This window comes from Thrips palmi, unplaced genomic scaffold (assembly GCF_012932325.1).
Source record: "Thrips palmi isolate BJ-2018 unplaced genomic scaffold, TpBJ-2018v1 HiC_scaffold_17, whole genome shotgun sequence".
NCBI classification, from domain to species: domain Eukaryota; kingdom Metazoa; phylum Arthropoda; class Insecta; order Thysanoptera; family Thripidae; genus Thrips; species Thrips palmi.
The window spans coordinates 4,538,105-4,747,676 of NW_023144626.1; the positions used below are offsets into that span (position 1 = coordinate 4,538,105).

At 59.4% G+C, this 209,572-nt stretch overlaps 1 protein-coding gene across 3 annotated transcripts; it reads right to left on the bottom strand.

The window, feature by feature from the left end:
- Nucleotides 1–13,713: 13,713 nt before the first annotated feature.
- Nucleotides 13,714–165,033, bottom strand: LOC117643720 (nephrin-like). 3 transcript variants are annotated; one of them, XM_034382782.1, is made up of 15 exons: nucleotides 164,786–165,033; nucleotides 127,147–127,360; nucleotides 42,440–42,584; nucleotides 38,446–38,654; nucleotides 38,259–38,369; nucleotides 37,972–38,175; nucleotides 37,584–37,732; nucleotides 36,946–37,087; nucleotides 34,122–34,252; nucleotides 33,759–33,918; nucleotides 27,411–27,870; nucleotides 27,166–27,329; nucleotides 16,404–16,730; nucleotides 15,471–15,700; nucleotides 13,714–15,279 (listed from the first exon to the last, which is right to left on the bottom strand). In XM_034382782.1, exons 2-15 carry the CDS (start codon nucleotides 127,265–127,267, stop codon nucleotides 15,088–15,090), a joined length of 2,745 nt encoding a protein of 914 aa, XP_034238673.1. In that variant the 5' UTR covers nucleotides 127,268–127,360; nucleotides 164,786–165,033; the 3' UTR covers nucleotides 13,714–15,087. The 3 variants fall into 3 exon arrangements, with proteins under 3 accessions (XP_034238673.1, XP_034238671.1, XP_034238672.1); XM_034382780.1 differs by having other exon boundaries at nucleotides 36,946–37,090; nucleotides 37,572–37,732; XM_034382781.1 differs by having other exon boundaries at nucleotides 36,946–37,090; nucleotides 164,786–165,032.
- Between the last annotated feature and the right edge of the window lie 44,539 nt (nucleotides 165,034–209,572).

Below are 209,572 nucleotides of genomic sequence, written 5' to 3' on the forward strand. Positions count from 1 at the left end.
TGATACACAGCTGCTTGGCGCCGCTTACGCAAAGTGTCTTGCCAGCCCGGCCCGCCAGGCCCAACAGAGGTAAAGAAGAAGTGGGAACAAGTTGCTGTCCATGCCGGCGGCGGGGCGCGTTAGTCAGCAACATTAACTGCAGCAATATTCGCGGAGGGGATGGTCTTCTCCAGCGCGGCCTGCAGCAGGGCGATTTAACAGTGGAGCCTCGTCCAAATTTTGCCAAGCAGTTAGAAAAACAGCGCGTTGCTACTCCGCTGTCCGATCTTCGGAGCGACGGTCCGGCTCAGCAAGTGGTGCCTACGCTTTTAGTGTTTGCCAGCTAGCACTGCGTCAGCCCCCCGATGCAGTGGGGGTGCTGCGGTACGTCTCTCTCTCTCTCTCTCTCTCTCTCTCTCTCTCTCTCTCTCTCTCTCTCTCTCTCTCTCTCCCTCTGCTCGACTCTGCGGCTGACGAAACGACGGCGCATGGATTGGGATCTGCGTTACAATGTAAGCGTCTCAAATTGTAACGTATAATGAATTCCCTGCGGGCATATTGCTGACGGCTGAGTTATGCGACGCAGAGTAGCGCCACCGCTGCCTGCCTTGGATTCACCCTATCCACAGCCCAGTCATCCACGCAACCTTTCTGTCTCTCTCGCACTCGTTGGCAGGCCGGGAGGAGCAACAAGGACCGAGCCACGACAGGGCAGCGTGGCGTCGCGTGTGGATACACTGATTTAAGCCCTCTCCGTCCGAACGGGGCTGAACGAAGACAGTGTCGTAACGCGTTGCTTGCATTGACTCCAGGCTTGGGGGCTCCAGCAGCTGCAGCCGCACGGGGCAGGCAGCCCTAGGCAGCCCGGCGCCGCACAAACTGGATGCATAAGAAACGTTTTATTATGAAAAGGACGGTTCCAGTTCCCCAGAGAGGGAATGCTGCCTATTTTACTGGGGAAGGGGGGCGGGGCAGGCACATGGTGGTGTCACTGTGCACCTCGTGGGTACGCCCCGCCCCGCCCCGTCCCGCCCGCACAGGCCGAAAGGAATTTTTAATTGAATGAAACTGATCTGGAGGTGGCGAGCCCCGAAGCACGGGGAAGCCCTTCGGGGATACCGCACCAAAAACTAATTACTCCCACGGTTTTTTTTCTATCTCTTTCCCCCTCTCTCTTTTTTTTTCGTGCTCTTTTCTCCACGCCTCCTTTCCATTCGCTCCCAGAGGAGCGAAAATGCGACCAGCATGTTCTTCGGAAGTGGCAGAAGAACTGCATTAATTCCGCAGGCACGTTTAATTAGTCGCGTTTCATCAACACCTCTCGAGGGTGTTATAAGGGCGGGGCGGGGCGGGGCGGGGCGGGGCGGGGCGGGCCAGCGATGCGTCCGTCGCGGCGCGCCGTTCGAACCGACGGTCGCAGAGTACAAGACTCGGCGTCTGGGAGAGCAGAGCGAATGGCCCTTCTCGGAATCGAGACTCGGGACATTTTCCGGGGTGTGTATAGCTGAGTCGTTAATTACTTTTTCCTGTCGGGAGCCCCTAGGCGCGCTTGGCGCTCACCGAGGAGGCGGGGTGGGGCGGGGCGCTCAAAAGACGTACTACTCGCTTCATCGCGACGTCGCGTTGCTGCTTGCTCGACACACAGAGACACGGCGCCTCATAATACCGTCAAGGGAGGGGAAGGGGTGGGGGAGGCTGGGCCCCATCGATGCCCTTAATTAGCCGCACAGCAGCACATCCTTTGATGACTCCCCCCTCCGGGATGTCGTTCTCGCGTCGGCTTACTTCGCCGTCCTCGCCGTCCTCGTCATCCCCCTGGCCGCAGGCAAATTCCAGGCGCGCCCGCCAGAACGCCGCCAGCCCGCCGGCGGGCTGACTCCGAGTCGTTTTCGCCGCTCTGCCCCTCTCGCACTCACGGCGCGTCGCGCGCAGAGGCGCGAGAGCGACGGAAACGACTCTCGGAATCAGTGCGCAGAGCGCGCGCGCGGCGCTAAAATGTTGGACGTAGATTGTTCTGGTGATAGAGGGGCCATGTGCACCGCGGCCACCGTGATGAGGAAACTTGCAATTATTCGTGAATGTTAATCAAAAGTCGTCCTCGCTTCGCGCCGCGCCGCCCTCGCCGAGGTGGGACAAAAGAGCCGTCCCCTCCAAACTTGCCTCGCCAGTTGCAGTGGGCCGACGACAAGCCGACTCGGCCGTTCGTCCTCTCGTTTATTCGTTAGTTCGCGAGACACACTCGGGCGAGCCCGAACTTACCACCCCAAGTGACGGCAGCGATTGGGGAGCGCGTTAACATAATTTCAAAATTAAACATCCGATGCTCCGCGCGGCTGGGGCGGGGCGGCGTTTCGCCTACAGTGGCGTGTGCGGTGCGCCTCGAACCCGGCTCGGCCGTCGTCACGATGAGCCAAAGTTTACGGCGTGCGAGTACCCAGGCCGCGCCGCTACACGCTGTTCTTTTTAAGACAGCTCAAACTCGTTGAACGCGCCGAGGGCGGCAAGGCGGCCGCGCTAACTCGGGCTTTACCCAACCTCCAGTCGCACTGGCACCGCTAAGCCCGGCCGATATTCGCGCCCTAAACTTTGTCTTACGGTGCCTTGACTGCGTTGGCCGCGCGCCGCGCCGCGCCACGCCACCCGTAACCGTAATGTAAGCCCGCAGCGCAGCGGCAGGAGATGGCTGGATGGCTCCGCCGCCCTCGCGGTCGCCCACTTGGAACGCCAATACCTTCCGGAGGAGTCAAACCCATTCATTTTCTTGGTTCTCTTGGACTGAGTGGATCAGAACCCTGCGAATTCTTAGTCAAATACCAACTAAAACTGAAAAAATGTTTTCTCGTGACCGGGGGCCGTTTTGCCACTTTGACACAATCGCGGGGCGGAACTCGGCCGTGACACTACACTAATTCGTCGCGACATCACCGGTCCTCGGTGACCCCGGCGACCACTCTGCGAATTCATAACATGGAGTCACTGCACTGTTAGCACTGCGCTATTTTCCCAGCCCACCCATTGCCCATTATTCGCAGTGGGGTGCACCCCGACTTTTAGAAGTATAAGGCAACTTGTGGAAAGGGTTCCAGTAGTTCTCTTATCTGCATTCCGGATAAAGAGCAGCAGCCTCCGCCATGTCTGCACCCCCTCCGTCCTGCATCCTCCTTCCCCCAGCGTGCTCTTTATTCAGCCAGGACCCGAAGCCAGCGGAGCGGTCTATCCCTCTCGCACCGCCACGGCCCGGCCGGCGAGTGCGACAGAGACAGAGAGCACTTCCCTACACTGTCCGGCCGCAGCCGGCAGGACGTCCCGCTCGGCCCGTTTAGCATCGCACTGAATGACGGGACGCAACGACCGCACCAAAATCACCTTCTCTCCACAAAATGCCCGCCCTTTTTGCCTCCTTTTTGAATCCAGAACAAGCTTCCATCGGGCCGTTTCGCCTCGTAAAAACAACGTGTGCAGCGGGTGAAAACTGCGGATACTGTTTCCAGCGCGTTCACGCTCTGATGACCCATTTTCTTTGCAGCGGAGGTAGAACAGAGTGGCCAGACGGCCGGCAAACAACTCCCGACCCAGCCCGACCCGTCCCGGGTACTCGAGGGTCGGAGTCTCTGTCTCTCCGCCTACCCTTCGGCCTGATAAGGCGGCCGGGGCCCGGACCCGACTAATGAATCCCGGCCGGCCGTTATGGACACTTGGCGACTTCCAGTGGGCCGGAAGACCGAGAGGACCTTTCCAGGCGGACAGCTCCGAGGACGCGCGCGGAAGCGGGTAGGGGTTTGAATCAAAGCGACAAACGCTCGGCCGTCCGGACGGGGAAGCCGCCGCCGAGGCCCAGTGTCAGCATGGCTGTCCAGCTAAACTGGCCGCCGCCGGGGAAGACCTTTGCGGCGCAAAATGGGGAAAAATGTGGCCTCGGCGGGGTGGGCCTCGGCGGGGTCCTGGTCCTGGGACCCGGACGGGGTGCCTAAGGCGGGTGTGACAAGTGCGGCGTGAAATCTCGGGCCGCAGACTGATTCCGAGAGTCGCTCTGTCTCTCTCGCGCTCAAGGGGCGGCCCCTGAAGGTGCGAGGGAGACAGAGCGACTCTCGGAACCAGCCCGCCGGGCCGGGCGCATGTTGGAGGCGCCTCGATACCCCGACAGGAAAACCCTCGCCAGATAGGCCGCAAGGCGCAAGCCCCGCGCGGCCCCGCGCTGCCACCCCGGGGCCGCACTGCCGCACCCTCCGGCGCGCTGGGCCCGGCCTGGGCGCCTGGAGTCCAGGCTGGAGGGCTAGAGGGGGCCCGGACGCACCCGGACACGCCCGGGGACCTCATCTCCTTGATCTGGGCGTCCACTGCGTCCGCCGCGCCCGCCGGCCACCGGACCAGATTCTACACTCTGGGTTCGTTTATCGCTGCCGGGGCCGGACTACACAACGCAGCGGCGCGGCGCTGCTGAGCCGCCCTGATTTTTCAGCCCTGGGCTTTGAGAGACGCGTCGGGCGTCGCATGCGGGTCGGACCCAGCGCCCTACACTCACTCTGTCTCTCTCGCACCCCTGCGGGACGCCCCGCGAGTGCAGGGTTGCAGGGGATACAAGGCTGCAGAGATGCAAGGCAGCCTAATACGATCTCCAAAATTCCAAAATCTGTCGAATTACGCGGCAGGAAGCGTCAGATGAAAGCCCCACGATCACCGAAGCTGGTTGGCGGGTCTCGTTGAGATTATCGCATTGCCGCTTTTTCCTCTACTACGCGAAGCAGGAAAATGGAAAAGTCATTGTACGCCCATGGTTTTTCCTGTTTCTTCCCTGGAAGGTGAACTACCTACGCACCGCCATTACACGTTCTTCTTCTGCACTCTCCGTCTCTCTCTCTCTCTCTCTCTCTCTCTCTCTCCCTCTCCTGTGGTCCACGGTGTTTGCCTACAGAGCAGGCGCCGCGCCCTGCCGCCGCCCAAAAGCAGTGCACTTCGGAACTGCTTATTGTCCTCCAGAGGGCCATTCGAAAAAAACAGAAAGTATTGTGAGTCCGTCTTTATCTAACGGCCCTCTCTGTGCTGGAGAGTTTCGCTCGCGTGTAGGCGTGAGCGTGTGTGGTGGTGGGTCGCCTCGCCGCACGTAAGAATATAGCACTTTTTCTTGTATCTCACTTTTCGACCCGCCTCTTTTTGCTTGTGTTACAGAAAGCAGGGACATTATCAGGTCCCGTTTCGAAGGCGCGTTTTCCTGGCTCATTCGCCACCACTTCATGTCCATAACAGTGTAGCCGAAAACGTTGGCTGACTTCGTCGGTCAAATATCTCCGTGTTTTGTATCGTTGTGAACGATCAACATTTGTTTTTTTTTGAGTGGCTATAGAGCCACAGCAGAGCGCGGACTCGAACCGTGAGTCCGACGAGGGTGCGTCGTCCCGGCCGCGGTGCACGGCGGTGCGGTCTTGTCCCTCTCCCTCGTCGGGGCCCCGACCGGCCAGACTCCTCCTTGTAATCAATTGAGATTTATTTGCGCAAATACGGACCGTAACGAGTCGCAGCCGCCCCCGGCCGCCCCGCGCTGCCTTGGGCTGCCTTGGGCTGGCTGTGCGCTCCAAGGCCGTGCTGTCCGCCGCCCTCCGAGGCCGCCAAACAATTTCTCCGTACGTGCAGCCGTGTGGGCGGGGCGGGCGGGGCGGGCAGGGCGACCGGCCGGCAGGGCACCGGCCCTCCTTGCAGCCAGGTATTTACTTCCGTCTGCTTTGCCTCGACTGCAGCCAATTTGTCTGCCTCCCTCTCTCTCCCTCCTGCCCTCTTTGTTCCGCCCTTCTCGCTCTGTCTTCTGGCCCTTCGGCCCATTCTTCCCCGTTCCCGTTCGCCCGGCGGGTCCGAGAGTGGCCGCACAGTGGGCCAGAAGACCGGTCTGCTGGCCCACCGTGCGCGGCCGCAGGGTTCCGAAGGGTTTGGCCAGCCGCCGCGGCGCTACCCCGTGCACGAGAGACCCTCCGCAAGGCGAGCGTCGCGAGTGCCCCTCGCGCGGGGCAGCGCCGGCGGTCGGTTCGACAACTCCCCCGTCAGCAGTCGCGCATCCGCGAGGCCGCTGAGGCGAGGAACGTGGGGTATCGCCATCTCCGCGGCCCTCGTGTCGAGGACGCTGCCCCAGAACAGCGGCCGGGTGAAAGCCACACCCAAACACCGGGTCAACTTGCGCGTGCAACCCCATGGGAATCCGCGCAGCAGCCAGAAAGTTTCCAAGAAACATTCAGGAGGAACATTCAGGAGGAACATAAAAAGATAATACTGTTGACATTGATACTCGAAGAAGCTGCCGATGGCTCGATTTGAGGCATGGGCCGTGAGGTGAGGACAGTCGCGCACGAGAGAGAGAGAGAGAGAGAGAGAGAGAGAGAGAGAGAGAGAGAGAGAGAGAGAGAGAGAGAGAGAGAGAGAGAGAGAGAGAGAGAGAGAGAGAGAGAGAGAGAGAGAGAGAGAGAGAGAGAGGCAGAGAGGGAGGGAGCTTTCTCGCTTTGCAGTCCCGCCATTGGCATGCAGACGCGCAGGTGACGGCACCGACTCGGGCAGGGCCGGGCGCCGGGCGGCCGGGCCTCGGGCGGGGCGGCAGGCGGGATGGAGGGCTGAACGCCGCAACAGACTAAGGCCAATACAATACGTGATCGGGGAAGTGCAAACATGAAAGAACACAGGTCGAGGGCGAGGCGGCAAGGCGCGACGCCGGCAAATCCAGTCGCATGGAAAGAGGGGCTGTGTGTGTGTGAAGGTGTGAGTCGAGGAGGTGTGCCTAGGCCTGCAGGGGGACTGAGGGTCCGGACGCCAGGGGCGGAGAGTCTCGAGAAAAGAGGGAAGGCCCTTCTACGGGTGAAAAGATCCACGATTCGCCGCCGCGGTTTAACCGCACCTTCCCAACTTAGCGGCTTTCAATTCCCCCAGAGCACTGTCGGGGACTCGATGTGCCAAAAGCTGGCGAGTCCACGCCGCCGGTGCATGCTTTATGCCTCCTCCCGGCCGTCCCTTGGCCCTGGCCGCGCCTGGCCGTTCCGGTCATGATGCATGAGTACTTTCACCACTTTGGGCAGATTTTCTTGGCGCGCGAACCTTCCCCCGCCTGACTGCCTCGCAGACCCACGTTCTCATCTCGGTGCTGGTCGGCCGCACCGCCGCACCGCGCCCCACCCCGCCGCTAAAGTTTTCCCGCCATAACTTTACCGCGCAAGAACACGAGGGCTCGTGACAAACAGGCCAATCACAGGGGCGAATCACGACAAAAGACTGCAGAGGCCTTTCAGCTCTCCAGCCGCTTTCAGCCAAACGAGGTGCTGCACCTTCCGGGGCACCGGGCCTGGCGGGCCCCAAGGCGGGCCGCGCTCTCCCGACAACTCGCCCACAAAGGACCGCCAAAGGACTCGCAGGCCATTTGGAAGGCAAGGCGGCTTGCAAGGCGGCGCCCCGCGACCACTAAGACACGGGGGTCGCTGCGGAAAGCATGCCGAAGGCCCCGAAGGCCGAGGGGTGATCCGGAGATACGCCTGCGGTGCACTCAACTCAAGACAATCATTGCACGTCTAGTTGGTAATCAGTGAAATAATCAACATCATCCAATGAAATGACAATCATACTTTCGGGGATTCAATCACTTTTGACCATTTTCGCGAGGCCACTGCTCCCAAACTATCAGCGGTCAAAGCCTTCCCGAGGCGGGGCATGAAAGAGTAGGGTCTTCAGAATAGTAAGGCATCGAGGGAGGCCTTTGACCGCAACTAAATTTCACGCAGTGACCGCTCAAAGTCAACAAAAACGGTGATTTTCTGAAATTCATTCACTTTTTGACCATTTTTGCGAGACCACTGCTCCCAAACTATCAGCGGTCAAAGCCTTCCCGAGGCGGGGCATAAAAGTATAGGGTCTTCAGAATAGTAAGGCGTCGAGGGAGGCCTTTGACCGCAACTAAATTGGATGCAGTGACCGCTCAAAGTCAACAAAAACGGTGATTTACTGAAATTCATTCACTTTTTGACCATTTTTGCGAGACCACTGCTCCCAAACTATCAGCGGTCAAAGCCTTCCCGAGGCGGGGCATAAAAGAGTAGGGTCTTCAGAATAGTTAGGCGTCGAGGAAGGCCTATGACCGCAACTAAATTTGACGCAGTGGCTGCCCAAAGTCACCAATATTGAATTTCCGACACTTTAACAGCTTTCCGAGGTCGGCGCCCAAATAATAATCTCCAATGTTTCTCAATAATCAACATAATAACCTCCTATAATCAGCGATAAAAAATAAAATAATCCAAAGAAATCACATGTGATCATACTCTAAATAAAATCAGTGTACATGAAAATCTTGAGTTGGTTACCCCTTGTCAAAACGCGTCCGGGATTTGGACCGCCTCCACCGGTCTTCTGGCCACTGACAGTGTCTGCGACTTGGGTGTGAACCCTTTTTCCCTGGGGGGGATAGTGCACCCCAAGATCCACCCGCTCGTTTTCTTGAAACCCGGCCGCGCCTAATTTACAGACCCCACGCGAGGGGTTTTAAAGTTTGCCGCGTCCGTTCGTCTTATTCTGGCAGAAAGTCGAGTTTGGCCGCGAGAAGAAAGTGACGGGCCCTTTATTAGCGCGTTTTCCTCTCTATTTAACAGCAAGGTGGCATGAAATGTGGACTCCTCGTGCCAGCCCGCCCCGCGCTGGCTCGCTGCCCTGGGGGCACTGGGGGCCCCGGAGGGGGATGGGATGGGGTCTTCTGTTAAGGACGTCCTGTCCACCGGCGCCGTATCGAAGTCCCTGCCCCGGCACCCTGCATCAAGACCTGGCCGTTGTTCCGTCGGATGCGGTTCCTCGACCTCGCGGTGCTCCGGCGAGGTTGCCGCCCCTCCCCTCCCCCACCCCCCCTGCTCGCCGTCAGCCCGCTGCATCGCGCTTTAGTTTAATTGGATCAGCGAAAGTTGTCCGATCGTAACTAAAATCAGGCGACTCACGTAAGCCCGAAATATGTGCAGCGAGGCGCGGGCACGGTGGCGGTAGCGCGTCTACCGTCCTATCGGCCCGCTTGGTAAACCACGGTTGGCCGAATCAAAAAGTGGGAAGTCTAACAGTGTGCTCGCGTCGCCACTTCGCACGCGGCGGAGCCTCTTTATTTACTGCAACCAGTGTGCTGCCCGGCCCGCGCCCCTTTAATGCCCATCAGCCTAGGCTCGCCTGGCCTGGCCTCGCCCCGACCCGACCCAATCTAAACATTCTCGCGAAACAAAGCGCAGCCTTTCTGCCCCATTTCTTTGCCCCCGCCCCTTTCCCGAAGCGCCTTTCCCCCGCCGAGGACTTATCCATTACACCAACACGTCGAGGAGAGGAGGCGATGTGAGCAGATACAGCCAGTTTGTTGAGCGATAGTTCGGAAGGTGCCCAAGTTTGCGAATAAAATCGGATCGGGCCGCATTTGGGATTCATGAGATATTGTGCTGTTTGCGGGCCATCTCTGTCCCCTCTATCTCCCTCTCCCTTCCTCTTTTCTCTCCCGCGCTCCCTTTTCTCTCTGTCCTTGTCTCTTCTCCCACGCCGGAGCGCAGGCTATCTCCAAATTTTTTCCTTCCCGCGCGAGGCTCTTCTCTGTCTCTCTCTTCACGTCGTTCCGCTTCGCTCCACCTCCGCCTAATGCGAAGTCTTCGGCTTACTCCTGCCCGGAGAGGGACGACCGGCGCAAGAAAGACCCGAAGCGCTGCCCGAAGCGCGCGGCCCGACGGGAAGAAGACCCAGTGCCATCCGTACGCCATGCGTATACGCAAAGCCGTAGCGGAAGCGCGGCATGAGTCGCCCCAGTGCACTCCGCCCGTCTGTGTGTGTGTGTGTGTGTGTGTGTGAGTGTGCGGCAAGACATAAAGCCATTCCCCTTCCGGTCCCTTTTGTAGCGAGATTAGCGGCCAGGAAATAGAAAATCTGAGGCACGCCCAGAATGTGTGTCCGTCCTTTGCTGCGCGACCCTCGCCCTGCCCGCCCGGCCGGAGTTCTCCAGACTGCCCCCCCCCCTCCCTCCCCTGGGCCGCCCCTAGCGTCCCGGGCCGGTCCGGGCCGGGCCGCCTCGAGAGCACTGCATCTGTCCAGGCCGCTTCAGGCCGGGATGGAGATAGGGCATGTGGCCGTGGCGAGTGGCGTTGCCTGGAGTGGACCCCCGGCATACGTGTCGTAACCCCCTCCCCTCCGGCACGCCCCCGGCACGCCCCTCCTTCCCTTTGAGCCTTCAACTTTACGACAAAGAAGAGCAATGTGCCCCGCCACGGAGACGTGCAATATCTCGCCGCGTTCCTCTCTGCGCGCGTTGCAAAAGTCGCGCGGCGGCGGTCTCGGTGGCGGAGGGCGTCGGGCCGTGCTGGGCCTGGCCGTGCTGGGCCTGGCCGTGCTGGGCCTGGCCGTGCTGGGCCTGGCCGTGCTGGGCCTGGCCGTGCTGGGCCTGGCCGTGCTGGGCCTGGCCGTGCTGGGCCTGGCCGTGCTGGGCCTGGCCGTGCTGGGCCTGGCCGTGCTGGGCCTGGCCGGGCCTGGCAGCCCTGCCAATCCGGCCGTCGTTCGTTCCGCCCGGCCGTCTGGCCTGGAGTGCCATCTCATCGCAATCATGACCCTTCGCGCGAGCTTTTGGCGCCTGCGCGATGGCCAGGCCCGCCACTCACCGCAGTTCGACGGGCTTGCCTACCTCCCGGGCGGCCCGCGCGCCTGTGAGGCAGGCAAGCCCGCCACGCACCTGTGTGCAACGGGCTTGCCCGCCTCACAGGCGTCTCACCACAAAACTGGAAAGTGGTGTGGCCCAGATGGTTTCCGCTCGTTCCAGCAGCGGACAGGCCGCTACCTCCGGTGCCGGGAAATGCCGGGGAAATTTAAAAAGCGCGGCCACGCGGCTCGCGCGCGCCGCGCCAGTTAAATTATGTTAATGACGCGTGTGACGACCGCTGTTGCAGCACGTCCCGCGCACATGTGGCCGCGTTCACACGTGCAGCTGGACCGCGGGCCGGGGCGGGGCGGGGCGGGGCGGGGCGGGGCGGGGCGGGCGCGCTGCAGAGGCATTTTTGATGATGGCTCTGTGTAATTAGAAAACGTCCCTCTCGCATAGAATGATTTCAGCCGCGCGGCAGGATGCATGCAAATTAACATTTCAGCAGCAGCTGTGCCGCGTAGAACTGCAAGGCGGGGCCGGGGGGAGGGGGAGGGAGAGGGGGGCTGCAGTGGCGAGCACGTGTTGGCGCCAGTCTGCCTAATAAAAGAGAGGGAGGGACTTCGGCGACCGTTTTGGGCACACGGCGGCGGCACGGCGGCACGGCGGTGCAAGTCCCGTGTCCGCGTCGTCGGCGTCGTCAGCGGCCTGCTGGCCGGGAGGACGTCCTGCCCCGCCCCGACGCGGGCGTGGCGGCGAGGCGGCGAGGCGCGCGGGGAAGGGTGCAGCGTGCGACCGAGGAGCTTAGGCGGCCCCCACAGGGAGGGCCGGGGTGGCGAGGCCGTGGCGAGGCCGTGGCGAGGCGACTCCCAGGCGGGATTTCCGGCGCGGTTTCTGCGGCCGGGCCGGCGGGAAGGCTGGGGGGCTGCGGGGGCTGCGGGGGCTGCGGGGGCTCAGCGCGGCCCCGATCGGACCGGCGTACCCATTTCCCTGGCACCTGCTTCCGAAATGAAACACCTCGACATCGCCAAAATTGAAATTCGCCGAAGCCAGCCCGGAGTCGCACTGAAATTCCACGAACTGTTTTTCCCGAGCGTTCCGAGGTCGCCTCCTTCCTTCTGCGGCTCTGCGCCGCCTGTGAAGTTGCCTCCGGGGAGAGAGGCCTCTGAGGCTCGAATTTGAGCTCCGGAAGCCGTCAAAAGAGACAGGTGCTGCCGTCTGCCGGCCCGCCGAGCGAACTGCAAGTCAATTTGCAAGAGGTTCGATTCGTCCGGGCAGTGAAAAGGAGGGGGGGGGGGCTCGCTGTGTTACAAGGTCGGCGAAAGTGGGCTTCGCAGGGAAGACGGAATATAGAGGGGAGAATGAGGGAAGAAGATTAGCTGGATTACGGGCCAGGGAAATTAGGCTGGGCTTTCTCTGGGCAGCTTATTGCGAGGTACCTCGCCAGCCTAGCCAGCCAACCCTTCTCCGTCCGTGGATCAACGTGCCACAAATGTCTTGCGAGAGAGAGAAGCCGGATCAGGGAATCGTCTCTGTTAAAATTAGTTTTTTTTTTCGTTGGGAATTCCAGCCACTTGAAACAGCGCAGCATCCCGTACTTAAAGTCATACCCCACCCCCTCCGTGAAAAAGAATAAGAAGAGTAAGATGTTTCTCCCATTTTTTTTTGGCCACTTATTTTTATTTCGGTACGCTTAAGTGAACTTTCACGCTGTAGTATTTGTATTCAATCACTTCCGTTCCTGTTAGGTTGCCTCCCCTTTTTTCTTTCTCCAAACACGCGCGCATGCCGTCCCGCAACGCCGTTGCATTCAGCACGCATCTGATTACGCTGTTTTATCTCATTTTCCCTCCCCCCACCCCGCCCCCTTCGCTTGCTTCGCTCTGAACCGGTGTATGCAATTTCGGTCCGGTCGCAGGTGCGCCTCGCCTTCCGATATTACCCGGGGGAAGGCCTCCCGGCCCCGCCTCGCCCGGCCTCGACTTGCAGTGCAGGGGGACGGGCTGCGTCCCGGAGAATGACCCCCACACACTCGCGTGTCTTCGGCACCCCATTTTTGACGGTGTTTCTGGTTTCTGGCGCACCGGTTTCAAATTTTATTTTTTGAGCCAAGTATAAAGTGGTCTTCTGGCGAGGCCCAGATTGGAGTACGTCGCACTGCAGCAACTTCGTAATGACTCCTGACAGTGTCAGCCGAATGTGAGCTGGTCGACCATTTTTGTCGAAAAAGGCAGTGTTTTTTTTCGTGTTCGGGGGGCAAAAATTTGAAATGGCCCATATTGGAGTGGAAGAGTTTCTCGTCTTCCGGGCGTTCTGTTGCAGCCACAACTCAGCGTGTCGATGCCGCCTCGCCGCGCGAGGAGGGCTTTCAGCCGCATCAAGTTCGCCGATGTGGAGCACGCCCGCGGAACGCCCGCGGAACGCCCGCGGAACGCCCGCGGAACGCCCGGCCCGCTGACAAACGGCCAAACGGCGGGGCGGGGCGGGGCGAGTTATTCGCGCACATTCGGAACGAAGCAGGCGCGCAACGCCTCTGACGCCTCCATGCGCGAATGCAGCTCAAAGGCATCCGCCAAAGGCAAGCCAGCCTAGGGCTGACTCTCTCTCTGTCTGTCTCTCTCGCACACCGGGCGCCAATGCCGGGTGCCCCACGAGAGCGAGAGAGACAGCGCGACGGCTCCGTAAATCAAACGCGGTGACACCGCGGACTCGTCCCGCGGCCCTGCCAAAGTGGCCATTCCCTGGCCGTGCTCATGATGGAGTAGCTCGCGGTGCGGCCGGCGGCGCGGCGGCGTCCTGGCAGCCAAGGTGGACACGTTTGTTTGCCCCCGTCGCCCAACGCACCACAGTGAAAGACGGTTGCTATGCCGTTGTTGTCCGCATCTAATCTGCTTGAGTTATTCCCAGCCAAACGCATGTCACCGACACATCGTGAGATTGCTTTTTGTTTTCCTGACTGCCGCGTCTTAGCATTGATATTTGTTGAGTCGAGAAGTAGTCTCGGCAAACACTCTTCTTGATTGAGGATTCACCTCCCCTTTGTTCTACTGAGCAGTGTATTTGGTGGTGCTAATCTGAGGTTTTTGTCGAAAAAAAATAAAAATGCAAGGAAGTATTCTTTTTACATAATATATATCTTTGGTCTTTTATTTACAATACAAAAGTTTTTTTAACAACAAGTGCTTTGAAACACATAAAGAGAGCTGGCAATCAGCACAAGGCTTAGAATATTGGCCATTTAAAAAAAAAAAAAAACAATGAGGCGGTTACCGTCACAGAAAGAAATACCAGTTCAGGCCATCAATGAAATCATAGCTTCTACAGCAAAACATGTTATTGTTTATGGAGCTCTGGCAAACAAGACGAAGACGGTAGAACACTAACGATTAATAAAATGTATTAATTCATCCTTTCAAACACACATTAATTTCAATTAAATTTACGCACATCAACTATTAAAAAGAAGTTTTTTTGTCTAACTAGAGAGTAAATTACTTCTCGGTCTCATTAAAACAAGGAGCCGTGGCTATCAAAGCACACGGTCTCTGGGATCGGTTGTCACACTAATAGTACACAAGTACATAAATAATCAGTCTCAAAATTGTAAACGCTATGTGCGATTAACTCAACATATAACAGGTACCACTTCAACCTTGAGTACTCCAGTGCAATGCGTTAGTCATAGTGTGCAATCCAGTTTGTTGTGTGCGGGTTTCTTTCCATTTCTTGAAAATTGGCGGCCTACAATCAGTGTTTTTATGTATGTACAACCATTTTTTTATCACATCATAACTACTGTCGAACAGGTAACATAACAACGTAGTTCTCGTGTTTCGCATCACAATTAATGCCTTGGCATAACAACGGGAACAAAAATTTGCGTTCTTGTCGAATCTTCCATCATCATAAGATCAGCTATCAAATAAAAACATGACTAGTGAGATGAGTAGATTATTGGGTGGGTGATTTAGTTTGGGCGGCGTAGTCTTCCATTCAAAGAGTTAAAACACAAGAAAATAAAAAATAAATAACATAGTATGTTTTTTTTTCACTCTGTGTGAAAACAAAGGAACACTTTTGACTATGCAATATACATTTTTGTGAAGTTGTACAAAAATAGTCACCTTTCATTTGACTAACTCACTAACCATTCAGATAGAAGAAAACATATAAATGCAGCGGTCCGATTTTTAATCTCGGCAAAATATTAAAGGGGCAGAACGCAAATTAACATCAAGTGGGCACTTCCTTAGGTTTAGGCAAATACTGCTTCGTCGTACATTAATTCGTCACACAGAGTGACACCCGTTACAACAAGAGGATCGGATACAAAAGGGTCAACCCCGACCAGAGCACGCTGAGGCGCTTCGCCGGGGGCTCTTCGCAAAATCACAAAAATCCATACCGGGGATTGGTAAGTCACTTCACTAAGCGTCCTTTTTTTAGCACCAAGGGCGACACTCGGAGAGCGTCACTGTCTTGACCACCACCACCGCGACCACGCACTAGATGCAGCTCTCCTGGATCCGGTTGGACGTGGTGATGGGCTCGTGGTGCGCCAGCGTCGCCTTGGTTGACCCGTTCATCATGAGCCTCTCCATGGCGTGCACCGGGTTGAGCGGCGAGCAGGCCGTCACCCCCTTGTGGGCGATGGAGTTGTTGCTGTGGCTGAAGCTGTTTGCAGTCGGAATGTATATCTGGAAAAGACGACGTCACGGATGAGCACAGAGGGCCCGGAGAGCCGCAGTGACTGACACACAGAATGCTCGGCGAAGTCCCTTTCCGCAAGCAGAACGGGGACCTTGGCTGTTCCGCCCGCGGCGGCAGTGTTTAGCCGAACTTTGGAAAAAGGTTGGCGGAACAGGCCGTGCAAACAAGCACAACTTACATTGTGGCCCGAGTCCTTGGGCGGGTGGGGGAGGGTGGCGTGGCCGGACACGGCCATCATGGGCGGCGTGCTGTGCAGGACGGGCGTCGAGCCCCGGTGGTTGGTCAGGGGCTCCTCGGCCTCCTTGTCGTCGTCCTCCACGTCGTCCACGCCGTCGTCCGCCCGGTTCCGTCTCCGCCTCTGCGGCGGCGTCCTGTGCATCTTCATGAACCCCCGCAGCGGCCGCCGCTCTGCAAAAAAAAAAAAAATGGTTAAAAAATTAAATTTTTGAGCAGAGTGGCGGAAGTTTTAAAACGGAAGGCCACCTGGGCCTTGCGCGGCACAGTCACAAACGGGAGGAATAAAAATGAAGCCTAGTGATAGGCTAGGTAAGAGGCCTCGCGGACTTGTTGCGACCTTGGCATCAATCCCCGGGCACGCCCTGCAGGGCCTGCTCCTGCTCTGCCCGCTCCGCGCTCCGCCCTGGAGGAACCGTTCGCCTGCCCCAGGCTTTCGCCGCTTGGGATTTGCCGCTCCAGACACCGGAGACGGCAGACCCGGCAGCCCGGAGTCAGATTTCCCTTCGCAAAGCCCTCGCGATGTCTTATTCCCCGCCGAATATTAAGAGTGAACCGTTCTTTCGCTCCACCCACTGTTCCCCCCTTTTTTTTTGAAACGGGCCAAAGGGCAAGGGCAGGGCGCGTGGCCCCACTGGAAAAGTCCCGACGCCCTGCCAAACATTTCGAAAAGAGGCTAGCTTTGCTTGTTTGTTGGGACATGTACGGCGTGCCAGCAGGATCAGCAGGTGCCCCTTGCTTACAAGTACGGGCGAGGCGGGCAGCCGCGGGCCACTGGGCCCCACCGCCGCCTAGGACAACCCTGGACAGCCCCGGGAAGCCCCGGACTCATTCCGCGCTTGATTGTCCACCCGGCGGGGCTGGCGGGCCGACTCACCGTGTTTGCTGGGGATGATGTCGGGGTCCGCGTCCTCGGGCGACACCACGGCCCCCGACGTGATGACGGGCCCGTTGGCGCCCGAGGGCGAGCGCACGATGAGCACCATGCGGCCCTCCGCGCCGCCGTTGGCGCCGCTCTGGTGGCCGTGGCCCTGGCCCTGGCCGCCCCGCCCAGACGCCTGCATCTGGTGCTTGAGGTCGGCGGGCGGCGTGCGCCGGCACACGTAGAGCGCCAGCACGGCGGACAGCCCGATGAGCAGCAGCGAGCAGCTGATGGCCACCAGCACCATGAGCACGGGGCTCAGCCCGGAGCTCACCACGGGGCCTGCAACAAAAAGCACGAGCATCAGCGACGAGAACGAGCGCGCGGTCCAGGTGCGCGCATTTTCGGCGCGAGGAGCCGGTTACAGTGTGCCAGTTATGAGGCCCAAAGTTTGGCACTTGCCGTCCCCGTCCCCCGGCCTGACTGTCGCTACGCACGGCGGCAGTTGGGTCCTCAGAGGCCGGCCGGCCGGCCGGCGGCCGGAGGAGGAGGAGGCCGAAGAAAAGATTGTGCTTGGCCTGGGCAGGGCGGCAGGGCGGCAGGGCCGTGGGGGTCACGCGGCTTGATGGATCGGCCGGCAAAGTGACCGTGACTACGACCGTGTCACGGCACTCGATCATCGGCACGGGATGAACCTCTGGGAGGAGAAGTTAAGCGGAAGTGGGGAATTACAGTGGCGGGGCGCGAGGAGACCCGTCGCCTCCTGGCCGCTCACGCCTCATCTCGCCGAGCAAACAGAGCGCTGCTCGCGAAACGCCAAACGGAAAAGAAATAAAACTCGGAGAGTGTGAGCGTTCGAACCCACGACGCTGTCGTCGTCAGAGACCCGCGCAAGCTTCGAGAATCAGACTCTGACTCCGCTCGCCAACTGTGCCAACGCAACAGAATTCCGCAGCCCCTCAAAATTTGAATTTTTTAAAAGTTGGCGGCCACTCGCTCTGACGATGGCCGACCTGAGTCGCCGCCGAGGACAAATATTGACCGACACCCCGAGAATCACGGGGTGCGTGAGGCGGCCCTGCCTCCTCCCCGGGAACCCAAAGCCAAAGTTGCGAACATATTGAGGAAATGAGGTTACCCAGAAAACGCGCGCGCCACCAAAACTTTCTCTTCCGACTGACATTTTTCTCTCTCGCGAACGGCGCGAGCGAACGAGCGGAAAAATGGGATTAGCAGTGGTGGGCTCGGGCGACAGTTACACCTCGGCGGCGGCAGCGAGGCCGCGCCGCGCCGCGCCGCGCCGCGAGGATGACGAGTCGGAATAAAAGACAGGTGCGGCCCCTCCGGGATCTCCATCCACCAGCCGGCCTGGAGTCCGCGTCCGAGACTTCACCTTCGCCTCTCTCGCGCCTCCGCGCGACGCCTTATGCGTGCGAGGGAGAAGCGTGATGGACGCCGTGGCACTTCCTGGAGTCGCGCCGCTGCGATGTCCATTTGCTCGTCAATCGCACGAGGCCGGCGCCCTCCGTCTCTCTCGCACTCACGCCGCGTCCCGCAGGCCGCGGGGTGCGAGAGAGACGGAGCGGCGAAGCGCGGCGCGGAATCGGACCGACGCGCTCGCTCGGATGGAAATGGCGCGGCGCCGCCATGACGCGCCACTATCAGAACGGGGCAGAAATGATTGCTTGTTTAAATGGATTGGTTCCGTCCTCCAGTGCGGCCGCGAGGACCGGCAGGGCCGCCAGTGGAGGGGAAGTGGCGGTGCTACAGGTCCTCGGTGACACCGCAAGTTTTCAGCGTCGTTAACCCGGCGAGGGCTTCGCGCTCCGCGCCACGCTCCGCCCCCTCTTCCCGACCATCGGCTCTAATCTTTATCGGCGACCGACGCCGTGCTGGCTGGCTGCTCGGGCGGGGCGGCGGCGGGGCGGCGGCCAGCCCCCGGAATCGGGCCAGAGTCATCACTTTATGACGCGTTGCCCACAACTCAGAGAAACACACCCCGCCGGTCCAGCGCCTCGCGGCGAGGACCTTCGCTCCGTCCCTCTCGCACTCACGGCACCGCAGGCAGGGCCGGGAAGGGCCGAGGGGGTGCGAGAGAGACAGCCTGCTGGGGTGTGGCGCTCAATAAAGTATCGTCCGCTTGGCCGCGGCGCCAACGAGGAGCAAGGAGCGGCAATGGAGAAGGTGGTCCGGGCTTGCGCAAAGACCGCCAAAGCGCGCTTCCGCCAAATTCCGAACCAAGCCACTCTTCGGCCTGTGGCGGCGGCCTTTGGCAGACGAAGCCCCTGCCGCTAGGCACACTGGGCACACTCGCCGTGCAGGCCAATCACTTCCTTACCTCTCGGCGGCACATTCCGCGGGCATCATCACCGCGAGAGCAAAAAAGCGAGGCCTTGGGCGAAGCGAGGTGAAGCCCCCCCACGACGGGGCCACGGCGGCGCGGCCGGGCCCAGGGCACTGATTCCGCCGGCGGCTGTTGTCATGGCCTCCAAAGCGCCGCCCTATGTCACTGCTTCGCCCGCCTCGCTCGCATACCAGCCCCGACGCGAGGGGGTAGGGAAGGGAGCCCATCCTCTCCAAGACCCCCTCCAAGCTGCTCTCCCCAAGCCTTTGCTTCCGCCCCGCCCCTCCCCGCCAGATTCTCCCACATTCCGAGCACGTGCGTCTCAGAGGCTGGCGTAGTTGTTTCAATCTGCAGGGGAAGAATGTAAGGTGCGGAGCGTGTGGGGCGGGGTGGGGCAGGGCGGGGCGGGGCGGGGTGGGGCGGGGCGGGGTGGGGTGGGGTGGGGCGGGACGCTATCCGTAACGAAACACGTCCCGCCTCGTCGCAGCAGCAGGAGCTCGGTCATTCCCACTCGAAATCAAGTAGACTTTGTCGCCGACGGCGGGGAGGTCAGACCGCGAGGTCGCGGGGCGAAGCGGCGAGGCACTGTGCCAGCTTCGGCTTCAGCTTCGCGCGGAGCAGGAGCAGGAAGTCGCTCACCCCGCCACACTGTTCGACTGCCGCAGGTTGCCTGGGCGGGTCACGCCCCCACGCCGTACACGCCCTCTGCCTCCAAGACGCTCGCGTTGTAGTACGTCCGCATCAACTCCCCAACCATTACCCGCCACGCCCTGCCCCCCCCCCCTTCCCAGCGCCCCCCGTGTCGTCGATGTGCCGTGGCCGCCCCGCGCGCGACTTCGCCGTGACCCCCGACCCCTGGGATGGGGGCATTGCTCTGAATTAGGCCCGGGCCTTTCGCTGCTTTCGCTGCTTTCGCTGCCTTCGCAGACGCGCCTTTGCTGGTGTGACGGCAAGACGCTGCGTGTGCGTGCGTGCGGCCGGGGCGGGGCGGGGCGGGGCGGGGCGTACCGGGGCGTGCTGACTCCGCCCGGAAGGAGATTGTCGGCCGACTGGCCGACTGGCCGACGCGGTCCCCGGAGGCCGCCGCCGCCGCGTGCACAAGGCGTTTCAATCATCATTCTTCTCCGGCATTCCTTCACTCGGCGTTCTATCTCGCCGGCCTGCAGCCCGCTGCACTGCATGGCCGCGTCAGCGGCGCCGGGCGGCGCGGTTCGGCCAGGTCGCGGCGGGTCGGGGCGGCCGTGCCCCGATCGCCCCCACATCGGCCACCCGATGGCGGGCCCCGCTTTTTCCTCTCAGCCCTCGAGCGGCCCTCCTGGGACGTCCTCTCGGTCCTCTCGGTCCTCGTGAGCGCGGCATGGCGCTAGCAGGCGCTGCCCCGTCCCCTGGCCTGCCCCGCCCGGCCCGCCATAACACTAAAGGTCCGCTTCGGCGCGCGCTCTCGCTGGCGCCAGAGGGGCCACTGTATTGTTTTGCAGAGCCTTTCCGTGACTATCATCACCAAGCGATGCGAAGCGATGGCGGTGCATTTGGCGACAACGGCGAGCCGTTGCCGATATTGTCTGCGTGCATCTGTTTTGCATTTCGCTCCTCATATCGACGTGGCAGTGCGCCGCAGTGCGCGGGGTCGCCTTTTTGCCGGGACTGTACTGCGCGCTGGGACCCGGGGCTGTATCGCAAGGCCCTGATGAGAAGGCCCCAGGCCAGGCCAAAACTGTTACTTGGCTTCGCTGCTACAACAGCCAGCTCGCGTCGTTTACTACATCCAAGTCAATGGCTTTGAATCAATCAGCTAACCAAATGTCCTAAACAAAATCGGCAAACTTATGCTCCACTCGGGGAAACTTCCGGGAAAACCGCGGAAAGCACCGCCCCGACCTTCTCCAAGTTTCCCCCCGCCGCGCCCTCTCTGAATACCAAATATGAATATTGCGCATAAGGAAGACGCGTTCTATAAATTTCTCCCCGCGGACGGAAAGGGTCCATATTTATTGCACGTAGCATTCGCCGTAATACCGTTACAAGCCAAAGATGGATACGTATTATTCTCATATTTTATGCATGTTCCCTCGCACCTGCACTGCTAGGCCGCGCCCCGCAGCGTGGCCCCGGCCTCGGCCGCCCCGCGCGCCATCTTGAAAGGAAAACTTGACATCAGAGAGGCACTTTAGTATTTGCCCGGGCAAAATAGGCGGCATCATGCAGGCGCGCCGGGCTACGCCGGGCGTGCGGCGCGGGCCCCGGGGACGACGAGGACGCCGTCGAGGACACGGCCAGGCCGGCGCAAGCGGCGCCTCGCGACTTAGGGCACACCTTTTATTCAAGCCAAGCTCAAAGTTCAACAGTAACAAGATTCTTTCGCCATTCTTTTTTGTCTTCTTGTGTTCCGTTACTTATTTCTTTCGTGCTCCCACCACTCCGACCTGGTCGCGCTTCGGATCGCGCGCCGTCCCGAAATCGCATCCACCTGCGGTGTGTGTATATGTGTGTGAGTCAGTTTGCGTGTCTGCGTGAGCCAGTGTATGTGTGTGGCGAGGTCACGTGACACGAAATTGAAAGTCATTCGGCGCTGATGGCGAGCAGGGCGTCGTAACTTTGCCGTCGACACGCCGCCGCCCCGAGTTCGACGGCCGCGGACACGAATCCCTTCTGTCGCGGGTTCAAGTACCGCCAGAAGCCAGCATTTTTTTTTCGTTTCAAAATAACCACAGGTAAGATCTTCAGCTAAGGCGATTTTTAGTATTTCTTTGGTGGTTGATGTTTGGGAAGATATTTTTTCGTTCCTTCGCAGTGTCCTCGGGTCGGTGCCCCACCTTCGGGCCCTTCGGGTACCCCACCTGTGCGATACCGGCCTGCCCGGCCAAGTCGGGCGCATAAAGGGGTGCGGAATAAGCCAGCAATGGGCACATTACCGCTGCAGCCGCGGGCCGCCCCCCCCCCCCCCCCCCCCCCCCTGCAGGTGCGGCATTGCCGGGGGTGCTCGCACTGCTCGTGCGACTGTTATAGTATGAAAATTAGTCTCCATAAATGTGTTTTATTGGATTGGTAGGCTTAGAGGAGGGGCAGGCAGGTAGGCAGTGGCTGGCGAGGCGCGCGCCTACACCGCTGAAAACTCGCGTGAATTTAGTGCGCGCAGAGATTCTCGGCGGTTAATTATGAGAGGGGGGCTTGCAGCGCGGGGGGTCGCCGTGCAAGTATCACGTGACGCGCCCCCGGCCGAAGCGCCAAGGCATGGCCACGGGCGGCGAGGGCCTTTGGAGCCTCCGATCCACTATCGCCACCGGGAGGTGGACGTGTGTGCCCCGCAGCCCCGCAGCCCCGCAGGCCCGCTCCCTTGTTACGACCTGCCTGCGGGCGAGTTGTTGAACGGCGTGCGGGGGTGTGGGGCGCCCCCCCCCCCTCTCTCCAGGATGAACGGGATGGGAGCGCCACTGGCGCGCACAGTGCGCGGCGCGCCGTCGTCGCCGCCTCCGAGGATGGATTGTGTGCGCTATTGCCGCCGGTATTACCGGTCTTGCCAAGTCGTCCCGAAGAATGACGTCACGCCTTCCATTGTCCCTGCATCCGTCACCGAGGAGCGGAGTGGAGTGTGGATGCAGGTGCGGCTCTGTCTCTCTCGCGCCGCGACGGGCCTGAGAGTGAGACAGAGAGTGTGGACGGACGAACCGTCGCCATTCCGCGCGGGAAAAGCTCCGCCGGCTCTCCCGACAAGTTTGCCGCCGACGAGTGGAACGAGTGGAACGAGTGGACAGCTTGGCGCGGAGTTTGAGGAATCCGGGGAAAGCATTCAAACGGGTCTGCTCCTCGCTGCGCGCGCTGCGCGGGCCCAGGGAATGCCGCTCTGCTGCGGCGCCCGGCAAGCGCCATTCCGAACATCGATCTGCCTCTCTCGCACGCATCCGCGAGGCTCTGCGAGGCTCCGCGAGTGCGAGAGAGACAGCGATGTTCGAAATGGCTCCGCGCAGGCCTCGGATCGAGGACCTCGCCGGCGGCTGGCCGCGGCTGGCCGGATCGGCCGCGCAAACTCTTTGCCCGGAGTAAAGCCTCGCTCGAGTGAGCCGCTCCTAATTTCTTTTCCACCCATTTTTCCCCGCTCGTTGCACCAGGCTCCGGCAGGCTCCGCGGAGAGGCACTAGACGGGGCAGCGGGGCATTCAGACCGGGGCCCTTGAATGAGATTGTACCTGCAAACAGTCCGCTGAGCCGCGCGTCGGCCGCGCCGCGTGTTCCAGCCAGTCCCAGCACTCGGTCTCTGTCAGACGCTGCAGCGGCGCGCCGCTCGTCGGATGTGCTGTACAGCCGTGCACTGGAACTTCTTCCATTCCCGCAGCAACAGCCCACAACACACTGTACTTCTGCCCCGATTTTTAATAAAGCTGTGTCCGCTTCGCCGTCGCGGTGGCGGGTCATCCTCGACGAGTAGTACCTCTCGGTGGTGACACCACACCGGTTCAATCCACAATGTGGGCGGCAGGGCGTGCGTGGCGTGCGCGGAGGCAGCGCGGCATGTTTGTCTTGGCCTGTTTGCCCCGCTCGTCCGGGCCAACTCCGTGCAACTTAACCTCCACCCTCCGCCGCGCTGCCGCGCCACAATTGCCTCGGCTCGAACAAGGCCTGCCTGCCTGCCTGCGGAGGGATGCTTAGCTGCTTGCTCCAGTTCGGCTTACCCGCTGGCTCTTAACGGTACGGCCAGGCAAACACGCCGGCAGGAAGCGCTGTACAGTGGGCCAGAAGGCCGGTGGAGGCGGACAGAACTCCAGACGCGTTTTGAGTTCCAGAGTCACTAAACAGGCCTCGAACCGAACGGGTGACCCCACCAATGGATTCCTCGTTCGGAGAGCAATCCATTGGTGGGGTCCCACGTTGGTTCGAGTCCCATTTAGCGACTTTGGAGCTCAAAACGAGTTTCGTCCGCCTGCTCGGTCTTCTGGCCCACTGTGCGGTGGAGGAGCAGAGCGATCTCCGAAGTTATGTCGAGAAAAGGCGCGGCCTGAAGAGTGTGGCAGCAGCCCCTAAATCTCGGCAACACTACTTAGTTGATTACTGACGTAAAAAACAGAGAGAGAGAGAGAGAGAGAGAGAGAGAGAGAGAGAGAGAGAGAGAGAGAGAGAGGAGGGGGGGCGTGCCGTGCCGCAGAGGTCAAGGCAGAGGTACTGCCGCGCCTCGGGGTGAAAATCCCTGCCCGAGGCTGCGCGAGGCTGCGTGAGGCTCGAGGCTGCGGCCCTGCGGGGTGGGGCACTTGGCGACCAGGGAAAGGTGTGTGCGGATTACACCGCGGGGCACTGCCAGGGCACTGCCAGGGCACTGCCGGGGCAGCCAACCTGGAAGAGTCAGGGTGCCGGCCGTGCTCCTCGGAATGCAAAACGACCCCCGTGACCCCGCGTGGCGGCCAGCCAGCCATCCCTCGGCCCTGCATCCTTCTCCCCGGCCGTTCGTTTTTCTGCCTCGCCTCCGAGGAGCGCGGCTCGTAACAAACCGACGGCCGCAGTCTCTCTCTCTCTCTCTCTCTCTCTCTCTCTCTCTCTCTCTCCTCTCTTTCTCTCTCTACTCTTCTTCTCTCTCTCTCTCTTCTCTCTCTTCTCCACCTACCTGATGGCTAATGTCGGTCTTGACGTCGAAAGAGACGCGCTCGGAACGGAAAGAATGCCTGCGACAGGCCAGCGCTGCCCCCCCCCCAATTATTGTAACACGATGTGTACAACTTAATTATCCTACAATTACCCGAAATTGCGGCGCGGAGCCGCGCGAGCCGCGTTCAAAGGCCCTTTTTGCATTAGCATGCCAATTGCTCGTTTTGCGCTACAAACGCTCCCCCCCCCTCAGGAAGTGCGAATGAGGACGGAAAGGACGGGGAGGAAGGCGGTGCAGGGAAAAACAGGGCAAACAGGGAAAGGGTCATGGCAGGGAAGACTCAAGTGCTTTAAGCCCCCCCTGCCCACCCCCTCCACTTTCGCGGGGCGCGGCTCGACACGGCCAGGTCGGTAAACCTCCTCACGCAATCAATCCTACTTCATAGGACGCCGCGACGCCAGAGACGAGGCTCGGTGGAGGGGGATGAGAAATGAAATCCCGCGCCCGATTCCGCAGCGCGTCGCGCGCGTCGCGCCAGGGCTCAACGACCAACTCGATCAAAGCACCGCGTGCGAGAAAAAATAAATAAAAAAGGAGAAAAAACCACCCTCTACCTCAAAAAAAGGGTGCCGTACCTGTACGACGTCGTGCTCGCGTGTCAGACAACGCCCCGAAACTCGCAAGGCGGCGCGACGTGTCACTCGTGCATCAACACGCCTCGCCGCCCCCGCCGCCTCTACGGTGCAGCGGCACGACACGCCGAAGAGTCGCTATTAAGCGGCATCCGGTCGAGGGCTAAACTTTGTTGCGAGCGCCCCTGCTGCAGCCGCCACCGCGCCTCCCACAAGCAGTGCAGTATTGAGATATCGAGTCATGACTGATGCTACACAAAGTTAACCAAGTTGGTGGCGGTCGAGGTGTGCCTCCCCCTCCCCCTTTTCTGCCACCCCAACCGCTTCCAATGCCGTGGAGCGCCGCGCCGCAGCCATCGGAAAAACTTTGTGACCGCGCGTGCACACGTGTGTGCGTGGCACTGCGTCGCTCTGTCTCTCTCGCACCCCCACGGCCCGACGGGACGCCCCGTGGGTGCGAGAGAGACAGAGCGACACTGTTCGGAGCGAGCCTGCTGCGACGCGGGGAGATGTAAATATAGATATAATCGCGGGCAAAGTGACACCCGCTGCTGGGAGACGGGCTGCAGCGTCGCGGTCAGGAAGAACGGGGAGACGACGACGTTGGGGGTCAACTCCTTGGACAAGGGAAGAATTAAATTAAAAAAAAAAAACGAAAAAATAAACAAGTGCCTTATTAAGTACTAAGTGACGTTCCGTCTCAGTCCCAACACAGCAACAAAAACAGTTTTTTTTTTAAAAATTAAAAAATAGGTTGCCCCTTTTCCTCGACACTTCTTCACACTAATCAAATTCTTTTCGTTCCTTATCAGGTTCCGCGCGGCCTTTTACACGGGTCAAACGGAATCACAGATCCAGTGGGAGGGTTGGCCCAGAAGGGCGCGCGTGAAGGGGTTAATGTGTAAGTACAAGCCGAGCCAGCGGGCCGGCTAACAGGGCAGGGCGGGGCGGGGCGCGTTGGCCACAATCTAGCACCGAGGCACGACAACCAATAATTTAAGCGGCGCCCAAATTGGGGTGGGCACTTTGAGTGCTGATCCAGGAGGCGGGGGAGCGGCAAGGTGGAGGGGGAGCGGACCTGGCGGACCTGGCGGGCCCGCCAGGACGGTGGCCTACCTTGCGCGGGCTGGATCGGGCGGACTAGGGCGGCCCGGCCGGGCCCGGCCCAACCTTGCGGCTTTGGCCCACGAATTAGGATCCCGGCAAGCCGAGCCAGGCGAGGGTGGCGCGTCGCAGACGCCGTGTAGCCGTGTAGCTCGTGTAGCGGCCAGCGCGCTGGAGTGGCGCGCGGTTCAAAGACCGCTCCAATCCAGCGGGATTAAGCGCGGGGCACCCGGACGCCGCGCCGGACACGCCGGAAATCTCCCCGGCAACTGCAAGGGTGCAAGGGCGCCCCCGGCCTGCCCCCGGCACCGGCCCTCTGCCCCTCCGGTCCCCCGGGCCCCGGCACCACGGAGCACGACGGCTAATACCACGGGTGGTTGTACTTTTCCCCCAGCTGCACACAGTGCGGTGGCGTCCGCGCTGAGCGCCGCCGGCTGCCTGCCTGCCTGCCTGCCTGGCTGTTCCGGCGGCGAAAATGAGTGGTTTATGGAAAGGAACCGGACGCGGCGCCACCGCCAGCCACGCCAGCCGAGCCGGGCTGCGTGAGCCGACCCGGCACGAAAGGGGTGCCGGAGTGGATCACGACACGCAGGGACCGCGCCGGACCGCCGGAACCGGCACCGGAACCGGCCGGCGTCAAGGCGGTTCACACTTCGGAACCGGACCGAAACCTCAGCGGTTTTCACAAACGCCACGCGGTGTGTGACCCGTCGCGCTCTGCCCCCTCTTGGTGGCGAACAGACACCCCCTTCCCCCACCGCGCGCGGATAAGACCGAATCAGCGAAAGCGCGCGCAGACCGCGAGGATAGGAAAAATGGAGAGAAAGGCGCCGCCGCGGGAAAGTAGTGGTAGTTGTGATCACGCGCGGCATTTCTCGTCCTTGGCGCCACGTTACCGGAAATGACGCTTCCGGTCGGGTTGGCGAGGCGGAGCGAGGCGCGCCGAGAAGGCGTGCGTTTCAGACACGCTGCAGCCACGACCCGGTTTCACCATGGTTCTACCATGATTTAACCAAGGTTTCACCAAGCATCACCAGGGTTTCACCAGGGCTTCACCAGGGTCCCCCATGTGTTCTTCCAGGGTTCAGGCGTTCCACTACACGTCGGCAACAGTGCAGCAGCTCACCAGTGACGGGCGAGATGCCGCTCAGCAGGGCGTCCTCGATGATGACGGGGTCCGAGGAGCCCTTAGTGTTGACGGCGAACACCCTGGCCTGGTACATGACGCCCGGCGCCGGCACCCAGGTCAGCTCGAAGACGGGGGGTCCCTTGGCCAGCGTCAGGTTGTGCCTGCGGAGACGACGAGGGTTGTGTCAGACGCGGGGGAAATGTGAGGAGTTTCTCTGATTTAACAAGGCGGTTGGTACTCACCGCACTTGCATGCCGGGCAGCTCCACCATCTGCAGCAGGAACCACTGCGGCAGGCCGCCGTCGAAGCCCTCCACGCACTCGATGCGGAGGTAGCCGGCGCCCGTCATGTTGGCCAGCGTGCAGTTGGCGGGGCTGAAGGGCTTGACGGCGGCGGCGATCTGGAAGACGCAGGGCCGCGTCTGGCGGCCCACCGAGTTGGTGCCGTAGCAGGCCAGCGTGCCGTAGTCCTGGTCCAGCGTGGGCGTGTAGTACAGCAGGGCCCCGCTGGAGTGCGCGCCCTGCGCCCCGGCCGGGCCCTGCGACACGCGCGACGCCACGTCCTGCAGCGTGCCCGAGTGGTTGAAGGTCCAGTGCACCGACACCTGCTCCGGGTTGGCGTCCAGGTCGCAGTGCAGCGCGATGCGCTCGTTCTTCACGGCGCCCAGCAGCTGGTCCCGGTCCTCGCGGCAGCGCGGCGCGTCTGCGAACAAAGGGGCAGTCGTTATTCGCAGTCACGAGGCTGTGGTGGCAGCCACAGTGGGCCAGAGGTCCGGTGGAGGCGGCCAAAACTCTAGGCGGGGTTGGAGCTCCAGAGTCGCTAAAAGGGACTCGAACCGAACGTGCGTGACCCCACCAATGGATTCCTTGTTCGGTGAGCAATTCATTGGTGGGGTCACACGTCCGGTTCGAGTCCTGTTTAGCCACTCTGGTGCTCAAAACGCGCCTAGAGTTTTGGCCGGGCCCACTGTGTGCCAGGTGCACTGCTAGGGACCCAGGGACCTCTCTCGTCACTTCCAAGGGATTGGGGCGCACCTCGGCAGATCGCACGCACAACGAGCACAGCCGAAATGTTTGCACGCACACACACACGCGCGCTCAAACACACACACGCACCTCAACATCCGATAGCGTAGAGCAGAGAACAATTGCAAAGAACAACAATGGGGCCCGGGGCAACCCCGGGCGGCCCCGGGCGCCACGTTCCCTTTTCCCAGTGGCGCGGCCGCGGCGCGTGGAAGCCATTTTTTGTGGTGTGCGTTAGGCGCGCAGTCCGCTCCGCAGTCTCTCTAGATTGAGATGACGCGGCGCGCACAAAGCGAAGATGCCTCTCTCCCCCTGGAGAGAGGCTGGCGCGCTGCAGTGTAGGCGCGAGCGGGAAACGGAGCCAAGCCAGCCAGGCCGCGGACCGCCGCGGACCGCCCGGCATTCATAGCGCGGTCATTTGTAGCCAAACTCCTTTTGTGCTCCGCTGCTCCGCTGCTCGGCTGGGCGTGCGTGGGCAGCCCGGCCTACAGGCCCCACAGGCCCGCAGCGCCGGAAAGGGAAAACAACAACAAAACAAAAACAAACAAAAGAAACAAAAGGGCGCAAGTCATTGCGCGGAAGGCGAGGGGGCCCCGCGACAACGCCCCCGGAACACCTTCACGGAGTCATTCTCTCGGCGCGGCGCGGCGCGCACCGGGGCGAGTTTGTTGTTCCGTCATCCCGCTCGCAACGCCACTTTCGTTATTATTTTTCGCCCCATCGTGAAAGTGTGGAGAGCTAATTTTACTTCCAGGTTTCGGTTATCTCGGACTTTCAAAGTCCGTTTCTGTAGTGACAATTCGCCTCGCGAGGAACGGACACCGAAACGAGCCCAACGTGGGAAAAGCAGAATGCGTTGCCGCACCGCGCTAGACTCGCCCGCCTGGCCAAGTTTGGTCCCTGTTACGTCATTAGTGGATTTGGGGGAGGGACGGGGGGCAGGTCTGGCCGGACAGTTTGGCTGATGGCTCTGAATGGAAAGGCAGCCGCCCAAGCGAGCCACTGTTGCAGGGCTTTCGTCTTCCAGCACATTAAGCAGCATCAAAAGCCGCCCCCTTTTTTTAAGCGGTTAGTTCTTGGGCGGGGCGGGGTGGGGTGGGGTGGGGCGGGGTGGGGCGGGGTGGGGCGGGCACGCGACGTCACGAGCAGCGTTGCCTTTCTACGTCCATTACCCTCAAGCAGCTGCCTGGCTGCCCGGCTGTCTGCCTGCCGCGAGTGCCCCTCCCCCCCTTCATCCCCACACGTCAGTGTGGTGGCGGCGCGCCGCGGCGTGGCGTAGGCACTTCCTCACAATCAGAAAACGAGCTTCCTTCTTTCGCTCTGGCGACGACGACGCCGGAGAGACGCCTTCAAGTCTTGGAGGGACAAATCGGCGCAGTGAGGCTACACGGCAAACCACTTTACCCGGCTCGCCGCGCCGCCGCGCCCTTAATCATATCGGCATGCACGACAAGCGGGCCGTGTCCCCGCCCAGGGCGGCCGCCGAGCACGCCGTCGAGCACGCGGAGCACGGCGCCGGGGGTGAGCACGAGCACGCCAGCGAACGCGCCCCCGCCCCCCGGAGACACCTCACCAAACAGCGCGCCCCGTCGCTGCTTTCAACACACGCGGCGTCCCCCCCCCCCATTCCATCCCCCTTGAGCAATTGGGGCCTCGGCGTTGTTACGTGATAATAGGCGGCCTTTGACCCGGCCGAAGACACGCCGCCAACATTTATAGGTCGGAAAGGGGGGGGGGGAGGCAGCCACGAGGGCGCGGCGTCGTTCGGGGTCGCGCTGGCGGTGAGGGGTGAGCCGTCTAGGACGCGGCCTTGACAAATCCACTTGCTCCGCGCCGAACCCGAGCATGGGCACGTTTTCCGGGTCGGTCCAACGCACGACGGTAGCAAAGTTTTCTCGTTTGAAGCGGCCAATCCGCCGGTACCGCCACGCCATTGATAAAACATGCAGTCCGAAACCCGAAACACCCGCATCGCTCGCACTAATTTTTGCACTCTCGACTCAAACAACAACCACCCTGCAGTGTTTCCTCGGCGGACTGTCCTGCGGACGCAGAGCGCCGTCTGGCGGCCCGTGTGTGTGGCACACTGTGTGCCCGCGAGGCCGCGACTCCCCGCAAAGACCCTCGCCGTCGGCAGTGTGCAGGCGACGGCCTGGCGACGGCCTGGCGACGCGGGGCGGAGAGGGTAATGTGTAATTAACGTCGTTAACCGTTTACCCGCGGTACACTGTAGCGCACTTTGTCGCGCACTGTGGCGCACACCGTACAAGAAACACCGAGTGGCACGGCGCGGCTCGTCACGGCCAGGGACGCACACCGCGCCACCTAATCGCGCCCAAAGTTTGCACCTATTAAAAAAGCAATTACCGAATTACAGGAAAACTTCACAGGGAGGATTTGGGCCGCCCGGCCTCGCCACTCCCGTTCTGCGGTGTTGGTGAGAGGTTTCTCGCGTGCATTTTCGCTTCGCTTATTCGCCCCGCCCCACCCCGCCCCGCCCCGCCCGACTCTGCTGTCAGCCTCCATTCCAGGGCGCCTGCCCCACCCGCCCGCAAGCCCCTCGGCAAGGTAATCTTTGTACTCTAGTAAGCATCTTCTCTACGCACGCCGCATAGTCTCGAGCTCGGTCTCGAGGCCAGAGAGGAGGGGGTAGACCTAAAAGACGCTCAGGGGCGGGGTGGGCGAATCCCATTTGGGGAGACAGGCCTCCTTCTGAAAGCAAAGGTAAAGTGGCAATTAACGCGGAGGTGTTGCAGGCAGGCGGGTCGCAGGCGGGGCGATGGGTTCCCGAAGGACTCCGTCGGTCGGGATGAGCGCGGTCTGCCAAGACGTGTCTTTGCTTTGGGGGTTTCGGGCAGCACCAGCTAGCGCCCCGCCCACCAGGCCTGGCGGACCACAGTGGGCCAGAAGACCGTGGAGGCGGTCAAAACCCTACACGCATTTTGAGCTCCAGAGTCGCTAAACAGGACTCAAACCGAACGTGTGACCCCACCAATGGATTCCTTGTTCGGAGAGCAATCCATTGGTGGGGTCACACGTTCGGTTCGAGTCCCATTTAGCGACTCTGGAGCTCAAAACGCGTCTAGAGTTTTGGGCACCTCCCCGGTCTTCTGGCCCACTGTGCGGACGGTGGCGCACCGCGGCGGCGGCAGCGCGAGGTACACGTCAACGATCGGCAGCGAAGTCCTATTATAATATCCCAGCCACTCGCCTCCCTAACAGACTTACTTTGCCTCTGCGATTCCCTCGGGGCACAGCCAGGCAGGCACGGCCAGGGGGTGGGGGGGGGGGGGGGGGGGCGACCTGTTGAGCCGTACTGCTCTGCCTGCCTCCGCTTTTTCTCCGTCGAGGTTGTAACCCGAAAGATTCCCGCGGTGGAGCTATGCAGGAGTAGCGCCAAAAAGACCACTGCCAGAGAGCATTGTGGGGATGAGTGGGACTAGACCCCTTTGTTGCGTGCCTGGCTTGGCATGGCTGAGCCGCGCGGCTCGCGGTCACTGTGTCTCTCTCGCACCCCGACGGAGTGCGAGAGAGATGGAAGCACCGTTCGGCCTGCAGGGCTGCCGGGTGGTAGTTGACGTGGAAGGGCGATAACGCGAAGGCGACTCGGACGGCGAAGCGGGCCGGCCCACTTCGTGCACTTGGTGGACGCGAAGCGAAGGTCCGTGGAGGTCATGAGCCCAGCGGCTTGCCTGGGCTTGCCTGGGCTTGCCCCAGCCCAGCCCGTCGGGGGGCTTCACCAACTACACGGCCAGAAAACGCCGACCCGATCCTCCTTGGCGCTCGCAAGGTAAGAGGATTCCCTTGCTTTACAAGCCCCCCGCGCCCGTATACTGTTCCCAGACACGGTGAACACAGGGTGCGCGTTTCGCCGAGAATAAACGCACCTCTGACGTTTTTAGAACGGATAATACCTGGGAAATTAGCGCAGGGCCAGCTTGTTCCGCAGGCAGCCAGTCTGGCAGCCAGTCGTGAATACTGCAGTGGCCTGGGTACACCGTGAGGCCACCCCGGCGCTTCAACAATGGGTCTTATGAACAACTCATTTCTCAGAGGGTCGGACCGTACTTCCTCACAGAGGCACCGCCTTTTCCCGTGACTAAGGAATGTTAGTTACATGGCGATACGCAGGCACCGGCATTATTGATTTTAATCTTAATTAAAGTCTAATTTTAAGGGCCTCATTTTCGTTATACACAGGGTGCCCCTCTCAAGTTAGCTCCCTGTCTCTATCTCTCCCACATCCTTCCTTATCTCCCTTGCGGCCCTCGGCGCGGCACGGCCCGGCCCCGGGTGAACCCCTGGGCCCTACATGCTACCCCTCCTTGCTAGGCTCTGCATGTCTCGAGCAAGCCCCTGCCGGCCCTGCCGGCCCTGCCCCCACCCCGTCCGTTCGTTTTCTCGCAGTCCTAATTGAGGGGTCCTCGTAGACGTGCCTCTGTTGCGAGAGCAACAATGAAGGAGAAGCGGGACCCGAAGCGGACCCGAAGCGGACCCGAAGGGCAGCCGAAGGGGCGTCCGAGAGCGTCGTGCTCAAGTGGGAGGACGATTGCACGCGCAAAGTGCATGTAAAAACGCCGTCCAGAGGGCGCACCAGGCAAATACTGCGTGCCAAGGGAGTTTAAAAAAAAGGACGGCGGAAAAAAAAAAGAAAGCCTGGTTCCGGGGTCTTCTTGGCAGTCTCCAGGGTGCATTCATAGGACGGCAGGCAGGAGCACAGTGCCAGGCAGGCAGGCAGCCAGGCACAGGGGCACATTAAGCCGGGGCCATCACTTCTTTTCTTGGTAGACGCATTAATTATTATTCATACGGGGGAAGGTACGCGTAGTAGAATGCGACCCCGGAGGGCCCGGAGGGGTGGGCAGAGATACACGGGGCGCAAAGAAGGGGGAAAAAGGGCAAATAATACAAATTGCACAAAATGCAAATACTTCGAGAGGAGCGCCCTCGAGATGCAGCTCGCGCTCTCATTAGGGGTCTGTGTGTGTGTGTGTGTGTGTGTGTGTGGTGTGTGTGTTTGGCCGTGCACGTGTCGTTAGGCTTGCGATCTGAGACGCGGCGGGGCTCTTTGTCGTTGCCATTCTCCGTCCTTGGCGCACGTGCCCCGCAGGCAAATGTTTGCTCGCTGTTTCCTGTTTCTTTCTCTCTCTCTCTTTTCCCCCTCGAGCCGCGCCGTTTGTGTGCGCGCGACTTTGTTTGCATCAACGCACATAGGCTTGTCGAGGTGAGAGGGAGGAGGGTTATGTCGGCCGGGCAGATCCCCCCCGCACAGTGGGCCAGAAGACCGGCGGAGGCGGCCAAAGCTCTGGACGCGTTTTGAGCTCCAGAGCAGCTGAATGGGACTCGAAGCAAACGTGTGACCCCACCAATGGATTCCTCGTTCGGAGAGCAATCCATTGGTGGGGTCACACGTTCGGTTCGAGTCCTGTTTAGCGACTCTGGATCTCAAAACGCGTCGAGAGTTTTTGCCGGCTCCAACGGTCATCTGGTCCACTGTCCGCCGTCCGCTGGGGCCAGTGGCGTATCCAGGGTCAGCCAGAGGGAGGGGCAGAGTGAGGCACTCACACATGACGCTGAGCTTGACCACGTTGGAGCCGCTCTTGCCCATGCTGTTGGCGGCGAGGCACGTGTAGCTGCCCGCGGCCGCCCGGTTGATGCGGCGCAGCACCAGACTGCGGTCGCTGAGCACCACGCCGGCCGTCTGGTTGTGGGCGATCTCAGTCCCCTGCAAACAACAACAACAACCCGTCAGCAACGGAAACAGAAGTCCCAGCTACCGACCGTGTGACCCCACCAATGGATTGCTCTCCGAACGAGGAATCCATTGGTGGGGTCACACGCACGGTTCGAGTCCCGTTTAGCGACTCTGGAGCTCAAAACGCGTCTAGAATTGCGGCCACTTCAGGCAAATCGTCGACGACTACTTACGTCGTGGTACCAGACGAGGCGGTACACCTTGGGGTTGGCGCGGACCTCGCACTCGAAGTACACGTCGTCGCCCTCCTTGATCTCGTCGGCCTTGAGGGTGGTCCCCATCTTGATGGAGACGAGCGGCTGGTCTGCAAGCAGAGGGACACAGTGTCAGCACCCATTTGTCCGGCGTGGCGGCGGCGTGGCGTTCGGAGTGCGCTCCTGGAGGACAAGAAGGAGGGGGAGGGCGAGGACGCCGATATCGTGACCCTGCGTGAAGAAGTGCAGACGCGGCATGGGAAAATCCGGCACCGGGGGATAAGAAAGATAAACAGAAAGCAATAAATCGAAAGCACCCCCATCCCATCCCATCCCCGGGCGGCGCGGTGCGGCGCGGTGCGCGGCGCGGTGCGCGGCGCGGGGTCAACCGTCGCCGACGTCGCGGAGTACGACAAGAAGGGGAGCAGGAATGCAGCCGCGGAATGAGAAGGGATGGACGCCGAGATTAAGAACGAGAGAGAGAGAGAGAGAGAGAGAGAGAGAGAGAGAGAGAGAGAGAGAGAGAGAGAGAGAGAGAGAGAGAGAGAGAGAGAGAGAGAGAGGCCCCTGGAGCGCCGCTATCCTTATCGAAGGGCTTCCAGGCCAACGCGCCATCGGCCGCACGGCTCCAGCCACTCCAGTCGCTCCAGCGGCACGCCAGGGAACGGATTCAAGGGCAGTCCGGCGGGCCTAACGCAAAGCTGCCACCACAAAAAGAGCCTTTTTTTTGAAACGCTGTCGTGTTTTCTCCGGCTTAATTTGTTTCCCCTGCCAATTCCCGGGTCGAAGCAGAGTCTCCGGCGGCAACGTCGGCGGGACAGGAGACCGGGCCGCGGAACGGACGCTAACAAAGGGAGGCGGCATGTTCGATATTTGCATATTTACAGCCAATAATGGCGAATTTGGCGGGGGCAGTGTGGCGGGCTGGCCCGGGCGGGCCTTGTGTGGCCTGCACTGCACACAGGCTGGTGCACTCATCGTGTTTGACGGATGCTCGAGCGCGCACAGCATGTGTGGCGTCCACTCCAACTGCATTGCTGCAGCACAGCAACAAGTCGGGCGCGGTGGTCGCCCTCCTTGCAGCGATCAACTCCAGAAATCACTCTCAAGCCCAGCTTTCGCGACGCGACGAATCAACTTCCGCCCGCGCTCCTCTTAGCCCGTAAAACAAGCGGTGACAATGCCGGAATCGGTTAGTAGGTCATAAATATGGACCAGCCGTTTTTCACCGACACTGCTTCCCGACATTCATGGCATTCATTCATGCCCTGTTTTTTTTTTCGGCGCGAAACCCAGTCGCACGGGTTGTGTTGCGTGTGTCTTTTTTTTTTGGCAGAGTAGTATCCGACGCCACGCTTCGCTACCCGCGGCATGTGCTGGCATGGCTGGCGCGGCACAGCGCGGCGCGATCGTGTGCCACTGCACGCCATGCATGCACCAGCTGGAGTGTAACTTGCTGCGTACGCTGAGGAGTTTCCGGCGCACGTTAGAGGGCCAACATCCCTCTCTCCCCCCCCCCTCTCTCTCTCTCTCTCTGGTGCAACAAAGACGGGCTGCTTCGCCGTTATGAATAAACCGGGCACGTCCCCGCACCCTTTCGGCACTGAGTGAGACAGAGCGACATGGTTCGAAAGCGGGGGGCCGTTCGGACGTACCGACGGCGCATCGTCCGTCCGAAGGCATCCAGGACAACGAGTATCAAAGGGAAGGAAGGCGGATAGGATCCGACTGGCAGCCCCCCGGGACTGCCTGTGCGCGGACGGCCGCGGGAACAGCCACCGCGACGGCCACGGACTTGGAGGAGTCGGCAGCATCTCGCGGCTGCGCAGCATCACCGTTTGTCCGGGTATCTCCGCGGCACGCTGACAGCGGCTGTCTCGGTGCGAGCCGTATCTACCGCCAAGAAGACACCGGTTGACACTTCGGCATCGAGTCGAGGCAGTCGCCCGCCATGGCACAACGGACAAAAAACCACCAAAAGCCATTTCCGCGGGTTGGCCGTAGGTTGGCGCCAGCGTGCAGCAAGGAAGGAAACACCTCCTGACAATCAGACCGACAAACAACAACAACAAGACGGCCAACAGCGGAGCGGCCCGCCGACACTTGAAGTGGCGCGGCATTTTAAATCCCCGTTCGCGTGTCTGCGAGGCGAGCTGGCTGGAAAGAGGGGAGGGGAGGGGGGGGGGAAGCGCTGTCAGGTCGGCAGGATTGACGGTCAGTGGGTCACGGAAAGCCGAAAGCCGCGCGCGGCGAAAGGGCGGCGAAGAAAGGAAGCCGAGAAAAAATACTGCGAGTGCGAAGAAAAATAATTCGCCGTGAGGAGGGCCGAGAGGGCCGTGAGGAGGGCCCGAGGCGTCGCGGCGCTGCGGGTCGCGGGGCCACCGCGGCACCACCCTGGATCGGGGGGGGGGGGCTGCAAAACGGTGCGAACGGCGGAGATGAACAAGGTGGAGGGGGGGGGGCCTGTATGTTTGCCCTGGGAGGTTGAAAGCAGAGCAAGTGAGGAAGGGGTGTGGACTGGGCAGGTCCCAAGAGACTTCACCCCCAAGGCGGGGTGGGGCGGGGCGGTCGGCCCCCTTGCCGCGGCAACGGACCTGGCCGGGGCGCACCCGCCGGTTACGGGAGTCGTTTATACTACCTACCTTGCTCCGGCACTCTGTGGGGAGCGAGGGCTAGGCATGTTTTTAAATCAAGTGCCCTTGCCCGTTGCAGTACATTTTTATTTTTATTTTTAGAGGAGAGCTGCGGCGTGCGGGAAGCGGTCATTTTGAGCAAGCGTACTAGTCGCTACAGGACTACTCACATTCCACGTTGAGCAGCAGCTTGTCCTCGATGACGGAGCCGGGGATGGCCGTGTTCTCGGCGCGGCACGTCAGGTACTTGCCGTCGTCGTCGATGGTGGGCGAGAACTTGAGCACGCTCAGCGCTACCCCGTCCGCCTCCGACTGCTGAGATCAGAAAACGACTCTTGTATAGCTAAAACGTTGTTGGTAGCAACAAAAAAAGTATGAAGGGCAACCATCCCCCCCCCTTTCCCCGTCAATTTCCGCAGCAGTTTTGTACGCTCCCCAAACTAACGCACCCACCGGGCCGCCAGCACGGCTCGGCTCCCCTAGCCTGGGGCCACACACGCGCGGCGCGCGCAGGCGCGTGAAGGTGGGGACCGCCCGCAAGGGAGCAATATGATTACGGCCGCTCAATTTGGTCCAAACATTATTTCAGCATCGCACGCACCAACACCAGTCGGCCTTGGGCCCTGCGTGCGTCGCGGTGCGTCGCTATGTGCGTGCACAACCCACCCCCCTACGTCTTCGTCGCGAAACACGACGGCCAGGGAGAAACGCGATGCAAGGCAGCCTGCGCGAGAGCACAGCCACCGCATTCCGTCCCACAATGTAACACAGTTCAATGAACGCGAAAACTGCGCACCGAATTTGGTACCTTGTCCTGGTGCCGCAGCGGGTGCGGCCCCTTCCACCACGACATGACGGCCGAGGGCCGCGAGCCCTGCGACTTGCACTCGATCTCGTAGGTCTTGCCGGCCTCCAGGTGCCGCTCGCGCGTCGTGATGGTCACGGACGTGGGCTTCACTGCAAGTACCAAACAAATTTTCAAAATTTAACGTATTTTTTCAAAAACTAGGTTTAAATTTTGAAATTTTTCAAAAGTTATTTTAAATTTTTTTAAAAAGTTATTTTGAATTTTGAAGCTTTTTAAAACTTTTTTTAAATTTTAAAATTGTTTAAAACCTAATTTTTAATTTCTTTTTAAAGACAAATATTTTTTTTTTCAAAGTGATTTTTTTTAATTTATGGAAATGACTGCTTACGGTTGACGTCGAGCACCACGGCCTTGGCCAGCGGCATGGCGAGGTTGGTGTTGGAGGCCTGGCAGATGAGCCGCGAGTGCAGGTGCGTCCTGCCCACGTTCGGCAGCGTCAGCCGGTTGATGGTGACGCCGTCCTCGCGCGTCTCCACGGACTCGTCCAGGACCATGTTCTCCATGAACCAGACGACGCGCGGACGCGGCCGGCCTGGACACAGCGGGGATCAGCTCCGCAGAACGGGAGGAAAAAGAACAAACAAAGCCAACTTTCAAAAATAAACGGCAACTCACCTCCCTTAACTTCGCACAGAAGAATGACGCTGTCGCCCTCGTTGTAAGGCGCCACTAACTTGGTGGGGTCTTTACTCTCGGAATCAAATATCACAGGCTTGGAGGGTGGCACTGAAACGGAAGAGAGGGCCATTTGGCTTCAGAAAGCGACGACGGCGTCCTGCAGGGCGAAGGAACCGGAGCTCACCTATGACGGTCAGGTTGACCTTGACGTTGCGGGTGGGCGAGTTCCGGAAGTCCACCCGGCAGCGGTACAGGCCCTCGTCGCTGACGGACAGGTTGTCCACGACCAGCTCGGCGGGCGTGGTGGCGGTGCGGAAGAAGGCGCGCGTCCCGAAGGCCTCCGTGGCCGAGTACACCAGCTCCTGCCCCACCGGGCGACCGCGGCCGTCGAAGCTGCGGGCAAGGAAAGGCTGAGTCAGGTTGCGGCCTCGCGGGGACGGTGGGGACGCATTCCGCCAAGTGCGCCAGTAAAAAGGCTCTCTGCGTGTGTGGACACATGTCGCCGCGGGGGCGGGGCGTGGCGGGGCGCCGGAAGCCGCTTGTGTGCTCGTGCGCCGCGCCTGGCCCCGCCTGACCAGAGGCAGGGCGCGGGCAGCGCGGGCCGCGGCTTGCGCCGAAATGACTTAATCCCGGAGGTGCGGGCTCCGCCACTGCTCCGCCTGGCTCCGGCCGCGCCGAGGGCCCCACCGGCCCCACCACACCGCAGAACGGACGACACGGCCACAAAAGGGAACGACCAGGTCAATAATAGGGCGCCTGGACGCGGCCCGCGACGACCGGTCGCAATCCCCTCGCATAAGAAGACCAGTTCGCGAAGCGGCGGTGGCGGGAGAAAAAAAGCACAGAAGACGGAGAAAAGGGGAGCGGGGAGAGAAAGTGTTGCGGGGGGCGTGATTCCGACCAAACTGCGTTCTTCCATGCGTCTACGGCGGGATAATGGCGCCATAACAATGCCCTGACTGCCGCGGAGTGGGCACGGCCTGGGCAGCCAGGGCCTCCCCGCCACGGCCAAGGCAGCCGGGGCCGCCGGGCCGCCGGGGCCGCCAACGTACGGATGAATAATATTTTACTTCGGGTTGTAATCATGGGGTGGAGGAACACGGCTACGGCCACACACACACGCTCAACACACACACACACACACGAGCGGGGCTCCTCCCCAAACGCGGGCGCCTACCCCCACACATACACACATAGAAATAAAGTACGCGTGTTAAGTATACGGTGCCTCCCTGGCCGTTCCTTGCGTGCTGCGGCCCCACGCCGCCTGGCGCTCGCGGCTGAGAAAAATGCGGGCGGGCCCCATCGTCGAGTATTTTCGTTTCAGCCGCTCTCTCTCTCTCTCTCTCTCTCTCTCTCTCTCTCTCTCTCTCTCTCTCTCTCTCTCTCTCTCTCTCTCCCCGTGGAGGATTCAGCGACGACGCCGCGAGATGGCCCGTTCACTGTTAAAAACGTTACGGCAAATGGACAAAAATTTGCTTCATTTTCTCACTTGTAACAACAGTTTGACTATAGTGCCCTTTAAAATAAGTGACTCAATATTATTCCAAAGAACTAATTATTTTAAATTTTTAAGTCAATTTTACTTAAACTTGTTTTTACAGTGTTATGGACTCAACCGCGCTACCTGCAACATAGCTTGCTAGTTTGACTGCACAGCCGGTGCGAGGCATAATCATTTACGCAGCCCCCTAAAAAAAGGCGGCGTGGAACAGCTTCTTCATTGGGGCCTTTGAGGCGGGCCAAGTGTGTGCTTAATGCTCGCGGCGGGGCGGGCCACGCCAATGGAGCGTGCGATTTTATCCGCAGCCTCGTCAAACGGGACGGGGGATTGCGAGGCCACTTACGCGGGCATAAAACCACGTGACGCGAACACAAAACGGGTCCCTGCCTTTGACTCCCGTCCCGGGGGACGTCGCGTGGCGTGGCGCGGCGCGGCGTGGCGACGCGCAGCAGCGCAAAACGGGCGGCCTTGTATCGGAGTTTTTGGGACAAACCGCGCACTAACACATTGCGGTTCGAAGCGGCCCCAACCAGCGTCACATTGCGGTCCGAAGCGTCGCTAGCGAGGTCGAGTCAATAACATCCAAGGGAACGGCAGGCACTTTGCGGATGCAAGAGAGAGGCGGGGGCGCACCCCGTCGGCGGCCCCTACAAGCACCCCGCTGTGCCTTTTCGGCAGGTTTGCCGCCCGCTTCCCGCAGGCGACATCCCAGACGAGAAACAAGGAGAGGGAGAGGGGAAGCGAGGGGGACTTCACTCGAGCAGACACGTGTGAGAAGGGTGCGCGGGATAGAGCCGAATCCTACGCTACCCGTCAACGAAGACATTTTTTTTCGGAAGAGGTGACGGCGTAGGGAGACTGTCACAGAGTTTTTCCCCCTCGTCGTATAAACACAAACATTTTGAACCGCTTTGTAGAACAAATTCGTAAAATTAAAAAAAATCAAAATGTTTATGCGAACACAATGCCTGCCTGCACCCCATCGGCCATTCAGTGAAAGTAATAAATCCCTGAGTATTACACGACAAGAAAATCTCGTTCAGCGCGCTCAAGGAGGCTTTTACCCACTACAGTCATCGCGTCCATCCTACAGTGTAACAGGTGCGCGGCCGTGATGTGGGCCGGATTAGCGGACGACTGGAACTCGGATGAATACCTCATCACGAATGCATCCCCATCCCCATTCGGCAGGGGCCTGTTGCACTCCAGGTGGGTCGGGAGGGGAAACGGACTGAAACATCTGCAAGGTGCCAGAAAAACAAGGGAAAATAAAAGTAGAAACGTGGGAACCGCACGTTATGTTGACCCAGTTGGATTCCTCTGCGATACGACCGCGCGCGCCAGTTTCTACTTTCGGCTTGTCGATGCTGGGGAGGTGGTGGAGGGGTGCAGCCCCCCCCTCCTCCGCCCCCAAAAGTAAGTCGGCCTGACCTAAATTATACATAAAATCTCCATTTATGTCTCCGTTACTCAGGTGGCAGCCAGGGGCGTGGCCCGCGCGGCCCGCCAGTGGCCCGCGCGACCACATTCCGTCCATTCACGGCCGCGTGATTTAGGCAGCCATTACGCCCTCCTCGCTCGCCCCGCGCTTTTCACTCAGGATGGCAAAAAAAAAGAAAGAGTTGCTGGCGAGAACAAACATTTTTGGTTGGCCCGTGGGTCGGGATGGCTCAGTGTAAATTAACCAGCCACAAAAGGAAGAGCGCGAAAATGCTGTGAGTCGATACGTCATCAGTTCAACGTTCATAAAAAAAAGTTTTTGGATGAATCTCCTCTTTTGGCGTTTTGAAACTGGGGGAAACATAGCTAACTTGCTCGCCGATTTTGATTCTCATTGTCGAGGCCCCGAACGCGCTCCCAGCGCCAGCACCGCTCTGCCGAAGACTCAAAGACGCGTCTGGCGGTCCGGGGAATTAAAGGTGAGCGGGATAACACAGCAGATAGCCACTTTTCAATTACCATTTAATATCCCTTGTTTGCCCGGACCGCGCCGCGCCGCCCGCCCCGTCCGTGTGCGCAGCCGCGGCGCCGCGTTGCGCTACCAAAAGGCAATGAAAGTTTAATTCGGCCGCGAGTTATTGAAGAGAATGAAACGGTAATTGTCCAGCGTGGAGTGAAGTGAAACGATCGTTTGGACAGGGGAGGGGGAAAACCGCGAAAGGCGAGGCGCAAAGGGAGAAACGAATCAAAGAACGAAAACGGGGGCCAGAAAAAGGAGGAGGATAATGAGACACTGTAGAAGGAGTGCGTGGCCCTGAAGCCAGTGCAGCAAAACTGTTAGCGGCATGGCCATCGCTGCGGCGGTCCTCAAGGTCATATCAAGGCCGCAGCTGGTCCCCACCGACGTCCGCTGCCTCCAAGTGCCTCACACCTCGCAGCAGCACAACGACCAGCAAAGCAGCCCCGCACCGAGTTATCCTCCCGTCGACTGACGAATAGGGTTCTTGCATTCGGACCAGTCCTTCATTGCACCACCGCCCTTGGGAGGTAGGCAACATGCCTTATTCATGTCGAGGATTTGCCATTCCCCGTGTTGTAGACCTCCCTCCCCACCCCCGGCACTCACTTGCAGACACGGTTTGCCCGGAACGCGCGCGGCGATACAGAAACTCGAGAAGCAAGTGTTTTCATCCCCCTGCCGCGCCGTGCCCCGAGTATTTTTTTGAAGGTTTACCTGTAGAGAGGCTCGCCCTCCGGGACGCCCTCGCTCTCCCTGAACCAGAGCACCATGTGGACGAAGTCCTCGGGTTCGGACGGCGTCACGTCGCACGGCATGGAGGCCTTCTTGCCCAGCAGGGCCTGCACCTGCAGCACGGGGACTGCAACAGAGAGAGAGAGCACGCGTTAGCAGCCGTGAATATCTAGAACAGAGAAAGGCAATCCCAATCACAGCAGCCGGCATTTCCCTATCGACTTTGTTTACGAGTAAAGCCGAGGGGGAGGGAACATGTAGGTGTGGAGGTGTTTGTGTCTGGCTGCCGCTGTGTGTGTGTGCTGGGAGCCAAGCAGGATCAAAAGAGAGAGGAAATGAGAGGGGTGGGGGAGCCACACATCGCCCCCTTACATTTCCATTTAGATGGCTTTATCAGGGAATCAACGCAGCATTGCCGGGACGACCAGCAACAGTACGTCATTAAGAGGATCATTGCAATTCCAGCCCGCGGGCTGAGGGAGGAGACACACAGACAGACAGGCACTAGGTAGATGGACGGATAGATAGAACACCAATTCAGAAACGACCACACCCAAAGGATGGATTATTACACACCGCAGTCACGGCACGGCTAGAAGGTCGTCGAGAGACGTTGCGAGCGTGGGGTGGTCGTGCAGGTCGGTGTGCCTCCAACGAGTACGCGGGCAGAAAGCCCCTGCGAAGTCGGGCGTAGGCAGCACGCTCCGCGCGCGTGCGTGCGCACTGCCTACCCGCCAGGCGCTCCCCGCCGCGGCCAAGCGGGCCGCAGAGGACGAGCGTCGCAAGCCCAAGGTGCCAGCCGAGGCCGTTGACCTGCACGCGGGTGCGTCGGAAAGTCAGCCGTAACGTTACGAAAAAAAAGGGTCAAGAAAAATCTTGATTAACGCACTGAGGTGGCCGTCGTGGAGGGTAGGGCACTTTGCCGCGAACGCAGCCACGCAGCTCTGAAAGGGAATTTTGTTCCAGGCCGGGCTTGCGCCGCTAGCGCGCGCACCATAGAACGCCGCGCACTCAGACGGACGAGCCAGAATGAATGTGCAAATGTGTGTAGTTGTGTGCGTGCAAGAAAGCGGGCGAGTGTGTAGCCGTGCCTTTCAAGACCGGCAGCAGTTCCATCTCAAATAAACCATAATCAGCAAGGGGGAGGCATCTGCAAGCGCACACGGATGGGAAAAAATTTTCGCGTGCTCGAAGAGCTTTGCAGTATTCGCGGAAAATTCGTTGGGCGCCAAAAAATTCACACGCGGGGCCGAGCGGACCACTTGAAGTCCGGCGGGCGGAAACCAAAAACAACAACAGCAACAAGAGGCGGGCCTGAAAGGCCTGAAAGGCACACGCCGGCCTAACGCGGCCGGTAATACGATTGCTGGCGGCAAGGTCGAGTGGCTGCCGGATGGGACGCGAGGAAAAGGGGGGGGGGAGGCAAACGGACACACAGGAAAAGACCGAGGCCCGGATTGAGTGGACCGAGGGGAAATTCGCAGATCAGCCCACGGACAAGGCATTCGTCTCAAGGTGGTTTCACGGTACTTTGCAAAATTTGGTGTCTTCCGGGATGCCCGTATCGATTCCCCCGTTGTGACAGACCAAAATAAAGATCCGCAGAAGCTCGAGACACGAGTGTCGTCACTCAAGAACCAGTTGCATCTCCCAGTCCTCGTTGCGGCGCGGCTGCCGAACCGACGGCTGCTAGCCCCGCGCTGCGAACACCACCCCTGTAATGGCGCACTTCGGGAGAAGTTTTGCAGCTTCCTGTTGCAGCCGTCGGGCCGCGACGGCCCGCGTCACTCTGTCGGGCCCTCGTCGCGCCGCGAGCACAAAGCCGGAACCCTCCGTCCCTCCGTCCCGGGCCAGCGCCGCCAGGGAGGGTGGCGGAGGGGCGACCCGGGCCATCACACAGGGACAACAGCTGCTTGTCACCTTGCCGGGAAACACTACAGTGCGCGGTACCATGTGGCCCTTAACGTGTGCGGCCGGAACAGCGCGAGTGTGTGTGCGTGCGCAAGAATATTCAGAGCGTGCATGTGTGTGAGAGTTTCTGCGAGTTCGGCCGCGCTCTAGCATGGATATGGATTTCCCTGTGTGTGAGTGTGTGCCCTTGGAAAGAGCAGCGACGCTAGGGCCCCGGGAATGTACTATAACTTCCAACATTTTCAGCGGGTAAGGGTGCCATAATCATTTTGCCTCCAATTGTACACCACGCCGCCGGCGGGGCCCGTCCGACACCCGCCCTTGAAGCTCAGGTGTGCCGGAGGACACCTGCACAGCCTATAGGGGGCTACTCTGCCTGCTCTGCGTAGCGGGGCCTAGAGCCAGCCAGTAACGGCGCTTGTGATAGCACGCGTATAATGCGAAAAAGGGGGAAAGGCTGTCATCAAAAAATCATCAAACTCGACCAGAAATGTTTGCCGCGCTTTCGCTGACCATCGCATTACGCCCACGTTTTAAAACAGTTTTTCTTTTTATGGACCTCTTTTTTGAAACAGGGACACTAGTCGCACGTCAGTCATGACGCACGCGTCATCAAACGTCCCGGTGTGTGTCTCTGCCGCTGACGCGAAACCAAACACGGTGTACGGGCGGCCTGGTTCCACAATTTTTACAAATATTTTCCCGCAGAAATACAGAGTCTATTTTGGAGCTAGAGGGCGGTGCTTTAACCGCGCGTTTCGCGTCACGGCAGATCGCATTTCGACCTTAGGCGGCGCTGGCTGATGTATCGAACGACGGACTACACGACGTCTGGGAGGAGCGCGGAGTTCAGGGCGCAGAACCGCGTTTGACGATGAGGCACGCGTGGCCGACACGCACGACACTGCTAATTACAGCGTGTAATTAATAATGAATAATGTATGCCAGGGGCCAACCGGTTTATGATGAGCACTGCGTCACGGGGCGCGGCGGGGCGCGGCGTGGAGCGGCGTGGCAGTGGGGTGCGGCGTACAGCCAGCGGGTATAATAGGCAGTGGCTGCACCTTAATACCCGCCAGTTCGATTCGGAGCTACGCGAGGCTAGGGCCACGAGGGCCGCGCCGCCGCGCCTCCTACCCCTTTCCTTGCACGCGATGGCTCGGCTAGCCTCCGACCCCCCAAGTCTTATCGGCCTGTAATTTTAATTTTAGCTTTTCCGCGGGGGGTAGGGGGCGGGAGAGCAAGGCACTAGGCACACTGGAAACATTGTGACGTCTCTCGGACAGACGCAATAATGTCCGAATGGCGCGTCGTAACATTGTGACACAAGCGCGCACCGTGCCGTTTCGGGCGGCCATTTTTGCTGTCCCCTCGTTGAAAAACGCGTTTCCACGAGGCGCTGGCCGCCGGCCCGCTGGGTGTAAACGAGTGGAATGGCAGACTGGCCAGACGGACAGTGCAGTGGAGGGGCGGCCGGCAGCATTTCCGCTTGTTTGGAGCGCGTGGGGGGACCTGGTCGGGCAGGTCAAGCCATCCGAATCAGTGCAAGGTCCGGCCAGGCGCGGCCAGGCACAGCCAGAGACCGAAATAGCGGACTCTGGACCGTCGCTCTTTTTCCCTCCCTCCGCCACTAACCCTCCGTAAAGAAAGCACTGAACCTCTTCCGGGACGCTAGACAAAAAGCGTGAGCACACACTGTACGGACTGCGCACCCCGACGTCTCCACTCCAGGCAAGTGAGGCGCCTTTACGTCTGCGGCATACGGTCATGTTTATGAGCACGGCCGGAGGGGAGGGGGAAAGAGAGGGGAGGGGGAGTTGTTTGCCACACCCTGACCAGCCTTTCAGCATACCTACCGCAGCACATCCCAAACACGAGAAAACGCATACATGTTTGCTTTTCACGTATGTTACGAGGGTGTGTGTGAGCGCGCGGGCGTCTGTGTGCGTGTGTGTCGCAATGCAGAGAGTGGCCACATGTGTCTCGGGGTCCCCGGCCGCCCTAATCGCTATTCTCTTTCCCTGTTGCTCTCTTTCTTCCGCGAGGTGGACGGAGGGGGAGGGGGAGAGGGTCAGCGGACGAGATTGGTGACCGGGTACCGCGCGGAAAGGGTTGTTTGCGCTCACGGTGTCGCGGCGATTGTGAGAGGCCAGGGTGAAATAATTGAAAAGTGCGCGATCGGGGCCTGCCCGTTGCACGTAGGTGGGCGAATGAGAGCGTGCATTATGCAGTCACGAGGGTGGCACCTCGGCGATTCAATTCGCTGGCAAGCGTGCTGGAAAAAAAAAACTTGCCTTGTTCTCGGAGGTCGCGGAGCGCAACTCAGCAAGCCCTGCTAACCCAGTTGACACTGGCTCGCAATAAAAAACGAGGGAACCACATCAATTTGAATTGGTTAGTAACCGAGATCACGTATCGACGTTTCCCGTTCCCCCTATACAGCACGATAAAGACTTTTGTTTCTTGTTTTCCCCATTTTCGTGGCGGCGTGATGCACGCCCCGGGCGAAACACGATTATTTAAAAGTAATCTACAGAGGTGCACGCCGAGCGTCCCGTTCCGTCCCGTTCGTGCGGCGCGGACATCTTGATTCCTCTTCACGCGGTGCATAAGCAAAAGTGGCAGCCATGCAAGCGCTCGAGCCAACAGAACACTTTTTATTTTTCCAAACACTGCACCCACTTTCCGCAGCGTTCAATACAACTCGTTGTCGTGAACTCCCATGAGGTCTCGTCCATTGTCGTGCCGATGGGGCAAAGCCGATAAACGATTCTGTCCCGAGAAAACAATTATTGAGTTGGTTGACTTCCGGTTTGCAGCATGGCATGCGTTGTTTGGCCTCTGTCACACTTGATGGTAGGCGTGTGTGCCCAGCCATCAGCAAGTAGCAAAGTAAGTGCGCCGCAAACAAGCGTGCGGTCAGCGCCACGGCGCCGCCATGCGGCCCTCGCCACAGCCCCGCAACTCGTCGCCGGCAGCCGGCCACTTACGGCCCTGTGCCGGCCCCCCTTTTTCCAGGCAGAGACTGCTGCAGGCTTGTTTGAGTTAGGCCTTCCACACACGCTAAGCCCCCCCGCCCTGGACGCCCCCTCGCAGAGAGGGACGCGCGCCTAACAGGAGGGGGAGCGGGTGGATAGTTTGGATGGGAGACCATTAGGTGGACAGTGGCTGGCTAAGGGCTCACCAAGGGCTCGGTCGCAGGGGCCAGGGGTGGGGGCAGTCTTCCCTTTTTCCCGTCGATTGCACGGGCTGTCGCCTGCGGGGAATGGGGCTGGCCGAGGGGCGGGGCTGAGGTTATACACGGGCCCCGCAGAGACTACGGGTCAGCGCAAGCGGCGCAAGCACATCGAGCGGGACGGGAGGACGGTAATTGATGATGAGAAAACATACAGGAGGCCCCAAAGAAGGCCTCGTCCAAGCAAAGCAGGCATCAAACAGCTGAAAAAAGCAGTCTAGAGTGCAGATACGGAGCGTCTAGTTTCGACAGTTGACAATTTAGACGATTTAGGGCTGCCACTCATGGACGAACCTCACAGTGCGACGAGAGTGCCCAAGGCGGAGGCGGACGGGCGACCTTGCCTCGACTGATAAAGCCCGAATACATCTCTGGCTGGCACTTTGGACAGCTGAACCGAGAACAACAACAGTAATTTCCAAGCGACGCGGGCCGACGCCTAGCATCGACCGCACGCTTGCCCGCGGTGGGGAAGGCGAGGGGATCACTCCGACTCTGACGAAAGCGTCGAGCTTGCCAGGTGTCGTCTGGGACGCCGTTTCGTGTCTCTTGGTCCTTGCTACAAAAATAATTCAAATCGTGATGGAGTCCATGAATTGCTTAGGACGAACCCATTGGTGCTACCTTGTCTGTTTTGAACGACGCTACTCAAAACGTGCATCAGGGTTGACCAGTTCCGTTCCAATGTACCCGGCTGTACCACTGTACCCCCAGCACACTTTCCAGATTGCCGCTGGTCGCTGGAGATGGGCGCAGTGCCCCGCGGCGGTCGTGGAGGTCCACAGCTTGGCAAACACACACAACGATTACACTGTATCCATATTTGTCGCCCGCGGCCCGGGCCGGCGCTGTGCGGCTGCGCGGCACTGGCTGGGCGTGGGCCCGGAAACAGGCCGCCGTCACAAATCTGCGTACCAATTACATTCCAGCAAGCGGCTTGCTCTGTCTCTGTCGCATTCCCGCGGGACGCGTCATGAGTGCGAGGCAGGCGAAGGCTCCATTCGCAATCAGCCCGTACTGGCCCCGCACTCCGGATGACAAAGCGAGAGATTCGAGGCGCTGTAGCAGCCCGAGGAGGGCATCCCGATGGATGGGGGCTGCGAAGGGGGCCGGCCCTGGAGAGAGGCTAGGACAGGCGGACGGACAGCCCGGCAGACGTGGGTAGTGTGTTATGGTGGCCAAGCTGGGGTCTCAGATGGTCCAACGGGACGTGTGGTGTCGCTGTATGTCCACTGGCTGGCCCTGCTGGCCCTGCTCGCTGCCGGCCCCGCCCCACCCCGCGCGGCCCGCTGTGGCTGACACGCCCAGAGACAGAGGCGTCGTGCGGCCCCGCGGAACGGAACACGCAGAGCCCTTCAGCCCCGCCGTGCCCCGCCGTGCCCCGCCGTGCCTGCCATGGCGTGCCATATGGAGGCGGACAGGCCCGGGCCAGGGCCGGGCACAGCGCGCCGAAAGGGCTCGGTGACGGGGGGTTATGGAACGACCTAAATCACTATGGACACTTTCGAAACCGCTCCAAAACTGGGGTACGCGATGACGATCATTTGGCGAGGCTGGCAGCTTGGCGCCGGCGGACAGTATCAGGGCCTTCGCCGCCTTGGCCGTGTCCGCCGACGCGGCAGTGACAGAGATGGACTCACTCCGGGCGCTTCCCTTTGTTTCGGATTCCGAGCCGCGTCCGCCGGAAATGGTTGGATTGCGTGCGGGCCGCGCCGTCCAGGTGGTGATGCTGGGCAGCGCATTAGACGCCAGCCCGGCCGGCGACTTTGATACGCCGTTGTGAAAACTTGGACTCGGAGGGCTGTCGCACCCTGTCGCGACAGGGCTGCTGCTGGAGCAACCCGGAAGTAAAAGGATCCTGCGAGGAGGGGGAGGGAGGCAGGGGCTGAGATAGGAGAGGAGACCGCTTGGCGCCGATACGCGGTACGAGGCCACCCCATATCTCGCAAGCACCATTTATCTGGCCGGCTGACAAGGTCTCCCTCATTAGCCGTGAGGAGGTGGAGGTGGGCGAAGAGGGGAGGTAGGCGGCACTGGGAGCAAAAATTGTCAAAAAGTGTAGGGGAGGGTAAGCCACGTAAAGAAGAAGCGAGGAGGGGACAAACTAAGGGAAAGAGGCGAAAACACGCGGGGGGCAAAAAAGGCGGCCTGTCTTTGCGGCGGCGGGGCGAGAGCTCGCATTACTCTTGGTGCGTGCAAAAGCTATAATGAGGAAAGGAAGCAATTAGTGGACAAGGTCGACGTGCTCCGCTTCCTCCGCTTGCTCGGGTCGCCGAGATTCGGGTATTTGGGCGGCACGCCGCCGCGCACGGCCGAGGAGAAGAAGTGCGGGCCGCACCACGCGCACGCCCCACGCGTACAGGCGGACGGGGGTCTTTGAGGCGGGAAGGAGCGTGAGAATGAAAACCTGCTTCTTCACGGGCTGGCCCCCCACTGCAGGAGTTCCTCTAGGAGGCCTTGAGGGGCACCGGGCCCTTTGCAGCCCCCGGTGGGGCCACGGTGGGCCCCCACACGGCTCGTCACGGGAGTTCATTATTTGTAAGCCGCTTCCTCGGGTTTCCCGGCCTCATCCCCCACTTGCGGCCGCTCTGCTCCGCTCTGCTCCGGGCCCTCCATCACCTCCACCTCGTCACCACCTCCACCACCTCCAGGGCCGAGCCTGGCGGGGCCTGGGCCGAGCTGGGCAAGCCGGGCGGAGCCTCCACCCTGCGGGGAATCACAGGAGTGGCTGCGACGCCCAGGCCTTTACTTACCGCGCTCCAGCAGGTTAAGGCAGTGGCGCAAGGGGCAGGGCGGCAGGGCCGTGTGTTTAGCGGCAAAACCAGCGGCGTGCGCACTTCTTGCCCGGACTGCTGCAGTGCTGACGTGGGCACGTCACGGAGGGCAGCGGCTTTCTGTGTGTGTGTGTGTGTGTGTGTGTGTGTGGCGGTGGGACGGGGTGGCTACGGTGGGCCAACATTATGCCGTGATACGTGGGAAAAGGCAGACCAAGGCAATTCGGACCCAACGTTATATATGATATAGGAGGGGACGCGCCCGGGTGCGGGTGGGCCGCGCCGGCCACGGGGTCTTATTGGCTGCAGATTATACTCGCCTGGCCTGCCCGGGGGACTGGATGAGAGCGCCGAGCAGAGGGCGTGAGGGGTCCTGCGTTTGGAACTATATATGGCACCTCCAAGTGTTTATTCGGGCCCCATCAGAGCAAGATGGAGCTCGAGGTGTGTCCAGAGTCGAGTCCGCCTAAATTGGTCTCCTGGTTCGCGGTGCGGTGGGGATGGCGGCAGGGCCGTTTGCGGTGAACCGGTGGGCGGCAGGCTGATTCCGAACCGCGGACCGTCTCCCTTGCCATCCTGGGGCTGCGCGATGCGGTGTGAGGGGGACAGAGGTGCGCCTGGAGGTGCCGAAGGCGTGACAATTACTCACGGCGTAACAGCATCTTCCGGCCGTCTATGAATACAAACATCGTCCATCAACGTCGGCCGTGCCGATACGTCCCCGCCCACCCTGCCCGCCGGCCCCGCCCTGGCCCTGTCCCACGGGAGCCCCGGGGATGCTGCGGGCCTTCAAAACGGCCTCCAGCGCGGCCTTCGGGACCCCCGCCGGGAGTGCCACCTGCATGAGCCTGCAGAAGTAAAAGGTGTCGGCGGGCCCAATTTCTCACGGTGAGGGGATGGAAAGCAAGGAAGGCCGTGCCAGGGGCTGATTACCCTTAAAATTTTCAAATTTTTGACACCTCAGTATTAAGAGATACGACTAGGCCGGCTTGTATTCCGCCTCCAGCCGCCTCCTCATTGGGGCGCCTGGCACGTGAAGGAGGCCGGGTTGAATGCGGCCGTGCTTGAATGTGCGGAGTGAGGTGGACAGGGGACGGCACCGCCTCTATGAAACCGGACGCCCGTCGGAGTATCGTCCAATTTCGGTCATAACACCAGCGCCAAGACGGCAGCTGGACAATACTCGGGCATCAAGTTTCAACGGGGGTTTGGTCGTCATCATTTGTTGCACTTTTACTTGTGATATCCCATCAAGCCATCAAAAAAAAAATCCTGCAGATTTTTCGCAGCTCCTTCCACCCGTGTGCCAAAATGGATCAAAAATTTTAAACGATTCGTTGATTGTGGCTCCAGTCGCATGTGCGGAGCGTCGGTGTCGGCAATGAGGCTGGCCTGCGACACGGCAAGGCTAGGAACAACGTCAATGAAGCGCACTTGCGTCCGGGAACAAGACCGCAATTAGGAGCAAGCAAGGTCCTGTCACGTCTGGGCCTCCCCCGAGCCTCCCAGCGCCTCCCAGGCCGTGTCCAGTGCCCGTATTGGTCATTGTAGGCCGGAGAGTCCAGGATCCGCACAGCCGCAAAAGGCAACGGAGACCCAGCAAGATTCTTTTCAAAATTTGTTTCCAACAAGTCACTCAGCGCGGACGGGAGTTTCCAGCCCGCTCAATTAAATAACCTTGACCGGAAAATGCTCCCCTTCCTGTCTGAAATGATGGATTCCCCTGATTGGTGGCCTTGTTTGCGACCCCTGCCACTCGGGCGTGTTTAATCAGCAGCGATCGCTGCGTATCATCCGCGGGCCGCGCACCCCTGCACTCCAAGGCCCCTCCCAAGTGCTACCCGACCACGGCCGCACACAGCCTCGGCCCGGCCTCAGCCCCACACCGCCGCCTCGGTCGGGTCGGAAAGTTGGATCTCGGCCACGCCGCACGGCTGGGGTGGGTGGGGACTGCGCTGCGGGGCGCGCTGGCGTGGAGAGAGAGCAGTGCCAAGATCCCCGTGTGAACCCGGTGAGCCGGCCAGCTACACCAGTACAGGGAGGGAGGGGTACCGTTCCTGGCAATGATTTCGGCCCGCCAATTAGCTAATTGGTGGCTGGAAGGAACTCGCTGGACGGCCAGGTGACACCGGGCAAAAGCCGAGGGAAGTCCATCGCGGTCACGTGCTCGCTGTAGTACTTTTACAGGTGTTTTCAACGTGCGACTGGGTGTTCATCAATAGTTCGTCGAACTTGTTGTTTTCGGAGAGAACGAGGGTAAAATTAGACCCATCACGGTTCGCACTCGAACGGCAGGTGTCTGAGAAAAAAAGTTGTTCTGACAGGAGAGAGAGAGAGAGAGAGGGATTGCGTGAGGTAGAGAGACTCCAGCACCAGCGGCTCCATCCACACAAGGGCGTGTCACAGTGGGGCTGCACTGGCCCGTGTGACACATCGGTGGCAACCAACTGACGAGGGGCCTCCCCCCGGTCCGGGACGAGTCCTGGCCACCATAATTAAATGCGTTGGGCAGGCCAAGCGGGGCCGAGCGGGGACGAGCGGGGCCAGTTGGACGAGTGCCACCGAGTGGCGGCCAGTGGCGCGCAGTGCCGCGCAGTGCCGCGGGCCGCGTGTATGCACAACTATGCAATTGTGCGCGCTACGCGTTTCCGCCACGACTCCGCAGCCAAAAGCCCTTTTGAACACAGCCGGCCGGGCCGTCCTCGCGCACTCATTTGTGCCCGCAGTGGGCAGCAGGCAAAAGGAGTCTGCTAAAAGAAAAAACAACAAAAAAACTGACGCGACAAAATTTGTTGAATGCATTTTACAGTAATTCAAAAAAAAAAAGCAAAAACCTACCAATTTCAATTTTTGCTCATCAAAGTCGCGGCCGAAAATCCTCCAAAATTCACAGTGCCCGGGGGCCGGTAAATGGCTAGGCGGGCTGGTGGCGGAGCCACTGTTCCGGTCCGGCAAAGAGAGTGCAGCCGGTGATCTCACACACACACACACACTCACGCAGTTTTACAGGGTTGTTTAGTGGGGTGGATTGGAACGGCCGCGGGATGGCTCTTGGCTCAGTGTCAGAGGGGCTGTTAATAGGGCGCTGTGTGCCTCCGGGCGGTACCACAACAAATGTGCCAGGGGGGCGGCGATAAATTAGACTGCATCCCCCACACCCTAGGCCCGCCCAGGGCCCAGCCAGCCCCATTGGATGGGAATCATGTGTACTAGTTCACCACGCCGCAACACCCTCGCGCCGCCAGCACACGCCGACACACACACACACACACACAAACACACACACTCACTCCAGCCGTGTCTTCATAAAATAATCGCAGCACACGGTCATTAGCACCGCGCGAGCTCTCCGGGCAAGACAGCACAAGACACGCTGGCGTGACATAAAAGCAGAGGGCATACGCTCGGCGGCAGAGTGCCCAGCCTGCAGACGACATCAACTATCGACAGACGGACAGACAGACGGACAGGCAGGCAGGCAGAGGACGCGAGGCTGGACTATAAACCCCGTCCAGACTATTACTACGCAATGGACCGGGGACCAGGGCTAAAAAAGAACGAGCATGTTTGCCGTATACGAACCACGCACTCCAAAGTGCCTCACTAAACCCGGGGACCAGAGTTTAGGAGCGTCATAAGCAGCAGCCAAAAAGTTTCACCCAGCGTTTTATATTGCGACGAATCTTCTGACTGATACTTTAACTTACCATTACATCGCCACAAGGCAATGCGTGAAACTGAATTCAGATCAACGTATGGTCCCGGACAAGGGGTATGCCGTATAAAAGCAAAAATTTCAGTGAAACTTCATCACTGCTGGGCACGACAGCATGATATATTTTTAAACCTTATGGCATCCGCGAGGTTTCTTTTTAACAGCGCACAGGTTTGATAGAGTTGTAAGTCACTGCTGTGTTCCGCTGGCGAAATTGCGGGGGCGGCGCCGCCGCGTCACGGACGCAAGGCGGTGACCAGGGACCGAATTAGGCATGTTCAGCGTGGTGTCGCGAGGCGGTCGCGCAAGGCGGTGACCGAATTACGAATGTTTAGCGGAGTGTGGCAAGGCGGTGACCGCGCGATGCGCTATCGCCATAATAACGCGACTCGCATTAAGACATTAGGGGAAAGTGGGGGTAAACGTTCCGCCTTATCACGACTCGTGTTGTTTCTCGGCTCCTCACAAAATGTACAGCAGCGCGGCCCTGCTAGCAGTGCATCGGCCTTCATTTAAATTTCAAGCAACACGCACCAGGTCACGGAAATAACTAGTTTTATTTTCGCCGGAATACCTGGCTCTATTCTTAGACGTGGTGGTGAATGCATGCCTTCGAACCTGGTCTAAGTCCCAACTATTATACTAGCCAAAAGCAGCACTGCACGTGGAGGAAAACAGTACGCCCGTGTGTGTGTGTGTGTGTGTGTGCGTGTGTGTGTGTACGCCCGCCACGCGGGCCAGCCCGCGACACGAGTGCGCGGCGGCACTGCCTACGCTCCAGGCGCCCGGCGCGCTCACCGCACACCCGACTTACACTCTTTAATGTATTTTCATTTTATTTTCATTTTATTTCCTTCCCCTGGCCATAATGCGGGAGCGGTGTGCTACCAAAGCGTCCGGGCCGCACCGCAAACCGTGACCGAGAAAAGACTGCAGCGCACCCCTCGTGCCCAGGGGACGGCGGACGGACGGAGGAAGAAAAAAAGGACCGGGGGAGGGAGGGGAGGGGGAGGGTCAAGAGGAGAGGAGATTTACTGCGACGCTAAGAAGGATCTGCAGGAGTGCCTTGGAAACGAAATACGTGTGGGCCGAGAACGAACAAGGAATTATGCTGCACCGTTCACGTGATGCCGGACCCTCCTGGTCTCCACTAGGCGCGCAACCACACACATACACCAAGTCACACACACATACACACACACACACACACACACACAAGCAGTCGCAGTGCATGCCGCGTGCAAAGGCTGCGCGTTTCGAGGCGAGAAAGCAGCGAAAAACGATGGCACGCTCGCCAAGTCGGAGCGGGGACCCCTTTTGTGGGGCCTGGCGGCTGGGCTGGCGGCTGGGCTGGCGGCTGGGCTGGCAGGTGTCAAGTGGAGGGGTGCCTTGCGCTCGCGACCGCGGCGCCATCGGCTACGACGCCACGCGTGCTGCGGAGAGCAAACGTGTTCTTCAATACTCTGGCACAGCCTGGGACGCTGAGTCTCTCCTTACAGAATCCATTTTAGATCCGTACGAAACTTTAAAATTCTTTTTAAGTTCTTCGCATTTTATGAGGGAAATTCCTCCCTTCCATGGTTTCCTCGCCTGCGACCTCTACTCTGATTGCTTTCGAAGAAGGAAGCCGCGACAATGTCAAAAGCAGTTTGACCCGGCGACCTGGCGGCGACCCGGAAGCGGGAGCCGCTGGCGCCAAGGCGGGCGCCACTGGCTGTCGGTGTGGGCAAAGAGCGGGGGACGGTGGGTCCCTGATCAGATACGCTGCCACTTTCTTTGGCAGCGCCCAAATTAATTGCGATCTTAAAATGCAAGTCACTTGAGAATATGAGCGATGGGCCGGACGACGCAAAGCCTCTAGCAGCACCGTTCAAAGAAAAAAAAGAACTGTCAGCGTGGCCAGCAGCAGCAGGGCAACAAAATGCAAAGAAAAATGTGGAAAAACAATACAGCAGCCTTGGCTTCCTCCACCAATCCGCGGGCCGCGGCAGCCAAGCCAGCGCCAACGACAGGCCAGCCATTTTGAGCGTGTTGGCCGCGTTCGGCTTGGCGTCTGACGGGTCGAGAGGTCTGCTCAAGGAGAAGGGTAGCCCCAAGGAAATGGCGGCCCGCTTGCCCGCTCAAAGCACAGCACTCGCGGGCGCAAAAAATAAATAAATGCACCAAACGCAGAGATGAAACACGCCAAAGTCGGCCATTTCTCCGCTCGTCAATGGGGGCCGTCCGAGAGCAAGATGCAAAACATGTAGGGGGAAGGCAGGGGGTGGGGGAGCAATTAGCGCCACTTGATAGAGAGACAGCTCTATTAACGGGAGGCCGGATGCTACGGCGAGGGTTTGGCCTACTCACTCAGGCATCGCGTGCAAACAAGGGAGGGATGCAATGGAACAGTACCTCGTGTGTGTCTGTGTGTGGTCTGTGTGTGTGTGTGTGTGTGCGCGCGCCAGGCGGAACTGAGCCAGGGCTACTCCAAGCTGGCTGGCGGTGGCGGTGGCGAGGCTGAACGTGCCAATACGAGAAAGGCTTCCGGAACACTTGGGGTGTCCAATGGACGGAAGTGGAAGTGCAAACGGCGCGGGGGCACGCGAGTGGCGCCCTCTGGAGCGTGGCTGGGGCACTGCGGCGCGCTGCGGCATCAACCACGCCACTGGCTTTTTGAAGCGTAGTTTTTCCGTCTTCGTCATTGTTTTCATGGAAGTGTTCGGTAGTTAGTTTCGCTTGAAGGATGCGCGCGGCATCGGCGCGGAAACGGTGCACTGCAGTTTCGCAACTTCTCAAGTGCACCGCGTTAACGGCGCGCGCCGGCGGCGGCAGTAAGGCACAACGCCCGCCTCCGCCCGCTGTGCGCTCTTACAGCACTGCAAGTGTATTCCCCGCGCCAAATTTCGAGTGGCGCGTCCGCCGCGGTAACGCGCTCCAGGATGGAGGCAGGGCAATTGTTCGGCTTGAGTCGCGGCAAGTTTGCGGCTCCTGCCGCAGACAGCGAGACGGGCACTGAAGCAGGCCTCATCGCCTCGGGCCGGCATCACTACACTAAACTTCACCGGCAGGGCCATCGCCAGGCCATCCCCAGCCAGCCGTCGCTATCGACAGGAGAAACGGCCACCCACCCACCAACCGGAGGCCCCACTAAAGCCTCACTTTCGAAATAAAACTATTATAGCACCATTAAGAAATTTTGGGAAAATTTTGTGAGGGTGATGCCTGTTAACAGTGCCCCACATATCAGCGGAAGCAAGATTCTCGGTGTGCGCTTCCTTATCGTCAGGCCGTTAGACGGCGCTCCTCGTGAGGGCGGCCCGGTTGCCCGGGGTGGGCCTTTTTAATGGGGCCGCCTTGAGTTTCGCGATCGGCGAGGTGCCGAGCCCAGCGCCCGGCGAGGACGGTCCCGGCACTTTATTTCTGGACTAACGAGCCACGCTGAGTTATGGGGAGGGACAGCCAGGCTGCTGGGCCGGCCGGAGTAAACAGGCAACACAGTGTCGCAGACGCGGGGTCAAAGCGTCACGGCGCTCGATCGCATATCGCGGGAAGACTCTCCAGCGCGACATAATCCACGCGGCAGTGACAGGCTGGGGGATGGTTTCGTCCCTCTCGCACTCACGCGACGAGCCGCACGGAGCGACGAAACCATCCTTCGGCATCGGGCGGCTGCCAGTAAATCAACACACTCGGACCGCCGGCCCCCGAGCCGGCCCCGCGGCGTGTGGAGCCCCCACCGCCACCAGTCGACCTAAAAATGGCGCCGTATTTTTGCGAGCGATCGGTTTGTTTTACGGCTCGGCGGTGTGTATTTTCACAAGACCGACCGCAGCAGCGGCGCCGCGCCGCCCTGCGCTTGCTTGAGCAGCCCCGCACGGCTTACACTGTAAGGACTCGAAACAAAAACAAGCGAGTGCATTAGCGCGAGACGCCACTCTGCATTGCGAGACGGCGCGGAATTTTATTAGAGAGGGCAAGAAGCGCCCCTCGCTCTGAGTAGGACCAGGGAAATTCTTATTACAAGAAAAAACTTCGCTCATGAGGAAACTATCCACGAAAAGAAAGAAAACAATCAAGAGTCGCGGCAACCTGATTTGTCCCAGCGGAGCCTCAGTCGTCTTAGGGTCGCGGCGCGGTGTCCGACTGATCAGCAGCGGGACTTTCCCGCAGGCGGCCACGTTCGCCGAGGCGGGCAGCCCCTTTCTTACGCCTCCGTGCTGCTGGTGGTCGAAATTGAAACGGTTTCTTGCCCATTATCTCACCAGCAACCTTACCTCCCCCTCCTCCAGAGCGCCACGGCCGCCTGCCCCCTCCTCCCCGACCAACGGCGCGCAGAATACACAATCATATTGCGGGTGACCCACAGTCTCGATTACTCAGGGGCAAAACTGGCAGCGGAAGCGATAGGGAGAAGTGCAGCGCGGCGCCGCCAGGGCGCAGCACCGCGCAGCACCGCGCAGCACCGCGCAGCACGCCAAGTGTTCCCCAAAGTTGAAAGTGGTTCCGGTCCTCCAAGGCACGCCACCAACTTGGATGTATTTGGCTTCGCATGCCACAGGGTCAACAGCTGTTTTGTTGTTTGTCGCATTCCAATTTTCTTCTTTTTCTTTTCATTCCGGCGGCGGATATATTGTTTCGCGTGGCGCGGCGGTCTCCCTGCCCGGAATCTTGCCTTTGACACACTCGCGTGGCGTGGCGCGCTCCGCCGGAAGCCGCCCACTGCTTTGCTGCGCCCTTCGGGTTCCCCACGGCTTGCCCTTCAGGCCGCGAGGCCGCTCGAACTGCCTCGAGCCGCCACTGGATTCCTCGGCCCTGTATGCCCAGCCAAGACACGGGCCGCACTAACCACTGGCAACGACAACGGGGCGGTTTCTTGCGAGCGAGCGCGCCTCCGTGCGTGTACGTGGTCTGGCAGTGTGTGTGTGTGAGCCAAGAAACGCACGGCACCACGGTGGCGGGGCAAAAGAGGCAAACTTACACCACACCAGGCCGCAAGTAACTCAACAATTTCAAACTTTGTGGCGCGCTGCAGCCCGGCAGAGCTGCCAAGACGAACGGGCCAACGGGGGGCGCTTGGGGGGCCAACTCATCAGTCCTGTCAGTGTCAGTGGGTCCCCCTCCTTTTGAGAGCCGGCAAGAAGTGATCAAGGCAAGTGGGGAGGCGCCGGGGCCCGGGGCCGCTCAGCGGGCTCGTTCCGAACGGCGCTCCGTCTCACTCCCGTACGGGACGATCTGTGGGTGCGGGAGAGACGGGGCGACGAAAGCAGGCTTCGGAACGGGCCTCCAGAGCGCCCAGTGATCCCATTGACGGAAGACTACTCTGCCGTCGCGGTCCGCACAGTCCAATTTGCATGTGGCTGCTCGCCGTCCGTCACTACACGCGTTCGGACATCGAAAGCTACCGAAGTAGTTTCTCAAATAAAACAGAAGTTCGACATGATTGATCTTCGAACGTGGAATCCAAAGACAGTGCAGTCCGCATTTTCGCCAGAGCGTAAAACGTGCCCGGAGTTCCGTCCGCCCGAAGCGGTCTCCTCGCCCACCGTGCGCCGGGGCGGCCGGGCCGGGGCTTTGCGGGTCTTCGTTACGAAGAGCAGCCCTGCGGTAAAACCCTCTGCCTTGCATAAAATTTCCAAAAGTCGCTCACCAATCTCCCTCTGCACCGGGGGCGAGGTACGTGCTGAACCGCACCGGCGACTTACCTGCAGAGGGAAAAGAACAAAAAGAACAATCATTAACGTAATTAGAGCAAACTTTGGGCGCGCTTTTTCTCGCAACTCCGAGTCGTTAACGAGACTGGCCGACCGATCGCCGCTTCCGGCTGAGGCTCGGAAATTGCTCTGATCGACGCTATGGAGTCGGCCAATTAGAAAGCCCTGTCGGGTGTAAAGTGGAGGGCCAGCCCGTGTAAGGTGGATGCCAGTGTAAGGCGCCAGTGTAAGATGTCCGTCTGTGTAAGGTGTAAGCCCGAGTAAGGTGTAAGCCCGAGTAAAATGTAAGCCCGAGTAAGGTGTTAGCCAGTTTAAGGTAAAAGTCAGTGTAGGTGTAGGCCTGTGTGAGGTAAGCCAGTGTGAGGTAAAAGCCAGTGTAAGGTGTAAGATATAGGCCAGCCAGGGCTGCGTCTTCAATAACTCGCCGCGGCTACATCTCAGCAGCCCTTCCACGACTCCCCGTACCGCCAAAACTCTCGGCCCATTGCCCCGCCGCTCCGCGGGACGTATCCTGGGCAGAGATTCAAGACGGACGGAGCCTGGGTCCCGCCGAGCGATTCCGAGCATGGCCCTCTCCCTCTCGCACTCACGGCGGTACTGGACGTTCCACGAGGGCGCGAGGGAGCGCGCGGCGGCAGGAAGGACTGAAGGAGGGAAGCGAGTATCGCCGTTTCCTCGCCCAGTGGGCCGCGAGGAACGGCCAGGGACGGCCTGCAGGGAGGGGGCAGCGAGGCCCACATTCAGCACGGCAAGGAAAAGGGTTCAAACAGCCGGATTTTTAAAAACAGGGTTTTTGGACCATTTGTGGCATGAATTGAAGAGGTGCGGTAAGTCACAAGGAAAATGGGTAAATCGTTGTATGAACTGCTGGAAACTTTAATAGTAGCTGTCTGGCGCGACGAGGCAGAGCATCCCCTTAACAGTGCGGCGTCTGCGGGTTGGCCACGCCGACTCCACGGTCCAACGGCACCACTGCCAACTATCCGACCAAGAAGCGACAGAGCCGCGCCATTGACTCCGGGAGAAGGGGGCTCCAGCAGCTGGATTCGAGCGAGGAGCGAGAGACGATGTACCAGCAGCGACATGACGTGTGCGAACGGCCACACCCACATAATGAATGTTCGGCTGCAGCGGCGGAGGGCCGCGGCTTCAACCACACGCTGTAAACACCTGCAGTCGCGTAAACACACACACACACACACACACACACACACACACACAGCCACGCCCTCACTGAAACGAGCCGGGAAGAAGGTGTTAACACCTCTAGAGCACACTCGCCCGCCGCCAGCAATAACCACGGAATGCATTCGGGACAACTTCTGGCGGGCGCTGGATCGCCGCCGGTTTCAAGTGGCACCCGCCAACTCATCCAGGGTCGGAACTCGCTTCACGTGCGTGATGTCGAGCCAGTCACTTTTTGGATTCCTCTCGCTGGAAACTGGCTACTGCTGTGAAATCAGCAAACGCACTGCTCGTCACCATTAACCAAAAACTTTGCGCGGCAAAGCGGGGGGTTGGCGCTCGGCAACAGGAAAATCAGTTCCCCTTTGTCAGGAGTTTGCTGAAACTACGTCGAATGTACGAGTTCACTGGTGGGCACACTGTCTCTGTTACACCGCAGTGGTGGGTAGCTGCAGGGCAGGCGCCTTCACACTGTGGAACCAGTGGCCGAAACACGAAGGTGAGTTGAGCCTTTTAATTTAGTGTAGAGCCATTAACACGCGTTTCAGTATTTTTTATTTCTTTTCGGACGGGGAGCGGTGAGGCGAAATCGCCAGATTCCCAGAACGCGCTTTCCAGGAAAGCAAGAAGGTGGGCGGTACCCCAAACGCCCCTTCCCTTCTGGCTTCGTCTTCTTCAAAAGCAGGCATGCCTTCTGTTTGGCGTGCCGCCCCGGGCAGCGCCATTCTTTTCCTCCAAGCGGCATCCTTGTTACGGCAAATCCCTCAAGCCGCTGACGGCCCCAAGCCCCCGTCGGGGCCTAAGCGCCCCGGCCAGCCCCGACCCCCTCTCCGGATGATCCTTTGACAGGTCGCAGTGCAGTGCAAGTATTGATAGAAAACAACAGAAAAAAAGGGATGCCAATTTGTGACGGGTTCATAATCCGGAGCACGGATTGCCCTGCTCGTGTTTCACCGGGACGTGAACGGACATCCTCAAGGACATCGTCAAGGACACCTCGCCCCGCCGCGCGCCACGCCCCTTCACGTCAGGCGCGTCACGCCGCGACGTTGACAAATGCGCCTCTGTGGAACCGCGGGAGCGCCGCCTGCAGCACGTAGCGCAGTGTCTGAGCGCGCACGTGTGTGCTCGCGTAATTCGCGAGACATGAAACACAGTCTGAGGATGGGCCATTTTTTTGACGCCGTCGTCGCGTTGCCGCGGACGGACGCCTGTGAGGTAGGCAAAGTGCGGGCACGGCGGGAGTGCGGCGACCTGCCCGCCGGGCGCTGACGCCGCCACGCCTCGACACAGTGCGGCCGCCAGGCTGTCAGGACTTGCAGTGGCGGGGACGGGCTGAGTGCGCTTAAGATGTGCACCACCGTCGCCCGCCCCCGACTCGGGAAAACGCACTGATCCCCTACGAGGGCAAATATGCAAGCTCCCTCTGTGAGAGCGCGCGCCACGGTCGACACACACACACACACACACACACACACACACACACACACACCTCAAAACTCTCCTTCTGCCTGACTGCAAATTGACAGGGAAAACAAGGACGCATCCGGTAAGGACGACGGGCAAACACGGGACCACGCCGCACCGTCGCGCTCCGCGTCGAGAGGGGAAAAGAAACAAAAGGGAGAAAGGGATGTGAGCGCGCAAACAGGGGTGGGTGGCAAAGCACGCTCAAGCAGTTCAACGCGGCCGAAACCGACTGGGTTCTATGAACGCTGGTATGAATTCGGATTATTCGTTTTCTTTGTTTCTTGCACGGTTTCTATCTGGTTTGTAGCTTCATCGCGGCTGCGGTGCTTTAAATAAAATGAAAACGTTCTCTTTAACTGAAGGCCAGCGACATGACAGCCAGAAAATATGCGGAAAATGCCAACAGACTAGGATACATAAAATTTAAGTCATTTCAATAGTCGTCTCAGTCTTTAATGTTTTTTTGCTGTTTGAGTTCGGCCACAGACCGCGCAGACGGCCAAGGCCGTCGCCGTCCCCGAGTCCAAGCAAATCCTCTCCCTCCTGACAATGGATTACAGCAGCGTAAGCAGCTCCTGAATGGCAATACCCTGCATAATCTGCGTCAACACGGCGGCTTCCAAAAGCTTCAAACTGGAGCCGGGCGATGCCCATTATAGAGGAGCCTAGCCACCGCCACGGTGCCTCGGCTAGGCTCGGCCACCGCCGGGCGACGCGTTGACCTCAGCGGCCACGACGGGCACCTTCGCCTCCCCTCTTCCCCTTATCGGCGTCCCCGGGCGTGGCCACGGCCTCCACGGCCTCCGCGGCGGGGCCGCCGTCGCTGCAGGCGGGACAGTAATAACCAGTGATGGAGTGGCGTCTGGGGACGTCGGACAGGGGCAAGATGGAGGCGGAGAGCGGCGGCAGCAGCCACGCGCGGCGCGCAGCGCAGCACCGCGACGACGACGCCGGTACATTTGCATCGTAATCCTGGGCCTCCGCGGCCCCCCACCGTAAGCCGGTGTAAGCCGCGCGCCTCCACTTAGCCCCGCACTTTGGCACCACAGGTGAGCCGCAGCGCGCCTTTTTCATAGAGTAGCGGAGATGGCATCGGCGGCGATGGGTTCCACAAACGGCAGGGTCGCGCACAATACCACGGAAGGGCCGGCCGGAATAAGGCCGCTCGCCGGCCAGCCTGCCCGGGGCCCAGGGGGAGGGGGCGGGCGAGATCCCTGATAGGTAGCCCTGAGGGCCGGGCTGGCCGGCGAGCTTACGTGCGCACCTGGCTGAGATTGCTTTCAAACTCGCCGCCCTGCGCCTCGCCCTTCGCGCGACGCTAGCGACGCCAGCGCGCCCCGCGGCCATCGGCGGCACCATGACGCGGTGGTGATTTGAGCGATGGCCTGTCGCGACTACAATGGGGCCAAACAAAACGCGCCGCGATTAAATAAGGGGAGCGACCCTTTTCGACCGCCGACGCCGCCCAGCCTGTCTCTCTCGCACCCGCGGGGGACGCACCGTGAGTGCGAGGGAGAGGCGCCGACGCCCGCCGCACTAATTCCCTCTGTAATGCCTTTTAGGCGTCATGAGCGCCGCAGCGGCGACCCTCCCGTCCCAGGGGGGCCTTCAGAGCCGCGGGGGGACCAGTGGACCGGCCCGGACCAGCCCCGACCCCGACAGGATATCAAGCCGGCCGGCAGACACCCCAGGGCCGGCGGGCCTGGTGGCGGGCCTGGTCTGGCGGGCGTGGGGGCGAGACCCTGTCGGCCGCAGGAGCGGCCCGCTGGGACGGCGGCACGCGGTGGGCCCGGATTTGACAATACACACCTTGGTGGGCACCGAGGTGTGTCGGGCCGCACGGATCGTGTCCCGCCGCGTCCGCAGGCAGTTCGATTCACTCTGTCAGGGGGGATGGAGGGTGGGTGGAGCAGCCCCGCACCCCAACGCCTTTTACTTATGTAACCGACCCGCCGCGTCACCGGCCAAGTCAAACACGACCTTCTTGCCCGGAGCGCAGTGCGACGTGGCCGCCAGACGTGCCCGCAGTGGGTCAGTCAGGTCAGCTGGACGATGCAAATCAGCTGGACGCGCAAGAACGGCCGAGACAGCGAGCCGCGCAAAACACGACGAGTCTGTCATAAACGAGTGCCACCGTAACGAACTTGACTTATATCCGAAACGGGGACAGTGTATTCCAAAATTACCTCAAGCTTCCATCTCCCCGTAAGCAGGCCCGGCCCGAGCCCGCAAGCGAAAGAAACTACGCTGTCGTCTTAGCCGCTTCCTCAGCGATGGCCCTAGGGGTTCTTCTGTGTTTACGCACCCGCCATTTTCCTTCCCTTTTTCTCCCTTCCTTTCTCTCTCTCTCTCACTCGCTCTCTCTCGAAGGCGGTAAACAAATCTGTTTGCTTATTCGCCGGGCTTGGCCCTGCGTAGTGTCTGCAGCCTTTGAGGGCTTGCTGGGCTAGCCGGGCTTGCTGGGCGCCGCCTTGATCCGAATCGTCAAAACCCATCTACAAAACAGCAAACCGGGGCTGCTTCTTGTCCCAGCCAGCCACGCCCAGCCCTAATGCTCAGACGCAAAACACAGCCAGCAGCGCCTGGGCCGAGGCATTGCCGAGGCGGGACCGTATGATAATTGGAAATAAAAGCAAACTTGGAAATTATTCGCAGAGCCGGACTGCTGAATCGCTACCCAAGTCCGGCCGGACTTTTGAGGTAGTTGAAATGGCCTCAACTCGAATCATGTGGATCCATCGATGGTATGAGTTCCACTCTTGTCCAATTTGGGGACTGTAGAGATCAAACGGTGCCCAGAGTTATGTCCGGCCGAACTGGCCCGCTGTGTGTTCCACGCGAGAGTCCGCAAAAACGGTCCGAGGACCAGTTTGCGGGCGAGTTACAGTGTCCAGGGAATGGATCTGCACCGTGAATCTGGAGGCCGGCGCCAGGCGAGCCCATCCCCCTTGACTTGAGCCTCCTTTATGGAGGACGGCCCTGGGCCGTGGGCCGGTGGCAATGCAATGCCTCCGAAAATATGGTGGCAGAAGTGGCTTCCCAGTAGGAGATTCCATTGGGTTGCAACCAAGGAGAAGGCATCGCCCGCCCAGACGCCCGCCCACCCCGCCGCCGCCGGGGCCCCGGGGCTGCGAGGTGCCTGAGATACTGGGGCCCCCTTCTTGACTCCGCATTCGAGGAAATACCTTCAGCCCGGAGCGCACCGATAGGACTCGCCGCCAACCGTTGTAAGAAAGGACGATCGTCCGAGGGGGGACACGCTCGAGGAAAGTCGCCAGTGTAAGTTTCATAAAAATGCAACATGCGAAACTTTTTAAAGACAGTTTTGAGGTTTGAAATTGCGGTTCAGTGAATTTTCTTAGGGTTATCAGGATGAGGAAACCGGTCATAGTAGACCTACTTCACCACTTATTCCTCTGCCATCGTGTTTTTTAAAAGAGCAAACCTCAGGCTCTAGAGTGGGGAACCCTTTGTTTAAAATTTTCATCACGAAAACAACTTTAGCACAGCGAGCTACGGCCCATATTACGCGGTATACTTTGTTGGCCGGGACGGCCGGGACGGTCCCAGCGAAGGAGAAAGGCTGCAATTTACGCCTCTCCGTGAAACCATTCCGCACATTCCCGCTGCCCTGCCACTCGGCAACCAACTGCGCCACTACAAGATGCCCGCCAGCCACCGAAAAAAAAGAAGCTCGACGCGCAGACACACCGCAGAACTACGCGTAAGTTCAAATGTCCTTTTTCAGAGAGGTTCGTAGTAGACGAATATACTTATGAAAACTATTAAGTCCATAATCTACTCCTCTGTTAAAAACAATATTTTTTTCAAAAAAATAATAAATAGAAATATCAATGTTTGACGTGTGTGCCATCAAGTCAGTACGCAGGACGGCGCATGTCCCGGCGTATCAATAACCATGATTCCGGCGCGAGGGTGGAGGCCTCGACCATGCCGCACGGATTAATGTGTTTGTATGCGTGCGAGCGTGTACGTGTGGTTTGGCCGTGGACCGTGACGCGCGGTGGAGGGCGATGGCGAAATTATTGTTGTTGTTGCTGCTGTTGTTTACGGCGGTGGTGGTCGCTAGGTGACTGGCACGCTGTATGGCAGATACGACTGATTTATACGGACAACCAGTGGCAGATCCATCGTCCCGTTTTTTCCCCCACACAACCCCCACACCCACCCACCCCACTTTGCCAAAACCTGCCCTGAGTGGAAAGCCCGCTCATCTTCCACACACATAAACAATAACTCTCGCTCATCCCGCCTCGCTGTCAAACCGATAATAAATAAAGAGCGAAGAGAGTGCCTCTAGAAAGCACAAAGGCCGCACTGCAGCGCGCAAGTGGCACAGCTGCCACTCACTAGCAAAGCTTTGACTCGGCTCGGGTCTGCGAGTGGCAACTGAAGAAAAAAAATCAAAAATTCATGCGTTTGTTCCGCCTCAACGATGACTGCCGTGCGCAAGATAACAAAAGTATGGAATCGAGTTCAAAACTGCTTCAAACGAGTTGCTCCTCGGTTCAAACGCCCACCGCTTCTCGGGGGGTGGAATTTCGGTTCGGCCGGCTCTCGCCGGCTCCTTCCGACACGCCGCGCTCGCTCGCCTCGCACGCCGTAAAGGCGCGGCCTCGTATCAAACTTGGAGATGGCTCCGGGCGAGTTGTTTTGCCCGGCACCAACTTTACCCTGTCGCTCACCGCGCGGCAGGAGCAGCACGGGGGCCCACGCTGCAATAAACGTCGCTCTAACGAATCGCCCAATTTTATGGGCCCGTTGTAATCACGTCATCATTCACCCGCGCCTGCGTTTGCCTGCCTGCCCTTGGTCTCCGTATCCTCTGCATACGCAAAGCAGGTGCCTCAGCCAGCACTGGAGTGGCAGGCACGAGCCTGAAGCCATCACGCATGCCCAGCTCAATGAGCTGCCGAGTGGTTGGATGAATCAGTAGTAAGACACCCCCAAAGTCACCCGCCGCCATCTTGGGACCCCCAAGTCAGCTCACCTGTTAGCGTATACCTAGGTTGCTAATGTTCAATCGCGCAAAAGGGAAAAGTCACCTTTGAGTATATTACCTTAAAACAACCTTCCGTTAAATTTAAGTATGCCTAATTTTCGAGTTGTCGAACGCCCATTTATAGTCTTTTTAGTTGAGTCCTGTGGCCAGTTAGCCGGACAACCATAATGCTGGTCGCTCATAGCCACCACCGCCCTTAGCGCACGCAGTCGCACCATCAACACGCCTGGCCATCAGCCGCTGCATTCGCTGCATTTCGACGGCCGCGAACCTTCCGCCACCACTTGTCCATGACGACCAGCGCGTGACATCGCCGCAATGTACCCGACCGCGGCAGGGTCGTGGCGCCCCGCTCACATGCCAATTTGGTGGTCTGTTTTATCCCCGCGCGGATTTTGCGAGAAGTGAGCGTTGGCGGTGGGGCCTCCGCGAAGCCGCGAAGCAGTGTACTCCATGCACAAGCCGTCCGCCGCCTCGTGAAGGGGGGGCCTTGGGGGGAGCCTTGGGGAGAGCCGCCTCACAGCGCTACTGCGGCACTACTGCGGCGCTACTGCCCCCCAGGGCCAAACAGGCGGCAAGTCAAGCGCCAGACCGCCACGCCGCGCCATGGCCGGGCGTTACTCATCTCTCTTGCCCCGCTGAACCCCTCGCCTCCTTTCCGTCAAACGCGGCGACTTGACTTGCACGCCCTCACACACACGTTCTCACATATACACACATATCCGGGAAGTACTTTCGCGCGTTGCTGGCTCTGGCGGTCAAAAAGCGTGCCCTCATGGTTCGCTGCCGTTCACGGCTCACCTCCGTCGCCAGGGGGTGATACCTCCCCCCTGCCACCCACCCGAGCCGTCGCCGTGTTCCCGGACGTTACAAACTGGCGACTGCGTCGGCAGGCGGCACCGGCAGACGGCGCTAGCAGACGACGCTCGCAGACGACGGGGCCATCACGGCCAAGTCGTCGCAGACGCGTACACTGCGACAGCCGTGCCTATGCGTGCTTGACGGCGGCGGCTCGGAACGTCGCAGCTGCCGGCCAGGCGTCGCGGCGAGCGCTGGGGACTCGCGTTTGGCCCTAGTTGGAACGAATCACTGCGCATCTTCGAAACGTCCAGGGCGGGGCGGCCGGTCCACTGTGACGTAATGGCGTCCTAATAAAGCCCCCCTTTGTGCCGCCGGCACCTGCTGCTCCTCCAAGAGAACAAACACGCCGAGAAAAAAGAAACACAAAAAGGAGAGCCACGCACATGTGTGTCGACAACAAAGGTATAAAGGTTCGGGCCTTTGGGCGGCGTGCGGGTCGCATTGGGTCGCGGCGCGCTGGAGGACCAGACGGGCCAGAGGCTGAGGGCTGGAGGGCGGCCCTTCGGAGGCCCTGCCTCGCACTGGGACGGACGGACGGCCCGCGCTGGCTGTGACACAGGGCGTCATGGGAGCGCTCCGCCTGCTACGCAGTGCTACGCCTCAACCGGCCGCGCTGGGCCCTGGGCAGGGCCCTGGGCAGGGCCCTCGGCTCCGCGAGGGCAGATTGGCAAAATAATGGAGTCGAAGAGGCCACGCCACCAGGCACAGCGCATTAGCACAGGTCCTCCTGGGCCCGGCCGCGGGGCCCTACACCGCCAGGGCAGCAATGCGATGCAGCCCTTGGCCCAGATATGCCACCACAGCGGATACTATCCGGCGGGATTACCTCACCCCACGGCCTTCCACCGCACACACACAGATTCGCACACACGCACGCGAGTACACACACAGACGCACCACACCCACACACGCCGCGATGGTGGTGGTGTGATAACGAAGATAGGGAGTTTCAGGGTGTGCCAAAGGAGACACACACACACACAGAGCTCGGTGCGGTGGAGGTCCAAACACAGAGTCCTGGTGCGGCGGGCGCTGCGGCCGCCAGTGCCAGGGCAGCCCGTGGGTTTGCCACACGGATAAAGGAAATGCGACAGCCTGGAAATGAGTTGAATGGTCGCGTCCCCTCCTTTTTTCTCAGCCAACTCTTTTGCGGTTCGGGTAGGAAGGGGGGGAGGGGGAGAGGAATCATGCCAACTTTCTCCATTGCCCCCCCCCTTTCCCCCTTTCACTTTCTCCAGCCGGTGTGACGGTGGTGCGGCTGGAAAACTCGCGTCCGAACTGGGGCGGGATAACTCGCGTAAAGCAAATTACTCCCTTATGTGGCACTTTTTCTTCCTCTCTATCCCTTCCTTTCGCGCGCGCGCCTCGAACCGATTAGAAGACGCACCTGTCCCCGGACGCTATCCGCAGCAGGCAGGCGCGACGGGGGAGTAGCGGGGACCGCCCCGAACAAAAACAGCCTTTCAAACAAGAGCAACAACTTTCATGAAATTCTCTTTCTCCTTGAGCCTCGCTTCGTGTGTGTGTGTGCCACCCTTCTCCGTCTCACTGAATGCCAGATAAAGGGCACGCGTCTCCTGGTAGCAGAAAGAAAGCACGACAGCACTGCTAATCAGGTCCAGGCTCATCCCGAAGGCCTCTGTCATCACTCTGTCCCTCTCGCATGCACGGGGTGCCCCTTAAAGGGGTGCGAGAGAGAGCGGAGAAACTTCGGGAGCAGCCCGCGGAGAGCACGTCGATGGCCTCGTTTCGGGAGAGAGACAACGCGACCTCGCGGCGCGGCAACACGCCTCGCGTCACAACGCAAGGGCTTTCAGGAATCGGCGTGAGGGGAGGCGGCAGCGACGTCATTGCGGACAGTGCTGTCAGTCTACGTCGCACTCGCGGCGCTCTGCTGTTTGCTCCAACGGGATTGGCGGGGGCCGCGCCGCTGCGCTCAAGCGGTAATTCACTTTATTTACAGGGCGCCAGCACTTTGTTAAATTTGCAGCGAAATACGGTCGAGGTGGGTACGCGTCCCGGGCCGCCGCCGCTGCAAGGTTTTTTCTCTATCCAGCTACCCACGTGGTCGTGGAGTCGTCGAGCAGTGTAGGGCATCGCACCCATGCAGCGTGGGCCAAGCTCGTGTAAATAGTCGTAAAGCAAGGGGCCTCAGGGCCGCCACCAAAGAGGAAAATCGGACGAGGAAACGCGGCAAAGCGCATCGCGGGTGAAAACGAGGAAACCGTAGACGGGCGGATACGGTAACTATTACGTTGCGAAAAAGAACAGAGAGATTGGAAGAGAGAGAGAGAGGGAGAGCGAAGCAGCAAAAAGCGACAACTGTTTGTTTGTACCGATGAGCTCATCGTCTGTCAATTTTCCGGTCTGCCGATTTCACTGAAGTAACAATGGTGCGTCTGGTTTCGTTTGGTTTTGCTCCACTATTTACTTTGAGGCATAAAACAAACGGATGAAGAAAACGGTGTGGGGAATAACAAAACGGGGACACGCACTGCACGTGCGCGGCTGGCATCATGTCCGGGACAAAGCATCGATTAAGTCATGGAGCGACGCTGCGGCGGCGTTGTGATGCATTGGCCTGCACAGTCCCGTTTGCTGGTCTGGAGTTCGCGGACGGCAGATGGAGCGCGTTCAGCTTTTCAGCCATAATAGCGAGTGCAGCCCTAAAAAGTAATTCCTTGAACAATGGTAATTTTTTTCAACTTACGGATTGGTTTAAGTAGTGTTTGACGGCGGACTGGCACAGGGACATGGTGCGAGGTGACGTGCGAGCGGGCCTTACTGCAAGACACGACATGCTGCACGGCGTCCGTCGACGTTCACTGAGGCTGCCGGGGCGCGCCAAGCCGACGACATTGCCCGCGTCCCCCAATTGCAAACGCGCCGTTCTAAGCCGGCACTGTCAGGCCGGGGCGCGAGCCTTCCAGAACGAGATAAACTTGCTAAGTTTAAGCCGCGCTTGCCGGCCGCGTGGCCGCGATTCGGCGGAATACGCGAAGGTCGGACGGAGCGAGTGCCACAACGGCGCATTCATTTTAATTTCACAGTCCTTTTAAATGTGTACCGCGCGGTGTTTAGATGTCGCCACGTCGGGGTCGTAACTCCTCCACAGTTACGATGTGTAGTTATTTCGGCAAACTTAATTACCCCCACCACCGCCGGCGCCCCCTCGCCACTCGGCTGCGAATCTTTATGCTCTGAATATTAAGTCATTAAAAAGTTTGAGTCGTTTATCCGTAGGTACTAAAAAGTTGTCGCGCGGCGTGCCGCACACTTGGGATGGACGCGCGGCGACGCGCGGGTCACATAAAATGGCGCGTGAGCCGAGTCAATGACGTCATTCTGACGTCGTTCCGTTCATCGCGTTGCCGATGTTAACCACGAGGCCTGTCCCAGACTCACCCAGATTGACAGCGGGACTGCGTGCACTTTGCGACCTGGACGTCACCTGGCTGCGAGCGGACAACCGGGGTGGGGGCGGGTCCCCCTCGATCACCGACAGCGTCCTCGACGCGGGGTTCGGATTTCCTCGTGCATGTCTGCAACCCTTGATCACCATGCCCGCAAGCGTCCACAGCGCGGGGCTCGCGTTTCCACATGCACGTCTGCTGTGTAGTCAACCGCCCTGGAGCAGTGTTCCCCCTAAGTGGCTGAACGCGTGACAAAGTCCTGGATGCTGCCTGGCTTTGTGCGTCCACTGCAGGTCGGCGGATCGAATGCCCTCAGGGGGCATGGTGGTCTGCGGACATACTGTTGGCATTCTTTTCGCCAGTGTGAATTAGCTGCTAGTTTTCGCCTCCGACCTTGTCCACGCCCTCGCCCGCGTCCTCAGCAACATCCTGGCCCACGAGGCCGCCGTCCGCGCGGCGCACGCACACAAAGCCATCTCTAACGTTTGCATTAAGCATGGTGACGCAGACGGGGCGGCGAGGCTTTGCACGTCTGGATCACATTTCTCTTCATGAGCAGCAGCAGCAGGCCGGGCGGGCCGGGCCACAAGCGCTGCCCCCGCCGCGCAGCGCGCAGCCGTGTTTCGCGGGAAGGGGGCGCAGACCGCGCGGAAAGAAAGAGAATGGGAATAAAAATTCATGCGGACTCGACGACGGCGGTGGCGATCTCGCAGAGGGGGGCGGCGGGTCGGCACGAAGCGCCCCGGCAGGTGATTTGAGACGCGCCGCCCCGGATGACGCGGAGTCGGGACAACGCGGCGGGGGCTTCCTGGCGCTAGCAAAGCACCCGCGTAGTTTGACACACTGCACTGCTCGAATTCGCCGAGTGAGGGGAGTGTCCCACGACCCGGCGACCTCGCCACCGCGAGGCACTCCGCCACGCCCCGCTCCCGGCATCGAACCTCATCCATGCATAAGAAGGGCATTCGCTCCTCGCCGCCCGTTCCACCATTCTGCTCCAGAATGACTCGTTATCCAGACGGGGATAAATCTTTCCGACAAGACGAGATATACTCGAATGCACAATACCCCCCTCCCCTCGCTCCGCCAGTCTTCCGCGTCGCGCGCTCGCGCCTCCCCACGGGGCGAGTACTTTATTTATTTCCCTGGACACCAATTCCGACTCCTGTCTCTTAATTGAGTATCATCTCCTCCGACTGCCGGACCGATTCGTCTTGGTTGGCGCCGCGCGGGAAAGCCTGGAAAAGCCTAGAGAGCCTGGCAGGCCGCGGGGACCGCCACTCGGTCTGCCTCCGTTTCGAAAAACTATCCCGCCGTTAATTAAGGCACGGGCCTCCGGTTTAGTCAAGTCGCGCCTAATGGATGGGGGCGTTGCTGTTCCGAGAAGCAGGCGAAGCCGATAAAAATAAGTTGAGATAAAACGGTCGGTTCCGTCTCAGGTTCGGGGGCGGTCAGCCGGTCAAGGCCACGGCGCGCACCTCACTGCAGTCGGGCGGGGACAGTGCCGCAGGCAAGTCGCAGTCGCACACGCCGCCCGAAGCCCAAATCAAAACGGCCGGACCGCTAAATTTATTTACTTCGCGCGTCGCGTGTTGGCCACGCAGCCTCGGGCGGCAACGGGCAAAAATAAAGCAGAGAGAGAGGAGAGCGTAGGGCTACATCAAATTGAAACGGCAAACAACAAGTAGTAGTGACGTGACAAGTCAAAATCTGATTAAATGTTGTTTTTTCCTGCCGTCAGTCTGCGCTGACGCAGGAGGCCTCCCGGCGAATCCAATAACAGTGGGCCGCCGCGACTGCAGCAGAGGTTGCGGGGCACCGGCGGCACCGCGGAAAGGAACATGGCGGGACAGATTGGCGCTACGACGCCGCTGCTTTGCATATTCACACCCACCCGCAATTCGTCCACGCCAAAATAATGAACCAGAACAACTCAGCGCCATCTGCGCGGAAAATGAAAAAAAAGAGGGGGCAAAAAAAAGGACAGCTGTTAATACGCTACAGCAGAGTGTGTGTATCTCCCTCCGTTGGGAGGGAAAAAATGTGCCTACATGGACCCACCATGTTCTACTTATGTATCTCCCAAATTTCAATTAAGCGCCTGCTCGTGTGTGTGTGTGTGTGTGTGTGTGTGTGTGTGTGTGTGTGTGTGTGTGTGTGTGTGTAGGTGTGTGTGTGTGTGTGTGTGTGTGTGTGAGCGTGAAGAGAGAAAGATGGTGGGGAGGGGGTCGAGGCGCTTGACCGTGTGTGAAAAGGGAGAAAATTGTGCGAGGGAGGGAGACACAGGATCCACATGGCCTATAATATTTCCCCTAAACAGCCGCCCCAAATGCTGCCCGTCCGACGACTGACTCAGCGCTAGCGCCCCACCCCGCCCCGCCCCGCCCCGCCAGCAGCCCGCCCCAACAGAGTTCCCCTTGCACCTCGGGGCTGCACGGCCTGCCCGTCGGCCCGGCCTGCTCTAACTGCCCGATCAGCGGACCTCTTTTTCGCCTCCGCCTCCCGGCGGTCCGGAAAAAAGAGCGGATTCGCCGGGCCATCAGATGCCGTGGGATTGATAGGACCACTGGATGGGCACCCGGAAGCCCCCCTCCCCTCCGCGGCGCGGGGCTCCACGCGCACGTCCTAGCCCAACACTGACAGTACGATTGATCTATGACTTCATTAGGGCAAAGTCTATCCGCCGGCCCCGCTGGCCCCGCCGGCCCTGGCCCCCAACACCCCCAGCCCCCTTAATTTAGCAAGGGAGGGGGGCTGCTCGCTCAGAGGCGGAGACGGACGACAGAAAAAAATAGCGCCCCTCCCTCCCCGCCCCCGCTACCCCACCAGCGGCGCCCTGCGTGTCTTTTCAAGAATGTTGTCGATTTTTACAGCGCTCAATCATAGCGCGACGCGGTCGGCGCTTTTACGTGCCCCGCTGCCGGTTATACGATTTCGGCCCACGGCATGTCTCAATCCTCTTAATGAGCCAAGCAATTTGGAGTCGCGCCCCGCCGCCCCGCCGCCCGCCTTTGTGTGTGTGGTGGCGTTTCGCCGGGGCCGACGGCCGCCGGGGCCGGAGCCGTTCTGGCGGGCCACCATCATGGCTTTTTTGGGAAAGGGTTTTTATATCGCCTTTTTTTTACCATAAAGAACCAATTTGCCACCACGCGTGATCCCGAAAGTACACGACTAAAAGGTGGGTAGGTCTGTGAATCAACAGCTTCAAGACTAAAATCAAAAGAAAGAGGGTACAAAAAAGAAACATTGCGTTTGTAACATTTTTATTCAAACCGCGGTTGTTTGCGGTGCTGTGACGCGCGCGCGGACCGTGACCCCCAAATTTAATATCCAGTCGGTTTATTTTTAGCGTTTCACGAGTCATTAGGAGGCAGCCCCTCGGACTGGTGGGACCCGCTGCACTGGGGAGGGGGCGCTGTCCACTATGATTTGTTTGGGTTTAGAGGGAAAACTATGCCGGGGCACGGAACGCCGAGGCAAGCGGCATATAAGCAGCCGTGGGCAACATGCGCCCTCATGCCTCCGGGACAGAGACAAGGGATCAAGCGTGAACTGCGCTACATCCTCAGACGCCACTACTTTACCTTCCCAGAGTCAAGCTTCCCCTCCACGCCCTTTTCAAGTACCCCTTCTCTCTGCTCATCTTCGCACCGACACTCGTCGCTTCATCAGATTCCACAGGCTCCTTCATGACACGACATCTTTTTCCGCCCGAGTTATTCGCCCGCGAGCGATTCGGCCAGGCTCGGCCGTCACATTGTTTCTCGAGCAATAATTAAATTTTACCGCGCCGTGAGAAAAATGACGTCCATAGTCGAGATTGTCAACCCATTACAGCTGACCTTAAAAAGTTGCTCGAAAACTTGAGGTGGGTTTCAGTTAGTATGTTGATATTTTTGACAAGGATGTCTCCAACCATCGCTTGGGTAGGCTTCTGGTAATTCCTTCTTGAGTTTTCTCGCTGGGTTTCATCAAACATTTCTCATAAATATTTCGCAGCGCCTAGAATCGGACGCACTTTTTCGAGGCCTGTCAAAAATGCCTTTCAACGGCCCGATTTAGCTCCGGCATCCTTAATGACGCCAGGCTTGGCATTCATATGAAAACATTTTCCGCGGGTGCGTTGGCAATATAAGATGGACGCGCGCGGATTTGACTTGCAGACGCGCAAAGCGGGCCGATTCCGAACGGCGTCTTCTGTCTCTCTCGCTCTCGTGGGGCGTCGTGGGGGTGCGAGAGAGACAGAGTCGGTGGCAGGGCGGCCCGCCAATAGGAAGGCGACACGCCACGACTTCTTCCATGCGAAATGAAGAGCGGCTTTGCACAGGCTAAGACGTTTCATCTTCATCGGTGGCGGGGCGGCTCAAGGTTGGCACCAGTGTGCACGCCGCACCGCGCAGCCTCAAAGGAAAGTGCCTGCCTACTTCGTCGCTTTGTCTCTGTCGCACTCACGAGGCGTGCCGTTCAGGGCTGTGTGTAAGAGAGAGAGAAAGCGATGGAACAGCGCCGCTGAATCGCTCGCCTGCATAATCTCGGCACAAAAAAATTAGCGCGCTGCAGAATAATGTGGCGACCTTCAATGACCCGTCATGAATACTGAGACAGGCAACCCCCGCGCCACCGAGGTCAGGGTTGGAGCAGCCACCGCCCTCGTCGGCCGGGTCCGTGAGTGCGAGAGAGATATTCCGGGCTGAAAGGCGTTGGCTTGAATGCCTTGGCAAGACCGTCGTTGAGGCGTCTGGGTTTTATGATGGCGCAGCTCAACAGGCTCAACTAATTTTTCCGATCAATTCCTTCGCCGGCGGTAACGGCGGCAGGGGGCTGATTCCGCGAAGAGTCGCCCCTGTCACTGTCGCACTCTCGGGGCGTCGCGTCGGGGTGCGAGCGAGAGAGGCAGCGTGACGAAGGCAGAGTATCGCGCACAAGAGGCGGGCCTTGGCACGGCTCAGGCGGGATCCCCGCGCCATCAGCGGGGCTGGGTCGGGTCGTGGCGGTGGACAGGCCAAAAAGAGGACGGGGCGACCCCTCAATGCAATTGAAACAAACACATTTCACGCGATGAAAGCTCCATTTGGGGCTCGCCTCTTCTGGCAATCGGCCCAGCGGCGGCCGGCACGGCAAGCGTGGCAAGCAACCGGCCCCAATCACTTTCCGGCCCACGATACCGACGTCAAAGGGGTCAACCCTCTTTTTGGCGCGCCGGTTTTCCTCATCCACCCCTGCAAGTTTCTTTTTTTTTTAAGGGTGTTTCAGTTCCCGGAAAACCAGGCGGTGCTGACAAAGTCTACGAACACTGTCCGAGCTCTGTGACAATTTCTCCAATCCAAGCCACGAGGGCACCAGTAGCTTCCTCTTCCAAAGGACGATCCACTAACATCATTGACACCCAAAACGAACGCGGAGTTCAAAGCGTATCTGGACGGGTCTTCTGGCCCACTCAGAAGACTGCGATTCAGAAGAGGCTTCTCGTCTCGTCGCTCTGTCTGCCGCACTCTTGTCGGAGCGCTGCGTGGAGAGCGAGAGAGGCGGAGCGACGAAACGCCCAATCCGGAGTCGCTCGGAAGGTGCGATTCTCCGCTTCCAGGACCGAAAGACGACCTCCGAAAAAACGGGGCAATTTCTCCGAGACAGAAGAGGGGCGACGTCTGTGCGGCCGATGCGGTGCAAATTACCCGACCGTAATGAGGCGGCCTCTGGGGAGGAATGACTTGGACGGAGATAGCGCGAGTGTGACAGCGGGATGAAGAAAGAAGCAAAAGGAGAGAGCGTGCGATAAGGAGAAGCTCCCTGCCTGGAGGGGAGGGAGGGGGTCGATTTATGCCCGGGCCGGTCCGAGCCGCAGTACGGCAACGGGCGTGTGGCGGCGCCGCTGCAGGCGGGGCGGGGCGTGGCGGGGCGGGGCGTGGCGGGGCGCGCCGCGATACGGCATTCCGAGCCACGGAGCCCCTTGCACTTCCCGGGTAGGCAACCCGCATGCACGGCCGCGCCGCGGGCGGCCCAGCCCGCCGTTCGCGGGCGCTCGATGTGACGGCAACGGCGGCACGCGGGGCAGTGAGCCAGCAACGCTTTCACCAACTGTCACAGAAGCGACCTCTTCATTCTCTTGTTTATGTTTTGAGAAAAAAAAAGTGCGGCAAAAAAATTCAGAAAACTTTTGAATTGACTAGTACTTTTGTATGAACCGTCGTCCTTTGCATGAGGAATGCACTGGTCCTGCCGTGGCTTTGATTCTAGTCTCTTTCGAGGGACGTGGAGCACAGAACGCGTTTGCAGTGGGTCGCGTTTAAATGGTGGCCACCACCTGACGGACGGGTGCGCAATCACCCGCCAATCAGAGTGCGTGGCAGTGCTTCACCGCGATGTCTCTCTGTCTCTCTCGCACCCCTGCGGGACGCTTCACGGGTGCGAGAGAGACAGGCGGGCCTTTGACCCCGCTAATAAGGCGTCGTCGAAAGGGGGCCACCAAAGCGTGCTATATTGTCTGATTAATTAAGTGGTTTCGACTGTACCTCAGGCAGCAGGCGCTTCCCCTCCACTGTCTCCCCGATGTTTCCACCCGGCTGGCTCCCCTCCCCCGCGAGTGCGAGAGAGACGGCACCGTCGCCCCATATGGGGCCCTATCCGAACTGAGGGCTAATAAAAGTGGACGACGTCGCGGGGGCGTTTATTGAAAAAGAGGGGCCGCCTTGACAACACCATCGGCAAAACAAACAACAAGCAAAAACAAGGGGGTTGATTATTTCGCAAGTGTGGCGGTATTTCCACCACGCGAGGGCTGTGCATCCGAGTGCGCGATAATAGCCCAGCCCTTACAGAGTCGCGGACACGTTACGCCCACGCTAATGGCAGCCCGCCTTTTCCCGAGAGTCTAGCCTATAATAATCCCCCGGTATTCTCGAACGCAAGGCTGGCGACGTATCGGCCTGACCTTTGGCCAAGCCAAGAGCGTCCCCTGCCCTGGCGGCCCACAGCCAACCCCATCACACACTCACGGCACTGGAGGCACGCCCACCGGCCCACCAGAAAAAGCTCGTTCAACGGGATACTCACCTGGAAGAAGGATAAACAAAGGTTAACAAACATTCGTAACGAGCGAAAACAAAAATGCATGTTTAAATTTTTAGTCAGCCATTTCCCCGCCTTCGCCACACCATTGGTATGAGCTGCCGCACTGGGCAGCGGCAAGGATATAATCACGTTTGAATCATGCAAGAGTGTTGCGTGTGTGTTTGTGTGTGTGTGTGTGAGCGCAGGACACCGCCAGGCGACACCGACGGCACCGTCTGCAGCATAAGTGCAGATCGTCGTCAGCCGCCGAGACTTATCGTGTCATCCCATTCCAGGTGATGTATCACACTCACTCACACACACACACACACACGCGCGCGCGCACACACGCGCGCGCGCGCGCGGAGCGGTGAGAGAGTCGGGCCGTGCTCAGTCACACGAAGACGCCAACCTGCAGCGCCTGTTCATAGTGGTTAGGTAATTAGCGCGCTTTGAAATTAGATGTGTTTTCGACTTTCTAAACAACCTCTTTTATTTTGACAGTGTGGTGATTTGGCTTTACGACTCGGCACGCTCGGACGAGCACACCATCACAGAGGTGGCGACAAATGGCTGTAATCGCGTGGCGTGGTCAACAGCCGCGTTATGAAGCCGCGAAGGGCAGAGCGGGGCAGGGCCGGTGCGACCGCCACTCTCTCTCTCAATCGCCCAAATTAAATTAAAGGCGAATTAATTCCGGAATCCGGCACGTCATAAATGAGGGGCAATTAGTGGCGATAGCGTCGTCCGAACCCGGTTCCCGGTTTTGGGCGCCGCGGGGACGGTTTGGCCGGGTTTACGACTGTCCGGCGGACAGGCAGGGCCAGTCGGCAGGCCGAACAGGCCAACTCACTTTGCCTGATTCGCGCACAGCGAGTGGCGTCCCCGGCGCTCCGGCCGCTCCGGCGGACAGAGGACCAAGATTTGTTGCCCCGGCCGAGGGCCCAGAGTGCGCCGGAAGCACGCAGTGTGCCGGCCAGCAGCGCCTCACCTGGCCGCCGGGCTGGCCCCGTGCCATGCGCCATGGCCCGGTCGTTTTCGTCCCTCCGTCTCTCGCGCACTCACGGCGCGTCCCGTGCGAGAGAGACGACTGCTGGAGGCGCAGCGGGCGCGGCGTCGCGGACCGGATCCAGTCGTCGGGACGCGCCGGGCATGGCGATGCCACCCGAGGCCGTCACCCAAACTCAGCCTCACTCGTAAATTGCTTGTAATGGAGGCCTGGCCGGCGGGGCCGAGGCCGGGCCCTGCAGGCAGAATCATTCCGGACAGTGTCTCTCTCGCTACGCGTGCGAGAGAGGCGCCGCTCGGCCTGCCGCGGCTCACCTACTGCGCACCGAATTCCGGCGGCCGGTTTTGGCGCCAAAACTAGCCGCCGTCGTGCATAATGGCGGCAATGGAGTCGGCCTTTGAAATTTGCCGCCGCCGCCGTTAGTGCCAGTCCATTGGGCGGGCGCGCGGCGTGACAATGCCGGATAACGCCCCCACTGGCGCGCGCTGGCGCCAGCGGACGCTCTCTCTCGCACTCGCGGGGCGTCCCGGAAGGGCGCGAGAGAGACAGCGCGACGTGCGGCGGCAGCCTGCGGCGCAGCCAGCCAGCGCGGTGCAGCGCAGCGCGTCGCTGGAACCGGCCAAAGCACGCGCGCGACGATCGAGCGACATGGCGCACTGCTGCAGCGGCCCCGGCTCAAGCGTTCCCCACGCATGGAATGTTTTAGCAGAGCCGCTCGTATCGCACCACCATTCACGAGTCGGAATATCAAAATCGTCCACTTTCGGGATGCACGCTGCAGACAGCAAATTTTTCCTTACCATATTTGAAATATTTATTCTGTGATGTGTGTGTTTGGACAGTGCAAATGCTTCATGGTGTTTTCATGCGTCTCACCTCCTGTCGGACACGTGGGCTCCGAGTGAGGCAAACGAGCGATTCGGAGTCTCTTGTGTGTGTGTGTGTGTTTGTGTGTGTGTGTGTGTGAGCGCGCGGTTATGGCACCGGAGGAGCAGCTTCGCTAAAGGTCAGGGACACGGGGACTGACCAAAGACAGAGGCGACGGAGTCTCGATCAAAGTCATGCGCACACGCCAACAACAATATGAACAACATTCCCCCCCCTCTCTCTCTCTCGGGCACACACACATAGACAGGGCACCGTGTATATTTACGCTCTGCGTGACCTTTTTACTTAAAAGTGGAGTGTAACCTTTTTAAACACAGCCGGATAAGAGTTTATTCACATACACGTGAAACGAGGGGGCGGTGGCATTCCCCCCGCGCCGAGGCAGGAAAACTGCGGTCTAAATATGGACTGTTTAGACATCCAGAACCGGCTCGGTGCTCAGTGACTGCGGGCCCGCGACGAAAGCACAGCCAGAGAGGCAACCGATGCGGACTTCTGCGCTTACGCTGGATTTTAAATTACAACAAGCGGAGCGCACGCCATTGGCCAACGTGGAAGCGAAGTATTTTCTTTGCAACTTCCGAAGGTGTAGGAGGGTCTTCAAGGCAGTGGAGGGGGGAGGGGTGTTTAATCACGTGGGAGGCTTCACGCATCTGGCTGAATGGAGCCCTCCGGAACACTCCTCGAGGCGGCCTAGTTCGCGGGGACCGACGCCAGATGCATTGAAAGATTAATGCGAACCAACTTGTACATGGAATTCCTCACACGAGGCGGGGTGGGGTAGGGGGGGGGGTGATGATTCGCGCTCCGCTGTGCCGAAGGATGTCATCCAGCATACCGAAGGAGTTGCTGACGGATCTACGGGATGAATCGTGACGCAACGACCTGTGTCGGTGAGTCACATGTTGGCAGTGCACAGGCCGGCCGTTTTCACGTTTTATTTCACAGCATCATTCCTGGTGTGGGTCTCCGCCTCCACTTCCCCAGCGCAAAATCGGTTTGGCGCCTATCTTGAGTGATCACCCCGTCGCCCCGGCCTCCCCTCGCAGCCCCGCCCCGCCCCAGCCCGCCAGTGCGGCGACCCCTCCATCACGCCCCACCCCTGTCCATCTGTCCCGAGATGCATATCTAGAATTATTGATGTAAAATAAAGGTCGCCTTTTGATTAAAGAAGCGTGTCAGACCGGCTGAATCGACTCCCTTCGAAATTTCATTTTAAAATCCACCCCCCTCCCTAAAAAAAATTGTTTTGAGTGTCGGGTACGCGCATGCAACCAGTTATTCAGGAAACATGACATGAGCATCCCATCCCCGAGAGAGCGACCTCAGCGACCGCGGCAATCCGACGATATCTGTCCGGCTCCGCGAAACGCGTCGGCCGGCCGGGGCCAGCGCAGCCGAGTAATGAAGGAGTGGATGGCATGGTTAACGCGCGGCATTGCGAGTCCCTCAAACGAGACAGACGGCAAAAGGAAGGAAAGGAAAAGGGGAGGGGAAAGCCACAGAAAGGCAAGAGACGTCCTCACTCCGAGACACGGCATCGCACAGCGCGGCAGGGCCGGGGCAGGGTGCCCCAAACATCTCCATCCTTCCTAATTTCTCATTACATCCGACTTCCCTTCCACTCTACTTTTCCTATTTCGAAACCTCTCTCTCTGGTCTCTGTCACGAAAGAGCCGCGAGCGAGCGATGGCAGGGAGGGGGTGGGGGTGGGCGGACGGGCTCCGAGTCCCTCCACCACAGAACACTGATCCACTGATCTGAGCTCCGCGTGCCCCCACTGCCAGTCCGGCCCATTGTCACTGGGAAAAGAGAGAGTCGATCATTTGTCGTCCTCTTTGAGGACAGAGTGGCACACGGACGAGGGGGTAAACACTTCAAGAAATCGTGTACAGACTACTCGGTATTACGCTGTATTACGGAGGTATTACACGTGTATTACGGCCATAAAATGCAAAAATTTGGCACATTTGACCCGAAAAAGGTATTACGACCACGTGTATTACGCGTAATACACGGTTTTTGTGTACAGGGTATTACGCGAGTGGTTACCCCCTCGCACACGGACGAAGCCGGTGCAGCGCGGGTACCCTCTGGAGGACAGTGGAAAAGTCCCTGATTTCAAAAGCAGCCAATGCGAAATTAAATTAAATTTTACGCTACGCAAGCAAGCAAGCACGCACGCACACACACGGTCCCAGCAGGTGAGAGAAGGCGGGAGCAGGACCCCGGCACCGCATTCTCCACAACCACGGCAGGCATGAGTCGGCAGAACGTGCAAGATCGATGCGGTGGCTCGCTCGCACACCCTCGCACGCACGCACACGCCTACCCTCTCCCTCTCTCATTCTCAAACACACGCACACAATTTTTTTTCTGCCACTGCCGCGCAAATAAAGCAGCTACCGTCCAGAAAGAGAGAGAGAGAGGCCGTAAAGGAGCACACTGCATAATTCTTTCAAGAAAAGTGTACACACTACGACGCCGCGCTGAGAGGTAAGGGAGAGACAGACAAACGAAACTAATTATTAATTCACGACAGGGCAATGTCGGCAGTGTGTTCCTAATTACAAGCAGGCCTCCCTCTTCCTCGAATTCAGATCGGTTCCCCATTCTGGCCACTTCTCCCCTAGCGAGAAGCTAGAAGAAGAAAAAAAACTCTCCCCTGCTTGTTCCGGGCGGCTTCCCGCTCCCGCACCGCTGGTCCGGCACTTGCTGGGGGCCTTCCTGATTGCAGCAACACCCAGGGAAGCCTCCCCGAGCGAGCCTCCGCCCCCTCAAGCACACTGCGGTCTTGTTGGGGCGACCTTGGCAAGGCCGTGAGGGACAGGTGCAAGCGGGGACGCCGGGGGGTGGCGCCTGCTGCTAGGTAGCGCCCACTAGGTGGAGCAGGCGGACACCCCGTCAGTCCACCACCCACACAGTGTCCCCGTGGCGTGTCCCGGACGGGGCCTCAGGCAACATCCCTTTGAGCGATTGTCAGTCAGTGCGTCAGTAAGTCAGTCTGTCTGGCGGCGAGTCAGTTTGTCCGTCCGTCTGTCCGCGAGTGACTCATCCCGGCGCCATTCAAGGCGCGCATTCACCCCATCCATTACACGCAGCGGGGCCTTCAGGCGCCTCCAGGCCGCCACCAAGTTGGTCGCCGTCAATGCAGGGGAATGCAGGGAGGCTCAATATTGCAGGCCCGAGCCCCAGGAGCCCCCTCGGGGGGCGCGGAGTCGAGGCACGCGGCTGCGGGGCCTGCGGGGGCGGCGGCCACATATTCAAGCGTGGCCCACCTCAGACTCGCGGCGCCGCCGCCAACCCCGCGGCCCCCCTGGGGGTCGTTCCATGTCGGGCCCCGTTACATCGCATATGGGGTCTTCCGCGACGAGGCGTCAGGGCCGTGCGCACGACGCGCGGCACCGCGCGCCGGGCCACTCAAGCATTCCGCCATAGCACGTGTTCTGTGTTTTGTTTCCCGCGTTGCCATCGAGAGACGGACGCCAAAACGCCATGGACACTGAAAGATTTAAACGAGGCAGAGACTGCCGCTCTTTTCCTTGTCCGTGCTGTCCATTCCCTGACAAGCAGGGCACTTTTCCGGGTTCGTGGCGCAGCGGTCACGGCTCACACTCAGCGAGAGCTTTCCAAGAATCTATTAGATCGAAATGCGAAACGCCATCGTTCTCTGTAAATATTGTAGAACGCTTTAGCGTGGAAGCCCGTTCGGAATCGGCGACCTTTCCGGTTCCCCCGTCCGCGGTCGGCGTGACAGCCGGTCGCGGGGGCATTTTTTCATCGCGGGCTGCACTCGATCCCCGGTGGTGTTGCTTTCAGTGGATCTCCCCCCCCCCCCAATCTTGGGCCTTTTATATGCAACCCGCTAGCCGGGTCGGCGCCGCCCGCGCGGCCAACGTTTGTGGTGGCGGCCTTCTGCTTGTTTAAATACCGTCCCAGAGTTTGGCGCCAACCAGCCCGCCGGCGGCGGGATGGGTATTGATATTCCACCAGTCAAAGGGGCCCCCGCCAAGCCCCGCCAAGCCCCGCCAAGCCGCGCGAAGCGCAGCAGAGCGGCCCCCCTCCCACGCCCCGTTTTCGCCTTTCGCCGACAACTGGGCCGCGCTGCAGTCGCTTTGATGTGCCGCCGCGCCGAATATAGAGCCGGCCCGACACGTCACAGCTTACGGAATAAGCTCTGTTTAGGACTCCCGGTCCGTCAGGCGAAAGAAGCCAAAGTCTAGCGATGCAGACACCAAGTCAAAACAGCTCTCAATTTTTACTATTTTTAAACAAAGAGTACTCGAAACTGTACCAAATGGTATGTCTTTGGTTGGCATAGGACTGTCCGCATATCACGAGAGAAAAATATTTGTGAACGCAAAACGTTCTCTTCTTTTTTTGTAAGTGTGCATGCTTGTGTGCGAGCCACGCGTATTGTGCGCGGACGAGTTTTCGGGGGCTGTGTGTGTGTGTGTGTGTGAGCTCATGTGAGAGTGAAAAGTATGTGCTCCAGATGGAGGGGGTGCAGACAAAAGGCACCGCCCATTGACTATTGACCCATATTGTCCATACCCCGATGCTCCCATGTCCGGCCCGCAATTAGGCCAGCAAGTCGCCCCGTTATGAACGCCATCAAAAAGTGAGCCCCTCGACCGTTTCCAGCATCGGCCTCGTCGCACGGGGCTCGGCCGCCCGGCCGCCACAGATCTCGTACCGCGAGTCTCGCCGCGGAGGAGAGGGACTCGACCGAAACGGACCCGAAAAGAGAGAATAAAAGACGCGGACTTTTTTGGGGGGTCAGTACAAAGGGGGTGGGGATCAAGGAAGAGGGGGGAAAGGGGAAGGAAAAAAAGGCAGTAAGAATAGCTCCAGCCCCAAAGCGGGGACGAAAAAGAAACAGCCGGTAAGTCTTTGAAACACATGTCAAGATAAGCCAAGTTCTCGTGGAGTCAGGGTCATATATTATTGCAGGTGCCAGTAAGGAGACCGGCGCGGGGGCGTGGCTGGGCGCGGTGGGAGAGGGGGAGGTCGTGACTGGGTCGTGACGACTGCACGCGCTTACGGGTCCTTGACGGAAAGAAAAATAGTCTTGGAGACACCGCGAGAGGGCGCCACGTGGGACGTCTTCCCAAACTTTGGCAATTTTCAGACTAAAATGGAAAAAGGGACGTAGTTTTAAGAGGATATGGAACACCTGGCCTGGAGCGGCATTTCCACTGACCTCTTTCGAACGCTGTCCTGGCCACACGGTTCGAGGTATCGATATGAAACTTGACACGGGGGCTCAGAAGGGATCAACCTCAATGACGGTGCGTTCAAAAAATTTTTTGAACGCCTAAGTTAGGCCCCAGGGCAGTCCAGTTCTGGTCCAACTTTCGTTCACAACACGTCCTAAGAAAATAGGAATATCCAAAAAAGGGCCACGGCACGTTGTAGCTGCAACTTTGCTCTATCCAGAGAACTTGTCCCCATCTGCGTGCGGTCAAAAATAGAGATCAAAACCTGGTAGACGGCAAACCTCTGCACGGCGGTTTTGGGCATCTTGCGAAGTTTTGAAAAGGCACTGTCGCAGACGAGCTCTACCAACCCCGCCTCCCCCCGCCCACTCCTCCGGGCGGCCCGCTTGCAGCCCGCTGCTTTGTCTCTGCGCCGGGCCCCCCGCTGGCCCCCTCCTCATTCACGCGCCGGAGCCGAGGGTCGGCAGCGTGACGGCTCGATTTATGGCCTTGTACTCCGAGAGTTAAATTTTTGAACGGATGATTCTAGACTTTCGGGACATGAACAATTGTGTTCAGCGCGTGTTCCTTGTGCCAGGCGAATCAAATTTTAATTTTCTACGATAATTTTGACCTTTGTCATTGTTTCAACAGGTGCGGGTCAAATGGTCGTAGAAACTGAAATTTTAGTTGCCTGTCACCAGAATAGTACGCCAAACCTCTTCGTACAAGTTTCAAAACTAGAAAATGTCTCCTTTTAAAAGTTTGGTCATACAGCCTAGAGCCATAAATCGACCTGTCACAGTGCCGAACCTCTCGGGTGAGGGTGGGCAGCCCGACAGTCTCCATTCAGTGAAACAAAGTCGGCGACAACATGTGCGGGGCTTGGAGACGGTACAGCTCGTCGGCACAAATATTGCACCTCCTCTCTCCGACTAGCTCCAAACCCGCCGTGCAGAGGTTTGCCGTCTACCAGGTTTTGATCTCTATTTTTGACCGCACGCAGATGGGGACAAGTTCTCTGGATAGAGCAAAGTTGCAGCTACAACGTGCCGTGGCCCTTTTTTGGATATTCCTATTTTCGTAGGACGTGTTGTGAACGAAAGTTGGACCAGAACTGGACTGCCCTGGGGCCTAACTTGGGCGTTCAAAAATTTTTTTGAACGCACCGTCATTGAGGTTGATCCCTTCTGAGCCCCCGTGTCAAGTTTCATATCGATACCTCGAACCGTGTGGCCAGGATAGCGTTCGAAAGAGGTCAGTGGAAATGCCGCTCCAGGCCAGGTGTTCCATATCCTCTTAACACGACCGGGTTCAAGACGGTGAGAAAGGGGCGGTGGTGGGGTGGGGGAAGATCGAGTGCCGACGTGAATACATACTGGTGGTTTACCGGGGTAATTGTTCCCAGTGTGAGAATTTCGTCGGAGGGGGTGTGGGTGGGTGAGGCCGGGCCGTTGGCATGTGACATGGAGCGATTTTCCCGGCGGCTTGCGTGTGTACGACACAGAAAAGGCGTGTTGCCTGGCGCCTTTTTTTCTTCCGCGGGGCGTGGCTTGGCGTGGCGTGGCGGGGCGGGGCTGTGGCGCGGCCGACTTTGATTATGCCGAGGCACAGTTCCAGTTTGCGTTCCTCCGAACCGGACAAATTCAATTCGGAAAAGGGGGTCCCGGGGCCGGACAAAGACCGATACTGCGCTGAAAATGTTGAAAAGACTACCCTCAAATACACAAGGGGATAGACGATTTACTCCAGTGAGGCAAGTGCCGGTTAGTGAGAAAAGTTACACAACACACACGCGCACAGACACACAACCGCCGTTCACACTGCACACTGCCGCTCGGTCCATTGCCCACTCCACTTAGCCGTTCACGCCATCGCCGCCGCGCGGCCAGGCAGCAAACATCCACGACCACGGCGGGGCGAGAGGCCGTGGCGCCGCCATCGCTGAGCTCTGGGACGCCACGGCGACGGGACGCTCCTCGTTCCAGGACTCCAGCAGCGTCTCCGGCGCCTGCAGCGTCGTGGAGACGAGACAACTCCCCCGAAAAAATGTCACCTGGAATCCCGAGTCCCAAAAGGCGCATTTGCAAGTCTGCATGGGGACTGGTGCTGCACCTGCAGTGAAGCGCCGGGGGGCGAGACGGGGACAGAGAGAGAGAGAGAGAGAGAGAGAGAGAGAGAGAGAGAGAGAGAGAGAGAGAGAGAGAGAGAGAGAGAGAGAGAGGGGATGGCTGAGTCAGGTTGCCATACATCACGGCGCCGGACAGCGAGGCGACTCCGACGGACAAACTAATCCCTGCACCGGGCCGGCTTCTCGACATGACAGCACGCTTACGGCCTGCTTGGCCTGCTTGGCCCCCGCGCCGTGGTGCCCATGGTGCCCATGGTCGGCCCGGCGCCCATGGTGATTGAGGCGTAGGTCGAAGCTCATTGGCCCACAAAGGCGTCGTTATGTCGCCCCAGTCGCACGGCAGTGGCTCGACACGGCCCTAGTGATTGATGCCCGTCGTCGCCGAGGCCCTGCAGCAGGCCGCTTGGCTGCCGTCACTCTCGCTCCGCTGCGGCGCGGCCAGCGCGCGCGAGAGAGACCGCTGGAGAGCCGGTCGGCAGGGCCCGGCACCCCCGCGGCACCCAATCAGGGTCAAGCCCCGGACCCTCCGAGTTCATCATCTCGTTTCCAATACGGCGGCCCTGCCGGCCGGCCAGCCCGGGGGCGGGGAAATGATGAAAGACAAAGCGCGACAGCGTCACTGACCCCGCCGTGGCGTGGCAGTGCCGTGGCGCCGCCGGCAAGCCCGAGCTGGCGACACGGGCAGTTCGGCGCCGCCATCAACCCGTGTCCGCGCGCGCCCCTGCCACATAATCAGGCTGTCGCCGTAAAAGCGGCCCCACACCTGCACCGCCGTAACGCGCGTGTGCCTGGCACTGCCTGGCAGTGCCGCGGTGCCACCGGCCCGGCCCAGAGTCCACGGCCTGGCCGTCCACGCCGACGACGCGCCGAATGGCCGCCACTTTTATTGGCGCCATTTTCAGCCTACAATGTGGCTGACACCGCGCACCGCCGCACTACACGAATTGGACCGTGTGTGTGTGTGTGTGTGTGTGTCGCGAGGCTGCTGCAGGCCGCGCGGGAGGCGCTGGTGACCGCGACCTTTGTGGCGCGTCGGTCCCCGGACCACTGCTGCAGCGTACAGGTGCCTGGTACAAAACTGCACGGGGTCGACCAGCATGCACACGGTCCTCCACGGCGGCGTCTCCGTCCCTCTGGCGCTGCGTCCCCACGCTTACGAGCGCCCTTGTCGTGCTGATGCGAGCCGCGGACGAGGCCCTTCTTGGAGGCGGGGTGCGCGCGGGGCGGAGCGTCGACCGCGCTCAGAACGCCGCGGTCCACAGACCACGTGACACCATTTAAAAGCGCGCCCGGTTTATCGCTGTCCTGACAGTGGTCTCCCTCCAGAGGCACCTGGCTTATGCCCGTGCCCTGGCGGACACCACGCCCCCCACAACACCGACCTGGCGCAATCATGAGGGTAGACTGTCACTCCGTGTCAAGTCCTGGGAATATTTCATGGGGGAGGGTCGGCGCAGGGGGGCGGGGACCAAGGACTTGGCGGGTGGACAGACCGGTGGTGCGGAGGACGACGACGGCGTTTGCAGAGGACGACGCATTTTTTGCGTTTTTGTTTGCTTTCAGTTTTTGTAACGTTTTCTTATCTCCTTTTTTTTGGCGCGCGGGCGACGCCCGCCCTGCCCAGCAGCGGTGCCTCGCCCCCCAGTCTTCCAGCGCAGGCACGGCGCCACGCGACGCGCAGGGAGGCGCCGTGAGAAATTGGCGGCGACGCCTGCCGACGCCCGATCCTGCAGGGCCGTGGCGTGGCGTGCCTTGCAGTGCCGTGCCTCGGCGTGTTGCGGCCAGGGGGCGTCACCGTCCCGTCCACGTGTGACGTGACGTGTCTCCTCGGTTTGGCCAAGTTTTTCCCGGTGCAGCGTCAGTGTCACCATCGACCCGCGCCGCGGGAAGGGTCCGTGACCCGGCGCGCTGCTGCTTTCAGAGATCAGTTCCCCAATTCGCCAAAGACTTGCAGAAAAGTTCAACTCGTCGTCAGCTACTCGCGCAAGGCGTTGCAACGACGGTCGCAGACTTCTTTGTCGCGTCTGCGGTGCTATCTGGGCCGATGCAGTGGCGCGGGGCGGACGCCACGTGACCCTGCACAAACCCAGCGAACGCCATCCGTCTTTGGTTTGTCTCGCCCGAAATCCGCTGCTTCGCCGGCCAGGAAGGAGGGGCGAAGGCACACGAGGGGAATATTTATCGCACACGACAAATAACGCGGCGTCAACGGGGACACTCTCTCTCTCTCGCACACACCAGGAAAAACCCACACTGTCAATACGTATCTCTCTTACACTCACACACACGCGCGTGGGCACGTGGCCCGAAGGCAGATAAGACCAGCCGCAAGGGAAATCACTCCAGGAGATCCGCGGTCTAAATAGTCTTACTTACGCGCAAAAGAGTCTCAGTCCGGCAGCGTTTATTTTTCCTACTACCTCGCCCACGACTGGCGAATAGGGGTGTAGCTTACGGCACACACACACAGAAAGTAAACAGGCGTAAGTCGTAAATTAAGCCGCCCTTTACTCGCCTTATGGCACTTTTATGACGCACAACTTGATCATGGCGCGCCCCAGGTGAGGCTATACGGCCATAAGGCGTCGTGGAAGGTCATGAGCCAATCGTAGGCCGCGTGGTAAGTACCGCGACATCTTGAGCCCAGAGGACGCATCCCCTCCCAAGCACAGCGTTTCAAAAATAATCGCCAAGGTATACATCATTTCCTCCTCCTCCTCCCAGGAGCGCGAAAATAAAGAGAGCAAAACGTGACTTAATCACTTAAAATTTATCATGTTCGCTTCAAGGGAGGGTCACTAATGAGAACGGTAAACGCAGTGCTGACACTTGCGCGGCGCGGCACCCTTTCGCAGATTTGTTATTCCGTTTTAGTCCGCACCTGCGTAATAAGCTTTAGGCACCGTCGCGGCCACGGCAATTACCGTAATTGGTGTAATGTGCTGACGTTAGGAACATGTGTACATCCCGCGGTCCCCGATGTTGTGTTTTTTTCATACCGAGCCTTTTTGTATTTTTTGCACGAAAAGCGATGAACGTCCCTTCAGCATCATCTCGCCCCTCTCGACAACCCCACAGAGCCGCCACCGGATGGATTTCATTCTGTTTTGTTTCTGCCCGCCCTTTTCATGACCTCATTACACCTCCTTGCAGGCCCACGGCAGGCAGGCTTCGCCGGGGCTTCGGGCCTACGGGCCGCGATGCGAAGAGAGTGGAGCGCGGTAAATAATTAATTTTTAGCTGATGGACTCGGCCGTAGAGCGCCGTCTCGGCCTTCACTTATTTACAAGGGAGGTCAAAAACTGGGATGTAGCGGAACGCTTGAGAGCGGCGAGCGGCGAACCCCACGCACCGAAATGGCAATCTGCGAATCAGTAAAGTGATGAATGCGCTGGCAGTGACGGCGAGGCTCTGTCACAGCGAGCCGCCCGCCTACCTTCGCCGCCACTAATCGACTTGTAGCCAAAAGTGCCGCCGTGATAGATCGACCGCGCCATTTCGAGATCGCCTCTTCGCGCAACTCTTAATTCATTCGAGCATCTGCCGCGCGTTACCGTCCGGCCGAGGACGCTCCGATCAAACGGCCAGGTGTGTGTGAGTGTGTGTGTGTGTGTGTGTGCGTGAGTAGGTTGTCGCAGGCGGCTTGCGGTCATGCATAATGTCCGGTCCACGGTAGCTCCTAATGAGGCCGGCATTAATCATGCAAACAGACGTGCTGCCGCGGCGCAATTTTCGGCCACTTTGTATTTGGGTTGTTTGCCCGGGCGTATTAAAAACGGAAACAGAGACACCAAGGCAGGACATTCGAAAATGGTGACGACGCACCGAAAACGTCAGAACGCTCCGACTTCTCTCAGCGAAATAAGACCCTGTCTTCTCGCGCTCAAGCAAAAACAGAAAACAAGAAGGAGGAAGATCGGAATAAATCGCAGCCGGCTATGAGGTGCCAGAAATGTATACAAAAGGATTTCATCCTTCGACGCCTTTAAGCGACCTGTCAAAACGTTTGTTCATTTCGGCCGCTGTCGAAGCTCGCCGCAGAATACAGTTATTGCAAGGCGCAGCCCTCAATGCAAATTCTGGAAATGAATTCTCCGAGGCACCGCCTTTGCTTATCGGGCCGAGGACTGGCTGACGGCACTGTCTCGCCCCGGTCTCGCCTCGGTCTCGCCCACACTGGCAGGGCCTTGCTGGGCCTTGCTGGCAGCGCGGCAGCCCAACCTGCGAATAAGCAGCCCTTCCAACTCAACAATGGCCTGCTAAGCGAATTCATCTCGCCATCTTCGCGGCCCAATGTCTGAATGTTTGCGCGCCAACTTTCGAGCGAGACACTACCCGGAAATGGAACTCGCAACGTGTAATGGAACCGCAGATGAGAGCGGTCAGAAGGCACGCGTGTGGGTCGCTTCAACGCATTGTTCGTTAGCCAAACTTTCTCAAACTAGCGCGCGCCGCGCGTCCGCCGCCGGCCGGGCCGTCCACGTAGGTGTGCAAGACCGAGTGCTTGGCGCACCGCAGGCGAAGAGAGAGAGACGAGAGAGGTATGCGGCGCGGCAGAGTCACACATTTGTCAAGAGGGAGCCCGCTGGCGGCCCGCTGGCGGTTGCGGCCGGCATGCCCGCATGGCCCTTGGCGTGGCCGCATGCACCTGCACTACTCCCCCGGGCTAAACTCCGGGCCGTTGTTGTCTCCGACAGGAAGTGGGTCAAGAGCGTGGAATTTAAGAGAAGGGGCGGCGGGGCGTTTGGTGGCGCTAGGCGCGGCGGCGGGCGCGGTGACGCAAGACGGCGAATGAAAGATTGGGGTAGGGCAGGAAGATGGAGAAGTGGCGATAAAACTCCGGGGCACGATGACGTCCGGGAGTCCGGGCCGTCCGGACCAGCGCAGCACTGCCGCGCCCTCGGCCGCGCCAGGCAGGCCGATCTATACGGGCCAACGGGGAAAAAGTTGGGTCCAGGGGAGTGGACTGGGGGGCCCGGCTGGCTGTGCCGAAGGCGGCCCAAGGATGTATGTCGCTAACCTAACTTGTCAGATCCACAGATTGATTCCTGGCAGCGGGAAACGGGAGAAGCATTAGCACTTTTTCGCACTGCAGGGCCGCCACCCCAGCAAAGAAGCTCCGAGGAAGGGAAAATGGCTCGCGAAAAAAAGGGCCGCGATATTAAATAGTGTGAGTATGATGAATGGCAGTGACTGGCCGTTTAGGAAGCGATTATGAAACGCCGTCGGGCTGGGCCAGTCAGACCGCCGTCCTGTAACGATCTACAATTAATTGACTTGCTGGTCCGACGACGGACTTGGAAGCTTGTGCAGGTCGTCCCGACCTAGACAGGTGTTTTGTACTCACTCCAGCGAGAGCCGCGTCCGGGCGTCACAGAAGCTATAACTCACACTTCCCGGACGAGAGTGCGTGTCTTGAACTTCTGACTGCGCCACAGGGAAAACCGCGGCGCTGGGCGTCAAGTCATTCAAAGAAACGCACCATTCCGCGTTGCCAGCAATAACTTCCGTTTCCAGTACTTTCCGTGAATTTCTGACGACGCCAGAGGGCATCCAGTTTCCGCTAATCCTGTTCGTTTTTCTCGGCCATCCTCGTTCAGTTCGCTACGCACGTTAATAATGATCGTTTTTCGATGTCCTTGGCACGGCAGCCGCTCGCCCGGAGTGACTCTGATTTTATGACGACTGGTCCGGGCGCACGCAAATCCCCAAACTATCGGGGTGCGGCTCATCAGTATGCGGCGATGAGTGTCGCAGAGGCTCCGAGGACTCGGCAGCGCGCCGCCGCAAAAAGCAAGCTCGTGTCCGGGGCCGCCGAAGGCATCCCGAATCATCATCACCCGCCGTCGATTGGCCAACTCGGGGTACGGAACCGTTTGCATGTCGTCAGATAGCCATCGCATAATTCAGTCGGAGTAGCTCCACGCAGTTCGTCTCGCCATCACGCCGTTCCGGGCTGAGTTGATTTGGCGGGGAAGTTAGTCACCTTGCAGACTGTCGCACCTGTCCAGAAATTAATCCTCGGCGCATCGCCGGACGAGAAACTACTGTCGCCAGCGAGCCGGGAAAGGAGGCCAGCCAGTGGCCCGGGTGCGGAAAAAGGGGAGAGCGGCGTGGACCTCCGACCTCGAGTTGCTTTTTAATTAATTGTTTGTTTCCACACTTCTGAAGGATCGTTAATTCCCAATTTGTGAAGGAAAGAGAGAGGAGGCGGAGGAAAAAAGGAGAAGTAGATCCGATAAAATATATGCAGGAGGCACTCCTTGCGCCTTGAATAATTTACGGGGGGAAGGTGCAATACGAGAGGTCGGCATGGAGGCGCGCGTCCTGCAGGCGGTCAGCCAATCGACCTGATCATGCATTCGTTATGGGCGATCGCTCGAACCGACACTGCAGAGATGTCACTTGCCCATTCCATTCCAGGGGAAGGTTGACGGTGATTTGCCAGAGGTCGATCATCACACGTCGACCAACTCACAGCGCAAGCTCCGATCGTTGCTCATTCAAATGATATGGCCGGCCAAACGACCGGGGAAATTAACCTCCTGGACGAATGTGCTTGACATTTCCAAGCCCGACGTTTGGGTCACAGGTCAGGAACCAGTAATGCTGGCAACCACGTTCTTTTGTTCTCTTCGGACGCTGAATGGAAGCTATGTGACGTCCACAAAGAGTGGAAAGATCCACAGAAAAAGACGATCGACGACTCTAATCTGTATCGGGATGTGTTGACATTTTCACTGAACACGCTGTCCTCTCCTCCTTTTCTGAGCCAGTCGTTCTCGTCTTAATTGGCAGTTCCGCCCAAAAGCGACACCTCCAAGGTGTCGCAGCAGTAATCCCTAGACACAACACTGAATCTGGTTAGCCGCCAAGATGGCATCGGACCGAACGCAAACTTACATTAATTCCGAGCATCCCACCGGGACCAGGGTCGACCGGACCGGCTCCAAAGTAGTGGCGGAAACACAAAGCACAATCTGCAGCCCAGATCAGGATCTGGGATCCAGATCAGGCGGATCAAGGAGAGGTGTATGCGGCAACAGGGGCCGCCCGGCCTGGCCGCAGGCAAGCAGCAGCGACCATGGGGGTCGGCCATACACCAACCCAACCGCAAGGAGTGCACTGTGGATTTTGCGGGAAGCTTTGGCTTTGGCCTTGGCTGTAGCGGGCGCGTCCTCCTCTCTCGGGGATTAGTCCCAGTCCCAAGTAGACTGTAAAGGCAAACATACGGCGGCAGCCAGGAAAAACAAGAAAATGGTCACTGACACACATTTGCATTGTCAATTTCGACCAGAGAAAAGCATAAAACGTGCGAACTCTATACACCTGCGTGCGTCCACACACACACACACACACACACACACAACACACACACCAAAATGAATGAGACAGCTCCCGTCTTGACACGCGCTCTAGTCCACAGCGCCAGCAGACTGCCGCACTCACACACACTGACACGCACGGGCAGAGAAGTGCGCACGCACCAACACACGCACGCGGTGGCGGTTCTGAGGCACTGCGCACGCTCCAGTTACTCAACTCCGCATGAAGTGTCAAGATGTACGCAGACAAGTTTACTGTGCGTGTGTGGGGGCAAACGGAACGGCAATAACATTAGTACCGCTTGGGCTGCTTCGTTAGGACCGACTGCTCTGCTGTGATAACTGCGCGAAGAAGTCATAACCGGCTCGCGCAGGCCACAGCCAACTGTGTCGTCGACAAAATTTTTTAAAAAAATCTGATATCTTGGGGTTTCTACGTTGCTTACAATGTCCCCGCTTCACCGGATGAGACGAGGGGCACTGAAACTCACCTGAAACAGACAAACAAGAAGGAAACAATAAGTCTCACGAAAGGGAAGTGCACACACAAAAAATGTGACAACCACCTATTTTTACCGACGGCCACTTATAAAGACGGTGGTAATTCTCTCCTGCGAGCTCTCCAGGCGGACCACCAAGGCACGAGAGCGCGCTGTGGCCGCCCCACAGGAGACGTGGGGTGGAGCGGTGCAGAGCCGAGAGGAGCGAGGTGGCAGGTCAAATTAAATGGTCTTCCCGCCTCCCCTCCGCCATAACCATCCCAGTCTCTGCCCGGCTTGCCTGGCTTGCCTCGCCAGGTCGAGCGCTGTGACACACGCAACCCGCTACCGGTTAAAGGACATCACTGCCTCTCGGACAGGGAGTCAATTTGGCTGGGCGCCACGCCAGTCCTCGCTCCCTCTCCTCTTCTCCATCCTCTTCCAGGCTCCCTCCTGCTCCGCCTCATTACAAGGCAGAAACAGGAAACAAAACTCGCGAGGTGCCGCTATGCCGCGTCGCCCTCCAATCCCACACTCATCGGGCCGACTTGTTACTTCCACGCCTGTTATTACTTGTGCAACTGCTCATTATCGCAGCAAACTTTGGCGCCGGGTTTCTCTCCAAACCGAGTAGACGCGCGCGAGGAACTTCTTTCCATGCCAGCTTCACTGTCGCGCCAAAATAAACGCGAGGGAAAATGAAACAGTGCAGCCACCGAAAATCGAGACTTTTAAACAGGCTAACGTGAAGCAAGAGCGCGTGGCAAGCTCGATTATAAACCACAGAGTCGTCTTCCGCATCGCAGCGAACGTCCGAGGCATTTCTAGTAACACGTCAGACCACACAGACTGACTTGCCTCGGGAGACACGACACGCTTACATGACGCGTGCGTGCGTGTAAACGGCCCGACGCGGCATGTCCTCCGCTACACTGCCGCGGTCGTGTGCCCCGTGTCACCTTGGATCACACGGACACGCTCGCCGCTGTTATTGGCTGGACGCGATAAGCGCGGAAAGTATCAACCTGATTTGCTTTTCTTGCTGCACGCGAAAGCGGTCTCGCTTTCAAAACTCGTGAAATATTTCAGAATCCCCTGCCGTTGCCGTGCGCGCGACGGGACCGCCTTAAAATTGTATCGCGAACGGTGGGCCGCCGGATAACCACTGATCCACAGGGCACATTATGCCGTCTGTCGCAAAACGGTCGAGAAAGGTCGAGTCGACCTTGCCAGGAGAGGGACCGTGCGTCACACGATATGTAGCAGCCTGGGCCCTTTCATTACGGCCGTCTGTCTGGAGGCAGGCAGAGGATCTTCAGGTCGGGGCGACCCACCGCCGTCCTATCTGGCAAATGCTGCTCGCATAGGCCCTGGGCTTTCCCTCTCGAGCCACCATACCGCGAAGCATTTTCCCTTGCAAGCTCAGGTTTTTTGGGGACACTCAATCTGAACACGCACCCCACGCACACGTTACACCTAGCACGATGCACCCTCGTCCATCCACACACAGACACACATACACACACACACACACACACACACGTGCGGCGAGCGTGCTCGACGACCCCCACAATTCCCGCACGATTTATTTGCAGAGCATAGCACCTGCGCGCGCCGTAAGTTACGCAAACGTAAACGCCGCGCGCGAGGATGCGAATAAGATGCGCGTTACACATAAATAACATTTCCATATCGCGTCGCTGACCAGGGCGGCCGGGAAGGCGCCACCGCCCTCGCCACACAAGGAGGATCAATTCGCAGCCAAATCTTGCGCGCAAAGAGGGGCAATGCCATGCAAATGGGAAGGAGTTTCCGCACACACAAACAGACGTGGCGGGAAGATATGTCGCATGCCTGCACGCAGCGCAACTTGGGGCAAGAGGGGGAAAATGGGGAACTCCAAAGAAACAAAACGGAGCGGGGCGAGGAACGGGCGACCGGGTGACACGGAGTAAACTAATTTGGCATTCATGGCTGGAACGCTGCAGAGCGCCAGGCCAGTTTCAGCAGAAGCAATGAGTATTTATGAATCGACTTTTGTTTTCAATTTGGCCCGGGCCGAAAGATTGGTTCCAAGGCTGCTGCCCTTTGCGGTCACCGCCTCTTGCCGAGGAGAGCTGCAAACTGGGAAATTTCGGGGAGGGCTTATGGTGCTCTACAAATGGAGATGGTGACCTTTGAGCAGGATGATTCGCGCAAGTTACGCTGGACATAAGCTTCGGACGCCCGGCTGAAAATAGCGTATTGCAGCAGTCCCTAAATGGACCCATCACAGGCCTGGACGCCCCGACACCTCTTGACACTCTGTCCCGACCTAGCGCTGCAAATGGCCATTGACATGTGTCAACGCGCTCGCACTCTCACACTACGAGGACGCAAAGGGGTGAGGGAGAATTTCCAGCACACCTCGGTCAAATTTAATAGTCTCTGACAGTGTCTTGCAACTAGTTGGGGGTATTTTCGGTGTTTTGTCGGAGGGCCATTACCTGCAGCAGCCTGTAAACAGGCAAACGGATTCCCTCCAAAAGCCGCAGAGAGGCACGCCGTATTCACAGCAGTGGCGCAAACTCGCAACTACATGACGACGGGGTCTATTTGCGGCGCGTTGCGACAAAACGGCCGTTGCCGCGAACGCAAAGTATTCTTCAGAAGGGAAATAACCGTCAGGGACCAAGATGAACGCGCGCCGCCCGGGAATTGCAGTGCCTGGCGGAGCCTGGCGGTGCTTTGCGGTCCGACTGGAACGCCTATTCGCGTTGCCAGCCTCATTACAAGCCTGCTCGCGGTGAGCCGGCGTCGTCGTCCCGCGACGTGGACCTCCAAGTGAATCGGATGTTTCCGGATCGGTGAAAGAGTGAGCCTCGTGCCATCGTTAGCATCGCCCTTAGTGCTGGTAAAGAAAAGGAGTGGCGTCGGTGGAAATCAGAGCTTCTTGTAGCTCCAGATAGGCAACAGAATTGGTATGGGAGTGAAATGTTGCCATGACATGAAACGAATTTCAGATACAAAGTTTAACAAGTTGGTCTTGTCCTTTCTGTAACCATTGCACCGATCTCAGTCCGTGATTCGAACACTTCCCCGAAAGCACGAGACAGATTCAACTGGACCCACTCGTCGGCCACTTTTTTCCCCTTCCATACACTCAACGGCAACGCGCACGCCAAGCCGTCATTTGCCGGGATGTGCCATTAGGTACAAACACGTAGGGCTGGCCCTTCTGAAGCCGTGCCGGAACACTTTTAGTAAGTGGTGGAACTGCGGCCGGTCAGCAGGTTGTAGCTTCTTCCTGCCTCGTTTGGTGTGTTCGTGGAGTGGCGCAGTCTGTGCACCTGGAGAAATGTAACTCTTACAAGAAGCAGGTCTACCTACCTTGAGATCTTTATAACCAATTGAATCAATCCTGCCTAAACCAGACCACCTCGGCAAATTCAGACAAAACTAGATTATTTTCCGCTGAGTCAGTGTGCGTGCCCGCTTGTGTGTGTGTGTGTGTGTGCGCACCTTTGTGAAGGAGTATACGGCGCACGACTCTCCATATTACCAGCGCCACAAAAACAAAAAAAGAAGCGCCGTATCGAGTTATGTGGGGTCCTTTATATCCGACCGCCCATTGACATGGCTGGCGTGAAACGGCTTCAAATGGAACTCGTATCGGTACTCCGTGCTCTCTCTCGCTCTCTCATGATAGCCGCCCGCCACACGGCCTCGCCTCCAGCCTCCCGGAGGCTCTGCATGAGAACTGCTGCACTCTGGGTGCGAAGCACAGGTTACTCAATAGCCGAACTGAGGTACGTCGGTCACACTGCATTATGCAGAACTTCACACGTATTCTTTTTTAAAACACGAGATCAATTTTTGTCGTTCGGTAAACGATTGCGGCCGTTTTCGTTATTTACCCGAAAACTATATCGCCTTATCAAGATTTACAGATTATGAAAAGGAGGCGGCGGGAAGAAGCAAGGAGGATAGAAAACGAAACTTGACTCTTCCAGGCCGATGCCACGTGAAATAAGTCCGGGCCGTGATCGCGGCTTCCTAATGAACCGATAGGGCCCGGCTGCCCCCTCCAACTGCCTGCCCCTTCCGCTCACCTGACACCCAATCGGTAATTAAAGCCGGGAATGCCTTCGCGCCGCCACCCATTATTACCACCAAGATGTGCCCTGGTAATCAAATTCGACAGCAGGAAAAGAAAAACTCTTAATGGGACCGGACAACTGCTCCAATGCAGACCGGGCAAGGTGGCTCGGAAGGGCCTGGTGGACCGCATGGGGGCAATGCGGCCTTGCCGAGAATATGACACGTCTCCCCAGGACGTCCGCGCGGCGCGGACGAGCCCTGGACACGTTCCACAAGCGGTACTTGGCCACCTCCAGGACCGCGCGACGCACAGCCTGGCCGTGGTGACGTCTTGCCCGGCCTGCCGCGCGGCCCGGCTGTGGCGGACCGTAGAAAAGTTTCCGCGAAACTAGTTCCACATGCAGCTGTTCCAAACAGGGCTCAGCCCTTCCCTTCCACCCTGGCAGGCTGGCAGACAGGCCCTCCAGGCGGCCGGACGAGCAGGCAGCCAAGGTCACGGGCCTAGCGGGGCTGGCGAGCCGTGACAGCGGCCTTGTCACAGAAAACATAAAGCGGCGCAGCTTTTTCGCGCATTGTTCGGGGCCCCGCGTCATCTCGCCTTATCGGCGTCAAAACAAAGACAACAGCTTGGCGGGACGCCACGGACCGAAAAAACGACGCCGGGGTGTTCATCTCCCGTGCATGATAGCGTATACTTGTTGCCGCGTTGGCAGCGCGGCCAGCAGGCTCTGTCCCTCTCGCACCCGTGGGCCGTCGCGAAGGGGCGAGAGAGAGCGCTGCTCCGATACAGACAGCGCCATTTGCCCCCCGCAGTGGCGCAGCGCCATGCAGAGACACATCTGGCCGGACAAGACGCTGCGGATTCGCGTGGCCAGCAACACCCTTTTCCGGAGGCACACCGTCAAACACCGCGAGCAAAACGGACAAAGCATTAAGGGCGGCATGTTTACGCCCAGGTAGCGTCGTAGCGCAAATGAGGTTGGCAACAAGTACGTCGACAGTTGGCAGCAGTGCAAAGGGACAAGCCGGGCCCAGGGCCCGCTACGGGGATTAGGCAGCTTCTGCGCGTCCTCGCTCTGCCTCACTCGCACACCCACACGCCGCGGGTGCGAGAGGGACAAGTTTTGAAAGCAGCCTGCAGGGCGAAGCGGGCGACGCTGTTTTGACACGGCTTCCGCGAGTCGCCGAGACGTGGAGATAGCCAGTCCGGGAGGCGGGCCTGAGCACCCGCGCACTCCGACACTGCGCACGCTGCAAAGGCGGAAAAATAAAAAAGGAACGAAAAAGAAACAAGGAAAAACCAGGCCAGCGGCGCAGCGATGGAGAACCGGCTAGAGGCGTGATGATAGATGATAGCGTCCAAGGGTACAAAGGATACGCCGCATGTACAGGAATATTTGATTCAGGTTTATCGTGGCCGGACAGACCGGCCGGCCGTGCACCCCGACTGCAAACGTGTGTGTGTGTGTGTGTGTGCGTGTGTGTGTGTGTGCGTGACACAGTGTCAGGCGCGGTGCGCAAATCACAGGTACGGCACACAACTCAATAATAACGAGAGCGAGTCCGGTCGGCGGGCAGGCTCGGCTCTGCCCGGGCACGGCAGGGCAGTTGAGGCAGGGGTCGTTTGGAGGGTGTCACTGTGAGCATTAGTGACCACCACGAGAGCAACGGCGCGCGGCGACCCGGCTTGCTGGCACACAGTCGTCGCTCTGCCTCTCTCGCGGGGCGCACCGCAGCCTTTCACTCGGAATCTGGCCGAGTCATCCCAAAGAGGTGTCAATGGCCGAGCCAGCTGCTCCAATTACCGCGCGCGTGCATCGACAACAGAGTTATATACTAATCGAAGCAGCAGCAGCCGCCGCCACCGCCTCGCCCCGCCCCGTCGTCGCCTCCAACAGCATCTCCATCAGCCCCGAGCGGCATCAGGATGCAGGAGGTTGCTGTAAATGGGACGCATCCAATCAAACGAGGCACACGTGCACAAACCAGACCTACACTGTGAACGTGTTTAGAGCGACCCAGAGCGATGGACCTTGTGTGTGAGTCGACGCCGAAACCATTGGCACGGGAACTGAATTTCGTGTTTCAAAAAAAAAAAGACACAAAAATGATTTACCCTATCTAGGTCGACCATCTACCCCAACGCACCCCTCCCTCTCCCGGCGGACGGGGACAGAAATTAAACAGAGCAGAAAGGGCCGTTTTGAATGGACACGTCACAGTGACCGCTGGCAGTAGCGTGACATAGGGCGCCGTGACCTCTGTCTGTAACGTCCCGCCCCACCACGCCACGCATGTCACTGTGGTTATCCCAGATTCTCACGCGAGACATAAAGGCAGCCCGGGGGAGGGGGAGGCAGTGGGCGTGCGGGGCGGCGCGGGGGTTGTCGGCACATAAAAGCGTTTATGCGCTCTATGAGCCCCTTGGAGGGCGGTGCGGCGGTGGGGTCGCCTCCATCGCCACGCGTTAGTCGAGGCGCCGCGTTGACACATGACGCTGCACACGAATGGCGTGTGTCGCGCGGGGCTAGGTCAGGGCCAGGCATCCGTCGCTCTCGCACCACTGCGGTACGCGGCCTGACTGAGAGGGAGGCACAGAATTCGGAATCCACCCGGCGGCCGCCCCACTCGGAACCACCTCGTAAATCAAGCGGCAGAGGAAGAACCCTGCGGGTCGGGCGGTAGGCAACCCGGAGTGTGTCCAGCTTCGAGTTGCAGTGGCCGTTCACCAGCTGCCTCACTTCCAATGTGAGCGTGGACAATCGAGCCCAGCGACCCTCTTTGCGACCTCGCCACACACATGCCGACGGACCAAATCGCACAAAAAAAACCGCAAAAATAAAAAGACCAGTCCCGGCTCTTGTTTTTGATGACGGGCCGGCATTGTGGCAGAGCGTCCCTCCGGGATGGCGACATTCGTATGCAAGTTCCATTCAGCCAGAGGCACAATGGCGCTGCAACGGCCTGCAGTCCCCGCATGCACCTTAATAGGCGGTCCCTGAAAACAAGGCGAGAAAATCACGTGAGCGCTGCCATCGGCCATCGTGCGTCCAATTCAAACCTCATTCATGAAGCTGCCGAAATCGCATGCACTGAGCACACAGTGCCCGTCAAGTCAGCGGCCTTCCCCCGGGCACGCCAAGGGCTCGGCTCTGCCTGACTCTGCCCCGCCCGAGGCCGAAGCCAGAATGAGGTGCGACCGAGTAATTGTTGGCGTCCCGAAAGTGCAAAGTGTAGCGTGGAAGCGATCGGGCCATAAAACTTGCAACGCAGGAGGAAGGGTAATCGCTGGTCGATTAATTCTGCCAAGCGAAAGCACATGCATCATGCCGAGCTCGGATAACGGCCGAGAGAGAGAGAGAGAGAGAGAGAGAGAGAGAGAGAGAGAGAGAGAGAGGACGAGGAGGAAAACACCCCAGCGCGATGGGCACACCCGACTTTGCGGGCGTTCCTCCAGAGGTGCTGTCCCTTTCAGAATGTTCCGAGAGTGGCAAACCACGAGCAACTCAATGTTACAGTATTCTTTGAGTGAGCTTTCTTCTGATACAAAAGGCGACTTCCTGGTTTGGCTTGGGAGCAGTCTTGCCGTGGCTCCTCAACAAAAACGACCAGCAGGACAAGCCGAAAGTTCAAATTATACTTTAAGGGTCTTGCGCATTAGCGCTCCCTTTTTATTGCGAGCGGCGGTGACCCACATCTTCCCGTCTCATGTGAAAGATCCTTCCGTCTTTGTCTCACGTGGAGTACACCCCACCGTCGCCGTCGTGCCCCTCTGTAGCCTCTCCCGCTCGCCCCGCAGAACTTTTTCGGGCGACTCATCTCGCCGATAAGGCCAGGATTGGTCTTCTTCCAAGAGGCCCCCTCCCCCCTCGGCGGGGCCAATCTCTGCAGACCGGGAGGTCAACGAGAGGGATACCTCGGAACCGCCGCAGTCCTCGAACCGAAGAACGCTCTCAGCCAAATCCAAATCCGGGTCCGTCTTTGTCCAGGGGGGTCGGTGGCGCTCGCCGCGGCGCTGCGCGCTCATTTGTCGACCGAGGCCACTCTATTTCCACTCAGGCGGCGAGGGGGGCGCCGTCGGTAGGCCGCCGCTGGTAGGCCACGGAATTAAGACAGTAGTTTGCATTCAATCCAAGCTTCTCCAGGAGGGGGGCGATGAGAGAAGAAGAAGAAGAAGAAGAAGAAGAAGAAGAAGAAGAAGAAGAAGAAGAAGCGTTTTCAGTTTAAGTGAAGCGGCCGAATTCATTACCCTGAGAGCAGGTCGGTAGTTTGGCCGTTACAGAAGCAAATTACCTCGAAGGACGAGGTAGGGGGTGGCGGGGGGGGGGGGGGGGCGGGTGGACGGGGTGCCCCCGAACGGCCCGGCGGCGCGCTCCGGCAACGCGTCCCGGCAGCGGCCTGCGGTTGCCTCGACGAAGTGCGTAGACGACTCATTTGCACGGCGGTCGCGGCTGATAGGCTGCCGAGCGGCCGGGAACCACGGACCGACCGGGAACCGGACGGGGTAAGGCAGCCCGGCCAGTCCGAGCAACTCGAAAAACAAGCAGCATAAATAATTAATAAAAATCACACACCATATTTCAAGGCAATTAGCTTAGGCGATAAGCCGACGGCTCGAGGGGCTGCTGGCGGCGGGGGCTTCTTGCAGTGGCGGCCCGCGGCCCCAGGGCCCCCGCAGCCCCGCGAAGCCCAGCGTGCCTTCGCGATAACAGCGTGCCGCGCTTATCGGGCCATCTTCCGGCAAGGGGAGGGGGTTTCTTTGCGCCGGGCCACCAGTGTGCCACCACCACGGCCTGCACCGCCCATGCAACGAGTCCAAATCGGCCGGCGTGACACAGCGGCTCGAAGGTGTGCTTCCAGGACCACCTTCCGGGCGCCCCGCCGCCCCTTGGCCAACCCGAGTAGCCCTTTGACGGCGCGTCCTCGGCCCGTTATATCCGCCGGACAAAAAGGCTGCCTTTTCCGCTGCAACAGCTGCCGCTGATGGCCGCCGGGGGCGCCAGCCTCGCTCGCCAGCCTCACCAGAAAAATGGGGAGGTAAGCCGGCGGATTCATTGCCAGTCTGCATGCGATGCCTGCTGCCGCCTGGGCCGCCTGCGCTGCCAGCGCGGTCAGGGGCACCGAGGCCCCGGCGAGGGGGTGGCTCTGGCAGGGCCGGGCAAACACGGAGGCCTTTTCACCGGCCGGTCGAGTGGAAAACCAACGTCTTCCGCGAGCAGGAAGCGCAAGCGAGGCACATTCAAGGTTTGCGTGAGATTTTTATGTTTTGGAAGATGGTCGTGCCTTTCCCTTGTTTGAGTTGAATCACTGCTTCTCCAGCCGTGCGGCTCCGTCCCCCTGCACGATGCTTGCGGTGGGGGCGGAGCAGTCGTGGGGCTGCAGCGGGCTGGAACAGGCGGGTCAGGGCACGGCGTGGGGCACGGCGTTGGGCAGGGCAGGGACGAGGGAGAGAGAGTGAGGGACGGAGACAGAGGACCCGCTGCCACGCAATTACGCCAGGTGAAAGGCAGCAACGAATGTTCTGGCAGCGGGGCACAGCGGGGCCGGGGCCGGGGGGTGAGCAGAGGGAGGTGCGGGCTGCGGAGGGCCGGGCCCTGCCCGGGCGCGAGGGTTTGCGAGGATTCGTCCCGGCTTTGCCGTAACTTCCAGATGTGTCTGGGCGTGAAACAGCAGCAGAGCGTTTCCTCGTCGTGCGGTTTCGCCATGGTTGCGCTGGGCCGGGCCTGGCCGGGCCTGGCCGGGGTGGAGGCGGTGGGCGGCCGCCGTGTCCTCAACAGAAATAAGCTCGCACCCCACCGCCGCCACCGCCCTGCTCGCCCCTGCCCCAGATTTGACGGACGCCCCACCGCCCCAGTGGGGGCCACTGGAGGGCCCGGACCTCCTGAGCACGCGGAAAATGAATCACGGGCATTTTAAAGTGGCCCAGCGACTGCGACCGCTGCCAGTAGTAAGGGACGCTCATAGTCACCTGCCGCCATTTTGAGACACTCTTGCAAGCGAGAAGAACCAGCAACTACGCGAGAAGCGACATGATCTACACAGGCAGAAACTCTTGTGAAGTATGAAGAAACCAACGGGAGCGACGAATCAATACTGTCCCCGTTTCTGCATCTGATTCAGGGCGCGCCATTTGGCGAGGATGGCCACGCCAGTTCGTGGCTGGGGCGCGTTCCCACCGCCGTGATGGTTACTCCGCGCCCTTCGCGGTGGCGTGGTCTGGCACCGAGGCGGCGTGGTGGCCAGGACAAGGCAGCGGGTGGTGGAAAAGAAGTGACGACGACGCGGGTGTGGCGGCGACGGCGGCAACAGGCACTTGCACGCAAACGCTACTCTGTCTAATAGCGGCAAACCGTTCAGGCGGACGACTCGAGGACACGTTTTGTGCTGTACATTCCTGAAACGGGACTGGAACCCCACATCGATGAGTTGCTTTTTGGTGGAGCAATCTGTAGACGCACCCCAGACGTAACTGTCCAATTATTAATCGCTTTAAAAAATTGTGCGCTTTCGTTTAGGCGAGCACGCACCGAAAAACAAGCGTCGTGGGCAAACCAATCAATACTGCGGGGGAAGGTGTGGAATCAGAGCGGGCAGGCCAACGAGCACAGAGACAGAAATAATGCGGATGCGAAAAGTGAGAGCAGAAGTGGTGGCGTGGAAGTTGGTCGGGAAACGGGGCGGGGGAGGTAGCGAGTTAATCCACGCCTTTTCAGCCGTAGCGCGTTACGGCGTCGCGGCCTGCAGTGCCAGACTTTTGTTTCACCGCCATACAGTGTTTTTTTATGTTTTTGTTTCAGCTTCTTTTTGGCCGGCCGCGCGTCGACATTGTTTCCTTTGTTCTTTTAAATGTAAATGCACTTACAAACAATCACTAGTCGCAAATTAATATAAACTTGGGTGGAGTCGACGTCGTCAAACGGAGGAAATCAATTTTCGTGTCACACCAGCTCGCAGAAAGACAAACAGGACGTTGGACGAGAGAGAAGACAATATCGTCGCAGGGAGGCTCCGAACGGAAGCCGGGGCAGAGGAAGAGCGTGCCCGGGCCCATTCGGCCCCAATCCAGTGATGGCCGGCAGACATGGGCAAATATTTATCAGCAACGCCCTCTGGCGCCGCCTCTGGGGTCTGTATGCAGTCGGTTCGAGACGCCGAGGAGTGTGCTGCTGTTTTTCCAGGCGGGCTGTGCGCGCTCGCCTGGACGGCTTCTGCTCGGCACGTCAAAGCGGCTTCGGTCACAACGGGGAGGTTGAAGAGCCCGCACCGGTCGCACATCACCAAATTACTGGATTACCAGTCGAACCATAGTCCCGAACACTGTCTATCCCGGAAGGAGCCGCGAATAGAGCAGCTTCGGCGGCAAAGTCGACCAAAACTGAATAAACATCGAGAGGGGAAAAATATTTCGCAACGAGGATATTCGAAGTGGGTCGGCCTCACCCTGCTCGGCGACGCTCCCATGGGAAAGAGGGGAGGGTGAAAATGGAACTGAGGGGCGGCGGGGGGCACGTCAACCCCTTGAGGCAGTGAAAGATGACCTGTGGGTCTGACGTGGAGGGGACATCACTGGCCTGGGTTCTGGCCAAGGCCGTAGCGACCAGGTTACTCTCCACGGGGGGAGAGGTTATCGACGCCAAATAACGGCGCTCGTCGAATGCACCTGACGCGCTCCATCCGAGTCAACTCACCGCGGAAAACGATTACCAGCACGCCAGGGCCCGTAGCCGCCGTGCAATCGAATCCACCGACAAACAAGGCCAACCAACAGATGCCTCGTTTCAATATTTTTGAAGTTTCGATGAAAACAGCAAATTCCTCCTTTTTGGCGAAACGAAGTTGCAAGTGAAAGACAGACTTGGGTGGGGCGTGCGAGGCGCCAGACGTCCCCACCACTAGGGGTGAGCGGGGCAGGGCGGCGGCGCCATAGTTTGGGCGGTTTAGGGCCCGACGCCCGGCCGACCGGCCCGAGGTCCACTGGGGGCGTCCACGGGCATCCGCTAACCGCCCTGGCGGTCCGGCGGCCGGCTGGTCTAGGACCACTCGGGGGACCGATTTATTGTCCAGAGAGGGGGCGCGATGGGGAAAGTGTGTTCGGAGAAAGGGAGCGGGCAGCGCGTTGCATGTAAACCCACCGATGATCGCGGACATCGCCGAGACGGCGAAGCGCACCGGGAAACCAGATTACCAAAGGCAAGCGACGGAACGCGGGGGCCGAAAAAAAAGGGCAAGAAAACGCGAGCAGAGGTCGAAAAAATAAATAAAAGGGAAACAGGAGGGAAAAAATGCGAGTTGTGAATGGCTTGCGCCGTGGCTGGCGCCATGCTAAGCCCGCGGGCTTTGCTGACCCGCGCGTAACAGCCTCAATGCCGCGTTGCCGAGCGGGGCTGCTCATAAGACAAGGCGAAAAATCCTACAACCTCTGTAACTTAAGGGCAACACCCCGTTGCCCCGCTACGCGACCGCCACTGGGCTCATTGTACGCCTGCATCCTCCGCCACAGCCCAGTCCGTGTGTCTGACTGTGTGTGTGTGTGTGTGTGGTGCCACTGCGGGCGTAAATCGGGATTAGGATTGCGCCTAACGAGGGGCACACACTACACTAGCAGCCCCAGCGGCAACATCAAGGCCGCCACGCTTATTTGCCACCCGCTTTTACGTTTTCCGACTTGCAAAAATTGTTTTCCTCTGCGGCTTTTCCTGTTGCTAGTTATACGAGATGGCAATCGTCGAAGTCCTAGAGCAATTTATATTTCGGAGGAAAAGGAAGGTGAATTGTTGGCTTTTTTTGGTTTTGGTCGGTTTCGGGCAGAGTTTTCGTGGGTTTTCTTCACCTTATTTATGTTTTTGATTTGACTGACAGAGGTGCATCGCACTCTCACGGCGGTGGTCCGGGCGCCGCTCGTCCGGTTCCGTCTTTTCCACGAAGTTGCGCGAGCTGCAGTCACGAGCTCATCACACCGCCGCCTGGTTCGCCTCGAGCCGACGCGCAGTTACGGCCGTCTTGGCCGCCACCTGCACGGCCTGCACGGCGAGCGAGCCCGGCCAGCCAGTCAAAGAGATTCATCTCATCTGATGCAAACAAGCGCCGCCCGCCTACCGCCACTAATTGATTTCTCCCTCTCTCTTGTCTTTTCTTTCTCTCTCCTCCACCCGCACCACGGGCACCGCACCGCATAGCTCCGCCGGGATATCTCACATCGCGCGGCACCAGAACAAGGAGAGCTCAAACGACGACACCGATCGCGCCGACCCGACCCGCCCAGGACCCGCCCTGGGGATAAAGCTTCCCACGACCGCTTCACTTATTCCATTACGGGGCGGCCGTAAACGGGGGGCGGGCCAGGGGTCGCGTTTTAGCACTTGTCCGAGAAACACGCGCAGAAAGGTGACAGAGAAAAAAAAACTCCTCCCTAAAAAAAAAAGAAAAAAAAAAGAAACTAAGTTTTTGATAAAAATTACGGATGAAATCGCAATTTCCTTACATTGCAGACACATAGTAAGGTATGGATTTCCAAAAGCAATTTCCTTTCCTCATTCAGTTGCCAAAACATTCAAGAATAAAAACACAAACCAGTCGATCAATATTTTTTACCACCTGTCTTAATTTTCGGACACAGCAGCTCTTCGGAGGGATGGCAGACGTTGGCAGGGATTGAGACGTCCCCGACGTCCTCAGCCGGATTCCAGAGGCGGCGGTGACGCCACTGCGTTCCATTCCACGGGTAAAATACCTCATTTCTCACATTTCACTCCCTCCCCTCCCCCTCCGGCCCGCGGCCCGCACCAGTAGCGCGGCGTTTCCGTCCGAGATCCGTATCGAGGGCCCCCTCGCGGTCCGACGCCGTCCGTCCGACGCCAGACAACGAGTTGCCTGTGAAGTCTGTGCAGCCTCCGCGGCAAGGCTGTTGGTCTCGAGAAAAACCGTGGGCGAGCCACAACACCGAAACAAGAAAGGGCAACAAACAAACGGGTTAACTATGTACACGGGTCGGAGAGTCCGCTGCGGAAAGCGACAAGCAGTAAAACCAATCCGCGGGCCACTACAAGTTTTGCCTTCTGTAAGTGAAATTTTCCAAAGGCTGTCGCCAGCTCATCAACAAAGACCAAAACGCAACAAGGAAATACGTTTGAAAAAATGAAGGTGGTTTTGTGCAGTCACGCAATAACAATGGCCGTCGGACTGACGCCTGTCGTTCGGGGTTTCATTTCCGGACTTATACGACTGCGATGGCCACTGGTCCAGTGGTCCACCGGCCGCCATAAAGCACACACACGAATCACTACTCTATATTGGCCGGCGGTATTGGCGACGAGACGGACGCCATAAACAGAGCTAGTCGGAAAGAGGCCGAGTGGAGGCTGCGGAGGACCGCAGAGGACCGCACCGAGGCCGTAAACAAATCTGACGATGACGCCGAGGCCGGCGCCGACCGGGACGCTCCCCGCGGCGCGGCGAACCGACCGCAAATTTCATCCGAAAACCGCAATCCACGCGATCCGCACCGCCACGGCGGCCACGGCGGCCACGGCGTACCGGCCGAATGACATGGGGCTATCTGGGGCGCGGTGCCCAATGACTGTGTTCCAGCGGGGATCCAGATAAATGTGGAGGGGAGGGAGACCGAGAGAGACGAGGAAGAGAGTCGCCTGCATGTGAGGGAGAGGGAGCGCCACAAACTACGGGGTACGTCCTACAGCAGCGAGTGCACTACAGCTAACTCCCTGGGAGGGCGGGGACGGGGTATAGTCCTGCTGGGACCCGGTGCAAGTTACAACGACGCCAAACCGAAGAGGGTCGGAAGACACCAAAAATACAAGCCAAAAGCATTTCTTTCTGACTGGTTAGATACTACAGCCGAATAAACCTACGGTGCGCCACCCAGTCGAAATAAACTCGCCAACGCGCGGACTTTTCTAGGAGTAAAGCAACAATACGTCAGAGACGACGTGGCGTCGTCATCAGCGGAGTTGGGCCCGGCAGCGGTGGGGCCGAGGAGGGGGAGGGGGGCCTGGGGGGGCCTCGCATGACAAATGATTTGGGAACAATGGCCGACGGCGGCGGAAAAGTCGCCCTGCCAGGCGAACAGTGTCGTCAATACGTCAGTCGTGCCAATTTGCGCCGCGCAGTGTTCCCCGCGCAATCTGGCGACGCACACACACACGCGTCCATTTGTTTCGTCTTAACGCCACGCGCCGGGCGACATGCCGTTAGGAAACAACAGTGAGAATAACGAACACGACGACAGCGGAGTCCCCGACCGCCACTGGCGGCCGGCACCCCGCGCCCGCAGAGGCGCAGAGGCGCGGCGCCACCTCCGCCAAAACAGAATAACTTTAGCGCACACGACATAGCGCGGTATGTGACTGGCGAGGGGGGCCTAGATCACAGCGGCACCGCGAGCAAGCGGCACGCACCTGCGTGGTGAGACGGCGAGCCTCCAAATCCTCGTCAGCATGGTGGCCGAAAGCCCCCTCCCTCCGCCCGGGTGAGTGTATGTAACAACCTGAGCCGCGCACGCCATCGAATCTTGGCTCAGGTGCGTCCCGGCAAACTTTGTCCTGAACCGGGTGATAGTGTCTGTGTGTGACGCCGCACCAAGCCGCTCCCCTCCCTCCCTGTGGAATCCCGCGGCATGTACCGCGTGTTTATGAGCACCGCAGAATGGTTCGGTCTTTGCAGCGGATATTGGATGGCGAGGGGTATCGCGGAAAGGGGGAGGGGGGGGGGCAGGAAGGGCGTTCAACAGCGTGCCGCGGCGTGCCTCCACATGCCACTCCAGGCCGTGCCGCCGGGGCAAACATGGCCCCCACCGCAAGAGACTTTGCAGCCACAAAGGACTCGATTTTCGAACCGCCCTACCTTTGTTTGACGGGCGAGCAAGTGTTCCTTCGGGGGGAAGCTTGACCAGGACGTCGTGACAGCGGGGTTGGGATGGGGACACTGGAAGGGCCGGCCGGTCGCGGGAAACAGATTTACATAACAAATTCAATCTATTTCCGGAGACGTAACAGAACAGGGACGGCCTTTTGGCGGAAGAGGGCAGCCGAGTGCGCGCCGCTCTGCGCGGCTGTCTTCCGCTCCGACGTTGGAAAACATGAAGCAGCCGGTAATACCCGCAAAGAGGACCACGACGCTGCCTCTTGCTCCAGCCCTCGCTCCAGCCCTCCAGCCTCGCGGAAAGCCCCCGCGACAGTGTGGCAGCACAAGGCACAAGCCCCCTGGAAGACACACACGACCCACGTTGCCTCTTAAACAGAGGATGGCCAAAGAGCTGCGTGAGCTCTTTGAGGACTTTGCCGTCCGCCCAGGCACTCATATAGCCATCCACCGGCTCTGCTATCATGCAATAAAGCCACCCAGTAGACGCACCGGAGGAGTTGTCGAATTGCCCGAGCCAAGGACGCTCCGTTTGATACAAAGCTTTTGCATCACACGGAGCACACTGTTAATTGGAGCCAATGGAAATGGACGAGTTCGGTAGCCCCCAGACAATATAAGCTTTCAACGCGCACACATAAGCACCCACTAATCCACACACACACACACACCACACACACACACACACACACACACACACACACACACACACACACAGAGTCTCCATCAAGTGCATATTGAGCCGGAAACGCAACACGGTCGCTGCATATGCAAATGCCTGTGTACACAGACCGGTCCAAAATCGGCAAATTTGCGACACAACGCGGATTCGGCGTGCTTCGGCGTGCTTCGGGGCTGCAATCCCTGCCCGGCTCACGCGGCTCACTCCCATATTACAGGCCATCAATTATGGTAATGCCTGCGGACGCATCGGCGACACGTCTCGATGATCAGAGAGTCGGAGCGGGCGTGCCGCCCCGGCACCGCACCGCACACCCACCCACTGACTCGGAATCACAAATTTCAGAGTTACATTTATTTATTTCATTTTCTTTTTTTGTCGGCTGTCGGGTTGCAAGTTTGGTGACAAACTTTGCAAAAGTTCATCAGTATCAGAAGTTTCTTTTTAAAAATAATTCTCTTTTTTTGCGACATTAACACCTTCACACTCCCGTACCGCATGGGCCCACGACCTCCTCCTCCCCCCCCCCCCCCCCCACACACACACGCCGTACTTCAAGCGGCTGGTCCTGGCAGGCGTCTCGGACTACTGTCGAGCAGGGTGCGACGCTGTCAACGCTTAGCATACAGATTGGCAGAATTATGCAAAAGGATGGCAACCACGACCTGGCGCCCTTCAAGGCACACGACGCCGTGTACGCGCCGGGGCCGATTCTCTGCCCCCCTCTCTCCAGCAAGGCATTCAGACGACAGCGCGGCCGACCGGGCAAGACAGAGCGGGGTCACGATCACTGCCAAGACCTCAACAAGCTCAAAGAACGCGAACAGACGGAACGACAGGCACCACGTCCACGAGACACGAGTCAAATGTTGGTAAATAAAACACTTCCGCCACGAAAATGTTTTTCCCTAATTCGGGGCGCAATAGCACGTTACTCAAAATTGACGTCAGAAGTGTTATCCCCTTCAGGGTCCCCCTCCGGAATCCCCCGAAAAATTCCCTCCCCCCCCACTTAGGAACCCCCCCCCCACTTAGGGATTCCCTCTTCGAGATTCCCCCCCCCCCCCTAAGATTCCCGAGATCCCCTTCGGCTTGCCCTTCGGGAGGCAGACCCCTCCGAGGTCCGCCGCCGGCACGACGATTATTTGTTCCCGCGGGGATCGCGAGCAATCAAAAGCACCGCCGCCAATGCGATCGCTCGGCGGGGGTGGTGTCACTCAAATCAATACGAAGAGTGCGCCGTTGGCTCGGCCGTTGGCGCGCCACTACCCGGAGGCGGAGCGCGGTCTTATCTCCGGGGCGCAAGGCAGTGGCAAGGCACGGCCGTGCCGGGGCGGCTGATGGCCGCCGGGGCCACCAGGCCGGGGGAGCTGGTCCCACAAAGGCGGCCAGATATGTCGAACTTTATCAGTGCCGTGTTCTAATTGATGGCTGCCTACCTCGGCCCCGCCTCGGCCCTGCCAGCACTAACCATACACTGTGTAACGAAAGCTCAGCGCCGTCTAGTTTTCCGGTTGGACGAAAAAAGCTGCACCCCTTCAGCTTTCTCCAAGGGCGCGCGGGGAATCCATTCCCTCCTGGAAGCTGTGCCAGACTTCCTATCGCAATTAACAGGAAAATGCGTCAAACGGGGACAGGGGGCGTGGCGAGCCTCTTGCATATGCAAAGGGATGCGAAGTGCACGCGTACAGGTGCAGCACACTCTCTCCACATACATTTATGCACGCACGCACACCAACACACTCTCCCTCCCTCTCACTCACACACACGCTTCTCTCCATAAGACGCTAACAAAAACGGGGAGGAGTACTACTCAGGGTTGGGATTCTAGGGGATGGGGCACAAGGCTAGTTAGATGGCCCATGAAAACCGTCCCCCCTCTCTCTTCCCTTTTCCTCATATTCTCTTGCGCAGCATGCGTGCTTATGTGTGGGGCTCTTCCCCCCACGGCCCCCACCCCCTCCACCGCGACCACCACCAGTACATGTTTGTTGTGTGTGGAAGTCAATTTTCCGCCCGGTGGAGCTCTGGGGGCTAGGCTGGGGGGGGGGGGGGGGGGACACTGCAGGCAGTGCCCTCTCGATGCATTTGGCGAAAATTAATGGGATGGGATACCGCCGCCACTTCACGTGCATTCGTCTGCTTCGCATCAGGTGGTGGCGGCAATGATAATTCTAATGAAAACGGAATTTTTCATATCCAACGCCATCCGCCGATGAGCTCTTAGCAGTGTACGCGTCACGGGGTCCCGCGCTCTGCTCGCGCTGACGTCGGAACCGCAGGAAAAGTGACGGCGGTATCGAGCGACACTGAAAACTATGACGGACAAGCTCGGTTCGAGTCCTGTTTAGCGACTCTGGAGCTCGAAACGCGTCCAGAGTTTCGGACGCCTCGACAGGCCCACTGTGCATGGCCGTCCGCGCGACATGGCACTGCGGCGGGGCGGCCAGGTGGGCGGCCCCGGAAGCGGCTCGCCAGCAACGCCGGCGGCCGGAACTGCACCACACTGGGGGTCGGCCGGGCCCCGCCGCGCTATGCCTACCCCGTTCCCGTGTTCGCGCGTCACATAAACCAGCGCGCGATGAAGCAGGGCCAAGGGGGGCGGAGGGGAGCATCCGGACCGATGGCCGGCCGCCATTGTGCTCGCACGGTGGCGCGGCCGCAGCGCGGTCGCAGCGCGGACACTTGGCACAAATCGCAGCGAAGGCCGAGCACCACAACGAGCGGGCCTCATGAAAAATCGCGGAACGGCCGTTTTCAGAGTGGCTTCCGCTCCCCGGGGTGGCGGCGGACTCTGTCTCTCTCGCGCTCCCACGCGGGGCGCCCCTTCGGCAGAGAGAGAGGGGGGGAGGGGGTGGAGGGTTCCCCGCCCGGAATCAGCCTTCAGGCCGAATGGAGACGGAAGGCGCGTGAGTCCGCTCGCCTCCGAGGGGGGCTCGGTCTCGAGAACTCCTTTTCTCCCCCTCCCCCCTCTCCCCCTGCACCAACCGCCCCTTGTTCAAGTTGGTCTGTTTGTTGTGCCAAACGGACGCGGGCATCAGCATCGCGGATATCCAAGGCCGACCGGCCGGCACTGCCCAGTACGCAGCCCACACAGCGCACAGGGCCATTTAAGGCCGTGGCAACGGCGCGAGGACTATTCCGCCAGCGAAAGGGCGGCGACGCGACGAAGGGCTCAACAGCGATCTGCGTCTCTCGCGCTCTAGAGGCGGGTCGTAAACGGGTGCGAGAGAGACAGAGCGATGTCAGGAATCCTGCACAAGGCACCAATGTGAATAAATGATACCCTCTAGCGGCTGCGACTAGGAGACATCCGCGAAAAAATGCAAAGTCGCGAGGACGAAAACAAAACGACGGGAGATGTCACATTTCACTTTCAGTGTACCGGCGAGGAGGAGATCCGAATCCTTTCAACGATCGAAACGCGACGTGAAAGGCCGCCCGGTCCTCGAGGACGCCGTCGTCCGATCGTCTCGTCCGGCTGCCGCTTTTCCAGCTTTCCCGCTTTTCCGGGCAACGGCCGGGAAAAGCGACAGGAAAAAGACGCCGTCAAAAAAGTGACGCGTTAAAAGCCGAGAGGAGATCCGTCCTGTTGCGTCGCCCGCACTCAGGGAGCGGGAGGGGAGCGGGTGATTGCTTAAGATTCCATCCCGCGCAATTACAGTGCGTCAAACATTCCCCTCCTCCTCTAAAACAAACGGCGGATGTCAAGGGAAGCCCCCCCCCCCCTCCAAGTCTTCCATCCTCTTTCCCCACACGGCGGAGGGACGGGCGCCATAATGCAAGGTAAATCGGCCGAGAAATAAGTCTGAGGGAGAAAGAGACGGCGGGAGAGAGAGAGCGGCTCGTCACGGTGGCCCCGCCCCGCCCCGCCCCGCCCCGCCCCGCGCTCGCTCAACTTGGAATCGACACTCCGAAAGTCGGGATTAGTCGAGATGGCCAACTTAACTTGCGCGTACAAAAGTCCGGAGGGCCGCCCTGGGTCGGAGTGGCACGCTGCTTGTTGGCGCGGCACTTACCTGGGGGGAAAGACATGACGTCATGACGGCTGCGACTGGCCAGTGGCGGCCGGCGGTGAGGGCTGTGATTGGTCTGTCGGGGTGCACGGCGAGCACCCACAAGCCGAACCGAACCGTGCCACCGCCAGATAAAACCGACGGCGTCGGCGACGCAGCAGCGCGACGCATACGCACCGCCCTCCTTGTACGCCGACGTTGATCCCGGGCAATATCACCGCCGTCTCCCCTTCTATTCGTGGTTCCCCGCCGCGCCGCCGCGTGCCCCGCGTGTCTCCTGGACTGGAATGCTGCCGCCCCGCCCCCCGCCCCGCCCCGCCCCGCCCCGCCGCCCCGCCCCGCCCCGCCCCACCCCGCCCCGCCCCGCCCCGCGCGCACAGAGCCGTCCCGCACGCCTCGTCAACCCTCGAGCAGGGCCCGCTTTTTAAAGTGACATGGGGTGTAACCCCCTCCCCCCCCCCAAATCCCGCTACCTCCCACGCCCATTCTCACCCACTCCGTCACAAACAGGCGAAAATGCCAAGAATGACGAATACGCGGTGCGCGACGACGCGGTGCCGAGCTGCGCGACGGCCCCCCCCCCCTCTCCGGCAGCAGGGAAATCGGCGGGAAATTGAAGGCCTTCAAGAGGACAAACAGGAGGCCCACGTGAGGGAGTGGGTGGAGGGGGGGGGGCGGTGGAGTCAAACAGGCGGGGACAGTGTGCCGCCAACGCAAGGCGACAGCAGCCAAGATCCCTCGGAGGGTGTCCGCGGAACAAGCCCTCCGTCCTGCGTCCTCCGGGCGGCGGGGCCCTGTCCAGGAAGGGACTGGGCAGCAATTAGGCTGGCAATGGTAATCAACAGTCCTACGCAGGCACTGCCCGCCCCCGAGCCTTCCGGCAGACCGTGTGTGGAGTCCCTGCTGAGGCAATGGCCGGGGGCCGCAAGGCTTGGGGAGGGACAACAGTAGCTACAAACAGGCACCGCAGGTAAACAAGCGGGTACCCGAGTAGCGCGCGTGTTCACTTTCGGTCGGGTGAATTGAATCGCCAAGAAGGAACTTCTTAATGAGCGGAAATGGCACTTCTCTCCTGCCTGGGTCGGCTGGCGAGTCTGCGCACCTGTCGGGTACACTCTAAATGTTGTACAGTGAAGATTCTCCATGTAAGACATTTACAGTGTGGCGAACGCTCAAAAATCCCACCCGGCCGTTGCCTGAGTTGAATTTGCAAGTTGGGTCGAAGATGAAAGTCTGGCGGCATAAGCGCACTCTCCCCGCGGCCAAACTCTCGCGCCACATCGGCCGATTTGCGAGGCGAGCCGCTTTTGTTACTCCGTCTCTCTCGCACTGGCGGGGCCGTCCGCTGGGGTGCGAGAGAGGCAGAGCCACTGCTGCGAACGAGCCGGGCCCGCGGGGCGGAGCGAGCCCCCACTGTCCAGCGGGGCCCTGGCGAGGTCCTAATGGGGGTCCATTAGACCGGGCAGCGTTACAGTGGCGTGAAAACCGCAAAGCCAGTAAGTATACTAGAATCGGCCCCAGTCTGAGACGCCCGCAGGGAACCGCCATCCACCCTCCGAAGCTGACACACTTTCCTTTAAATACGAGCCAAGTCCATAAGTATTTTAATTTTTGTCAGTAGTGAGGAAGTTATTCTCTCTTCATTGTGACTGCAACGCCAGTGTACAAATGCAAATGAGGCTCTGCTGTCCACCTTCCAATTTTCCTGCGCGTTGATCCGGAGCGGGAAAATCAACCGATGGCCCGTCGCGCCACCCTTTGACTGCGCAGCATCACAGGGCCGGAATGGGGGGGGGGGGGCAGGCAAACCACCAGCCTGCGCCCAGGCCGGCGAAAACTTCATCGCGAGATTAAAACAAGCCCTTTTGTAATAAAGATATGACACACAAAAGGCGTTATCCCCCCCGCGGCAACACAAAAAGGGAAGGTTAAACATACTCGTCCTTTCGGAGCCCTAATTACACACATTAATCCTGCACCCTGTACTCGGGGATCCCTTACGGGGCGATGGAGGCGCGGCAGCGGCTGAGAGGGCGAGAGAGAGAATGAGGAAGTGTGTGTGTGTGTGAGGGGGGGGGGGGGGCGAGGGGGCCAAGATAGCCGCCCCATTGTTAAGGGCTTGGGTGTAACGCCCCGCAACAATTACGGGCGAAGGAAGAGTTGCCCAAATACTCCGCCATTGGAGGGGTTGGGCCTTCGACTCCCGGCAGTCTCTCACCACATTCAGGGGGGTGGCGGCAAGGCCATGCTGTTGTATTTGCCCTGACGCAAACGGGTAGAAGATTAGAGGGTAAAAACAAAATCAGCAAAAGTGGCCTCTTAGTGTGTGTGTGTGCGTGCGTGTGTATGTGTGTGTGTGCGCGCGCGTGAGTGCGTGTGTGTCCGGCAGCTTTGCCCAAGAGGAAATTGCGAGCGCATTTGAGATAAAGTTGAAGCCGCGAGGAAAGTTGGTCCGATGCGCTTGCGGTGCGATCTGCCTCGCCTTGCCTCCTCGGCCGCCAGTGGAGTGGCGCTGGGAATCTGGAAGAGCCGCGGAAAAGCGGGTGGAGCGGGCGGAGCGGGCGGAGCGGGCGAACCATCATTAAAAACATGTCTTCCCGACCGGTGGAGTAAAAATAAAGAAGAGGACGAAGAGGGAAAAGACGACGAGAAACATAACAATGCGCACAAAAGGAATTGCGAAGGAAGGATATAAAAAGGATACCTCCGGCACCTCTAGTGGGAGGGGGGCGCGTTGCCAAGGCGTTGGCGCGGCCACACTGCTCGCTGCGGACGCCCTCAATGCGTGATGAAAGCTTCCCCTCAAGGCGTGAAGACGTCCGAAAGCAATGCCAATTCCTTTTGACATTTTTTTTCTTTTTTTCTCCTGACGGCAGAAGCGATCCGCGTGCGCGCAATCAGGTGTTCATTTTCGATTCGTCGACGCCCGGCCGGCGCGGCGCTGCCGCCCGGCGTGGCGGAGCGCGACGGACGCGACGGGACGCGCTGCCGAAAAGCAGCAACACACTTCCGCGGGACGGAGATACGCGGGTATCCAGTTTCAGAGCTGTCACATGGCACGGGAAGCGACGCGATATCTGTCAGCCTCCGCGTGTGTGTGTGAGTGAGCGTGTAAAGTAAAGCGTGTACGTGCGCGGACGTGTCAGCGAACGAGGCCGAAAAACGACGAGAGCGGGTCGGCCCGGATATCATTTCAGTAACGAGAAAGCGCGGGGTCGGGACAAAACGCAATTAGATACCGAGTCTGGAGCGCGCGGCAGCGTTCTCGTCTTCCAGCGCCTCCAGCTTCCAGTGCAGTGGCCCGGCATTATCACCTGGCAAGCCGAGGGGACGACCCCGGGGCAGCGGCGCTGGAAGCCAAGCTAGCGGCCATAGCGGACGCCTCGGCGGACGCCGGCGTGGCTTCTGGGTCTTCTGGGCCTTCTGGGCGATCGCGCCGCCAAGTCGCGAGTCAGGACTCGAGAGATTCCAAAGAAACTTTCCGCGCTGGGAGCCCGGAGCAGAGCGCGGCCCGGAGCGGCCCGGAGCCGAGCGGCAGCGCGCCCGCCCCCCGCGTGCCCCGCGCCACGGCCCAGTGCACCAGACCAGACCGGGCCCTTTAAACCCGCGGAATTTTAAACAGGATCCAAACTGTGGCGCTCGCTGGCTCGGTGGCTCCACACGCTGCAGTCGGCGTCCTGTGGCGTGCGGCCCGCCCCGCAGGGGGCACACTGCTAAAGTCTTCTTTCTTCGAACAAGCGGTGAGGACATGCTGTACCTCGCGGACGGAGCGGCCAAGTTACACAGAATATTAAATAAAATGCTGTCAATGCCGGAGAGAGAGAGAGAGAGAGAGAGAGAGAGAGAGAGAGAGAGAGAGAGAGAGAGAGAGCGAGAGAGAGAGAGAGAGAGAGAGAGAGCGATTACCACTCGTCTTGGTGCGCAGAGCGCCGCGTTCCGCCCAAATGGGGAATCACTAAACCGACGGAAACGCCAACCCGCGGCCCCTTAACAAACGAACAAGGCCTGTGCAGTTGTAATGGCCGAACTCAAGTTCCCAATGTTTTGTTTCCAGTAAAACATGGATGACTCCCTTTTGGGCCCGGCGGCGTCAGAATTGTTCAGCCGCGCGCTCCTTCACAGTTGTTCTAGTTCCCGAAAGCTTTTCTAGCCGCCCCCGCATCCCCCAAACTTCTCCACCCCAGCGTGACCAGCTGTCTCCCTATGCGCCGCCTGGCCCCGGACCCCGCCCTGCCCCCGCCCTGGCCAGCCGTTCGCAAACTTTATTTACACTGCACGTAAGTTTGATTAACAACAAGGGGATTATGACCTGCCCCGCCTCGCCCGCTCCCCCTCGCCGCGTGCTGCCGCGTGCCGACACCTCCTGTTTACGTCCAGAATAATAATATTGGACTCTGCGAGAGAGAGAGAGAGAGAGAGAGAGAGAGAGAGAGAGAGAGAGAGAGAGAGAGAGAGAGAGAGGAAGTAAAGTTTGCGCCCCATTTTGGCGGACGGCATGTCACGAGGGTTGCCTCCGCTGGCGTCCGCAGCGTCCTCGTCCTCGCCAGAGATGTTTCAAGGGAGAGTGGAGATCCGCCCCGCCCCGCCCCGCCCCGCCCTCCCCGAGGCCAGCAGCGCGGCCGGGCTGCACACACGCTGGCCAAGGCTGGCCCGCGCTGGCTGGACACACCCACCCTGCATTAATAAGGGCCGGCCAGTCTCTTTGAGATCACAAGGCCTGCCGCAGCTCGGCCTAGACCAGCACTACGTACATGGAGCCACCGCGGTCGGCTCGCCCCACGGCCACGTCGGCCACCCTGCCACCCTGGGTGCCGCGACGCCCTGCGCGAGCAGCGCGACCAGCCGCACGGACGATCGGGGAGGGGCCGGGCGGTAATGTCATCGGCCACACACACACGCACACACGCACCACATAACTAACTCCTCGCACTGGGAAACTAACTCCCTACATGATGCCGACTTGGCACACTGTCAAACACTGCACCACGAAATAAATACACAAATCGTGTCGTACATGCAGTGTGGACAGAGTCGAACAGAAATTGAAACTCATCAAAGTGTATGGCTTATTTTCTTCTTTCGACGGGGGGACATGGAATCCCCGTGGAGCCTCGCCCGCGAACCGCCAGTACACTGTACTGTGGCGTGCGTGCAAGGAACCGGCCGGCCGGTCGGCCAGAGGCCAGCTAGAGGGCATCCTCATCGGACGTCCTGTGTACAGTGTAGACGCACTATCACGGCGCGTGCCGGAAAGTGCAAGGCCCTTTCAATTAGGCTGTACAACTAGGGATGCAAATTCCCCTCGGATTGGCCCATCCCTTCCGGCCGTTAGGCGGGGGGGGGGGGGGGGGGGGGGGGGGGGCGTTTCCAACAGGCATGCGAGACGCGTGCGATAATGTTATTCCCTGCAAATGAGCGAGGTGGGGGGGAAGGAGAATGGCTAATCGATAAATTATTGCCGCTTCTTGAACAGAAAACAAACACCGAGGCGCCTTGCGGCCACGCGCAGGCAGTCCCGTCGAGCAGCGGGCCGCGGCGGGTTGCCTACCCGCCAGGCTGCCGCGCTGCGTTTCATCTCCGCCGCTCCGTCTCTCTCGCACCCCCGCGGGACGCCGCCGCCCCTCGCGTGCAAGAGAGACAGAGCGACCCCCGGTCGGAGTCGGCCTGCAGGCCGCAGGGATTCGCCGTGCCTGCAGCAGCCTGGAGCGGCCTGCAGCCCCGCCCCTTGAGGAGAGTCTGCTAACTGTTGCCGTCCGGCTGCCCCGGGCCGCCCCGGGCACTAAGCGTCGTGCCGATGACGCAAGCAGCCACGCAGTGCCACGCAGTGCCACGCAGCCATGAATGCACGCCCAAAAGCAGTTTCAAAAAAAGAAAAAAAAAACAAATATATTTTACGAACTTGCAGCCACCATTCTTATTTTACCGCGCGTAAGGCAAAAATAACTCATTACCTCTAACCACACGCCCCGTTTCTATTTTTTTTTTTTCGGACGACCAAGAAATTTATGTCGGCCATGTTTCAATTTAAAAAAGTGCGCCGAAAGCATCCGGCCGCGTGTTTGGAGGTCCCCGCCGCCGTCCCCGCGCCAGAACATTGCAATTAAGGCTGTGAATAGAAGGGAATGGAAGGGTGCAAATAAGGAGGGGGCCGCCCCCGCGCCGCCCCTGCGCCGCCCCCGGGCCGCCCCGCATGCGGGCTGCTTTATGCTAGAACACAATTAACTTTCCCTCACTCCCTCTGACCTGAAAAACGACGAAACGAAGCACACACACCAGTCTGCACCCGCCGTCGACCGCAGCACTGGTACCTCTGCCGCGGTGCGGTGCGGTGGTTGCGCGGGCTAAAAGTACTCCGTCTCTTTTCTTCGTGCCTCGCGATGTTGGTGGCGGCCTGGTGGGCCTGGCGGGCTTGGCGGCGCACGCTAACGTGTCACAGTGGACGCAATCGCACGCGGTGCGCTCGCGTCCGCGAGGGAAAACGTACCAAGCCAACGCCGCCAAAGCGGGTCACACCAGCCAAGGAAACGCGGCGAGGGAAGCCTCCTGTCTTTCCCAGTGCAGCAGCACCCCAGCTGGCCCGCTAATTCCGGGGCGGGTGTTCCGCGCCACTGCAAGCACCGTGGGTGGGCATCCGCGTCGTGAATTAGGGATCACCTGACTGAAGGAACAACCGGAGTCCGCCTCGCTCGCACAGCCGACTGCCCCTGCCACTCCAGCGCTGCCACAGCCGCGTTCGTCCAGGACCAGGCGGAAAACTGCCCTACAGTGGGCCAACCCAACCACCGGAAAACGCAGACGTCACCGTGGACGCGTTACGGCCCCTGGCCAGGACCCGAATCGAACACATGACGGTACCTATGGATTCCTCGTTCCGAGAGCGATCCGCAGGTGCGCTCGTGCGTTCGATTCGAGTGCTGCTTGGGGGCTGCAGAGCCCCAGGCGGGTCCAGTGTGCGTCCCTGTGTTGCTGCCCCCTCCTCCGGACAGCGCGTCGCGGTGGCTCGTTTCGGACGCGCGCGGACGCAGCGCGGTGGCGTAATGGAGATGCATGTACCGCTGGGCAAAGCTGGCGGTAAATCGCAGTGCGTTTCCTCCGACCGAAACCCGGAACCCCGCTGTCTTTATTGCAAATATTAAAGCGCGGCCGTCCGAGGCGAGGCAGCGAGGCAGTGTGCTGTGCTGCACCGCCACAGCAAACGCAGCCAGGGAGCGCAGCCGATTACCGGCGCAAGTGCAATTTCGGCGGGGAGGCTCGACATCCATTTCCGATACGCCTCGTCCTTTACGACGAGGAGAGCCCGAGGGTGATGCGCGCTCTCACACACGCACACACACACACACACACGCACACACACACACACACACACGCACACACACACGCACGCTGAGGGCGAGCACAGGGCGGCTGAGCCGGCGGCGCGGGGCGTGAACGGGTGTTAGGGGCGCTCCGCCGCTCCGCCGCGCTTATAGGGCTTCGTTTGCCGTCTGGGAGACTCGCGGGATTACCCGACTGGTAATTGGTTTTGTACGGACCGGGGGGAAGGGAGAGCGAGAGAGACAGACAGTCCCGCGCCGACTTGACGGCCGAGCGAGCGGCACGACGCGCTAACGCAGACCCACCTTTGATTTAAGCAGCGCCGCCTCTTCCGAAATGTAGGTTACACTTTGAACAATGGTCGCCGAAGGAGGCACGGCGACTTTCGAAAGCCTCGAACGTGACCGACAGGGACCCGGAGGACGCGGTCTGACGGCGCAGGTGTCACAAGCCCGCGCGCGGGGAAAGGAACGGGCCGCCGCAAAACGCGTCGCGAAGTCTACTAATATCCTCAAACACCAGAGATGACAGGTCTGGCCGCGCCGCGCCGCGCCGGGGCACCAGAGGGAGGGACGCTACACGAATCTCAACTTTCCAGCGACGCGCCGCCGGGCCGCCAGGCCAGGCCGCCACACGCCGTCCTCTGGGAAGCAGTGACTGCAGCAGCGTCGCAACACTCGCACACACACGCACACACACTCACTCGCATTCACGCACACGGGATAGGGTTCCACAGGTCCCACCCGGCCGGCTCAGCCTAAGACGGTCTTCATAACTCTCCGAGGAATATGACGATACTGGTGATGCACCGCCACGTCGGCGCCCCGCCCCGCCCCGCCCCGCCACGCCGAGAACAAGGAGGAGGCCCGCACCATGGCGAGTCGCCGAGTGGCGAGGCAGGCCGTCAAGCTAGGTCCCAGCCCAGACTCTTCATCGAAGCTAGAAAGGTGGGCAGCCTAGCGGTATGCGTCCATTTCTCCCCCAGAGGCGTTCTCATGATTGACCGATTTCAGTTCACTGTTTTCGAAAACGGCAGCTCAGGGTACACAGCAGCTATCTGAACAACCAATGATGATGCTAGCATGTTATCACAAGAGACTCTAAATCTGTTCAGGGTCAATATTAAATTTAGTACTTTTTTAATTAATCAAATTTACTGTAGAGAAAAGAAAAAATTACTCAATTTAATTTTTCTGTGGAGCGAATCTGTACACGCGATCCTTTCCGTCCCCCGAAAACACATAACGAGGCGCGCCGAGACCGTCGTCCGCGTGCAAATGGACAGCCCAAAGCAAATAAATAAAATCGACAGCGACATAAGCTCACTTTATAATCTTCCCGCAGCTGATACCGCCAAACGGAGAGTGCCTAATCCCCGATACGTTCGGACCGGGCCGAGGCCGGGCTCGTAAAAAAATTGGGCAGAGCGCCGGCGCGCCATCGGGGACCGCCGCCGAGGACCGTCGGGGGCCGAGCTAGGCCCAGACCAGGCAGCGCGAGGGGCAGGGGCGGAGCCCTGTCACATTAGGACGGAAACGGCGTAAAGAAGTTGGAGTCCGCGCCGCGGCCGCAGCGCCACTGTCTTGGCGTAATGCGAATCGATACCATTTGCGGTTCTGTGGCCGAAGGGCCCGCGGGGGCCCTACCTGGCCCCGCCAGGCCCCGCCAGGCCCCGCCAGGCCGGGCCGCCCCGCTCCCCTGCCACCGCTAAACTCAGTTCGGTGCGTACAGGTTAAACTCCAATCTAGTCGAGGCAAGGGGTCGTAAAACTAACTCTGTTGCGTGCGCTGTCCCCGCGGCCACGTCTCCCGGCCGCAGAGGCCCGGCAGGCCCCGAAGGGTGCAGGCACCCGTAAAACACTCACGCACTCACACACTCTCACACTCGGCCGGCTGGGTCGTCGATTTTAGGCCACCCCAACTCGCCGGCCGCGGTCCTCCCTGGATTGGTCAGCGTCGGGGACTCAGACTCCACGCGCTCACAAAAATAAAAATTTTAAGGTTTGGTTACTTGAACGCTGTTTTCGAACGGACGACTTGATTGGAATAAATAATGCACCGCTGCGGATCGAATCAAACTTTTCTTCGCAGAGCCGGGGGACGCTTCGCGCGGATTCGTCGCGCATTTAGTGGGCAGTTCATTTGGAGAATAGATCCATTTAGGCGAAACTTTCCCTATGCACAGAGTCGTCTCGACAAACAGCAAAGTGAGACTCATCGATATGCATCCTCTGTTGCTCCACCTCCGCCTCGCCCCGCGCGCCAAGAGCCCCCGCCCCTTCCCCCGCCCCTTCCCCCGCCCCGGCCGCGCCGAGCCAGAGAGACGCTGTGGGGGAACATCGTTGATTGTAAAAGTTAGCGAGGTCGCCGATAGAGGTCGCCGTTCCACTAGTGGGCCAACTAGCGTCGCTTGGCAAAAGCTGCGGCGTGTTCAGCATACTTCACCCAGCGGGGCAGATTCCCCAGCGCCGGGTTTATAATCGTGTTTAAAGTAAAGTCCCGCGGGCCGAAAGGCGGCCGGGGACGCGGCGCTCGGCGCGCTCGGCGCGCTCGCCCGTCTTGGCGGCGGCGAGAGTCCAAATGCAGTTCGGCAATCACGTCACGGCCGCGGGACTCAGCGCCAGGGCGACTTTGTTTCGCTCCACTCTGCGAACTCAAAAAGGGCTGCCGCCACACACCCCCTGCGGCTGATGCTCACTATTGGGTGTGGGTGGCCCCACACTTGGATCTCGAGTGCATGCGAGGGCGTGGTGGAATGCCACCCTGTTGGCTTTGTCAGGGAATGTACATAGGGCTGAACGAGGCACACACACACACACACACAGACACACACACACAGACAGACGCCTTGCCGCGGCGCTGCCCCCGACGCACATGAGGAGGGTCCAGGGCGTCCCGGCGGGTCGGCCTTCAAGCGCGAAGGGCGGCCCCTGGGCGGCCCCACGCACTATCGCACACTTACACGCAATTTCGATTTAATTCCGGCGGGACGGTCCCCGGCCGCAGCCTTGGCCGCAGCCTCGGAGGGTCCGCGCTGCAGGTGAGTGGCACCTCGCCGGTCCCGCAGGGAGGCGCCCGGACGTCATGGACGCGTTTGCGGGCCGTCTGCTGGGTGTCGGGTCCACCCCGACGGGGCCGGCTAAAAGGATAGTCGGCAGCGAATAGCTTTGTCTGAGATCCCCTTATGCAGGATAGCGAGTTTAGTGGAGGCAACGGCCCCCGGCCCGCCACCGGGACAGCACCGAGGTGGTATGCCCGGCCGGCAACTCTCTGGAGCGCCACTCCAAGTGCGGCGACCCTGCCGCCGCGGACGCACAGACACGGACGCTAAGCGGCGCTGAAACGGTTGTCGTGTACGACTTACTTGGCTTGTCGAGGTCCAGCATCATCAGGTCGTCGTTCTCGGGGCGGTTGCGGTGGACGCTGCTACAGTGCAGTGGATGCGCCAGCAGCAGCAGCCAGGCCAGCCGCCAGAGCGGGGCCATGTCAACATGGACCGCGCACGCACGCCGCACGCACACTCGTGTCACGCGGCGCTCCGCCCTCGCCGTCCTCTCGGGGGCGCCATGCCGCTCCACCTGCAACAACAATGGGACCGTGTCAAACCTTGTGCAACTTCCTTCAAATTACCACTAGAATGGAGCTGTAGTAGATTCCACGTTCCAAGGGCAAGCAATTCATTGGTATCATCATCATCATCATCATCATCATCATCATCATCATCATCATCATCAGCGCCGTTAAGTCTCAGCAAGCCGTCATACGTAAAACTCGAGCTGCACTTTGAGGAACATAAAGTTGAAAAAACGGGTCGCAGACTAAGCAAGCGTGCGTTTGGTCGCAGACGGGTGGCCAGGCCGGCTGCTTGTCCATCCGTTCGATCTTTCGGCACTTGGTTCCTTCGTCTCCTGCCTTGGTCCCTGCTGCCCTGGGCTGGCGGGGCGCCTTGCAGCGTACAAAAGCGTTGCCCCAAGTTTGCTCTCGCGGGTGCTGGCTGCTGGCGCAGCGACAAGACGAAGGGGCACAGCACGGCACGGCCGGGCGCGAAGCGCGGAGCAGCGCGAACAGAGAAAACATTCGCTTGACGAGCTGAACCCATGTGTCACAAGGAACGAACGAGGGTCCCGGAGGGGCCAGCCCAGGCAGCCCGGCCCAGAGCCCGGGGCCGCGACGACAGCAGCCCTGCCAGGTAAACGAAGCCCTTCCAAAACATGAGCGAAAGAGGAAACAAGAACGTGGCAAAAAGAATTTGCGTCCCGCAACACGCAGCTGCGCGACGGGTTGCCTGGATGCCGGGCGTTCCCCGCCGCCCCCGCCGGCCTCGGCGACAACGGAAAAACGAGTCAGATAAGCAGACGACGCGGCGCCGCGACTGCGCCTTAACCGCCTTACTGCGATACATTCTCAATTAAAAGTTTGCAGCGAGCCCCCCCTGTGGTGGCCAGCGCTGCAGCGCCCCTCTTGCATTTTGAAAAATGGCAACGACTCGAAGCAAACACAAACAAAAACACAGCATTAGCAGGTCTGAAGCAGACCCACTAATCCCCGCGACCCGCCAATAAATACATTAGAAACAAAAGGAAAATGCCACCACGGTCCATGCCAGGCTGCAAAAAGAATGAAAGGAAATGGGGTGAGCCGAAATCCTGGCTTCGTAACAGCACTCACGCCAGGTCGCTACGGCATCACGATTGAGGCTTATCACCAGGCACACACACACGCGCACACGCACTGGCGCCAAATCCAACCCCTCCGCGGCTCACGCACCTTTTTTTTTTCTTTTTCCTAAAGTTGTGTATGCACACGAGGTGGCGAGCTCGGAGCCGGGTTTAGGCCCGAGTCGGGTTTTGTTTCCGAGGGCGTCGCGCAGAGGGATTGGCGCGAAGCGGGGCCTGCTGGCCCGGGGTAGCGTGGCGTGGCGTGGCCCGGCGTACCACGGAGTTAAAAGTAGACGCGTCGCGGAGGGGGCGGGGGTGGCGGGGGCGGCGCAGCAGGGGCGGATACAAAGGAAAAGACCCAGGTGAATACCGCGGGTGCCTCGCAGCCGGAGCTGGGGGGGGGGGGGGCTACCGGCGGCACAGCGGCGCGCAGCCGGACGGAGCTTAGCAGTGCCGAGTCCGCCGAGTCCTGGTCAACTACGGAGCAGATTAATTTGGTTAGTGCCCACTCTTTCCGCCACCCGAGGGCACTCGTCTCTCTCCCCCTCTCTCCGTCTCTCCCCGTCTGCCCACTGGCCGCACCTGGCCGCGGACCGAGCTAAGAGCCCCGCCGCGCGGCAAGGGACGGCCACGCTGAAGTAAAAGTGGGTGCGGCACGCAGCGATCAGATAAGCCGGCCCTTGGCAACCCCTGCAGGCAGGGCAGCCACCGCGCACACCACACCGGCCTCTCCACGGCAGGGACACGCCACGCCACGCCACGCCACGCCCCGCCACGCCCCGCCACGCCCCGCCGCCACCGAAAGAAAGCCGGACGAAACCGAATTAAACAAGAAGAGAGTTTCCCGATACAGAAAACGGGCAAGGCAAACAAAACCAAGTCGGCGGGCTCTTTCCCCATGATGGCACTCACAACGCCAGACTGGATGGAGGAGAACTTTAAAAAGCGCCGCGCGCCCCATCGGCCGCCATCGGCCGATCGGGACAGATTGGGGGGGAGAGGGGGTTGGTTTTCAGCCGGGCACAGCGCAAGATAATCCGGCTGGGAAACATCAGCGCGCTGCATTAGTGCCGCACTAAAGTATGCACGGAAGCCCAGGAGGCGTTCGACCGTCTTCGCACCTTGACGGCTGCGGAAAAAGGAACAGGTAGCTGCTCGCCTCCCACCCTGGCACTCAGTCCGACGTGCGGAGCCCCGCGTCCCACCCACCACCACAGAGTGCATTCTTTTTGTGGCCCAATAACCCCCATGGCCCCTTTCTTTTCCTCCGAGAGAAAAAGGAACAAACAAAACAAAAATATGAGAAAATAAGCGGATAAATTGTTGCACCGCACACACGTGCGCGTGGCCCAGAAGGCGACTTTCTTTCTTCTGGGCGACAAACAGGAGAATACCTGCACGGCCGTCCGACGTCCCCTGCTGCTCCACGTCATTTTTGCCGGGGGCCGTCAACCTACCTTCTCTCTCTCTTCCTCTTTGGCACAACCCCGCCAGCTCCTCTCTCTTTTTGGCCAGCCAACCCCGCGCATCCCGTGACAATCCACTTGTTATCCAGGGGGCGACGGTCCGGCACGGATGCTGCTGGTCACGCTAGACCCCCCCCCCCCCTTCCCCTCTCACCCCAGGAGCACGTAGCACCACTCTTTACCTTTTCTGGGACGCGCACCGTGCAGCGCTGTCTCCAAAGACGGTAAAAACACTTCGAAAAGAAAAAAATCCGCGAGCCTCCCGTCGCAGATATGTCCCACAAAAGTGAGACATTTTATCTTTCACCTTTTTTTTCGTTCATTCTTCTGGGACGAACGCCTGCGAAATAATTGGCCAAGATAAATAAATTGCGTTTCCGGAAGGAGAGGGGGGCTCGCTGTCGTGTCGACAAACAGCCGCCTGTCAGCCACGAAATATCCGCTGGACATTATATTGATCTGCAGCCTATTTGTCGCCCTGAACAACAAAAGGTTGCTAAAAGTGAGCCAAGAATTATTTTTTGCATCGACCCGGCACTGTACAAGACACACACACACACACACGAGTGAGATATTGAGAGGCGCACGGGCACTGAGCATACGACGCCGACCTTGAACGTGAGGCGGGCAGTCGGGCCAGAGGGGCGTCATAAAATTGATGGGCTGCCCGTAACAAACCCACAGGCGTCCGCAATATTTTTCTCCGGGCGGCAAATCGAACGCCTCGGCCGCCACGGGCTGCCATAGGCTGCGCCATGGGCGCGCTCCCCGCCCGGAACCCACATCCACACACACACACACACACACACACACACACACACACACACACACACACACACACAGAACGCACACACATGCACCAACTATTATTTTCGCATTGAACGTAAGGGATGTGGAGGACATTACGTAAATGGCCTGTCGTCCCTTGAAATGTTTGTTTCTCTTTTTTCCTTAAATTGACCTGGTTTGTATTCGACGCGATGGTCCGCCGTGTCGGCAGCCACCGGAATAGTTATTCTTCAGCGAGGACACGGGGACGCTAACAAACACGCGAAGCTGTTGTTCTCTTTGGTCCTCGTTAGTCTAGGAGGACTCGGCGCGGCCCTGCCCAGGCCGGCCGAGGAAGCGGCTTCGCCTAACGGGCGGCAGGGCCCGGGCTAGGCCGGGCAGGGCCGGGACCGGTATTGGCCCGAGCAGCACGCAGAGCCGTCCGAAAACTGCGCCGAAGCATTCTTTTAACCGGGGAGTGTCTGCCGACCGGAAAAATGATGAAATTATCGAAGCCGGGAATTTACAGCCGTGTCGCCGGACCCGTATGGACGCGGCACAGAGAATCCGGGCGGAGCGATGGCGCATACCAATCGGCCTATGCAACGAGCCCTCCATCCTCGATCCCTCACGGGCCGCCCGAACCCGACACGCCGCCAACAGGTTCCTCACGACAATCAGCGGCACCAATGCTGCTGGGGTCCAGGAAAACAAACAAAAATTAAACGGTTCAATATTTTTCCAAGGTACTGCTTTAGTTCTCATGGGCCTGCAGCAGCGCCTCCCGTGCGGGGCGCCCGGGGGACCCTGTCCTGTCTGGTCGGTATGGACGGACATGTGTGATCCAAGTAATTGAGTCCACTCGCCCCGCCCCGCCCCGCCACAAGGCGTTCTCGAGAAGCCCCCTGACAGCCAGACCGAAATCAATCATCCGTCCAGCCAGTGCAGGCAACGCCGACACAGATTGACGTCCTAATCAAAACGGCGTCAACGCCGGGGGATCACCGCCGCGACGTCGTCCGTCCGCGTCGCCACGCGTCACGTCGCCATGGCGACCGACGAGTCACCAATTAGCCTGCCAATGGCCGTCACCGACGCACTTTGGGCTCAATTTGTCCTCCGACGGCCGTCGCCGCCGGTTTGGTCCCACTAATGTGGCGGACGACACGGCGACCTCCGATGACGTTGCATCACACCGTAAGGGACCGCCACCTCTCTCCTCTCTCCGTCTCGCTTTTTGTCCTCTTCTTTCTTTTGTGCCACACTGCTATATTTCCAAACCCACCGCTTGCACCTCCATGTGCCGCCGCGGTGTCTGGTTTTCATTATTTCTCTAGCCCCCGCCCCCTGTACTCTTGGCGTATATCAGCCCAGGGACATCTCTCTGGTCGAGAACAAAGTGCTCCGTGTGTGTGCGTGGTAATCGTGAGCGACAATGCGGGGCGAGGCCGGGCGAGGCCGTCCAGGGCGGTTAAGAGCCGCGGCTCCAGGTAAAACCTAGGGCGTCACGCCCAGCCCTGTATCTCACACCGCCCTGCACTCATCAAGGGGGCCGCCGCGGTCGCTGGAGAGCCAGGTGGAGGGGGGGAGAGAGGAGGCCAGTCATTAGTCATTTGGCCGGGTGGACGACTTGGGCAACGCTTCCCATCCACTCCGAGGAAACCGTCTCCTCGGCGGCTGTCAATGGTCCGCCGTCTGGAGACGTGATTGAAAATCGAGTCTGGCTCCTCCAGACCGGTAGCTTTCAAAAAAGGTAGCAGGACGGTTTTTCAGCCGACATGACGAAAAACCAGCTCCCTTTCTCTCTTTCTTCCTCTAGCGAGCGCGCAGTGTGCCCACCCGCGCGACTGTCCGTGGACGCATGCACTTTGCAAGAGCGCGACGGGAGATTGCGCTTGCAAGCGTGCCCCGGAGAGCCTCAGTACACTGGTAGTGCCATTAGCACTCGTCGCTAGACAGCAAGCGAGGAGATGCACACACAGCACGCGAGAAAAGAGTAGAGAATTTTCCAGCGTCGATGACTGGGTGCGCCCCGGCAGCACGGTAAAAACGGTTCCTGGTTTTCCCAGGAGCTCCCTGGAAATCGCCTATGTCTTCCCCAATAGCTTCCTAGGACAGCGGTTCCCAACCTTGGGGTCGCGAAAAAATTTTGAGGGGTCGCGGCGAGGTGGCTGGGGTCGCCTGGGGTCGCGGTGGTTTCCCGGCTGGCCCACACGCCGAGCACTGGCTGCTTAAATGCCGCAAAGTTGATCAAAACGGTCACAAATGTGTGTAAAAGATCGTGTTTTGGGTCGACTTTAAGCATCCACTGCTTCTGATCCGAGGCGGTAAATCGCCCTCCCTCAACGGGGAATTGGTCTTTGGACCTTCCTTTCGCATGCCTTTGTTACGGAGTGCGATTATCTGCCTTAGTTTGGGAGCAGTTTTGCCGCAAAGTTGATCAAAACGGTCACAAATGTCTGAAAAATCGTGTTTTGGGCCGACTTTAAGCATCCACTGCGTCTGATCCGAGGCGGTAAATCGTCCTCCGTCAACGGGCAATTGGTCTTTAGACCTTTCTTTAGCATGCCTTTGTTACGGAGTGCGATTATTTGCCTTAGTTTGGGAGCAGTTTTGCCACAAAGTTGATCAAAACACGATTTTTCAGACATTTGTGACCGTTTTGATCAACTTTGCGGCAAAACTGCTCCCAAACTAAGGCAGATAATCGCACTCCGTAACAAAGGCATGCTAAAGAAAGGTCTAAAGACCAATTGCCCGTTGACGGAGGACGATTTACCGCCTCGGATCAGACGCAGTGGATGCTTAAAGTCGGCCCAAAACACGATTTTTCACAGACATTTGTGACTGTTTAGACCAACTTTGCGGCAGTACTGCTTCCAAACTGAGGCAGATAATTGCACTCCGTAACAAAGGCATGCAAAAGGAAGGTCCAAAGACCAATTGCCCGTTGAGGGAGGGCGATTTACCGCCTCGGATCAGAAGCAGTGGATGCTTAAAGTCGACCCAAAACACGATCTTTTACACACATTTGTGACCGTTTTGATCAACTTTGCGGCATTTAAGCAGCCAGTGCTCGGCGTGTGGGCCAGCCGGGAAACCACCGCGACCCCAGGCGACCCCAGCCACCTCGCCGCGACCCCTCAAAATTTTTTCGCGACCCCATTTGGGGTCGCGACCCCAAGGTTGGGAACCGCTGTCCTAGGAAAACCTGGTTCCGTTTTTACCGTGAGTGTCGTACCAAGTTTGGAGTGCATTATTCAAGACTCACACTTCGGTGGCCCCCGCGTGAGGTGCAGTCACCTTGTCTCCTCGAGCATCGGTCTCGGTCCCTTGAATTCCAGACAGCGCCGGGGCGTTACGTACCTTGATGCACGGCGTGCCACCCACCCGGCCGGCCACGCCGGCGACCCTAATCTGAGTGTCTCTCCAGAAAACGTGAGAAGCGGCGGGCGAGCGGCCACTGTGTCATTCATTTTTTGGGCTGAACCCGCTGCCGCCGCGCTGCCGCCGCGCTGCTCCGCCGCCGTGCCATCCATCTTCCCGACGAGGACACACACCGTGAAAATAACACCGCGACGTCCCGAAGGAGCTCGCCGACGACCGCCACGTCCTCGGACACGTCCGCGTCGGACCGCCGGAGCGAGTCCGACAGTGGACAGTCGTTAGTCGATGATTGGCGCGTCGGAGTATTTTTACGTTTCCAGCAGCAGCTGTACAGGGAGGCGAAAATCAGTGAGTCGGTCAGTGACTCACGCTGGAAATTCGTCCGTTGGCGGACCATTTAGCGCCGCTTGTCCGACATCTAAATCTTTGCCATCATTGCCAGATTGGTCTCTATACACGGCTGACGAATATGAGTGGGCCAGGAGCTAACGGGCGGGGCGGGCAGGGCACAGGGCCGTCAGCACCAGGTGAGAAGAGGGTGGGGCGGAGGGAAATCTACCACAGTCCGGGGCAGCCTGGCCATTTGCATATCAAAATATCGGTCAGCCCCGGCTGATTTATGGACACCGAAGGCCACAGGGCAAGCCCTGTGTGTCCTCGGCGACCTGCGCGGCCATCAGCCCGGGGAATTACCACACGCGCGTGACAAACTCGTGACGTGACGAGGCGTGGCGGACGGACGCGCCCAGTGACACGCCAGTGACGCGCCCGTGACGTCACGCCAGCGCCTGATTGACAGCCAGAGAGAGAGGCCATCTGCAACGCACCGTCACGGCGTCGCCAGTCGAGAGAGATTCCCAAACAAAGTTTGAAAAATTGGGACCAATCCGCGCTCAGCTGGCGCCGTTCCGTCTCTCTCGCACGCGGAGGCGCCAGCGAGTGCGAGAGAGACGGAGCGACACACTCGGTCTAATGAGAGCGAATCGTTGACGCGGAGGAATGAATTGCAAAGAGTAACGAGAGCAGTGAAAAACACCATTGTAGACATGCAATAATAATAAATTGGCATAAGCAGAAACAGCAACCAGTTATTAAAATGCTTATGTATTCAGCATTACCACTCATTTGCATTCGACTTGCATTTCATTAGGGTCACCAGGTGTTTGAATAAAAGTAAACTTCGGGGGCAGCGCGCGGGGGCCGCGCAGCATCGGGCGAGGAGGGGGAGGGGGGGAAGGGGGGGAAGGGGGGGGAAGGGGGGGGGGGGGGGAGGACCTGTTTGGAGGTCGCCGCGCTGCGAACCGTCACCTGCCGCGTCGGCTGGGCGGGCGGAGAGGCAGGGCCAGCTCCTCAGAGGAGTAGCTGCCGGGCCGTCGAGAGAGCCGAGAGTTTTATGAACAGACTCAACAACTTGGACGAGTCGTGAAACGCCTGGATGACGCTGCGCCCGAATATTACCATTGTTACGTCTGCGGCCAGGCTGGGCCGGGCTGGGTCAGGCTGGCGGCCAGGAACAAGAGGGGTAATCAAGGTGGGAACCCACCGTCCCCGCGGAAAACCGCGGCCCGAAAACCTGACGACATTGCACGCCAAATAAAAACAAGGGACGTGAAGATGCCAAAAGCCGGCACTCGGAAGCACAAGCGTTCGACAAACAAGCGTGTAACTATGAGGCTGACCTAAAAAAAGTACCTGGTGGCACTTTGAAATGCGGTTGAACGCATAGAGCACACAAAACTTAAGTGGCGCCGTGGGGCAGTGCCGGTCTGCTGCACCGAAGAGTTCCCCACGGTATCCTGGCGGGCAGGCAGACAGACCGACGGGCGGGCAGACAGGCAAGTCCGAAAGACATACTGCCCGTGTCTCAAGTGATTAGCACGGACACCACCCACGCAGAGCGACGCCGAGCCGTGCCGAGCCGAGACCGGTTGGGTCTTCCGTCTCTGCTCCGGGCTCTCCAGGCTGGAGCGGGCTCAGCACCTGGCTACGCCGCGCCACGCCGCGCCACGCGCCTGGCCCGGACATATTGCCGGACGTGTGTGTGTGTGGGGGGGGGGGGGGGTGGCGGCGGAGCGTCCTCCCAGACGACGAGAGCCCCGGGGGCGTCCGCCGGGGGATAGAGACGAAATTGCATAGAAAGGATTGAAAGCCACTGCGAAGGCAGACGAGAGGAACACCGACGGTGGCGCGTCGCGCGGTGCTCGGAGACTTCCTTGTTGTGACAACGCCCGGCCGTGACAGCATTACAAACGACGAAGCGGCCTGCGCTGCCCCGCTGCCCTGCCCAGTGTAGGGCGTAATTGCCGAAACTACACGGCATGCCGGGGACCGAGCCAGCCCGAAGCAAAACCCGAAGCCTTCCCGAAGGCCCCGAAGCAAACCGCGAGCCGCGTCAAAACCGCGGAGGCCCCCTCGGCCAGCTGCCCCGTCCCCTCCGCGCGCGCCGTCTCGTTCCGTTTTGTTCTCCCATTTTTCTTGTCGATTTCCTGTCAACGCAGGCCGTTATTCCCTTGATTCGCCTCCAGATCCCTGGTGCAAAGAGGAAGAGAGACAAAGAGCTGCGCGGGGCGAGAGAGAGAGAGAGAGAAAAGTGGCACTCGCGACCGGCGCGAGCACACACACTCGCACCCGTCAAAGAAATGGATTCACACCTCGGTGCAAATGCAATGCCGTGCTGCTGTCAGTCATGCAACTCTTTCATCTGTTGGCATGCACACACACACATACACACACACGCACACAGAGTCACCCACACAAAAACAAAAGGCGCACGCAATCCGGGAGAAGCAAAAAAAAAAACCGCTTCGGAAACGCATCATTCACCTCGACGCGCGCCGACAGCGCCACCTCGCGGCAACTTTTTCATTTTTCGCGCCCTTTTCCCCGGGAAATTATCCTCTTCCCTAGTTTCCGTCGCAGAGTGGTTCATAGAGGCGTACACTCGTTACACGGCCCAGCATCACGTACGACCGCCAGACCGCACCAGAATTGGAGTGTGTGTGTGTGTGTGTGTGTGTGTGTGTGTGTGTGTGTGTGTGTGTGTTGCTTGTGGCGGCAACAACTTCCCCTCCGCATCCACATGAAGCGGCAAAGTTTTCGTCGGTATTAATGTGTGTGCAAAGTGCACTCGTCGGCGATGCGTGCACGTGTGTGTGTGTGTGTGTGTGTGTGTGTGTGTGTGTGTGTGTGTGTGTGTGTGTGTGTGTGTGTGCTGGCGCGTGCACTTGGCCAACTGTGTGCGCGCGTCCGCGTGGGTGGGTCGGTGCCCGTCGGTGCACGCAGGCCGAGTTCGAGAGAGTGGAACAAGTAGGAGTTTGGGGGCAGCCAGGGGCAGCCTTGCCGCCCGATGTGCAAGTTCCCCCGCGAAGCGTGTGACTGCGTTGCCGGCCGCGGTCCACCGGCGGCGTCCTGGGCAGCCTGGGCCACTTTTGAGGGCCACGCCGCCGTCGCCGCCACTACGTCCCGGCGGTCGTGGCGGAGTCCCTGCACTTAGGGACAAACACGTCAGGCGGCCAAGGACGCCATTACCGAGTTTCGCACAGGTGCGCTCCTCCATCAAGACGCCCGCCTTCCTTGTGATGACAGGCCGACGACGCAATCGCGGTTTGCAAACCGAGAGGGAGAGAGACGGAGAGAAGCAGAGTGGGAAAGGAGGGAAAGAGAAAGGAAAAAGGAAGATGGAGGTTCGAGAGGATTGTTCCGGGCGGCCACTGCGGTACCCGCGGCCGAGGCGGCGCGAAACCGGAGCGCCAAGTCACACTTTAGCCGCCCGCCCCGAGATTATAGAACGTTCGCTTACTTCGCTCATCGATAACCGCTGAGCTGACCTGCCCGAGTGGCTGTATCCCATCGCCACGCGGCCCGCCCCGCCCCGCCCCGCCCCGCCCAGGATTGGGGAGGGGCTCTCCACTCGAGAGAGATGGGAGGCAGCGTCTCGGGGCGACTAGAGAGCTGGAGAGAGAGGGGGAGAGGGGCGGGCGGCGTTCCCCTAACTCACTTGAGGCTGACGATCGCTTTCTTTGTGGGCCCGCCAGGTTTGTACGGCGGCGCGTAGCCCGGCCCGGCCCGGCCCGGCGCAGCGCGGCGGGGGTGGCCCCCTATCTCTCCCCGGCATCACCTCCGCGGCCCGGCGGTAGTGAGTGCTTCATTTCAACCCCGATGAGCTCATAACAGGCCTGTTTCCGGGGTCGGGCGGGGCGGGGCGGGGCGGGGCCGTGTCCCCACTCATTACCATTGCCACTCCATCTCCTTTCGGCTCACTGCCAACACGCACACACACACATACGCACACACACACACACACACACACACACACATCGTGAAGACGGCGGCTTATTTCATATTTCAAAGCAATCGCCGCGTCCCATCCGTCGCTATTTAATTTCCTTACCTGGCCGGCCGAATGACAAACATTTCGCGGCGAACGCGACATCCCGATTTTTATTTTACAATATCCCTTTTGGCAGTGTGGCGGCACGCCCACGCCGCACGCGAATACGAATCGGGCGCCGAAACGCGAGCGTGACGACTGCGTTATTTTTCATTTCCTCGCGTCGCGCGCGTCGCCTTGTTGCGGGCCGATAGTCATCAGGTGAGCTCACGCCGGATAATGACACACGTCGCGCCTCCGCCGACGTGGAAACAGAAACAAGAAAAAGACAGCCGCCAAATGTAGCAGTGCAGCCGACAAAAAAAAGAAAAAACACTGCGCGGAAATCTTTTTTTTTTTTTGTGAAAGATGGAACATGGGAGAGATACAACTCGACGTCGTTATTCTGCGACGATCGGGAAGAAGGGAAGGAAATGACCGCCTTATTGACGCACAATGGGTTACCTCACTGCTTCCGTAATTCAGGCGTCCCCAGCCCGGTGAGCCACGCCGCGCCGCGCCGCGCCGAGGCCCGATCAGAGATTAGCCCCGACCGACACGGATTTTCCACTGAATCAACATCAAATAATGATTCCCCCGGGAAGACGATGGCGCGGCCTTCCATTATGGCAGCCAGGCCACCGTAATTCATCGGCGAGAAGGTCCGCCACACCGCTAACAACGAAAGCAAAGTACGGCTCATCACGGCGCTGTCGTCGTGTCACGCCTCTCTGTGTGTGTGCGTGTGTGTGTGTCTGTCTGTGTGTGTGTGTGCCCTTTGCCAGTGTGTCCGTGTGTCTGTTGGGAGTTCCGTAAGGAGCGGCCGGGAAAATCTCTCATTTTCATGGCGCTGCCGTGATGTCGAGCAGTAACTCCCGATGGAGTATCATAATGAGACATCAGTGTAAACAAAACAACCGTGTAATTTGGGCGGCCCGGGCCTATCTCATGGGATCTAAAACTGACCGTCCAGGAGGGGGTGTGCACTGGTAGTGGTGCGGCGGGCTGAGGGTTCGCGGGTAGGCCCCTCCGCCATAGCCCCCCTCGAAGCATTAAGTATGAACAGCCGGCCTCCGGCCCCGCCGGGCCGCGGTGGCCGGACCCCCGCTCCAAGGCTAAGAAGGGTTCGACCCGTGGGTCGGGGCGAGGCCCCGCGGCCCCCGCGGCCCCGCGCCCCTCGCCCCGCTCACGGCAAGCCGGCCCGCGACCGCCCCGCGACCGCGCAGCACGAGAAAGTGTTTCAGTCCGTCGTGGCATGACCCGGACTTGATTAACAGAGCACGCAGCCAGGCGGCTAATGCCGGCGACCAAAATGGAGACCGACGTGCCCGCCCCGCTGCCGTGGCCTGCCATGGTGACCCTGGTCACCGTAGTCGCCGCGTGGTCACCATAGGCCCGCGCCGGCAGCTCCGCGGGCGTCGCTTCGGCCTTCCAGGAGACGCGCGCCATCAAATCTAGTCATCACCATTACCATCGATATTGCCTCCGATACTTTGACGGAATGCCTCATTTTCGTCCTCGTGCAGAGCGAGCGAGGAAAAGGAAAGAGAGGGGGGGGGAGTGTTTGGAATTCCAGCGCCTCCTCGGCCCGGAAACGAGGATCCGCCTGACCAGCTAGCCGTGCACTACTGCGGCGCGGCGCAATCTCAGGAGGCGGCCGAGCACCAATTGGGAGGGGCACAGCGGCAAATAAAAATTATTAAAAATATTTTCATCATGTATAAGAGCCAGCCGTTTTAAGTTCCAAACTGAACTGTTAATTATGGAATGGCCAAAAGGCGATCGAAATTCAAATAAATATTTGTTTCTGATTGCACCGCGGGCGGCCGGCAAGAGAAACCGGTAGCTGCGCCGCGCCGCTCCGCACCTTTGTATGAGTTGGGCCGTGCCGCGCCGCCGTGCCTTGCCACTCGGGCCCCGGCCGCGTCGCCTCGACACCTCGCGCATTAAAAGCACTTTGGCGGCGATGGCGGGCCGCCATTTCACTCCCACGGGACGCCGAACACGCAACGCCGCGCCTACGCCGACTAGGCCCGCCTGACCCCTGCCCGGCCGGACCAGCGTCGCCGCCGTCGACCAGCGAACCCACCAACACGGCCCGCCGAAATAAACTCATCTATAAAATTAACCCAAATTTGGGGGCCCAACTTTTCTTGCGCAATTATAATTCGGCGGCGGCGACGCCGGCCTCGGGGCGTGGCGGGGCGGGGCGGGGCGGGGCGGGGCGGGGCGGGGCGGGGCGGGGCGCGCCGTGCGCCGCCCGCCTTTTCGTTCCGGCGTGTGGAAAAACATGGAAATCGGCGTGGACACGCACGCACACGCCTCGGCCCGGCGCACGCGAGAATGACCGCGCACGCGCTGGGCGGCGTGGCGGCGGGCGGGGCGGCCTCGGCGCGTGGAAAAACTATCGCCAAAGTGTCGCGGCCGGCGGCCCGCCCCGCCCGCTCCGGCCCGCCCACGTAATTGGAGCCGAGTGAAAACAGAAAAGAAAACGGTTTACGCTTTTTCCGAGGCGTCGGTCGGCGGCGCGCTGATATTTAAGAAAAGGGTGGGAAAAACCGCGCGAGAGATTGAAACGTATCGATGCGCGGCGCGGGAGCCGCGTGATGCGCCCACTTGTCACATAAAACGACCATTACATGAGCGACGACCGGCAAACGACCTGCTCGACGTTACGACCCACGACCACGCGCAGCGGGCCGCCCCAGGCACACCACGGCCCATGCAAATCTCAGCCGGACCGTCCGTCGCGCCGTCGCACAGTGGGCCAGAAGACCGGGGGAGGCGGCCAAAACTCGAACCGCGTTGAGCGCCAGAGTCGCTAACCAGGGCTCGAAACGAACGTGTGACCCCGCCAATGGATCCCTCGTTCGGAGAGCAATCCATTGGTGGGGTCACACGGTAGGTTCGAGGCCTATTTCGCGACTCTGGACTCAAAACGCGGCTTGAGTTTTGGCCGCCTCCACCGGTCTTCTGGCCCACTGTGGGCCGCTCCGGGCGGTGGGCCGCCAACCCCGCCAGCCCCGCCCGGGGCAACCTCCTGGAGTGCTCATGAATCTTACTCAAGTCATCGCCGAGTACAAGAGTCTCTAGAGCGGGCCCCCGCTCATTCTTTTTTTAATCCAATCAATACCTCGTTATCAAGTCAAGAGGACGAAGTGTCACCTTCGGGGTCCTGGCCAGGCGTAATGCCGGTGATGGACCCCGACGGAGTCCGTCCGCGGCGCCGGTCGGTTCACCACGAGCGCGGGGAACGTACCCCCACACCATTAAAATCTAAAAAGAAATCTAACTTGAATACGAAACAAAATAAAGATTGCTGTGCTGTGTCCTTATCCATTTTTCCGGGCTGGACACCCGAGACAAAGGTTTGCGATTCTGACAGTGGGTCGGCGACCCACGTCACTGCAGTCCGACGACGCCGAAGCCCGGCAGCCAACGGCAACCCTCACACGCAGAGGACGCTCTCAAGTTCCTCGCCTTTCGTTCGTTTTGATTATTTTATATAATGATGGCGGCCCCTGTCTTGCTGCATATGCCCCCCCCCCCCACACAAACACACACACGAAAACTGCTCCCAAAAAAATAATCAGAAACTGGCATGGCCTGGTCTAGGCCCATGTCCCCGAGAGCCTGGCAGGGAGGAGGGGTACACCCAAACAACGCCATCGACATTCTTGCCATTTGTTGTTGTTGTTGTTGTTGCCCTTCCCGTCCGCTAATTGGACGAGGCGCAATAAAGGCCCCCCCTTGTTGTTGTTGCTGTTTTTGGTTCTAGTTTTATTATTGGACGAGGCGGCCGAGGGGGTGAATAGTGGAGCGCTGTGTATTTTCGCGCGCGCGCCTGTGTGTGTGTGCGTCTGTTAGTGTTAGCATGCATGTGTGTGTGTGCGTGTTGGTGTTGGTGTCAGTGTACGCGCGAGTGTGTGCGCGTGAGTGTGTGTGAAAGCGGGGGTCAATAGACGCGCGGACCCGCCACACCTCACTCCGTGATGTGAAAGGCACGAGCCCAACATTACAGAGGCAGCCACACAACGCGTCAAATAAATGATGGCGACGCGCGTGGCTTCGATGAGGGTCGCGCGGACGGCATGGCGGCGGCGCGGCGGCGCGTTGCACTCCGGCCCGCCAAAGGGGCAAAAAGCCGCGCGAATGACGTCATGCATTTTTCCGACACGTCGGACTGACCCGCTCCTCGATTTTTACCGAGTGCACTCTCCGGGACAAGTTACGAGGGTCTCTCTCTCTCTCTCTCTCTCTCTCTCTCTCTCTCTCTCTCTCTCTCTCTCTCTCTCTCTCTCTCTCTCTCTCTCTCTCTCTCTCATGGCGGCACCTTCGACAGGCCGAATGACCGGGCGAGCGGGCAACGACGGGGGAAGGAGGGCTGGCTGGCTCGGAAGGAGAGGAGATGAGCAGTGACCAGCCGTATAAAGAGAGAGATAGACGCGCCCGGGGCAAAGTATTGGAAGATAATAAAGTCGGCCCTCCCTTCCCCCACACTGGAATCGCGAAATGGAGTGAAAACAAGGCGGCGCCCGTCATTGGCCGCCCGATATTTCATTCATGGCCGGCTGACGATGCCGAGGAGGATGTGTCCGACTTGCAGTGGACCGGACCGCTCGGTCGAAAAGACCACACCGGCACCGCGGCGGCTTCCAAGGGATTGTCTGGTCGCGAAGCATTCATTCATATTGGATGCCGGCGCCCCCCTTCTGACCCCAACGAACTGGGCCAAAACACGGTTCGGGTGCCTGTTTGCGTGAGATCCTTGCACCACGCCACTCTCTGTACTCTTTTCCGCATCCCATTTTCGGGCCGCTTTCGCGAATGGGTGCGACGGGGTCCCCGCGAGTCACCACACTGTAGCGCCCTGCCCCCGACCCGACCCGACCCCTGCGCGCTTCAAATCGGCCTACGCGCTGAAAGGGATTCAGCCGCGTTTTTCGCCTCCATGCCGAAATCGAAGCCACAGAATCGGGTTGGGGTCATTCGGGGCGGAATGCATTGGCGCGTAATCTGCGTGCGCGCCGCCCCCGCCGCCCCCGCCGCCCCCGCCGCCCCCGCCCTCGTTGGCTGCTTCCTTTTTCTTCCTCCTCCCTCTCCCTTCCTCCGCGCTTCCGGTATCCCATCCTCTTCCTATTCAGCCCCATCCCCTGCAGCGGCTCCAGCCGGGGCTCCAGCCGGCCAGCGGGGCTGGACGAGCGTGGCGGCGCGGCCTTGCCGGAGTCTTGCCCGGGGGATGCATAATGCATAGGGCCGGGCCAGGCACAGCCAGGCACTGCCAGACCAAGGCACAGCCACGGCCTGGCCGGCCTGGCGGGGCCCACATGGCACGGCCCACTTACTCATACTGTACCCCGCCGACGTATGACGAGAGGACGCTATATATTTACTCAACCACGGTCCCGTAAAAAAAAGAGAAACAATTATTTGGCTACCCGAGCGCGGCGGCGCGCAGGGCCGCAAAACCACGAGCGAGGGTAGCTTGTCGACGGCGAGCGCCTGGCGATTCCGAGTGTAGGCAACCCGCCCGCACCCGTGGGGCAGCGCTGCCTACCCGCCAGGTTCTCCCCGCCCGCCTCGCCCGGCGAGCTGGCTAGCCCCGCTTTTCCTTCTGGTTTGTTTTTGTTATCTTTTTTTTTGCGAGGCGCGCACGCGGGCGGGGCAGTTCAAACAGAGAGCACCGAGGAGTCCGTCGACCGCCGCGTACGCCGCGCACCGTCACGGAGGTGTCAACGATGCCTCGCGTGTGGTCCCGGCCAGGGCGCCGTTTATATTGCACTCGCCATTCAGAGAGGGAGAGAGAGAGAGAGGGAGGATCGAAGTGACAGCGGCAGGTGGACGGACTCAGAGAAGTGTGAGAGAGAAAGAGAGGAGCACTGATGCAGGTGCCGGGCAGAGCGACAGAGAAAGAGAGAGGCGTCGGTTTGGCTGCTACTGCAGGTGGCCAGACACCTTCACAGCGCTGCCACCTGCGTGTCTGAGTGAGTGAGAGAGAGAGAGAGAGAGGGGAGAAAAGAGAGAGAGAGAGAGAGAGAGAGAGAGAGAGAGAGAGAGAGAGAGAGAGAGAGAGAGGGGGAGGGGGGGAGGGGGGGAGAGAGAGAATGAAGTGTTGATAGTCGTGCGAGTGCGTGGCTGAGAGAGAGGGAGAGGGGTGTGTTGGTGGGCCGTACGCACAGGCCGGCGTGCGGTGCCCGTTGCGGTCAGACGCGCAAAAACAACACGCCGCGCTGGGAATGGACACCTGATGACAGGGGTCAAGGCGTGGCGACAATCCGAGTCTCGTTTGCATGGGACGTGCCAATGGCCAGCTCGGCCGGCACGGCGGGGACGGCGCCAGCCATCACCCTACACCTAAAGAAAACCAGGAGGATCGTCGATTCGTCAGGCTAGCGACACCACCATGCCAGCGCCGGCCCAGGCAGGCGGCCCAGGCGGCGGCAGGGCCCAGCACGCCCGGGCCGCCCCCAGGCCATCAACCGCATGACTGCGCCGCGCCCGCCGCACACGCCGCCCGCTCGCGACTCCCAGTTCGGGGGCCTCAAATCGATTGTCCGTAAGGCACACACCACGGCACCTGTTGTGTGTGTGTGCGTGTGTGTGTGGCGGTGCGTGGCCCCGATGTCTTACACGGCCTGTCGGCCCCACCGCACGCCGCGCTGCACAGTGGGCCGGAAAAACGGTGGAGCCGGCCAGAACTCCAGACGCGTTTGGAGCTCCAGAGTCCGTAAACAGGCCTCGAACTGAACGTGTGACCCCACCATTAGATTCCTCGTTTGGAGAGCAATCCATTGGTGGGGTCACACGTTCGGTTCGAGCCCCATTCAGCGACTCTGCAGCTCAAAACGCGTCCAGAATTGTTGCCGCCTCCACCGGTCTTCTGGCCCACTGTGCGCCCCGCCGACCGCACCGTCACGACGGCACGGCGGTCGCTGCGGCGTTCTGCCTTGTTTCCTTCCTGTTTCTTTTACTCAATGCAGGCAACAGATTATAGTACCGCAGGCGGGCGGGCAGGCAGGCAGGCCCAGGCGTGGCTAACCTCAACGAGGCGCGCTGAAACAGAACCAGATCCAGTGTGGCGGCCCCGCGGCCCCGCGGCCCGCCGATGCGGTGAGGCGCGGCGCCGAGCCGTGATGCTGCGATGGTGTGCTGCAGCAGCAGGAGGAGGAGGAGGAGGAGGAGGAGGAGGAGAAGAAGAAGAAGAAGAAGAAGAAGAAGAAGCACACGCCGCGCGCACCGAGACCACCCCGACCGCAGCCTCACCATCGCTACCATCATCAGCGTGTCTCGCACCCGCATCCGCGATTGCGCACGCACACACTTACGGTCTCTCACACACACACTCACACACGCACGCACTGAGAGCCTAGTGCGCACTGATCGCGCGGACCCCACCCACGCTCCACTGCTGCGCGCCGCTACGCCGATGGAATAGTGATGGCGGGCAGCGCGCAGCGCATCAAGGGCGCGAATTTTAAATCGAACCATCGCAGTGTACTTGCAAAGTCGAACTACCGCCGTCCAGCAAGCAGCGATACATCGAGGTGCGAGTGCTCAATTTGTGAACCACGATTGATCAAGAAGGGAAAAATCATCAACACTCAATTTGATCTTCTCGCCCGAAAAAGAAGACCTTTCTTTTTCCCGTTTCGTGCGGCTATTTGGCAGTTCCTCTGGATAAACTTTTCAAAGAGCTTCCCTTTCTGAAGGGGTCCGTTCCATACACGGACCGCCTCTGGCATGCGTCGATTCGCGGAAGCCGCTCTCCACGGCACTGTAGGGCACGGCGGGGGCACGGCGGGGGCACGGCGGGGCCGACACGCCCTCACTTTGTCTCACTCGCACTCGCAGGGCGGTGCCATGGCGGCGCTGGGGCACTGCGGCGCGGCGCTCTCAGAGGCGCGCTCCCCGGGCCGCAGTCAGCCGCTCCCCGGAGGGGTGGGCGCCCCCGGCTCGCTCGGCTCGCTCCCGGATCGCTCTCGGGACGACGTCGCAGACACGGCCTCGCGGCCCGTCCCCCACGGCCCGGCCCAGCGCGCCCGGTTCAAAGGCCACACCCCGCCCCGCCCCGCCCCGCCACGACAAGAAAGTAGATGAGCAAGAGGCCTGCCGAGCCCGGATGGACCGGGGAGGTGGTAAATAATGAAGCGAACACACACACACACACGTGCACACACGCACACTAAGTGATTCACGAAGTTCCCTTTCTACCCAATTGGTGAAAGAGATCAATACGCAATGAGCTGGATGGAGTCTGCTGGAGGCTCCAGGCGCGCAGCAATTGCGGAAATGACTCCCGGGCCGGCCGCCTCGCCTCGGTGTTGTGGTGGCGTGGCCGGCCGGCCACAGTGTACCCACCTTATTCAATATCCGAAAACGACAACGCCCGACGAAATTTTTTTTTCACAGCGTAGTGGCACTGGGACGTGGCGCTTCGGCCCCGCTCCTTTTCCGAGGGGGCCATCAGGATGCACGCCCTCCGCTACTGCGCACCGCCGCTTCGTCGCTCTGTCTCTCTCGCACTCGCGGGGCGTCCCGTCAGGGAGCGAGAGAGACAGAGCGCCGTTCGGAACCAGACGACTGGACGCTCTTCTGCGACGCTCTGCGGTGTTAATTACGAAGGATTCATTGCGACGCCGTTACCCCCTCCCTCTGCATCCCTCTCTCTCACTCCCCCTCCCAGGGTGTGCCGCGTGGCCTTGCTCTCTTTCGCGACGAGAATTCGATTAAGTCCGCTATTAGGGGGCATCTGAATGGACCGGGCCGAGATTCGCACATTCCCCACGGGGTGCTGGCCGCCTGGAGCCGCCTGGAGCCGCCTGGAGCCGCCTGGAGATGGATGAGGGGCTGATTTGCATATCGGCAAGTATCTACGGAGAGTTGGCCGCGCCCCGCCCCGCCCCGCCAGGCCCGCAGGGCCAAAAGGCGTACATCACAGAGCCCTGCAGGGCTGCAGGGCCTTGACCGAGGGGCCTGGCGGAGGGTGTCTCCGTGTCGGACAGGCCCTTGCCGGGCCCTTGCCGGGCCCTTGCCGGGGCCTTGCCGGGGCCTTGCCGGGGCCCTAGCCCTGCAGGGCCCCACGGGGACGCCGCGGGGCGACACGGAAATTATTCTAATACCGCCGACAACAAATTAGGCCAAAGTTTGCTTCCTGTTTGTTATTCTTGCGGTCCCATTGCGGGGCCGCTGCTCGCCCCGTTTTTGCCCACTCGGCGGAGTCGCTGCGGGAGAACAAGAAGCGTTTTCGAAGACAACAGACTTCGGTTTTCCGCCGCTTCCGGGCGTACTACGCACAGCGCCCAGAAACGGCACGTCAAATCTGCCGCCCCCACCGCGAGCAGGCACTACGGCAGCGAGCGAAAGGGGGGGGGGGGACTGTGAACGCGAGCAAAGCCTCCATGGCGTAGCCAGCCTCACTGCGGGAGCTGTTTAATCCGGGAAACGCCGCTTTTCCTGGCTCGCAGGGCTGGCAGGGCTCGCAGGGCTAGCGGGGCGCCCAGCGCCGAGCCCTGCAACGGAACCTGCAAATTAGTAGACTTATTCCTCGCGAGCCCTTCGCCCTCGCGCCTTTCGCGGCCTTATTAAGGAAAATGCCGACCGGATGCAGCCCCGGACCGGAAGTCGGAGTTACGGCGCCAATCAAAATTTGATACCGCTCGCTCGGACGCGGCGCGGGCTCCGCTCCATCCCTGCAGGCAGGTAGACCCGGTGGCGGCGGTCGGCCGCGGCGTGCCCGCCGCGTGCCCCGCAGTCCCAGAGTGCTGCTCTTTTCGCTGCCCTCTCGGTGAGCGCGGTAAAAGAGGCGGGTAAAAAGCAGCCCGGCCGAGGTTCGTGGAAACGGGGGTGCGAAAAGGGAGAGGCTTAGCGAACACTGACTAGGGCTGCGCGCCGCCACGCCGGCCAGGGACTTAACTACGTAGAATTTTAATCATCAGTCGACTGGCCATGATTGCGCGCCAAGGTGCCACGTTCCTTCTTTATTACTCCACTTTTTTTTGCGCGCGCGAATTTATATTTTTGCCTGTCCTCCGCGCGGCTCAGTGAGCAAATTAGACACGAAGCCACAGCAAATGCATACATTACTTACTAGAGTAGACACCCGCCTCGGTTTCCAGAATTTTCCGCCGCTGCGAGCCCGGTGCTCGTCGAGGCGTTGAACGCGCTAGGGTGCCCAGAAAAATGTCAGGATTTCCTGGTACTTAAATGTTTATTCGCGTGCCTGCGTATCATGCGTCCAAATTGCGAGGCCGCACTTTTCACCGCCCTCGCTACCGGATTTACTATACACGCAAAAAAAATATCAAAATTTGAACCAAAAAAAACCTATGAGGCAGACCAAAAGCCGTATACGGCAAACAAAAAACCGTATGCGGCAAATCAAAAACCGTATGAGGCAGACCAAAAGCCGTATACGGCAAACAAAAAACCGTATGCGGCAAATCAAAAACCGTATGAGGCAGACCAAAAGCCGTATACGCAAACAAAAAACCGTATGCGGCAAATCAAAAACCGTATGAGGCAGACCAAAAGCCGTATACGGCAAACAAAAAACCGTATGCGGCAAATCAAAAACCGTATGAGGCAGACCAAAAGCCGTATACGGCAAACAAAAAACCGTATGCGGCAAATCAAAAACCGTATGAGGCAGACCAAAAGCCGTATACGGCAAACAAAAAACCGTATGCGGCAAATCAAAAACCGTATGAGGCAGACCAAAAGCCGTATACGGCAAACAAAAAACCGTATGCGGCAAATCAAAAACCGTATGAGGCAGACCAAAAGCCGTATACGGCAAACAAAAAACCGTATGCGGCAAATCAAAAACCGTATGAGGCAGACCAAAAGCCGTATACGGCAAACAAAAAACCGTATGCGGCAAATCAAAAACCGTATGAGGCAGACCAAAAGCCGTATACGCAAACAAAAACCGTATGCGGCAAATCAAAAACCGTATGAGGCAGACCAAAAGCCGTATACGCAAACAAAAAACCGTATGCGGCAAATCAAAAACCGTATGAGGCAGACCAAAAGCCGTATACGGCAAACAAAAAACCGTATGCGGCAAATCAAAAACCGTATGAGGCAGACCAAAAGCCGTATACGCAAACAAAAAACCGTATGCGGCAAATCAAAAACCGTATGAGGCAGACCAAAAGCCGTATACGGCAAACAAAAAACCGTATGCGGCAAATCAAAAACCGTATGAGGCAGACCAAAAGCCGTATACGGCAAACAAAAAACCGTATGCGGCAAATCAAAAACCGTATGAGGCAGACCAAAAGCCGTATACGCAAACAAAAAACCGTATGCGGCAAATCAAAAACCGTATGAGGCAGACCAAAAGCCGTATACGCAAACAAAAAACCGTATGCGGCAAATCAAAAACCGTATGAGGCAGACCAAAAGCCGTATACGGCAAACAAAAAACCGTATGCGGCAAATCAAAAACCGTATGAGGCAGACCAAAAGCCGTATACGCAAACAAAAAACCGTATGCGGCAAATCAAAAACCGTATGAGGCAGACCAAAAGCCGTATACGGCAAACAAAAAACCGTATGCGGCAAATCAAAAACCGTATGAGGCAGACCAAAAGCCGTATACGCAAACAAAAAACCGTATGCGGCCAAACCGTTGAGGCGACCAAAAGCCTTACGGCAAACAAAAAACTATCGAAATCAAAAACCTATGAGGCAGACCAAAAGCCGTATACGCAAACAAAAACCGTATGCGGCAAATCAAAAACCGTATGAGGCAGACCAAAAGCCGTATACGGCAAACAAAAAACCGTATGCGGCAAATCAAAAACCGTATGAGGCAGACCAAAAGCCGTATACGCAAACAAAAAACCGTATGCGGCAAATCAAAAACCGTATGAGGCAGACCAAAAGCCGTATACGGCAAACAAAAAACCGTATGCGGCAAATCAAAAACCGTATGAGGCAGACCAAAAGCCGTATACGGCAAACAAAAAACCGTATGCGGCAAATCAAAAACCGTATGAGGCAGACCAAAAGCCGTATACGCAAACAAAAAACCGTATGCGGCAAATCAAAAACCGTATGAGGCAGACCAAAAGCCGTATACGCAAACAAAAAACCGTATGCGGCAAATCAAAATCGTATGAGGCAGACCAAAAGCCGTATACGCAAACAAAAACCGTATGCGGCAAATCAAAAACCGTATGAGGCAGACCAAAAGCCGTATACGGCAAACAAAAAACCGTATGCGGCAAATCAAAACCGTATGAGGCAGACCAAAAGCCGTATACGCAAACAAAAAACCGTATGCGGCAAATCAAAAACCGTATGAGGCAGACCAAAAGCCGTATACGGCAAACAAAAACCGTATGCGGCAAATCAAAAACCGTATGAGGCAGACCAAAAGCCGTATACGGCAAACAAAAACCGTATGCGGCAAATCAAAAACCGTATGAGGCAGACCAAAAGCCGTATACGCAAACAAAAACCGTATGCGGCAAATCAAAAACCGTATGAGGCAGACCAAAAGCCGTATACGGCAAACAAAAACCGTATGCGGCAAATCAAAACCGTATGAGGCAGACCAAAAGCCGTATACGCAAACAAAACCGTATGCGGCAATCAAAAACCGTATGAGGCAGACCAAAAGCCGTATACGCAAACAAAAAACCGTATGCGGCAAATCAAAAACCGTATGAGGCAGACCAAAAGCCGTATACGCAAACAAAAAAACCGTATGCGGCAAATCAAAAACCGTATGAGGCAGACCAAAAGCCGTATACGGCAAACAAAAAACCGTATGCGGCAAATCAAAACCGTATGAGGCAGACCAAAGCCGTATACGCAAACAAACCGTATGCGGCAAATCAAAAACCGTATGAGGCAGACCAAAAGCCGTATACGCAAACAAAAAACCGTATGCGGCAAATCAAAACCGTATGAGGAGACCAAAGCCGTATACGCAAACAAAAACCGTATGCGGCAAATCAAAACCGTATGAGGCAGACCAAAAGCCGTTACGCAAACAAAAAACCGTATGCGCAAATCAAACCGTATGAGGCAGACCAAAAGCCGTATACGGCAAACAAAAACCGTATGCGGCAAATCAAAACCGTATGAGGCAGACCAAAAGCCGTATACGCAAACAAAAAACCGTATGCGGCAAATCAAAAACCGTATGAGGCAGACCAAAAGCCGTATACGCAAACAAACCGTATGCGGCAAATCAAAAACCGTATGAGGCAGACCAAAAGCCGTATACGCAAACAAAAAACCGTATGCGGCAAATCAAAAACCGTATGAGGCAGACCAAAAGCCGTATACGCAAACAAAAACCGTATGCGGCAAATCAAAAACCGTATGAGGCAGACCAAAAGCCGTATACGCAAACAAAAACCGTATGCGGCAAATCAAAAACCGTATGAGGCAGACCAAAAGCCGTATACGCAAACAAAAACCGTATGCGGCAAATCAAAACCGTATGAGGCAGACCAAAAGCCGTATACGCAAACAAAAACCGTATGCGGCAAATCAAAAACCGTATGAGGCAGACCAAAAGCCGTATACGCAAACAAAAAACCGTATGCGGCAAATCAAAAACCGTATGAGGCAGACCAAAAGCCGTATACGCAAACAAAAACCGTATGCGGCAAATCAAAAACCGTATGAGGCAGACCAAAAGCCGTATACGCAAACAAAAAACCGTATGCGGCAAATCAAAAACCGTATGAGGCAGACCAAAAGCCGTATACGCAAACAAAAAACCGTATGCGGCAAATCAAAAACCGTATGAGGCAGACCAAAAGCCGTATACGCAAACAAAAAACCGTATGCGGCAAATCAAAAACCGTATGAGGCAGACCAAAAGCCGTATACGCAAACAAAAAACCGTATGCGGCAAATCAAAAACCGTATGAGGCAGACCAAAAGCCGTATACGGCAAACAAAAAACCGTATGCGGCAAATCAAAAACCGTATGAGGCAGACCAAAAGCCGTATACGCAAACAAAAACCGTATGCGGCAAATCAAAAACCGTATGAGGCAGACCAAAAGCCGTATACGGCAAACAAAAAACCGTATGCGGCAAATCAAAAACCGTATGAGGCAGACCAAAAGCCGTATACGGCAAACAAAAAACCGTATGCGGCAAATCAAAAACCGTATGAGGCAGACCAAAAGCCGTATACGCAAACAAAAAACCGTATGCGGCAAATCAAAAACCGTATGAGGCAGACCAAAAGCCGTATACGGCAAACAAAAAACCGTATGCGGCAAATCAAAAACCGTATGAGGCAGACCAAAAGCCGTATACGGCAAACAAAAAACCGTATGCGGCAAATCAAAAACCGTATGAGGCACAAGGGCGGATCCAGGGACGGGTTCAGGGGGGGGGGGGGCGACGTCGCGAAAGTTGCCTACCTACAGGGGTTATGTGCGACTTTTTGCCTACCTTTCAGGCGGCTTCGCCGCCTTCAGGGGGGGCGACGCCCCCATCGCCCCCCCCTTGGATCCGCGCCTGATGAGGCAGACCAAAAGCCGTATACGGCAAACAAAAGCTCAATCCAAAGATAGTATTTAAAATTGTGTATGAAACAAGACCAATTGAATACACAGGCCCGAGCAAGCTAGCCGGTGTTGGTAGCCGTGCCGAGCTATGGCATGTGGCATTGTTGCGCGATATTCCGCGCCGTGTCAGGCGGGGAGGGATTGTCAATGTACCATTGTTGACGCCCGGGCCGCTGGCGCTGTACCGCGGAGGGATTGTCGAATTCCGCGCAGGCTGCGCCTCACCGCCAGCCGGCCAGACACACCAGCCCGCCCCGGCAGCCAGCCCCTATTATATTGTTAGGATACGCGCTTGGTTTCTGCACTCGAGAGTAAAAGCACGCTGACACCTTCATGTGTATAGTAGTTTTAAGTGTGTTTCAAGTGTGAAGGTATCATCTGCTAAAAATATTTTTTGGTGTATACTAAAGGAAAAAGTTCGTAGCTAAATTGATTGAACCAAGTAGAACATCCACGGGAAAAAAATCGTAGCGAAATTCAGAGAAGAAAGTTGGTAACCCGCTTGCGCCTTCCACCCGGCGTGCTCAGCCAGCCCGACTTTGCCGCGCTGCACGTGAAACTGTGCGGCGCAGAACGCCACTATCACCGAGCCCCCTTCTTCTGCCGTTCTTCTTATCAGTGTCTGCACCCCTCGCGGGGCCCACACCTGACAGGCCCCACCCCCCGCGCCCCCCACCCCCTCCTCCTCCTACACGCTCGACAATCAACGTCTACACATCTGGGATCCTTATCGGATCTGTCCACGGGCGCAGAATCACTTTCGCCCCGAGAAAAAGAGCGCTTTTTCGCAATCTATCGCCCGGGGCGGGAATTTCCGCCGCGCGAGAGACGCACCTTTTCGCTCCAAGGGTAGCCTACCTCACCCGCAAATTGGCTCGCCGAGTCGGCCGGGTTGCAATTAACAACAACAAAGCTGTGCAAGAGTCCCTGCCAGATGGACCGCATAGGTGTCTTACTGTCTTACTCGTGAAAAATGGCACTTTGATTTTCGGCGCGGTACAGTGGCCCAGACAGGTGTCCCCGCGAGGGTGTTTTCCCACTCGCATTTCTAATTCCGCCCCGTGCGGTACTCCACGACGCCCTTCGGCACGCCAAGAGAGAGAGAGAGAGAGAGAGAGAGAGAGAGAGAGAGAGAGGGGGGGGGGGGGTGAAAGAGGGACCAGGAGTGGCGCTGTGCTTCCGGGATGCGGTGCTGCCGGGCGGTGCGTCGGCCGAGCCCCCTGACAGGCAGGTGGCGAGTCCACGCCGGGCGGGCACGGCGGGCCGAGCGCGCGGGCTGCAGGACAGAGGGTGCTTTGGCCGCTGCGGCGCGGCCGGACAGTCCGGTAAGCCTGCCCCTCGTCCTAACCCGGCCTCGGCCGTCGGGCCCCGTCCCCGGACGGCCCCCCGACCGCTCTGATTGAAACATCGGCGCCGTCGCCCTGTCTCGCTCGGATATCGCTGGGCGCCGACCGACCTGGCGGCCGAGCCCGGGGGCACACTGCGGACACCAAACTTTCGGGCCTCGTCGGGGAGAAGTGCGGACGACGACACCAAACGGCCGACCCCCGACAAGACCAACAACGAGTCCAATAGCGCGGAAAGAGTTTGGCGCAGGCGAGCCTCGCAGTGTACTCTACCTGCCGGGACGGGCGGCCCGACGACTCGAACTGAAATTCGATTATCAGGGGCGTCCGATTCTCTCGAATCGAGCACGCCGTCAGGAGGAAGACGCGGCGCGCGGCGGAGCGTCAGGCAGTGTGCCGCCAGTCCCGCGGGGACGCCACAAAGTGCCCGTGTGTCCGTGTGTCCGTGAGGCTCGCCGTCAGGCCGCCTGACAGCGCCCCAGGACTCCACCAGGGGAAAAACAGCACAGCCAAGCCGGTGTGCACCGCGGTGGATTCGTCCTAACCAACCCAAACGCATATCTGCCCGAAAATTTTTCATCGTTTTTTGTCTGTGTTTTCCTGTTGCTTTTTTTCTGAAAGACATCAGCATATCTCCAAGCCGACACAGTCAAATCAGCTCACTCCAGCGAGCACACCCTTCACGGTGAGACAAAGGCAACATTTCGGTTCGAAGGCGGCGCCGGCGACGCCCCGCCCCGCCTTTCGCCCGCCTCAGGCTGCCTGCCGGCAAGACGGCCGGGACGGGCGGGACGGGCCCGCACCCCCGTCGGGGCCCGCGTTATCTTGGACAAGGTAAGCGTGTGGCCGCACGGATGGCGCCGAGCTGGCAGCGGGGGGGAAGGGGGCACCGTTGATACCGACTCGCACTCTGATACAGGGCCGTGGGGGGCCCTCGGGGCAACAGCCACGCCCCGCCCCACCATGACCCACCTTGCTCATCTCAGGAAATGCGGTCGGGTCGGCGGCGGCGCGAGGTAGCTGCGACACCCCGGGGGAGCGCCGCGGCAACGGCACGCCGCGACCACGACGGCGGCAGGGCCTGGCAGGGCCTTGGGCACGGCGGCGCGGGGACTAGCCCAGGCGACGTTCGCCCTAATGGGTGCCGTCCCCGAGGCCGTCCCCGCCCTAGGCGGCCAAGGCCGGGCGGAGCGGCGCCGAGCGAAGAGAAAGGCCTTTGCGAATGGCGCATCATATTTTCCCGGAGCTTTTTCCCTTCTGCTTTCCGGCAAAAGTTCATTCCGCGCAGCACATCGGAACGGGCTTTCGGCCACCGCGAGCAATATGCCGGCCGGGGAGGGGGAGGGGCCGCGGCAGACAGCGGTGGGCTGGCAGGCTGAAGGCTGGAAGCACACTGGCGGAGCCTGCCTGCAGCCTCGCCCTCAGAAGGAAATTCAATTTAAAGTGTCACAACATCTCTCTAAGGGAAGTGGGCCAGGCATTATTGCGTTCTGCACGGCAGCGTTTACTAACATTTTGAAAGGAACTGGTTTTGCCAAATATTCGTTGACTTTGCGACAGTGGCTACACACAAGCATGGGGCTCCAAGGGCACGGCGATAATCGGCAACAGCGACTGAACGCAACCCACTCTTCCTGGAATCGACTCGCACTCAAAATGCAGTCCGCCTACTGCGGTGGCCTGCGGTCTGCGGCCGCGCACATTCGGACCCCGACACGGATCGGGTGTCGCGGCGGGGCGGGGCGGGGCGGGGCGCGGTGGATCCGCCCTATCCTTCCCAGCAAGGGGGAGCCTTCTTAGCGGGGCCGAGTCGGGTATCATTTCTCAGCGAGCCAGCTCGCGACGGCCAGGTGTGTGTTCCGGCAGAGGATGTTGATTTTCTCGCTTTCATTGCCAGCAGCAACCGCGGCACTACACTGCGATACCATCCACCCCGCCCCGGATATTTTATTCCGAGACAGCATCCTAGGCGTCCTAGGCGCGGCAGTCAACTCACGGAGCGCCACCTCCACGGGGACGTGCGTGCGTTGGGGGAGGGGGGGGGAGCCTTTCCGGCGTCACAATCATGCAGAGCAGGGCCGGCAGGGGGCGGGGGAGAAATCGGAGCACTAGACCGGACTGCAATAACCAAAGTAACAGAAAAAAATCTAGGGCACCGAGATCGGCGACACGGGGAGAGAGGACGAGCAGAAAAGACTTTCTAGGCCAGACACTCCCGAGGCCGTCGCCGAGACCACCACTGCGCAGGTGCGCGCGTGCCCGCCTCTGTTTATGCGGCCCTGTCCCTATAGCTCTTCGCTTCCTTATTTACTTGAACCTCACCCCCGTCTCGCACACGTGTAAAAGCGAGCGAGCGTGCCCAAGGGTGTGTATGCGTGCGAGAGAGAGAGAGAGAGGGGGGGGGGCGGAGAGAGATGGCAGTGCAGTAAGGGCGTGTAAATGCGTGTAGTATATCTGTGGTACTTTTACATGTGTGAGTGTGATCAAGCGTGGGCGTGCGCTGTGTGTGTGTGTGTGTGTGTATGTGTATGTGTGTGTAGGTGGTGTGTGTGTGTGTGTGTGTGTGTGTGTGTGTGTGTGTGAGCGCGTTATCTGGTAATTGCGACTCCTTGTCGCGTCGCTCCTTTTCGCGCCGCCGCCACATCGCCCGCTCCTACATACTCCCCAAACTACCCCCCTCTCTCCCTCTCTCTGCCTTTCAACTTTATTTGCGTCTGCCTTTCATCCTCCATGCGCATAATTTGGCGCCGCGGTCACACACACACACGCACTCACACACACAGGCTCGCAGTGTGTAAGGGGTTGACGACACGAAGCCACTGACGCGCGCTAAAAACTAACTCCACTTTTGATTGGCTTTGGTGGAGGCGCGCACTTTGAAAGCACTGTTGGATGGGCCGTATGCACGCTGTGCGCGTACCGACCCAGTGGATGCGTCGGCATTGTCGCCCCACCAGGCTGGGTCGGCAGGCGAGGCCAGCAGGCTAGGCGGGCAGGGCAGCCCTCCCACCCACCGCGCCCTACCGCGCCCCACCGCGCCCCACCGCGCCCCACCGCGCCCCACCGCGCCCCACATCACTCACGTACCCAACAATGGGTTGTTACCGGGCTTGATGGTTCGACATTAGTCACGGCGGTATTATAAGTTGTTCTACCCGCTACCTCCGCGGGGGAAGGCCTATTTTCGTCCCGTCTCTTTTGCATTTCAGCCCTAGAATGGGCTGACAAACACAGCAAAGCGTATCTCAAAATAAACATGAAACCAAGTGCGGCTCCCGGCGCTTCCGAAATGCATCGCCAACTCTTTTTCGGCCTCCGTGATGTAATTGTACATCCGCACGCCCCGCCCCGCCCCGCCCCGTCCCGCCCCGCCTCGCCCCGCCACGCCACGCGCCGAGTCACACAAACTATCGGCACGCCACTCTGGAGGCATCGACCCAAGACGCATGCAACGATCGGAATCTGTTACCGTCACGCAGCGGGCGGGGGTGGCGGCAGCGGGCGGGCAGGCAGGCGAGCCCAATGCTTTACCAATGTCCGGCTGGCCTCGCCGCCGAGCCTCGCCGCCGAGCCTCGCGCGCCTTGCTCGCCGCGCCGCGCCAAGTGCCGAATTGAGACGTTGACGTCAAGATCACGGCGACGCGATACCAAAGTTCGGTGCCGGTCTGGCGGCCACCTGCGCCGCCCATACCGCGTGCCGCGTGCGCGCACCCCGGGCTAGACGCGGTGACGGGCTGCTGAGCGGGGCGGACAGGCGGCGGCAGACAGGACAGCAGGCAGACCAGGCAGCAGAGCAACAGCAGCAGGCAGCAGACAGACAGGCAGGCAGACAGGCAGGCAGACAGACAGGCAGGCAGGCAGACAGACAGGCAGCCAGGCAGACAGACAGCGACAGGCAGGCAGACAAACACACGACTGCCGGTCTTACGCCCCCCAGAGCCTCCGGGCTGGAGGATAGGGGGTCCAGTAGGCCGATCCCGAAACACCGCTGTCGTCGCTCTGCCTCTGCCGCACTCGCGCGGGGCGCCCCGGCCGGGCCCCGTGGGGGTGCGAGAGAGACAGAGGAGCCCCGTTCGGAAGCCGCCACCGCCGGGGCGCCCTCTTGCCGTCTCGTGCTCCTCGACAGAACCGTCCGATCCACCTCAAACTGTGCGGGGACCGCAGCAGCGCAGCAGTAGCCGCAAACCCGATCGTGCAAACTTTCCCCTCCCCTCCCCCTCCCCTCTCGAGCTATCGGATGAGGGCGGAAGTCTCAGCGCCGGGCCACCGTCGCGAGGAACGCAGCCGGCGGCGTTTGGGCGCAACAGCGAGAGAGAGAGAGAGAGAGAGAGAGAGAGAGAGAGAGAGAGAGAGAGAGAGAGAGAGAGAGAGAGAGAGAGAAGAGGTGGGGGGATAAAAATTAAAAACAAACAAAAAGGGTTATTTGCCGTCGATCCTCCGGGTCCCCCACCACGCCCCACCACGCCACGCGGTGTACGGGGTGACACGCTACGCCGACGAGGGCTCGCTTGCACTTAATGAGATTTCGGAAAGAAGCAGTCAATTTGAGAGGCGCGGTCCTTGACAGTGCGCGCGCCGCCGCTCCTCGTCCACGTTGGTCCACATTTTCAGCCCGCCCGTCCCGCCCAAAGCAAACGCCAGGCGGAGCAGCGCAATCCTACAGTGTGGCGAGGATGGAGCGCATTACTGCAGCGTCCAAAATCCCTTTCCAAAGTTACGGATTCGGGTTTAAAACTTGGGCCGAGTCGGGTGACGCGGATGGTTCAGGAAAAATATTTGATTTCAAAATCAGCAGCCGCCGCCGACACTGCGAACGTGAACCCGTCGTCCCTTTTATTCCAGAGCTCCGCGCCCGGCCCACTGTAACGCGAAGGCAAACACCCGCCGAGGGGAGGCAGAGAGAGAGAGAGAGAGAGAGAGAGAGAGAGAGAGAGAGAGAGAGAGAGAGAGAGAGAGAGAGAGAGAGAGAGACGCCGCTGGCCGGCCCACCTATAGGCGTGGGGTCGCGGTGGCTGCGCCCCCGGCTTGCCGCTGCAGACTGACTCCGAACAATGGTTCCGTCTCTCTCGCACTCGCGGCGCGCTCCGCTCGGGTGCGAGAGAGACGGGGCGTCGAAGCAGTGGCTTTGGCCCGGCCCTATCTTTTCGCTGAATTAGGCACGGGCCCTGACCGAATTCTAGGCTTCCAGGCGCAAACAGACGAAGAGAGCGCCTCTGCGGCTATCGAGAGGGCCGTCGCGCCGACCCCCCCCCCCCCCCCCCCCCGCCGCCAAACCACACGGCGGCCGTCGCACGCGATGCAGCGCGATGCACGCGCCCGCTTCCCACGCCTCCATTTTGGCACATTATCGGCGGCTCTGTCTCTGTCGCACTCGCTGACGAGTGCGGGGCGCCCCGTGAGTGCGACAGAGACAGAGCGACGCGGCGACGCTTCACGGTCGTCCCGCAGCCCTTTGCTTCCCTCTTGATGGATCCGCTGCAGCCTGGCCGGTCCGACGCTGTCCAGCCACAGCCGCCGCCCTCCGAGCAAACCCCAGGCAAGCCTTGCAAGCAAAGGGGCTGACTCGCGGACACACTGTACAGCACGAAGGCGAGGCGGGAGGGGTGGGGGGCGGAGTGAGTACTCGCCTTGAACTAAACTCTGGCGTGCGTCAGCAGCGTTAGCCCATTGTGCAGGTGTCACCCGCCTGTCTCCGGGCGTCACTTTAGTTAAAACACGACGTGGCGACACGGCGAGCGCGCCCCGCCGACAGACAGACAGACAGACAGACAGACAGACAGACAGACAGACAGACGGACAGAAAGGCCGACTCAAAGGTAATGAATGGAGTGCGCGCGAACTAACACCCTCGTGACACGACGCGCCGCCTCTTTCTCCTTATTGTCTGCACTCGCATATACGCCCCTCCCTCTCGCTCTTTCTCCCTCCATCTCTCTTTAAAACACACACACGCACTCACCATTGGGGCTCTACTATAAACTAGGCTGAGGACACACAGACACACTCGCACACTGTAAATTGCATAGTAATGGGAGCCGCTGCTCCATTTGCTTTCCACCATACGCGCGACAAGGGCGGCGTTTCTTTGAGGAGGCGTTTCATCCGCGGCTTTCTTTCGCTCTCTCTCTCTCTCTCTCTCTCTCCCGTCAAATCGCATCTCGGCGTGACAGGCTCGGCCGTTTTTTGGTGCGCTCTGGCAGGCCTCCCTTCCCCACTGCAAGGCGGTGGCGTGGCCGCGGGGCCGCGTGGGGCCCTCCCCCCTTGCTTGTGGGAATTCTGGGAAAAGCAGCAGGAATCGAGATGAACCGCTGCACCCGCACCGCCGACCGGCCAAAGGGAAGACCGACACGCCCCTAAAAAAACCAGCCAAAAAAAAACCCTCAAAAACAACAACAACAAAATGTGTGGGCGGCGCTGCCATAAACCTTCCGCGATGCGTATCGTCATGCAGCGAGTGCGCGGCGCGGACTGCAAACGCCAAAACAAGCAACAAAAACAAAAGACGGGAAAAGAGGAGCCTCGTCAGCTAATCACAAGGAGGGCATCACTGCCATCGACCGCCAGGGCGGCCAGGGCGGCCAGAGCCTCCTAATCGGCATGGCGGCCGCGTGGCGGTCTCGGGGCGGTGCCGCGGGCCACGCCGGGCAGTGCCACGCCGGGCAGTGCCACGCCGGGCAGTGCCACGCCGGGCAGTGCCACGCCGGGCAGTGCCACGCCGCGCCGACGATGGCGATGGCGGTGTGAAACTGGTCATGATCGAATTAACGTCGACCGGCACGCCACCCCACCGCAAGTCTCGTGCCACCGGGCCGAGCCGGGCCGAGTCGGGGTCACGCCGGGGTCAATAATATCCGCCATTCGGCGCCCGAGTGGCGTCGATTAGCGTCATTACTGTCGCCTTTTAAGGCGACATTAGTCACCCGACGAGAAGAAAAAACTCAAACAAACCCCAAAATCGCCACTTTTTGTACAAAACATTTCCATTGACTTTAACGTTAATTTTTTCTAACAGCAAATTATTTTTAACGCCAATTTGTTTCTTTGCAACGCCATTTTTTTTTTGACACCAAGCGTCTTTTTTTTTCAACCAACTTTTTTTTAATAACAAATTTTTTTTTACAGTGCCTCTTACGGGGGCGCGTTGACGACGCATCTTACGCACGCGCGGTGTCATGCATCACACTGCAAAATTCAGCGCGCCTTGAATATTGCAGGCAAATGACGCGGTGGCGGTGGTCCGTGCGCCCCAACGCACGCTGCTCATACGGTCCAGCCTCGCAGGTTAACGTCGCCGCACCGGAAAAAGAGGGGGGAGGAAGGGGGGAGAAGGGGGAGAAGGGGGGAGAAGGGGAGGGGACGATTTGGAGTGGGTCGAAAAGCGCGCCGAACGTTGTCTGCCAAACGTGTCGATATGCGCTTTTTGTCTTTGAAAAATGGAGAAAATCGGAGAAAATTGGTGAAAACGGTCCGGCTGTCTGGCCGCGCCACTGCTCCGTTCTGGGACGGAAAAGAAAACAAGCCCAGCCCATTCCATGGAGGTCCTTCCCGATTTAGAAACAGGTGGTCCGTTGAGCACCAAACTCTTTCCTCTTTTTTTTTCGCCCTCCCTTCGCTATGCAGTCGAGATACCCACTCGGCGATACGCGCTATTTTGTTGTCCTTTTCTATATGCATAGCCGGACGGACACGGAATCCAGCCCTGCCTGCAAGATCTGAGCGACAAGGGAGAGGGGGGGGGGGGCACCGCCTGCGCTTTCAACAACACCACACTTGTTGTTGTTGTTGTTGTTTCAGGGCAAACCAACAGTATGCAATAAGAGGGTACGCTCGCCCGTGAGATTTTACCGAGAAAAGGCCTGACAATTTGCTGAGGCGAAATGCGGACGGACGGACGGACAGACAGACAGACAGACAGACAGACAGACAGACAGACAGACAGACAGACCCCCGGGACGAACTATAAACGCGGCAGGTCCGCCGCCATCTTTTCTTCCGCGGTCCTCGACGGAGTGAAGTGCGGCGAACGCAGCAAACTCTGTTACAAATAGCCATCCAGGACGCCGGGTGGCGCGGGGCGGCGCAGGGCGGCGCAGGGCCCCAGCCGCAGGCTAAGGACGCGTCCTGCAAAACTTACGCCGGCGGCGCAACTTGAGCCGCGAGTTGCGCCGCTTTGCGCCGCTTTGGGCGCGCAGCCAGAGCAATGGCAGCAATGAGGAAAAAGGGGTAAGTTTGACGCGGGAAACCGTCTGCTATAATTGTTTCGGATGCGATGTTCCAGTCCGGAGCGAGCCAGTGGCGGATCCCGGATACGGCCTAGGGGGGTGGTGGTCAAATTAGCACTTTTTGCCTACTTACAGGGGCAAAGTGTTGCTTTTTTGCCTACCTTTCAGGCGGCTATCTAGGGGTCAAGGGAGGGGCAATTGTCCCTCTGGATCCGCACTGAACCTTCCCAACGACGCGAAATGAGGCTTCCGTCTCTCTCGCTCTCACGGCGCGTCCCGTCGGTCCCGGAGGTCCCGCGGGGGAGCGAGAGAGACAGAGCACCAGCTGGCGGAGCGCGACGACGGAAAAAGAGTCGCTTCGCACACTTAAAACTCTACAAAGAAATGCTTCTTGCAGCCTGCGAAGGATTTTTCCTTTGTATTACAAAGAAAATCGTTCGTATTACAAACGATCGGAAACTAGACTCTCTGAGACGGCGAAGGCATGGCAGTGTCGCGACAGCGTAACGAGCGAAAAGGTACAGAGGCAAGGCACGCACACTGGCGGAGAGCGATTGGTGGCCGATGACGTCACAGCGTCACTGCAGCCTCGGCGACCGCTCCACTCTAGCCGCGCTGGAGTCAAGTCCGGGAGTCCGCCTCGTCACAATGGAGCGTCTCTCGACGGACACATCGAGTCCCGCAGAGCGACGACCAGGACGTTCGAACCGGCGACGCTACACTGCTCGACCCAATTTTAACGTTTTCGCCGAGAAATACGACAAACAAAATAATTCGGTTTTCGTGCTGGCTGCTAAAACCCTGCAAATTGAGTCTCGCAGCAGCGACCCCGGCCGCTCCCCAAAGACCAACCCCATTCAAGGGCGCCGAGGCCGAGCCTTGCCGCGCCAGCCAGGCCGCTGCGCCAAAAGGCCCGCAAAGATGGCGAAATGATTAACAAGTTTGCCTTTGAGGCGTGGCCACTTCACGCTCTCCATTTTTAAACCCATTCGGGGGGCCGCAATTAGCCCGCCAGCCTGCCTGCCAGTGCCTGCTGCCGCCTCTGCGTGGGCGGCGCGCGCAGCTCCGGATGAAGCAGACCGTCCGACCATCAAAAATTCATTTTCGTCGCGCCGTGTATTGCGGGCGGCTCACTCCGCCGTGCCTGGCAGTGCTTTTCGCAGCCGGCCGAGCCCAGGTGGCCGTCGTCACACCTGGGGTGGGACGCGGCGACCGCGACCTCGGCCACGTCGTGCACCAGCAGCACCGCCAGCACCGCCAGCACCGCCACGATCAAAGTTTCACCCGCACGGAGGCAGCGCAGGGGAGCAGACAGGCACGGCGACGCGGCCTCGCCCGGCTGCCAGCCAGCCAGCCAGCCAGCCAGCCAGCGACAACGCTCGTCCGCGCTCGTCTCGTCTCGTCACCGGCGTCGCCGGCGAGGCGGCGCGGGACGCGCACGGCGACGGGCGGGCACGCCGATCCCGAGACGGCGGTGTGTCTCTCTCGCACCGCCAGCAGCGTCACACGAGTGCGAGAGAGACAGACCTCCCGCTCGGACTCGGCCTGCCGGTGCCTGCCGGTGCACCGGGCCCGGACGGCCGGGACGGGGACGCCGCCCCTACTGGAAATTTCGCACTGTGCCGGAACACGCAGTCCCAGCGGGGGCGTCGGGCCGCGTCTGGACGAACGGGCCGACGGACGGGCGGGCAGAATGCAGGCCAGTTACGGACGAGGGTTTATGAGTGACGGGATGGACACGGACAGCCAGCCCCGCTGTCCCGCGCTATTTCCTCGTACAGCGCTCCCTGCCATGTCCACTTTTTCCGCCGCCAATCGCCGCCAAGTTCGACACGTCAAACAACAACAACAACGCAGAGCGCGAGGTGGTTTTCGTTTGTTTACATTCGGGGTCTGCTTGAGGGCGAAATGAGTGCGCTTCCGTAACGACAGCCCGGGTGCGCGCGGAAGGGCACGAATGGCCGCTACACTGCCACTTAGAGCTCTTAAAAACCCGGACCGTGGGTACCCGGGTCGCCCGGGTAAGACCCGGGTCTGCGGGTTTACCCGAAGCCTTGGATCCACCGCCCTAGAAGTAGGCAACACGGCCCACTGGAGCGCACTGCGTGTTGCCTACTGCCAGGGCGGTGGATCCAAGGCTCCGGGGACCCGGGTCTACCCGCAGACCCGGTCCAACCCGGGCGGGCGGGTAACCGGGTAACCCGGGTACCCGGGCAAAAGTCAGAGCCCTACTGCCACTCACCGAGTCCGACGAGAAGCGAGAAATCCGGCCCGGTCGGCCCGGGTCTGCCGACGACGAGGTCCTCTAGTCCGCCGGTCTGTTGCCACTATTCCCGCTCGCAGGGCACACGAGCAACAACACAATCAGTGATTGCCGTCAATCACAATCACCTTTTTTGGCACCATCACTTTCACTGCACAATCACAACACCACGCGCGCGCGCGCCGGCAGCGCGTCGGGACGGCCGGCGGCGGCTCTGAGCATCCTGACCACGACACTGTACTCCGCGGGGCTGGGGGCGGCGAGCGCGGCGGGCACGGCGAGGACGTCGGTGAGGTTGGTGGCGGGGAGGGTCGCTTCGGCCCGGCGTAAGGCAACTCGACGCGGCGCGACGCGGGACGGGGCCGGGCGAGGCGAGACGCGACGGCCGACCGAACGGAACCACTGCCGGGCAGAGACTGGAGAGTGGCGTTGGTCGCGGCCGCTCGCCCCGCCCCCCGCCCGCGCCGCTCCCCCTCCCCTCTCCTCCGGCCCCTTCGCCTGCCGTCGCCGAGCGAGGGAATGAAGGGGAGGGGAGGGGACAGGAGGATGCGGCCTTGCCGGCGGCACGGCACAGCGATGCTGTGAGCACATCACCTGAACTATCACCGAATGAGTGAATGAATGGACCGGTGTTCATTCATTCAACCAATCGATGTCCATTTATTGCACCGATGAATGAATGCACGGACCTACGAATGAATGAATGAATGAATGAATGAATGAATGAATGAATGAATGAATGAATGAATGAATGAATGAATGAATGAATGAATGAATGAATGAATGAATGAATGAATGCACGATCCACCTTGAACAAATGAAAAGCGCAATAGGGACGTAAATGAAAATCATCCTTCGTAATGCATGGTATCTTTTCCCGTCGCACACTCGTTTGCTCGGCGAGGGAATGCCCATCGAGATCGAGGACCGAGAGGCGGTGGGGGCAACGGCCAGGCACGGCACCAGCCTAATGACTCTCTCACGTAGTTCCTCCTCGCGCCGCGGGGGGCGCCATTTTTCTGGTGGTCAAACAATTAGTGGCACTAATGGCAGGGGTCAAGTAAACACGGTACCCGCGGTACCCGCTGCCTCTCTAGCGCAGCGTGCCGCCGGTACGCCCAGGAAAGGTCCCAGGGGAGGCGCGAACCACACGCTATTTTTGTTTACAGAGGATCTTTCGAAACATCCATCAAAATTACGAATACATCACATGGGAATTCCGGTCCCCAGCGGTTTAAAATGTGTTCCCGATCGGGCCTGTGGTCGCGCTGGTGGTGCGATAGTTGTTTGTTCATGCAGGCCCCCGTCCGCGCCCAGGCCCGAGGACTGATAAATCGACCGACCGGATCCCGAACGGGCCGAAAGGGCGCGCCCGGCGTCGTTTTTAATAATTGTGGATGGCCGAGGGCCGAGGCCGAGGAGGAGACTGGAAGAAAGGTCCTGCAGGATCGCGTCAAGAAATAATGACGCGTTGCTGTTTTGTTTGCGTTGGAGAGAGAAAAGAAGAGAAGAGGGAAGGCCGGGCAGTAATTACAACCGCAAACTTTGGCGAATGGTAACCGAAAGGCCGAAACTTGGCCGCGGCTCCGCTGCCAACTCGGGGGGGAAAGTAGTGGATTTGACGAAGATGGAACACCCGCGGATCGGGGCTGCACTCGGCGCGCTGATTCTGTTATCAGCGAAGACCGAGAAGGACTGGCCAGCGGCACGGTGTGTCACCGCCACGGCCAGAGCTCATACTCTCCATCACGATAGTACGTCATTTCACATATTCTGACCATTAAATGTTTACGGAGGTGGCGTGCGAAAGTGCCCCGCACTGTGCCACCGAGGTGCCACGCGAGTCCGGACGCGGCCTCGGGACTGTGCCTGATTGACACAGCACCACCGCCTTCGCCACTTTAGCGAGACCTCGATGTGTGAACCGACTGGACGGAATGAGGTCGCACTCTAGGTTACCCACCTAATTGCTTGATGCATAATAAAACAGTGTCACTGTTAACCGCGGAACAAACTATTCTCAGTGGTCTGCTTCTTTTCACGAGCCTTACCCACACCCCAAGTGAACAATGATTCCCCGTGGATTTTTTGCAGTCCGTGACTGACCCTCCAAAGGTCAACAGCGACGGTCGCTTTCGGTGCATCGCGTGTCCGGGCTGTGCTGCCTCCGTCCTGCGGCATGTCAAACAGAGGCCGCGCCACTGGGAGGGAGGGGCCGCACAATTGGTCCTGAGTGCAGCCACTCAGTGCGCGCATCAAGGAATCAGGGCCGGCCGTGTGGATTTCCCCGGCCTGAACAGAGGTTTACTCGATTTGCTGCGCCTTGCACGTTATTCGCACCTGGCGCTCCGAGCGGTGGCTGCTTGAAGCGCGAAATAAAAACTCTGGATGGCGGTGCTCACAGGCCCGGCCGATTCGATTGGCTGTCGAGGCACGCAGCGGAAAACAACGCAGCAAGTTCAAGGGTGGAACGCCGTCGCTTTGAGGTTATGGGACGCCGCGCGCTGCGCGCCGCGGCAGAACGGCGACGCAGACGCCGGCCGCGTATATCGCCAACTGTCTGCTCGTTGGTTTGGCCCGGTGTTCGATCTGCAGGAGGTTGGGCCCCAGGTGCGCTGGTGTGTGGCGAAGGGCTCTTCTGGTCCTCGGCGTCCTTGACGTCCTTGACGCCCTTGACGTGCACCCCGCAGCGTGATGGACACGGAAGCGCGCCCTACCCGGTCCTGCCGCCGGCTAACTAGAAACATTGTTGTGCCGTGCGATGCAGGCCCGTGCAGGCGTGTGCTCTGTCTCTCCCGCACCGGCACGGGGTGCCCTATGAAAGCGAGAGAGACAGAGAGTTCGGAATCGAGCCGCAGGGCCGTCATGGAAATGAGAACGCATCGGCTGGGCCGGGCGGCGGGGCGGCCGGGCTTGGCAGTCAGGCCCCCTGCAACGCGCACCGCACTGCAGTGTACACACACACCCCTCGCCACGTTCGTCGGGAAGCTCATGTCGAAAATACATCAACGTCAAAAAGGAAAAAGAAATAGATCGAATCGATTGAAGCTCTCGGCGCTAGTCAGTGCCTAATATTTTCGAAGCGTCATTTTGTGGCTGGGCAGGAGACCAAAATTTTTGTGACCTCACCGTTTATCGGCCAACCGATAATCCGACCCAGAGAACAGGCTTTCCCGGGTACACACTACTTCATTTAGCGTATTGACTCGCGCCGGTTTACATTTCATATTTGCGTCGCCTCCATCACGTTGTTTACCGGGCAGGAAAATCGGCGCCACCCGTCGATATTTTGGCCGCCGTTTCTCCGCCGTTTGGCCGCCGTTCATTAAAAGTCGCCCCTTTGAAGTGTCCCGGGGCTGAAATTTCATCGCGGGCCGTCGCGGGGCGTCGCGGCCCGAATCGAGGTGAAGGCAAAGGTATCCAGGAAAAGAGCAGGCGGGCGGCCGCGGCTGAGGCGAGAGCAAGTTTGATGAGGCCAGCACCCCGGCGATCGTGTGAGTGTCAGAAAGGGGGGGGGGGATTTGGCCGGGGAAAGGGGAAACTCCTGGTAAGCCTCCTGCTGTTCATCAAGCTCCATGATATGGCTTTTAAAGCGCATTACCCGGCCTTGGCTTAGTTGGAACGACTTTTCGGCACCGGTCAAAAGCCGGAGGAGACTCCTATGGGTCCTGCACATTTTACGGCGGTCAAATGTCGGAGACCACGTTCATCTTTTTCCATCGCTTAGTTCAATAGGTGTGCGAAAAACACTTCTTTTGTAAGTGTGGAGATTTCTGTGATTGTTTTGCAACGACGGCCCCTTTTTTCACACATGGGTAGTGCCCCTTTCCACGGGGCAAAGACGCCCTTTTTATCAAAGCCCGAAATGACTTCCAACTGTTGTTGGCCGGCCATCCAGCCCCTTTCACGCCCCCACACTGCCCCCTCGCCGCCCATCACTCGGGCCCCACATGGGCCCAGTGGCGGGCGCAAGGCGGGCGCGGCACGGCCCGGGCTTCGCAATCCACGGGGCGGCCACGGCTCTAAACACCACTCATTCCCTGCAAGAATGGGTCATCTGTTGAGAACGGCCGCGCGGGGCCCTGCAGCCCAGCCAGACAAGGGTCTTTGTCTCCCAGAACTACACCTGTTTAATGTGGGGCACAGACGGTGCGCCAAGGGGGCGCCCTGGCCACCCTGCCCGGGAGGGGGCAGTGGGAGAGCCATTTACAGCACCTGCAGACGACGTACCCCATGAAGCTACTCAGCCCGACGGCTTGCTGGCGTCAGACTATTGGATTCGCCATCTGTCATCGAGGCCCGCGTTTTATACGAGTCTTCCGGAGGGGTCGGTAACTGGCCGAGCACCTTGGGTTCCATTTCGAAAAAGGGTCAAAGCGAGAAGAAGAAAAGTCACCTTTATTTGGCGCAGTGTGTCGAGCTCCTTTCCGTGTGATAGTGTGATAGTTCATACTCTCTAACGAAGCGCCTCATTGGGCGAGGCTGCGCTGCGCATTCAGCCAGCGGCCCTTTTCAGCCCCGGCAGTGCGTGGGAGGCAGGGGGGGGGAGAGAGAGAGAGAGAGAGAGAGAGCGCACGCGGTGTCCAGCATACCAATGGCCTAAATCAATTAAAACACATTTACAGTGGCGATCCAGCTGCAGTGCGGCGATCGGGCCCTGCCGGGCTAGTCCGTGGGGGTCTCCAGCCGTGGGGTCTTGTCTTCGGGCGGCGAGAGGCCGGGTCGGCCGGGTCGGCCAGGTACGCCTGAGGCTGCGGGGCGGGGGGCGAGCGCCTCGGAGCTGCTTTGGCTAATCCAGGACGACCTTGACTGAGAACGGGAGGGCCTTGCTCCCGAATCAATAGAAAACTGGGAATTTCAGGGCCGTCCTCCGTCCTTGGTTCTTCGTCCTTTTCTCGAATGGAGTCGGCGGACCACAAAGGGAGCTCGCGCCAGCGCGAGGAAAGTCTGTCTGATTTGAGAATACGCCAGCAATCCACTCGGAGTCTCAAGGCTGGCCTTCACCAATCAGCCCGGGCTAACAGCTCTCCTTCGGCGCGCGCGTATCAGGATAATTATTTTCCGCTTCTTTTCTCGTTGCCCCTCCGTTTGCACGGACTGCGCGGGAGCAGGCTTGGCACAGTGTCGCGCTGGTTCATCGCGCCGACACTGTAGAGGATGAATGGCGAGTCGGAAAAGCCGGACAGGTTCAATTTGCACATCGCAAACGAAGAGGGATGCACTGTGGATGCACTCACAAACAGCACGCGCTGGCCGGCTGTCCGGCTTCTCACGCGGGCACTGCTAGCTTGCAGTGGGGGCACGGGGTGGCGAGGCCGGCCCGGGCTGGCTGGGGTCACTCCGACGGCGAGGAGCCGAGAAAAACAACATATTAGTTCGGTGAGAGAGCGCACGCTGATCTCTTTACGAGGCAACTCCGACGGCCTCTCACCCTCTCAGTGCTGGGGTAGGACAGGGCCCGACCCGAGCTCGCCATCAGCGCCGCGGAACTTTGCGCTCCGGAGAGCCTCGTGGACGCCTTGGTGGACGGACGGGCTTGCCTTCCGGCCTGCGGGCACCAAGTCCATTTCCTTTAAACAGCACGTATATCCCACTGATAGATTCCCTCTGGCCAATGGACTGGTACCATTCAAGGTTTGCCCAGTGCAGCTTGTGTGGTGGACGTTCTCGCCCAAACGAAGGTCTACGCTCGCCGGCACTGCTGCAGCGTGCGTATTGGCGAGGCATGCGGGCGAGGCAAGATTATCCCGTATAGGTCTGAGTTGGCAAACACCCCAATCATACGCTACACGTGTCGTGTGGCCGGCTGGGCCCGGCCCGGCTAGCTCCCACTTGCGGTCGTCACTTAATCGGTGGGGTTTCCTGTGTTCCTGCACTGCTATAACGGCATCGCGCGCAACGATCCCTGCAAGGATCTCTGGCAGACTACACGGATTTTAAACAGTAATAAAGCAACGCTTCGAGTTGGCCGGGGCGTGGCAGGACGCGGAGACGCTCGCTTTTCCGAGGAACTGGAGCTGTTCTTGAAGGAGTCGTCGTCGCCCCCGGCATGGGAGAAATGGAGGGAGATGCGATCGGGAGCGCGGGGATGAATCGGGGATGAATCGGGGATGAATCGGGGCGATTGTGCCGAAAACATTGTCACTCATTCAGAGACGCGCTCGCGGAGACGGAGACTCTGCGACGGCGGCCCTTAGTCAAACCGTAACGGACGGCCGGGGCGACTGCACAATGGTGACAGTGGAGGAGGAGGCTTTCGCCGAGGAGGGGCTGCTGTTTGGAGGCAAATGAGTGCAGTGGATATGAAGGCAGGGTGCTGGCTAGGCCGGGTCATGAGCCAGCACGCCTCCGTGAAGACAGAGTTACGGCCCACGGGGAGCGCGCACGCGTGCCCCCCCCCCCTCCCCCTCCGCTCTCTCAGACAGACAGACAGACCGATCGCTCTGCCTGTCCGCGCCCGCACAGATTAACTATAGACGAGCGGACAGGCGAGCCATGCAGGCCAGCACACTACGCAGATGTGCCCCTCGATGTGCCCCAATACTGGACCGAGGGGGAGGGGGGTGCCCCGCCAACAGCCGGTGTTGTTTCTGTAAACATGCCGGCGGCAGGGCCATACTACCAGCAAGCTCCCTCCTATACTCCTCGCTGCACCCGAGTAAGAAACTTCACGTCGCTTTATTGAAACAGGCCGGTGGTTCCGATCAACGGCTGGGAAGTTGCGTGAGGTTCGCCGGCCGGCGAGCGCATTCGCCCCGTTCATATTGTCCGAGGTGCTGTCCCACGTCACTAGCGCCATTTTTCGCAGTCGCCTGTCCAGCGTGATCCGTTACTCGTGTTTTTTTTTTTTTTTTTTGCGGACCGCTGTCGAAAAAACAAAAAACGGGACACACACTGGAAAGCTGCGTGCAAATTGAATCCGCCAGTAATGTGTCCGCCCCGGATTGGTCTAAGCTCACATTCGACGAGCCTGGAAAGCTGCTTGACTGTTGTGGCTAGAGAGGGACAGCTACAAAGCAGCCCCTTAATTTCGTTGACAGATTTCGACTCGGATCGAAGTTAGGAGGTGGTGATTAGTTCCGGCTTGTGACCGTTATTCTGAACCCTCTTATTTTTAGTGTGGCGCTGAAAAGGGCTTCCCCGACCTACGGCCTTACGGTGTGCCCTCGCGCCCCCGCGGCGGCCATGTGCGCCGGCCTAGGGGGCGTCCGGGTGGTCCGGCCGGCGCTCCTCTGTCTCTCTCGCACTCCGGCGGCGTCCGGCAGAGGTGCGAGCGAGACGGACCAACGCTCCGCCTTCAGCAACCCACGCCGCTGACACTCGTAAATAAACCGCCTTGATACAGACTGTACAGACGCGGGCTGTTTCCTCACCGTCGACATATCACGCCTCGGCGGCGCGCGGTTATCCCGGTTCGATTCCCGGCAGAGGCGATAATTGCCCTCGCAGGTTTGGATCCTTTCAACGCGTCCGCCTGCAGGCAGTCAGGATTAGAATCCCAGCGGTGCAGCCCTTGGGCGTGGAGATGCACTGTCATAAAAAAAGAGAAACATTTTCGGGTAAAGTCCGCGTGTGGGAAGGTTGGGTCCCGTGTTGTTGTTGTTTTTTTCGTCCTTATCTTCCCTTTTCTGGCGTCGACGTGACGAAGGCCTCGCAGCGGAGGCTGAGGAGACCCACCTGCAAACATTAGCCAACAAATTAACCGAGGCCGAAAGTTCGCGGAGGGAAAAAGCGCGCCAAGGTAAACGAAAAACAATCCAAACAATTTCAAGTTTGCAATGTTGACAGCTTCTTCGCCTTTCGGTGATCGCAGTCTTTCTCATTACGTGGAGTGAACGCTCGCACGAAACTCGCGGGGGGCAATCAGGGCCGGGAAAGCCGAAAAAGCGAAGTAGAAGAGGCCGACCAATTTGCCGCCTTTTTTCCTCTTCCGCGGAAACCATTTCCCGCGACAGTGTACCCACCCGCTCGATGACAAAAGGGGTCGCGAAATCAGTTCATCGAAGGGCGTAGCTAGCTGCAGTGTCTCCCCTCTCTGTTCAATCTGACACCAATCAGGACCACTGATTGCCTCATAATGTGGCTCTGATTATGCCATCAATACCAACACCAAATCAAATTCCGCCCCCACCCCCTTCCCTTCATCTCGGAGGGGTCGGGGGTGGGGGTCGGGATGAGCGCCTTTGCTTCCCCCCCCATTTTTCATTACTTTTCTCTTTGTTTGTTTCAAGTTTTATTTTCGCCTGCCGCGCGCAAAGGTCAAACTGGGCGGGTCTGTCTGTTTGTCCGTCCGTCTGTCTGCCTGCTGTCCGCGAGGGAATAGCAGGCCCGATGGCGGCAACTCGCGGAGACGCGATTACCGAAGTAGCTGCAGGGCTTAGCTGCGTGCAAACACAACACGGCCTGCCCGGCTTTCCCTTCATAATGTCATTAAGTCGTCATCAAGTCTCGCAGGGCTTTCTGAAGAAGTCCGCCGCGACGTCGCCGAAAAGTCGAGAAGTAATCCAGAGATGAACCCAGCCTCCGCCTTCAGCCGCCTTTCACCGTGTTCCGCAGTGCCTCTCCCCGAAAATTACTCCGACATTTGTACTTTCGAATTACCCCCTCGCTCGAGCGGGCCCTGCCCTTGCAGTGGTGTGACTTAGATCCGAAGGCCGCGCGGCCCGGCCAAATCGCGGTGAATCTATTCATAAAAGTCTCGGCAAGGCGCGCCGCGCTCCCTTCGGGGCCGTCGGGGCCTTCGGGCCCTTTCAGGCCCTTGCACGCACGCCTTCTTATTGGTATTTCCACCCCTCGCCGTGTGTGGCCATAATTTTAACGCGAAATAGAGCTAGAAAAAGAAGGGAAACGGTGACAAGGCCCCGCCCCTTTTGTTATGTGCACGGTGGAATTCGCCACACCCTTGCGTCCCCTATTGGGGAATATATGAACCGTGGCCGTGCATCGCAAGGGCTGCCTACGGCTGCCTACCCATGCCGGCGCGTATATCTCGCCCGGCCGGGGGGGGGGGGAGCCCCGACGGCCGGCGGGGCCCTTTCACACACGCGCCTTTCACATTTTCCCGCGCGGCCCGCGTGACTACTTACAGAGCTTCGCCAACAGAGATAGAGTGTCGGCTTTGCGGTTAGACTAGCTCGGCGAACTGATCAGTAAATATGAAAATTTGAGAGGGCGCTCGCGGACGCCCAACGGCAACTTTCCCGTCCCTGGCCGAAGCGACCCTATGGCGGACGGACGCGCCTCGAGAAAAAGGAAGAGGTTCTGAAAGCGTGGCGGAGCGGCAGCACTTCGTCGTCGTCACGGAGGTCGTCACCGAGGTCGTCGTCGAGGACAATGTGGGGCACTGGGGCGCAGGCGCATGGGAACGCCGTCGTCGCCGTCCTGGCGGCGTCCTGCCGCACGCCCTGCCGCACGTCGGCTGCGAGTGTCGGGTGGCGGCGCCGTTACTCATGAAGCCTGTGTCACATTCGGTGCGTAAAAGCTCATGCGTCGTTTTATGTGCGCTGCGATGGGCCCCAGTGCCCCTCCCAGTCCCTCCCGGCCCCTCCCCCTCGCGAAGTGCGTCGTCACCTTGCGCGCCGCGCCGGCAGCTGGCGCCGTCAGCGCGGACCCGCGGGACAGGCGGGCAGGCAGACAGGCAGCAGGGCCGGCGACACAAAACTATTCCGCGGGGACACCTGTTGCTCGCTCGACTGATCACTAAATGAGCTCATTAAAACTGCGAGTCGTTTCGCCCGGAAGCCGAACCATGTCCGCGGCTCCGGCGGCGCGGCCGGCTGCCGACCCGTCGGGGCTTTCGGGCTTTCGCGCTGTGTACACTGTGTGGGCCGGGCCTGCCGGGCCTGCCGGGGTTGCCGGCAAACATGCTCGTGCCCCTGGGGCTTGCTGCGCTGGGCGCGCTGGGCCTCGCTGGCATCGAGCTTCGCACTGACTTGGCCAAGTCGCCTGGCCGCGTCGCCGTGCGGGGCGGGGTGCCGATGAGCAGGGCCCGGGGGGGGGGGGGGGGGGGTGTCTTGAATATAGGTGGAAAGACCATGGGGAGACTCTGGGGGAATTGGTTCCTCGCGACGGTCAACAGGGAGCAGAGCCGGATCAACCCACAGTGGGGGCGACGGGGTGGGTGCTGCGCGTGCTGCGGGGGTTGATGGGGTTGGCAGGCAGCGGAGGGGGATCGCGTATTTCAGATGGTAATAGCAGGGCCGGGGCAGGTCTAGTCTTTTAATGGCAGATGGAACTGCCTTCGGCCGGCGGCGGGGCAGAGCGGGCCGCCGCCTGGAGGGGGGTCCCCCTCGACGATGTTACTTATTCCCAACTTGAGGCATCGATTTCCCTCGTTTAAAAAATCGTCCTTTCCTGTTTTCATTGCGCGATTTACGGCGGGGCCGTTTAGTCCGGGCCATTGCGCGGATCCAGCTACATGACGCCTCGCATTGAAATACGCAGAAGTATGGCGCGTTTTACAAATCCCCCCGCGGCGTCCCCTTTCTTTCTTCCCTAACGATAATTGGTTTCGTTTCGCGGAGCCGCGATGTCCCGCAGCCCCGCCCCCCTTCAGCCACCCCGTCCACTCGATGGCCCCGCGCCGCCCCGTGCTGCAGCAGTCAACTTACCGCAAGAAGGAGAAGAAGTGCCTCCAGAACAAAACTGGGAAAAAAGAACAACAAATTGGAGGAAGGAATTCGGGGCGGAAAACGAGTTTTTTTGTCCAAGAGCTGCCACTGTCGCCGCGACCGATGACCTCAATGAGTAGCATTGCAGTGGCGATGCACTGGCCGCGCCACGCCACGTGAGTTTTGCCGGCTTTTATTTATACGACCGAGCTGCCTCCCATTTTCCGGCACACTGCCTCCGCAATGAGCGCCGCGCCCGGAGCGGCTAGCTTTCCCGGAATAGGGGGAGAGGAGAGGGGGGTGCTTGTTGCTGCAACTATGCCAGCTGTACTCTTTTGCGGTCACTCTCACAGCGCCCAGAGCGAAGGGTAAGGGACGCAGAAGTGATGGAAAACTGGCGGAAAATTGACTGAAAATTGACTAAAACTTGACTGAAATTGACTGAAAATCAAGCTGAAAATTGACTAAAAATTGACGAAAAATTGACGAAAAAGCGACAGGGATGACGGAAAGTTACAATTGACAAAAGAAGAGCTGGAGCACCCGAAGATCGGGATCGCACGAGCAGTGGGCGGTGGTCTGGGATTGTAGAGGCTTGGGATTGCCGCTGGCTGGCCGGGCGGCGCGCTAGCGGCGCTAGCATGGCGCTAGCGACCGTGGCCACTCCACTGCTTTATGAGGGCGGCTATCTCGGTCCGGTAATCAAGGACTCCGTAAAAATCCCTCTACAAGAAAGGAGGGTCAAGACAGGGTTTTACGTCCTGCGAAGAGGGTCCGGGCCGTCCAGGCCTCGCCGAGCAGACTCAACGACGCTGGGCAAAATCTATTGCGGGCCGGAGGCGCGCGCGCGGCCGGCTACACCACTTTTTAGTTGTTTTCTTATGCTGCGTTTCTCACGGTTCATCGCGCCTCCATCTGCACCCAATGAGGTCAGGGGCGAAAGGGATGGATACTCTCAGGTGTGGGGCTAGCAAAATTAAAATCAGAGCGGGCCGGGCGCGGTGAAACCCCAAGAGAACGGGTCTTCTATCATTTTATTTTCGCTCGCTGCGATTATAAATCCCCAATCGGCCGGTCGCAGCCGGGGCAGCGGCAGCAGTCCTTTCTCTCAGTCTTCCCCGCATAATCCACAGCGGGCGGCGCGCTGGGGCATTAATCGTGACGTTAGGAGGGCTGCGTTGTCGATGCGCCCGGATTTTGAGTGTCACTCGGCCGCCCGCGGCAACGCCCAAGGATTTCCGATCCGCCATGCACCCCAATTTAACCGTTCCGTTAAGCCTCAGCCTAAATTTTATAAAAAGGCACTCCTCCTGGCAAAATGAAGCCCCGCATAGATGTGAGGGTTTGAAACACACAAAAAAAACAAGAACACAGCAAAAATGAGGTGGGAATGTACACAAAAGCTCGCCCCATGCCGCTCGCCCGATGCGCGGAATTTCCCCCCGGTTGTTTATATTTATTTTCATTTTTTTGCGCGTTTCCGACGTGATGTCCTTTTAGGTTGGCTGTGCCGGGGATGGGTCGAAGGGCCCTGCCTGAGCACACTCGCGCTGATTTATTGACAATCAAAGCCGGGGCCAGAGCGGGCGTATTAATTCATATCTGGGCGCGAAATGGGTCGGGCCAGTGTAGGCGCGCCGCCCTGCGACCCAGAAAGACGGGTAATCACGCCAACAACAGGGAGTAACGTGTCAACCCTGGGTATATTACGAACCCTGGGTACCAACCGCTGAAAACCCGAACCGAGCGAACCCCTCGAATCCGACACATGGCTCCACCAGTAGATTGCCCTTCGAACGAGAAATCCATTGGTATCATCAAGTGGTTCATTCGAGTCCGAATTGAGGGACATAATTACCTCAACGCGTACCGAGAGCTGTGTCCTTGACTCCTGCGCGTCGTTTTGAAGACAGTCTCCCTGCTCCTTCGTATGCGGAGGTACGCGGCTACGTGTGCATCAGGCGCTACTACAGTGCTTGATTCTGACCCCGGGGGCCCCGGGGGCACGGCGCGCCACGGCGTGGGGACCAAGAGAGGGATTCCCTTCAGACGTGACCACCCCCCGCCGCTCCAGCGCCACTCCGGCGCGGAGACGCATGGGTTCGTTCGCGTTTTGGGTACGTGCGACCGCGGCGACCGCGGCCCGGCGAGCGGCCCGGGGGTTGTGTGCAAAGGGGCTTGTCGCGTATGAATTTACTATCGCCGAGGCAACGCAGACGAATGGCCGGATGACTACCGCGCTTTGAGAAACAGAAAAAAATAAAAGATAAAAGTGAGCCATTTGCATGCGCAGTTAGTTTGAATGTCGGTGGCGGCCACTCGCTCCGCCCTGGCCGCCAGGCAGGCAGGCAGGCAGACCGGCAGCTAGGCAGTCAGGTGGTGGATGACCTTCTGCATTGGACCGAGTGGGCACACGGTGGGCAGTGCGAGGCAGTGCTGTGCCGGACAAACACCCCGCCACTGCAAAAGGTCATCGGAACCGTTTCGCTGCGTCTGCCCCTGGCCTGCCGACCGAATCCGAACACTCGTTTCGTCGCTCTGTCTCTCTCGCACCGCAGCGGGACAGCCCGTGAGTGCGACAGAGCGAGAGTGGCGACGGATCTTGTGTCCAACTTCACGTGTGCGGTTATAACGCCCTTCACAACGGTGCATGTAAAAATGTCAAAATTTTTGTGATCCTGCAGTTCAATCAGTCTGATCGAATTTTTGGCCTCGTTCTACGGACAGTCCACGCTTCTCAACTTGACAAACTCCACTACCACGTGTTTGAAATTCCAGCTTTTCAACAAGCAGCCGCGTTGATTCGGCGAAAGGCGGGCATTGCCAGGCATTGCCGCCTCCAAATGGCATCGGCCAACCTTTCCTCCCCCGGCCGCCCACTCGACGCCAGCCCCGCCAGCACGTTTCCCTCCTTTCCTTGTTTTTTCGGCCAAGTAACGTGGCATTATTTGTGCATTACTCCGGCCACATTTTTTTTTTGTGGACACTCTGGCTTGACGTCGTGAGGCTGCGTCCCTTCACTCTTGGGCACTCTTGCATCACGTCGACTCCGCTGGCCTGTGAACCGAGTCCAATTTGCAGTTTCCTTTTCCAAAATACTGTTCTTTGCCTTCGGTGAAACGAGAGAGAAAAGAACTGTCGACACGCGTGACTACCAAGCAGACAGACAGGTAGGCAGGTCTCTGACCAGCGCGGCGGCCGAGCTAGGGACGTCGCGCGAGGCGTGGCGGCGTGGCAGGGCGAGGCGCCCGACGGCCGGCGATGCTGCCAGGCGGGCAGCGCTGCCGCGAGGGCTGCCTGCCTGCCGGCGCGCCGTGGAGCTTGGCCGCCCTGCGCCGCCCGGGACACGCTCGCGCTCTTTCTAACTCCCTGCTAGTTTGGAAAGGCCGCGAGGCGCGGGGAGGGGGGATCGCAGCTACCCTGCTTGCTTCGCGCGGCTTCGCGTCCTCCCCGGAGGTGCCCCGCGAGCACGGCCAAGTCGCGCACAGTGTGCCGCACACGTCAAGACAGCCCGAGGGCGCCGTGAAGGGCACGTCGCACCTGCCGAGCACCTGTCTCTCTCGCACTCCAGCGGCACGCTGCGGCACGCCCCGTGGGTGCGACAGAGACAGAGCGAAGCCTGCTGCTTCCTGATCCAGGTTAAGCTGGTGAGGGGCCGGGCGACCAGGACCGGGGGAGGGGACAAAGTAAACTGAAGGGTTGCGCCGGGGAATCAGTGGAATACTCGAGAGCAGAAAAAAGGAAAGAGAAGGGAGAGCGGCACTTAGGTTTCAATTACCGGCCGATGCAATAATAATATTTTGGCGGCCGCCAATGTGGCCGTGGCGTGTGGGATGTCATAAATAATAGAAGGCGCTCCCCTAGTGCCTTCATCACCCCCCGCCCCGCCGCCGCCCCGCCGGACGGACCGAGCTGGCGGCCAGGCCGCGTCGTAACGTGGACAGAAGGAGGGATGAATTGCCCATTAAATCCCCGCCGATAAACAGCCTTATCTTGTTGTTGTATGAGGGCGTGGCGTAGCGGCAGAGCGGGTTGGGACGGGGCGGGGCACGCATGCGGGGATCTAAACTGAAATCTTGTGGGCTTAGCAAGACGCGCCTCTTTACAACGTGAATACAGGCATCATTAAAGCCCGCCAAAAGCCAGTTCAAAAGGCCAAGCAGGCCAAGCGCAGGAGGTCTGGACAGGGACGCGAAGACCTGTGGCGCCGCTACGCCACGCTACGCGGTGAAACCAAGGGTGAAACGACACAGAGTCAGCGCAGAGTCACCTTGTGTGTTGTGCGAGCGTCAGCTGTTCGGGCCTCTGATTTGGATCGAAAAATCCGGATGGCATATGCCATTTACTGCTGGTGATTCAACGAGGAAGAAGGGTTCAATCTCATTCGATGCGAGTCACAAAATTGTGGAGTGGTGGGGCCCCATGTTGACTGGCATCAGCCGGGTAGAGGAAAAAGAAGCAAGAACGCACGATCCATTAGTAAGAGTGTTCCGGCTTACTCTGATCACGCGGCCCAGTGGTCTGAGCGCCCCCGCATTGCCTGATGGATAAGTCCCTGCCACATGTAAGGAACGGATCACGTAAAGGTTCCGAAATCTGTTCGTATTGACGTCACGAAATCTCAAGCACGGTCTTACGGTCTTCCAGCCCGTTTAAAAGTTTAACGAGATTATTTCAGAATCACCGATTAACAGGACAGCAGTAAACTACTTCCATAACTTTTGCCATTTTGGGGTCGACGTGAAGCACCGGCAGAGAGATCTGCGTGGCGAGCACTTCGACTGGGGTTAAGGTATACGTGAGGGAAAGGTAAGGCAGCTATATATATGACTGGAACTAAAGGCCAGTGGCGTTGCAGTGTGGGTGTGTTTGTGTGTCGGTGTGTAGGTGGTCGCATGTGTGTGTGTGTGTGGGTGGGTGGGTCCTGAGGGGCCAGCTTGAACTCTGCCACCCCATTCAGGCCCGCCATGCCCCATCCCTGTGTTCGTCGCTGACGCAGCACCAGTAGTTTGGAGGACCCAGGCAGACTGGGCCCGGCCAGGCCCGGCTGCTGGCTTGCTTCCGTTATCCTTGCCGGGAAAAGTTGAGGTCAACAGGCGACCTCCGTCATCTCAGCCTGATAAGCTAAGGGCGGCTCTCCGGCGGGAAAGGCGGAGCCCTTTAAAATGACCCTCCTAGTACCTATAACAGGGCACGTGAGGGGCCACACGGGGCCACGCGGGGCCCGCACCGTAACCTCTCTGTTTGGGTATCCGGGCCCACCTTCCGTGTCATAACCGGGAACACGTATAACATCTTTGCCGGGGGAGAATCCGGACTCGGCCCGGGGTCCACTGAGTTTGAACTCCCTAGAAAATGGATGAGTTGTAAGGCTCCCCCAGGTTCAAAGTGGCGAAGGGTGACCTGAGAGGTATCTTACTACTCAGATTGCAGAAACATTTTTCCATTTTTCCATAAAATACTTTCCCGCAACACAACTTTTAAAATTGTTGAATTACTAAGCACTTTTTTCCTTTTCCATGCCATTTTCAATATTTTTGAATCTCTTAAAATGTTTCTATCGGTGTACTAGTCACCTGCGCGCTAATACCTTCACTGCTGTTCCAGAATGTGCACTGCGGGACAACACGCCAATCTTGTCCTTGTTGTGCCGTTGTCAAAGCCAGCCCCGGAGTTTCACTGTTCTGGCCACGTCTGCGTGACCTCGCCTCCTCGCCCGGCGCGTCCAGTCCTCGCCGCCCTCGCCGTCCTCACCGTGCCCCACCACCGTGCCCCACGGTGCACTGGACACATTGGGCGGCGGCAGGCCCTCGGCAGCCCCCGGCAGCCCTCGGCAGGGTCGTCATCGAGTTGCCTAACTCGCGACGTGTGTAGGGGCCGGTGCCCCGGCCGGCCCCGGCGGGCGAGGTCAGACGAGGACGAGGGTGGCAGCCAACCCCGCCAGCCCCGCCTGGGGTCTCATCTTGCCGCTGCTGTTACCGCTGACGAGAAAAAAATCGCAGGTCTCCCCAGCAGCAAGTTTGCTAAACTCCGGATATTGGTTTTGAGGCCTGTCCGGTCTGCCAAGTCTACCAAATACGCGCGTGGGTGAACTTGCGCATGTGTGGGCGTGAGAGGGAAAGGCAGTGAAGGCTCGGGGAGACAGAGAGGGAGGCGGAACGAAGAAGAGAGTGTGCGGAGCGAACGAGGACGCGCGGAGCCGCAGAGCCAACGCCTTGGCCTCTCTGGCCCTGCCGGCCCTGCTGGTTTGGACAGCGTTCGGAGTGCGTTAATTTCGGCATGCCCAAGTCGTTGGGCCGTGAAAGGGCAGTTAGCAAGTTATTCCGCTCACAACAGCGGGCCGGCCAGAGACAAAGGCGAGGCGAAGCGGAGCAGCCCCAGCGCGCCCGGGTTCGTCCTCCAAGGTGGCCTCCGCGACCTGCCCTGCGTCGCCCCTTTTTTGCCGGTGGAACGGGACGTCCGAGGCCGGGACATCATTCCGGTTCAATTTGCTCGCGCGAGGACCACTCAAGAAAAGTTTTTGATATGCTATTGCGAATAGGAAAGGCATTCGACCAACTTTTTCGATGCTCAGGTGTCCTCGCGTTTAAGTGCGCGGTTCTCAGCGAATGCGCGTCGGCGAGAATCTCGCTGCATTTTTGTCGATAAGAAGCTCCTTCTATCGGCCTCCGATTCGACCTCATTTCCCCCTCCCCCTCTCTCTCTCCACGACCCAAAGTTTTAATCAGATTGTGTAATTCAAATGAGCAGACCGGGCGGCAGTCCGTGTGCCTTTCTTTTGCAGAACAAGACATCACTCGGCGCAGATGAGGGCCGAATCTTCCTTCCCTTTCGACCCCCACTTGATGACGTCACGAGCGGCCCTAGCGGCGCGAGGTGCGGCATTGTGTTCAGGAAATTAAAAGAACGGCCCGCTGCGATCGGAGGGGCAGGCCCTTGGGGGCAAGCCCTGGGGGCAAGGCCTTTGGGGCAAGACGAGGCCAGCTGTCAGTTGCTCAATCCAGATCCCGGGCGTTCCAGCGCCCTTCCAGTCCGCCAGCCAGTGGGGATGAAAAGGTTCCTGCAGTCTCCAGGCTCCGGACTCCAGGCTCCAGGCTCCAGGCCCCAGGCCCGGAGCGCAAAGGCCGGAACCGGCGATGCGCCCCCTTTGTGGAGGATGCAGTTTTCTAAGGCCTACAGCCCTAAGCCGCCAAAGTCCCGCGCGCTCATCCACTTCAGCGATGAAACACGTGGAGGAAGGGTGCGAGGCGATCTGGAGGGATGGGATGGGATGGGTGCCCGGCGTCGCAAGGGACTAGTCCGAGGACTAGTCGGCACACGGTCGCGAAACATGACTGACACGGCATGGCGTGCACCTGCTATTGCGGCATCAGCCGCGAAGCGGAACGCAACAAACGCACGCACGCGCGCGCGCGCACACACACACACACACACACACACACACACACACACACACACACACACACACACACACACGCATCCGCACGCACACAGTGTCTCTCGCGTTTTGACATGACCCGCCCTGCCGCTGACATCCACGCCGCTAACAATTCGTTGTCGACCCTACACGCCTTCCAACCCTTTTCTTTTGTGTCTTCTTCTTCCCTCATCCCTTTCGAGCCGCCTTTCTGCGGGACTCCCCCCCCCCCACCACACACACACACACACACACACACACAAAATACGCCACCGCAGAATTACAGGAAAAACCAATTTGCGACCGGCGGATAGTGATTTTTTCCCCTTACGACCATTCCTACTGACATGCTCATATTTTTTTTTTTCACACTTCTGTCAGTTTCTTCGCTGCATCTGAAACGAGAGTGCGTTTCGCGTGCTTGCATTTAAAGCAAAAAACAACCGGCAACCGGAAGCGGCCGTTTCAACTCTTTTGTTTTTAGTTCTTTTTTTTTTGCTCTTATTTTCTACTTGAAGGCTGCAACCCTTCCGGCCCCTTTGCCACTGCACGCGCAGGGCCGCGGGAGCGAGGGCCTGCAGAGCACAGTAACATATGGAGCGGGTGGGACACGGCGAATTGTAATAGCCACGTCCGTTACCCCTCGAGGGCCCTCGCGGCGGCCTGGCGAGGCTGGCGGGGCTGCCACGCTGCGAAAGGGGCAGGGCTGAGGGTTGAGAAGGCGTTGACAGTGTCGGCGCCCCGCCGAGCGGACGCCGAGCGGACGCCGAGCGGACGCGCCTTCTCGTTGCAGCAGGCTGCCAGCCATGCTGCCAGCAGCCACTTTCACAGGGATTTTCACACGTTCTGCGCTCACACGAGCTCGGCCCCCATGCAAACAAAGGGCTGATACCCACGGATAGGCGCGCGGTGACACAGCGAGTCTGGGGGATGATTCCGTTAGTGAGGGGAGAAGAAGAGGGTGGAGCCCCTGCGGCGTAGGCAGCGTCAACGCGCTGCCGACGGCGGAGTGCGGCTGGTTGCCTACCGCCTCGTTTGCAGGGGCTCGGAGCGGCGGCAGCAGCGATCCCTATCGAACAGTCCATGGACTCCCGAGCGCGGTGACTCGGACTGCCTTCGGTCAGCCTTCGGTCAGCCTTCGGACAGCCCTTTGTAGTGTGCCAGCACAGGCGAGGGCGGCGAAAGCGGCAAGCACGGCGACGAGGGCGCATTGCCGGCCTTTGGAAAGGATTTGTGGGTCCGGGGCGCTGGGCCGGGGTGTCGAGGGCTGAGGGCTGGAGGGGCTGGCGCGGCGCGGGGAGGTTACTCAGTAGATTTGTGCGGATTTGGCCGGAGAAACACGCGGCTATCCGTCCCCACTTCCAGCCACGCCGCCCCTCGGATTCTTCCCGACGAGGGGGTGAGTTTTCGTAAGCCGGGCCTGCATTCAAGTGCAGAGGAAATGTGCTTAGATATTTTAATTTTAATGCAAACTGTGGGGAGTCGAGAGGTCCAGCAGTGGCAGCCGGCGGCGCTTGGGACGGCCGGGCCGGGGGAAAGGCACCAAATATATATATGGATTATTGTGGCCGTAATCCTCGCCATCTCTTTGATGACGGTCCTTGATTGATGAAGCCGGCGGTGGAGGCGACGTCTCCTGCAGGCGGCAGGGCGGCCAGGGCGGCGCGGCATTCCAAGAGTCGCCACTCCGTCTCTCTCGCACTCGCGGGGCGTCCCGTTGAGGTGCGAGAGAGACAGAGCGACGAAAACGACCCTCGGAATCAGTCTGCTGAGCGGGGCTGAGCTTACGCCGTGGGACACAAGGAGCAACAAGAAAGGGAAACATTTTTTTCTCTTTTCCCCGCTGCTGTGATGTTTGTTTCAACACCCTGGAGCGTTATCGTGCTCAATTAGGGTAATGGCACTGAGCGCGTCTTCTGGAACATTGTCTGGAACATTGTCTGGAACATTGTTTGCTACTTCGCACTGTGGCGCGGAAAATGGCACCAAATTAGCCAGAAAATGGAGCATCGAGTCATCCTTTTTCGTCTGGACTGCCCGCTATGACTCCTCCGGATGGATCCCGCAGGGCCGAAGGCAGGCTAACTGCGAGCAAGAACAACAAAAAAATGTGTTAAAAAAATATTTTTGTTGTTATCTATTGCGTGCGTGAAGCACATAGCTTACGAGAAAAGTCAACTAAAATTGTATATTTCGTTCAGTCCGCACTTGCTGGTAGATAAGGAAACCCTGTGAAGGGGGTTTGCGATGCTCATGTCGACCGCCAAATCACATGGCAGGCCGCTGGCCGGGCCCCTGGCCGGGCCCGAGGGTTGCAGCGGCCCCGGGCGTGAGGCAGGGGATCTTAGGGTGGCTTATAAAAATGGTGGGGCGGGAAGGGTTTTTGTGTAAAGGAAGGGGAGGCTGCGGCGACCACTCTTTGGCTGCGGAATGGCGATCCATTCTGCCAACATTTGAATACCAAAACAGTCCACTTTGCTGCGCCGCTGCCACGGCACTGCCACGGCCGTGCCCGGCCCAAGATACCACACCCTCATAGCCCGATCGCTGCGTAGGTTGCCTACCCTGTCGCCTTCCTTTCCCCACCACAGGGCTCTCCTTTCGTTTTATGTATTTTTTATTCGCTTGTGTACTGTTTTTTGTCATGCCTATCCTCCCCCTACGGTTGTCCGCTTTTTTGCCCCCCCCCCTGTCCAATTGTTTGGCGTCGTCTCTCTCCCCCATTTCGTCGCCTTGGCGGCGTCGCGTCTCCTTCTCGCAAAGACAATGCACGCGTTCCCGCGCTGGCCGCTGATCCTTTGGTCCTTTGGTCCTCTTGCTCACCTCTCTCCCTCCCTCTTACTTTGCCATTCGCCACTTTCCCTGGCCCGGCTCGTCCTATCTTCATCTGCTCCGGTCTTCTTCAATGGGGGAGCCCGGGGGAGCCCATCCGTCTATTTGCGCCGTTAGATTTTATTTTGCTTTTATCGCCGTCCAGGACAATCCCTTTGTCCCGGTGGGGGTTAGCGGAGTTCAAGCAGCACATTTATTTTAAGACCCCACACTAATACACCAGCCTTTTTTTAAAAAAGACTTAAATGATCGAAAAAGGCAAGAGAGGGTTGCATTTAGCCTCCACGGAGCCGCTTCTGTTGGAATCATAGCGGCCGGCAGCAGCAAATAACTGTTGCCAACGTGGCGGGCGGTCTGGCTTGGATGAGGGTGGGGGTCAATGGTCTCGGGGGTCTGATTGCGGCGCCAATCCCGGTGGCGTTAGGGACTGTTGCAACCACGGCGGGGCGCAAGGTGCGCTGCGAGTTCATAAAACGGCGACGTGCCTGCCACGCTGCCTGACCGCCGCACAGTGGGACAGGAGACCGGCGCCGGCGGTCAAAACTCCAGACGCGTTCTGAGCCCCGGCTTCGCTAACGCGGACTCGAACCGAACGTGTGACCCCACCAATGGATTCCTCGTTCGGAGAGCAGTCCATTGGTGGGGTCACACGTTCGGTTCGAGTCTATTTTAGCGACGCTGGAGCTCAAAACGCGTCCGGGATTCTGACCGCCTCCAGCGGTCTTCTGGCCCACTGTGCGCCGCCTCGGGGACGCGCTATGGAATTGCCTCCGCCGGCCAGCGGCGGGCCAACGGCAGGCCAACGGCCAGTCCCACGCAACACGCGCAACGCAGGGCCGCCAACGCACCGCAGCAACAAAGTTTCCGCTACTTTGCGCCCGTCCCTTCCGCTGCGCCGCACAGCGCCGCACAGCGTGAGCTCAACAACACCACCACGAAGGGCAGAAGCGGGTGGAAAAAAAAACAGCCTGCTGATTTTCTTTTCTTTTCGCTTTTTATTCGACGGGTGAGAAAAGTTACTTTCGAAAAGAAAGAAGGGATGGTTGGCTATGACACTCGGGGTGGCCAGCATAACCACTTTGCAGCTCACTTCGCACGATTGCAGAAAGATTACAGTGAAAACGAACCCATTTCGCCGTCGAATGAGCCGGCAGAGCGCGTTTAGCGGCCGTTAGGTCCAACGGCTGCGAGATGATTCATTCCACGGTCGGCACGGTACAACCCTCGGTACAACCCCGGGCCCGAAACATCAGGAAAAACTACCGGCAACAGGAGAAAGCGCGCCAGAAATTGAATGCCGAAGCAGCCCAAGGTGGATCCGAAGCCGCAGCAAGTCAAACAACGAAAAAAGGAAAAAAAGTTTGGCAACTTTTTCCTTTTGGCCAGTGAGGAGGCCGTGATGGCGGCGTGTTGCACCGCGAGGCTGATCCGCATTGACACAACAGTGTCGGGGCTTTGTCTCCGTCGCACTGGCGGGGCGCGTCGGACGAGTGCGAGGGAGACAGAGCGGGCATCAGTCATGCGGAGCGGCGAGCCGGAAAAAAGAAAAGGGGAAAATGAAAGGGGATTGGATATTCATCCGCAGTGGCGTCTCCTCTCGGCGGGGGAGGCGCGGAGACGAGGGATGGGGGCGTGCCAAGTGACCCGTGAGGCCGTGAGGCGTGCCTCACTCCGCGGGGCCGCGACCCGCTGCAGTGTTCGCTGCTGCGCCGCCGCGTGCACCGAGCAGTGTGCCCTCGGCAGCCCTCGGCAGGTGCGGTTCGGCCGGAGACACGTCGCACAGTGGGCCAGGAGACCGGTGGAGGCGGCCAAAAAACTCTAGACGCGTTTTGTGATACAGAGTCGCTAAAAAGGACTCGAACCGAACGTGTGACCCCACCAATGGATTGCTCTCCGAACGAGGACTCCATTGGTGGGGTCACACGTTCGGTTCGAGTCTCGTTTAGCGACTCTGGAGCTCAAAACGCGTCTTGAATTTTTGCCCGCCCCCCACCGGTCTTCTGGCCCACTGTGCGTCGCCAGGTGGGCGCAGGGAGCGGCCAAGACACAGCCCAGTCAGCAGTGGACAGCCAGAATCAGGTTAGCCACCCGTCATAATCGTTTACCGGATCATAAATGGAAAAGACAGCCTTTCACACTGAACTGTCATCGTCATCGGGTGCTGTGGTGTAGAGTAACGCGGTCGCCCTGGCCGCGGCGTCGCTGTGTTACGTAATACGTGGACGAGACCGCCCCGTTATTCGCTCGATATCAGAGGACGTGCCGGGGTCGCAATAATACGTGCCCCGGCCGCACGCAGCGCCACGCAGCGGCACGTCGCGTCGGTGGGGAGTTCGGCACTTTGGTTGCCTCAGGTCGCGGACCTCGTCCAGTGGCCGGGGCGGTGGGTACGGGACAAATCAATGCCGGGGTGTTAGCAAGCATCAACGCTATTGCGTCTTGTTAGGAGGTATGAATTATGCAGAGGCGCGGTGCAAGTCAACAAGGGAAACTCCTTTTTTTTTTTTTTTTTTTTTTTTTGCTGCCGTTCGAATCTCCAGGTCGTTGCCCCGGCAACGCCGCGTTGTTCTTTTCAATTTTGCAAAAAAGGCGAACAACGTGGCACTTCGCAAAGCGGCAGGCGCGGAAGGGGTTGGCGGTGGCAGTCTTCATTACCTGTGTCTGTGGCTTCGGAGGACGACTCGGGTGTCAACTTTGACACAATTGGATAAAGGGTCGTGGCCAGCGTCATGACTGTTGACAAAATCAGAAAGTCTAATGGAAATTACAAGACGTTCCGTGCGACATAGTCCTACCCACTCAACGTGGTCGACACCATCCTTTGTTTTTGTTGCGTTGTCGTTCACCCAGCACACGTGAGCCGACCGACCGAACGAAACGCCTGCAGTGCCCAATCAATTAGCTAAACATTCGATGGCCGTCACGGTAAACAGGCCCCACTCCAGGCTCACCCGCACAGTCGGTATTTGCGAACGTTTGAGTCAGTATCGGCGGCAGAGTGTCCCACCCCCACCCCGCGGCCAGCCACCCCCAGCGCAACCCCGGCTAATGGTTGTCGACCCCCCGCCACGCCGATGCTGGACGGGGTGCTCCGTCTCTCTCGCACTCACACAGATCGGCGCGGGAGTGCGAGTGAGACAGAGCGACGCCCCTGGACCTGGGCGACCGTGTCCCGGTCATCCGTTCCGATGGCAGGCAAGATTAAAAGAGTGGATCAGGGCGGGAAGTTACACCGCACGACAGACGGGGCCGCTACGCCGTCGGGCCGCGCCGGGCGAATCAGGCTCCTGACAGAGACTTGTAACTCTGATACGGGGCCCCTCCACATGTGGCAGTGGGGCAGCTGCTTCCCTTTATTCCCCGCCCCCTTTCTGCGCGGGCGTTTATCAAGGCAAATGGCCTAATTAACAAGCTTACTCGACTGAGCTCGACCCCGTTTTCAGCGACGGGGGCGGAGGCGAGCAAGGGGCGCATCACGTGTTCATCACATCGGGAATCGTCGAGGATCCAGTGGTTCTGGCAATTTTCGACGTGTGGACCCAGTAGTGGCATGGGCAGAAAATCATTGCACCGTTGGTAAAACTCTTCCCGTTGTGGGCGCGTTCAAGTTCCCCCCGGTAAGCCGCGGCCGTAAATTGCTCGGAAACCGGCCGGAAAGCGCGCGAAACATCGCCGAGGCCGGCCGAGGCCGAGACGCATGACGCATGGCCGGGCCGATCCTCTCATTAGCGCACACGCGATGCCGCGACAACGGGATGAGAAATTGCGCGGCGGTTACGCGAATCCTTTGCGGCGAATAGTGGTGCGGCCGCCACCTCGACCGCGGGGCCTCGACCGGGGCCTCCACGGCCTCGACTAGGCACGGCGCCAAATTAGGACAAAACGCGGTGGCTCGGCGTGACGCGGCCACCCCGCCCGGCCCTGCCGCCGGCCGCCTCCCACACTGCCGTCTCTCTCCCGCCCCCGCGTTCGCCCCGCGAGTGCGACAAAGACGTCCTCCCGCTGCCGGCGAAAGCAGAATTCGCGCCTATTAATGGTTGCCGTGATATCGCTCGCAAATCACCGACTGGGTATTAGGAAGGCGGCGCCTTTGAGTGTAATGATTGCTGATCAGGTCAGAAAATGAAATTTCGGGACGAAGTTGACTCATGAAGCCGTTTTTTGGATACAGTCACCGTTCGAATGTTTGTCAGGTTGGCACTTCCTGCTAGGAAGTGACCGGCCTCTCTTCGTGCGGCCAAGCCGACTGAGTCGATCGCCCAGTGCGGTGCGTGCGAGCGCGCTGCCCATTCAAGCCGTCCTCCACGGCCCGGCCGCCCCAAGGTCCTCCCACAAACCGTCTTATCTGGCCCCGAATCTCGCCGAACTTACGAGCGTTTTCACCGGCTGGAGCGCGCTAGGCCAGGCCAGGGCCCAGGGCCGGCGGGCTCATAATTTGGGCGACTAAGCGAGGGTGGTGGACAACGGGGCCCGGCCCCACCGCGCGGAGATTTAGGCTGCTTAGTTGGCAACGCCTCCGGGCCTCCGGGTGTGGACTACACGCACTCACACACGACCGCGGCCTCGTGGCACTCGTGGTCGCGACGGTGGCGCTGTGGGCCTCGGTCTGCCTGGGGGCCTCCACGCGGTGGTCCCTGGAAGGTGAGGCGGCGGGCCGGGGCCCGGGCCCGGCAAGCAGCCAGCTAACAACAACCAGACCAGCTGAGCCGGGCGGGGCACGGCGGCGGGGCCGGGCAGAGCACGAGGAGCCAGGACTCGACCAGTTGGCTTCTGCTCTGCCTCACGGACGCAGGCCGACGCAGGCCGACGCGCGCGGACGCAGGAGTACCAACCGAGAAGCCGGCCGGCGTCGCGCTGCGCCACGTGCCGCGTGTTCGCGAGTGCCTCTGTGTGTGTTTGTGCGTGTGTTGGTGTTTATCGCGAGGACACTGCGCGGGAGCGCCGGGCGATGTTTCGGCGCGTGTACCGCACCAGTGCTGTGTCTGCCGTGTTGCGAGCAGTGCCTGTCAACTAATGGATTACGATGCAGTTTTTGGCGGGACGGCGTTGAATGTGAGTGCCGATGACGCAATTGGCGGGATGTCGACGAGAGCAGGGAAAAAGTTGTTCCTTTGAGTCTGGCGTGATAATTATAGCGAGTCCGAGGCCGCGGTCACATATTAGAGGCTGCTGGGTCATCCCTCGATGCGGCGCGCGGCCACTCCAGAATGTCCGAGTCATGTTCACGGCGAAGGCGCTCCAAGTGCGTTCGTGACCTCTCCTGCCGCTGCAGGGTGCAGGCGAGGGGGAGGGGGGGGGGGGCACCGGCAGCAGTCAGGAGGCCGTGTTCAGGGATGTCCTTTTCATTTTGTAACTTGGCTACACGTGTTCCGGCATGACGGATAGGGCCTGCGAACAGGCGGCTGCTCCCGTGGCGCCAGTTCGGCCCTTGTTAGCGGTAGTTTAGCCCTTAGCTAGGCGTGGTGGCGCGCGGATTCAGCTCCAAGCGCTGAGCGTAGATCGGGACTCATGAAATCAAGCCCCGCCGGCTGGAACCATTTGGACTAGTCCACTGGCGGGTGCGACCACCTGCCGATGCCGTTCTTTCGACATGTCTGCTGCGTATTCCGGGTTGCAAGGCGGCTCGCCGCGGTGCCCCTGCATTAATGCCTGCGAATAATGCAGGACTCGTAAAGCACTCCTCGCAGGAAGTCGTTGCGGCCGCCCTCCATGACGGGCAGGCCGTCGCGATACTTTGCACCCGGAGACGACGCCGCGGCGCGCTGACGACACGGCAGCACAGCAGCAACAGTGTGGTGGCCCGCCGGTCCGCCAAAGCGCATCAAAATGTGCCGCCGGGCTCGTTTGTACGACAGCGCTCGCTGCCATCAATAACACGCCACACACGCCGCGTAGCCCGCGTAGCGCGCGTAGCCCTGGGCCTACAGCGTGGCGGCCTACAGCGTAGCGGCCTACAGCGTCGGTGCATTCCCAGATTCGCGGCGCAGCGCCCCCGGTGGACGATGACGGATGTACCCCGGCCGGAAAGCGGCGCGGAGCCGGCGTCTGCTTCCGAACGGCGTCGCGCTCCGTCTCTCTCGCTCCACGGCGGCGCTCCGCACGAGTGCGAGAGGGACGGAGCGACGTCCGCACTCGGCCTGAGCAGCGCGGCGTGGGATGATTAGTGGAGCGGTTTCTCATCGATCTCCCTTCGCGGTCGGGCACAATATGTTGGTCGATCAAGACAGTTTGTGTGCGAGTGTGTGCGTGCGTGTGTGTGTGCGTGTGTGTGTGTGAACCGGTGTATGCGTGGGGAGGGGGACGATCCGTCGGGAGAAAGAGACAAATCCATCAAATGGGCTGCCCGCAGATTTGTAAAGGTCAAGCGATGACGGCACCGGGCCGTGCAGCGATTTGGCGTAATCGCCGAGCCGTAAAACCAAAGTGACGTGGCCGAGTCGCTGACGTGTCCTTGGTATCGGTTCGAGGAATGGCGGGCCTCTCTTGCGCCCTTCTTCCGAGGACGCCCGATTACCTATATAGACGGTCCTCGCCGCTATGCAAATGCAGCCGATTTTTTCTCCTTTAATCTCGCGGCAGAGGCGTGGCTGTCGGCCGCGCCGGAAAAGGCACTTTCCGGGGAAGCCGCGGACGCCTATCGGTAGCCCTGCATAAGCAGCAGTCCACACTTAATTTACTCGACGAAAATAAAACAAGAAAAACTGTGGCGCGCGTGAGTATCACAAAGTGATATTTCACCCATTACGAGTATTATAGCGCCCCGAGGGCCTACGGGGAACCTGTTCTCGAGCGGACGCGCGCGCGGTCTCGGTGAGGTTCTGTTTTATCGTTTTATTTTTTTTCGTGTAGCTAATCTCTGATGTAGCACCACGCAGGGCGGACGGGCGCGTTGATGGGCGCTGCAAGGCAGACTATTTTCAGGCAGGCGCCTCTGCAGCCCTGCAGATGGGCTCAAGTTGAGGGTACCCGACAGGGGACGTGACAGGGAGACTCAAAACGTGGCGGTGCGCTCCGACCGCGTGTGGCATTTCGGCGGCTGGCAGGTGGGTTTAACACCTTCGCTTCGTTTTTTTTTTTTCAAGGAAGTGAGTGGGATTAGAGAGAGGGCCTTCAGCTGAAGTTATGCGGGGTCAGGAAGACGGACTCGCGATGGTAGTGTGGCCCATCCATACTACTCCCTCACTATTTCACTACCTCTGCATTCTTCTACTCGCGTGGCGCGCCCACTGCCTCTCTGAAAGCCTCTCCGCGACTCGGAAAGCAGTTCCCTCATCTCGTTTTGGCCGCGGCGATGCCGGCAGATCATATGCAGTTCGTTCACGCCGCCCGGCGAATAGAGATGAAAAGACGGGCGGACGGGCAGACAGACAGACAGACAGACAGACGCCCTAATGGATGGAGGACCGCGTCGGTGTCGCGCTGCGCCGTGCCGGTGGATCGGGCCGCTGCGCGCTGCGCGGCGCTGCGCCTCTGGAAACCAGTTTCGCGGCGCGCGGGCCTCGCGGTCGGAACGGTCGGGAATGGCGACTATTTCCCCGTGAAAGGACATCAGGCGTCGTCTTGGCACACGCCGAGGCTCCTCCGAGGTGGACCGCGAGGCTGCGAGGGAGTGGCACTTCGATAAAGCCGCGAGTTTATCATTCGCGGCCGAAACGACGCGCTCCACAATGGGGCACCCTCCAGCCGGACGTAACAATGAGGCGCGCATACTACTGACTCGTAAAACGACGCGGCTGTTGTTAACGGGTTGCAAAAAGGCGATTATATGATTCCCGCGGCTTCTGTGTGGAGACTGTGTCTGTTTGGAGCGCGCGAGGTCTTAACGCCACGGGAAACGAGCTGCAGGCTCACTGTAAACAAGCACTGCTGCTGCTTCTGCTGCTGTGTCGGCCGACACAGGTCGCGGCGCACTGCTAGGCGCGGGGAACTAGCTAGCTCCATCCCAGCGTATTTACTATGCGAATGTGGAATGCGCGGCCGCGTGTGTTTTTCCTTGCCCCTTTTTGCCAGGAGCCGGAAAGCTGCCACCAAAAAAAGGGATGCGCCTTTGAAGCTAAAAAGAGAGAGAGGCTCCTGATTGGTCCGGTTGGTGCGCGAACGCCGCTGCCACTACGCCCTGCCTGAATGACGACTAAATGGCGGTTCGTTTGCCCAAAAGGGGTGGGGGGCACTTTAGCTGGCAGCCCCTGCCCAGCCGATCGCTTGGATTTGCATCACAGAGGCTCGCATGCACGGTCAGTCCGCACACACACGCGTAGTCACGCACACACGCGGTCCAGGAAAAATAACAAAAGCGAAAACACCGCCAAGGCCGGAAGGCCGGAAGCAAAAAGCAGCACAAGGAAAGCCAATTAAGCAATCCGTCTCCACAAAAAGAGGGCGGGAGTCTGCTCCACCTCAAAGGTGCTGGGTATTTCGGAGGTGGCCCGCCAGCCCTCCCATCGGCGAGTGGGGCTTTCGGCTCGCACAATGGGTTGCCTATGCCGGCCCGGCGTCGCGTGAACTCTGCGGGGTTCTCGCACCCAAACAAGTGAGCACGCCCCACATCCGAAACACCCCCTGCGTTACGTTGTGGGGCTGGTGGAGCGGGACGGGCGGCGGGACGGGCGGCGGGACGGACAGCGCGTCCCCCAGTCGATTCATCCCGGGCCTGAATGCGCGCCCGTTAATGCTTCCCGTGGGGTTGGCGTTTGAAAGCGCGGCCGAATCAATGCCTTGTCATTGGCGGGGACGCGGTGACGCGGAGACGTGACGGGCATCCCTCCAAACAGCTAGCGATCGCCCCGCCATGGTCATTGACGATCAGCTGACACCACCAGCAGCAGCCACTACCAGAAGCCACCACCAGCAGCCACCACCAGCCACCACCACCACCAGCCACCACCCGCCACCACCACCAGCCACCATTACCTCCTGATCATTTCCGCCTGATCATTTCCGCAAACCATTACCAGTACCAACACGACAATCTTCACCACTAACCACTATCTCCTCCGCCACTACCATCAACCTCATCATCGTGTTCCAGACCAGGAACTCTGCAAGTTTACCGAGGGAATGAGGATATCTCGTGGCGCTCCCATTTCCAGTGCCCGCGGCGGCCGTCCCCAGATTGCCGCGCTGCTTGTTGTCCCGCTGGTCCCGCCGTCGCCGTCCTGGCGCGCCTCCATTCTTCCGTCCCAACTCCCCGCGTCTCCGCTCCACGCCGCGAAAGAGCGACGGTAATTCAGAAACAACAAAAGGAAACTGGCGCGGCAACTGTTTAAATGAAGATGCCAAAAGTGTGCGCGCGGTTACCCTCGCTATCTACGCGGCTACGCGGCTACGCAGCGCGCCACCTGTTGACCGTCAGACTGATTCCGGGAGTCGTTTTCGTCCCTCTGTCTCCCTCGCCCTCATGGGGCGTTCCGCAAAGGTGCGAGAAAGACAGAGCGACGGACACGACCCTCGGAAGCAGCCTACGGGAGGCGTACTAACGCCGCCAGCCCGCCGGTTAGGCTGCTTACCCGGCCTGCCGGAGTCATTCGTGTTCAACACCGCGCACGACAAAACGGAGCCGCCGCGTCCGTTTCCCAGTGTCGTGCAGTCCGGGCAATTAAAGCATTATCCCGGCTCTGTTTGCGCGGCCCATTGTCCGGGCGGCCTGAGTCACTGGACAAGGCCGAGGAGGCCGCCGCGGGGCCGGCCGCGAAACGCCGCTTTTTAAAGGCTCCGATTTCCGGGCGCTCCAAGAAGCGGTCGTCGTGGACGTGTCACGGCGCGGGCTGGAGCGGACTGTCGCCGCAAGCCGACGCGCCAACAACGGCCCGCAGCACTGCAGACGATTTGGCGGTCAAGGGGGGATCTGGGGGAAGGGGCCGCGCCCCACACCTCGGGGGCAGCAACTCGGGGGTGACTTGGACTTCCCCGACACTGGCACGCTCCATAAGTCAACATGTGACATTCCGACCACGTCCTGAGGCGGGTTTCGGGCGCGTGTTGGTGCGCGTCGCGCGTGGGGGGAAGGGGGGAGGGCAGATCAAGTCCGGAACAAGCGGTGCCCGGCCTAAGCATGATTTATACGGCTAGAAGGACTCCAAAGGGCACGGCGCTCCGATTCGCGTTCGCCGCCAACCAGAGTGTCGAGCACCTCGACGTGCAGGGTACAGCGAGGCCGCCGGCCGTCACCAAGCCCTCGCCGCGGCGGCCCGTGGCGAGTGCACGTTTTATCGGATTAATCCTGCTGTGCCAGCCTCCCAAAGCGGGGTCATATCGGGACGTAGAGTGGCCGAGACAGAGCGGGGCGGCCGCCTCTCGGCCTTTCTCGCCTGACGCGCACTCATTATTAATTAAATTCAGGGCGCCGACAGCAACGACTGCAACAAGAGCGATAAAAAGGAAAACATCATCGCTGACAGCAATCTCATATTCGCGCCCTCGCACGCCTCTCGTTGTACGCGGGCCGTTTCGGAGGGTCGGCGTACGGATAACTTGGTAACAGAAAACTTTTACAACTGGGAGCAGCAGCTGCTGTGCTTTCTCGGCCGTTCATTTACGCAACGAAACAATTGAGTTTCGACTTGGAGTAGAAAGAATGACGTCATCGCGCTGGAATCACTTCCCGGTAAACAAGCACTCCGGTGCGGTGCACGGCCACGGTGATGCGGAGCGTGCCCGTCAGCTCCAGCGCGCTTCAGCGGCCGTGCGCCAACGGGAAAACGGAAAAACAAAAGAAAATCCCGCGCCATTCCCGTACCCACTCCGATCGCGAGACGAGCCATGCGTGTGTCTGTACTGCTGCACTGCGAGATTAAAGCCCGCCAAAAACGGCCGAGCCATCGCGCTCTCATCCTCTGGACGCTCCATCCCCACCTGGAATGTTTCTGCAGGTTCTCGCCGGGGCCTAGGCTGGCGTTATGGCCGAAGGCATCATAAGGGTCACGCTTGACAGGTCCCGAGAGATTATGACGCCTCTACCTGAGGCATGTTTGTCTTGATGCACTCTTTTATGGTTCCTTTAAATTAATGAAAACACGAATTTAGTGGCCGATAAAGTGAAAGGGACAAAGCGTAATGGCCCGGGCGGGGATTTTATTGCACATGAAGCGCCTCCCGCCTCGCCGTGGCGTGCCGTGCCGCGCTAGGGACGTCAAGCCCCGCGGTCTGTGTTATTAGTCATTAACAAATCGACGATGAACGATTCACAAGTAGCGTGACCAGTTCGCTGGCTAGCTTTAATCGCGGTGCTGTCTTCCGCGAGGTCGGGGCGGGGCGGGGCGGGGCGGGGCGTGGCGCTTGGCCAGGCAGACATCATTGCCGTCCATTACCCAGGCAGCCCGGGGTAGCCCAGAGCGCTCACGCTACCCCCGCCCGACCTTATTCAAACCAATGTGTAATGATACCAAACGCTTCTCACTCCGCGCGGCTCGCCTTTCGAGGAACTGGCGCAGCGCTGCCGGAAGCACTAGCCAATTAAATACCCACGCCACGTCGATTTTTGTCCGGCGAGCGAGAGAGAATAATTTAGCGGGACTCGAGAGAGAGACGCACTAATAAAGGTAGCCCGGGCGTGGGTGCCTGTAAATCTGCACACTAAATGTAATATGCCGGAGGCCCGGGCTTTGCTGCGGCGGAGCGCTCTCTCTGCGGTCGCCGCGTACGGCCGCGTACGGAGAGAGAGGACCCGCAGAGGACTCACACAGGACTCGTAGCGGACACCGGCCGGATAGTGGTCCAACTCGGCCGCGGCAGTCTCCAAGAGCCACGCCTGCTTACCTAGTAATGCGGTTTGGACTGGCCAGCGGTCTCTCTCGCACTCACACTACTAGACGCCACATCAGTGCGGGAGAGAGAGACAGAGACCTTCCCGCTTGGCATGATTCCGCAACCGGCAGCCCACCGCACGGCACCGCACGGCACCGCACGGTCAGTCTCAGTGAATCTCCACGGCCTAGTGCCGTGTGTTCTGTGTGGGCCGACCCGCATGCGGACAGACGGACAGACAGATGAGGTTTCGGTTACGCAGAGGCAGGCGGCCGGGTGAGTTTACAAACCGGAGGCAGTTCCCGGACCCAATCATAGCTAAGCGAAGCACCCTGTGGCGAGTAGCGCGTTCGGAATGCATTCTGCAAAACTTCTTCGCGTCCGGGATTTCAGTATTAAGCTAAGCCCCTGTGAAACCCGGCCTAGGCCGCCCCACACACACCGGTGTAGCCCAGGCTAGACTTCTTCTTAACGTCGCATTGCGGACGACGCTATCACCTCACTGATCAAACAGCGATGAAGAGGTCGTAAACAATATCATCAGGTGACAGTCCCTTTTTTATGCAGGACACACACACACACACACACACACACACAGTGGGAAACTGGCCAGGCACTGCGCCTGGTCGCGCAGAGAAGCCACCTCTGCGGCGATGACCCCGGAGGAAACACACTCGAGTAGCAGGAGGAGGCCCCTCGAGGGTTTATGGTATCCCTCGCCCCCTCTCTCCCTCCCCCTCTCTCTTTCCATCTCTCTCTGTCCGGAACCAAAGGCGCAATAAAGTGCGTCTTTATAGTGCCTAGGGCGCACACATGCCGCGCGCTCTTTCAGTTTGCAGCTCCCTTTTCCGAACGCTTCAGCCAAAGGCCGCCGAAGGCTTGAGGCATGCGCGCTTCGCGGCGCTCCGTCGGGTTTATGGGACGTTACGTGCTGATTGAGGTGTGCGTCTACCCTTGGCGCCATCATCAAGATCATCGCCCCGGGGGCGTGCCCCAGCCTCCTGCAGCGACCAGAGCAAAAACACTCTCTCGCGGGAAATTGCTACGAGAACATTCGTTTTTGCCAGTTCGATACAAAGCCATCTGCGAGTCGTACCAGTCTCGCCGCACCCGGTATGCTGCTGCTGGCGAGTAGGTTGCCTGAAGAATTTCACCCACTCGATCCAGTGGAATTCGAATTCCGCGCTTCGATCGAAATTTTGTGTTAAATGAGGTCCGGGCTGACATGCCTTATTGCGGCCAGCTGTCAGTCACGTGGTTTTGTTTTTGTTTGGCATGGAATGCCAAAGGACGATGTCCTGATTTACCGCGTCCGACCCGCAAATGACCGGTGACGGTTTTGGTTTAGCATACAATAGAGGTTAACTATCCACTAAAAATGCCTTCCGAGCAAACTAATAAATTGTTAAACAAAGTAATGCAGCGACATGGAGATGAAAGGTGAATGAAGGGATAAACAAGAGGCCTTGCCCAAAAATGGTGTTTTTTTTTTCAAAGATGGGCAGTAATGAACAGCAGTGAACGATTCTAATTCCTGTTTCTTCGTCACTGTTTTTATTTTGTTTTGTTTGCTCTACTAGAAGTTTTAATCCGGACCCTACTAAAGGATCCCATTGAAGTCTTTCCTGTGAAGCTAGCGGCGCGATATTTTGCAGGCCATTGGTCATTCTAGCCGCCCTGATTGAGGGAACGCCGCGCGGTGCACGCTTTGGCGTGCCTCGGGTGGTAACGAGCGGGCAGGTGCAGCGGAGCAGAGAGAGAGAGAGAGAGAGACTTTGTGACTGGCGCTGTGCCACTCAGGAGGTACACCGTCAGTGCGACTCGGCTTCGGCTTCGACATCGCCAGCGAAAATGGGACTTGTCTCGTTTTCGCTTAACCAGTGGAAGGCGCGGCAGGTGCAGCAGAGCAGAGAGTCCTTCAAAGCCCTGCAGAGCACTGCTGGAAATATGATCTGAAAACCGCAGCTGGAACATAACTGCCCAACCTATCAGAGCTTTCAGCAGATGATACCTTCACCTTAAAACATGCGTAGGAAAAGAAGATTTTTTTTTGCAGATGATCATACCTTAACACTCGCGTGAATGCAGCAAACAAAACACACGTTGTGTTCCCGCACCTTGACTGTTTGCGCGTCGAGTCCTCGTTCGCCGGTCGGCCTGCCAGTGTGCTGCCAGTGTGCTGCCGGCGGGGCCGTCACTTTCCATTAGCGTTCCGTCGGCTGCACCGCTGCATCGCCGCGTATCGTTGTTACACTTGGCTGCCAGCGCCGCCAGCCCCGCCAGAGTGATACAGACGCTTCCGGAGTACCCGGTACCGACAGCGATCATTACCATGGCAGCGCCGTCCGCGCAGCACACTGATTCCGTCGCTCTGTCTCCCTCGCACCCATCCGGGGCGCCCTGTGAGTGCGAGAGAGACAGAGCAGGGCGTCCCACGCTTTGCCTGCGTCCGCCTTGGATGATGCCGGCCGGAGATACGGCGCGTGCAGCGCAGACTGCGACAGACTGCAGCCAGGGAAGAATGCCAGAGGCACTCATCTTGTTTCCCAGGTTGTTTATGCTGTTTGCACGAAAAACAATTAACCGGGCCTGTTGGCCACGGCCCCGGCCACGGCCCGTGGGGCCTGCATGCCCCGCGGTGGCGACGGACCTCGACCGAGGCCTGCCTGCCCTGCCCGTCTAATAATATGCCATCAACAGGTGAACGACCAGCCTCCGTGTTGACGCTGGACGGGCCGGACGGGCTGCCGTGCCCGACACGAAAGGGGCCCCTCGCGGGGCTCGGCGGGGCTGCACTGGAAAGAAAAAGGAGGGACAGTTCGACAAGGTCTCCCATGCGTCGCGGGTCTTGAAAGGATTCAACAAGGCGGCTCCACCTCGGGTTCCACGGTTTCCCCAATTTCCACACGATTTTAGCATTTGGATATTGTGTTTCTTTTCCGAAAGGTTACGTGGAGGCGGCCCGCGCGGCATTCATTCGCGAATCACTCGCGGACGACTGACGGCTGGCCGTGACCTCTGCCTCGCGGCTGGCACACTGCCGCGCACAGTGCCGTGGTCAAACCGGCCGCGCCGTCTTTATAAAAGCCGCTTGCCGCCGCGGCACGCGACCTGACGTGGAGTAGGAAGGCTCCCCGGTGGCGTACCGTAGAACCCGAGCCCACACACTCGGTGGATGTGGCAGCCGCACGCACGTCGTCTTGATTTGGCTTCCATTAAGGATCGCGGTTTAACTGCGAGCTTACTGATTTTTGCAACGTCAAGTGAACGCCTATTGCAACGGCAAACACCGAAATCACAATGTACACTCCTTCCACTTTGCTGCTCCAACACTCCTGGCACCCACACGGGGCCCCTTGCAGACACACACGTTCGGGGGGTTTTCAGGGCGATGCAAGTGCGACAAGGTGGCCCTTAGCAAGGCGGCAGAAAAGGGAAAGAGAAAGTGAAAAAAGAGAGAGGGGGTTAACGAGAGCGGCGCCACAAAGCGGACCGAGCGAGCGGGCCGAGCGGGCCGAGGATACAAGAGGGACTCCGATTGGACTTCCTTATTGGCCGCCACCCTCGCCGCCCCCGCACACAAAGCTCTCTCCGTAATTTACTTAATTTTCAAGTTTTCGAGGCCATTGTCAAAAAGAAGGCGCCGGGCCGCCATTTGTATTCGCCGGCGAGGCCGGCGGGGCCGGTCCGGCCCGGCCTCAGACTCTTGCGCATGGGGCGGCAGGGAGCATCAATGATTCATCGGTTTGCCACGTACATTTTTTATTAGCACTAATTGGGGTGGGCGGGGCTGGGCTCGGCGAGCAAGCTGCAGGGCTCTGCAGGGCTCTGCAGGGCGTGCACGACGCCGGGGGATATCCGGAAGCAGTCTCCCTCACCTTCTACGCCGCACTACAAAACCTGCATCGCGTCGTACAAACACATCGCCGATCACTTCACCCACGACGCCGAACCTTGCAGCAGTCAATGGAATCCATTCTGTTAGAGTAAACCGCTCCAAATCTTGTCGTTCTTTCTCCCAACTTTTGCTGTTTGGTGTGCGCGGGCCGCGGCAATCCGTCCTCATTGTTTCCCCGTGTTGGCTCAGCGAGAAAGTGTACACTCTCATCCGCACGCGGCAGCACGCGGCGGCACGCTGCGTCGCCAACTTTGTGCAACTTTGTGTGTGTCCGACCTCACCAGCGCCACCTATGAGCCATTCATTGTATGCGTGTGTGTGCCTGTGTGTGTGTGCGTGCGTGTGTGCCTTTGAGTGCGCAAAGACAGATACGTGCCCCGCCACACGAGAAGGTGTTCGCCCTCGTTACAACTCGCGGCGCTTCCCGCCCTCCCGCCCCCCCCCCCCCCCCCCCCGGGCCCTGCTCCGCCCTGCTCCTCCTACTTCGAGCCTGGCCGCTAATCTAATGTTTCTCTTCCTTTTTCCCCACTCCATTCGGAAAGATGCAGGGCCGCCCCGTGCCGCCAATAGGCTCAGCCTTGAGCTGAAAGCTTTGGGTAACCTGCTTGGGGCTTCCCCGCACACCCGCCGTCCCCCGCCGCGTCCCGCACCGGCCGCCAGACGGGCAACGGGGGTTGTTGGACCGCCGTAGGGGATTCCGAGCATCTTTGACGGTGTGGGGACGGGGTTACCGCGACCAGAGATTCCGCCAGCGCGGTGGACTGCACGATTGCACAGTCCATCCTGGGCGTGCTCCACTCGGTTCAAACTCGGCAGTCCTGTACGCCCTTTTTCAAAATCGTTATTAAAGTCGTTTGTTTCAGCAAGGCAGAATACTGTTTGAGAAAAACGGCTTGAGTGTAGGAGAAAGTGCGCGCGCGCGTGTGTACGTATGTGTGTTTGTGTGTGGGGGGAGGGGGGCTGCAGCTCACTCGCAAGCTCACTGGGGAGCTATCCCTTATCGGTTAGTACCCTCTTCATCCATGCCCAAGCTGACCACGATCCCCTCCACATACACGTACACACACACACACACACACACACACACTAACGCGGGGCGTATTCTTTTGACCCTGTTTTTATTTCGTTGTGTAACGATGCAGCGTGCTGGCCGCGCTGGCCGCGCGAAGGGGCGGCCCTTTTCTTTGGAACGGGGCCAGGCCCGGGCCAAGCCGTTAGAAGTTTGGTGGCGGCCGACGCGCCGCTACGCGGAGCATACACTCAGACCCGAAGCAACTGGCGCGCTTTCAGACGGCCGAGGTACTGTTCCTACCCGCCGCCCCACCCTCGCTCCTGTGCGGGAAGCACAAGCGGCCCGCAGTAGTAAGGCCCCGTTGATACACAGACTGTCCTGCGGAACCGCAATAATACCCTACCCAAGGTACCCTCTTGATCTGAAACATTAACTTCCCGGAACAAATAGTTCAGAAGGAGGACCCAGGAGGATCCTACATTGTACTCCAAAAACTGGAGAGGTTGTGGTGAACTTCTTTTCAAATTTTCCAAGCTTTTACCTCGCACACTTTTACGCGGCCCTCCATTGAAACTGACTATGAATTGGCCGAGCGAAGCCTAGCCACGCGTCGCGCCGCGCTGGGTCCCTGGCGCGGTGACGCCCCAGCGCGGTGACCAGGCCGGCACGTGCGCGGGGGGATGCTGTTCGCGTATTCATGAAAGCGAAAGGGATTTGCAGGGCAGGAGACGCGCTGCATGTGGTGAGCACGGCGGCATGGCCTTGCACGGCCACTTCGGGGGCTGCTGCCAAGCACTGGGAGCAGCGCTGCCGTTTTGGCGGGAAACACAACACGCCCCAACAGGAAAAAGCCCACCGGTGTCGGTCCATCGACAGGTGTTTTTCATTTCGGCTAGAGTCAGTCGGCTCGCGTTTCCTCACGACTGCTCTCGCACAGAGAGTGATAGCGAGGCTTCGGACGCGCTTGCCGCGTTGCGCATTAGGGCGATTGGCTGCAGTCAACCTCATGCAGAGCGAGATAGACCAGCGCTTTCGAGGGCAAGTTTCGAATTGTGGCAGGAGCGCGTTTCACTCGGCGCGGGCACTCCCATCAGGAGCGCCGTCATCAGCTCGGTCCGCCGAACAACGTAAAATCGGCATTTCTCAACACGTGGAAGCGCGAATCAAATAACGCAAACGGGGTGGACGTTCGATCGATACTCTGACCTGGGTCCACGCCTTGACATTCTTTCCAAAGCCCCACATGAGGTGCGTCAATTGTCTGGCGGTGGTTGTGGCTCTCATCCCCATGTTCTCTTTGAATGAAACCAGTGAAACTATCCCTCCTTCGATAATCCACGGTCTCGCCTAGAGTCGCAAACAAACAAAATTCGATAACGGATGGCTGTGAGTTACGCCGCGCCTGCTGTACTCAGGGATACAAACTGCCGCACGTTGGCTCACATAGAGTAGCGCCGAAGAATAGTTTATGGCCAGGCGGTGCAGCGGGCCTCTCGCATCGAGACGGGCAAGTCAAAATACGACTTCGCACTTCGCACGTGTTGGTGCGGAATGGTACCGGGAAGACGTGGACCGGGTATTTGTCAGTATCTCAGCAGAAGATAAACGAAGCAATCAAATAAAATAAACGTGGACATTTGGTGGATGTTTGTTTCACTCCGTGCAGGTGATTGGTGGTGGTGGCCATGTCGCTCATCAACATCCGCTCTGTTGCAGGACTGACCCGATGCATTCTCGGCGCCACCGCCAGAATGCAGCCTGCAGTCGGCCATGGCACCGCGGCTGCAGCCCCGCAGCCTGCAGCGCGGCCTGGACCGCCCCAGCGAGTTCCAGGAACCACACAGTGGCGGTCCGCGGCCGGCCAGCCGCGCGGCAACCCGCGCCGCGCCGTGCATGACATGATCGCCCTGCCCCAGGCCAGCCAGCCGCAGCAGCCTGATGGATGTCCGCTGCAGTGCGGCTGCCGCATGACGTCCCGATGAGAGGCTGGTGCAGGGCCGCCGACTCGGCCGCCGAGGTGCGCGGCGCGAGGCCGCCGGCCTGGCTGCTGCTGGTGGCGACCCTCGTCGGGACGGTATCGGCGGCCGTCCGTAGAGACCTCCCTCAACTCGACAAACCAGGTCAGTGCGGACGTAACTCACTTTTTGCCCGAGAAGTCCGCAAACCCTGTCCCTTGTTCTTCCTGTGCCGAGCGGTTCCGAGGAGTCATTTCGCGGCATCGCTCTTTCTCGCTCGCACTCATGCGGAATGACCTAAGAACGACAGCGACAGAGCGCGTGTCAAGCAGCAGGGGGGAAGATACCCGCGCCAAAAAGTCTTTGCCAGCTACGTGCAGCGGCGCGGACCATTCCGCCAAAATTCCATTCCCGCGAGAAGACCCGGGAAGTGAAACGAAGACCCAATCGAGTGCACTCGCCGCCATTATCTCGGTAATGAATTGTTTTCTCGGCTGATTGGTGCGCAAGTTCGGTGGGCCTGTGGTAATGCTGCAGGGCTGAGGCTCCGCTCAGGCTGCGCTCAGGCTGCTCTGAAGCGCCAGGCGCCCCTCCAATCTTTCTCGGAGGATCTGCGCCGTCCGATTTTCAAATTAAAAGCACGCGACGTCCGTCATTACGACGCGCTCTGTGCGTCCGCCTGTCTGTCCGCCTGTCTGTCCGTCTGTCCGCGAAGGACAGGGAGGGATGAAGGGTGACCGAGTCAGTCCGATGAAGAAGTTATTCGAACGAAGTGCAATAATGGGACTTTCAGGGGCCTCCAAAATGGCGGCCCGGTACTCTGACGGTTCCATACTACGATTTGAAAGACGCGCCGCGCTGCTGGTTCTGCGCTCCCGGCCACACCAAGCACGCGTGTTTCAAACCGCCAAAATATAGAAAAGCTTTTCACTGCCGAAGACAACAGCGAGGACCGCCCCATTTGTCATTACGTAATTCGGCTAATTCGTCACGTGAAGTCATTAATGCCGCGAGGGAAGGGCTGCGCACCTCGAAAGCCCTGAAAGGATGCGGCAGCCTAGCTGAGTCGATGCCGGCCGCCCTATAACCTCCTCGTTAGCGCGGCTAAAGGCGACGCAGGCCTGCGGAATGGAAAAGAGGAGGGAAAAAACCACTTTCGTATCGCACATAATTGACAAGCAAAAGGAAGAATGCCCCCGTTCTGTCGCTCCGTTGTCTCAAACCCCTCCGGTCCCCCCTTCCTCTCCGTCCCGGACCACGTCAGGGGCTGCGCGTCACGTCACAGACCGTCACAGACGCAGCAGCTGCCCCGCGTTCCAAAATATGAAAGTGGGCCTTGATCGGGCGAGAGCGATGGCGCGGAAGGAAGAAAGAGAACAAACACGGCACTCCTCATTGCCAAATAATTGGGAGCTAAACGGGAAGCGAGTGGCATTCGTTTTTCGCAGTGCTGTGCGAATCTAATGAAATGTGTATATAAAATGAAACATTCAAATTTCACGCTCTGAGGACGGAAATGCAAAGGCAAAAGGGGCCTTTCACATTTTGCAGGCCTTTTGACAGTCCCGTAAATGCCATAGCTGGGGACGGCTGGCTGTAAAAGTGAAGCTGATATCTCTCGCCGCGTTCCAGCGTGGGGCGCCCAGCCCGCGGCACGACCACCCAATGCCGTTGGATCGGCCCGCTGGAAAGCTTCAAGCGCTTCAAAACAAATCCCCGACGGGCGGCCCCATTTCTCTGTCCTGTGACCGCGACGCCTTCCACAACCGTTGCATGTCGTATTTAGCCACCACGGGGAGTTTGTATTTTCATCTCCGGGTTCGATTACATTCCGCAGCGAGAGCAAACGCGTGCGATGCGCAAAGCCCGACCCTGCTACAATGGTACTCTGGTTCTTGGCACCCGCCAGAACGCTTCCGAAAAGGCGGTGGCATGAGCGGCGGCGCGGCCACTCCGAAGGTTGAGAGGCGAGGGGCGGCGGCGCGTCGCAGCGCTCGCTTCGCCCACCGCCCGTCAGATGGAGCCAGCAGTTGGTCAAGATCCGACCAGCGCGGCCGGGCCCGAGGCATCCTAGGGCGGCGCGGGGAGCCTGGGGCGCTGCAACCACTGCGGGAAACAGTGTCGCAGACGCCGTGGCAGTCTGCGGCAGTCTGCAGCGACAAGCGTGACGAATGAATCCAAGTGACTGCGAGGCACTGCGAGGCGGGCCGGGCGGGCCGCGCCTGCACACAGCCCTACGCTGCGACTGCTGCGACACGCACTGTATAGTGATTGCTTTCCACGCGCCGTGTTCCCTAATGGTCGTACTTCCGGCCGGTGAAAAATGCACGAGCAGCCTGCCACTGTGCCCGCCACTGTGCCCGCCTTGGGCGCCGACTCTGTAGCACTGGGGCTGCCTACGGACAAGGCGGCAGCCCCAGCGCGAGCAACGCGGCCGGAGCAACGGCTACGTGCAGACCACAGACCGGCGGCTTCGAAACCAAACAGCAATGACTTCGCCACTGGCACCGGCACCATCACGTGTTCGATTCGAGACTGTTTGAAGAGGTTAGGTCGTCACATGAATGCCGATGCTCGCGCATAATGGCATGTCCCCCCTGCACCCGCCCACCACTCTGCCGTGTTTGCACGTCCATGTGGCTTTTCCGGCAACGAGGTGGCTCTTCTAAGCAGGCCTGTTGACGGGCCGCGGCCCGGAATGTTTACCAGTGCCCTGGCCGGCCCTGCCCTGCACGCCGTCGTCGCCACAGGCACTTCCCTTGCGGGCTAATGGCCGCCCCACCCCGCCCCGCCCAACCAGGCCGAGCTGTTGTTGGTCTTGTCCACGACGAGCATCAATACCCAATTAGCTTGCTGAATATTCGACCTGCCCCTATCAACAGCACCGTATTTGCCTGACTGTGGCGAGTGGGAGGGGGCTAGGTGTTTCCCCGCGTGACATCGGGGTGCTGCTTTTGCTCTCCCCTCTATCTCTCCTCTTTCCGCTGCACTGCTGCCTGTCCGGTCGACCGGCCGTCCTTCCGTGCCTCGAGGCGCGTTTTGGACTTCCCCGACTTCCCTTGACGCGCGCGGAATGGAGCCCGAGAGTGCCATCCAGCGACGACGTCCCCCCCCCCTCCTCCCCGCCTCGCGCAGACGGCAGCGGGGCCGTCTATAAATCAGAGCCGACCGCCACGACCACTGCCACGAGGACAGTATTACCGATTCTTCCAATAATGTCTCAGCGGAGGGGCGTGGACCCGCGTGCTATCTATACCCCCAGCCCACGCAGTTACGTGCTTTACGAACCGCCCCCGCCCCTCGTCCACGAACTTACGTAACGTGCGTTACGTGGTTTACGGACGGCCCTTCGCGGGATTGGCCCGCCGCTCGTCCATTGGCTGTCCGACCGGCTACGCAATTCAATTGCACACCGCTCCCCGCCACGCCGCGCCGCCACGCCGCGCCATCGGCAGCCGTTTTGTCGCGGATTGCCTGTGGTTTCGCAATCATCGCGTGACGGATGTGCAATCAGCGAACCAGTCAACCTCCCCCGCCCCCACCCCCACCCCCACCCCCGCCGCCGGTCTGCCCACCACCCCCTCTCCGCTCCAAAGGGACACTGAATCGCACACTACCCTCGCCACCGCACGCGCCCTCACCACACAGCGCCACATTGCAGTTCGGATTTGAAATAATTTTTAAGTTGCGCGCGCAGGTCAGGTCGACGGAGGCCAACGGACGACGGCGTGGGCACGGCGAGGCGGGCGGCGGCGAGAACCCGGAGCACCGCCTCGCCATGGCTTCACTTTGGCGTCGCTTTGGGGCGAGCCGTGACCGCAGCGCGCTCTGGGCGGTGCAGTGTTCGAATCGCGGCGACCCCCCACCCCTTCCAGCGGGATGTGCATAACAAGGCGCAATACAGCGGCCACCGCAGGGGCGGGCCAGGCCGAGGGGTCGTGCGTCGCCGCGCCGTGTCGCCGCCGAATCATTAGATTTCGGTAATAATTGGGAGAGCGACACCGACGCCGCAGGGGAAAATTTGTTTCTCCCGCTTGACACTTTGACGGCCGAGCTGAACGAACGACGGCACACGAACGAAACGCGGCGTTTGAATTGGCGCGCGTAAACTGTTGACAGTGGTAGCATCGTCCTGGTCCCTGCTGTCTTTGGCGGGGCGGGGCGGGGTGGGGCCACCGTTGACCCCTCTTGCGGAAGTAATGAGGACAAACGGCGCCTCGGTGATGAAGGCCCCAGCGTGATATCGTTTGTCGTGGCGGGGCGGGGCGGGGAGGGGCGGGGCGGTCATCGAGTAAAACATGTTTCGGAGAACGCAGCGGGACAGTGCGACAGTGGTCGCCGCTAGTCCCCGCCGATTCGCCGAACCGCTCCGCAGCGCGAAAAGCAAAGCCACCGTGATTTTTCCTGGTTGCATTCATGGAAACACGTCGGTGAAACACACGGTGACAACATCGGATGAGAAATTTCCCTGAGCACTCCTCGAAAGCCATTTCGTCGTCACTTGACTGCGAATCGGTGGCGTCACTGACGGTGTTGGCCCTCGCCGGGCACGCACGTCCCCCGCCGGGGGGCAAAAGTATCCGGAGGTTTGGGGGGTTGTCGCCGGGAGTTTGGTGCGCCGACGAGGGCGGCGGCGAAGGCGGAGCTGGGCGAAGCCAAGGCGTGGGGGTTGGGGGCGCGCAGTGCGGTCGCGGCGACTTGGTATAGCGTTGCCTCGTAAAGAGTGGGTAACGAGACCTTTATTGTACCGCGGGGACGCGCGGGGCCGACGCACGTCCGCGCCGCACGTCGCGCACGCGCCAAGCACGTGCCGCCGCGTCGGGGGCGGGGCGGGGCGGGGCGACCGCGATCCGCCACTGCAGCGCGCGGAATAAGCATCAACGCGAGTCATGAAAACGAAATCCGGCCGCCAGGTGGCACGACGAACACACGTGCAGAGGCAGAGCCACTCGGCGCAGTGCCCCGCAGTGCTCCGCAGTGCCCCGTCGCTCCGTCTCCCTCGCACGCGTACCAACCCACGAGTGGGAGGGAGATGCATTACCCACTGCAGGTCAGCCGGGTCGCGACCTCGGTCTGTCTAGAATAGCCACGCCAGACGGCGCGGCGTGCTCTCGTCCTCCCGCTTGGGAGAGCGGCGGGTCCGCCGCGGCGCCGCGCCAGCCGCCTCTCTGTCTCTGTCGCACTCACAGGGCGGCCCGTTGAGTCGTGAGAGAGACAGCGGCGGGCAGTGTGCCAGACGGCGCGGCGCCGCGGCCTGGAGAGCGCCCGGCGCGTCGGCAGCCTCCGGCCCGCGGTGCGCG

What these genes read in the sequence shown, in the direction of transcription:
- LOC117643720 (XM_034382780.1), bottom strand. Translation starts at nt 127,267, where the DNA reads ATGGCCCCGCTCTGGCGGCTGGCCTGGCTGCTGCTGCTGGCGCATCCA. An exon ending in CGTGGTGCTCGACGTCAACC is followed by an intron (nt 37,733 to 37,971) that starts GTAAGCAGTCAT and finishes TGGTACTTGCAG; the next exon opens with TGAAGCCCACGTCCGTGACC. An exon ending in CATCATCCCCAGCAAACACG is followed by an intron (nt 15,701 to 16,403) that starts GTGAGTCGGCCC and finishes TTTTTTTTGCAG; the next exon opens with AGCGGCGGCCGCTGCGGGGG.